Here is a 233,121-nt window from a genome sequence, read left to right as displayed (position 1 = left end):
AGCAAGCATATTTGTCCACTCTCATGTTGATAAGAGTATTAAATTCTTGACAAATCTCCCTTTAAGGTACATTTTGAACAGATAAATGTGATTCAATATTTTAATCGATTGACAGCCCTAATTCATCTAAAACATAGCGTGTGCAATCTATGTATCTTTTGTGCTTTCATTTCTTTAGAAATGACCATTGAAACATTGAAGAAATCTGTCTTAAAAGCACAACATGTTTTTTTCAGAGCTGCACACTCCCTTTCTGTATGAACAAAAAAGGAAGGAACACTGTTGTCGTGACATGTCCAGAATGACTCCCAATAATCTCCCAGCTTATTTTCCTCCCATTTTCTCTGTCAAACCAGATGCAAAACAGGTAGTTGTGTTCTGTGTTTACTCAATGAGGCCAGTGTGTGTCTGCTGGGTTTGATGATTTAAATGTCAAATGTACTCGTCTTGTCTTACTCATCCGTTTAATTTTCTTTCCAGTAGATGAATGATATGCAAACATGTTCTCTGTTGATTCATGACTATATTTTATTTATAATGTTGCTTAATGCAAGTTATATTTATCTTTACGCCACTAAAGAAGAACATGTTAGTATTAAGAGACAAATGTTATGTGACCTATATGTATCCTGCCTACTGATTAAAAGTGATGGCAGCTTCCTGTTTATAATGCTTCCAAATGCATAAGTACAGTTATTTATACTGATAAGGATAATTTGCAAATGTCTGTGTTCTTACATGTTGTTTTTCTTTATTGTGGAAACACTAAACTCCTTATTAGAAGTGTACTGGTGACTGGAGCAACACTGATCCAGCAACAAAAAAAAATATTCTAAATGCCTGGCTTGTTTTGTTTTGTTTGGTGAAGCTGACACACCCTCAGAAGAGTAACCCGAGTGTGTATGTTCATGTGTGTACTTGTCCGACCTGTCCTAAGTGATTTATGAGTCTGACATGCTGAATGTCAGTTTTCCTAGTGGGCAGTGCATAGTTTTACCTCACTGTTACTCACTTAAAGACTACTGTTAATTGCAGCTTCTTTGGTTAAACATGTCTTGTCCTCACAAGAGATCAACAATGCAATAATTAGGCTGACTAAAGACTTTCACTTAACCTAAAATATAGGCCAAAAGAAAGACATATGATTATGCAACACTAAACTGATGCTTACGTGTTGCATGTAAGGTTTGCTCAAAGTTCAACTAGGGTAAATACCGATTTTTACTAAATTAATAGTAAATGTACCAATACAACAATGTAAGAAAAACATTGCGTAACATTAAGTAAAGGTCCTGCAGTCAAAACCCTACTTTGGTAAAAGTACATTACTATCATCAGCAAAATGTACTTAAAGTATCAAGAGTTAAAGTACTGGTCCTGCAGAAATATGGCCCCGGTCACTGATAATGATAATAAGATTATTGTATGTTTTTAATGTAAAATCTTAATCTGTAAAGTAGCTATTAACTATAACTGGCAGATACGTGTAATGGAGCAAAAAATACAATATTTCCCCCTGAAATGTAGTGGGATAGTAGTATTAAGTAGCAAAATGTGCAAGTACCTCTAAGTACAGTGCTTGAATAAAGTTACTGTCCCCCGTAGTGTGCGCAAGTCTGTAGGGTACTGGTGTTGGAGGAGGTATTCAGATCTTTTACTTAAGTAAAAAGTATTGAGTAAATTGAGTAAAAAGTGCAATATTTCCCTCTGAAATGTAGTGCAGTAGTACTATAAAGTAGCATGAGATGGAAATACTCAAGTAGATTAGTATTATAGTACTGCATCACATTATATAAGCCTGTCAAATGTTTTTTTTAATGTAAAAGGTAACTATAAGTATCAAATAGCTAAATGTAGTGGAGTAAAAAGTGCAATATTTCCCTCTGAAATGTAGTGCAGTAGAAGTTTAATGTAGCATGAGATGGAAATACTCAAGTAGATTAGTATTATAGTAATGCATCACATTATATAAGCCTGTCTGTTTTCAAATAGTGGAGTAAAAAAATACAATATTTCCCTCTGAAATGTAGTGCAGTAGTACTGTACTATAAAGTAGCATGAGATGGAAATACTCAAGTGCATTAGTATTATTTTTTTATGTAAAAAGTAACTATAAGTGTCCACAAAATGTAGTGGATTAAAAATGCATAGTAATGCATCACATTATATAAGCCTGTCTGTTTTGAAATAGCTAAATGTAGTGGAGTAAAAAGTGCAATATTTCCCTCTGAAATGTAATGCAGTAGTACTGTACTATAAAGTAGCATGAGATGGAAATACTCAAGTGCATTAGTATTATTGTTGTATGTAAAAAGTAATTATAAGTGTCCACAAAATGTAGTGGAGTAAAAAGTGCAATATTTCCCTCTGAAATGTAGTGAAGTAGTACTATAAAGTAGCATGAGATGGAAATACTCAGGTGCATTAGTATTATTTTTATATGTAAAAAGTAACTATAAGTGTCCACAAAAGGTAGTGTAGTAAAAAATGCATAGTAATGCATCACATTATATAAGCCTGTCTGTTTTGAAATAGCTAAATGTAGTGGAGTAAAAAGTGCAATATTTCCCTCTGAAATGTAATGCAGTAGTACTGTACTATAAAGTAGCATGAGATGGAAATACTCAAGTGCATTAGTATTATTGTTGTATGTAAAAAGTAATTATAAGTGTCCACAAAATGTAGTGGAGTAAAAAGTGCAATATTTCCCTCTGAAATGTAGTGAAGTAGTACTATAAAGTAGCATGAGATGGAAATACTCAGGTGCATTAGTATTATTTTTATATGTAAAAAGTAACTATAAGTGTCCACAAAAGGTAGTGTAGTAAAAAATGCATAGTAATGCATCACATTATATAAGCCTGTCTGTTTTGAAATAGCTAAATGTAGTGGAGTAAAAAGTGCAATATTTCCCTCTGAAATGTAATGCAGTAGTACTGTACTATAAAGTAGCATGAGATGGAAATACTCAAGTAAAGTATATACATTTGTGCTGAAGTGCAATATTTGAGTAAATGTATTTAGTAACTTACCACCAGTGTATTGAACATTATGCATATATATCTTTGCATGATGGGTCAACTTTGTGTGTGTGTTTTTTTACCTTGAACAACAGGCCGTGTTGCAAGTGTCGGTGGTGCGTTCAGGGTACAATGTGTTGTAGCAGGCTGGAGGGAGGGAGTTACTGCTGCTGCTGTTTCTGCTGTTTCTGCTGCTGGGTGGTGAGAGAGAGAAAGAAAGACCAACGCAGCGAAACACACGGCAGGCTGCTAGCTGAGAGAGGGCAGCAGCATGGCGGGGCTTCAGGACTTCCAACAAGGCAGCCACTGTCACAGGAAAACCTGGATCAATATACTACTAGGAATACTACAATTACTTTTACCCTGCGTCCAGCACGGAGGAGCTCAGCTGCAAGGTCTGTATCCTCACCTTTATCTTCCTCTTTCTGGGGGTGTAACGCGAACATTAACGCGACCATTGCAACAAAAACATGTAAAAAAACACAGGAAATGTATGTCAAGCTAAATCACACAAACAGCTTGTTATATTAAAAAGGAGAAGGCATATTTTAAATACATTTCCAAGTAGTGATTTTAAGCATATTTTGATTTTTAACATATTTTGTCAACCTGCTAGTTCATGCTAGCTCCCAGTTCCCTTTTGGCTGTTTGGGTTAAACGACATGACAACTTGTTCAGGCAGGGAAGTAACCTATTATCGGGACTAAAAGGGTTATTTTTGTGTCTTTAATAAAGCTACATATTGCTGTGAACAAACTGTGTAAGGGTAAAACAGCCGTGTGTGCTGTAGTAGCAGCAGAGATGTTTTCCAAGTTGGTTAGCCATCGAGCTAACTCACCCTTCCTGCAGCTAGCAAACTGCCTTTGTCAGCCTGCAGAGGGGAAGTCATTTCCTCTCTTGTCTGCATGATTATCACACACATAGTTTCACTTTATTTATCTGCTATAACCAGCAGTAATAACAGAGACTGACAGTTTGCAGGTTAATTGCTTAAATGGTGCAATTTCCAACCCCCAAAAAACCCCTCACTGATAATTGTCTTTGCTTCCCACACAAAAGCTCTGAGTCAGATGTCCACCAACGTGGTCGAGGTCTGGCAACCAGAGGATGCAGACCCACTAGTGCAACTTCAGGTAATCATCATTTAAATCTTCCTGTGTGTGTGTTTGTAGAGGAGGAAATATATGCAAAACCTCAACAAATGCAGCCAGATGCATGAAGCACGTGTGGTTAAGTGCATCCCCTATTGTGTTAGAGACTCCACTACTTTGCAGCTAGTTGAGTTGTGCATATTAAATTTGATTATGTGAGGAAATGTCAGTTATCATGCACGACTATAAAGTTATACTATTGTGCACATTTTTGTAGTTTTTGAGCTTGTATGCACAGTTTTTTACTGTGAAGTAAAGGCAGAGAGCGCGAGGGCCACCTGCCATGTGGCTCCTCCTTATATTCTTTTGTACATAGTGTCCATTGTGGAGTTCAGTCTATAGTACACACTGAGAGCATGCTTGGAACCAGGCAGGCTTTTTGTACTACTCTGCAGTCTTTTTCCTGCATACTACTTTATAACATTATTTCCTTCTTCTGTTTTTTGTTGGGTTTTTCTGAGTTACAATTTCCTATATGTTTAGATTTTCAAGTAGGCGGGTGTGATGATTATGTAATCATGGAGAAAGACAAACACTGAACAGCAGGAGATCAGTGTTTACTGATAACCTGTCATGAGGTCACCAGCTGACTGTCATGTTACCTGAGGGGGGTGTGGCATTTTCTGCAGTCATTTTGTAAACACATGAATAGTTGATCATTTGGTTGCTTTTCTTTGCTTTTAGGGGAAGTTGCAATAGCACAATGCTCTTCACAGTATTTTAGCATTTTAGGATTTTATTGGTCTGAATGATTGTATAAATGTAGGTGGTTGTCTCCTATGTACACTATGTTTTTTTTATATGTGTGCGTTTGTCTTTTGTCTGTTTTTAATGAGCACTGCACCGAAACAAATTCCAATCAACTGTGGGTTGACATGGCAATAAAGTATTGCATTTAATTTAATTTAATTTAATTGAATTTGGTTGCTTTGAATATAAGTAAAAAATAATGATACATGTTACACCAAAGAGGTTTGATTAGGGATGCACCGATCCAACTTTTTCAGTACCGATTTGATACCAGTGTTTAATTAATAAGCTGTATGTCTCACTGTGTGGAAGTGACTGGGATCATTCTTTAATGTGTAACAACAACATCATCAGACTTGACTTAAATATTGCTTTCCTAACTTTGTAATACAAAATGTAAAAAATAAATACAGATATACATTTACTGAATTGTTATTTATTATTAAAATAATAAATCGTACATCAGTAACTTGGTAAAAGATATTCAAAATTAACAGGAATTACAATTCAAGTGTAACCTTTTTAATGCAGCAACAAATTGGTCAAAACTTAGACAGGAATTAAATTCCAGTGTATAATGTATATAGTATATAAACATAGACATGAATTGAATAGATCGGCCCCATTGTCACCGATACCCAACCCAGCTATTTGAGTCAGTATCGATCCGGTATCGGTGCATCCCTAGTTGCGATCATTTAGTAAAGTTTGTTTGTTTTTCTAAGATGAATGGTAGGCTTTTATGAAATTTGATAAATAAGTAAATAAAAGCAGGTTTTCCTTCCACAAAAAAACGTTTGTGCTTTTGTTGCTACGTTTCGCAAAGTTGACTTATTTTGCAATCTGCACGTAGCGGTAATAAGTACCATCGACATGCCCAGACCAGAGATAACACACAAGGAGTTGATTCAGCATTGAAGATAATTCTCATTTGTTGGATAGATAAAAAGATTAAATGAAGGGGAAAGGGTTGGTGTTAGGTCATGTTTTTCCACTCATTCCTACCTTGCGGACCAATTGGCAGATGGTGGACTTGTTGACATTGTTAGGTGTCATGTTTAGATAGGCAGTTCGGTGAATGGAGTGACTGTCTCAGTTACATGGGCTATGTGAAATAGAGCATGACATGGATGTCTTTCATCTGTATTCCAGTGCTGCTGGTGGTCAGCTGGTTAAGTAGCATACTGTATGTTGCTTTAGGCACATTGAAGTGGCGATACAGTAGATACTGTGTCATGTGCCATGATGCATAGTAAAAAAAATCATAAGTGAGCAGATATCATGCGCATAACTAGAGCTTGTGATTGTTGCCATCTTCATCCCATACTTCTCTCTTGTGTTTTTTTTAAACATTGACTTGTGTTTTGGATTTGACTAAGGATCATGTGGCTGCATGTCTAAATAAGTGGCCTCCCGTTCCACCAGTGATTGTTAGATTAGTTCATGTTTTCATTTCTTTCATCTGCCTATTTGAGCTTTGTGTTTGGTATACAGGCCCTTGTCCCATGTTCTAAACCCCTGCATTCATCTTAAAGTCCCTGCAGCTAGAATCCAATTCACTTACAAATGGTGCTGCTTTTGCATATTCCTTGTGCTTTAATGGCTCACCTGCTGCAGCAGCATGTGTTCTGTCATTGTTGTGCTTAATCAGCTGGAAAATCTGTTTTGTCTCATTCACTAAAGCCATTAACCTGCCAGGCTTCAAAGGTGCTGGGGGCATGGTATGATATGACACCAAATAACACAAGCATACATCAGTTAGGACTTTTCAAGCTTCAACCTGTAAGTTTTGCGAAGTTGACAACGAATGTGTGATTATGGATAGAGCCAGTTTATATTTTTTAATATTGCGGTATAGATGAATCTGGGGAAATACCAGAAGTAACCAATTCGCCATTACTGTGGTGGCATCTTCCTACAATACGTACAGGTTTGAATGCAAGCTGTCCTAATAAGTGTACAATTTTCTACTTTTACCTTTACTTTTTTATGTAGCGTTACTTTTGATAACGATGTCTAAGAGTTTTGGATGAACCTGAGCAGTTCTCAGCTGCCTAACATTAACCTAACTTGGTGAAACAAGTAACGTCAGCTATAGTTGACAGTGCTTAGCTGGTTGCTTGTAGTGACCGCAGCTGTTGAAAACATGAACAGAACATGAACATGTAGGCTTCCTCGTAAAAGTTTTCAATTTGAATTTAATCCATTTAAAATACATACTCATTTGGGTTCATTATCTATGCCGACCATTTAGGAAGTTACTTCGAGCATCCACCGATGCTTTTGGCTGAAAGTCACCAGTTAACATGTTTAGCAAACAGTAGAGTCATTACGACTTGCCACAGCAGTAAATGCGGCGCCGATAGATCGCGGAACAAAGCGGTTGCCGGATTCGTCTATACACGCTGAAGTAACAAAATAACAGATACTGATAATAGATCAAAGCTATAGATAAAAAATGTCTGTTTCTGGCTTATCCAGCAAATTAAATGTCTGATAAATTATGATACCATATTACACGTTGCTGAAAAAAATCCTATTAAAAATCCTGTAAATCTAATATTGCCATAAACCAGTCGTGATCTTTGATTTGCAGCACTTCCTGCAATGGCTTAATATAACCAACGACACTGCAGGGGTAGTTGCTACCTCCGTAGAAAAAATATAATCTTTACTGGTTGACAAATCCGTATCATGATGATGCCACAAGGCCTTGATTGTTCCTATGGAAACTGTATGTTCTGCATTTGAAGAGACCAAAGCTCATCTCTGTAGGCCATGTATGGTGCACAGAACCTACTGTAGTTAACAGTGTTTGTACTGCTGTTTAATTTGCTGCGTTGAAATTTTCAGTTACTTACTTAGCGATCCACATTCAGTAAAAAGTCAAATGTACACCCTGTTTTCTCGTTCATTTTTTATGGTTTTCATGCTGGTGTGTGTATTTTGAAATGTTCTGCGGTGTTTGAAAGGATATCCTGATTTCCCAAGGCAGACTGGCCTTAGTATATTTATGAAACTGCGGAGAAGATTACACCATTATGACACAAATTAGGGTTATTTTGGCAATGCTCAGTCAGTTGTCATTTACCTACCAAGTGCACTGCTGGTCAAATGTCCTCTCAAGAAGCATGAACTTACCTCAGTACATGCAGTATGTTGACATGCATGGTGTAATCTGGTTAGGCAATAGTTTAAAGTGTGGACATGGTCCAGCGTAACTTGATTTTCCCAATAACTTATGTAGGGCTGCCTCCTCTTAGATTGTTTTGGTCTTAGTCGACTAAGATTTCTGTAGTCGATTAGTCGTTTTTTTATGCTTTTTTCAAGCTGAAGGACTTATTTCTAGGAAAGTTATTAGCACATCTCTGGTAAACACAAGATTTCAAGTGGTGCTTTTGTGTGATGCTTTGTGGAGAAATTCAGTTTTGCAGATGATCTATCGATTAAATCAACAATCGATTAGTCGACTGAGAATATCTTTGGTCGAGTACAGCCCTAAATTCAAGTTTACATGATTTGTGATAGTTGTGTGAATGTCTGGAGGGATGCTCTGTACTCTGGAGGAAACACATTATTAGTGCTACAAAGTAAGAGACAAAAAATGGAGGGAAATTGTAGATGTTTTTTTATTTTTCTTGTAGATAAATTAGATTTTCCTCAACCGCAAGCCAAGCGTTGAAATAAGGTGACGTATGGATGTACAGATATTTTATTAATCGTGAGGGAGTTCTCCTTGTCCTCACAGCATCACAACACAAAACTATATCAATAGCTATGAATAAAAAACAAAGTGTATAAAGAGTACTTCTCTAAAATCAAGAAAAAACTGATTTCACCAGTCATATCTAGCGCTGTGTCGAACTCTAGCCTGATTACCAGTTACAACAATTGTGTTGTGTAGTAACTGATCTTCAGAGATGCTGTAGTCATTCAGTAATGCTGCATACACAGTGTGAGAACATGTACAACAAACTGGGTGTTTCATTCTGAGAACTACAGTGTCCTCTGCCAACACTGGCAGAAATTACTGCCTGCTGTCTAACCCTTGGAGTCAGGGTGGAAAAGATGTAACGCCAGTTGTATTTTCCCAAGGCTATTCCAGTTTTTCTGCTTGGATTTCCTGGTTTATTTACAGTGAAATCATATTTTATGCAAAATAAAAACCTTTTGACATTTTCGAGAAATAAAATGCAGATGCACAGAGAAACGTATCGGAGCAGTTGGTGCTGTATCAATGTGCATCAAACCTCTTGCTTATGAAAATCATCACAGTAGCCAGAAGGCAGTTTGGCACACCATAGTCGACTTGCATCCCACAGAGCCTCCTGATGTGGTTCTTTCTAGGCCGCAGTGTGAATGTAGAATAAATGGGTTGCAGTTTGCTGCTCTGTCCATATCGACTTAAGTGTATTTTTATTTCCTTTTCAGGTGGAGATGGAACGAAGAAAAGACGTTCTTCCACTGGAGGACAGGTAAGCTTTTTTTTAGTTCATCTTCTGTGAGAACGGCTTAAAACTGAAACTCTTCTGTGGGTTGTTGTAACGCATTACACATTCACGAGCAGCAAGATGAAAAAGAGAAATGGACATTTAGACCATCTCATCTTGCTGGTTCAAACATTGGTCACAGAAAGTCACACATACATTCTTCTAAAGAATATTTAGAGCTGTATGAAGTTAATGAAAGGTTTCCACCTGTTCATGAGTGGCACTTGGGAATATGTAGAGACTTTCCACCAAGCCACATAATTACCAACAAACCCCAAACCAGCATGCAGACTGCATCATACTGAAGTGTTTTCTCGTGTATAGTGTAGACTAGAATTATACTGTAGGACACAGAATGAAAGCAGGGATGTGCCGTGGCCTTGTGTGCTATAATATAGACACGCAGTTTTGATTTAATGTGAACATATTCAACAAATTCTAGTAAAGCTCTGTTAAATGTTTTATTGGATACGCAGAATCAACCCGTAGCTGTGGGCGTGTTTTTGTATTCACACGCGAATGACGAGGGGGGGTTTCAGTTTAACAGGACTGAAGGTTTCTAAAAAGGCCTTTTAAAGGTGTATGCAGGCTGTGTTGTGTTGGCGAGTGAAGGGTTGTGTGACGGAGAGAGTTTTGGGGGCGTGTGTTAGAGAGGCACAGACCCAAATTCCTGACTAATTTTAGAACTCCTTGAAAGAAAAAGGAGGGTAGCTCTGTCTTTCCCAGCTGTTTTTGTTCATGCAGAAAATTGTTCGGAAAATAGACGTTCGCAGCAAAATATCAACATTTCATGGTGTTATTTAGTAATAGCTTGCTCAGAAACAGAGTGAGCTAAAGGCTTGTTTTTCCATTGTTAAAGTCACACATATTCTAGCATTTGGTACTTGCTTCTGCTCCTTGTTTATCTTTCTAGAGAAGCAATGCCAGTAATGTAAAGAAAGAGCCCAACACGTCCTTTACCTAAACTAGCTACATGTTCCCCTCACTCAGGTGTTCCTGGCCTAGAAGTTTGTACTCCACAACTGAATAAGTCTGAACAAGCCTGAATAACATCACAGATTATATCATTTTGAGCTTTGAGACGACACATTTATAACAGAAAGCCTGCATTTCAAACTTGGACTTGTTTTAAAATGTGTTTATTTACCAGTCAGGGTCGATCGAATGAAAAGATGCTATCAAGTTGCATTATTATGGAAAATGTTGTTCAAGTTTTTGGAGCTTGACCCATACTAGACACTAAAAGTCAGTATATCTAGACTGTTGTTGCTTCTATTTTGACCTTTTGTCAATTGTGTTGTATGAAAGTGCAATACTAAATCGCCGGAGTACTCCTATAAAGTAACACGTCTTGATATAAAGTTCATCTGGATCACATGCAGCCAACTGTTTCTGAACAGTGTGGGAATAATGCTATTTTTAAGTGTAGGGAGGTGAAAGGCAAAGGAGGCTTTGTAGTGTTGGCTGACCTGGAGACCTCCAGAGCCGTGGGCTGCGAGGCCTCTCGTGCCAGGGTTATCAGCCACTTGGCAGGCCTGCCATCACTCTCTCCCATCCTAAAGAGCAAAGCAGGCTGCAGATATAGAGGTTAATGATATCTCTGTCTGGGTTTAGGCTTCTGTCGAAATGTCTCAGCCCTACTTTTCCTCTTAGCTCTTTCTTTACTTTAATCTCCACCGCAGTAGTTTCTTTGCTCTTTCATTCTGTTGATTTAAAGGATATCTCCCTGACACACACTTACTCTTTACTTCTTAATGCTGTAGCACACGTGGTTTTAATTTCACTGTTACTCTTATTGTTTCCTTGTCTTCTACAAACGCTTGTGAACACCAGTTGACCTAAACTCTCCACTGGTCCTAACCTCTCCCCTGGAGCACGGCTGAGGTCACTGCTAACGTTGACTTTATTTGAGTTAGATCCAGGGGATCAAATAGCGCCAAACATAACTTGTTATTTTTGTACTGTGGCTGTGGACAGAACCCTTGGACTACAGCTCAGTGGCATGCTTGTTGAGAGGCTGAGTTTTTCTGAAAGGCCAGCTGCTATTGAATTCAGAGAAAACTGAGTTACTAATAGCCTACATATGACAAGGTAAATGCCTTCCTCCACCTTTTAAAGAAGGAACCTGACACTACTAAACATTAAAGAGAGTGTAGCATGTTTTCCACTTTTGAACTTCCCCTTTTTGGCTTTTGAATATTGAAACTAAGTAGTTTTACAACCGCATTAATCGCTGTCTTTTATTCCAGATCATGATAGTAAGTAATCTGATTTTAATAAGATAAATGGCTTTGTGATGTTGAAACTGCTGACCATAAATTCTAAACCATAATGCAAGAGATCTATATCAACTGTCTGCAAGCACACAGGACTCCTCTGCAGAGGCAGACGACCTCATTTCCCCTTCACATTTGACCCCTCATCTGCACACCCACACAAAAACACAGCTTTTCCGCTCTGACTAACACGGTTTTGAAGTTACACTGTATGACAAGTTATGAATTAACAAACAATTAGAACTGCAGCGAGCATGAGAGAAAGAAGCACTTGTTATGTAATAGAGAAGATAGCGTCCCTGTCATCAAGTCAAACACCACTGTCAGCTTATTTGTTCTTTGGCTAAATCTACAGCGGGGAGGATGAAAGTGAAATATTGTAATTTCCGAGGTGGTAAACCACGAGGCAGTATGACAGTTCAGTCCTATAGAGCAGGTGAATAAATGGCCATAACTCGTTGAAGCCAAGGTGTGTGTGTGAATCATGAAAGTAGTACCTTGGTGACAATAGGTTGCAATATTTGTCTACAAATAATGTCAGTCCTTTGACAGCACTGTGGTTTTAAGTAAATAACTCCAAATGACCTACGCTACTCTTACAACAACTGGCTCTAGATAGGGCCATCGTAGCTCTCCAACACACTTCGCACACGGGAAAGGCTTTAGTTGGTTGCAATCTCCTCACCTCACTGCTAGATACCGCCAGATCCTACACACTGGACCTTTAAACGTTGTTTGTTATGTTCATTTTGCACTCAGGTTCTTAAAATGAGAAAATACTTTCTAATTCAACTATTGAATTCACACGGGGGTATACAAAAATAGGCTTTAACATGTTGGTTATATAGACTATACTATTTATTGTATTACCAGAAAACATTCTTTATCATAATATATATATCATTATCAAGATATGAAATGAGCTATCATGATAGAATATTTTGGCCTATATCGCTCAGCTCTAAGTGCTGTAGGTGTTAATCATAATTATGCTTACTTCGAATTTGACCTTAATTAACTCACATACCCTGGAGAAGGTGCTACTCCAAATTGTATATCGGATCATAATCAAATTATGTTTGTGCCTGCATAGAAATTAGATTTTCCTTTGGAGGTGGGGGTGCATCTTTTTACACTTCCTGCTATTTCTGTGCCTATTATTCTACCAAGTTACATCTCAGTTTTTCATTACCCATTTCATTGCCAATAGACATTTATCATCGTGACATCAGTATCTCTAAAGGAAAACCACTTACAGTCTTGAAGATAGTTGATGTCTTTGTGTGTACATTCTTGTGTGTTGCAAGTTCCTGTTACGCATTTTGGATAATTATTCCAGTTCAGTTTAGCTTGAGGTAAATTGTAGATCCTCCCTTTTTATTCTTTATCTTGATGTTTGTTGGGACAATGAAGCATTGATTGGCCGGAGCAGAAGGAAGATAAAGGGTTGCTTGGGGGTCTTTCGTCTTTGTCGGTGCGCTTTTCATTTCTGTTGTTTCAGCATCGGCCCCTTTTCTTTTTTTGTGCTTCCTTGTCGATCGACTACATCGGCTGAGCTGCTGCTCAGAAAGTGATCCAGTTCTGTAGAGCTTTGACAAAGGTAGTCAGCTAACTACATATGTGGAGCTAGATGTAAAATACAACCAACACAAACTGTTGCCATTTTTAGCTTTTCTCTGCAGAAATAATTCTTCTCTGAAATCTACATCACCACTAGTTAAAATGTCCTTTTAACCAGAGGTAGTTCACAGAATCTTACATTATTAATTGTGCTTGATGCGTCCAATTTCTTTCAACAGTACAGTATGTCAAGTTCGTAATTTTGTCGCCCAGCAGTAGACAGAAAGCAGTAGAAATACCGTCCTGTTAACCACTAACTACATTAACCAAAACAGAAGATACATGTGTGTCTGTTCAACACTCTCAGACCTATAAACTGTGGCTGTCCCTGCTGTCAACAGATTGAACTGAGATCAGTCTGATATCCTGCACATTAACTTCACTCTGATAGAGCATTTGTACCGGGCTGGCCTCAGTATTACTGTCAACTATTATCAAGCTGTAGTCTGTAATAGAATTTATACAAACAGGGATATTATATGTAGGAATGTTTATTTTAGGGAAAAGGTTGGAAAACCTCTACAAATATTTAAATAAGATTGGCAAATTAGATTGCTGCCTTAAAAGGAAAGTTTAACTACCCATTCAGAACATTTGCATTTATTATAACCTTGTGTATTGTACTCTACCTTGTCGTGTGTACATGTTAAAGGTTCTCTATTCATCATTCAGTGCATTAATATAGCGGCAAACAGCTATTTGCTTTGTAAAGATATAGAGGAGTAATGTCTACCTGAGCAGAGAATGAAGTCCCTCTCCCTCTCTGTATGTTGTAATTAGAGCTTTTCTGTGCTTTGTTAATGTAGCCGGGTTGACCGCGCATGCCTTTTAGCTAGCTCACAGCCGCCGCTCTGCACTGCTCTCACACAGCGGTTATAGCTGATAACGCCATCCTGACCCATGCAGAAGCATAGCACCCAAGCTCCGGTTCCCCCCCAGGTTAATACCTCTGTCCGGACTGTTGATGTTGTTTTCACTGTTAGCACCGTTAGCTGCGAGCTGCCAGGTCAGCCGTTGCCATGTTGAGAGCCGTTGAGAGGCAATAGAAATGCTCTCAATTTTGCGATTAGCACCTTTAATCATTGGAAGTCTATACAGCACTGACAGTTCTTCTTGTAATATTACATATGCAAAAATATTAGGAGTGTTTTAAAGCATCTCAGCAGAAGCAATCAGGATTTATAATTTTTGATGGAAAACATGCTTCCAGTCTTCGTTCCTTCTCTAGAATGACGTGTTAAAGCAGTTTGACAGGGAGTCCTGGTGTTCTTACTTGATCCAATAACAGATTAATTGTTTCACATTTAGAGTCTTGCAAATCCCACAGCTGCTTCCTTACAGTTATTAGGAGGTGCTTTATGGGACATGTCCCAGCAGCGGGAGAATGTGTCAGTAATCGTTTATATTCATAGTAGAAACTGTAAAATACTCCATAAGAATAATCACATTCAGTTTTTTTATAAGACAAAGGTACAGCTGATAATAATAATACAAAACTAACATTTAAGTCAGATATGCCAGGGCAGGGTTGGTATCAGGAAGAATGCAGACTTAATCATGGTAATAGTTGTGTTGTGTAAAGAAGCGAGTTGCCTCAGGGCGAGCTTTGTCTTTCTTACAAAATTCTTTATTACTGATGTTCACATGTGTTTTGAAATCATGCAAGCTTGCAAGACTCAGCCTGCACATCGTGCATCTGGTAACACAAAATGCGAACAGACTTTTTTTTGTTGTATTTTTAAACACATTGTTCAGAAAGTGTCATTTGTGCTGGAGTTTGTGTATGTTAATAAACTGAACTTGATTAGGAAATACTATTTAATAGCAATGTACTACTGTGATCCAGCCCTAACGGTTAATGCTGACAGGAGTCCTAATCACTTGAAAGTCTGGATGTGGCCTTACATCCTAACATAGTCTTTGCTGCAGCACTGGGTTCATGATGGTGTAGGTATGGTTCTTGGTTTCTTCTCAGTTGTTCACTTATGTTCACCTATAAACCCAGTTTTGTGGTCTTCTGATTTATCGTCTTCTGATCTTCGTCAAATTTTTCTGAATTGAATTCAGTGAAGCACAGGTGAAAACGTAAAGAAAAGTGATGTCCTTAAAGATGGTTACATGAACACTTGAGCTGTACTCCTTCCACTTGCTTTCTTCTGCTGGTCAACAGCTGTATGAGTCTTCTGTCAACTGGGTCCAGTCTTGCCTTCACTCATGCACACACACACACATGCACAACCTCAAATCAGCTGCTGCTGCTTCCCTGCTTCAAGGCGCCCATTCCCAGAGCTCATTAGCACAGGATGTCACACACACACACACACACACACACACACACACACAGTCACCAATAAAAACACAGTGGAGCTCCAAAAGTAGCTGCTGCAGAAAACACTGGAGAAGAGAGTTTCCTGTTTTAACTCTGACTTGTGGTTGGTTGCTTGTGCTTAGCGTTCCGTACATGCTGTGCAAAGCAACATAGGTTGTATATATGCACCTGCTATGTTGGTCTACTGGTGGAAGCCCTTATATGACATAGATATCTGCCTGTTGTGGGTTAAGTACATTCAGCTTTCTCAAGCTGCACGGCTATCTATTTCTATAGAGTGTTCACAGTGCTGTTTATAGTTCACACTGCCTGAAGTGCAACAAATCATTGTACTTGTGAGCATAAATGTGTTCTGCCTTTTCCACATATTTTTTTACTCTGGAAATGTTTGGTTTTCTGGCAGACCAGCCTGTTGTCTGCCATTTAAATGACTGTGTGTGTGTTAAAAAGTGTCAGATTCTATACAAATCAAATTATTCTGATCCATGACCTCCAGTACTTGCCTCCCCTCTCTGTGTGATAGTTATCTAATGTCTGTGCTGGCATGATCATAGGCAGGAATTGTTAGAAAAGGGAAGTTAGTGGTTTGAGAAGCAGCTTGGGGCAGTAATAGTTTTGACTATTAATTCATCATTCATCCCTGTGAACTATCACATGCTCTGTTGGAAAGGAGACACAATGTTCTTGTTCTTGTTTTTCTTCTCATGTTAGAGGACTTAATATACTGTTGGGCTTTTTCCCTTTCCTTTAGTGTGTTATATAGTTTTTTGTGCATGTAAAAGGTCTACAAAGTAACAAAGCCCCCACAGAAACGCTGCTCATGAACTGCCTGAAATGCTTGAAGTCCTGCCTTTTCTTCTGTAACGTGGTGATGTCACCAAGTCACACATTTGCATAATAGCTGCCTAGCAGCTAATTTAGCAGACCCTCAAACCAAGCAAGTTAGAGCGGAGCAGGAGTAGAGTCTGAAGAGTTTGGTTTGGTTGACCAATCACAGGGGAGGGGGGTGCAGGAGCTCAAACAGAGCGTTTCAGACAGAGGGTGAAAAGAGGTGTTGCAGTTCGGCTGGTATGAGCAAAAATTAAGTGTTATTTGAACATTAAAGCATGTAAACATGTTCTAGTAGAAACTCAAAATAAGAGTGTGCACCTTAATGAGCATAATAGGTCCTCTTTAAGTTTATAATGAAACTGATGAGATTCAAGTACTGTCCTTTGACTTACTCTTTTTTTCCCCCGTACTTTTCTTCTCTCCACCAGCTCCTCTCTATATACACGGGAGAATGGGAGGCCCTTGCATTTTCAGCCCCCAGCGTTGGAGTTTGGGACACAGTAAGTACATTTCTCACTTCCTAGTTTAACATGACATGCCTTAACAAGCAGAGATGTTATTCATTTCAGTTCTGAAAATGATGAAACCCTCTATTACACGCCCCCAATAACAAACTATACTTTATTTCACCATCTCCGTCTTGAGAGATGTGGAAAACTCCACCGAGTTAAAATAAGACTGGCGTCACAGCAAGTGACCTGTCGCTGTGATGAATGCCACAGAAAGGGAAGATTTCATAAAACAAAGGGCCCTTCAACCTTAAAGAACAGACAGGATATCCAAGTATGGCAGTAAGCTCCCTTTCCCAGCATCCAGACACATACTGGAGAGGGTTGACCCCAGTCAGAAGGGTTGAGAACTCACTGTTTGCCTCCATACTCCCAAAACAGAAAGCATATCAGACGTAATGCTGTGGTTGGCCTGCAGTCCCCATTGCTCCCAACGGTCACAAGCCACTTCCATTTTGTAGTATAATGTATCATACATCTGGAATGTAGAAAGCAGGCAAATTACCAAGAAATCCTAATATTACTGGATAAATATTTGGAGACTTAAATATGGCTTCAGGAAATTTGCAGTTAAGCTCAAAACAGGAATATGACAACAACTTCCCAGACGTCAGTTTGTGGTTTCCTTTTTTTCTGTGCGAACTGCAGGAACAGTCATAATTATACTGTTCAGTTACACCAGAAGTACTGAGTAGTAAGTAATTCTGAAACAGTGACTAAAGAACTTATGTGTTCAAAAACTATTGGAAAGCACGGATATAGAAAATAAAAATAAATAAATTAGATATTAAAAGATCTAAAATGATACAGCTGATGTAACCAAACAAGACACAAATAATCCTGTATGAAAGTTAAACTAACCAGATGAGCTGCAAGTGACCAGACTCACCACTGCTACAGTTTGTGCATGCTTTGCTGTCTGGCTTGCTGGTGTTCTTGATTATTTTACAGACAATATCTGCAGCACACTGCGTTGTGATGTGGTTAGGAAGAGATCCTGTCTGCCCATGTCAAGACATGTGTTAGTGCTTATTAGGCAGAAACTCACAATGCAGTGTGACAGTTAATCTAAAACACTGCCAGGCTGATAGCGTGAAAGAAATAGAACATATTTGATTGGACCACTCTATCGCCTGACTTAAATTATGCTGAGCGGGCGTGTATTTCAGTTGCTTGAAAATTGAAAGTAAATTCAAACTCTCACAGACAAACAGGAAGTGAAAGATGAGTCAGTTGAGGCTTGACAGAACACCTCAAATGAAAATGTCAAGAGTGTGGTAGTGTTGTATACGGGTAGAATTTATAGGGTGAAGTTATTTTAAGTTATTTTTTTACTAGTGGCATACTCACCTGAAATTGGCCACCTAAATCACAACAAATTACTTTTATTTTGTGTTCAAAAGTACTCAAATCTAAAGCTTAAAATTGGGTCTTTATATACATTTTGACTCGAGATGCATACATTTTATATCATATTTCTGTACTGTCATGACAGATTATTACACTATACAATGCCCGTATTGTGGAAAACTCTATATACAGTAGGTCTCCAAATGGAACTGACCTTACCCAACATACAATTTAAAAAAGTGAAGTTAAACTATATTTATAATACACTTTTTCATTCCCCAAATGAAACAATGCAGTGAAAATGCTCCCTTTGTATTCCTGGGCTTCCTCTGCAGCGAGAGGCACTTAGGCACATATAGGCCACCACACTAATTACATCAGGGTGTCTCTGCAACCAAACTCCATATGCTGCTCAGTGTTTCACTGTGTCCACCTCTGTTTAAACACAACAAACTGACTGTTCACCCGATCCTGCACATGCATAGCTTCTCTGCATCGACTAAATGCAGAAAGGAAGACTAGATAGAGTTTGTAATATCTGCAACAGAGAATAGTTCTGTGATAGTTTAACATCTTCATGTCATATTGCTGATACAGACACACATGGCCGATATCAGAGGACATACTGTAAGTCTTCTCAGATCAAACAAAGGAGAAATTCATTGGACTGACTTGAAAAAGTTAAACATCTTTTGAAAGTTTTCAGATCAGATCCTACTGCATGCTAACCGAAAATTTGCTGTCACAGCAGTTTAAACAATGCAAAATGTTACAAAACATTGCAGGCGAGTACATACAAGTTGGTCAAAATTTAATAACCAGACTAGTTGTAGACTAAAGGCGCAGGTTGGAATAACCAGTTCCTCTAACAGCACTTCTAGTAGTTTGTTGTTGCGTTCCAAAGATAGTTCCCGCTACTAGTCTGGCAATTGTGTGTTATGACAGCAGTGTCCATCAAACATTTATAGACAACATTTTGACAATTCTTAGTGTGTATGGGGTGCATTCATGTTTTGCAGATTATGTTGTGTTGTATGCATCAGTCAAGTTTAGTAGTCCAACCACTCACTAGAATAAAATAGAGTGTAGTTTCTGTGTTCTGGTTGACTACACAACCCAACAGGTTAATTTACTTTAGCTTAATTCAATGCATATCTTGTTTGCTGATCAGAGATTAAAGCATGAAAATGTCAAATCATTTTAAGTGTGTACATTCCACTTTAAAAGGTTATGTACGTGTGTTGAACACAATATGTTTTACAATATAATGCAAAGCAAAACAAGAACATAAACTGTTGTATCAAAACAGAACATAAAGATGTACCAGCACCTCAGCACAACAGGAAAAACTTTGAGGGCTACAGTATTGAATTTAGGGCTGCAACTAACGATTATTTTCATAGTCGATTAATCTGTTGATTATTTTTCTCAATTAATCGATTGGTTCTATAAAATGTCAGAAAATGGTGAAAAATGTTGATCAGTGTTTCCCAAAGCCCAAGATGACGTCCTCAAATGTCTTGTTTTGTCCTTAACTCAAAGATATTCAGTTTACTGTCATAGAGGAGTAAAAGAAACCAGAACATATTCACATTTATGAAGCTGGAATCAGAAAATTTAGACTTTTTGGCTTTAAAAAAATGACTCAACCCGATTAATCGTTTATCAAAATAGTTGGCGATTAATAGTTGACAACTAATCGATTCATCATTGCAGCTCTAATTGGATTGTATTTTATTGTGTAGAGGTTACTGTTGTTTCTACTCTCTGTATATCCAAAGGAATAAAACTATAATTACATTAAGCCATGCATACACTTTGCATTATGTAATATTAACACCCAGTCAAATGGCGATATGCGGTAATTGCAGGTGTGTTTTTGGATCTCACTTTCCAGAGAGCGCCGCTTGTGATTTTTCCCGGGAATGTTGCCACAGACACCCAGTTTGTAATACTGCAAATAGCTTTCATCAGTGGGCCATAGACTCACTCACCCCTGTGTTACCTCATTGAGCGATAGATGGTGACTTAACAGAATCTTCGAGATTATCACGTTAATAAAACACACTTTATTAATATGGGTTCTCATTTAAATGGCCTTATTATTATACTCTATTCCCTTGTGCGATAACACAGCAGTTAGAACATGAGGTTATAAATAGAGATTTGTATTTTAATTAAATTGGAAACAGGCTATAATTAAATTATGATTTATGTGACGATTATTTATCAATTGTTTCCCGTATTCCTCATCTAGACCGCAATCAGGTCAGATGCGTTTTTCACTCCCACATCTCACACAACAGATACGCTCTCATTTGAATCTATGAAGCTGTCTGCACCAGCTCCATGCACGCTCCTTTATTGCTGTTTATTTATTGATTCTGTATTGTGTAATCCTAATCTTAAAGTGTAAAGAACTTTGAGAAGTGGTATACAAATGAAGTTTTCTTTAAGAATTTTGTCATCTCCTCTCTCAAACTTTATCAGAGTCCCTAGGATTATTATGATGGGGAAACGGGAAACCTGCACACTGCACAGAAAGTTTGCTGCTTGACTCTTTGACAGAACCGATATAGACGGTGTGAACACTGTCGTTATGCAAGTGCAACGCTGGCGTGGCGTTTGTGGTCTCGACAAGGGGGTTAGCTTGGGTGTTGCCAAGCAAAAAATGTTGGGTGGTTTATATGATAGCAGAAGTGGCCAAACACACAGAGCTAACCTTTGTGCTGATGTAACTCAAAGCTCTTTCATAATCTTCCTTATGTCCTTATTTGTATATGTGGTTTTATTTATTACACTGCGGCCTTTCTCAGATTAAAAATGAGGATCTTGTATCTGTTTCTCATCGGTTGACAAAGGCAAATTCCTCTTATAGCTTTTGAATATTGACAGAATGCAAAACACTAGTTATTCAGTGACTCACGACTTGTTACAGTGACCCAATTACTAGGCTAATCTCCAACTTGTAAACACTGACACATGATGGATTAAAGTTTCATCTAACATTCAGTTAAATACAAATATATAAATATGTAAATTTGTTTCCTACATATTAAATGTGACTTAAATAATTAAGCTGTTTGTTTACATTAATTGCTGTGTTACACTGGATTCAGTGTAAGAAGAGGAATATTCTTATTTGGTGTTTTATATGTAACCTTAAAGTCATAATCATTTGGATAGATGCTACTTGCATAATGTGACATCATGTAAAATGAACAGTTTGACCTTAACTGCCCACTTCAGTTTTGATGGGCAGCAGTAAGATTTTTAATCTAATAGAGGTTCCTTAGATGCCTCATGAATTACCTAACCCCTAGATAATTGTGTATTAACAATATGGTGCCCTTTAAAAGTTGCTAAACCCCCCGTTTCTCAGCTTGCCGTGGTGCTCCATGGGTAAAGGTTGCGTTTAGAGCCCGTTATTTATGATGCTGTTCTTTCTGTCTTTACAGGCCGCTGTGGCTGCCAAGAGCTGAAACCATATATATACACAACCCCAGCCAGGAAGTCCCTGTGACACTGCTGTCAATGTTTACATCCAGCAGGCATTTTTACATACCTTTCTTTCACAGAAGAGTAAGTGTACAGACCTTACAGTTATAAAGATAAACATTCCAAATGTGCCCCAGTTTATTTCCTGTTGCAGTGTGTGTTATTGATATCAGCTGACGGGAAGTAAAAATGGACCCTTGCTGTTGCCTAGCAATGCAATTCCATTGAAATGGTCTATGTGTGTGTCTATGGTCGCGTCTGAAATTCCATACTAACATGCTCTTTAGTACGCTAATACAGTATATGAGATTTTTTAGGATGTCCGAAACCTAAGTATGGAACCAATAGTACTTGAATTGCATACTATTTCCGGTGAAATATTACAGAATACAAACACTTGACACTACGACGGCATAAATATCCCACAATGCAATGCGGCAGTGATGACAACTTTCATAACAGATGTTGACAGACAGCTCTATAACATCAATAACACTTTAATTTAACTGTAGTATAAGATTTTACTTTGCTAGGCGTAATATATATTTTACATTAATTCAGACTTCGATTCTCACAAAACGTCGTTTTTGTCACATGAGGTTGGCACGGGTTACCATGGTTACACGCCTCCAACCGGCAAGGAGGCTCTCAGGAAGTGACGACGTAAATTACAGCTCAGTACATCCGAAAAGATACATACTACCGTTTATTCACACAAAACTATGTTTAACAATCATACACATATTGAGTATGTAGTGCATAGTATGCAATTTCGGACAAAGCGTATGTGTATGTGTAAACCTTTTGCTACACTATACTATATTCACAAGTAATAATGTTAAGTATTAATTCTCAATTGTGTGTCTTGTTCTTTGTAGAAATGTCTGAAATAATGTGTTCTATAATCATGTTTCCTCTCTGTCTTAGGTGATCCCACCCAGAGGGAAGGCATCTTTTAAACTAATTTTCCTCCCGTCTGAGGAGGGCAATGTAGAAAACACATTATTTATAAACACATCGGCCCATGGGCTGCTCTCATACCAGGTCAGTTCTATTAATACACCTCCTGCTGTATAGTCTCAGTTGATAATGTGGTGAAATCCCACATCGTAAGGAGAGTGGAGCTCCTTTTCCCTCAACTTTTGTCTCCAGATAGACTGCAAGATGCCCCACATGTTGGATTTGTTACCACAATGTCCTTGCTATGACAGAGTTTACAAAACAAACTTTAATCATATCAAACTTTGTTTGTGATCCAAAATCGCATCCGACCAGACTGCTGGTTTAAGACTGCTGCTCTGAACATAGCTGGCATCCACCATGTTTGTTTTCACTTTTCATCCCGCATGCAAATACTCATAAACAACGGAAGTCAAAAACACTATTGTTTATTCTAATAGAAAATCATGTAAACTAACTTTTTCAAAACCGCCCTAGACCTCACATTGCATGATTAGGACCTGCAAAGTAAATACTGTCACAAGTAGATCACCGTTAAACTAGGAGGCACTATGCGGAAAAGGGTTTCACACAACCGCTGCTTTTGTTCTTCCAGCTTTTATTATGACATTGTAAATGTTTTTACTTCACCTTAGTAGACCCAAGTAGAATAATAAGAATACAGTCTGGAGATGTGCATTCACATACTTCAAACTGCTGTATCCTCTGGGCTTACTTGCACTCCAGTCCCTGAGTCTGCCTTGTTATTCCACCCTAACTGGTTGTGCTACCACTTTAGGTTTGTCTGACCTCCGTGTTCTTTAATTGTACAGGCTTTGGTCACTGCTTATAGATAGTTATGTCTTTCAAATTTCCTAAGTTTGTAATGTGCATGTTCATAAGGAGCAGATGCAATGTTTGGTTTGGGAAAACTGGACTTCTGTGACAAAATTCAGCTGTTAGTCTAAGCACATAAGAATACTATAGAGATTTATTCCAAATACATTAGAAATGGGTATTATGTTGTAGTTGTGAGTTTTGGCCGTCTCACATTCAATCTGCACCATAGTGTTTCTCACATGTAGCTAGCAAACACGCCCAGACAAGCAGACACTTGAACTCCCATGCTCTGCCTCCAACAGTGCCACTCCCTTCACGTGCCTCAAAGACATGTAAATGTTTTAGTCATCTGCTTGTTTTTTTAGGTTGCCAATGAGGCCAACAACACAAATCTTTGATGTGCATTTTACTCAAACATATATCTGTCAACTTAATTGCACAGTCATTATCTTTCCTTCCATTCTCTGTTCTGTACAATCAAAATAATGGTGCCATAAACAGATGTTGTAATATAGCTTGAATTGTGTTTCGTGCTCAGTGATATGCTGGGACACATGCCAATGACTGTAAAATGATAAACAACAGCTAACTGAATAGCAAACAATAGTTTTAGGGGTTTAAAGCTGCAGTGTGTAACTTTGAACAACTATAATAAAACATTTTTTTTTTTATAAAACTGTCACTATATCCTGACAGTAGTGCATGAGACAGATAATCTGTGAAAGCAAAATCATGTTCCTCTGCCTCCTCCTAGTGCTCCTAATGGCATTTGCAAAATTTTACCACGCCCGAAGAAAAACAACCAATCAGAGCCAAACAGTCTCTAAAGCAGCTGTCAATCACGTGTTGTAAAACTCGCGAACTCCGATGAAACGGTCAAACTAGGCAGCGCTGATCAAATATGAATTAATATTGTGTTACTGTAATGCCTATTTCTCTCTTCAAATGTTTTCAGAAACATCTTGTAATACTGTTTAGCTGTAAAATGAGAAAGTTTGCTCCGGCCGGTGGGCGGTGCTTGGTATTGGCTCGACTGTTTTCAACATAGCGGCAGGGTCACAAACATTCAGGACACAGAGGAACATGATTTTTTTCACAGATTATCTGTCTCATGCACTACTGTCAGGATACAGTGACTGTTTTATAAAAAATAACTTTTTATCGTATTTGCTCAAAGTTACCGGCTGCAGCTTTAATGTCTGTCGTGTATTCTTTATTCAGCTTAAATGCAGGCCAGTTAATATCTTGAATAGAGTTAATATGGTTCTTTATCACCACGCTGTGACATGCTAGTGTTACAGTGTGCAAAACTATATCTTCTATATTTCTCCCACTTCACGTAGCCTTTGTAAGTCCTTCAAACTACACCATCTTTTTGTATTTGGTTTCTTATTTTCCTCAGGAAGCAGATGAAAAACAGTTGAATACAAATGTTTTTGTTTAGAAAATGTAACACCCTTTGTACTGCTCCAGAAGTTCAGTTCAGATCCACTAAACCTCTGTTTTTGCTTGTTCACTGCCTGGCTTTAATATAATTTGCATGGTGTCTTTTTTCTAAACATGAGTTGTTCCTTTTGCAGGTTTTTGGTGTGGGAGTTCACCAGGGTTCATTAAAGTCTGTCCAAAGAAAGGATAGTCTGCTAGTGTTCCCTCACATCCAGAGCATTAAGCTGACCCAAACTCAGGTATGTGTTTAAATGTCTGTTTGTTTGTGCTGGCCATTTATAGTAGTGACTAACAGCTCATCATTGGAAACAGCTGATTTCCCCTTTCCTGCCTGCCCTGATAAACAGACGCCTGCATACTAACACACAGAGGCTTTGTGACACACACTGACAAGCTGACGGATTGTCACCAAACAATCACTTTTTTTTTCATGCTTAAAAATGCCAATGTTTGCTTGTAGAGTATAACCGCAAACTATCCATTTAAAATGACACATGCTTTGTACAGTCATTCATTTGTGCACGTCTCAAAGCCATGCAAGAACACCAAAAACCAATGACAAATTAGTGCATGGTTTTAGAAGCATTGAAAGTGTGAGAAGCTGACTGAAAGGAGTCCTCGCCTCCACAACAGGAAGTAGGGTGACAGTTGCAAAATGTCAGCTTGGCCAAGTGAGACTTTAGCTCCCATAATCACTCAGACTGCTGCTTATGCTGAATGCAATGTCCTCTCAGCAAGCTCCCCATGTTCCAACATATAGTTAACAAAACCACCTATAGAGTATACTTATCATCATCAAGTCAGTTTTTTTCTGTCTTTTTTGTAACCATCAATACTAAATGGTAAATTGATAGTTAATTAAACTTAGTTAATAGTTATTTTACTGTAAACAAACAATGTAATAATGTTTACTAATTATTAGTAATACTATAATTTCTGTTATTTTATCATTAGCTTAATAGTGTAATATAGCTGATAAGAGATGATAATTACGTTCTGATTACATTAGTAAACTATTAACGGTTTATTGTCGCACACATTATAACATTTTATACACTATATTAAGTATTTGTTAATGATTACCAAATTATTTGTAAACCTACAAACATGACATAGATAGATGGACCAGAAACCAACTATTAACCATCGACAAAAATATTAACTATCTATCTAAATATTGTTTATAGATGCTAGATGAGGTATTTATTAACCATTTATAATCATCAGTTACAACTTTATAATAGCCATCCAAATAATGTTTATAGACGGTTTACAAAAAAAAAATATTAACCATTAACAAAGTGTTACAAATATCTATCTATGTAATATTTATATATGTTTTACAAACAGTTCCTTCAAGGTCAATCATTAACAAATACTTACATATATATATAAAGTATATAAAATGTTATATTGTGTGTAACAATAAACTGTTATATAATGTGTGACTGGTGAATCCGTAATAACCAAAGTCACACAATAACACTGTGGTTAGTTTGGATTCACCAAAGTCACACATTTGCACAAATAAACAAACCGTTCGAGGCAGCGATAGACCGGGAACTCCCGTGTTCTGCGAGGTAAAATTACAGTTTTTTTTCAATGAAGTCTGGTTGCTTTGGCAGGAGCATAGATAGCGGCTTCAGTTCCCCATCGGAAACATAGACTATATAGCTGTCTCACGGCAAGGTGGTGAAAATATTCTAAATATGGCATACACTTAAACTGATATTGATTATCTTAGGTGAACCTTTTTTAGGTGGATAAAATATGTTTTGCTGCCGGCCCCGTCCACAGCAGTACATTGCTTTGGTTCTGTGTGGTAACTCCTGTCTGCTACTCCAAACGGGGGGCATGCAGAACGTTATCTACTCTAGATAATTCATGGACTATGGATATGTAATTCATATAACCCCACTTCAAAACACCCAAACTATCCCTTTAACAATCACATACCCTTAGTGCTATTCATTTTGCTACTACTAGATGTCGATGGTGTAGAGAGTTTAGTGTTATATCTGACAGCCTGTCATATACAGGTTTAAATGCAGCTGTACCTTGTGTGGATTCAATATACCCCCATTGCAAGGTCCACCATGATCAGCATTGGAATTAATGATTTCCTGGACAATGTTTAAACCACGTTTATAGATTGCAGGAGTTCACAATTACAGAGTGTTCAGTTGTTCAGTTGTCTGTGTTTGCATATCTGCTGTGAGTGTAAACAGACAGTTCCACACAGTTCCTTTTAATGTGTTCAATAAGTGACCAAAGCTTCTCTGTTGAAGTATTGAATTTCTTTAATGTGTAGTGCATGGCTAGCACCACTAGAGTTCAGTCATGTATGGCCTTGCAGTAGCCACTGATCATTGAAGGCCTTGTGTATATAAAAGAAAAAGATGACCCAACTTGCTGATGTTTCTATATATTCTTTAATGCTTATTTTCATCTTTTAACCCCCTGATTACATGGTCTGTGTCTCCTGCAGGAAGATGCCTCCAACATCACTATACTGGGTCTACTCCTGGAGTGCAGCTTACCGAAGAGTTTGTTCAACAATCCTCAGGTACTTATTTAAACATGTTCTAAGATGTATTAAAGTACTCTGGACTTACTGTTTGTGTCTTAGGGTGCTTTCACAAGCCAACATTTAGTCCATTTTACTCAAACTCTGGTGCGGTTCAACCTCTGGTGCGGTTCGTTTGGGTAGTTGTGAACGCAGTTATCGTAATCTGATGCGGACCTAAACAACAAAGAGCGAGCGAGAGGTGGTCTCGGACCATTTCCAAGCGAACCCTAGTGCGGTTTGATTGCAGTAAGAAGATAATCCAACCCAATTGCAGGAATTGAACCAAAACACAGGGGGGTTACGGGCTGCCTGTGCGGGCATTTGTTGAGATTGACACAGGTAAACGACAGATAAATTCATTCCTTTGTACACGCCCCTCAGCAAATTATTATTATTTTGTATTATTTAGCCCGCTTTAATTTGTGCACTGTGAAACAGAACCAGATTAAATAGAAAACAAACCAAACGTATCAATATAAATCTGATTCAAACTAACCAAACAGACTATGGCTTGTGGCACCCTTATGTGTTTTCCACCATAAAGGTCAAATTAAATTACTATTATTATTAGAAATAAATTATTTCTTACAGTTACATCTACTCCTATGAATAAGCAATTATTTATCATTTCAAAAGTTTAGCTGCTGGACACAATATGTCTCCTACTTTACTGTAAAGTCAGTTCTCAGTGTTTGTGCACCTCAAGTTTCCACATCACATTTGTGAAAGTTGCATACTTGACCGCGATTGGATTACAAACTCGTTGTGATGTCACAGAGACAGAGATGAACTATTTTACCCAGGTACTCTACAGGCTTGTAACAACACTAATTTTTTTAATTTCTCTGAATTACCCTTGTTAATAAAAATATTCTTGAGTTTGCGAGCAGTCAGAGCACGAGAAGGAAGGGCGTATGGTAGACTCTGAGGAAAAACACACAGGAGTACAAAGGAGAGCATTTAACCGAGTACTTTTTTGTTGCCGTTTTTAGCTTGTTCCTACTTTGCAGTGAGTAGTGAGTCTTTCTCGCTGCTCTCGTCTCGCCCACTCCTCTGAGCAGAAGGCCAGCTAGCCTAAAACTTAAACAGACAGCCGGGCTTGTCATCGGAGCGCCTTCTGTTTCCTCCAGAACCCCCGAGGAGGGTGAGATCTCTTGCCAGACTTTTAATTGCTTTCTCAAGAGACTCTATAATTAACGCAGGGCTCCCAGTGTTCATGTGGCGCAATACACATGACGCAAGAGGAGTCTGCAGACGGGCTTACTATATTGTCATAATTACACAAACTGAAATCATCCTGGCGTTGTGTTTCGCGAGCGTCCCAGCTGTGACCTTTGGCTCTTATCCAAGATCAACACCTGCTCCTCCGTTCTTCTTCAAGACGTCGCTAACGTAAACGAGAACTGCCATTTGGTCAGCGTCGATACTGCTCGCAGATTAAATGAGCCTCACAGGATGTTAGCAGTAGGCTCGGTTTCAAGGGATTAGGTTTGCTATTGCATCCTTGAGCCCCGGTGGCAGCGAGGCGGGGCATCTGTCTGCAGGTCGTCAAGCGCTGATTCACCCACGAGACAAGTTTGCAGTGAGATTTTCACTTTCCTAGTACTGACGTGCGAGATTCAAGAGGGTGTTAGTCACAGGGTGGGGGGTAGTAGTAAGTCACTGCCTGCTTGTTTCTGTTCGTCAGTGTACGGAAAGTATCTGGTTACCCTGATGTCACAGCGGAGAAAAAATAATGCACTTTTCCATCACCATTTGTTTTCTTTCCTCCATCGCCTCAACAAGTCGTTCATTAGTAAAATTCATACATTCTTTTTCTCTTAAGCATCCAAATTGCCTGATTCTTTTTTTATATTTGTAAGTTTCTGCTCCTATTTACTGAATTTTTTTAATTATTATCATGCTTGTCCTTCTGTTTGGTGCGTGACTGGTATGTCTTTCCTGTCCCGTTCAAGGGGTCCTGCCTCCAGAGCGAGGAGCGCCTCAGTCTGCAGATTAATCTGTCGGCGCGTGGCGACCGGCCCACTGACCTGGACAAGCTCAAGCCTTACGTCATTGAGCACATTTTGGTGCTGCTGATGGCCCCCACTGCTGGACAGGCTGCAGTAGGTGAGTTTGCTGACCTTGTCTGACCCGAAGTCTGGAGGCAAATTAGCTGTGGGAATGTGACAGCGTTGATACTGACTGACACTAGTGTATTGCTGCTTCTTCAACCTCAACTCAAATTACTTCAGGAAATGTCTCATCTTTTAGACCAGTTTCTGTGGTGGACCGCTATTGAAGCAAAAGGTTGAACTCGTGTTTATATTTTTACGCTAGAGGTAGATTTAATGAGGCTCTCTGCAATTTCACGTGGCTGCTTTTCTCTTGAATCTCGTTTACTTAGACTCTGGGGAAAAGATAAGTTATTGTTGATGATTCTGCTGCTGTCAGATGACAGAAATATAAGAAAACATCGGTTCTGCTTTGCTGGGCTCACTGTCCAGAGTAATACAGAGGCTAAAGGTCAAATGTAATCAGCTGCATCGGTGTTCAATTACTGTATATAGTTTTATCGCTCACACAGGCTTTGTCTTTGTTATTAAACCACATCAGCAAACCAAATTTGTGTTTCCAGTCACGGTGTCACAGTTTTTACATACATTATTAGACTATTTCTGTCAGCAGCAGACTGACTTGGTCTATAGTCTCGTTATAACTTTTTTTCTGCCTATGTGAACATGAAGGTCATTTTTCATTTTCACTTTTTATCATAGCTAAGCACAAGAACTCTGTCTCTGCTTTGGTATGCAGGTTTCAGCAAGTTCTCTTAATGAGATATAAGGGAGACCTTTCCATAGCAGAAAATGTGGATTTGTACATAAATCAGGATCACATATAACTATGTAGACCTATACTGTACACATATACACTGGTTTTATTTGTCTGACCTTTTTTTTATTTACAGGGGAACCAAACATAGGAGTTTGTATGTTAAATTCTGGAGACAAGCAGTTCTATGTAAAGGTGAGGTGTTTTTCTTTGTTTGGCTGTATTGTAAGTATTATAGGTAGCAATTTATAGGCTTTTGACAAGATGGTTCATCTCCCCAGGACATGCAGGTGCTATCAAAAGTGGAGGCCAGCCTGGAATTTAATCAGATTCTTCTGAGACCAGAGGCAAAAAACTTCACTGAAGTGGCTACACTTGCTTGCAAAGGTAAACACTCTTCTCTATTCACATAACATCTTATAAGGGCATTTGACCCAAATGTCCTGGGATTTTTTATCAACAGCAGTTCTGTTTCATATCACAGGTTCGTCGCCAGGCCACGGAGGGAAATGCAGGAATCATATCAGTTTAAACATTCTGGGGAACCAGACAACCTACAGCTTCCCTGGACTACATATCACACACAGGTAATGTTGAGACATTTTGCCATGTCACACTCAATTTGTTCTAAGAAACCATTAGAATCAAAGCTTAAAGGGATAGTTTGGGTGTTTTGGAGTGGGGTTGTATGAGGTACTTATCCATAGTCAGTGTATTACTTACAGTAGATGACGAATGGCACGCCCCCAGTTTGGAGAAACAGACAGGAGTAACAACACAGGAGCAAAGCATTGTATTGCTGTGGACGGGGCCGGCAACAAAACGTATTTTAGACATCTAAAAGAAAGGCCCACTGAATCAGTTTAACTGTACGCTACATTTAGAATATTTTCGCCTGTTTACGTTGTCGTCAGACAGATATACAGTCTATGTTTCTAACGGAGAATTGAAGCCGTTGTATCCATCCAGGCTCTCGTCCATTGAAAAAAACCCCAGTAATTTTACCTTGCAGAACACAGAGGTTGCTGGTCTACTGCTGCTTCGATCGGTTAGTTTGTTTGTGTTATTGTGGTGAGTTTGGATTCACCAAAGTCACACAATAACACAAAGCGGTAGACCAACAACTCCTGTGTTCTGCAAGGTAAAATCACTTTTATTTCCTCAATGGAGTCTGGTGGCTTTGAAGAGAGCATAGATGGATACAACGGCTTCGGTTCCCCGTCGGAAAGGGCGGTCTGATGGCATGATAAAGCGCCTTACGTCCCTTACCTTTGTCTGAGGTGTGACAGGTGTCCATATAGTGATGAAGATAAGTCCATTACAGAAATTATTAAAATGCTTAAATGCTCACAAAGTGCCATTAACTTGTGATACTGAATAACTTTTTTACGTTATCAAATTTTCATCTTTCAATACTTGGGGTTAGATTGAGTATACAAGCAAATCATCAGCATTTACATACATCTGTAATACTGGAAATGGATCATAAGTATACAAATACTGAATAACTATTGGTATGGTATTATGAATATTATAGTGTAATTTTGCTTCTTCTTTTTGCAGAAGGACTATGGGGGATTTGTTCAGCCTGTTCCAGGTGAAACAAGGAGAAGCAGACCAGGTGGATCTGTGGCTGACAAACTCCCTCCTCCTGCCCGTCACTGTGATGAATGTCAGCCTCTCACAGAAGCTTAAGGGAGTAATGAAGGTACGCACCACTGCCTCGAATAATGATAGGAAGCAGATCTGATTAGATGATGATAAAATGATTATCATTAAATGTTCTCTTACTTTATGCCAAGTACATTCTGACACATTATACATAACCCTGTTTAAATAAGGATCAGGATTTGACACTAAAATCTCTGCTGCCCCCCGTCTGTCAGGTGATGAACTTCAGCGCTCCACTGACGGTTCCCCAGGGCTGCTGGCGTATCCTGTCCCTCCAGCTGCTCACCAGGGCTCTGCCCGCCAACCAGGTGTTCACCTTGAGTCTGGACACCAGCCTGGGCACAGCTCTGCACATTCCCCTTTACTTCCACTCTTCTCCTATCAAGGTAAAATACCAGCCTTAGTGGCTACAGTAGTCAATAGGGTTGTGGATCAGTATACAGGATCAGATGTGGTAAGAGATGATGTGTCTGTCAGCAGGGGGACGTGGTGTTTGAGGCGGAGCAGGAGTGTGGACGACCTTGCCCTCTCAGATTGTCTGACACAGGTGAGACATGACGCCTCATAAGCTCTTGTGTGAGAAAAAAAAGTCATGATGTGAGTGTTCATTTATTCATTTTTGATTGTCTGTAATTTCCCATCAGGTCTTTCAGAGTGGCAGCGTTCCCTCCTCCCTGACTTTTCCCCCTCGTCTTGGGCCATAGACGGCAAACTGGCTGCTGAGCTCTGCTCTCGATGGCAGAGTCACAAAGACAAACTGTCTTGCAGGTCAGCCTTATGATTTATTATTATAATTTGTCGTCTTTCAATGGAATCGTATCGTGATGAAATCATATATTGAGATATCGTGATAGACAGTTACGTCGTCTAAATTGATAATAACAAGCACATACTAACTAAAATTTCTCAGAAAATCATTTGAAGATTACGGTTTTGTTTTTACATCACACTTCTTTCACAATGTTCATTTTGAACAGATACAAAATGATCATTAATCGAAATGAACTATGGACAATCATACGATTAATCACAATGAAATAATTTAATCATTTGATAACTCTGATTTATTAATTTTTTTTCTTTATGTTTTCACTTGAAACTGATGTTCATTTTCCACTAAGTTTCTGAATTAAATGAGAAAATACTCACTTTAATTCACACAGGAGTATACAAATATAGGTTTTACAGTGTGGTTATTTCATATAGACTATTTATTAATTGAACTACCAGAAAACATGCTATATTGTGATATATATATCGGGATAGAAGATTTTGGCCATATCGCCCTACTTTTGCAACACACAGCTATTTTTCATGCCATTGTGTGTCTTGTAATCCATCATTACACACTATTAATCATGTAAATCCTTTTGTCTTCTCAGGTGGCCCAGACTCCCTGTAGAGACGTCCTTTCCTCTGGACTTTGGTGCTACTCCCGTCAATGAGAGCAACGTGGGCAAAATTTAATGACTCCTCACTAAAAATGCTGTATATATATATTTTGAAAGCTGGATTTACAATTAGTGATATTTGTCTCATGCAAAATTAAAACATTTGTTTTAATTTGTTTCAGGTGAAGACGTTCATGCTGAAGAATCCTTCTGCTTCAGTGGTTTCTGTAGAGATCCGCATCCTCTCCCTGTATCCGGCCCCTCTGGAGGCTCTGGACCTCCTAACCAAATGGTATGCTGTTAACAGTACATGTTGGATATTGCACAGAATTATTCAACTACAGTTGTTTTGTGCCTCGGCTGTTCTACGTCACACATTCCTCGAGATGATTTGTCAACCTGTTTTCTCTGTTTTGATTGGCAGGTTTAATATCAGCCCCCTTTCCGTCAACATCAGCACCACAGAGTTTTCTCTGTTGGCATCTCCTCCCAAGGTAAATCTTGAGAACGCTCCTGTGAAATAAAGTTGTGGCACCGTTTAATCTTTTCGTATTTACTCATTGATTTTTTTTGTCATGTAATACTAGCTTTGTTGGCATGGACAACAATCTCATTTATTGTTGTAGTTCAGTCTTACTTAGGTTGCTTTGTTTGTGTGCAGGCGGGTGAGAGTGTGGAGGACATAACCGGGAAGGGTGTCCTGCGTCTGCTGCTGCAGCCCTATGAGGCCAGAGAAGTTGCTGTGGTCTTCACTCCCTCTGAACACAAACCCACCACCACCATTCTCATCATCAGGTACTGATTCATAGTAGAGTTTGTTCATGTTCAGGTTTCGTAATGGCATAAAGGATTTTTGAACCGTGGAAGAGATGTTTCACAATAGTGGAGCATTTCATAGACCTTCAGGCCTTCCTCCAAAGCCTCTCCCCCAAAATGATTATTATGAATGTAAACGTATCACAATAAACTTAAACAACGAACATGGTTATTGTTAGTACTCAGCTTGTGGAAGACTCGTTACGGGCAGAGTGAGCGCAGGCAGGTATCGAATTGGTATTTACAATCGTGGAATTTCACTGGTATTGGTACTGACTACTAAATGTCTGGTTCTCGTGATATCCCTATAAGTAACACTGCTCATTTTGTTACTGAAACATGTTTTTATCAGGCATGTTCAGTGCAATGTTCTGTGAAACATGGTCTTCATCTTTTTAACCATGTTTCAGGAACAACCTGACGGTGTTTGACATGATGACGGTGCAAGGCCACGGGGCCAAAGAGCTGCTAAGAGTCGGAGGCAAACTGCCCGGCCCAGGAGCCTCTCTGCGCTTCAACGTCCCTCAGTCAACTCTAATGGAGTGTCGTGATGGTGAGATTAATGTTTAAACTTCATGACTGTTGAGCAATAAAGTTTATTGGTACATATTCACTTCTAACAGAAAGATAAGGCAATCGGACAAACAAAAGTCTAACGCTACTGCTTGTCACTCCTAGGCCTGCGCACCAACAAGCCGCTTTTCGCCATCAGAAAGAGTTTCAAGGTGGAGAATGCAGGAGAGCTTCCTCTGACCGTCATGTCAATGAATATTAATGGATACAAGTGTCAGGGATTTGGCTTCGAGGTGTTGCAGTGTCACCCCTTCAGCCTGGACCACAACACCTCCTCTGAGCTCACCATTGCGTAAGTGAAATTTTAGCCAATCATGTAACTTCATCATTGCTGCATATTAGAGTTAAAGTGGATACAGATTTGTATCTGTGACTGTATGTTGCTTTTATATATTATTCAGCCACAGGCAGCGCCCACACTTGTCTAGTAATTTTTCTTTTACGTGTTTGTGCGATAATAATTATACGGTACCTCCCTCTTCCATTGTATCTTATTGTAATGTCTCTTTCTATGTCTCTCACTGTTACTACCTGTCTGTGTCCTCAGCTTCACCCCAGACTTCACCTCATCCTGGGTGATCCGGGACCTCACCCTGGTGACATCACGCGGCACCTCCTTCCCTTTCACACTCAACGTGACGCTGCCTCACCACATGTTGCCTCTCTGCGCTCAGGTGGTTCCTGGCCCCAGCTGGGAGGAAACGTTCTGGATGGTCACCCTCATCTTCACATGGTCAGTACCTTTTTCATGTAATTGTTAGATCATTGATCGTCCCTTCCACAAGACATGTAGAAATAATCTGTGTTTAATAATATTTGGGTCAGTTTGTTTTTCCACAAAAATATCAGTGAGCAACTGAAAAGAGGATTTCAGAGACTTTAAATATGCAAATATGAAGATGCCACGGGTCTTAAGTTACACCTAGAGCTGTAACTTAAGAACCATTATTTTCATTGTCAATTAATCTGTTGATTATTTTCTTGATTAATCGATTACTTGTTTGGTCTATAAAATGTCAGAAAAAATGTTGATCAGTGTTTCGCAAAGCCCAAAATGACGTCCTCAAATGTCTTGTTTTGTCCACAACTCAAAGATAGTCAGTTTACTGTCATAGAAGAATAAAGAAACCAGAAAATATTCACATTTAAGAATCAGACATTTCTTTTTTCTTAAAAAATACATGATTAATTGTTGCAGCTCTAGTTACACCTACCCGTATTTTAGAGCTGCAACAACGATTTCTTTACCCCTCTATGACAGTAAACTGAATATCTTTGAGTTGTGGACAAAACAAGACATTTGAGCACGTCATTTTGGGCTTTGCGAAACACTGATATCAATTTTCCCCATTTCCCCAAACAACTAATTGATTAATTGAGAAAATAATCTACATATTAATCAACAATGAAAATAATTGTTAGTTGCAGCTCTGCTCTATTTGTCAAACTACTCTTCATTTTGAACATGATAGATAGCTAACACAATAAAAAAAACACAACCACACATACCACAAATATCAGTTAAAAAGTAGTGTGTTTAATGGAGAGGCCCAGAGAAGAAAAGATCCCAGTGATGGTCATTTACTGATCAGAGTTGGACATTTTTATTGGAGAAAGATTATTCTAATATTAGTTGAGCTATTCACAGTAATAAGTCGTTATTTGTTCTAGTTTTTGTGTGTTTATAGGAGGTGTAACACATTGTCTGTTGTAACTGTTTGTGTTTCAGCTTCTCCCTCTTTGGTGTGTGTCTGATGGCCTTCCATCAAGCCCAGTATATCCTGACTGAGTTCTCCACTCCCAGCATCAGGAGCAACCACAACTCTGTCCTGTCCCGAGACAACGGCCCCGTCAACAATATCGCACCAAATGGAGTAAAGTATGTCCAATGTTTTTCAGTAGTTTGTGTGCACAGTGTAGAGACCCTATATTCTCATGTTTTTGTGTCAAACTGACTAGTAGGGATGACAATCTCTGAAATTGGTCCAGTATTGAGGGAGAACGCTGCAGACGGCAGCTCTTCACAGGCTGTAATATGGTGCTATTGGAACACGCTGGTACCGTCATTTACGTCCACTAAACGTGCTTGTTTTTGCCACAACAGGCTCTGATTGTTATTATAAGTGTCTGACATTATGGAAAGAGTCTCGCTCAAGGGGAAGTCTTGTTCTGAAATCTGGCAAGGTGACGTGTTGCCGGAAGACACCGGTGGAATAGTGGAATACATCCATGGAGGAAACGCAGTTTGTTGTGTTGGAGTACAGAAAGAGTAGCTTAATGTTATCTAAACGATTTTCAACGTCATGGCTGAATGATTAGATGATTTCCACAATGTGGATGAGGTCTTTGAATTCGATGGCCGCCCGTATTTATGTGAGCCAGAGTATACGGATATTCAGATTTCACAACGAGACTTCTCCTTGAGCGGGACTTTGACACAATAACAAACAGACCGGATCAAGAGAAAGGTCAGGAAAAACGTTTTATTTCTCTGTAGGGTCCTTTCCATAATGTTGTCAGACACTTATAATAACAATCTGAGCCTGTCAGTGGCAAAATCAAGCACTTTTAGTGAACATAATGTTACATTGAAGCTGCTCACTTGCCCTCGCAGGTCATTTCGCAGCTGCTGGTTACAGCCTTCTCCCTCAATACTGGATCAATTTCAAAAAATGTTGTCCCCATTAGTCACTTGGACACAAACATTTGGGAAAATAAGGTCCAGAAGTTACTATTTAACTATTTGCATAAAGACAAATATTACAAGTGGATTAAAATACTTAAAAATGTCATTTTTGTGTCTTGTTTGTGCAGTAAAGCAAAGGGCAGTTGTAAGAGCTATGTGGACACCTGTCACACCTCAGACAAAGGTAAGGGGCGTGGCTCTCCAGCCTTGGCCAACAGCCCCGCCCCGCGTCCTCAGCCATCCTCAAAGAGAGTTCCCTTAACCACCACGGCCCAACCACAAAAGAAACACAAGGTTTCACTCTATTACACCAAATACAAGTCCAGCTCGCCCACAGCAGCGCCTGATGCTGTGACGATGGATGAAGAACATGAAGACCTGACCCAAGATCCTCCCCTGACCCCAGACTCCGATACCTGCAACAACAATGAACCAGCTTTCATCAACGAGCTGGATAAAAAGACCTCCGCACACTTTAAAGACCACAGCACTATAGAAGAGAGAGTGCCAGCAGCAGTTATGTTTCCCATGGAAATGCCTGCTGGTTTCCCAGATAATGTCACAGTGGGTCCAGGACCTAGACCCGGCCTGTTAGTGTGCAGTCCTGTAGAGAAGAGCTGCACTCAGCACTACGCAGAGAAGATCGACTCTGAGAAAAGGGACAGTTCTGAAATGGAGGTAAGTGTAAGGACTGTTACTATGCCTGTATTCAGTTAAGCTAATAATCATAATGGCTTCTCATTAAAAAAACAACCATCATTACTTTATTTTCTTCTGTCTGCAGCTGAGAGAAGATGGCAAAGGCCAGAAAAAGAAAGCACAGAGCACAGAGACTGGCACTGCATCAGGAAATAATAAGGGAAAGAGGAGTCGCAGGAAGACAGAAAATGTCTCCAGGTAGACCTCACTTTACATATATTTTCATCTATGAATTAATTTGCATTTATTCTGATATTCAAGAGTAAAATATTTATGATTCTGGTCTTTGTTTGTAATTTTTAAAAAGTGAGCAAAGAACATCAAACAGCAGTGAAACTAAATATGACAAACAGTATAATTAAGTACCAAACGGTATGATAAGATCTGTTTCTGTCTGTTTACTGCCCTAGTGCTCCTGAGCACAACGTGGTAGTTATACCAGAAAGGGAGAAAGAACCTGATTGGAATACAGGGGACCGTAATGTCAGTGGACCCCGCAACAGGAACCGTTGCTGCAACGGCTCCAAGTCAGAAGTACCAAAGCCTGGACTGAGTGTTGAGAGCCCCCTCAAGCAGAACGGTGGGCATGCTCCTGACCTATCACACACTTCTCCTTAGCTCTACTAATACCTGAACCCTTGATTTTAATCTAACTGGCCTTTTTAATGTCCGGCAGGTGTGTGTCCTGCTCGAACTCGACGTAAGTGTGCCACAGAGCGCCGTGGTGGTGGAGTTTGTGAGTCGGGCTCGGACTCCGGCAGCTCGTCGGGCAGCGTGAGGGCCAGCAGAGGGAGCTGGGGTAGCTGGAGCAGCGCCAGCAGCATGGAGGGAGACAAGGACCCCAATGCCCGAACACACGCCTGCACTACCTCAACTAGAAAAAGTAAGGAACGCCTGTGCACTACCTCAACTAGAAAAAGTAAACACTCTTGCGTTACCTTGTCTAGAAAACGTAAGGGACATTTGTGCACTACCTCATCTAGGAAAACCAGAACTATTCATATACTATAAAGGTCAATAACTTTCCCACAACAAAGTGCATAATCATTAGGGAAAACAGACTGTCGCTGTAATTTCATCACAGATGAGATGGATCAATTAGATTATTTTGACATTTGTACAAACTGATTTTTGTCTTGTTTGGTTTTTACAGGGGACTCCATGCAGTACGGCGTCTACCCAGTAGAGAGAGACTGCTACCAGACCATGAACACAAACTACAAGGCTCTCAGGTACCTCAGCAAACACACACACATACATACACACACACACACACACACACACACACACACACACACACACACACACTCAACCGATGACTCTGATGATAGTATGAGCCTACACATTAACATGCTCTTACTTTAGCATTTGTTAGCGAATGTCAGCGAAAGATAAATACTAGTTTAACTGTGTGTGTGAATGTGGACAAAATGTAGTTTAAAAAAGTCACCAAGCACTGTATTAAATAAAACTTAGGTAAATAAAATATATTTAATGAACTAAAAACTCTTAAAATATGTTAATTCAAAAATATTCAGTCATGTTGCACAGGAATGTTTATTTTATCTACTCTATTAGTGTTTCTATTTCCACAAAATAATGTCACTTTGAAGACTCGATTAGATTTTAACCCCATAAAACCCACCTGCCCGCCAGCGGGTTAGATGATGATCAACAATGTTTTGAATGATGCTAAAAGGTTTTAGAGTCATCAAAATGCCTCGGTGTGTGAGTAAAAGCAATTGGCACATACTGCATTTTGTTGACTATAAAACCTTTTACCATCATTCAAAAACATTGTTGATCGTGAACTAACTCACCAGCAGGCCGGTGGGTTTTTAGGGGTTAAGAGTAAAATCTGATGTTTCTATTTATCCACTTTGCGCCATGACAAGACCACTGAAGAAAAGTTTCAGATTCTAATTAGTATTGTTTGAAGACAACTTATGGAAAATATACAATTGTGTTTTTATCTGTTCCCTGTTTGTCTTTTCTCTGTTTAGCATGAACAGTTTGTACCGCAAAGACATGTGCCAAAGCCCAGATCCCACAGCGTCCAGCTTTGCCCCGAGTTTTGCTGCTGTTGCTGCAGGAGTAGACCGAAACATGGGTAAAGACATTCATAGTAAATACATACTTTGTTTTTTTAAAGGAAAGGCAAAGTCTAAAATAAACACCTGTCTATGTCTTCAACATGTGTGTTTTGTGCATTACATCTGATTTCTAATGTTAAGTTGTCGTGTGCTCCCTCAGACCTGACAAGTCAGTATGTACCTGAAGAGACGTGGTCCGCTCCATCTATCCCCCTCACCACTGAGTTCAGATACAACACCACCGAAGCTCTGCCCTACATACCTCAGCCAGCAACCACCGCGTCGTACAATGGGTAAGTGTTTGAATGCAGATCTGTTAAAACTCTACAAATAACTATTTTATATTAACAATGAATCAAATGATGACCTGTAATGTGAAAGGGGTCATTTTTAAGGACAAATTAATCACCGAACTGCTGACAGACAATGTTAGAAGAGTTGGTGGAGACTGAAACCGAGCTAATTAGAGAGTGAATATTGGACAGAAACATGACTCCAAATGAATGCTAGTGATGATGCATCTGCTGGATGTGAAAGAAGGAAGTAGTTTGCTAACGTTAGCTCGCAACGTTATGTTAGACTCTGTAATTGTCAGCTTTTCGTGGGGCTTTAAAGAAGCCTAAGTCTGAGTGTCCACATGGCGTTTTTTTTTTCTGAGAAAAAAAGAATTGTTGCTCCTTTTTGTGATAAAATTATATATAAGAAAGTAAAATAAGTTTCTAATGTTAATCTCCTAAATCAAAATGACTGCTTCTGTTTTAAAAGTGTGTACTCAGCTAAAAACTGTTATTATTAACTATTATTACTTTTATGCCATGTCAGCCGTCTGTCGAAACAGCCTCTCTAAGTACTAAATATAACTATAAGGAAGTTACTGTATATCTGTCCTGGCATGGTAACTGATACTGGTTTACAGTTTGAATAATCCCCAGTGCTGCAGTAATGTGTCTTTGTGTTGCAGTTTTATCTGTCCCTGTTAAAACCGTTGGATCAAATGTTTCCTTGTTTCCTGCAGGTTTACTTGGAGTAGTGCCAACAGCCAATGCAACAGTCCCTACACCTACTGCGAGGAAAGCACCTACATAGGTACAAACTCATGACATGCAGTTTCCTTACACCAGTTATATATTCCTATCACACTCTACTGTATTTAAATTTGAAGCTATAAAATTAAAACTGTTAAAGCATTGACTCTGCTTCCTCTATCTGCAAGTTCAGCATTTGTTTGTTCTAATCATCTCGTAGGTAATGGGACATTTCCGAGTGGTTTTCCCGGTCACGAGGCCCAGAATGCACACAGCAATCAGACCAGCTGGAGTGAGGAGCAGACTCAGGAATCACCCTCAGCCTGGGACACAGCAGCCTGCGTGGGCAGCAAGGTGAGGAGACACAAATGGTGTAAACGGGACCAAGTGATCTGGCTGCTATTATTCAGTTTACTCAGAAATAATAACCATAAGTGTTTGTGGTATAGAGACTGCACACTCAACCCGCGAAAATATAAGCTTTTCTCTTGTTCACATGTTCAGTTTACTATCATGTGACACAGACAATCTTCAAATCCTCACATTTGAGAAGCTGAAACCAGCACACGTTTGCCATTTTTGCTTAAAAAAATGAGACAGCGTGTTGTGAACAGCTGTTCTACTACCAGCAAGGCCATCAATATCAACATTTTTATTTTTATTGTAAATAAACCACAAGAAAAGAAGTTTATTTCCCCGAGCGATGCACAGTTGCACTTGAATATAGATGTACAGGATGTGGTTAAAGTTGTGCATTGAACGTTTTCTTTTTACTTAAGTACATACTGCAGCTGCCCTCACAAAGTACGCTCTGGTGCATGCAGTATGCACACAATAGGGACACTTTGTCATAACATTGCGCCTTGAACTTTGACCCTCTTGCTCATATCCGCCACACTCCATAGCGCAAAATTTGAAGTAAAAAGAAAAAGTATGTGATATGGAACGCATAATGTATTAATTAACGTTATACACACGAGTCGCAAAGATATGCAATGTTAGTAGCCTACTTATACTTGAATAAACTGTCTTTCATTGAGGCTTCTGTCAATTCGCTGTCAGTGAGCTGTGAGTGAGCTGTCAGCGGCTGTCATCTGTCTATGCTCTCGCTCTCTTGTTTATTTTATAGATGCGTCACTAGTGACGTATCTTCCTCTGCGCGGAGGATTGTGGGTTAGAAAAGCATGCTGACTTGCATACTGCAAAATACATCCTGGTATTTTTGGTATATTGCATTTGACATACTATGTATTGGGACATACTAAATCTTTTTCTGGCATACTAAATAGTATTGTAGTATGGGTATTGGAACACACAGTAAATCTTTATCTACCTTGGGGCAGCAGTAGCTCAGTTCATGTGGAGTGTGGACTGGAAGCTGGAGAGGTGCCTGTTCGCCTCCTGGGCACTGCCGATGTGCCCCTGAGCAAGGCACCGAACCCCCAAACTGCTCCACAAGCTGTATAGTAGCTGCCTACTGCTCCTAATGCTAAGATGGGTTAAATGCAGACTAAGTTTCACTGTGTGCTGTTCTGTTTAGTTGTGTGACAATAACAGTTGATTTACATTTTTACACTTTTAAAAAGGTACACTGGTGCTACTATAATACTTTAAACATTGGGGGGAAACTATGAGGAATTACAGCTGCTTACAGAACTGATTATACTGATTACAATGTAACCGCAGTCCCACGTGCATTGACACAGTAGCACTTTTGTTGATGCATTACAAGAGTTGTACTGAACTGCACACACGTCAGACACTTGAGTGTAACATGAACCAGGCCAATGAGAGAGCAGGTTGCTGCCTGAAACCTGTGATTAGATCCTTATTATCCTGCTACCTCGCCACTGAAAGTCCCCAAGCACCGAGCACCTGTAATGCAGGCGTTAACACCCAGATATAATGTGAAACTGGGTGTTTGTTTCTGTGGTTGTGCCATTTTGAACAGCAGTACGTACTGTACGCACCCTCAAAGAGACGCTAAAGTGGCCGCTCTGTTGTGACTCATATAGAGCATTTAGAGGAAGTACTTTCATCGCTCTGCTCTCCGTGTCAGTGCAGAAATGAGGAACAGGAGCGTCTGGTTTAATAGACTCAGTCTTACTGAAAGTGGGTTATTATAAAACTTCTCTTTCATTTGATGCTTCTCCCTTTTGCACAGCTGTCAATCATGCACAGTTGCGTAAGATGCAGTTTATCAGTATCTGTGTTTATTTTAGCACATATGCAAAAAGAACATAACAGCACAGAGATGTCCTATGAGCTGCAAATACCGTTTTTGGTGGAGTTGCTAGTTTTATAAAAATGTTCTTTCCAATGTGGTTTTAAAAATGTACTATTATGTTTACTGTTGCTTTCATCAGACAACGGGGAACTATACTACCTCGGGACAAATCTATTTTTCTATTTTTAACCAAAATTGCGGAACGCTATCCAAAACTATTTGTGCCCTGACAAAATAGTTAAATGGTTGTGTTAAAAGAGGGACATTTATTTTTGTTTGACTTTTTTTACTCTCAAAAATCCCCCAAAATTCCAGCATCTGTCGGGCTGAATGCTAATAAAACAATGTAATAACATTTAAAAACGCACATCAAACAATGAGGAATCACATATAATTTAGTGAGTACTTTCAGCCAAAGAGAATACAGCTTTAAATTATTAATGTTACAAGATGCCTGTTACATCAACTTACAGTGTCTTGACAACAGACAAGGAAAAATATTTCTGTGCTCTTGTATGTTTGAGTACTGCAGGGCAAGTCCCAAGACTTTAATGTTTTATATTACAAAAAAATGTTTTATTTTTATGGTTTCTTTGCCTTTTGAAACATTGACAGTGTAGAAAAAGACAGTGAAGGCAAAGCTCTCCAGCTCTCAAACCGGAGACGTTGCCGTTAAATGGCATGCGTCTTAACCACCTAGTCACTACATCTTAAAGAGCTGACCTTTTTTCGCTGAGGATGGAGAGAAGCTAGAGGTCATTTTGTTTTAGCTGAGAGACGAGATTAACAAGCAGAGAAACGACAGCCAGGTCATCACTGCAGGGAACAGACAGCCCGATGGTAGCAGAGCACAGTGACAGGTGAGGTTAGAACATGTCATTGATGTATAATACCGGGCCACAACTTTGGACAGCACACAAAGCAGCTCATATCTGAGATGGTTTAACAGCTAACATCTCTCTCTCCGCTCTCCACAGCCATACTTCTCGGGAACCCGCAGCCTCTCCCCCATGTCCAGCCTGTTTGGGTCCATCTGGACGCCCCAGAGCGAGCCCTACCAGAGCCACTTCCAACCTGAGCGATCAGCCCCGATGTCCCCCGTGTCCCCCGTCACCCCGCCTCATTCTCCCTTCACCCGGGAGCCAGAGGGGACGTGCGCACCGATCCAGTACTCCAGCTTCAACCCCTTCGGCCCACACATGAACCTGGACATATGGAACTCTTCCTCCAACCGCAGCTCCAACTCACAGCTCTCCAACGACTCTGGCTACTGCGGAGATGTTTAAAGTTTAAAAAAGAAAACAAAAAGCGGCAGACCTAAACAATAATTGCAAGCATATAAAAAACATTGATATGTAAAAGAAAGGAAATAAAAATGAATGTTCTTTTATCATTAATGGGGAAAATGTGAATATTCCTTCTCTTTTATGTTCCCATTTTCAAATGTTAAATGTTGTGAAAGGTTAAGCATTTGTTGTATATTTTTCTAGATGTTTTGCAGTTTTGATCATAGAAAATAAAAAAAAGGTTTTGTACTTGAACAACACATCATTCTTTAACTACGTAATGTAGTATTTAACTACCTGTCTGCATACATCTCTCTGTCTTTCTTAGCTGCTTATTTCAATCATTTAAGAACATACAAGTCCATTCATGTCACACTTTTTTGTTTCATACTCTGCTTTATATTCAGGCTTAAAGCTTGTGCCCTCTTAGGTGCCTATCAGACAGTCTGATGTCTGATTTATACTCTGTGCGGGTTGATTGCTATAGTACAGCGGCAGATTGCGCGTAGCATGTAATTTCTTTTTGATTTGGACCCGTGGTTTTCAAATCCTTTATCAAGCAGTCGGTTTGAATTATTTAATAGGCATGATTCAATAATTTCATATAAGTTTGGCCCAACACAACTCCATGGCTAGAAAAACAAATATGGAAGAGTTGGATGCAAACCATCTCTGCACCTCTGCAGAAGCTCTGTGCAAGCTTTTCGACAGAAGTATAAATTAGGCATGAGTCCACCACTGTTTGTGTCTGTGTGTAAATATTCACAAAACTAAATTAGGAAAGAAGGAAGTCAAAACAAAAAAAAGCACAGATTCAAAACAGGGTTTCCTCATAATGTAGCTCAGAAAAGTCTCCTTGTTCGGTGAACGTCTTTTAAACTGTCTGCTGTTGACACACAACCAAACTGTGAAACCAAACAAACCAAAAAATAGACTGTGAGAACATCTAATCCCAAAGCTCTGCCAGGAAACTATTTTTTATTTCTGTCACTCTACTTCCTAATGTGGCAGAGATATTGGGAAACATTTTGTAAACTGGAGAAGTGATGCAGGAAAGATAAATCAGTGAATACATCCTCTTTGCCGAAGAAGAGATTTCAGAGACACCGAGACTCATCAAGGTATCGTCACTTTATTTTCATTTGTCTATCATGTTTTATAGAGTGTGTACTGGGCTGTTAGAGTAATTATATACTTTCAGTGTTTGATTATAGATATTTTATTTATTTTATTACAAATCAATTCATTTAATGTGTTTAAATGATGCATTGAAAAACTCAGAATTTTTTAAATCTGACATTGTGTAAATGGAAAACTGATCATTTTGAAATTCACATATTGATACATTGTTTAGATACAGAAACAACAAGTTTGCAATGCACATTTACATAATGTATAATTATTTTATTTTTTAATTGATTTTATACCACGGCCACAGAGAATTCACAATTCTGATTAGATGGCAGGGATGGATTATTTATTAGTAACCGGACACCTGTGATGCAGGTGTTTGCCATTTGAGATTAATATGCCATTATTATAAAATAATTATACAAATATAGTTAAGGACAGCAACAGTGAGGCGTAGCTAAAGAGCTTAGAGCTTGTGTTATATGAGCAACAAAAAGTCAACTCAATAAAAGGCTTTTTGACATGTCACAGTAGGAAAAGTGTAAATAATGAAATTAATGAAGGCTGATTTTCCTTTTAGGGTCCTGATTTTGTTAATTCTGGCTCACAGTCGTACTGTCATGGCTCATTGGGACACTTAAATACAATAGAGCCATCATTAATGTTATTAGTAACTCGTGTGCTTTTCCTACCATGACAAGTCAGAATGTCTACTGTGAAAAAGACCCATATTTCAGTGATACTGAATGTTGAACGCAGCTGTTTTACCCAGAAAAAGTATGGTGTTTCTCCGTTATAATTACCCAAAATGCCTTTGAGAAGGAAGTCATATTTATTCAATATTTTTTATTTTATATTTATCTCAGAAAATGTACAATAGGGATAGTATATATGACCATGTGTACATCAGCTTATTAGCCACAGACAATAATTGTATTTTGTATTCTTAAATTGCTTTGCTTAATGGTTTTCTTTTTTGTTTTATAGTGTTTCAAGATGAGAATCCTGACCTTCCTCACGTTTGTCCTGCTGCTAACGCATCAAAGCGTCTCGCTCTCCAGACCACAGTGTCACAGCTGTGAACAAACATCCTGTGACTGCTCGAGACAAGACCTGAGGACGGTCCCTGCAGCCCCTTCACAGCTCATCACTGAACTCGATCTCTCATTCAACACACTGCGGTCAATACGGAAAAATGACTTTGTCGCGTTTGCCAGTTTAAAGTCTTTAATCATGAGTAACAACATAATCCAAGAGATCCAGGAGCAAGCATTTGTCCCGCTGACTAATTTGGAGAAACTGGACTTGTCCTCAAACAGACTGGATACGTTGTCTGCTGGATGGTTTGGAAACCTTTTTTCACTTCGGCACTTGAATCTTCTGGGGAACAAATATAAAATGTTGGGTCAAGGCAATCTTTTCCAGCCACTGAAGAGATTAAAGACTCTACATTTTGGAGGACCGAACCTTCAATCTGTCAGAAAAAGTGACTTTTCTGGCCTCAGTGGTCTTGAAGAGGTTGTTTTTGATGGAGTTAATCTGCGAGTCTATGCAGAAGGAAGTTTGACACAAATTGGGCCAATTAAATTTGTAACACTTGGTCTGAATGGTCCGTTTTGGAGAAATCCAGCGCTAGTAGAAGCTATTCTGTCTGATGTTGTACACCCAAACACAACCCTGACATTCACTGACACCCGGTTCTCCACAGAGGATCAGATGTTCCCATTCAAAGTGGCCCGCGACGGCGGAACTAAAAGCGTTATCTTTAAAAATGTTAATTTTACCATTTCTGCTTGTATGGCATTTCTGAATTTGCTGTCGGGCTCGAATTTAACTACGACGGCTTTTGAAGATATTAATTTCTACTTAAGTCCTGTGGGTATCGTTACATTTCCCCCACACATGGACCGTTTGGAGGCTGCCATCTTCAAAAACGTTAATTTCCCTCAGTTTTACAGATTCCCAGCCCTCTTTTTCCTGCAACCCATGCTGAGTGTTGTGCGAAGGGTGTCCGTGATAAACTGCAAGTTGTTCCTCATTCCTTGTGGATCCTCTGCTGAATACACAAAGCTGGAGTATTTCGACATCAGTGACAACTTGCTTAGTGATCAGCTCTTAAGCGAAATGATGTGCGATGGCAAAGGTGTCTTTTGGAGTCTGCAAACCATCAATGTCAGCAGGAATCATCTGCATTTCATCAACAGCCAGCTCTTCACTAAACTACAAAAGCTTAAAAACATTGACATGAGTGGAAATGTGTTTCGAAGTATGCCTGAGACTTGTTCCTGGCCACCAAATCTCCAGTTCTTAAACCTCTCATCAACACATTTAACAGAAGTAACCACTTGTTTGCCGGTTAGTTTACACATCCTCGATCTATCGGACAATAGCTTGACCGTGTTCAACATCGAACTACCTTTTCTTACTGACTTATACATCTCTGGCAACAAGATTGGTAGTTTGCCAGACGGTCGTTTATACCCTCGTCTCACATTTCTCTCTATTCAAAACAACGACATACAGGCGTTCAGCGGTAATAATCTAAATGATTATAATAATCTGAAGAGTTTGAAGGCTGCTGCTGACAAGTATGACTGTTCATGTGACTTTGTGGCGTTCATGACGTCTGACCGGATGAATCATCGAGTCACATTTAGAGATGAGTTCAAGTCGTACGTCTGTGACTCCCCTGACACCGTGAGAGGAAAGAGTGCGGCAGACGCAAAGTTGTCAGTGTTTGAATGCCACACAGCTTTAGCTTTATCTTTACTCTGCTCAGGGATCCTGGTGATGTTTCTGCTCGTTGCTGGTTTGTGTCACAAGTTCAGCGTTGTGTGGTATATGAAGATGACCTGGGCCTGGTTGAAAGCCAAAAGGAAGCCAAAGTTAAAAAAGGGACAGCTCGAGTACGACGCCTTTGTGTCCTACAGTGAAATGGACTCTGGTTGGGTGGAAGCACATCTGGTCGCGGAGCTGGAGCAGGCCGAGCCTCCGCTCCGGCTCTGCCTCCACAAGAGAGACTTTGTTCCCGGCGGCTGGATCTTGGACAACATCATGGATGCCATAGAGAAGAGTCACAGAACTCTGTTTGTCCTTTCTCAGCATTTTGTCAGCAGTGAATGGTGCAAGTATGAGCTAGATTACACCCATTTTAGATTGTTTGACCAAAACGACGACACAGTTGTGCTGATTCTGTTGGAGCCCATTGACAAAAAGACCATCCCCAAAAAGTTCTGCAAGCTGCGGAGAGTCATGAACTCCAGGACGTACCTGGAGTGGCCTGATGATGATGACCAGATCCCCGGGTTCTGGCAAAGCTTGAGAACGGCTATTAAAAGACCTGAGACTGATGATCGGAACTCTTTACAGGCTTTCAATGTGGACCCTTAATTTCGTTTTTGGCTTATGTTGATTTGTCGCAAGGAGAAATGCACACGGTATATAAAAGATCCAAACGTTTCCTCGTCACAATTCCACGTCAGCACATATCCGTGCGACCATCCTTGCGCAAAGTATAACCGAAGATTTAGGCTTCAGCTCCATGACCCTGCCTCCTAACAATTACGTTTCTGTTCTACAAATTTGTTTTGCCAATTAGGTTTTATGAGGAAATGTAAATGTTGAATGGATAATGTTCGTTGGCAACGTTTTTTCTAGTGTAGGAAGCGCTACATTAGGTGTTTGGGGTGTATTTTGGGTGTACAAAGTGCAGTACATGTCAGTTGACTATTACAGGGTGTATTTGTTTTGTTTAACATTGTGAGATTCTGTCTATCTGTCTGATTCTCTGGGATGCTTTGCAACTGCACAAGCCTTAATATGCTGTAACTGGGGCCAGGTTATGTATACGTTTAATTCAACATTACGAAGCAAAAACACATTATTCAAAAAGTGAATTCATGTCATTAAGTTCTTGAACAAAGTACGTGTAGTGTGAAAGTATATATTGTAACACAACAAGCTGAGTTGCGTAAAAGCAGTTAACAAAAAAAGAGATAACAAAAAACGTGTTTAATGGAACAAATTATAGTATCACATTTTTCTTGTAAATTGATTTTATTCTGTAAGTATGCATTACCCTTTTCTCATCCTTAATCTCATATGAAACAATACAATATAACATTTGTACAAACTACTACTACGTCTATACGTACAACAGTCTCCTAATCTTTAACACATATATGCACACAGTGTATTCATTATTATTACATCATTTCAAAAAGATGGTTTCTAATATTGATTTAACAATTATGGTTGGAATTAATTTACTATATACTCTATTTCACTTATAAGATGTGTACGTGTGTGTGCATGCGTGTGTGTGTTCATGTGCTTGTGTGCCTAAAAGCGTGTGTAATTCATTGTCAGGCTCTTGAGAGCTGACATATTGCCGCTATTGATCTTTAGTCCTAAAATCAACACAGAAGCCTGGATACTGATGACAGGCAGGCCAGGGGAGTCAGGGTGTCCTGATAACACACACACACACACACACACAAACACACATTAATGCTCCACATGCACATATAAACAGAAGCACATGCACATATTTACAGAGTTACAGATGTCTGTAAAGGTTGGTCAAATCTGGGGAAGTGCAGGACTTCATCAGCCAGACTTAAAATCATCAAATCATTGCTTTCATGATTGAAATGTTATAAACATGCATTTACGTGTTGTTCATACTGTATAAGTTTACTTCATTCTGTGTTATGCACTGTAATTTTACTGTATATTTTCATTTTGGTGTATGGTTTTTAAATATATCACAATTATTTTCAGTGCAGCTTTCTAGAGCTTTAGTGAAGCGTAAGATCATGTAGAGATAGCATTATGTTTAAAATGATTTTACGTACTTAAGTAGTTTCTTTGGTAAAGAAATTTGATACTCCTTTGAAAAAAAATTGCGTCTTGTGAGCCCGTACATTTAGTCTGAACTCATTTATTTGTGTTTGTAAGAAAAATGAAATGATAAAGTAGTTGTAGAAAACAGAAGAGCAGAGTTGGAGGAGCTCACAAATTCTTAGAGACAGCTACTGAAATATTAATAACTGAACAAACTTACAGATGTTTGTTTACACCCATGCTAATATTTATCAATCATTGGAAAGTTTACTTTCTATATTTGTTGAATTTTACATTTTCTTGTAATAGAGTGTTACAGGAATGAGTCCTAAAACACAGAAATGAGTTAGCATTTTAGCACTTCCGGTTCCCTCGTCTGAAAGTCGATGGGTTTTTTGAATGGGTTTTTAGTTAGATATGTGAAATAAGGTCTGTGGTTAACACAAGCTGAAGAGATTTTTATGTTTTGTTCTACAATATAAAATAAGTCAGTAAATATCCCATTCGTTTGAAGCTTTTATGTGTCTTAAAAAAGGCGGTTGCTAACACGCCGACTAGTCCGTCTTTACAGCCTCGTTGTGTATACTCACGCTCATACTCTTGAAAAAATCAGTTGTATTCATTTGTGAAGATTATCTTGCTGAATAAAACATGTAAATATCATAAACGTTTGTTTGCCACAGAGTTTATTTTCTGCAATAATCCAAAACCCAATGGAAAAATCCCATTTGCTTTTTGTCGAGAGAACCCGTGCGATTTTAACTTCCTGGTTGGCCTACAAAAATACGTCATCCCTGCACCACTCTATAAACATATTTCTACTTGTTCAACAAATAAAAAACTCTCTCGGACACATTATAAATAAATTGAAAATGTGAACGCTGTCCCAGCTAGTTAGTACCAAATAAATAGTCCTTGACAGAAAAGTTCCTAAGAAATTACAGTTACTGTTCATGCATATGTTCATTTTTTGGGGAAATTATTAGAAAGCTGTCCTAAATTGTCAAAAGGGCAAAACCAAGTCATGTTTTTGGGAAATCAAATCAAACTGTACGACTCTGAAAAGATAAGGGTGATATTTTTTTATTTTTCTTATTCTCAGCAAAGGAAAAGAACAAAACTAACAATGATTTGATCCTTTTTAATAAGTATTGTTTGTGCAAGCCTAATAAAACTTATTCCTATGCGTCATAGAGCTCCATTGTTGTCGATCCCACATTCACTGTCCTGCTGCTATAAAAACTCACCGGAGCAGCAAATGTGTATTAATCCTTGGCTGAAAGTAGACCCGAACAAATGCATTGTATAACCCTGTTTGAGGAATATTTGCTAAAAACTACAGTGACCAGCTGTGTTAAGAAATGAAATTATATATTTGTCACCTGTTTTCAGTCTGAACTAATTGGCTTTTGGGCTGAGGGCCACAAATAGTATTGAGAGACGGACTAACACATTTTTGGTATTTTATGGAAATTTGTCGACAATAACAAAATAACAATACAGATTACAAAAGCCTTATGCTTTAACCTGACCTTTCTCTATTGCTCATTGTGTTTAAGGAAAATGATACAAGCAGCTCTGCCATGCAAAGTGCTAATCTGCTCATCTGTAGCAGTTTGTTGCTCGAGGGCACTTTGTTCTCCCGATGTTCACCTCCAAAGTTTTTAATCATCAAGTCAGTCAATAGCCACAGGTGTATCTGATCACATTGTTCTTGAAGACGAGGATTGGTAGTTTGTAAAGTTGACGTGGTTGACTCTTGTGAGTTTGATGTCGTGTCCTTTTGCCTCCCACTTAAAGAACATTATAGTGCGTCATGTTTTGTGGAGAGCCGCGTCCGACCGGGTTGCACTGTATCTCAGCCTGCTGATGTCGGTTCAGAGTGTTCCCCTTTAGAAGTCAAAACAGCATATGATTTGATTTCATGCTCTTTTATGCTTTAACTAGCCTGATAACAGGGACGGAAAAAAGCAATGATGTATGTGTGTGTGTGTATAACTACTCTCCATCATCCCCTAGCAGAGGATCCATTAGCCTTGGACCCCCTCCCCGGTTGCCCAGTGATAAAGTAAACAAACTGTGTTTGGCCAATCCGGCATGCAAATATTTGTTCTGGAAGCTGCCTCATCCGACGCGAGACACACACACGTCTGCGGCCGTGTGCTGAGGTATATATACAGTGACGATCCTGATGGTCCAGCATTACATATGCACACACACGTACAGAAGACTGGATCCATCAATGACCCGGGACAGACTTTTCCTCCGACTTCAACACAGATTCATCTGAACCTGGCGACTAAGGTAGTAAAACTTACTTTTCAACCAATTTAAAATGTTTATCCTTTCAACAAACCGTTTTCATATTTGATTCATACTTTTTCTCCTCTGGAACTGTCTCTCCAGTGTTCATAAGCCAACATGGCGGCAGGCGTCATCAGAAACTTCCTCGTCCAGGCCCCGACTCCAGCCTACTTCCCCCTCATTTTCCAGCACTCTCCATGCAAGGAAGACGAAGATATGGAGATGCTGGCAGAAAAGCCAGAGGTGAGGGAAGATGAGGAAGACAGAGAGATGGAGGAGGAGGAGGAGGATGAAGAATCTGAAACTCAGGAGGAAGAGGAGGAATGTTTGGAGGAGGTTTTCTTAAATCCTGCCCACTACGCTTTGGATGTGACCAAGCAGCTTCTGAGGTTTGCAGATCTCATCAGCCGGGATGTCCAGCGGTATTTCGGTCGCTGCTCTGGTGATCAAGAAACTTGTGACATCTACAGCGACTCGATGTCCGTCACAACCAGCGGGCGTCTGCGTTACTATGACGACCTGCTGAAAATCGCAAGAGCGGGAAGTCCAGAGGTGCAAGAAAACGGCTTGGTGACTTGTGCTGATGATGAAGGAGTCGGTGTTGCTAAGGGCAGCAGCGGTTTGGGGCCCCTGGCTGAACTTTTCAACAACAAGGGCCCGAGTCAAGGCCGCAGCCAACCCATGATCAAGCGGCATCTCCCGCTCAGTTTCTGGACTGAGCCGATCCCCTGCTGCTCCCTCGCCGGTTTCAGCAATGCACCTGACGTCACGCACACCGACAGTGATGCACCTTCACAGAGCAGCACACACACAGACGCTAACACACACACAGACGCTAACACACACATGCACTACAACAACGACAGCTCTCAGCTGGACTTCAGTGACTTGCTGGCTTTCTGGGATCCAAACCCGGAGCTCACACACACACCGACGGAAAGCACACACATGCAGCATTAAACACATCAGCCTGCTGGGACTCGCAGCTTTATTCATGTCCTTTTCAACTTTGATAGATACTTTTAAAAAGTTTAATAAAAAGGAAAATCAAATTAATACGTGTTGTGCGGTTTTCCTCTGGTAGCTTGGCACTGCAGTTTATTATTTGATGTTTTTAGAGCTGTCCCGAATACTATTTTTTGGGCTTCGAAGCTTCGGTGAGAAATATTCGAAGGTATTCGAAGCTTCGCTTCACGCTGCGGCGCTGACATGTTCTTCTGTCTGTCTCCATCTCCCCCACTTCAGTGCAGCTGCCGCACTACTGTACACACATGCACCTCTACACACAACAAACAGCGATATCCGTCTGAGAATAACTAATAATTAATGTTGTATATGAATAATGAAAAATGTTGTTGGATTATTCCTTATTTCAAGGGCGGAGAAACTCAGATTACAACTCACACACACACACACACACACACACACACACACACACAGAGCGACTTCCTTCTCTGCTCAGGTAGACATTACTCCTCTATATCTTTATAGCCAACAGTTTTACTCTGAATGTCGTATAGAGAACCTGTAAGTCAGTGGTTCTCAACATTTTTTTGTCAAGGACCCCTAAATTGATACACATTAGGTCACGGACCGCCATTTGATAAGATTTCGCTTCAGGGACCTCCATCTGAAAAGATTTGTGTTGTTAGATATGATTAAGACCCGAATTCTATAGTTTTCAACTACAATTGAGGAGATAACCACGGAGGAAGTGAAACCTATGATGAATAGTCACTCTTATGACATTGGGCTCACTAATAGGGGCGGCTGTGGCACAGATGTAGAGCGGGTCGCCCACCAATTAGATCCTGATGAGCAGCTTGGCACCTTGCATGGCAGCCTCTTCCATCAGTGTATGAATGTGTGTGTGAATGGGTGAATGCTGACATATAGTGTAAGGCGCTTTGAGTGTTTGAAAGACTAGAAAGGTGCTATATAAGTGCAAGTCCATTTACCATTTACTAATTCAATGACTTAAATAGTGCAAATAAATGATTTCCCATTTTTCTGGGAACCCCCTGGAACTCCCTCAAGGACCCCTTAGGGTCTCCTAGTTGAGAATCAGAAAATAGTGAGATAAAAGAGAGTGAAGAAGAGAGAGCTAGACATCCATATATAACTGTGCTCTTGTTTTTAGGTAAATGAGGGTCTGATAAGGCCGAGAAAGAGGAGCACACTGAAGACAATAATCAAGAGAAAGTTGTAGTGGGATGAAAGAATAAAGAATTCTTGAAACCTCAACAGTCAATCAGCCAGTTTGCTCAATTCTGAATCTACAGGGCAGCGTTTGATTGGTTCAGACAGGAAAGAGTCCCCTGCAGGCGTACCGTCTGATTGGATCAGAGGCAAGGCCAGTCAAAGTTTAACACGCACTCTCCACCTTACACACATAAAGGTACAAACTTTCAGTGACATGTATTGTGGGTGTCCATACCTGAGCAGAGAGACAGAAACGCAGACATGAAGACGCACACGTTTTTGTCCATAACTCTGCTGGGCCTGCTGCTGTGGGCCTCCTGCACCCGGGCCGACGACACAGACGCCAAACAGGCAGAAACACAAGAAGACACATCGGAGGAGAACTCAGAAGAGACTCCAAGAGAGGAGGAGGAGGAGGTCGAAGAGGCACCAAAGAAAGAGAAAACAACGGAGATAGAGGAGGAGAAAGATGTGATGGTTCTCCACATCAACAACTTTGCCAGAGCTCTCAGCGAGAACCAGTATGTACTGGTTGAATTCTGTAAGTAGTTATGAATTATATCTAATGTAGATGTTAATGATGAATAAACTCTTTTGTGCCCAATAGGTACAAAGAATTTCATCTATTTTTCTTTTTTAAGATAATATATGTTAGGTTTATGTTGCTTTTTTAGCACATTTAGTTAAATGGATTATTATTGACCAGTTTTGTGTTAAAAGGTGTCAAAGATTCGTAGTTTCCTAAAGAAGACATGCAGACACTAGAGTAAAATGAAGCTGAGGAAGGCTGTGGGATACGGCCGAAAGCTTCAGGAATAACTAACTAAGTGGACCTTGAGTATTTATCACAGTATAAACGTCTTTTTGTCTGTTCAAGCCCTCGTGAGCACTGAGGCGTTATCATGCAAACGTGCAGACACGTGGCCTCTCCTGTCCAGATGCTCTCTTGGTTCAACTCTCCCACGGATGAGCTCAGCAGTGCGAGTGGAGAGGTCACGACAAGTAAAAGAGTAAAAGGGGGAAAAGGCTGAGACAAACTGCCACCGTTCCTATCAGCAGCTTATTTCCATGTGTATCTTCTTTGCATGTGATAGCAACAAAAAAAACTGGACAGGACAGAGAGGCCTGTGGAGCAGCTGCATGTCTGCTGCTTTGGTTATTGATTTTCAGTATTTCTTTCATGCTGTATAAAGAGATCAACTGTCTGTGTGTGTGTGTGTGTGTGTGTGTGTGTGTGTGTAGATGCCCCCTGGTGTGGCCACTGTCAAAAGCTGGAGCCTGCTTACGCCGAAGCTGCTGCCAAGTTGAAGGAGGAGGCATCAACGATGCGTTTGGCCAAAGTGGACGCCACAGAGGAGACAGAGCTGTCCGAAGAGTTTAACGTCATGGGCTTCCCCGCTCTGAAGCTGTTCGTAAACGGAGACCGCAAGAATCCTGTGGACTACAATGGTAAACACACACACACACACACACAATATAACTGTAGACTAGGCTGGTGAAGCTGCTATCCAGCTTCAAGGATTCACGACCACATGAGCATACATCATCACTAACTGAACAGCCATGTGTGAACCTAGTGTGTGTGTGTGTGTGTGTGTGTGTGTGTGTGTGTGTGCGCGCGCGTGTGTGTGTGTGTGTGTGTCGTTTCACTGCTGAACCAGTCTACCGTCTTTTCTATGCCCAGGGTTATTTGATTTAATTAACAGTTTTTTGTGTCTTCAGTGTTTAACTGAGCAAATCAACTGTATTTTATTTCATCAAGCTTAATTTTATGTTTTCTTTAGGGCTGCCAATCGATTCTAATATTTAATCTCGATTCATCGCAAGGTTGTCCATAGTTAATTGTGATTTATTGCAAAATAAATACAAATGATTTTATCTTTATAAAATGTACCTTAAAAGGAGATTGCCCAACAGGCAGCAACAGCTGTCAGTGTGTCAGTGTGCTGACTTGACTATGACTTGTCCCAAACTGCATGTGATTATCATAAAGTGGGCATGTCTGTAAAGGAGAGACTCGTGGGTACCCATAGCACCCATTTACATTCACATATATTTAGGTCAGAGGTCAAGGGACCCCTTTGAAAATGCCATGCTAGCTTTTCCTCGCCAAAATTTAGATTAGGTTTGGAGCAATTTTGCAAGTTGCGTTATTACGTTAAATAAATTAGTGGCGTTAAAACGCCAATTTAATGCATATGGCATACATTTTGGAAAGTGTGTGAGTTTTTTTTGTTCTTTGAATTTTGGAAGCACAACCTCAGTTCCTATAATACGTCTATAATAAACTGTGTAGACACAATACAGACACTCAGACCCTTCAGGACAAAAATGTCCCTATTGAAACCACAATTGTTGATACCATTACAGTATAAAATCATCATTTCTGTTATATCAGGCTTTCTAGAGCCCTGGCTTCAAAATTGTAGTTTTTAAAATTTTCCAAAAGATTGAGACATTTTTTCATGTTTGCCCTACGGGGGGCAAACACATGCTATCATGCTAGAAAATGTTGTTGCTAATCCTTGACAAATTCCAGACTGTGGAAAAGTATCCCCATAGCATTTAGTATTCAGAAAAGAATTAAATGTTTTTGTGTTTTCATCACACAAAACAATAAAACAGTGGCATTTAAAGGGTTAAAATTCTGAAAATGACTGAATATTTGTTATGATCAGGACTGAAGTCGGTTAAAAGATTTAACAGTCAAAGTGGAAAATAATATTAACGTAGTGGTTATGACAGTGAGGCATAAGGGCAAAGAAATAGTCCAACGTGTCGTTTTTACACCTCAGTTTTAGCAAGAAGTAAAGAAACGAGATGTAATGTGTTTTTTAGTGAGTTTTACAGGTATTTTTGAGGTTACCACCTGTTTCCAGTCTTTATACTAAACTAAGCCAACCCTCTCGTGGCTCTAGTTTCTAGTTTGTGGGTCTGAATCAACATATTTTTATAACCTTGTCAGTTTAAGCCACACTGTCACTTTTTATCTCACATCTTGGTGTGTTAAAGCACCTGAAATGACTCTGACTTGACTTCATTGATTTGTGGTTGTGTGTGTTTTCCAGGTAAGAGGTCAGCAGAGGGAGTAGTCGACTGGATAAAGCGTCGTGCCGGCCCCGGTCCTGCAGCGCTCGACTCTGCAGACTCTGCGGCTCAGTTCATCGACTCCCACAACATCACTGTTGTAGGATTCTTTGATGTACGTTCATCTATTTGATCTATCCTTACTAATACATCCTACGATCACACACTTATATTTACATTCATACTTACAATTTGATTCATGTCTATATTAGGATCTGGAAAGCAAGGCCGCCAAGGCGTTCAAGGAGGTTGCTATGGATGTTACGGACACAGAGTTTGCTGTGTCAGCGAGTCCAGAGGTTTTCCAGAAGTATGAAGTAAAAGCCAACTCAGTGGTGCTCTTCAAAAAGGTACAAACATGTTATGATGCCAACTGAAAGGCACAGAGTCAAGTGTTTTATAGAAAGGTAGAACCAAGATACAAACAGCTGGTAACGATGTTAGCTTTGCTGCCATCTAGTGCATACTGTATGTTGCTTTGTGAGGCCCAAATGTCCTGTGACAGGGGACCATTGTCTCATAATCAATCCATGGTTACATTCATTCAACCTTTATACTAACTATTTTAACTCAGAAATACTTATTTACAATATAGCCCAGTAAAGAAATAAACAATCATAGGCCCCAATAAACAATAAAATAGGTAAATTAATAATAAAACAATTATAATTTAAGGCAAATAAAAAAAAAAAAAATTGTTAATTTTCCGTGGAATGACTCATCAATTTATCATCTTATTGTTTCCAGATTAGAATAGATTAGGGTTAGGTCTGCTGAAGTTGTGTAAAACAAACGTGTATGTTTTCTAGTTTGACGACGGCAGAGCAGACTTCTCGTTGTCAGAAGAAGGGAAGCTGGACAAAGAAAAGCTGATCAGCTTCATGAAGGAAAACAGCCTGGAGCTGATCATCCCATTCAGCCAGGAGGTAACACACACACACACATCATTAGAAATGTAGAATTAAATATAAAATGATATTGAAGTTATATTTTACAGTATGTGTGTGTTTACAGAGGGCAGAGAAGATCTTCGGCGCCAGCGTCCAGCTGCACAGCCTGCTGTTCATCAACTCCTCTGTGGAGAGTCAGACGACGCTGGTGGACGAAGCCAGGACCGTCGCCAGAGAGTTCAAGGGCAAGGTCAGTGACAGAAAGACAGAAAACTTTATTTAACCTTGTTGTTTTGGTGTTAATGTCTGCGGTGTGTGTGTGTGTGTGTGTGTTATGTAGGTGCTGTTCGTTGTGATTGACGTAACGGCAGACATTTCTCATGTGTTGAATTACTTCGGCGTGTCTGCGAAGGACGCCCCCACCGTGCGTCTCATCAACATGGAAACAGGAAAGAAGTTCGCCATCGCTGCCGGAGATCTCACCTTAAATTCACTGAGAGAGTTGTGCCAGGAAGTTCTTGGTGGCACTGCCAAGGTAACACACATACACACACACGCACGTTTCATATTCAGTCACACAGCAACATTAAACCCAACAACTAATGCTCTTGATTTGTGGCGCAGCCTTACTATCGGTCTGATGACATCCCAGAGGACTGGAATAAAGGACCAGTCAAAGTCCTGGTGGGGAAGAACTTTGACTCCGTTGCTTTGGACCCGACCAAAAACGTCTTTGTGGAGTTCTGTAAGTTTGTACTGCCGGCCTGAGTCTGCGCTGTAAAAACTCAACTAGGATTTAGTGAAACCAACTCATCTTTTATCATGAGACTCAGTCAAATTGTGAATTTAAAATGTTCAAGCTATTTTTGACCATAAAACCATTAGCTCTTGACTTAAATGAATTAATGTCCTGCAACTTTTTGTGGAAATTAGCAAATTAATAACTGATGTTGATTGATGGTGAATACAGCTCTATATATAATTTTTTTTCCAAGTGAAAAGTTCAACAGCATATTTAGCCAGTTGTGTGAAATATTTAGTTAAAAGACATATGAACCACTATGCGTGCACTCTTTAGGACCTCTCAGTCCCAGGGTGTCAAATACAGAGGCTTTGTCATGGCCGTCGGCGTTCAATACCGCCGCATAAGGCACCCTTAAGCGCCGGTATGAAACACACCGGGGTTCCATTAACTATAATGTAAACCCATCTACAGGAACAGTAAACGCTCCGAGAAAGTGCACCGGGAGTAACTGTGGTGATGTAGTTTAAAGAGCGAAAAGACACACATTGGGCGGGAGGGAGAAGTGGATGGGCCCAACAAACACAAGGCTTTCATCCAGGAGACCCCTGTTCGTGTCCCGTGCGTCACGTTACAATCAGCTGTTCGTTCGTTTCTCGTGTTCACAACGTTCTGTTTTCATTTTCCAAACATGTTGGGGCGTGACAAAGTGGCGGCATGTGACAAGTTGGGATGAGAAAGTGTTGATATGTTACACAGCTAGCATGCTACCACAGTTTGCTAAATATGCCTTCAAACTTTTCACTTAAAAAAAATCATAAATGTGACTCATCTAGACTGGATGGCGAAAAACAGGCAAAATTAACTTCTCTCCCATATCTGTGGTGGCGTTTCGATCCATCCGTAAAGAGATGCGTTGAACCCCAGGGAGCGTAATCCGTATACTATATGGATTTATGGAGACAAAACAAAAGTGTGTGGAAACGAGGCGTTATGCTGCCTTTGCTTCATACAGGAAATACTGAGATCCGACTTATAAACATCGTTAACATCAACGTTCAAGTCAGAAAACTTGGATTTGTTTGAAAGCTGTGACATATCCAACCTGAGGCTATTGTATTTGGTGGTTTTTATGTTGAAATAATCCACTGATATAAAACCTGTGTGTGTGTGTGTGTGTGTGTGTGTAGATGCTCCATGGTGTGGACACTGTAAGGATCTGACTCCCATCTGGGAACAGCTGGGCGAAAAGTATGCAGACAAAGATGACATCATCATAGCCAAGATGGACGCTACGACCAACGAGGTGGAGTCTGTTTCCATTAAGGGATTCCCGACGCTCAAATACTTCCCAGCTGAAGGCAAAGAGGTGCACATTCAAAGCTACACACATGTCCAGCTACACCAGCTCTGCATACCGACTCATACACACACACATTTGTATGAAAGAGCTTTTGATTATTTCACATCCTGTCCTCCATCATGTCTTCTTTTTCTCTCTTTCTCTTCGTCCTAGGTGGTCGACTACACTGGAAACAGGGATCTGGAGACTTTGTCTAAGTTCCTGGATGATGGAGGAGTGTTACCCGAGAATGAAAGTGTTGAGGAGGAAGATGAGGATGACGAGATAGTTGACGACGATAGTGATGAGGTTTGTATTTTTACAGCTACTTTATATATTAATCCCATAAAAAAAAACGTGCTCTTATTTCCAGTCTCACATTTAAATTCTCTGTTTTAGGAGTCCAATGAGTCTGCAGAGGTACCGACCAACAAAACGTCTAAAGATGAGCTGTGATGTCACTTTGCTTTTCGACCAATCAGGATCAACCTAGCGTCTTCCATTTTTTCTTAATAAAATTAATTTGGGTTACAAACATAACATGACTACTTCAAATGGGCTTTAAAGTTTAGATTTGTCTTAATGCTAAACCTGATTTTCTGAAACACTGTGTGTAAATATTCTATTTAATTTCTCTAAATGTCTAAATGAATTCAATTCAAGATACGTTTCTGTAACGAGTCAGTGACATAGTTAAAGTTTGACTTGATGACTTTTTTTAGTGATTAAACAACATAAATGAAACATAAATAAGTTTACAATAAAAGATATGTAACAAATGAATTGGTCGACATGTTTATGAGAAGCAACAGTTAAGAGGGAAGAAGGAAGAGAGTTAAAGGTGAAGAGAAGAAATAGCAGTGGAGCTGAAAGAAACCAACAGAGTGACGATGTACAGGAGGAAGTAGATTGACAGGAACAAAAGTTGTGTTTCTCATTCCTAAGTGACATCGACAAAACAGACAAGACAAGTGTTGTGAATAATGGTGGACTGATCAAAGGAGGTGCATCAGAAACCAGAGACGGACTGAAATAAAATACAGTTGTATGGTAATTTGCAAAAAGTACCACAACTATCTAGTGTGAGTATCAAGATACAGTCTGACAAGACTATACGAGTCTACAGCCATGCTAACAGCTCTGTGAGGCCGTACCAATACACAGTGATGCCTTTAGCTAAACACTAACATCAGCATGCTAATATATTCAAAGACAGTGTGTCGATGTTTAGAAGGTTTGTTTACATCTTAGTTTAACATGCTAACATTTGCTTATTAGGCTTTAACGCTAAGTACAGCAGAGTATTGCAAAAACAGAACTTTTAACCTGATGAAGATCAGGGGATCAAAAGTTTTTATAAATCATGGACAAGATTTCATGATCATCCGTCCAATAGTTGTTGAAGTATTACAATAAAAATGTCAATTTCATGGTAGTAGTAGAGGAAAGGTCAGGGGATCACCAAGGTCATTAGGATACCTCGTCTGGGAACCATGAATACATTTTTTAAAGTGATTCAATGATTATATATGATAAATAAATGTAAACATCTATGATGGATCACAATCTGTGTTATCTTGAATGGTAACAAGTAAATTACCTGTTACCTATACTGTAGGCTTTATGAACTAGGGCTGTCAAAGTTAACAATTTGTTTTACCGCCACTAATTTCTTTAACGCATTATCGCAAACGATCTTTTGCAGGTTCTAGCGGGCTCAGTTTTAAAGCTTTAAAGTTTAAAGCTAGAGTGAAGATACTGGCATCATATTAACCTAGAAAACCTAATGAATCCATTGGTTCTAACCATGTCATGCTAGCTTGTCGCAAAGGAGTTTAAATAACGTTCCAAACTTACGATACATTTTGGTGAGGAAAAACTGACATGGCCATTTATAACCTCTGACCTCAAGATATGTGAATGAAAATGGTTTCTATTGGTACGTCTCTGGTTAACTCCTATTATAAACTGTCTGACTGAGGGTGCTTAGCAGTGGCCATCACCACGGCAACGTTTGATTGCTGCTAGACAGACAGGTGACTCACATTAGCCAATCAGAGCAGGCAGACTAACACACACACAGACACAAATACACTCCTCTTTTGGGCCATACAGAGTCGCCATACTTTAACGTAGAAAAATGAAATGAAAAATGATTGAACACTTTGGGGCTCTAAACTTGTAAGAAATGATAAATAAGGGGTGTTAAAGGAAATAATTTTACTTATTTATTATATCACTATGCTAATAAGAGTGAACTACTCTCACCACCCTGTATAAATGTGAATGAATGAAAAAGTCTTTAGCATAACAAATCATAAAGAATATGATAAGGAACTCTTATACCACCTTTTTTTTAGCCAAGATACTGTGGTGATTACTGTTTATTATTTATGAAACATTTACAAATTCTCACAGGTAATGATTTGTTTGTACTCATAATTCCACACAACTATTATGTTTTTGTTTTTAATATTCACTTGTAGCTTTTCCTACAAACAATATAGTACATATCCACAAACTTGATTATATTTTATTTCTTGGTAAATAAGAGAATGTTCTAAGCAAGTATTGCAGATATCACTATTATCATGTCTCGGTAACTGCTGTACTCAAAATAAATTGATGAATCACAGAATGACTTTGCATACTTGTATGAGGTGAGTTTGTACAAGGGAAACCGGTAGAGAGGGTTTGGTTTTCCATCTGTGGGAAGTAAAATGTTTGTAATTCCAGAGGAGAACAGGTTCAACAGGCTGTGATGTCACGGCTGTCACCAACATGGGATGTGTTTCCACCTGCCAGCCGAGCTTCGTCATTAGGTAAGACCACTGCTCTGATATATCTCACTAACAACACTGTTTAATTAGAGAAGGACTACACGGACCACTCTCTGCAGGCAGCTGGTTTAGGTCTTCGCCTGTTTGGATCAGATACTACGGCTTTGGATGTTTACATAAGAGAGGAAGTCCCATGTGGAGTAGAATGACTTGGCTGCATTCAGCAGGTGTGTTTTAATGGCTGATGTTATGTTGATGGCTACTGTTGTTTTTAGTTGACTTCCTGGCATGAAAAAACATGAGATCAGAAGCAGTGATGTGGAATCACATGATTCAGGATTAACTGTGTTCATACTGTAATGACATGTGTTATTTTGAACTTAAAGGAAGTGTTTCACTGAGCTTTTACGCTGCGTCAAGATGATAGTGAGTATGACATACAGTAATAAGTTGTAATGCAGTGGTGGTATGAAACTAAGTACATTTACTCAAGTAGTATTTTGAGGTACTTTACTTGAGTATTTCCATTTTATACTACTTAATATTCTACTTTACATTTACTCTTGAGTTACTTGTTACTTTGCAGATTCAGATTATTAATACAAAATATAAAAACAAATAAATTATGATGTATTATTAATAGGGTTGTCAATCGATTCAAATATTAAATCGTGATTAATCGCATGAAGGGTTAATCGTGATTGATCACAAGTTAATCACACATTTTTTATCTGTTCAAAATGTACCTTAAAAGGGAGATTTGTCAAGTATTTAATACTCTTATCAACATGGGAGTGGGCAAATATGCTTTCTTTATGCAAATGTATGTATATATTTATTATTGGAAATCAATTAACAACACAAAACAATGACAGATATTGTCCAGAAACCCTCACAGGTACTGCATTTAGCATAACAAATATGCTCAAATCATAACATTGCAAACTCAAGCCCAACAGGCAACAACAGCTGTCAGTGTGTCAGTGTGCTGACTTGACTATGACTTGCCCCAAACTGCATGTGATTATCATAAAGTGGGCATGTCTGTAAAGGGGAGACTCGTGGGTACCCATAGAACCCATTTTCATTCACATATCTTGAGGTCAGAGGTCAAGAGACCCCTTTGAAAATGGCCATGCCCGTTTTTCCTTGCCAAAATGTTGTGTAAATTTGGAGCGTTATTTAGCCTCCTTCATGACAAGCTAGTATGACATGGATGGTATCAATGGATTCCTTAGATTTTCTAGTTTCGTATGATGCCGGTATCTTTCAAATCAGCAAGTTTAGAGCATTATTTAACTTCCTTCACGACAAGCTAGCTCTAGCTTTAAAACTGAGCCCGCTACAACCTAAAACAAATCGGAAGTTGCGTTAATGTGTTAAAGAAATTAGTGGCGTTAAAACTAATTTGCGTTAACGCGTTAGTATCGCGTTAACTTTGACAACCCTAATTATTTAAGATTAAGCTACGCAGCAGTATATAATGTAGTTGAAATTAGCTCCACCTTTACCAGCTGCAACATTTGTGATGTTTACACGTTAATGCATCACTAATTATAATCCAGTGATATTATATATATTATTCTGGAATGGGCCATTCTGCATAGAATTAGTTATTTTACTTTTGGTACTGTAAGTAGATCTTTATGCTAATACTTATGTACTTTTATTTAGGTAGGATTTTGAATGCAGGACTTTTACTTGCAACAGTATTTTTATACTAAAAGATCTGAGTTCACCCACCACTGTAAAAAATGTAGGTACTTCACATCAATTTAATAAGAGTAAAAATATGTTATGTTGTATTAACGTTCTCTGTATCTACTCTTCAGTATTTTTGTTAATGGATATATAGTAAGTGCTCTGGAATTTATAATGTTACTTATTCTATACAGTAATTGGTACCAGACAAGGAGATGAAACTGTCTATATTTTGAGGGATTTTTACATTTTAAGTCAAGTAATAGAGAAAAATTGACAGAATATCTTCTTTGTCTTTGTAACTATGCAATGTGTGTTGTTTTGACACTGTCACTTTAAACCTCTGCTGCTCGGAAACACTGATCTGAAGCGTGCCTCTCTATTGTTTGATCTGTAGTGCTGGAGGGAGGAGGCGATACCAGTTACTCCCAAAACAGAATCTGAGCAGTAGCAACGTGACTTCCAGCATCACGCTGCATATGATCAGTGTCCTCAGGCAAAACTGGGCTGGTAGAAAGTAGAAGTATCTGCCAGTTAGGAACTAAATAGAGAGGACAGTGACAATGCAGAGTATTATACAGTATATTACAGGTACACTGAATAAGGAAACTCTAGATCCAGATCTACATGATATGATAAACAATCATGCGCTAAATATTCCTGATTATTTTCATTCAACTGAGTGCAACAATTATAAGAAAACAGTAAAATATTCACCCTATATTACAATTTTAAAAAAATCCCCACTGGATCACCATCAAAAAACGAATCGTTCGTTGTTTTACAAAATGATCTTATAACAAGGTCTACTTACTAGCCTTTAACCCCCTTTTAAAAGATATATCTGGTAAATAGAGATATGAATGTCTTCCTTGATCTTTCTCCGGCCGTGCACAGACTCCTCAATGACTTTGACTCCCTCCAGATGGATGCTGTGATTGCTTCATTGTTCACAGACAGCTGATATTGTTTGTTTCTGGTCTTCGTTCAGTCTCTTGACAACTGAACTGTCTTGATGCCAATTGATTTTACATCTACTGATGACGGCTGTGAGATGTGGTTAAAAACTTCAGAAAAAAAGCTAAAAATAATGGACATTGTGTTTAGATAACTACTACTTCCAAGGTTAAGAATGAACTTTCACACTTAATTTCTTAATGGACCAACTTTGCAGCCAATTAGTTCTTCCTAACTAAAGGATGAACAAACAGGTCCAAAAGATGACCTCATGTAGAAAAAATAATGCAATACGAAGGAGAAAATGCAGGTTTTACTAAAGTAAATACCAGCAATGACCAGTGTGTCTTTGTGTTCATTACATGTGAATTATCTGCTTTCCTCATTATCACTAGCTTCCTGTTTGACTGGATGATCTCCTGATGGAACCCCCTTCGTATGAGGAGGCCAGTCTCCACCCTCCTGCTGTATTCAACGTCCTCCTTCCCCCCTCCTACCACACCTCCCTCCACTCCCCTCCAACACCTCCTCCCACCTATAGAGAAGCAGGTAAGATAAAATCTCACTGGTCTCTCTTTCCCCATTTATTCTACACCTCATCAGGTGAGAATATATCTGCACCAAGCCGGCTAAATTTGAAAATGCATCTTTTGTTTCTCTTCTCGACCCTCTGTCCAGACTAAACCTGTATTTTTCTCACCCGAAAACTAATTTTTGAAAATAGTGTGCAGGACGGATAAATGTGAAAATTCAAACACAGTATAGGTGATTATTACAGAGAGCAAGAGGGGGCATAAATGAGTTTTAAGGAGCTGAGACTGAGCCAAGTAGCCAGGCTCTCTGACCCACTGCTGACCACATGTTTGCTGTGATGTTGTCACTCGATTAAAATATTAAATCACATGATTGTCTACAGTTAATCACCTGTTCAAAATGTACCATAAAGGGAGATTTGTCAAGTATTTAATACTCTTATCAACATGGGAGTGGGCACATATGTTGCTTTATGCAAATGTATGTATATATTTATTATTGGACATCAATTAACAAAACAATGACAAATATTATCCAGAAACCCTCACAGGTACTGCATTTAGCATGAAAAAATATGCTCAAATCATAACATGGCAAACTCAAGCCCAACAGGCAACAACAGCTGTCAGTGTGTCAGTGTGCTGACTTGACACATATCTTGAGGTCAGAGGTCAAGGGACCCCTTTGAAAATGGCCATGCCAGTTTTTTTCTCGCCAGAGTTTGGAGTGTTATTTAATCTCCTTCTCAACAAGCTAGTATGACAATTGGCTGGGACCAATGGATCCCTTAGGTTTTTTAGTTTCGTATGATGACAGTATCTTCACTCTCACTTTAAAACTGAGCCCGCTACAACCTCAGACACCCCGTCAGATTTTAAAGAGGTTAATTAAAAATCCCAAATTGCATTAATGCGTTAAAGAAATTAGTGGTGTTAAAATTAATTTACGTTAATGCATTATTATCGCGGCAGCCCTAGTTGTTTGAGAACTCAAAAGACGATGACAAAGAAAAAATGTTTGCTTTTGTTTAGGCATTTTAATTTGGATTGAAATATTTACGAAAACAAGAAGCACTATTGTGGAAGCACATCATTTTCACCCGTGAACTATGTTTTCAAAATGACCTACCTAGTGTGGACATAGTGGACCCGATCTGAGACTACATCCACATTAACCCAGCCCTCCCTGGGCTGGCTTTTTCTATTTTTTTCTAGTTACAATCCAGCGAGATGCTTTTCCTGTACTGACTGTGCCAACTGCTGTGACGCCATCTTCACGAAACCCTGGAAGCATAGTCCATCCACTGACACAAAGTATTAAAGCTATATCTTTACTATTGCTCTTAATAGATGTGTTAACATCTATTAACTACTAACATAGCAACTGTGTAGGTGGTATTATTTTGTCCCTGATATCCTCCTCTGTCCTAACTGTGTCTCTTCTGAATGCCAGTTGGTGTAACACAGCCTGCCGGCAGCAGACAAACACAGCCAGCGGTGGTCGTCACGCAGCCGCAGCCTGTTCCCATCTCAGTGACACATCTGGGAGACTCCCCTGGTGTGGTGCGCTGCCCACACTGCCAGCACGTTGTCACCACTAAAGTCACATACGTGCCTGGGAGGGCTGCCTGGTGCACATGTGTGCTTATTTCAATAATGGGGTGAGACAGGCGTATACACATGCACGAGTATTTAACATCAGAGTGCTAAACCAGCTTTAACATCTGTGTATTGTGTCTCTGCGTGTGTGTCTGTTTCAGGATGATCTGTGGTTGCTGTCTAATCCCGTTCATGATACAAGGACTACAAGATGCACATCATTCCTGCCCCAATTGTAGGAACCAGCTGCATAAATACACAAGGTGACACCGTCAGGATTAATGCGGTTCCTCTTGTCCCCATACTAGTCATAACACATTTTTGTCACCACATGGATGAATAACAGTTTGTCAAAAGATAGGAATGTAAACAGCTCATTGCCCAAGCTATACAGGGAAGCCAGAGAGTTATTTAGGTTATAAGTATGTGATTTAATATATATATATATATATACACAGTACATACTGAGATGGACAGAGGAGTGGCTTATGCTGTTTGAGAAGTTTCTACAGACGATTTGATACGATTTGTTTCGCTATAAAAACAGTTTGAATCTGCGGAAATGCAAATTCACTGCCGCTTTTCACTGTGAAGGACAAAACCTACATGCTCTGAGTATGATACCAAAAATATTAAATTTTTTAATTCATAATATGATCTTTCTTTAAGATGTCTTATATATTTTCGGAAAATTTTAAGGCACAACACACAAGCATTCCTAATACATAGGAACATAGGAACAAACTGAAGCCTCTCCCGTGTGCCAAGCGTGTTGGAGAGCTACGGTGGCCGACGCAAAAACGTGAATCGTCTCTAGAGCCATTTGGAGCAGAGCCAGAGTGTGTGTACGAGGGAAGTGAGTGGTGAAGCAAGAGAGAGAGAGAGCAGCGGTGACGGGAGTAAGTAACGTTATTGACTCCGGCCGAAGCAGGAAAAGTTAACAGTTTGGTTTGTCTGTTTTGTGCCACTGTAGACACATGGCAGATCAACGTGGCGGACACTGTGAAGAGGATCCGCTCCCTATTTCTGCCAATAGATCCCCCTAAATGTTACACACTGGTCCTTTAATTGTGAGGGTTTTAATTCAAATCAATGAAGAGGAAGAGAATACTGAATCCGTCCCTGCATGTACATTAGGCACCATTTTACCGCGTGTGTGCAGGATGCTTTACAACATTACAGAGTGCAGACCAGTGTTGTAGTCAAGACCACCTAAACCAAGACTAGAGTGTATCGAGACCAAGCCAAGACCAGTGTGAGTCACACACTGCCACACTTAACCATAAAATGTGTAACATACCAACCATATGCACTTCTCAAATTGAACTGAAAGATCCACATTCCCAAGAAAACAAATGAAGATTCCTCTTCATTCACCTCTTTTGTTGCCACAAAGCCTGCAGTATGTCTGTATGTGTAAGTGGACTGTGAGAAATGTCTTAAAAGGCATTGCAGAGTCTCGAGACCAAGACCGGTCTTGAGTACTACAACACTGGTGAAGACTTAACAGAGGACGTTTATGATGAACAAGATGATGTCCAGTACAGGGACTTAAATCATAGTTTTCTTTGTTTGTTTGTTTTTTTCATGTATTTGACAATTATATTTTCTACAGTATATTTCAATACTAAAAGAACAAAATATTTGTTATTTGTCTTTTTCTAATGTATATAAAGCTTACATTCATGTTTACTTTAATGATGAAGGGGGTAACTTGTCCAGACTTGAATGCCAGACATGATTTTCTGTGCTAAAGCAAACAAAGCCTATTGGAAAACACATTGACTTAGCATGCTCCAATTTATTTTTCTGCATATTTCTTCTGCACATCCGAGATAAACTCACACAGGTGATTGACTTAAACACTGTTAGCTTTGTTAGGGCAGCACAATTCTTATTAGTACATGGAAGCCAGGTGAGCTGATGTAATTCCAGTTTCAACATGAGCCTGTCTGAGCAACCAGAGTGAGTGAACACACCTCTGTGGGAGGGCAGAGCCTTTACGGTACAATCTGTCAAACATTAACACAGGATTGAATCCTGCTACAAACTGATTGACAGAACTTTTAATACAAAGAGGTACACAAGACAACAACTACATGTAAAATAATAATTTTTGGGTTGCTGTTAAAAAAATTTTTTTTTACATGAGTAAAGTTTACTCATAATAACGGTAATGATTTCAAATATGATCAGCTGAGAAACAGAAAAACTCTTGTATAGCCTACTGTGTCTCAAATTTATCTGGTAAAAAAATACAGATGGTTGCTTTTAATTCCTGAGATGCATACTTTGGTATATCACTTCTTAAGTATGCACAACTCCAGTCAGTTAAGTTGATTATACAAGTTAGTTAAAGGGACTCTCTGTAAGAATCAGAAATTGCTTGTTAACAGCGACACATGTGGCCGTTAAGTCAACGAAAGTCAGCGTCCCTTTAAGTTAAAGAGTCTAAGTAGTTGCCCTCTTCTGAACGGATTTGTATCTTAAAGGAATAGTTTACATTTTTAGGAAAATATGTTTATTCACTGTCTGAATGATGCTGTGCAGCGCTGTGAAAGTGAAACTTAAAAGCAACACGTTCTAACACATAAAATATAATGAAACGTTACATTTTGAACTGAAACAAGACAGTATGTTTAGGTTTAGGCAACAAAAACACTTATTTAAGTTTATGGAAAATTATCGTGTATTGGTTTAAAATAACTACGTTTGAAAAGTGAAACTTAACGCTTGTGAACACAAAGTCAACTACACGTTGGTTTCACATGGGATCCCATTAAGGCTGACCCAAATGTTAACCAACCTCCAAATCAGTATTCGAATGCTTGTTTTTTTTGTTTTGTTTTTATAAGTATGTTGAAATCCCCAAATAGCCCATGGAATAAGGAATAAACATTATTCATTATTATTATTATTCATATTCAACATTAATTAAGCTACTATTAGTTATTCTCAGATGTTTGTTACGTGTAGAGGTGCGTGTGTGAAGAGTAGTGTGGCATCGGCACTGAAACAGGGGAGATGGAGACATACTGACAGAAGAACAAGTCAGCTTGCTGTGTTGCAGCGCACCATGAAGCGCTGAATACCTTTGAGTATTTCTCACCGAAGCTTCGAAGTCCAAAAAAACAGGTCAGCACAGCCCTAGATCCCATCCATCACCCAGGCCTCCACCCCATATGGAGTTTTACGCTGTCTAAACTACAGCATCTGAGGTCACTGTTGTGTTCTTTTATCCCTTCTTTCAGTGATGGCCCCTTCTGACCCACATCTATGAGACTTATATACACAGATAACGCCTATTTAATGACCTGATAACAGTCTAACTGGCTGTTCCAGCAGTTTCTTGACACCAATTTTTCATTAAGTGGGAGATATTGCTGTCAGAAATCCCCGATATGTCTCTACTACAAATTACAACTGAACAATTTTTCCATTTTATGTGAATGTGGCATTAATCCCCTGTTTTTACACAACGTTTTTGTACGGGATATAACGTGTTACTTAATAAGCTTCAGCAATGATTGATAATGATTTAGACTTGATATATACTGTGATATACGCTTGGTGTGAATAGCAGTTGTATAAAACAGGGTGAAGGTTGTGTTTGAAGGATGTGTGCTGTGCTGCTATGCACTCCAATGCAATAGCTGATTAATGCACCTGCTTTACCTGTCGTTGTAATAATGTGTGACGAACAGTATCTCTGCCAAGGGATTTTAAATCAAAATGCTATCTTGTTATTTATCATTCTATCATGTTGATAGGGAAATAAAAATGGTCTCGGTTACTTTGACGAAGCTGTGAAGTGGTTTTATTTTTCTAACATCTGTGAATAATGTGAGCATAATGTGTGTTTGGCAAGTGTGTGTGTGTGCTTCCATTTTGACCTTGCTGAGGCTAACAGTGTTATAGGCAAAGGGCATTTAGATATTAGTGATATACTTGATATGAAAAGCAGCCAATAGCAGAGATACAGCAGGGCTCAGATAGGAAAGTTAATCAGCTACAGACTGGTGGGTCCAGTCGGCAGATAACAAAAGCATTCAGAACTACCAGCTCAGCACTGACACACACATATATCAGCCCTTCACTTCACCACTCCCTTCATACGTCTCCGTCAAGATTGCTCCAGTGTCCAGTCTGTCAGTGTGTAGGTGAGCCGTCATGAGGACACTGTTGCTGCTGCTGGGGGTGACGGCCTTCTGTCTCTGTGCGTTTGTCGACGCTGACAAACAACCCGACCGACAGGAAGACAAATCATCCCCCGAGAAGGATGGAGTTTTACAGCTGAAGAAAGGAAATTTCAACAGGGCACTGAGAAACCATAAGCAGCTGCTGGTGTACTTCTGTAAGTTACACACAAAGACACACACACATGTTTATATAGGCTATAAAAATTAACAATGACACCATAAATAAAGAGCAACTAAATGATCAGCGTGTCCTTATTCACACTCACTAAAGATCTTCTATAAGATCTTTTACTTAAGTAGCAATACCACAGTGTAGAAATACTCTATTACAAGTAAAGGTCATGCATTTAATAACAAAGTATTAGCATCAAAATATACTTCAAGTACCAAAAGTAAAGTTTTTCAGAATGACCCATCTCAGAATATTATAGCCTATATTATGTTATTGGATTATAATTATCACAGTAATTTTGTAGCTGGTAACAGTAGAGCTAATTTTAATTTATCTATATATGTTTTATATATAACTTTATTAACTGCTGGATGGTTTTCTTAATCTGAGTCTGGAAAGTAAATTATCAAATTAATATAGTGCAGTAAACAGTTCAATATTTCCATCTGAATTGTAGTGGATTAGAAGTAGTCCAGTAGCAGAAAAATGTACAAGCACCTCAAAATTGTAAGAGAAAGTACAGTACTTGAGTAAATGTACTTATTGTGCTTGTGTCTGTTTCTGTGTGTGTAGCTGCTCCTCTGTCTGGAGAAGGCCATCGTATCTCAGCAGCGTTCGAAGGCGCTGCTGCAGAGCTCCAGGGGTCAGAGGTCAAACTGGCCCTGGTTGATATGGTGAAGGAGAAAGAACTGGCTAAAGAGCTCAATGTGACCGGCCTCGCCACAATCAGGCTGTACCTCTCTGGAGATAAACACAACCCTGTGCCCTGTCCTAGTACGTACAAATAACAAATAGTATATCCTTTATACGTACATCATGCTATGTACTGTATATACCATTGTTGTGAGGGGGAAATGTTGATTTAACAGATGATAAAGAAATTTAAACAATACGTTTTCAGTTATACTGAATTCATGTTGATTTGAGTCTACTTCAAAGTGACATTTGAGACGAGTGCATCATTGGAGCTAAATAAATGCAGTATTGACCATCATGAAATTGCTTTTGGTATTCCTTTTCATTATCCAATTAAATCTGTAGGTCAACAGATATCATATTTTCAGTTGGTTTTATTGTAGCATATATGCAATATTATATTTGAGTATGATTTAAGGTTTTTATTAACCAAAAACATTTATGGATAAACTGTTGAAATGTATGTAATGAAATGCATAAAAAATACATTTGAAGTGGGATATATATCCAGATATGCGAATATATAAATATATGTGCAATGATCATGTAATGAAACTGCTGAATTAGGGTACTGGCACCTTTTTAGGTCCATTTAATGGAGATGTAATTTATCACTTTACTAATAAATACTTTATTATCATAAAGCCCTTTAATAGTAGTCTGGTTATGGACAGCTAAAACTTTATTGAGCTGGCTCTAGCTCTATAGTTAACACACAGACATGAGGGGAATCAATCTTCTCGTCTAACTTTGCAAGAAAGCAAATACACGTATTTCCCAAAATGTCAAAAAACAATTTCTTTAATATCAACCTTAAAAATGATTTGTGATAAAGTTCCTCAGAGCTCAGCGTCCATCTTGACCTGGCTGAAAAGGAGAGCGGGGTCTGCTGCTGACCTTATCGGTGATCTGAGCCAATCAGAGGCCTCAGAGGAGCTGACGGTGGTTGGGTTCTTTAAGGTGAATACCAACTGTTTGATTTTCCCAGCTGGTGTCGTCGTGACTGGAACTGAATAACAATATGTGTGTGTTTTTGTGTGTGTGTGTGTGTGTAGGAGCTGAACCACGAGTATGTCCAGGTGTTTTACGCCACAGCGGTCGACCTTCCTGATATTAACTTTACTGTGACACAGAACAATGAAGTTATCAGCAAATATGGTCTCACACATGATGTTGTACTGCTGTTCAAAAAGGTACTTTAACTACAACGCACGCCTCCAACAGATGGCTGTATAGGTCTGTGTTTTCTCAGTACTGACTCAATTATTTACATTTCTAGGCATTATGGATGCAAGATGGGATTTAAATAATTAAACCTTCACGTCAAGCTGGTAGAATACATTAATTCATTCTATGCATTCTTAGCTGTGTTTGTCTGTGTGTGTCTGTTTGTGTGTCTGCTGCAGTCTAACCTCATCCAGGCTTACAAAATGACGCCCGAGACATCTAAAGAGATGCTGATCATTTTTATCACCGTCTACCAGATGGACGCAGTCACTGAGTACACGGGTCAGGTAGAGTATTAGATGCATGGTACATTTTCACACACACACACACTGTATAACTGCTCTACTCCCAAGTCTGGAAATGTTCTGTGGGTTTTTGTATTTAAACTCACTGAGATGCAGTTACTTACTTTAGAATTTCTATAGTCTTTGTTAGTTTGTGTTTTGGTTTCAGTTCAACCATCTTTTTAAGGTGGAAATCTGAAGGTCAAATGCCTTTTTGCATGGATAAATAGGTTTTGTGGCTTTTGTTCTTGTATTTAACATTTAAACCCTGAATGGGAAACACATATGAGAGATACAAACAGTAAAATAAATTAAAGTAATATTTTGAAAAAGTAATGAAATGGCTCTACATCCTTGCCAATTTAAGGGTTAAATTTTGAAGTACACTCCACCCAAAATCTTTGTTTTCAGAATCAAAGACTCTCTCCCTGTGGGTCTGAAAGGTGGATGTTAAAAGGAAGTGTGCTGCTTAAGTTTGTTGTGATGAATCATTGTAAACCGCTAAATGTGCAAGCTACAGGTGTGGGGTAACTTTTGGGATATTTAAGCCGCTGTGGTCAGAATAGTCCTAACCAGATGGAAACTGTGCTGTAGAACTACTATGATGTAAAAAATGAGCCTTAAAAAACAGAAAGGCTCCTTTCCCTCACTAAGATACTTAGATTGGTGGACTCAGATAGTAAACTAAAACACCACTGCCGAGCAGCTGACTGGAGGAAAACCTCTCTAGGAAACAGAGTGAAGTCGACTAAAGACTAAGCTCGAGGAGCAAACAGAAAACAGTGAGCAAATCATGCAGATAGGTGCACGTGGTAACTTCTGCCGATTCACACACCTCTACACAGCTAAACCAAGCAACAGAATGTAGTTCTCACTACCTCTAACAATGAGACAATGAGCACCTGATCAGTGGAAACCAGAAGTAGTTATAGGCTTCACACACGTGATCCTCATCAGGGATAATTAGACTCCCACAGCTGCCTCTCCTCAGAGAAAATCAACCCAACCAGTTCGGTGAGTGGCAAGTGCTCCTCACAGTATCTTGAATGGCCAACATTAAAAAACAAAATGAGATAAAAAATAAAAGTAGACATATTTTGACATTCTGCATGAAAAACCACTCTGACAACATACAAGTAGCAAAGGTTAGAAAAAGTGAAATTTTCCAGGCAACACGTTGTACAGAAACACAGCTGAGATTTAATTTAACAGTTTGTATTTGCTAAAAGCATATTCACATGCATAACCATACATTGTTAATGTTGATGTATTTATGTTATTCTCTCTCTCTTGCAGACAGCGACTCAGATATTAACATCACCTGTGTTAAACCACGCCCTCCTGTTTGTCAACAAAAGCTCTGCTGGCTTTAAAGAGATCTACACGGCCTTTAACGGCGCTGCAGAAGCATTCAGGTTGAAGGTAGAAACCAAACCAATCATTTCAAACAGCAGCTCATATGAGAAGATGGCGTACTTCACCTCTGCATGTGTGTTCAGATTTTGTTCGTGTGGGTGGACGTGGATGAGCCTCGTAATGGCAGGCTGATGGAGTACTTCCGGGTTCGTGAGTTCGAGGCTCCTCTGATCCGAGTGGTCAACCTGACAGACCATGTGACCTATCACCTACCGTCTGACACTCTGGACGTACCGACCATAAAAACATTCTGCCAGTCCTACCTAGACGGCAAGGCTAAGGTAACATTCACTCTCATTTAGTGTGTGATACATAAGAAGGAACTGGAGAAACAACTCGTCCCTGATTTAAAAAATGTGTTTGTGTTAATGTAACAGCCTAAGATGCAGAGTGAGCCGATACCTGAAGGATGGGACAAACAGCCGGTGAAGGAGCTGGTGGGAATGACTCTGGAGCAGGTCGGCTTCAACCCCAACAAGACTGTTTTTATCCTGTTCTGTAAGTAAATACGCTCTTAATTTAAAATACCCAGTTCATGCTGTTCGTAGCTATATATACATATGTAATCCACGTAACTGTGAACCAGGAAGTATAAAGAGCAACAAACGCTACGTAAGGAGGAGGTCGGAGTTGATGGGTGGGTCAAAAAACTTTCACCCAGGAGACCGGTATTCGTACCCCTTTTGAAACCAGAAGTTAACGTTGATGTATTTGTCATGTAACTTCCGTACATAAGTTACGGCACTTCTGGAGTTATTTTAAGCCAAATCAAAATCTTTTCCTAAACCTAACTAAGTAGTTTTAATTTGAAAAGACTGGAGCGGAAATGGACGCGTGTATCACGTGTTGGACATTCATAGGAAAACGCAAAAGGAAAATCAAGAATAACTTTTCAAAAGAAATCATAGGTACCGTAAAAAGATACTAAGCCTCGTAGGTTAATGCTGGTTTAACATTTGCATGTAATTATTGTTTTAACGTCAATTTAAAGCTGGATCGTGGGACTTTTACATATAAATGAACGTCCGTTACATTCAAACTCTTGACAAACGAGTTCACACAATACTGATTAAACCTATCGCTGTCTGGGAAAGCTCTCTGTATTTTGCAGTGAACCGGAGTTGTGGTGTCTGTGGCGACTTGCCTGCACTGGTGCACCGGAAGTAATGCGTTTCATGTCAACCTACCAGACCTAAAGGTAGTAATGTGTATTTTTCAGATCTCCCCTACAGTCCGGAGTCCCGTGCTCTGTTTCCACTGTGGGAGGAATTGGCCGAGGCCTTGAAGGACCGAGAGAACGTGGTTGTCGCTCGCATCGATGCTTCAGCTAATGACATCAACATGTCAATGCAGGGCAACTACCCATCACTTTGCCTGTTCCCTGCTCTATATGCTGAAAGAGTAAGGAGCATAGCAATGATTATTTTTGTGTGATATGTACTGTAATATATCCCTGTGTGTCTTATGCATAAAAGAAGCTAATTATTGTCAAATGTCTGCTGAAAAATTTGGGATTATATGTGTTATCTGTGAGGGAAAAAGGATATGTATCGAGGTCATGATGTTCAGGATGTCCATGATCCTGTCAGGTGGTGATTTACACTGGTAAGAGGAACGTGAAGGACCTGCTGAAGTTCCTAGATAAAGAGATGGAGAAAGCCAAAAAATACAGAGTTCAGGTAAATTGTTGCCCCACAAACACCAACATCACTGCAGTGGTTTGAGTTTGTATGACTGTGTGTGTGTGTGTGTGTGTTTGTGAGCTGCGTTTCTTTAATCTCTGTTAAAAATAAACCTCTTTCTTTTGTGTCTCCAGGAGGATGAAGACAGGAGGAAGTACATCGAGGCCGCAAAAGCTGAAGAGGCAAAAAGAGCCAACGAAACCAAAGACGAGCTTTAATACAGAAACAAAGAGAGTACAGTGTGTGTGTGTGTGTGTGTGTGTGTAGTATGCATGTGATACCTTTTAGTCAGTACTCTCTAAACACAGATGTGGTTTTATCTACTCAACCAAGCTGTCATTAACTGTCCAATTTAATCCAATAAAGTCTTCAGTTAAAAACTTTGATGGTTACAGGACTTTTTATTTATTTAACCAATGAATAATGAATAATGAATAATGAATAAGAGCCCGACCGATACGTCAGCACGGTTGATATTATCGGTAATACGTCTTCAGATATATTGTACTTGTATGTCGGCCGATAAGTAACAAAAAAATTGCAGTACAGAAATGGCAAAGATACGTTTGAGGTCATTTAGAGACAGCGTCTTAATTACACAGTTGTCCACCAGAGATCGCTGACAAATTCAGAGCACAGTGACACGTGCAAATGCAGGCGAGGGCCCATCGCTTGCCGAGACGATATTCACCTGAAAGTTCACCAAAGTTGAACTTCACATGAATTCGAAGATGCAAATTTGCCTTGCCACCGGTAAAAAATGCTTTTTTGCCCTTTTGCTTGCATCAAATTAAAGTGCGAATATTAATTTTGCGCATGTGTGACCATGCCTTGATTCGTTAAATTTCCTGTTCAATACATATCTTGGTCACATTCAATTTTTTTTTTTTTTTAAATAATATTTATAAACACAATACTTTTTTTTTATAATAATCCCTTATATATAAAACAACAATGAATTCATCCTTTTGACAAATGTTGTCTGTGTAGCCTGCACTTTTTTAATTTAAAATAGGCCTATTTGAATTTGATTACTTTTAGGGCAGCAAAATAATAACAACATTTTCACTATTTCCCCACCAGAGTGAATATTTCCTGGCAGTGTGGCATTTGTTTGCAACAGCATTTAGATGTTTATGTAGAGAAAATTATGGAATTTCTTTCATTCAACAGTTAACTGAATAAATAATCTATACCAAAAATCAAATAATAACAACAATATAGAGTATTTTTGAGGGGATGGGGGCTTTGGCTTATCACCTGGTTACAGCCCTGCTGCTCTGCCATTTGTAAAAACTCTTCAGGCTAAATGAGTAAAAACAAAAACTTGAATCTTTACAGGTATAAATCTAGCAGGTCGGTGTACCATGTGCGCTCACATATGCGTGCTCGCGTGTGGCTATGCTGTTCAGACCGCTCCTCTGCCTGCCTGCCTGCCTTCACTCAAAGAACACGTGCCTTCTCACTCCACCTCACGTTCATGCGCGCTCACTACACACTGCAGAAGACTTCGTAGCTCTGAGAATATCTAGTGAATGTACAGTGGATGTTTGTGCAGAAATAACTGCTGCAGCTCCTCCAGACCAACAGAGGTTTCCTATGTCTTGTGAAGTGACGGAGCTCCGCAGTGAGAAACGTTATCCTCTCTGTCCTCTCAGTCTCCCCTGTTCACTCCGGCTGCGGTCGGAGACGGTGGCGTTACTCGCTGCGGAGCCCCGTCACGCCCCGGAGACTGAAGCAGCGGGGCTGAAGACGGAAAAGCCAACACTATGATCAGCAGTGATTCATGGAGAGACCTTCTCTATAGTGTGATATTGTGGTTTTAGCTGACGTGTGTCGCCTCACTGTTTTTTTTTTTTTTTTTTTAAAGTTATTTTTTTGGGGGCATTTTCCATTTTTATGACAGGACAGTGGATAGTCTTGAAAGGGGGGAGAGAGAGAGTGGATGCGGAAAGGGCCACAGGCCGGATTCGAACCCGGGCCGCCGCGGTCAGGACCAAGCCTTAATACATGGACGCCCGCTCTACCAACTGAGCTAACCCAGGCGCCCTCGCCTCACTGTTTTGAGCGATGTTCGTTCATGTCTATTTAGAGCGAGCAAGCGCGAGCCCGACGCTGACTTTCTTTGACTTAACGGCCACAGGTGTCGCTGTTCACAAGCATTTCTGATTCTTACAAACAGTCCCTTTAACATCTTTAGTTTGAATGACATAAATTTGTAAAGGCGATTGTATCAAGTAAGATATGGTTCCACTGAAAATCGATAAAAGATAGAAATGTTGATCAGCCCTAAATTATAATAGATTTATGTAAGGTTATATACTGTAAGTCCTTTTTGGACAAAAAAAAAGATTCCTCTTCACGAGCCTGAAAAAAAATAATAATGGAAAAAAAATAAAAAAAATAAACAAAAAAACAAGGTTGAACACGAAGCACTGGAATAAATCTATAGCCTATAATTTTTTTTTTAAAACCATAATGATAACTGACGGTTAATTGTGCGGTGCTGTCGGTGACGCGCCGTGACGTCACTCGGCTGCTGGAAGACGCCGCCGCTCCGCTCCGCTCCTCTCTGACCGTCTCCTCTGCTCCTCTCAGCGGGCGTCAGGCTGCACAGAGCCGGAGGAAGGGATGCAGCCAGCGGGCGCGTACGGCGCCGCGAAGGCCGGCAGCTTCGCCTTCGATCCGGTCGCCTTCATCACGCATCCCCGGACCATCCTCAGACTGATGTCGTGGGTGAGTTAAAGCCTCCTCTGCAATGTGAGCGTTGACATCAATGGACAGGCCTACACCTGCACACACACACACACACCCTCTGTCTCTCTGTCTCTCTGTCTCTCTGTCTCTCACATTGTCTGCATCTCTTTGCTATTCTGTCTTTTATCCAGTCAGGATTATTATTATATTTTTTATATATAAAAGGCTCAGTAATTGAGTTAAATCTCTGTTGTGCAGCTCTTTGTAATAAATAGAAATGATTTCAGTGATGCAGCTTCTGTCTGGAGCTTCAGGACCACAGTCTAATTACCATATGTTTATCTGGAGCCTCTTTGTGTCTAGATGTGAACGCTTTGGATGTGAATGCTCCCTATAACCAGAATGTAACACCTCTCTATCTCTCTGTCTCTCTGGTGTTGATACTGTGAGTCATCATACAGCACTTTAATATGCACTGAAGGAACAATTTGGGTTTTTAAAAAGAGCCATATATGCAAGTTAACAGAAGCACATGATATACTCTTTCTGTCTCTGTGTCTCATAATTCAATTCAGTTCAACATGATTTGTCATGTTGTCACCAGTGCTCCTTAAAAACAGTAAACTAAATAAAATACAGCAATAAAAACAAAATCAAGTCAGGAAGTATTTGGATGAGTAAAACAGAACAGATAATACAAATTGGAACAGATTAGTACAATAAATACAATGTAATGTAAATATAATGTGACATGCAGACATTAAAGTGAATCGTGAGAGGCTGCAACAAGCGATTATTTTCATTATCGATTAATCATGATGATGATTCTCTAGATTTTTTTAAGTGTTTGCTCTATAAAATGTGAGAAAATACTGAAAAATGTCAAAAACGTCCTAAATCCAAAGGGGATGATCATCAAATTGCTTGTTTTGTCCAACCAACAGTCCAAAACCAAAAAATTATAATTTTACTATCTTATGATAAAACAAAGAAAAGCAGCAAATACTCACAAATAAGTGGATTTTTTTTGCTTAAAAACTGGCTAAAAAGAATTGATTAATAAAATAGTTGTTATTATTTTTCTGTCGATGGACGAATCAATTACCCGACTAATTGTTTCAGCTCTAATAGAGGTATCTAAAGATTGGTATGTTAAACATTTATTTTGCATGCTGTTGACAGCCCTTCATCGTCACATATTGTGCAGTTACAGTTACAGCTACATGTCCATCTCTGGGTTGACGTCCTATAAAGGCATCCAGTTTATAAGGGAATTAAGTAATCAAATCTCTTAAAGGATCAGTTCACCTAAATTGCATTCTGCCATCAACCAAGTAGCCTACAACTGAGGTAAACTGCTCAAAGTTCACTGTTTGGGGATGATTTGATGTCTGAAAATGTATTTGGTAATATATTCCACTAAACAAAAGTATAAAGTGAAATGGAAAGAAAGGCTAAAACTAACAACTATGTACATTATCGATAAATCTTCTGCTTATTTTCATAATGAATCTACTAATCGTTTTCTCTATAAAAAAGAAAATGTCAGAAAAAAGTGAAAAATTTCCATCACAATTTCTAAAAAGCCCAATGTGATGTCTTTAAATGTCTTGTTTTGTCAGACCAACAATCTAAAACACAAAGATATTCAATTACAATGATATAAACCAGAGAAAAAGCAGAAAATCTTCACGATTGAAAAGCTGAAACCGATGACTGTTTGGCATCTTTGCTTGAAAAAAAAATTACTGAAACAATTAATCTATCATCAGTATAGTCGCAGATAATTTTCTGTATTCAATTAATTGAATAATTTCTTCAGCTCTAATGGAAACAGACCTTAAGTCAGCTCCTAGAGGGGTCCTGTGAATCCAGTTTGATATTATGCTAACACAGTTCTTAAATAAATTAGCATTTTATCAAATTATAACTAGGCTGACTTGAGGGTAGGACATCCTACATTGAGGCACACTTTTGTTTAGCAAAACAAAAGTACTATACGAAACTCAACAGCAGAGTCCTCTCAGAAACAATGTTACGTGGGATAATCCACAGATCCTGTGGAGAGTTTTCCATATTTTTCTACCTCATACAGAGGTAGATCTGTGGATCATAACCAGAAAATTGCTTCTATGAAACGACACTGCTCTACAGTTGTCTGTGTGCCTCTATACCATTAAGAGGGAAATGTTTTGTAATTGGGGTGAACTGACCCTTTAAAACTAAGAGAAGTGTATCTTTGTATCTCATCCACACACACTTGAAGAAGCAGTGTTTATTGGTGTGTCTGTGTGTGGTATGTATGAGGAATGAAAGGCATTCATACACCAGTGTGAGTTCATTCTCTTCTCCCTGTTACAATCATAAACCAGCTCACGCGTCTTCTTCCCCTGCAGGTTTTCTCCGTGGTGGTGTTCAGCTGTATCGTGAACGAGGGCTACATCAACATCGGCAGCGAGCGTTTGCTCTGCGTCTTCAACAACAACGCTGATGCCTGTAACTACGGCGTTACCGTGGGCGTCGCCTGTTTCCTCGGCAGCATCTTTTTCCTGATCCTGGACATTTACTTCCCCTCCATCAGCAGCGTCAAGGACAGAAGACGGGCGGTCCTACTGGACCTCGTCTTCTCTGGTACATAATATACACAAATACAGCGGTGGAAAGTAACAAAGTACATTTACTCACTTACTGTACTTAAGTACAATTTTGAGGTACAAATTATAATAGCATTAATAATAATAATACAAGTTAAAAAAAAGATGATTGACTTTACCTTTTTTTTCTGACCCATCTGTGTCCCGCCTACAGGTCTTGCCAGCTTCCTGTGGTTTGTTGGCTTCTGTTTTCTGGCCAATCAGTGGCAGGCTACCTCACCAGACGAGCTGCCGTTGGCCCAGGGCTCCGACGCTGCCAGAGCAACCATCGCCTTCTGCTTCTTCTCCATCCTGACCTGGGTCTGTATGTTTAAGCCTGTGTCTAAAACCTGGCCTACAGTACATTTACATGTGTGTGTGTTCATCATCATCATCATCATCATCATCATGCTTGTGTGTGTGTGTGTGTGTGTGTGTGTTTCAGGGTTATCAGTGTCTGCTGGCAATGAACACATTTAAGAGCATTTCCTTCATGGAGGACAAGCAGAGGCTTCTTCCAAAGAGCTCTCCCACCCTCTCTCTAGTCTAAAACACACACACACACACACACACACACACACACACACACACACACACACCTGTATATTACTCATTTATTATGGCGGAAAGTTTGTATGTATTATGTGCTATAGGATCAGGTTTCCTTCAGTGATACTAGCTAGTTCAGAGGGCTTTTTAAATATTATATATATTAATAGTTTTCCAATATTGCTATATATCACTATATGGCAAATGTATGCAAGGTATCACATCAACCCGATCTCATGGGAAGGCGTATAAATAGCACGATTATACAAGGACATTCCGCATGTCATAAGAATGCATTTTATCTTTTTTTGGGTGTCATTTTTACGCCACGCAATAAAACCACAGTAATTCTGCAAAACCACGTACTTAGATGTAGGAATAACATCATGGTTGGGTTTAAAGTAAGTAAACTAAGTAAAGTACGTACGGAAACGGCGTAACATAATTACGGAAAACACGGCACTAAAAAACTAACATAACTCCAAAATAACTCAACAACACTTTGGGACACAAATACTGGTCTTGAACATCGATCTCCTGGTTGAAAGTCCTGTGTTTGTTTGACTCATCCCCCCCCACTATAAGCAGTCACTAACTCTTGAGTGTAGCATATTTACACAGATGCGTTTACATTGCAGTCAATACAGACTACATGGTGCACAAATGACACGCCAAAAGCAAAACATTGTTCTTATTGCACACAAAATGACTTACGAATTACCGTTTCATTCATACGCCATTTAGTGTGACTGGGCTGATCACATAGAAGGTAAACTTATGATGATCAGTGTGATGAGCTGTAATCCATCCTTCTTATGTGTAAAACAAAAAACGCAAAAACTCATTACGTTAGTTTTTTGACAACAGTTTGCTTAGAATCATTCATTTGAATGAGTGATTTTTAGAAAAATGGAAGTGAAAAACAATTACTTCTCATGGAATTATTTGTGGTTAATCTGTTTTATAATCAATACAAGGTCATGAATTTGTGGAGCGGTGGTGGTGGCCCAAAGGTTAGAGTTTTCCAAGTTCGATCCACTGACCAGCAGGATAAATGTCGGTGGGGAAAGTGAGAGAGCAGTGCTGGCACGTCTTTCATTACAAGCATTCAGGTGCCCTTGAGCAAGGCCCTTAACCCCGAACTGCTTAAGCTGCACAGTAGCCAACAGGTCAGACTGCGGCTCCACTGGGCTGTTTCCAGGTGTGAATGTGTGTAACTGAATGTTCCTGAAAAAGAGCTGCTCTCAGCGAGACTTCCTGGGTTAACTACAAAGTGTTTTAGAAAAAGAATTGCAATGCAGAGGACATTGCCGGTCAGACAGAGGCGGACAGATTTATTGTCCATTGACAACTCAATGGACCTTGTTAAAACAATTTTACCACCAAACCAAAAGCAGCCATTCATCTCACTGTCAGATGACGCAGAGAGGTTAAGCTGTAATTGTGTCAAGGATGTACAGTATGTTACAAAAGACCCTGTTTTTTTGGTCTGCCAAGGCATTTTTTTTCCAAACGTTCTGTGGCAATTGGTTCCAATATTCTTCTGAAGAGGATTTGTAGCATGTGATAGAGAGCACTTCGAAGTTAGTTTACTAATCATGAGGAGTTCAACTCAGCCTGTGATTATAACTTAAACTTTATTAAAATCGTCATATGCAAACAGGTACATACATGGAATTTGACCTCTGCATTTAATCTTAAGCATTTAGGAGCAGTGGGCTGCTGTAAAGCACCCAGGGAGCAACTTAGGGTTCAATGTCTGGCGACCAGCTCAACCCACTGAGCTACAGCCGCCTCAGTATAAATGTAAACTGTCAAGTCCAACCCGTTCTCGGTGCGTTGGTTTCCGATGCCGAAGAGCACTTACCAAACGGCGGTATTTGACGAGTTGGGAATGAGAATGTGTTGCCAAATCAAATCAATTTTATTTATGTATGCCAATATCACGAATCACAAATTTGCCTCAAGGGGCTTTACAGACCGTACATCATACAACACCTTCTGTTCTGAGACCCTCGGTTCTAATGTCTTCTGACTTTCTAATGAGAAAAGAGTGATGTCATAAGGGTTGTTCCATCTACTAACCATCATACCTAACATCTGCCTTAGAAACTGGGGGCATGGAGTTTTAAAGAAGGGGATTTAACAAGTAGGTACAGTAATGCACAAGATTCTCTCAAGTTGCTTTATGGGAAATGGAGCATTTTTGGAGTTTAACTATTCTTTTTTTAGTCTGTCTCTTGTCAGTCCCCCAACTACATGAAAGTACAGTATTAAATCGCAAAACTTTTCTTTTGACAGGTGACCTAAACCTTTTGTACTCTGCTCCTCTGGTTTCTTCAATCCTCCTTCTCTCTATTTTGAGTAACAGCACTTTTAACCAAACTATGCACATGTCCAGGTTTATGTAATAGCCTTTTTCCACTGCAGGAACTTGCTGAAATGTAATTTAACAATGTAAACATCGTCATGGGTTCTGCTTTTCTTTCCACTGTTCTGTTCACTTTGGGGACGAGTTCCTAGAACTCAATTTTGGCACCGCTCAGGAGATTATATATGCTTTCATGAGTTTCTGTCAGTGCTGTCGATTGTGAATGAGCTAGCAGATGTGTTCCTACATCACAACAAGTCAGCCAAAAAGTGCAGGGAAAAACTTAAAAGGATTATATCAAGATTATAGAAAAACAATGGGTCTGGAGGAGAAAATTGCAAAAGTGTGGAGTGATTCGTCATGCTGGATTCCATTTCAGGCTGACCAGCTTGTGTATATCCATACATACTGTATGCAGCGGACACTAAAGGAGGAATCCAAAACCAAAACCACACCAGGTTCTTTAAGGTTTAAGTTTTGGGAATCCCTAGATTATAGGTTGTTATGTTTTTTAGGCACACTAGAGGGGCGACTTTAGTGGTGGCAAACTAAAACATCTCAACAGCTATTGGATGGATTGCTATGAAATTTAGTACAGGCATTCGTGGTCTCGGATGATGAATCCTAATGACTTTGGTGACTTTTCATGTAGTGCCATCATCAGATCAAAATTTCCCTTTGTCCGATCAACTGCTTTGTGACGAAATACCTGAAAAAGTAATGATATTCCCATCAGCCTCACCTGTATTTTTTATTTAGGGCTAATTAGCAAATGTTAACGTGCTAAACTAAGATGGTGAACTTGGTAAACAGTATACCTGCTAAACATCTGCATGTTTGCATTGTCATTGTGAGCATGTTAGCACACTGATATTAGCACTATAGACTCTTCATCTTGCTGTGAAAAAGTGCTGTAACAGTGGCTCTAATGCAAATCAGTGTGCCACTAACAGCCTTTGCTAATGTGCGTGTGTTTGTGTGTGTGTGTTACTAACAGGCTGTACTGACGCTGAGTGCACTGCGACGCTTCTTAACCGGCAGCAACAAAAACTTGTTCACATGGCAACACCTGGATCCTCCCTCTGGCAGTGCTCGAGCCACACCGTACCCCATCGCCAACGGAGCTACCATAGTAACCACCAACCCCTATCAAGCGCCGCCCTTCACTGAAACCCTGGACCCCCAGAAACTCACACAGCAGAGACCCGTGGCTCCTGCCTTCTAGAGACAGACGGAATGGTGCGTGTTGAAAGACACTGCGTACCGACGCGGGCATGGACAAGTTCCTGCCTCGCTGGTTAGTGGCTTTCCATCGTCTCCTGCGATTGGCGGGATTTTGGGTCATGTGAGGATGTATGATCTATTTTCACCATGGCAACTGCTGGCTCAGCTTAGTTAGTTGTAACTCTCTGTGTCAAGAATACTGTCTTCTTCTGCTCACACACACACACACAGATTTTGATGCACGCAAACACAGCTGTACTCACTCACACCTGGATGTATACATGTAGTCTACACCTGGAAACACACACATTATATATACATACATATATACACCTGGAGGCACACACACTCACACACACACACACACACACCCTGACTGCATGTTCATACGGTGAGGTGCAGAATAACATAGACGTAGATCTGTGATGATGATGCTCCATCTGCCTTATAAAGGGATACAAGGTCTTTAGTGAAGGAAGTATTGAAGACAGTGAAGCTGTGTAGCTCTGTTTATCTGCTTCTGTTTGCCCTCAGTCTGTACAGTCTGACCAATCGCAAGCTGCCCTGCAGACCTGTGGCCTTTCCTTGGCTGAAATTGAGACAGGCAGGCAGCTTGACCAATAGATTGCAAGGAAACGAGTGAGGGGGTGGCAGAAATTGGTACATTTTCTTGGCAAGAAAATAAAGGCAGGACAGCTTAATGCATTCTGAATACTATAGTGTTTCAGTGTGAAATATTCATGTGATTAAATATTTTATTGTGATATGCTGAAGTGGTGAAATTAAATATGAAAAATAAAAATCTATCGACCACCACTATCAGAGCTGTGAGTCTTGCTTTGTTCACCTCCAAATAGCTTCATCCTTGCTTCTTGCAATGTGAGCAACTCTAATAGTAGTGTGTTAGGCAGATTAATCAACATCTGCTGGAGGACCATAATTAGAAAGGATACTCGAGTTATGTTGAATTCATTAGCAACAGTAGGCAGCAGCTGTGCTGCATGTTATCTCTTTTTTTTTTGATGAAGCACCCCATGTTTAGGGACCTCAACAAAGTATGCAGAAGTCCTGAGGTTAAATTTAATACCTTTAAACACGATTCTTAAGACCCTTTCCATTAGGGGTGGAACGGTTCGTGTATTCGACCCGAACCGTTCGGTTCAGGACGTTCGGTTCGGTTCAGTCCGCGACATCCTTTCGGTTCGCCGTTACAAAAAATAGTTATATTATACTATGTCGAAAAATTTAATTTAAAAAAAATCATAATATAGTATGTCAAAAAAAATTACCAAAAAACGGCAAAGTACATAGTAAGTAAAAAGATTTCATGAAAAAAAGTCATAGCATTGTATGTCAAAAAATTTCTTGAAAAAAAGTCATAGTATTGTATGTCGACAAATTTCATGAAAAAGTCACACTATAGTATGTCGAAAAATTTTACAAAGAAAAAGTCATAGTATAGTATGTCGAAAAATTTCATGAAAAAAGTCATTATGTGTATGACTTTTATTTTATACTATTGACTTTTTTTCGACATAATAAACTATGACTTTTTAAATTTTTTAGACTTTTTTGTTCTCTTTCGTTGACATGCTATATATTGACTTGTGAAATAGATCACGGTGGTAGATATCTGGTTGGAATACTGGAGGTTGTGAGTTCGATCCTTATGTTACACACACTGAGTTTTGAGGGTTAACTTCAAATGGAGAAGTCAAATAGAAAAGGAAACATTACACCAGGATACCCGGTCAACTAGCTCAGTCTGGTAGATAACTGGTTGGGAGGTTGTGAGTTCGATCCTTATGTGATATCTGGTTGGAATACTGGAGGTTGTGAGTTCGATCCTTATGTGACACAGACTGTTTTCAGGTCTAACTTCTAATGACAAAGTCAAATATACAAAGAGAACAGTCACAAGTGCGTGTGGCATTGGTGGCTTGGTTGCTAAGTTCCCAGTTCTGGCTGCGGCAGAGCGGATTCGATCCCCACCCTCACATTGAAGTTAGCCCTTTGAAGCCCTCAAAACTCAGTGTGTGACACACTGAGTTTTGAGACAACAAAACAACAACAAAACAGTATGTCAAAAAAAGTCATAGTCATATGATGAAAAAAGTCAGATTATAGTATGTTGAATAAAAATTCATAGTATGTTGAAAAATTTCACCAAAAACGTAATAGTATAAGTTTAAAAAGTCAAAAAATTTCACAAAAAAATTTGTTGAAAAAGTCAAACTATAATATATTGAAAAATTTTATGAAAAAAAGTCACTGTAAAGTATTTGTAAAAATTTCATGAATAAAGTATGTCGAAAAAGTTCACCAAAAAAGTCATAGTAAGTCGAAAAATGTAATGAAAAAAAGTCATAGTATAGTATGTCGAAAAATGTAATGAAAAAAAGTCATAGTGTATTATGTCAAAAACTTTCACCGAAAACGTCACAGTATAGTATATCGAAGAATTTTACAAAAAATAGTCATAGTATATTATGTTGAAAAATTTAATGAAAAAAAGTCATAGTTTAGTATGTCGAAAAATTTCATGAAAAAAAGTCATAGTATGTTGAAAAAATAAAGATAACTTTAGTATAGTATGTCGAAAAAATAAAGAAGTCATGGTATAGTATGTTGAAATAAAGTCTTAATAAAGATAGTATTTCGAAAAAGAAACACTATCTTTTTTTTTGTCGAAAAAAAAAAAAAAAGTCATAGTATAGTACATCGAAAAATGTTAGTAAAGAATGCCATAGAACATAAAAATCATAATATACTTTGCCGTCAAAAAAAAAAAAAGCAACACAAAGCAGTAACGTTACGCTTCACGGATATTTCCACAGACCGACTTCAGGCATGGCTCAAACTCCTTGATCTCTGACCATTGGGCCGAAAACTTGCATTTCACCATTAGCCAAGTCAGCAAACTGACACACTGACAGCTGTTGTTGCCTGTTGGGCTTGAGTTTGCTATGTTATGATATTTTTTCTGCTAAATGCAGTACCTGTGAGGGTTTCTGGACAATATTTGTCATTGTTTTCTGTTGTTAATTGACTTCTAATAATAAATATATACATACATTTGCTTAAAGCAAGCCTATTTAACCACTACCATGTTGATAAGAGTATTACATTCTTGACAGACATCCCTTTAAGGTACATTTTGAACGGATCAAAAATTTGCCATTAATTTGTTGATAAGTAATTTATAATATTGTTTTTATTTATTTAATAAAGAGGAAAAAGACAAAGATTAAGGAGTCAAATTAAAGTCAGACAGGAAGTGATTTTATTCCAGCACTGTCCAATCATGTTACTGCAGGTGAGCTCACTGTATATCATTCCCTGCTTTCATTCTGCAGGAACATTATACAATATTATGAACATTTGCATCATCCAGAGTCATCGTTGTCGTCATCATTATTATAATCAACATCCTATTACGCTGACATCATCATCAATCATCCTCATCATCGCCAGCAGATAAATTGACATTCAAAAATGTAGAAATTCACCTTTGTAGTTCTCGTATCATCGCTGCTGTGTTAATAAAATATAATCTTAACCTTTTATTCTACAAAGTTTTACACACCGTTATATCACCTGAATAAGCCCTTCTGTACATCTGCCTCTGTCTGAACTTCACCCCGCACCCGTACAGTATAATCTCTTCAAACGTCAGGTGAGGCGGCCAGCTCCAGCTTCAGACAGCAGGGGGCAATCTAACTCTGCAGACCTGTGATCACATGCTTCATACTCACCTGCGTCTGAACTACCTCTACCCTGAGAATACTAAGACAGAAAAAAGGAAAGTGGAAGGGGTGAGAAACCAAGCTCACTGAACATTCGAATGGGTGGGATCAGGAAAAAGAGAGGTAGAAACTACTAAAGCCAAGGTCACACTACACGACTCTAACTTAGAGGCTCTAAGCGCAAATTGATTTTTCTGACTGTCAGGGATGACTGGATTCAGGCTGGAGGAGGTTTCTCAAACATAGATGTCCATGTTTGATTTGACCAGGAAAATACTGCAATCTGAGAATGATCAAGCAACTTCCAGTGGCAGTTTAGTGTAGGTTAAGAGGTAGGAAAAATAGGAAGATTAGTCATTATGAAAAAACAAAAACTTACACTCTGTTAGATATAAGATTCTCATTTTGATCCGCTTTTAACAAGCTGCTGTACAATTTGTTTTTTTTTGGAGCAATAAGTCTCTAACAAAATGTGCCTGCACCAATTTACATAAGCGTGCACTTACAAATTAAGCATTTATATAAAATTATTTGACAGCTTTAACTTTTGTGAGAGTTTATCTATTTCTTTTGTAAACATAAACTGTAATTTCTGCACCACAGAGCATGGTATTAGGGAATTTTACTTAAAGTAAACCGTTCTGGCAAATTAGAAAGTTATTATAAGCATGAATGAGATGCTGTGTGTAGAGCTGTAAAAAACAGTTTGATTAATCGGTTGGTCAGTCAACAGAATCGGCAAATATTTGCTATTCCTTGTCTAAAATGATAGTGAATTGAATATCTGTCTGATGTTTTAAAGACCAAAAAAAGTATTGATTTACCAAGAAAATAATCTGCATATTAATCAATAATTAAAATACTCGTTAGTTGCGGTGTTTTCTCTTTGTCAACATGTCTATGTGTACATGAGCAGATCAGTCAGTAACTTACTCTGTGCTGCACCTTTCGGGTGATTTTGTCTTGTACTCTGACCTAGGCTTGAGGTGCAAGGAAAAGGAAGAAAGTGAGGAGAGAAGAAGGAGAGCAAGCAAGGGGAAGGTTGAGTAAATATAGCAGGGGGGTGACTACTATGTGTGAACTAAAGCTAGAACTATGATAGAAGAAATGGAAACTTGTGTGCATCTTGTGTGCAAATAGCACAATGGGTTAAGAGTCTTTGAACACATACGCACTCATACACACACAGTCTGAAAGATTTCTGCTCAAACACCCTGTGAAAATCTTGTGATTGGACGGGACGAGGCGAGGGGCGGGTCCCAAAACGGGAAACGGATATCCTTCCTATTTTGGATTGCGGCTCCCGCCCCTCTCGTGTGCTTCAGCAGCACATCAGGCTCCTCCACTTTAACAGAATAACCAATCCATTGAGTTTGTTTAGTCATCCACGGGACTTCCCTCTGGTTGATTAGGAGAGAGGGAGGTGGCATCAAATGACAGAGTCCGCCTTCTCAGCTCAACACTGCTGTCCGACAGCTGCGTTGCCATAGTAACCGGCTCCTCTCCTGGCGGCGGGCTCATCCTCTGCTTCCTGTTCCTGCCCGACACGGGAGACACTGATTGGCTGAGGCGGGTCCTGTGCTCCACAGGGCTCGGGGTAAGGTGTCTGCTTTTGTGTGATGAGCTCGGAGGGAGTTGTGAGTGTGCGTCAACAGAACTGTTAATACGACTCACTTCCTCGTCTGCGTCGTCTAACTGGGGCCCGGGGTCGGCGCCCGTGCTGGCTGCTATGGAGCTACAGAGTGATGCTGATATGGTGGATTCACCGCTGGGGACCTTCAGACTGGACAGCCTCTTCTTGACATCTGTTTCTGGCTGCGAGCCACAGATGGCCTGCTCAGGTACATGTTCTTGCCCAGTGGTTTCACTGTTGCTCCGGCTGTGGCTCCTGCATGAGATGACCCTCTGGGGGTGTGTATATTTCAGTGTGTGTACACTGGACGATCGCTGGCGTGGTGGTGTGGAAGAAACAGCGGGCACAGTGAGGTGAGGCTCTGCCAGATCGTCAGCTGAACCGCTCTGATCCACAGAGTCACAGCGCACAGCCGCCTGCAGACACAGCACATGCACACAAACACATTTAAATGATACAATCCTCATTATGTATGGGTTGAGCAAGTAAAATCATTTAAAAAATGTTGCGTAGGATGCAGTAAAAATCATTTTTTAAAAATCTAAAATTGTCAGAAAATGGTAGAAAATTAAAAGCTAACAAAAACACGTTGTGTGTGAAGAGAAGAAAAGAGAAGAAGAAGAAGAGGTGATAATAACACACCTGTCTTCGTAACTGTCTGCTTGCACTGTGGAAGGATGCTGGTCTCTTCAGGACTGAAGTATCTGGAACGTATGAGGGACTCAGCTTGTTTCTGTCCAAACTCTCTTCAGGACTGAGCCACTGAGAAGGACGTCTGCTGGCACTGTGGGTGGGACTCAGTCTGAGTGATGGATGTCTGTCTATACTGTTACTGGACATGAGTTTAGGTCTCTCTGTGTTGTGGTCTGGATTCAGTCTGTATCCGTCCATACTGCGAGTAGAGCTGAGTCTGTGTCTGTTTATTCGATGGGCCGGGCTGAACCTGTATCCATCTATACTGTGAGCTGAGCTGAGTCTGTGTCTGTTTATTCTGTGAGCCGGACTGGACCTGTATCCCTCCGTACTGTCAGCTGGACTGAGTCTGTGTGAGGAGTGTCTGTCGACGCTCTGAACGGTGCTGAGGCAGATCTTTGGCCTCGAGCTGCGTCCAGTCCCCAGTGAAGCGTGGCTGAATGCTGGCAGAGCTCCTGGAACCTGCAGCAGTGAGCCGCCTCCACTGGAGCCCAGAGATGTCATGGAGCCTGTAGAAAATAATGTGGCATCATAATTATGGACACATTGAATACAGTATTTCTAAAGAGAGAAGTGTTATTGAAAACGAGAATTATCAAGAGTTCTGTTAGAGATATTATTTAAGTGCCAGTAAAACAACTTCTTACAATTGATGTTGATGTTTTCCAAATATATACTTATATATTATACTTTATATCCAACATACCATACATATACTGTATATATAATCTTTATTTAACTAGGAATTCACATTGAGATTAAAACCTCTTTTACAAATAAGACCTAGTCAAGACAGGGTAAAGTAGCAGCATCCAACACATAACAAGACAACAACATTGAATCACGACAGCAACAATAGGTATGACAAAATACATCATATCATCATACAGTGCACTAACAGGGCAGCATGTTGATCATGTGTTTGTTATCTAATTGAAGCAATTGCAGCTAGCAGTGACCACTTCCTTTACAAGAGGTAAAGTTATCGGACCATTTGATGTCTTATTTTCAAACTAATGGACAGATTCACTCTTACTACCCAGAATTGACCTCTGATTAGCAGAGGTCAATCATCTATAAGATAGATGGGTCCTATCTCAGGGAACTCTTTTTCCCTCTTGGTTAAAGGTGCTCAATTTGATATCCAGAACATTAAGTTAGCAGCAAACTATTTGCTATATAAAGATATAGAGGAGTGATGTCTACCTGAGCAGAGAATGAAGTCGCTCTCCCTCTGTGTTTGTTGTAATCCGAGTTTCTCCTTGCTTTGTTGATATAGCCGGGCCGTTCATGCATGTGAGCGTGCCCCACTGGCTAGCTGACTGCCGCTGATCTGCACTGCTTTCATACGGCGATTACAGCTGATACCAACGGCGTCATCGAGGAAACGTAGCACCCCCCCCCCCCCAGGTTACCACTGTTATCTCTGTCAGCACTTTCGCTGTTGTTTTCACTGTTAGCACCGTTACTAACGAGCCGCCGGCTCGCCGTTGCCATGTTGAGAGCCATTGAGAGGCAATAGAAATGCTCCCAGTCCTGTATTTAGCTCCTTGAAAACTACTTCATCCTACCAGAATAAGTCTGGTGATATTCTTTATTTTTCCTATAGTCAACAAATCACAAAAAAGACCAAAACGAAAACAATTATCTGATCCTATTAACAACTGTCTGCGTATCCAAAGCCTGATATAGATTATTCCTCAGTGCCATAGAGCTCCGTCATTGTCCAGAAACTATTAAAATCAATCAATGAGTCACACGGTTGCACTGAGTGACTGATGTTCCTTCATTACCATGAACATAAACACTGTAGTTTAATTTGACTGCCATTTACAGGGTTGGAAAGTATTATTGGGGGACAAACTTACACATTGTTGTTTTTTTGTCTTTTCATAGGATTTGTTGATAATTATAAAAATATAGAGGTCCTATATCATTATTATTATTCGTCATTTATATTTTTGCACATAAATAAAACTCAAAACTCAGTGTTACACTGTTTAGATTTGATGAATTTTGCAATGACCAAGCGATTCTAAAGTACCCCCTGTGTGTGATGTCGTAAGTGTAAAAACTAAGAGTAGGATGGGACCACCAGCTGTTGAAAAAAAAAGTCCCCCATGTGCTCTGTAGTTAACACTAATCCTACTAATTTGTTACTAATATTAAAAAACAAACATCTCCCTCTTTAAGGTCTATTATAACAGTGCCTCTTGTTGTGCTGCATCACATCTCAACTGCCTTCTCTGCTATTTATGGAAGCAATAACCTTTACAGCAATCAGTTAGTGGTTATAGCACAGTGAGAACTGTTCCTTAATTTAATTGGCTATAAACAACCAAATTACCTGAGTAGCTGTAGCCGGAGTACGCCTCATGGCAAATGGGAGGATAAGAGGAGCATCTGAGTGGCTGAACGAAGCTGTCGCTGGGGAGAGACAGCATGCGTCCTATGCTCAGCAGGTTGCCATGGGAACAATCCTCATCCTCAACCTGCACCTGCCACACAAGATCATCGCCGCACCGTCATTGTTATTGTCACCTCCGCTCCCTTCCCCACCACACATGCAGAGACAGGAAACACACATTCTGTCAGTTACCTGGGCAGGTGTGTCCACATTTGGCACCAGGTCTCCGCCCACAGACGCAGTACTGAGGTTTCTGGCGGCCTCCTCTCTCGCCTTCATCTCTTCCTTCTCCCTCTTCTCCTCCAGCTCATCCAGCTGTGCCTCCTTGTTGCTCTCCTCCAGGTGCTTCATCAGAACGGCCACGACCACGTTGACCAGCACGAACTGAGCCGTTAGGACGAAGGTGACGAAGTAAACGGGGGAGATCAGGGGCAGGTAGGTGAGGCAGTGGCGCTCCTGCGGGCGACACTCTCGCAACGTGTCCTAGACGGCGAGGGTAAGAGAGGAGGATAGAGATAATTAAGCAATGTAGAAAACTGATCATAGATAAAGGGATTTAAGGTGATATTCAGATATATTACTGTACTATGTTGCATTTCCTCTCTTCTCCAACAGGGGGAGATGTGGATCTGAGTGTGAACAGACCTTGAGCCTGTCACAGAAGAATAATACACTCTCCTAAACCGCTAATGTCAGCAGCTCTTAGTCTGTCATAAAAACAGTGATCTTCTCTGCTTAATGCAACGCCTGTCTCATAACCGATACTTTGAGACACACTCCTATGCACAGACACAAACATGGACTTTCCCGTCTCTCCATCTTCTTTAAAACGCCCACACAGCAGAGGAGAGAGAGAGAGAAATAACCTTCATAATCCCATTCCAGTTGTCCCCTGTAGACACCCTGAAGAGCGTGAGGAAAGCCATGCCGAAGTTGTCAAAGGTAGCATGGCGACTAAGACCCTCACATGGGTTCTCGTCTGAACACTCTGAAAGAGGATGAAAAGAAGAAAAGAGTATTAGAGGCAGTAAGTGTGAGAGATGAAGGCGAGGGGAGAGAAGAAAGATAACTGTTTGTAGATTAGAGCACGTATTAGAACGCTGATTCTAAATTGACATAATTAATGCATGTAACAACAGAATTTATGCATGTTACGTAATCTACCGATATCTCACCAGAATCAGCTGAGGCACACACACACTCACTCACTCACACATCTGTGCATCTGCATCGATTTATATGCATGCACACACTCACGTGCTTGCACATACACGCATGCATGCACGTACACGCACACACACACACTAACCCAGTTTTCCAAAGAGCTCAACTCCCAGAGCTGCATAGATGAAGAACAGCAACATGAAGAGCAGACCCAGATTCCCCACCTAGACAGACATATTACAATCACACACAGATATATACAGTGTATGATACACAGAAAAAAAGACATGTACAGTATACATAGAGAGAGACGCAAACATGCAAACAGATAGAAAGAGACAGAGACTGCTAAGCATAGTAAGCTTAATGTTTTCTACATCTTAAAAACATATTACGAGCCATCATGATACCTGGAGTTGAATCATATCTCAGATTGTAGTTTGAGAAACAAAGATGCACTTTCATAGCCTGGGATCCAGTCCTCATGAACCACAAACGCGCCCGTTTATTCTAATTATAAAGCAATTCACAGCGACTTGGCTTGTCTTCCCCCATGGTGGGAGGTATGGAGATGCCTGATTAGATGACGGATAAACCTATTGATGAAGTGCACTCGGACACCACTGCAAAGACCTGGGTTCAATCCCCTGCAAAGATCTGTCACTTCAAAGATAATTGGCATTATTCGTGGGTGGGAAGGCAGTGAAGGATCATGGGTATTTTGCTGCTCTAGAGATTCCTACTGGTTTGTTGGAGCCATAGACTGTATAAAATATGGACGTAGTCTCTGTGACATCACCCATAGGTTTCTGAAGAGCCGTTATGAAGCTCAAAGTGGGCGGCTCCAGCCATCGCCATCTTGGGAGTGACAACACTAATTCCCAAACTAATCCGGTGGAGCTGAGGCGGGCCAGGTGATGCAGCAGAGCAGACAGCTACTGTAGCAGCCAGCGACCTGTTACCCACCTGTCACTCAAAGCAGTCAATAAGCTTAGACTGTATATAACAAGTAAACAAAGTCACAATGACAACACACATTGGTTTGCGGACCACGGTTTTGAAGCCTTGAGTTCGGCATTTTGGCTGTCGCCATCTTATTTGCAACCAGTAGTGACACGAGAGGGTCGAGCTAAGTACAACCGAACACTGAATTTGACATTTTTAGGCGACCAAAAAGTTAGAATTAACTTTCATGAGCTGAAAATACACTGTGAAAGGGATAAAGTTAGAAAATAAGACTAACTAAGACGAAAACACGGACAACTCCCAGACCGGACAACGCAGTGGTAGTGACCTGTCAATCACAAGGTAGCCCCGCCCTAAAGCATACCCTGCTTTATGGTCTATTTGACTCTAAATGGGACCATTATTTACTAAATGAACATCATGCTGTATTGAAGAAGACTTGAAACTAGCGATTGAGACCATAAACTCATGTTTACAATGTTTACTGAGGTAATAAATCAAGTGAGAAGTAGGCTCATTTTCTCATAGACTTCTATACAATCAGACTTCTTTTTGCAACCAGAGGAGTCGCCCCCTGCTGGCTGTTAGAAAGAATGCAAGTTTAAGACACTTCAGCTTTGCCTTCATTTTTCAGACCCGGAGGTTGCCCACTGGCTTAATGCTTAATTAGCAAAAGAGAACAAAAACGTTTTTTGTACCAGTCTGTAAACATGATTATTTCTGCTGTAAAGCTGGGCACTTTAACATCGGGGTCTATGGGGATTGACTCGCTTTTGGAGCCAGCCTCAAGTGGCCATTTGAGGAGCTGCTGCTTCTGGCACTTCCACATTGGCTTCATTTATCAGCACCGGAGGTATCCGCTTCGTTGTAACAGATGCGTAGACGATCTAGGAGTGATAGTGTGAAGCTCCGTGTGCTATTATTTTGAAAATGGATATCATTTAGCTGCATTTCAGAGGCAGGAACACAAACACTTTATAAAGGTCTACTTTCCCTGTTCTCATTTATTGTGCACCACCTTCCCTCCCCCTTCCTCTCTACTCTCTCATTTCTGGTAGCGTCCCCTGAGGGTCCTGAGCCCAGGAGCCAGGTAGATCCTTCCTAAAGCCTTCCCCCACACCCGAGCGCATCATCCTAGTTCACCAATTACTTTTCACACATTTCATATTCAAACAAGTCTCAGAGTCACACTAGCGGCAGTACGCACAGCAGGGGTTTGAGTTAAATGCTAATGTCAGTTTGCTGTGAACATGCTGATATTTAGCAGTGATGTTTACCATGTTCCATGTTTGTCGTGTTAGCATGCTGGCTTTTGAGAATTAGCACTGAACACAAAGTACAGCTAAGGCTAATGTCTTTTGTTTTGTAGGTATTTGGTCATAAACGTTGGCCTTTACTTGAAAAGTTTACCAGCTTTTTTTTGTGTAAACTGTGTCACAGCTCTTTGTCAATCAGATTTATTTGTCTTTTATTGGACAAATTAAAATTTTGACCTGATGATGACTAGATAAAAAGTTAAGAGATCACAGAAGTTAACACCCTGAGGGGAACATGAATATGTGTAGCAAAATCCATGACAATCCATCCAATGGTTGTACACAAATATCTAGAGGAAAAGTAAGGATGTCACTACAGTCATTAGGCTTTATCCTCTGGGGACCACGAAGATCTGTACAAATGTCATAACAATCCATCCAGTGGTTGAGATCTTTCAGTCAGGACCAAAGAGGTGGACCGACCAACTGACATTGCCATCCCTGGAGCCATTAAATGTGTCCAAAGACAGTTACGTGTGCATGTCCGTTGATGGTTTAGTCCTTGCTTGTGAACGTCTCCTTTAGACCAACAATAGCACTGCGTCAAAAAAATGCAGCATTCTCAATGAGACAGGTGCCATGGTAGAGTGCTCGAGCAAAAAAAAACTTGAATCTGGCCTCATAAATCACTTTTGCCGCATCACAGAGCAATGTCATCCGGAAGTGCTCTCCTTTGGCCAATCAGATATGTGCAATTATCCAATCCTGGTAGAATACGTGGCTAATTTTACTCCTCACCTCGCAAGCACCGAGAAAGAGGAGAAAAATACTGCTGCTGTGACGACTTGACAGAGTTTTACAATCCTGCCTCAAAGGGGAATAAATTGCTGTGTGGTGTCTTTGTGATGATAAGCTTTCAGACTGGACGTTATGGTTCATATTTTATCTTCTTACAGACACCCAGTAGCAAAACAATCGCACCAAAGCAGCTGTGAAGTTATGTGCCATAAAGTTATGATTGAAGTGGCGATTTATCAGCCACGTTGATACATTTAAAGATCAGCCATTAGCCTTTAGCTAAACACGAGGATGTCGTCACGCTTGTTTGGTGGTGATTTGGTGTCACTGAACAGTCTGTTAGTAAATCATGTGGGGGGGCAGTCAGTGCCAGCCCTGATGAATCGCTGAATAAAACAAGCTGTCTGCAATTCTTCAGATCTGGAAACCAGGCTCGCAGTTTAAAGAGACACGTTGTATTTCACAGCGTCAGTGCTGCCTCTTACCTGAGGCAGAGCTTGAATCACTGTGTCCAAAAGGGCTCTCATTCCTGTCGCCATCTTCAACAGCTTCAACACTGAAACATTGTAATGTGTCAGCTCTTATCCGCCACGTATCAGCGTGTTTTCTTTGTGTTTGTGTCACTGTGTGTTACGCGTGTGTACCTCTTGTTATCCTGAGTACTCTCATGATGCGTATGATGGTGGGGTTGATGGGGAGGGAAGCATTCAGGTCTATTTCCTCCAGTGTGATTCCCATGATGGACATCAACACAATGGCGAGGTCCAACTGGTTCCATCTTGACACACGCACACAAACAACGTCAGTTTATTTAAGGATGTTATGTTTGTGAGTGTCTTTGTAATGATGTGAGAGCTTGAATACCTCTCTTTGAAAAAGCGCCGCAGGCCAAAAGCGATGAGTTTGAGAATGGACTCGATGACAAAGACCACTGTGAAGACGTAATTGCAGTACTTCAGTATCTCCTCGAAGTACTGCGGGACACAAAGACACACACTTAAAAAAAGCCCACTACAGTAGCTGTACTGTACCACCGCATACCGCTTCATTACTATGGTTCTAGGGCAGGTGGTAGCAGGTGTTGCCATGGTTACCTGAGGCTGGTTGTAGTGCTCCATGCTCATGGTGATGAGGTTTGTGAAGATGATGATGGTGATGAAGAGGTCCAGGTAGTGGCTGGTGCACACAGTGTGGATGGATCGACGCAACGGGGAGTAGTCAGCGTAGTACGGCTTCTCCTGGGCCCCTGCATTTCACACACACACACACACACACACACACACACACACACACACACACACACACACACACACACACACACACACATACACACGGTCATTAAAATGCCTCTGAAAGAAAAATATGATATGGGCTATGAAGTCACTCATGAAGTGGGTGCCAAGTGTCGCACTGTGTGTGACTGTCCATATGTGCGTGTGTGTGTGTGTGTGTGTCGGTGTCGGTGTGTGTGTGTACGGACTAAAAGTGCCACCTCAGGAATTCAATTCTATCCATCATGCACACACACACACTGCATGGCACCTCAAGGTGTCTTTGGGCAGAAACCCTTGCTGTCTGCTGCCAGACAGTTAACTGACTAAGAGGAAAGCACTACTAGAGATTACTCTGCAGAGAGAGAAGGACCGAGTGAGAGAGAAATGAGGTGGAGCAAGAGGGAGAAAGTGTGTGTAGTAGAAGTGTGTATCCGTGCATAATATGGGCAGAAATTATGCTTGTACTCATACAGTATGTATGCGGAGAAAAGAGGTTTATTGTGTATGTGTGTGTGTTATATTACAGATATATGGCCAGAAGTATGTGGACCCGCCTGTCTTGTGCATGTTTCGACTAGGGATGTTTTCCAGGATTGGGTGAGGCCCCTTATGACAAATTGGGGTTCCCCTTTCGAAAAATATTAATGCTAAAGCATACAATGATGGGAACAAGATAAATACCTTTAAAAATATAATATAATAATATCAATATACTCCACTGTGATGAACTGGGCTTTCCACAAGGATATGGAGTAGCCAGTCGATTGTTGATGTGTTTTTTCATCAATTATTTTGCTAATATTCGTCAAACACTGAAGACGTCTCTCTGCTCTGTACTCGGCAGGGCACGACCTGTTAGCTGAGCGCACAGACACACACATTCATATAGAGCATTTGGGGGCGGGACTGATATACGCACGTTTCTCTATCATCCTCACCAGCCCATCGTTAATTTAGAAAAAAATAGAAGTACTGCCTTGTGGTTGTATGCCTCCGCCAACCAGTCAAGTTGCAGTTTACATCAACGTTTTACCAAAATATCATCACTTCATCATTTTATCCTGTTAGACACTTGTGTGAAATTGTCATAATTAGCATAGTGAATTCTTGAGTTAAGTCCAAAAACGTGTTTTGAGAGGCCACGGACCTTGACATTTGACCACTAAATTCTAATCAGTTCATCCTTGAGTCCAAGTGTTTGGATGTTTTTTGCCAGATGTAATGAAAAAAAAGTCGGCACGTTGGCCCACTGGGAAAGCGTCCGGTTTGCCAGATGGCCAGTCCTGTACACAAAGCAAGGTCCATAAAGAAATGGTTTTCCATGTTGGCGTGGACAAACTTTACTGGCCTGCACAGAGCCCAGATCACGACCCCATGAAACACCTTTGGGAGGAAGTGGAACGCCAACTGAGAGCTAGGCCTTATCGCCCAACATCAGTGCCAGACCTCACTAATCCAGGATGTCCACTCGATAAAGCTGCATCGCATTCTGGTTGCACCACGGCTCCGTCACGTTTTAAATGTTCATTGGAAGCATTTTAGAGGTGGAGAGTCTTAAAATGGTCTGTTCTATAGCAGCCTTTTTCAATATTGTTTAGAGCAGTTTGACTTATATTTACAAGCATAATGATTACACATTTGCAACTGATTTATGACCAGTGTGGTAACGAAGAGTTCATGGCTGTACTTTTGTGTTTTAAATACTATCAACAGCTCAAAACCACAACATTACGTCTCCTCCTTCACGGGTATTGAAGTAGAATTGACATAAACAAACAAGAAAACATTGTTTGCTATATGTCTGTTAAGATAAAGTTAATCAGTAATGAAGGCATCATTATTAAATATAGGCATTGATGAATTTCCAACTTCAGAGCCGTGAACTGCTCCAGCAAAAATAGACCTGGCATGAAAAGACAGCAGAGCAGATAAAAGCACCACACATAAGCCGTGAGTGAGATGCCCTAGTCACAAGTCCAGTGGACATTGAAATATTGGTTAGAATGGCAGTGGATCGCCTCCGGTAGCTGCAAAGTACCCAGAATGAATTGGACGCTTGGAGTAATGCTCTTGTGTATGAATGGAAGCAAATACCTAAATCTTGTGGCGGGAAGCCATACTAGAAGAGTGGAGGCTGTTGTTGCAGCATATTAATGCCAATGGTCTTGAAAAGGCATATTCAACAATCACGTATGGGTGTGATGTTCAGCTGTTCACATACTTTTGGCCATATACTGTATGTCTCACATTCCCTCTCCTCCCCTTCCCCTCCCGTTATCCCGTTATCTCACTTCTCCTCCTCTTCTCCAACCGCTTCTGTCGTTTCTCCTCCCTCAGCCGCGCCTCCTCCTCCTCCTGCTGCTGGCGACACTTGTGAAAGTTTTCCACCACCACTCCCACAAACATGTTGAGCACAAAGAAGCTGACGATGAGGAGGAAAGAGATGAAAAACAGCAGCATCCAAGGGTTGTTGTTTCTTACTGGCTGCAGAGAGATACAAAGAGAGAAAATGGAAGATGAGAAGAGGAGGAGGAGGAGGAGGAGGAAGAGGAAGAGGTAACATGGGGACACAAACCACAAAAGAGGACCAAAGAGTGACGAGGAGGGGTGGAGAGGAAGAAGAGGAGAGAGCATATATAAGAAGACAATGTAAATCCTGAGTCAGCACTGAAACTGTCAACTCGCATCTATTTATCCATCTGCCTTTTTTCTTTCCTTACACCTCCCTTCTCCAGAAATATTTCCCCGTTCTGCTTGAAAAAACAAGATCAAATGGTGCCTGAGACTGACACAAAACAGAACCCAAACAGAGTGAAATACAATATACACTGGCTGAACGGTTTGTAAGTCTCCCTGATAGCCTATTCATTTTTTACATTCCACAACCAGTCTCTTCCTCTCTATGTGTATGTGTATGTGTAAGTGTGTGTGTGTGTGTGTGTGTCTTTACCTGTTGGTCCACTGCAACAGCATCCAGGCCATCATACATGATGCTGACCCAGCCGTCTTTACATGACAGCACAAACAGCGACATCAGCGCCTGGAAGAGTGAGACACATATAAATGAGCTTCAGGCTGTCAATCAGCTTGTAAGAGCAAGTGTCAGCCCTGTGTGTGTTTTTGTGTGTGTGAGTGTGTGTTTGAGTGTGTGTGTGTTTTTGTGTGTGTGAGTGTGTGTGCGTGTATGTGTGTGACAAACCTGTCCCAAGTTGTCAAAGTTGTATTTCCGTCGAACCCAGCGGTATCCTGCCTCCAGACACTGGGTTTTATTGGTGATGTTACTCACATCGCGCCCGTCACAGTGGAAGAACTTCCCTTTAAACAGCTGCATTCACAGACAGATGTGTGCAGACAGATAAACACATACAGGAACACTGTAACCTCAAGGTAATGTAAACAAAGCTCCACAGAGCGAGGTATGTTTGTATGTATTATTGTACAGTAAATTAGTCAGCGAGCGCCTACAGGCCTACTGTATGTTGCAGCTAAGATATCCAAGTACCATCTGGTCTGGCCTGCTTCACAGTCATTACACGCTTCAGGACGGAGTGTTCTCATTACAAGATGAGTCAGTGCAAGTGAGGTTTTGAGAAATATATGCCTGGGTGTTAATATTCATCAAGCATATATTTCCTGTGAAAGAATGAATTGACATATTTGCAAAAATGGAAACTAGGAAATACTTTAGAGGTGGAGAGTTAACAGAAGACCTTTACAGTGAACGGCTTTTAGTACCAAAATGCCATTGAATTAATATTTAAAATACATTTTCGGCTTATGACCCCGTAAAGTGAAGCGATGCGGATGTGAGCTACAAGCAGTTCAACCAAAGAGCATTTTCCCCAGACAGTTTATCTCCTTTTAAGGATTTCAAGGCCTGAAGAGATGAAACTGTCCAGTATTTCACAAGAAACAAAAAGCAATTACTAGTCAAAAGTAGGGCTGTCAATTGATTAAAATATTTTATTAATCACATGATTGTCCATAATTAATTAAGATTAATCGCAAATGAATCACTTTTTCTGTTCAAAATGTACCTTAAAGGGAGATTTGTGAAGTATTTAATACTCTTATCAACATGGGAGTGAGAAAATATGTTTGCTTTATGCAAATGTATGTATATATTTATTATTGGAAATCAATTACCAACGCAAAACAATGACAAATATTGTCCAGAAACCCTCACAGGTACTGCATTTAGCATGAAATATGCTCAAATCATAACATGGCAAACTGCATCCCAACAGGAAACAACAGCTGTCAGTGTGTCAGTGTGCTGACTTGACTATGACTCGCAACAAACTGCATGTGATTATCATAAAGTGGGCATGTCTGTAAAGGGGAGACTCGTGGGTACCCAAAGAACCCATTTTCATTCCTATATCTTAAGGTCAGAGGTCAAGGAACCCCTTTGAAAATAGCCATGCAAGTTTTTCCTCGCCAAAATTTAGCGTAAGTTGGAGCGTTATTTTGCCTCCTTCGCGACAAGCTAGTACTTCTTAGGTTTTCTAGTTCCATGTGATGTCACTATCTTCAGCCTAGCTTTAAAACTGAGCCCGCTACAACCTAAAAATCACACGTTGCGTTAATGCCGTAAAGAAATTAGTGGCATTAAAACGAATTTGCGTTAACACGTTATTATCACGTTAACTTTACAGCCCTAATCAAAAGTAGTCATAAAATAAACATATTTTTGTTTTACAGAAATATTCTTTCTCACACCTTTAATTATTTGGGACCTCTTAGATTCCCCCAGATTGGAAACCACTGTTTTATAACATGATAATCTTATTGCTCCTTCCTTTTATATTCTGTACAACTGGGTAAGTTTTTATTTAAAAACTGTAATTTATCAGTTTGTTTTGAATATTAAAAACTGATAAAAGTTGCCTAAAATAAATAATAATATAGAAATCCAGGTGAAAATCCAATTTAGAAAACACTTTCTCAGCACAATCCCTCTGCAGTTGAACCATTGTAATTTTAATTACTTCCAGGGACTCTGGTGCATAATCAGCAGCTCATTTGCATTTCCTCCCAATTTTTCTCCCCACATTTTATTACCTGAAGCATATTCTGAGATGCGCCTCGTTAATTTTAAACCACGGTGATCTGTGTTTTCTTGTAGCAGAAAAGACAACAAGCTTTGGATGTTTGGACACACAAAACCGGGTGAATATAAGTTTAAACTGAAATAATAATTATAATAATAATGAGGCTTATCTTCACCCAACAGCGTGTGAGCAGGGAATATACAGTATAAATGTTTACCTGGACTCCCAGAATTCCAAAAACGATGAAAAAAGCACAGCAGATGAGGACGATATTCCCAATGGGTCTGAGAGATGTGATCAGAGTCTCCACCACCAGTTTTAGACCAGGAGCCCGGCTTATCACCCTGCGACACACACAGTCACACACACACACAGTCACAAACACAAGTACACTACATTGTATTAATGGAGTAAATACAAGAGAAAATACCGTACTGCTACCTGAGTGGTCGCAGTGTGCGGAGAAGACGAAGCACTCGGAGGATGCCTAAGATTCGATTACCACCTGCTGATGCGATGGAAACTAGGATGTCCACCAGCGACACAAACACCAGCAGCCCGTCTAAGATATTCCAGCTGCTCTGCAGGTACACACCTTTTCCAAAGTACATGCCCAGAGCTACCACCTTAACACACACACACACACACACACACACACACACACACACACACAGAATTAGACACAAAATTACTGAAATAATAAAATAACATTATGAGGTGTAAAATGAGTTAAAAAAAAAGCAATTCTTTTTCACTCATGAAGAAAATTGCCCTCTTATAAGTAAGATGAGAAAATTAACTTGGAGTGAAGTGCTCGTTGAGGAAACGTGTCTTGTTATGGTTACCTTGATCATCATTTCACCCACGAAGATCACCGTGAAGATATAATTGGACACACTGAGGAACACCCGCTCCTGTCACACACACACACACACACACACACACAGACACACACAGACACATACACGTGTGAGTGTGCACAGACACACACAAAGAAGCACATTCATCAATTTAAGGGTTTTCGTGTCCCAGTAGCTTTAGTACTCCAACTGCAACGTGTTACATAATGAGCTGGGGGAAAGAAATCTATTATGACTGTAGTAGAAACATAAAAAAAACATACTGAGAGCAGCACATGTTTTTATAATGACTCCCAAACTGCTGTTACATCAACAACAAGGATATGAATTCAGCTGTAACCGACAGCTTGTGTTGAGTGTGCGTGTGTGTGTGTGTGATCTTGACAGCCGGTCCTCACTTCATTACAGGGCTGTTTGAGGTTTAGACTGGATGTTAGAGTTAAGGTTAGAATCAGATTTAGCTTAAAGGGATAGTTTGGGTGTTTTGAAATGGGGTTGTATGAGGTACTTATTCATAGTTAGTGTATTACCTACAGTAGATGGCGGTCGGCACGCCCCCAGTTTGGAGAAACAGACAGGAGTTATCACAAGGGAGTAAAGCAATGTACTGCTGTGGACGAGGGCGTCAGCAAAACATATTTTAGCCACCTGAAGAAATCATTATCAGTTTAAGTTTAAGAATATTTTCACTGCTTTATCTCACTGTCAGACAGACCTTTCTGACAGAGAACTGAAGCCTTTGCTCTCTTCAAAGCCACCAGACTCCATTGACAAAAACAGTAATTTTACCTCGCAGAACACGGGAGTTGCTGATCTACCGCTGCCTCCATCGGTTAGTTTCTTTGTCTGATTGTGTGATTTTGGTGAATCCAAACCAACCCTTTAAAACACCAAAGTCACACAACAACACAAACAAACTAACCGATCGAGGCAGCGGTAGATCAGCAACTAGGGCTGCCCTAGACCAAAGAAATTCTTAGTCGACTCAGACTCACATGATTTTGTCAACTAATCGATTAGTTGATTTAAACGACATCTGTGAAACTGAGTTTTTCCACAAAGAATCACACAAAAGCACCACTTTAAATCTTGTGTTTACCAGCGGTGTGCTCCTAAGTTTCTTGGAAAAGTCATGCATAAGTCAGCATGAAAAAGCATAATAAACAACTTAGTCGACCGAAAAACAACCAATTAGTCGACAAATCGACTAAGAATGGGCAGCCCTACCAGCAACTCCCGTGTTCTGCAAGATAAAATTTGTGTTTTTGTCAAATGAGTCTGGTGGCCTTGAAGAGAGCATAGATAAAGTAATGGTTTCAATCCCTCATCAGAAAAGGCTGTCTGACGGCAAGATAAAGCTGTGAAAACATTCTAAATATAGTGCACACTTAATGATGTTGATTTTTTTAGGTGAGCTTTCTGTTACAGTAAGTGTCTAAAATCTGTTTTGCTGCTGTCCCCGTCCACAGCAGTACATTGCTTTGCTCCCGTGCTGGTACTCCTGTCTGCTTCTCCAAACTGGGGGCGTCATCTACTGTAGGTAATGCACTGACTATGGATAAGTACCAAATACAACCCCACTTAAAAAAAAAACTAACTATTCCTTTAAGGCGAGTCAAGTTTATTTGTATTGCACCTTCCAGACAGTGCTTTATATATAGGAATAGAAAAACACCATTTAAAAAAACACACTGAATATGGAAATAATATTGATTAAATATAATAAAACACAACAGACCAGGATTGTAGTTTCAATGTAAAATTACAACCATTAAGTTTAAGTTAAGGGTTGAGGTTCAGCATGTTGTAGTAGAGATAAACACATGGGAATGTAAGTGTTTGCGTGCGTGTATTTGTGTGTGTGTGTGTGTGTGTGTGTGTGTGTGTGTGTGTGTGTGTGTGTGTGTGCGTGCGTGTGTGTGCGTGTGTGCGTGTGTGTGTGTGTGTGTGTGTGTGTGTCTGCTACCATGCTGTTGGACGGTATGTCAGGTCTCTCCAGTGCAATGGTGATACAATTAAGGAAGATGAAGAGGAGGATGACATGATCAAACATCTTGTGACCTATGACCCTCTGACACCACATCCTGAGGCTGAAGAGGGAAACAGAGAAGGAAATAAATTAGTGTTTATTACTCATCATCACACATCACCTGCATCACTGTCAACATCATGTGTTTGTTTTAACTTGGCCAGCTTTAATTGATAAAAGTGAACATTGTGTTACTAAGCCTCAGCTCTAACCTTCACACTTCAACTGTGAATATTCACACATGCTGTCTAGGCCACCTAGGCCACTCAGCAGTGTGTATGTGTGTATGTGTGTGTGTGTGTGTGTGTGTGCGTGTGTGTGTGTGTGTGTGTGTGCGTGTTTAGTGTGTATTTACCGGTTGTGTGGAGCGAACAGATAGAGAGACCACTCTTCATGCTCCAGGCACCACTGAGGCTCATATGGCTCCAGTATCTTCTTCAGCTTCTTACATAAACTCTGGAAGGAACACACGCACACAAATTTGCATGAGAATGACTTCTTTGACGTTGTTAGTTCATTTTCTGAATTATTATGTGCACTCATTAAATGACCAAACTCGTGCAGTGGTCACGTTATAATTCAGAATGAAACTGAAATTGTTTTACTTGGTGGAAAACACAGAGTTATAGTCGTGACCCCATGTTGTATCAGCACATTGCAATTCCAGCACAGCACAAGTTTTTCAAACAATGTTCTCAATACTTCCTCCACCCTGCTTATAATTTATATTCAGCTAATTAAATATTTTCAAAGTGTGTAACGGTACTCAGGGTGCCTTTGCAAGTTAATTAGCTGCAGTTTTTGAACTTCTGAACACGCCGAAACAAGTTCTTTTATTAACTTGTTGTTTTAACTGGAAATACCAGAACACTTAATCATGTAGCACTCAAACATCTATATTTAAATAAATAACACAAATGCATAGAGCTGCACCTCTTCAATCTCATCCTCATCCTGATCGCTGTGGCAGTGTGTGGTCAGGGCAGCATCGTCGGGGAGGTGAAAGGTGGTGCCATTGCAGTCGGGCTGGTGAAGCATGGGCACCTGCAGGTAGTCGGGCTGGTCCAGCGACTGCTCCATGCTGCTGAAGTCGGAGCTTGTGTGTGTGTCGGACAACAAGGACTCCATTTCCCCCGACTGGCTCCTCCTGTGGAGGCTGGGGGCTCGGCTGATGCTGGTCCAGCTGGAGCGACGGCTCTCTGGCCCGTTGTCCCACGGAGCCTGTGAAGGCAACAACTAGTTGGATTTGTGACTCATTTCTTTAAGTGCAAGTAAAGATTTAATTCTTAACAGATTACAGGTACCCTGTGGAGTTATTGGCCAGCAACGCCAGTGCTCTGGTGCAAAATATATGACATATAGGGCTGTCAGATTAACCAAAATATGATCACGATCTTGATTCAGGCTTCGTGATCTCATTTTTATGTGACAACAATTCTGCCATGTTTGTATTAGTGGAGAGATCCGTTGCATCAAAACAAACGCTTCTAATTTCTGCCTAAGCTAGATCAACAAATGACAGGTGAACGTTACTCCGTTACGTACTGTGCACAGAAAGAGGGGGGCAGGACATGAATAAATCTAATGTGTGAAAGTCAGATGAATAAAATGTGATGAAAGAAAACGCTTTCTAGAGAACAAATATATTCATTCACCTGGAGTTGAAAAAGACGTGCATTGTTTTGTGTGAAACCGGATTCAAAGAGGATGATTGACAGTCAAAAGCACCTACGTTACTTTGCAAGCAAAAGTAAATCAGTACGACCACCTGAAATGTCACAAAAAGGCCAGGAAAACTTCAGTAGAAAATCCCCATCGGCCAACCACTCAAACATCCACAGCTGGAGAGAACACCATTACTGACAGCAGCGTGCCACCAATTAACAGGCAGCGACGGTCGAAAAGAGCAGCAATGCATGTGATTTTTCTCGGCACTACACAGGTTACACTCTCTGTCACGCCTCAGAAACCACATTTCTCTCCTGTGATGATTCTGACACACCACATGATCACAGCTGATAGTAACTTTGCTTGGATCCACTCGGGTATTAGACATATTGACACACAGACCCGAGACATGAGTAAATAGAACAGGCCGGCCGAAAAAATGTTGGGTGCAAGATATTTGTCTTTGCAAATGTTGCAAGGGAAGGAAATGCATTCAAGTAATTATAGTCTGAAGAATGCCCACGATGGGTTTTGCTGAGAAACATTGAAAGTAAACAAACAAAACTCTGCAAGGTACCTCTAATAGAAGGTTATTAAGATGTTATTTTTTTCCCATTTAGATAAAATTCTGTTATTATTGTAGCTTTTTAACTTGTGCAAACAAACCACAACAATATCCCCAGTTTAATCATTTAGAAATTCATTTTTTCTAATCAGCTCGGCCTGGCTTTATCTCCTTTTTAATATATTTCATCATTTTCTGTTTGAGTGCTTCTGTAAATCAACTTTATTACTGATGTTTAATGTGATGATAATGTAAGAAGAAGCAGGTGTCCTGGACTCACCGGGGACCTCGGCTCAAGGCTGTGGATGTCCATGGAAGCACAACTCGCCCGGCGTGACTGGATGGAGTTTATGGTGGGTGTGGCTGCAGTGTGTGTGATGACCGGCAGAGGAGGAGGAGGAGGAGGAGGAGGAAGAAGAGGGTGGTGGGGCATGGAGGCTTTTGGGTTCAGTAGACCATTAGGGCTCAGCATCATGGCCTGGATCTTGAGCTCTGCACACACACAAACAGACAGATACAAACATTTTAGTTAAAGGTTAATTCCTTAATTCTTTTGTTTGCAGTTTTGGCCATCATTTGTATCCGTTATGATTAGAGCTGTAGCTGCCACTGAAGACAGTATTTTTTTGTATTGGGAATTTGAGGACCTCAAGTGCAGTTTACATTTCATAATTTAAAGGTGGTGTGTAGAATTAGCAGGTATCTAGCAGTGAGGTGGCAGATTGCAACCAACTGAAGCTTTTCCCATGTGCCAAGCGTGTAGGAGAACTACGGTGGCCGACGCAAAAAAGTGAAAACGCGAACGGCCCTCTCTAGAGCCCGTGTTTTGTTTGTTCATTCTGGGCTACAACAGAAACATGGCAGCCGGCTCCGTGAAGAGGACCCACTCCCTATGTAGATATGAAGGGCTCATTCTAAGCTAACGAAAACATGATTCTTAGTTTCAGGTGATTATACACTAAAGAAAACATACTTATTAATATTATATTTCATTTCTGCTAATAGATCCCCCAAAATGTTACACACTGTTCCTTTAAGGATACACATAGTGACATTTTAAAATGTAGATACCAGTATTTTTAGACATTGTCGTTAAAAATTTCCATTTTTTTAGGCCAAGACAAATGTAAAAATGATATTCAAATTAATTAATAATTTTACAGAATTGGGTTCCTTCAAAATTATCTGAGGGTGGACGGTTCTCCTTGCTCTTGTGTGATCTAAACTATGTCAAATACCGTAGGTCAAAGTTGAACCAGGAAGCTAGTCTGTATGATGTTTAGACAGTTCGGGTAATAATTTTACCATTCGTCTTTGTTTTCTCTTCAAAACAGCTTTGGTTAACCTGGAGGTTTGTTTAAATCCTGCATGATCATCAGACTGCTTGTGTTTCTTGTCCTATCTGACGTCTTTTTACAGATGTCGCTGAAGTCCCCGATCTCAGCAATTAACTTTGTGATTACAATGTCATTATTAGCAATACCAAAGGTGATAAAAAAACTACAACAATAGCAATAGTTCTAAGTTGATCAAAGAGTTTGTACCTGCAGCATACATGTCTCTCAACTTCTCCTCATCCTCGAAAGAGAGCGATTGCCTCTCGTCATCTGTCTCAGATCTGTTGGCATCACCCTAAAAAACACAGACACGCATCACCGGGATCACCTCTATCATCATAATCTGCATCATCATCACCACCTTCCCTTGTCTGTTGACTGTTGTAAAAGTGAAAAATATGAGCAAGTTGAGAGGGAAAGACTGAGAGACAAAGAGCGGGAGGCAGACGGGCGAAGGGGATCTCCAGTGTTCTCTAGTTGAGTTATGTGCATGGCTTTGGCAGCGATCTCCTGTAGTCACGCCAATAAAGCTTTACTGAATTTAATTAAAATTCACGCCAGAAAGATGGAGGCAGACGGCTTTGGCAAAGGGTATCTGTATGTGTGTGTGTGTATGAGTGTGTGTGTGTGTGTGTGTATGAGTTTGTGATAGAGAGAGAGGGAGAGCGAGAGAGCAAGTACTGTCTGATGCTGGAGATAAAAGATGAAAACTAAACAACAAAAGCTCACCAGCTGTGAATGGCAGGCGATATCAAACACATCCTACCCTGGAGAGTATTGTGTGTGTGTGTGTGTGTCAGTGAGAAAGAAAGAGAGAGAGAAAGAGAGACAAGAGGATATAGAGAGAGAGAGATAGAGATAGAGGAAGGGAGGACAACTGAGTGTTGGATAAAGAGAAAGAGGGGAGAAACCACACAGGCAGGATGGTGGAGATTATTCTCTTGTAGGCAGCTTTGGTATCATCAGCACAACAGAGCTCAATTAGTCTCGTTCTCTCCGCCTCGTTCTCTAAGTAGCTCAAATAAAACTGAATCTTTGCCCTTACTTCAGCTTGAAAGCCCTCAACCAAAATGGCTACGAGCAAGTTGAAGAGGACGTAGTTGCCAAAGGTCATGAGGGCTACAAAATAGAGGGCAGCCAGCGGCGTGGTGGAGGCCATCCCGTTATAGAGCACCGCGTTCCAATCCTCCTGGGTGAGGATCTGCAGATGGGAGGACATGTGGAGAGAGCGGAGGTGGAAGTCAAACATATGTGGGGATGAGAAACATACACCGTCAAACACAAAATGGACCAGAAATGCAGCTTACATTGCTAGAAGCTGTTGTAAGTATAATAATAAGAAAAAGAATATGAGTAGATTCTTCCTTTAATATCTCAATGTCAGTTGAACGGTAATGATGCTCATCAGTGTTAAATGAGCTCCTGTGGAGTGCTTGTTTCATTACTTCTTCCTCCCACTCTGCTTGTGAAGCGTATCTTACCTGCCCACTGGGAGAGTTTTCATATTTTGTTGAAAAATCGAGTGTGAGCACTCTCAAATTGGAGCAAATTAAATAATGGAGAATATCATCAGGGCTACTTCTGGTGACGGTGGCAGCTGCTGTTTTTGAATCGCATCCCAATTCATTTTAAAATCACATTCAACTGTAATTCATCGATGGGGAAATTCCTCTAAATTAAATATTGTCGATGTATTTATTTGTGTGCTCACTGCTCATACACGTGTTTGTATCTGTGTGTGTGTGTGAGAGAGAGTGCATGTCGGCGGTGTGTTTGTCTAACCTGAAACACCGTGACAGTCGCCCAGAGCAGAGAGTCAAAGTTTTTTCTATCAGGTAAAGTGTCTCCACTGTCTTGTCGCAAACCGAATTTACAGCCGAATAAATGCATCCCCAAGATACTGCAACACACAAACAAACACAAATACAAAAAAACAATGAGAAAAATACTTTCATTACATGGTAATTTAATATGGATAGGTAATGCTGCCTGTGTGAATAATTGTGTACGTGCAAAAGCTGATGATGCATGTGGTAATATGTCCTGTAACAGCGTAAGAAAAAGGTCACAAGTAATGATTAGGATTAATTAAAGCTGATAAAAACAAATTGCGAGTCACAGCGTGCGTCATCGCCTTTAGAGAAAGAAACAATGTACCTGAAAATGAATATAAAGAGCATCAGCAGCATGCAGAACGTGGCCACATTGTCCATGGTCTTCACCAGCACCACCAGCTGCCTCCTCAGGGCAGGAAGGAAGCGGACCAGCTTCAAAACTCTCAGCAGTCGGAAAGTACGCAGCACCGACAAGCCTCCGTCTGCCTCACCCACAATCTCCCACACACTAAAACACATAATGATGAAAAGCAGATTATAAACACAAAGGTAAATTCACATTAAAGCAACCAGAGGAATCAATATGTACTTAACCTCAGCTCAACTCTTTTGAAGTCAGCATTAGTATCACCCACAAAAAGCCTCGCTTCCAGGTAGGGGAAAGTGCTAAGTCATTTTTCCTTGTGACAGTGTGGCAACTGAAGAGAGGAAATGGGCCAATGGTGTTTACAACTTACCAGCCAATAAAGGAGGTGAGAGCAGCGAGCACTGGCACAGTAAACAAGCAAAGCCCTTCAAGCAGCGATACATAATTTAGCTTGTAGTACTACATAATGGAGTGAATACAGGCCCCTTGGACTAAGAGTGCAACCACACTGCCAGAGCCAGAGCCACTGTGACAGTTTGGGAGATGTAACTGCAGTGCTGACTCGCAGTGAGGATTTTCCACTGACAACACGTATATCTTCTAACAGAATTCCCATTGTTGGGGTAAACTTACAATCAAAGAACCCCCTTCCCCTCAGAGCCCCACCTGATGATGACAATGATGCTGTCGAAGCCGTTGTAGGGGTTCTTGATGTAGCCAAAGAGCCCGAGAGCCATGAGCTTCAGCAGCATCTCGAGACCGAACAGACTGGTGAACACCATGTTACTGATCTCCAAAATATCTGTCAGCTCCTGCGGCTGAAGAGGCGCCGTGTTTGTGGAGAGAAAACGAGGAGAGATTGATGTACAGATATTGGACAGGCAGAGAGAAAAATGAACAAATAAACAAAGACAGACAGACTGGCAGCGAAGAGAGCAGTAGAGTCAACATGTTAGGAATTTCTGAAATGCTACTCAGGACTACAGTACAGTGTAGGTTTCCGTCTTAGATATGGAGAGAGAAGCTGCTCCAGGATGTGAATGCAGGTGTGTTTTTACCCACCATCCTTTGGAGCAGAGTGAGTGAATACACTTTTAATATTAATATTATTGATATTACTGAAAGCAGTGGTTCTTAAACTGCAGGACGGGCCCTTCTTGGGGCCATAGAGGCATTGCTGGAAAGAAAATTTTGGAGCACAAAGAAAGATTGAATTAATGTGATTGTGTAAGCAAGGTTATCAGGATTGATTCAGACGGCAAAACACCGATAGTATTATAAATAATCTTGTTCTCTGGTCCACTCTCAAATAAGTGAGAGTGTCTTATGTTTTTCTGAGTCCAAGGGCACTTTCACAAGCCAACATTTAGTCCGTACGCAGTAATCGTACTCTGGTGCGAACAAAAACAGCCGAGACCACCTCTCGCAAGCAGTCTCTGAATGTTTCCAAGCGAACCAAAAACACAGGCTGCCTCTGCGTGCATTTGTTGAAATGGACACAGATAAATGACAGGTTAACATGAGTGGGAGAGGACTGACTTTGACTTCTGCATAAGTCCGACGTTTGCTTGACATCTGGGCCAAAGAGAACATACAGAGTATACTAAATAAAGTCCACAACAATAGTGACAATGAGATAAACTGAAGGAGAAGGGATTTATGCGCACAGTGGATCAGTGACGAGTCAAGGTGAAAAGACTCTGAGAGTCCCCACTCTCAAGACAAAAAAGATAAATTTGCTCCTATGTACACGCCCCTCAGAAAATTATTTTTTTATTTGGTCCGCTCTTATTTGTGCACTGTGAAACCAAACCAGATTAAATAAAAAACAAACCAAAAAGTATAAATTTCACTCTGATTCAGACAACCCAAACAGACTATAGCTCGTGGAAACGCCTCTAAGTTTAACTAGTATTTTTCATTAGCACAACAGTAGTTCATGTAAAGTTCTAGGTAAGGACTTTTTAAAAAAATAACATTAAATTTGGCTTATTATTATTATTGGTTTGTAACATTTGTTTGCAGGATTGCGGGGTGTATGAAAGGCTTTTTTGATTTCAAACAGGGGCGTGACAGAAAAAGTTTGATAACCAACCACTGACTTAAAGGTTTATATAATTATCAACAAATCTTAATAACAAGTATTCTATAGTCCGTATATCCAAACTCTGATATATCTTGTTCCTCCATGCCATAGAGCTCTTGTCAAATGGTATTAAAAAGAGTCACCATGTACTGAGCATTAGGTGCCATTTCTTCATTACAGTGAATACAAACATTGTATGTTGTACTGTGTCTCTGAGCATGCTCAGTGACATTTGCCTGACACAGAGCTACTCTCCAGAGATTAAAAAAACAAGTCTCTGAGGTGTTTCCGACTGAACTGAATTGTTCACGTTCACTGAAATGAGGGAATGTAGTCCAGCGAAATTGTATGGCTCTTTGTACTGAATAGTTTTTAGATGACAATCGATTACTATGACACAGAGGGGGAAAGAAAAGCTATAGTGGGCTTTGGCGTCGTTCTAATATATCACTTAATTCATTCATACACTTTCATTGTTGGTTTAGGTTTGAAGGATTTGTTGATAATAAAAAAGGATGAAATAGAGCCGCCCTCATCCTTAAACATTACTTATTCAAGAAGTCAAGGCCATCCAGATCTGTCCTATTGTTCAGGAAATGGACCAAACGCAATGTTCCCCCGTCTCTCGCAGTCTATCCCTGCCTTTCAGCCAATCACAATGTCAGATCTGTCCTCCTCCTCCTCCTCATTCGTTCTCGCCCGCTTCTCTCACTCTGCCCCATCTCTGCACCGCTCACACTCTCTCTCTCTCTCCCTCTCTCTCCTGTCCCAGGGTCACGCTTTAATTAACACTTCAGGTCTTATGAGTTTCTCCACCTCCTGATACATGCACACACCCACACATAGTCACACACACGCACACACTTCGTGATCCCATATGCTTGGTGCTGTAAATGCTGATTGGAGGGTAAGTTTATTGACTCCACCACACACACGATGATTAGCACATCCATTTTCAATCAAACTGTAGTCAAATCCAATCTGCAAGAGGCACGCACATAGCTATGCATGTGCATACACAAACACGCATCCTCTTACATCAACACACACACAAACGTACCTGTTCGTGGGACTCTATGCCCATCGACAGAGTGTTAATAAGGATGGCAATCATGATTCCTCTGCTGAAGTATCTGCTGCCAACAATGAGTTCCAGTTTAGTTTGGAGTCCCGCCCAGCAACGTGCGCACAGTCTTTTCTTTGGCTCAAACACCTGTGCATCACCGCGGCAGGGGCTGCTACAGTGGCACGGGCTGTCACTATGACACGGGCTGTTGCCATGGCATGAGTTGCTATACCCATGATGCTGGTCTTCAGGCTGCTCATTAACATTTTCGCTGTCACTACGTTGGTTGTAGTAGATGCAGTACCGGCATACTGAGGACTCTCCTGGGACTTCACCCGGCAACGATAACCCCGGGTGCCCAGTGCAGCCACCTGCACGGACACAAGAAGGAGGTGATAAAGACGTGGGCCACAAAAATCATACATGCACAAACAGTAAATACGTGATTCTGTATGGTGTACTCCTGCAGACATTCTGTCTTTCGATATATTCTCTGCTCTGTAAAGGAGAGCACCTTCATTTCATTTCTGGGAGACACAAATTCAATAACATGGAAGCAACTGTGCAGTTGGGATGCTTTTGTGCAGAGGGGGAGTTCTTTTATTAGAACAGGGATGTGTGTGTCAGTGTGTGTGTGTGTGTGTGTTGGGGGGAACTGGCGAGGAGTGAAGCGGGAGTAAGATTTCCGCGGAATTCATTAGCGAGCGGCTCGGGAGGAATGCTCCAATGACATAACAACAAACACTAATCTAACACGAGCAGTTCACTTGTCACCACAATTACAACAAATTCATGTTTAACTGGAGACTGATAAAGTGAATCCAATCTAGTGGTTCTATGGGGTGCGTCTATATATCTGCAAGGAAACTTTCAGCAGGCAGTCTTGCAGAAAATGGCTCTGCTCTACGCAAAAAAAACTGTGATTTTCAGCGTTTTGGAGCAGCACATGTAAGCACATACTGAATAATTTCTACTCACTTTTTAGTGTATAGGAAGTGTGTCAGCTACAATTAGAATGTATTACTGAATTATATTAAAATTTAATACATATTATCTCTGTTACTTAACCCGTTTTACACATCAAGGTTACTCATCTTCTTCAAACACTGGAGGAGCTTTGTGAAGTCTGAGAAAATAGTCCCAGACGATGTCATCTTGATCATCAGGGTTCTTTTGGCTTGGAGACAACAATTTTGAAATGGAAAGCATGCGTTACTAACTGGGGTCGTGGAGTTTGCAAGATGTGTTGTGTTTTTGATGAATATGGGGGAGTTAAGGTCAGGATATCTTGGCATCTGCTGCTTTGATTTTTGACCATCCAGTTTTATGTTATTCTGAAATGTGAGACCTCCAATTTTATGGAAGTGCAATTTGATGGAGTACCCCTTTAAACCCTTCACAGCTGGGAAATCAACACCTGCAGATCCGCAAGGACAAGTTCTTCAGTCAAAATAGGTGTGTGGTTTATCAACAGAGTAACTTGACATTGTCTCTGAAAATATCTTCAATATCCTGTTGCAAATCATTTTAATGTATATTCACATCCTAACTCTCACATCTTACCAGGGGCGTAAATATAGACTGTGCTTCCCGCACTGAGTGGTTGCACTGGGGCCCGTAGAGAGAGCAGGCCCTCCAACAATAGCTATGTTTCCATTCACACATTTGATACACATTTAGAAGTATCACATTAGAAAAGCTGTATGTAAACGGAAAAATTCGATAAAACTTCCTCAATTGCAAAAAACTTGTCCAATTAAAACAAATTCCTGAAGACCTCTCTCCATTTTTCTATCGTAGATGGTTTGATAGCCAAGCAGACTTTTGCTTCCAATTTCGCAACCTCAACTTCTTCTGCTCTGTTTGCTAGCGGATTACTGCCATGCGTAGTCTATAGCGCCAACAACTATAGCTGAGTTGATTCACTCCAAACCAGTTGATGGCAACGCGCCCAATTCGCATTTCTTTTTTTGCGACATTTCAAAAGTTTGCTTAAAATTTACTTGACATTTGAATGGAAACACAGCTAATGTATTGGGCCAAGAACAGGCCCTTACTAGTAATTCATAGTGCCACCATAGGAATGCACCTTTGCTCAAAGAAGAACTTATATTAAATTACAAATGGTGCCATTTGCTATATATGCCCTTGAAAAGGCAAGCCCATCTATGTCATGGTTTTCATTTATGGGGGGTAAAATAGTCAATAGCAAGCTAAAACTAAATTACATTCCTGTTCTACATAAACTATAAAAACTGTACATAAAGTTTGAAAAATTAATAATTTCTTATTTTCTTTGGTATTTTTGTCATATAAAGAGGCAATGAAGACGGCTGGATAATACTGTGTGTATGCTGATGTTGTCCAATGTCAAATCTCTATTTGATCATGTGACAAGATAATACGATATAGGCTAAGGTAGGCACGAAATCTGTCAAGACCAACAAGCTGAGCACATCTGCCAGCCGAGTGAGCAAGCTGTCATTCCTTTCACACATAAATGCTGCAGTAAGAAAAGACAGAAGGAAAAAATAGAAAAGCTCCCTAAACTGTGTGTGTGTGCTTTATGACTAATAACTAGTGTGCACTAGGGCCCATCATAACTACCTCATGCCGCTGCATCTTATCTTATCTCCCCTCAGATTTCAAGGAATCAAGCGTAGAGGAGGAGATCTGGACAAGAAGTTATAGGTCAGGGAGAAATGTTTTGGATCAATTGTCAGTTGTTGACACCTCAACCTTTAGGCTTGAATAAGGAGTTTGACTTGAGCGTTTTGCTGTTATTTGACATAATTTTCTTTTTAAACTATGGTGTAGTGTGAGGTAAGACAGCATTTGCCTTAAGTCTTTCACAGCATCCTTATTTATGTAGCATGCAACTGCTGTAAATGTGTGTTTTCATACATCATCAAGTATTCTCCATATTTGTGGTCCACAAATCCCATGTGACTACAATACCCCGAGTGTGATCTTATGTAAGGGATAGACAGATGTGTTGCCCTGGAGCTAATTACCTGAATGTATAAATACACCACAGCGTTCTTGCATTCAGTTTGACTTGTAGGCCTGATCGAGGTCCATGACCGAAAAGCTTGTTAATATATTAAAAACAAATGTGCAGACTCTAGCGTGCAGACGCTCTTCTTCTTCTTTTTCATAAACCTTTGAGCACCAAAAAAAAAATGAAATTCACCTCCACTGTGTCAGAGGTGGCAGACGTCTGTGATCTGCATGTCTAAATGCTGCTGGGGGCGACAGGGAATTTGCTCTGTTGTAATTTGGGTGAACTGAGCCTCAAAGATTATTTTCTTCAAAGAAAGATTAAAAAGAAATAAAGCAAAGTTACCCAAATCGCTGTGACAATCAAACAAAGGAAGATTAAAGCTTTGTTGACAACTCTTTTCATCAAAAGAATCAACAAGCTGCTAACGTTGCTAGAATAAAGGCGGCCTCCACATCTGAGCATCCACCCCTGTAAGGTTGACAAGCTATGACCTTGAGAGCGCTCATTCACACTCACACACCCACACACCCTTTCGTTCTCACCATGCTCCACCACCAGCTGCGGCAGCCTGTTGACGGCCTCCTTGGCAACCAGCAGCTTCTGGTCCCGGGCCTTTGCATCCAGGTGACTGAGGAGGGGCGATATGAAGGGATAATTAAAGCCATTCCCTCCATTTCTGACAGCAGGCTCAGCCGGAGGCTGCTGATGCTGGTGATGATGCTGGTGATGATGATGATAAAGCTGATGAAGGTGTGGCAGGTCATTGGGAACGTGTCCTGAGTGCCGGTGAGCAAGTCCGTTCATTTCCCCAGCTCCACCCCCTCTGGCGGCTCCACCTCCTCTGTCTTTCTTGCACACACAGTGAAAGTGTGGGCGTGTCTGAGCGTAGAAGCGGGACAGTCGCCGCAACGCCTTGCGGCCCAGGTGCGCCACGTAGCGGATCATCTCCTCGTAGCAGCTTCCTGGTTGGCTGTCGCTGGCCAGCGTGGAAGCTGATTGGTGCAGCTGCCGGGCATGCTGCTCCGATTTCATTAAGGCGTGCTCCCTCTGCTTCGTTTCAGAAAACTGGGTTGCTATGACGACCAGGCACAGGTTGATCATGAAGAAAGAGCCCACCTGGTGATGATAGAGCACACATTACACACTGTTGTACCACACAGTACAGTATACAGTACATGTCGTCTAGCTGTGTGTGTGTGTGTGCATGTGTGTGTGTGTGTGTGTGTGTGTGTGTACACTTACAATAATGAGGAAGATGAAGTAGATGAAGTTGTAGAAAGAATGTGCATCCATGACGTAGTACATGATGTCCACCCAACCTTCCAGAGTAATTACCTGTATGAAAGCACACACACAGAGTAATCACAGTCAGTTGAGGTGTGTAGCGTGCATCTTTAATCATTCGTTGATTAAAGATGTATCCCTTTATATAAATCCTTCAAACATTTACCTGAAAAATGGCGATCCATGCATATCCAATGTTATCAAAGTTAATAGCTCCTTTGTGTGGGTTTACTTCCCCGGCCCGACACTCATTGTAATACTGGTACCAGTTTACACATGACACTTGTTCATCTACTGTGACTCCCATCTCTGGACGGGCCTCCTCAGCACCCAGGAAGCAGGAAGTCCCGGCTACACGGCGGCGAGGCACATCAGAGCATCGAAGCATCCCGTTCTCTCTTTCCATCGAGCAGATGAAGGGGTGGTCATCGGTGCCGTCTGGACGATAGTAGCCACTCAGGAAGGAGATGTTATATCTCCTGGAGAAGAAGGGAAAAAACATTTAATTAGGTAAAGAATGTCATTTTTTGTATTCAAAGCTTCCATTGAGTTTTTTCGGATGAAATCATATTTTATGACATTGTCTCCGTAAAAGAAATGGAAGAAAATAATTGTTTTTGTTATTGTGGTTATATGTATGTGTTCTATCTTATGTAATTTATGGTGCTGTTAGATTGCTGCTAGACCGCCCCGTTAATACAGGTGCGTGCCTCTCTTTGCGTGAAGCGAGCCGGAGAGCAAACAGTTTTTTGATCGCAGTGAAAATGTTGTTTTTGAAAAGCTAAACACCAACAAATATGGAATGAAGCAGAATATTTTGTTAGATTAAAACATGTTGTGAATTTTGGACATGATTACATCCATCCCTTTTCAATAAGTTTTGACTTTTGGATTTTACAACGCTCTGGAGTTATTGGAAATGTTTGGATCACACAAGTCGGAAACAATCAATGCAGCCACCACAAGAATCTGATTCTACAAATAGCATAATACTAATAATATAAGTGTAGCCTAATCTTTATCTGCAACTGTGCAGAAATACCTGGTTTAAACAGAATGAATACACATTGAAAACAACAACCTGTGCAGCATTCAAATGTTGATTTAGAATTTGAATGTTATGAATGAAGCTCTGAAGCTTCAGACTATTCAGTACAGCCCTACATTTAATATTATTTTATTTATACACATAAATAAAAATGATTATTATTAAAGCTTGGGTAGGTAACATTAGAGGAACCACCAAGAGTAAGCTAGATTATTAAAAATTATCCAACCAAAAAATCTGGCCCAGAGTTGCCAACTCTATTCCAATGAAGTCCCTAAAGCTAGAGAGAAACTCGCCAAGTCGACAAATCCACTCCGTCGACCTCCCTCCAAATCCACTTCCCCACAATTATCATTATGAACGTAAACAATGAACATGGCTTTTGTAAGTACTCACAGTTGTCAAGCTAGTTTGTGGAAGACTCCAATGATGCACAATGAGTGCAGGAGCAGGCAGGTAGTTTATTACAGTCCTGCCACAGCCACAGATTCTCAATTTTCTATTCTTTCTTTTGTCAGAGCATTTGATTTATTGATTGCTGTCTGGATGTAATGAGAATTTCAACAAATATAACAAAAAAAGCCTTTTACTAATATACAGTACTTAAATCTAACAGAGGAACCAAACACCACTTTGTGTTTCCTTATTGACAACAAATCCTCCGAAAATACCAAAACCAACAATGTGTCTGTTTCTCAGAACTTTTCAACTTCTTCTTCCTCTCTGTGGCACTCAGCCCGGAGCCCATTTGGTCCTTAAGAAGATGTAAATCTTCTAAAAATGGGTCACAGAAATGTAAATATAGTTGTACTTTTTGCATTAAGAGCTGGACACTGTCGTTTTTTGGCAGTCATTACTCAGACAGGAGTAAACATTGCATTTGTTGCGGACTATTTTCGGCCACAGATTAATAGACATTTGGTGAGCTAGTGGGTACTTACAACGACAGGGCTGTGTATGTGAGATTGACTCATTTTGGACAACAATGGAGCTCTATAGCACAGAGAAATGAGCTGTATCAGACTCTGGCTGCATGAATAGTACTTGTTAGTCAAATCATTTCATTGTTGGTTTTGGTCCAATAATGGTCTTGTGCATTAAACTGACAAAACAAAATACAAAAAAATATGTATATTGACAAATTCAGGTAAAGTTTGAACAATCTTTAGGAAGATAAATCATTTTAAAAAAACTTTTGTTTGTACAAAGGTCTGTTTACTGGAATAAAACAGAAACAGTGTGAAATACACAAGGGTGCTTAAGGAGGAAATGAGGAAACTGAGAGAGAAATACAGATGAAGGGAAAAAAGAATTGAGAAGGAGGGTGCAGTGGAGAGATAAGCAATCAATCATCTGTGGTGTAGAGAAGGGTCACAGAGGAGCAGTGCTCCCTCACTTCTTATTAAGAAAGGTCATTTTGTTGTTTATGAAGCAGAAACAAAATCCAAATTGCTAACTGGAAATAAAATCTAGAGACGGATTAGTTTTGGGTAAAAATGTACGGGCTACTTCTACAGCAGGCTAATGTGACCGCGAGATTAAAACAAGAGACAATAACAATGTGATATTGTCTTTCCAGCTGTAGTATGTTAGAAATGCAATCACAGACGCCTGACTCTGTGATAAAATTTGAATAATGCTGTTACAGTCATAATAAACTGAACTATTTTGAGACTACGGTTCTCCAATGTGACAACAGAGACTTACTGGCAAGTAACTGAGTAGTCCCTTCTGCTCACTCACTCTTGAATCATAATCACGTCTTAAAACGTATCATTTTACTCCAACACCTGCTAGTCTGCGTTATGGGGAAAGGAATCCCACTTCAACAGTCGGATCTTCTCTCTTAGACTATAAAGGTAATGGGTCTGGGACATTAGGAGTCTATTTATCATGCAATGATTTTCCAGCAGACAGTTACTGTATCTTATGCTCTGATCTTAACTTGGACAGCGGATCTGAACACTGATGTTACAGATAAAGAATGTGATCATATACACTCAATAGGGACACTTGTACAGTCTGATGTGATCTAATTAGGGCTGTAAATTGATTAAAATATCTAATCGCGATTAATCGCATGATAGCCCATAATTAATCACGATTAATCACAAATTAATCGCACATTTTTTATCTGTTCAAATGGTACCTTAAAGGGAGATTTGTCAAGTGTTTAATACGCTTATCAACATGGGAGTGGGCAAATATGCTGCTTTATGCAAATGTATGTATATATTGATTATTGGAAATCAATTAACGACACAAAACAATGACAAATATTGTCCAGAAACCCTCACAGGTACTGCATTTAGCATAAAAAATATGCTCAAATCATAACATGGCAAACTGCAGCCCAACAGGCAACAACAGCTGTCAGTGTGTCAGTGTGCTGACTTGACTATGACTCTCCCCACACTGCATGTGATTATCATAAAGTGGGCATGTCTGTAAAGGGGAGACTCGTGGGTACCCATAGAACCCATTTTCAATCACATATCTTGAGGTCAGAGGTCAAGGGACCCCTGTAAAAATGGCCACACCAGTTTTTCCTAGCCAAAATTTAGCCTAAGTTTGGAGCATTATTTAGCTTCCTTTGCAACAAGCTAGTATGACATAGTTGGTACCATTGGATTCCTTAGGTTTTTTATATGATGCCAGTATCTTCACTTTAAAACTGAGCCCGATACAACCTAAAAAGTTGCGTTAATGAAATAAAGAAATTAGTGGCGTTAAAACAAATTTGCATCAACACGTTATCATCACATTAACTTTGACAGCCCTAGTATTAATGTAACTACATGTTCATTATTGAGGTTGTAATTATGGTGTTGAACTGGACTGCATTATATTGAGAGTAATACTAATACTTTGACCACTCCATTTACATGAGAAGGGCATAATATTAGAAACAAAGCAAGAATAATGCACTCCAGTGCAACACCACCATCCACTACGACCTACGGGCGGCAGTAGTTCAGTCCGTGGGGACTTGGCTTGGGAACCAGAAGCTGCCCACTGCTCCTAATACTAGGATGGGTTAAATGCAGAGGGTAAATTGCACTGTGTGCTGTGCTGTGTACAATTGTGTGACAATAAAAGTTGATTTGCATAAACAAAAATGATTACCTTTCTGACAGTGTCAACAAAAGCTGAAAAATGATACGCTTCGTAAAAGTAGAATTAATGGCAGAGCTGTATTAGATTATACAAGTGTAATGAAGTGTGCCAGTGAGTGTATGTGAAAACATTAGGAGGGTATGAAGAGACGTCAAAATTAGATTATCCAATTTAAGACTCTCAATCGCTTTTATTGAACCCCCTCCAGAGTATTTAGACACAAGCTCAGGGACTGTTGGAAGCGCTGCAGCTCTGAAGGAACTCTTCTTCACCTACTCTGGGAATGTCTTTTGGCTAAAGGTTCATGAATGTATAATAAACATTACCCGGACCAACTTAGAGCTCTGCCTGAGGCTATATATTCTCAGTGATCCACAAATGACATCTCACAGTGGAGCCACGGACCGTATTCAGACCAGAATAATGGTGGGAAAGCAAATTATAATGAGAAACTGGAGGAACCCAGCCAGGTGAGCCCTCTTTTCAGCAATGTTTCACAGAGTTGGCAAAAGTGGCATCATCTGAACAATTTCTTTCAGCTCTAAGGACAGGACTGAGAAATATGTAAATGGTAAATGGACTTGCATTTATACAGCACCTTTCTAGTCTTCCGACCACAAGCGCTTTACACTACATGTCAACATTCACCCATTCACTCACACACACATTCACACACTGATGGCAGAGGCTGCCATGCAAGGTGCTGACCTGCTCATCAGGATCTAATCTAAATGCTCACTCACACACTGATGGCACAGCCTTTGGGAGCAATTTGGGGTTCAGTATCTTTACCAAGGACACTTCCGAGTCGGGGATCTTCCGATTAGTGGACGACCCGCTCTACCTCCGGAGTTACAGCCGCCCCATGTGGCGAAAGGGGGAGGCTACTTTGAATACTTTGCTAATGTGAACAGATCTTTAAAGCAAGTAAAGCACACATAATGTACACGATACTCACATACACACACACACACACTCTTTATGTATCTATAGAGTATTAATTTACTGCTTGTAAATTAGATTAAATTATGGTGCATATTAATATGTTTTTTTAATTTAATTATGTATTATATATATATATATATATATATATATATACAGTATATATATGAGCACAATGTTTATATCAAAATTCAATAAAATACTAATTACAAAAAACATTAATTAATGTCAGCCCAAAGTTTTATTTTTCCTATTCCACTATGTTTTATGTGGTTTATTTGTTTATTTTACTGTTTTTAATCTTATTTTATTGTGTTTGGGGGTATTTTTTTTGTTTTATTCACTGTACTTATATGTAATGGTGGTGTAGATTCGTTTCAATTGTTTATCCTTTGTAGAGTACATTATAATTAAGCTGCTATTTGAATAAAGGGTATTATTATTATCAATATTAGTAAGTATTCAGTTACAGCAGTAACTGTACATTCATTATGAAACAATTAATTAATTAATTGCACAGACTGTATATAAAGATGGACGACATGACAGCTCCCCTAAAAGTGAAGCCAAAACATCTGGATTGCCCCCTGTTGGCTGGCTGCAGTGTAGGTCTCAAACCCCACCCCCTCCATGTTAGCGGATGGGACATGGACCAAACTAAAAAGTCAAGGTACATTTTTCCCAAAGATGGTTTCTGTCATTTTAGGTAGTTCTTATCACGCTCATGTATGTTCAAGTGTTCATTTTTCTGATAAGTTTGGTTTTAATTAGTTATTAGATGCTATAAAAATGAGACATCCTTATTGACAGCAGTGACTGACAGCTGGTCTGAGTGAAGTAGTCAATGTGATCATAAATGTAGTTATAGAGATATTATCCCTGATATTTTGGCTTCACTGTTGTACAGTGGGAGGAAGTGGAGAAACGTCGTCCATCTATATATACAGTCTATGATTAATTGTATCTGACTACTCCAAAGAGTATAAAGGTTGCACCCCCACCTCTAAATACACCACTGTCAGGGATTATTATCTGAGTGGGATGGTTGAGCAGATGTGAGGTCAGGTGGTGAACATGATGTTATCTGATGTTATGCGATATTATCTGATCATGTTTGTGAACATGTGAGCGGGAGACTGAGGACGATGGTGTAACGGCGTGGGTTAGACAATGATCTGGCATGACATGTAGGATCATGTAGGAGAGAAGTGGAGTGACAGTGAAGCTCTAAGGGTTTCTGTTCAAGCAGCCACTGAGAGTCCCTGAATAGCGACACACAAAATTCACTTAGCCCTCCTAATCCCTTGATTTGTGATCTCTAATGCTGGGGGTTCCAGCAGGAAACACATTTACTTCGTCCCAGATGGAGCTGATTAGAGAACAAACAAGATCAGACTATCGGTGGTATTGATCCCCTCTTAGAAATAATAGCTGAGAGAAAGAAGCTAATCGGTTGTGAGCAAACTTTTGACACAGGTTTCAGAGTAATGAGGCAAGTGCACCCCTTTTTGTGACATCTGCCGGTTACTATGGTAACTCACATCTTGACATCCTCTCCCATGAAACAGCGGTTTCTCAGCAGCCCCGCCCACAGCTGCACGCCAACGATGCCGAATATGAAGAAGACGAAGAAGCACAGTGCCAGCACGTTGCCCAGCATGGGAAGTGTGTCTAGAAGGAGGGTCACCAGGATACGCATACCTGCCAACACACACACATACAGCACAAACACCATAGGCAACTACGCACATACTAGCAAATATCTGCATGTAAACCTAACTTTCTAGCAGAATGACAGTCACAGGAAGTGTTGGCCAGAGAAAACAAATCTCCTAATGGATTGTACTCAAAACTGGAGCAGTGCAATTAATTGAATGGCAAATAATTAGAGTTCAAATACAGATACAGTGATTGGCCTCCACCCCACTCTGCTAAAGAGCACATATACAATTTCTTCCTCTTTACTGCTTCTAGACTTGGCTTCTTCAAACACACTCAGTCTGAGTTGTGCCAAGGTCACAGGGTGAAAAAAAAAATTAAAAAAAGGTAAGTTGGCTGGTTTTTGCACCGAGCCGTTAAGAACAACGCAAGAATCCCAACGATTTCCTTGACTTTGTTCACTGTGTCCTGATTTGTTTAAACATGCATCCATCAAAAGGAATGCTGGAGCTGCTAATAGCAATGAAATGAAGAGGAATGTACAGGTCAGCCAGAGAGTACAAGGACGGTGACACATTTTTCATTGTCTTGGCTATGATTGCGATTGCTGACTTTCAGCTGAGGCTCTTTCCATGGAGGAATTACATCACTATTTATACAATATGTTACATAATAGGGGACAGAAAGTTGATTTGACTTCAGGACACACTTGATATCGTTCCTGCTGATGCTCTGCCAGGCCTGTACTGCAGTCATCTTCATTTCTTGCTTGTTTCGGGGGGCTTTCTGACCTAAATCTGGTCGTCAGCAAGTCAAACACACAATGAGTTGGACTGCAGTCAGGTCTGTGAATTGTCCAGTCAAGAATTACTTGGCCATGAAAATTTCCTTAATTGCCATCCCTCTTCTCTTCTTCTCTTTACAGTCTGAGACCTGCTGCATTGTCCTAAAGTCAGGGGAGTCCTATACTGTTATTCACACATTTTGGATGTGAACACTCTTAAAGGTTTATAGTCAGCACTTTAACCTCACAGTCACTGTTTCATTTTAAAGCCAATGTACTTGAGTACAGAGTCAAAACAATAAAAGACAATGAAAAACGGTCATAATACTGAGTGTATGTTGGAGGAAAAAGGAGAAAAACTCACTGGGAACTCTGTTGATGGCTCGCAGCGGGCGGAGAACCCGGACGGTCCTGATAGCTGATAGGCTGACGTTGTGTCCGTCAAGCGAGTACTCCAGCATTCTGCGGAGAGGGAAAGCCACCGCAGTGTCACTAGCATCCTGATCAGCCTGACCTTGGCAAACCCTGGACATCTACAGGGACTCCAGCAGAACGCAGTGCACTGTCTCTGGGATACATAGCCTTTTAACTACCAATCACCGAGGTCTCTGTCTCTCAGGACCGAATGATGCTATTGTCATTCTGCGGAGCTGTCACGCACACACCCAAACTTCCGCCGGTTCGTCGAAGCACGCGCACACACACGCTTGACATTTAACTGGCATTAAACAAGTGTCTAAGCTTTACACAAAACACACGCATGCACACACAATTTTGGCTCATATTTAATGTCAGATGCGCGTGTGAACATGTGCATGCGGGTGTGTGCGTCTGTCAAATACTCACCCCACTATAACAATGAAGAAGTCCAATCTGTTCCATGTGTCACCTAGGTAACCGGTCTGACCTATGATCCCGAGAGCCACCATCTTCATCACCATTTCCCCAGCAAAAAACACAAAGATCCCATCATCCAGAGCCTGCACACACACACACAGAGAGAGACACACATGCACCCAGAGGATTAGTGTAAACTGATTAAGTGGGGGAAAAAAATTAAAGCAAAAACTTTTCAGACCCTTGATAATACTGTCTCAAAGCTGAACATAATTAGTTTGTAATTTCAGATTGTGTGTGTATGTGTGTGTGCTTTACCTGCAGCAGGAAGGGTGTGTGGTCACAGGGCTGGAACATCCCGAGAGTCACACAGTTCAGCAGGATGGCCAAAATGCTCACGCGCTCAAACCATGTGACACAAGGTTAAGGGTCAACACCAAAGCAGAGATTGATCATTGATCACAATCACAATAATTCAATATTAGCACATCTCATGAAGCTATGCTTGTAAATTTAGCTCATTAGGTTGATTGACAGCTAATCACAACGAGCCAAGTAGATTGCTGCTTGCACTTCCCACTTCATCTCCACCCAGGTGTCCTCCCCTATAATTTTCTAGCTCTAGTACCTGTCAAGGTGTTGGTGAGCAATAAACCCAAATCTAAGCTGTACCATCAGAAACCAATAGGGGATAGTTGCTGAGTCAGTGTTTTTCTAGAGTCTATGAAGTTGACTCTAGTGTTATGATTTTATTAAAGAGGACCTATGATTCATTTGTGCTTTTTCCCTTTCCTTTAGTGTGTTATATAGTTTTTTTGTGCATGTAAAAAGGCCCGCAAAGTTACAAAGCCCAAAGTCCACGCTAAAGGGAGTTACTCTCCCCCACAGAAACTCTGCTTCTGAACTGCCTGAAACGTCCCGCCTTTTCTTCCGTGACATGGGGATGTCACCAAGTGACACATTGGCATAATACCTGCCTAGCAGCTAGTTTGGCACGCCCTCAAACAAAGCGAGTTAGAGTGGAACTGGAGTGGCGCCTGAAGAGCGCAGGGGGTGAGCTCAAACAGAGCGTCTCAGACAGAGGGTGAAAAAAAGGTGCTGCCGGTATGAGAAAAATAAAGCGTTTTTTGAATATTAAAATACAAGTGTGCACCTGAAAATACGCATAATAGGTCCTCTTTAATGTAATTACAGATGGGTGACAACGTTAAGGAAAAAACAACATAAAGTGTTTGGTGTCAGACCACCTCAAGCTGCCAGAACAGCTTCAGTGCTCTCTTTTACAAGTCTCAGGAACTCTACTGGAGTGATAAACATCATTGTTCCGAAAGATATTGGGGAGCACTGTCTAACATGTCACTCTAAAATCTCCGAATGAGATCTGGTGACAGTGAAGACCATCATTTCATTCTCATCAAATGTTTCAGTGACCCCTCATGCCCTGCGCGGAATCATCTGCATTCATTATGTTTCTCCGTTCATTTATTCAGGTTTTTCCTTTGATTTGATACCAAGCTGTATCCAGCCAATGGTATAATGTCTGTAGAAACCCAGAGGAAACTGACATTAAACGTCCTGCCATGTCTATCTTGCGGTGTACAAAACATTATCAAACGGAAATTACAAAATATCTGCGAGCATGCTCCAAACTCGATGTGTGAATTTAGCGCCTCACAGCTTGCAAAATCAAATTTGCAAGCACAGAACTGAATGTACTAACCTAAAAAACAATTTTTATAAGGATGGAAACTTGCTATAATAAGCTTAAATGTATCAACTTTAATTTACAGGCACAACTTCTGACAGGACATTTTGACATGTTTAATATTCGCAACTACAAAAGAAAGACAGCTACCATGAAACAGCCGGTAAGACATTTGAAGTCAGTTTAAGTGTAAACTTGCTTATGGTGGGTGTTTGTGCATCTGTGTTGCTTGCTGGCTGTCAAACTGGAAGAAGGAGCACGGCTCAGAAGTGGAAAGCAGAGAGGTTTAAAAGGGGAAATAGTCTGAAGTAGAAAGTTAAAGGAAAGATCGTGTTGGTTTCATACAAACACTGACACACACATACACACTCACTATTTGGGCACAAATGTGAAAACTGCTGAATGGATAACAGAAGCGTATTCAAGAGCCAAGGACGCATACATAACAAAGCCCGGAGCTTGCAAATGGACACGTACACATAGACACACATGTGCGCTCACACACAGAGTCCCCTTCCCGGACACTTTGCTCTCGAGAGGGCGGAAAAATTAATGAGAGTACAATCCTTTATCACCCTTGAGACAGGGAGAGAGAGAGAGAGAGAGAGAGGGTAATCCAGTGTCCTCCCTTTGCTGTGGTTGCCATGGGAACCCCCATCTCACCGTGGGAACTGACTTCTGAGTTTCACAATCCGCTTGCATCCTGTCTGGACTGGAACACAACACAATTAATGCGCACACATAAACATACATAAACACACATACACAATAGAAAATGATGTCCTTCAGCGCAACTCCATCCTTCATTTCCTCAATGCTGCTGAGGAGGGTCATCTACAGCATCTTACATAACCCTGAGGGTCCATAAGACACACACAGACACACGCACGCATAGTTAAAACAAGGGACAGGGCAGGGTCAAGGTGTGAGTGATGGATGAGATGGGAGTATTTCCACCGTTGGTCCATCATTCAACATCAGTGATGAAACACAGTGGGAACGTCCTTTCCTCTGTCCCTCTGCTTCTTTGCTTTTCCTTTATCTACTCTCACACTCAACCTTTCCCTCTATCTTATTTCATTTTCCTCTACAGCCCTTTCCCCCCTCTCTTTGGCCCAATTATTTTTCTTTTTGCTTTGCTCCTCCTGCTCCCTGTCTATCCCCCTTCCTTTATATAGTGCGGTATAATTTCCCATCTTCATTCCATATCATTTCTTGCATATCTTTTGTGCCTCTCCCTCTCCTCTCCCGTGCACATACGCTCCCCCTTTCTCTACGAACCGCCCTCCCCGTCCGTTTCTCCACATCTCCACATATGACTGCCCTTGGGTAGTAGAGCTTTAGTCTCTCTGTCAGAAACCTGAGTCTCAGCCAACAGATAAACTACAACTACACTTAATAATTAACATTGTCAGAGAGATGGCGAGGCACGGAGACGGACGGGGTGAGAAATAGTGATGTAGATACAGTAAGGCAGAGGTGGAGGAGAGAAAAAGAGGGGGCAAGAAACAAGGGGAATTATGAGATGAAGAAAAATCGCTTCATGCCTAAGTGAAAAAAGCACAGCTGCATAGCGTTATGAGAGAGGTTAAGACCCTGGCGATATAAGCTTTTAAAGGTAAACAACTGAAAATGTTACGTGGCCTCCAGTCTTTGTCCTCGCTCCATAATTGTCTAATTTTCTTGTTCTTCCTCCCTTTCCAAAAACCACCACTTCCTCCTCCTTGTCTCTCGTGCTCTCCCCCACTCCATCTCTCTCTCCTCGAGTGCCAACACAGGTAATAAAGGTCAGGCAGACATTATAAATCAAATCAGATCACATCACCCTGATCTTTCTGGCATCATTCTCCACCCTTGGCTGGGCTACACATGCCAAGGCCAGTGTGCGGGAACATTTCCATATGCAATGTTCATTAACTTAAAAGGATCATCCATAGGGACACACTGGCCATCTGGACGCACACAGAATATATGGCCACACTGTTTTGCCTGAGGAGGTTTTAGATTTTCCAGTGTGGTACCACTGTCTCATAAGGCAACCTTCATAAAAGGTTAGAAGTTGTAACTTTCACAGTTTTATATATCAGACATAACCCATTATTAGGAACAACTTCTGGGCTACCAGATTGTAAAAATCCATTTGGCTGATGTATATCCTCCTCCAGCATGACACTTGTTTTGACTTTTCCAGTGGACCATTTGTCCACTCACCTTCCGAAAAAGCTCTGTAGACAATGAGGACCAAAAGCCATTTATTACCAGCTTATTAACATTTACTAGATGGATAGTTGTAAAATCCATTCACTAATGACTTAGGGCACGTTTCCACCAAGCAGTCCAGTTCAGTTCAGTTCGTTACACATTAGAGGGGTTATTTTGGGTTTCCATTAGCAAACATTGTGGATGGTACCAATAGAACCACTCCATTTTGGTACCACATCAGTCAAGGCTCCAAGCGAGCTGAACCGATACTAGAAGTGGAGTTAAAACACTGCAGACCACTGATTGATCAGAGAGAATCGTCACTAGCGCGACATGGGATATCCTGCACAAACTGGCACAAAACTCGTGATATTTAATCAGCCAAGCTGTCGTCAATAGTGACCGCAATTTTTTATTCACTCAACCCAGATTTTAAAAAATGGCAGCTCGCAAATCTACACCGTACACTATGCTGTACAATTGGAGACGTTTCTCTGTTTGGTTGCCGGTAAAATTATTCAGCGAGGGTCCCGTTGACCGTCTATGGCGATCAGCTGAGAATTACGCCTACACTGAGGCGGTAATATCTGCAATGGAAACACAGCTAGAGAAAAGGACTTGGTACCAAAAGTGAGTCGGGTCGAGCAGAGCCCTACCATGCGGTGGAAACACAGCTTTAGTCAAATTGACTGTATAATTGCGGAGCTGCTGGATTACAAAATTACAAATGGAGAAACCTGTGAGTCCTTATTAATGACTTCTTATAACAGATGTTATATTTTCACTAGCCCAACACTATTACAGCTGCTATGCTATTATTGTGGCTGCTTCTCTCTCTCTCTCTCTATCTATCTATCTATCCCCCCAGCCGGTCTCGGCAGATGGCCGCCCGCCCTGCGCCCGGTTCTGCTCCAGGTTTCTTCCCAGTAATCGGGGAGTTTTTCCTGGCCACAGCGCGCTTGGTGGATCATGTTGGGTCTCTAAACTATGGTGTACGGTCTAAGACCTGCTCTATATATAAAGTGTCTTGAGATAGCTTCTGTTGTGATTTGACGCTATACAAAAATAAATTGAATTGAATTGAATTGAACTAGCCATGCTAGTGGCATGGCTCTATGGGTGGCAATGTCAGTTGATTGGTCCACCACTTTGGTCCTGACTGAAATATTTCAACAACTGCTAGATGGACTGCAATGAAATTTGGTACATATATTCATGGCACCCAGAGGATGTATCCTAACGACTTCGGTGATCGTCTGACTTTTCATCTAGCACAATCATCAGGTTGAAACTTTAATTTGTCAGATACTTGGTAAAATGGTCTATCAAGCTGGGTTTCTATGGGATAATGAACATTTTTAATAAAGGGTAAACCTAAGGATTTCAAATAGATGAGGGTTTCATTTACGAACTTGATGGACTTTACTCTTAATATATCTTATTTCTGCTTTTGCTTTTATATCATTAATAAGTTATAATTTATAACTTTTTTTTATAAAGTTATGTTTATATATATTTGATTCTGATTGTGTTTTGTGTGTCTTATGCAGACACAAAATCAGAATACATACATTGGATTTAAAGAAAGACTTGGGCTACATTTATAATTGCAGACATGATTTTAGTAGTATTGACCAATCAATCACGTTGGGCTTTGGTTGCATCAAGGTAAACAAACCATGTGGAGAGCAAAAGAGATGGAAAGCATTGGCTGAAATGCAATCTCGGAACCCATCAGCTGCCGTCTGATGATGATTTCGCTTTTTATTGGTTTAAAATGAGCTTGTAAAAAGGGTAATTGTGAAACAATGCGGTCATAGACGTCGTCTGTCAACAGCGGAATCCCAGAAATATTGGCCGTTGCCCCCAGAGGCTAAATCGCTGTCAGACCGATAGCCAATGATTTGGTTTAATTGGTAATATTTGGTCAATAAAGTGTCACAAGTTTGTCAATTTCTTATAAGCCATCAAGTCTGGAGTTATTGTATTGTAATGTCATAAATAGGGGTCCTCCTGATGAATTTAAGAGTTATCTTACAAAAAAAACAAAGCCAGTGTAATGCTGGAGGCTCAACACTAGCCACAGGGATTTTTCACTACCTGGCAACCAAAAAGTTGTTTTTACTAATGACACAACTGACCTATAATTAAAGCTGTCAATGTTAACGCGATAATAACGTGTTAAAGCAAAAACGTTTTAACGCCACTAATTTCTTTAATGCATTAACACAATTGATCTAGGTTGTAGCTCAGTTTTAAAGCTAGTGAAGATACTGGCATGTCTATGCCGTATATACTGTGTTGTTGCCTGTTGGGCTTGAGTTTGCCATGTTATGATTTGAGCATATTTTTTATGCTAATGCAGTACCTGTGAGGGTTTCTGGAATTTGTCATTGTTTTTTGTTGTTAATTAATTTCCAATAATAAATATATACATACATTTGCATAAAGCAAACATATTTGCCCACTCCCATGTTGATAAGAGTATTAAATACTTGACAAATTTCCTTTTAAGGTACATTTTGAACAGATAAAAAAATTGAGATTAATTTGCAATTAATTGCAATTAAATATTTTAATCGATCGACAGCCCTATAATGCATTGGTAAATTACTTATTAACCATAAATGAATACAAATTATAAACCAGATACAGGGTCCCTTTCTAGAAAGTGGTATTGATCTAAATAAAATGTGGTTTGGATGGAAATCCTCAAATGTGAACTACTGTGTATGAATGAGCAACCTGCTCACTAGTTTCCTCATGCACTTTGCTTTCACGCTGGTATCCTCACACAGACTTGATTAAACGTAACCTAGTTATGCTCAAAGCCTGCCGTGTCCAGTGTGTGTGCGTGTGTCCCCTGTGTGTGTGTGTGTGTGTGTGTGTGTGTGTGTGTCTCCAGTGTGTGTGTGTGTGTATGTGTGTGAGTGCAAGAGAGAGAGAGAGGAAGAGAGTGTCTGAAAAGAAGGTGGTCCAAGTTAAGTTACTGTCAAGTTGTCAAATCCTCTGGCTCCACCCCCTTAGAGTGTGACAGCTGGTAACCATGGAAACACTTGCAGGAATCATGTTAATTGGCTGAAATGACAGCTCACCCTACTTTGAGTAAGACCTCCTCCTATCCATCGTTTTCTCCCTACCACCCTCCTCCCCCTTACACACACACACACCTCAACCCAATTAAGAGGCAGTTTAGAATGAGGAAAAGAGAGAGATAAATAGAAGGGCAGGGGATTGATATTGAGTAAAGGGGGATGAGAGAAAGAAGAAAAGAGACAGAGCGCAGATGAAGAAAGGCAGGCAGAGAAAGGTACTTATATAGGAGTGACAGATACAGCTTTTCTCATCTTTAAACAAAAGGAAATGCTCTGAATGTTTCATGCACTGCTGAATAAGTTATGTCCAGTGTGCGTGTGTGTGTGTGTGTGTGTGTGTGTGCTTGCTTATGCACTTCCCCACATGTATGTGCATGTTTCTATGCGTGTCATATGTTGCATGGAAAAGCTCAGCACTTCACAAAGTAGGCGCCTGGTTCCGCACTTCACACAACGTCTCCTCCTCCCAAAGAAAACAGGAAATTACAGAAATCAGTGTAGCTTTGAAGGAATACAAGAGTATGTTATATAATAGCAAAAGCCAATCTTGTTTTGGTTCCAAATAAATTTGTTGGATGTGCTGTAGGGTGGAGAGAGATGTACAGTATGTTGTAAACATGGCACAAAGGAGGGATGACTGTGTTTCTAAGAGGGAGGAAATGGAAGGACAGGAGATAGGAAATGAATTTGTAATATGTACTGAGTGCAAAAAAAGAGGCAGAAAGGAAGGAGGGGTCACTTCAGGGAAAAAATGGGACTTGCAGCTCTTGGGGACTGCCCCCCTCCCAGTGCGCTCACATTAATGTCCCTGCCGACAACGTCCACCCACATTACTTCCCCCACAGATCACTCACACACACACACACACACACACACACACACACACACACACACACACACACACACACACACACACACACACACAGACTGTTAGAATAAAGTATAGAAATATATATGAATAAACAGAAAATGGGACACATGCCAGTAGCCGGGCTGTATGGACACGCAAACAAAAAAGGATGACTGACAGACACGCAAACACACACAAAAAACAAACAAATACTGCAATCGGAAGTAACCGGGCCGTCGGGGCAGAGCTACGCTGTTGCCAAGCAACCAGGTGATTCCTCTAAAGAGCCTCTCCATGGGAGATTCCCTCGTTTGTGTGAGGGCATTCACATGCTTCTGTGTGTGTGTGTGTGTGTGTGTGTGTGTGTGTGTGCGTGCTCGCATGTATGTGTGTGTATGATTGTGAGAGTGTGTGTGTGTTTGTAAGTGTGTCCAGCAAGTTAGTGCTGACACAGTGAGCGTACAATAATCTGGGATGCGACCATGGTAACAGCCCAGCCGGCTACAGAGGAGTTTTGTTGATGGCATTTGTAGTTTTTTTTCTCTTTTCCTCTTGGTGTACATTTTATTTATTCAGCAATTATGTATTTATATTTTATAGAGTACACAGAGTGCTGACAGTGGCAAATACCCGCAGACAAGCGCACAACGACACGCGCACGTCCAAGCAGAGGAATACACACACATCGGCACGCACACACAGAGTCATAAGCAGTGGAAAATATTCAATTTGGAAAGCCTTGACAAATCCCTGAGGTGTTGCTGACGTTTATGCCTGCTTCGGAGTATTCATAGCTGCTCACACACACACACACACACACACACACTACAGCGCTGATAACTACACACTCGCACCTTCACGTCATCAGCAGAAATGGAGAGAGAGAGAGAGGTTGAGACAGAGAGTGAGAGACAGGGAGGGGAATGGGAGGTGAGACGATGAAGACAGAAGCAGAGAGAGGTTCGGGAGGTGACGTGAGTTCTCACTATTTGTGACTCCTGCTGTATAAATGGAGGCCGGTAACAATGCTACTGACAGGCGACTGTAACCCTGGAGATTCATTAGGGCTTGTAACTATGGAAACCTCCAATCAGGGAAAAATGTTACCCATCTTTTCCCATAACTAATGGGTCCAAGGAAATACCTGAGGTCTTCCAAACACACACACACACACACACTCACACTCACACACACACATGGACATGTACAATACTGACCTTCCTCCCGTCTCCCTCGTGTGTTTAAACCTAAAGTAAACATCTCAGTGCTTGGTGCCTTGTAGGTACAACGGCTTTGAGAAAGGACAGAGCTGAAACGCAAACAGACAATGTCTCTCTCACATTATAAACACATTCACACAAACACACACATGTTCGCAGTGCTTCAGGTACACTCCAGGCGGTGAAGGATATGGGTGGCAGACAGCTCGAAGGCACCAGGAGCGGGGAGGGCTGGTTTGGGTCAGAGCCAAAAGAACCACTGGTGCTAGATCGGGGTACGGCAGCTCCTCCTTTTCCTCCTCCTCCTCCTCCTCCTCCTCCTCCTCCTCTTCTTCCTCCTCTTCTTCCTCCCCCTTCTCCTCTCCCTCAACTGACACATGCACCTTCTCCCCCTCCTCCTCCTCATCCCCTTCCTCCTGCGTTGGTCCTCTGTGCTGCTCATGCAGGTCTGGGTCCTGGGTGCCCGTCATGGCCGTGCTGTGAACAGCCTGAACCTAAAAGAGGGGCGCCGGCAAACTGTTCAAGACATGACAACATATGGATGCATGTGTGTGTGTGTGTGTGTGTGTGTGTTGCCTTGTGGCAGGCACTGCAGCTCCTCAAAACAAACCGGAACTGCGCTGACTGTGAAGCCTGCCATCCTGTACTAGACCCTTTACCCTCTAGCGAAGCAGCATAGAAAAAAAAAAAGATCCTTCTCTGTTTTTCTCTGAAACAATATCGACCTTCAGGAGAAGAATCACAGCAAGCAGCCCTGTACAGGAAACATAAATCTACAAAAAAAACTAAACGGAACAAACTAATAGACGTGAGCCAAGGTGCAAACACAGATTCAGTGATGACAACCGGAAGCACTTAGACCATTCATTATAATCCTACAGCTGTACAATTCTGTGATGACAACAGGCCATTACTGCTGATGCTTTTAATCCAGACTGGCTTTAAACAATCTGGACATACAGAGAGAAAGTAGCTTAGACGGCCTTTTCATATTTCTATGTAGAGTGTGTGTTTTTTTTTTTTCATTTACAATCAATATCCACTCATGATGATTAGTGTTACGTATGGCTCTCAGAGTTTAGATTTTTCCTTGAGCTATAATTTATCATAACATCTCATGAATTGCAGTGACACTGCCTAGCTACAGCTGCCTTTGGTTCATTTTAATAAGTACTGACTGGAATTTCCTGGAGCATTGGAATATCATGTAGGATATGTCCAATTGAATGATAATCTCAATTTAAATTAAAGAGCTTGATCGCAAGAGCGGATTCGTTTCTTGGCTTTTCATTTCTTGTTTTAAATTGCATCACATTTTCTGCTTTATTGGGCAGTGTGCGGTGGAGTTTGGCAGGGAAATATGGGAGTTAGAGCATGTGACACAGTCCACATAGTCTCACTCTGGTCCACCGCGTGCTCATTCCTTTGCTTTATTGATCCCCTGAGATTCTGGCAAATTTATTCCAAAGCTACCAATTTGTTATTAAGTAGGAGCAAGGGCTGGCTTATTTGGAAAAGCAAGCATAAAGAAGAATAAGAACAATAGAAGTCTGGGCCAACCACGAGTCTGTGCAGGCTTACTCTGCCTACAGTGTGACAGGACAAGCTGGCATGCAAGTTCACATGCAGCGTAGAGAGGAGTGTTTCTGTGTGTGTGCCTTTGATGAAAATAATGAGATTGAATCTGCCAGTATCCTCCTTTCCTGTGTATTTTCATTATGGGCACGTCGCCTAGATTGTGTGAGGAGTCCAGGGCCGCACAGTTTAAGGCTTTTAGTTGTGATTCAATAGTGGCCGATGGATGGACATCAATCAACTATTGGAAGAAAAAGACAGCCGTTCTACTGCACAGTTAAAAAACCTGCTGATGAGTCCTTTCAAAACACTTTAAAACTCATTATGAGCCTCCCTTTTCTAACAGCTAGGCCATGTGGAAATTAAATCATCATCTCAACCAGTCAAGAGAACAAAACATATTCACACCTCTAAAGACCTCTGAAACACATTAAGTTTTATATTCCCACTGAGCAGTGAGCACTCATCACAAATGTTTAAATTGCATAAAAAATTAACCAAGAATTTACAGCGTCATGCTCAATAACACCAGGGCAAAAACAACAAAATATCCATCAATTCAAACATTTTCGTTTCACCCTTATAGAGTGATAATATACATCCGCCTGAAGGCCAACCAGTATCATACATCCGACCGACGACATCCATGAGGCTATACAGCATTCCCCAGCAATACACTCAAACGACAAAACAGTCTAATGAATCCTTATAATAAACTGTATAATTAGATAAAACCAAGCATCTCAAAATCAGTCTCATCCTTTTTTTGTGATATGTAAAATATATATAAGCCTAACATAAAGTAGGATGAGGTCAGTAACTTATATATCCACACTTTGCCTATATGAGAATATGGCATTACACTCAAACGAGAAACAGTCTAATGAATCCTTATAATAAACTGTATGATTAGATAAAACCAAACATCTCAAAATCAGTCTCATCCTTTTTGTGATATGTAAAATATATAAAAGCCTATACATAAAGTAGGATGAGGTCACTAACTTATATAGTACCACACTTTGCCTATTTATGAGATCTTAATTTCTTCCTTATTGTGGAAGACACACACCGCCATTGACAAAGAGCGACATCATAGGATATCTGGGCATTTTCTTATTGTGCCATTGGCATTCACCAAGCAGGACAGGACAGCAGAGCAAAAAAAAAAGAAAAAAAAGTATATTATATTGCACAAATACCAAAAACTTTGTCAGCCGTGCTTACCGTGGAGCAGCGTCCATCCACCAGCTCCATTCACTCCGGGTCCGCCTGAGTCAGAGTCCGCCCTGAGCTCCAGGAGCCCCGGTGCTCCATGTGAGAGCAGCCCGCTGGTCCTCCGGTCCTCCGGTCCTCTGCCTCCTCCTCAACCTCCTGCTGCCGGTATCCAAACTCAGTCCGGACTCGGGAGGATAGGGGGAAAAAAAGGGGGAACAAAATTAGAGGAATGTGGCGCAGAAGTTTTAATAACCGGGAAAAAAGTAAAGTTAAATGTAACTAGGCGGCTCCAACATGCGTCTGCGTCTCCTCAGCCGCTGGACGCGCTCTGCAGTGTTCAGGTACCGGAGTTCAGGCGCACGAGGGAGGAGAGGAGAGGAGAGGAGAGGAGGAGAGAGGAGCATCAAGCCAGACACACAGAGGCACACCGGACATACTCGGGTTTTACCTTCACAATAAGGCAGTCTGGTCCCGGAAGCTACACACAGTCTTGAGAAATATGGATAGTTTGATCAAATATTAGTTACAAAAAATAGTACCTGGTGGGCAGGTAGGTTGTGCTTGATGCTGGTGAGGATTCTCACCAGCAGACTGAGGAACAGTTTTTTCCCCCAGGCTATCAGACTTTTAAATAGATAATTCATACGACACCTTCTCAGACAAAAATATATCTTATTCTGTTTATACTGTATATGTATGTTCTTATATATATGTTTTTAATAGGCCTGTATATATTTTTAATATGCCCGTGTACAAAGTATTTCTTCTTTATAATTGTAATGTAAATGTAATATAACTTATTATTTTAATGGAGCTTCCCAGCAAAAAGTATTTCACACATTTGTACCTGTATAACCGGCATGACAATAAACATCTTGAATCTTGAATCTTGAATGCAAATGTGGAGTTGTTACAACAGGTGAGTTTTTTGGCCAGTTTTTGCATAATTAGATAGAAAGTCTACCAGGAAAGCAGTTCCTAGTTGAATAGCTTTCATTTATACATTAGAACACATAGTAAATTGTGAATTTTAAAAAAAACACTTTTTTTCCCTTGGAAAATATAATTGGCAAACAAAACCTTTAGAAGCAGACCAATTTGTTCCCATGGCAACCAGATAATTAGCTGGCTGCTAAGCTAGGCCCTATGCTAAAAGTGAACAAGTTACAGTTCAGCTTGGCCGACCCGTTTTATATTAATAATTATTGTTTTAGAATATTAACAGAAACACAGAGTAGATGTTTATCATCAATAGCCAACTATTTATCAGGTAATTTATTTAATTTCATGTTAACATTTTGTGATTTGTTTTAATTGTTGTTGGGTCTTGTATTTTATTGTCCTCACTGCTTCCATCCAGTGTGGAACTGACTCATCAAATGGGGAGTGAATAAAAAAAAAAAAAAAATTAAAATAATAACAATATACTCCATTAATAATATACTCCAATAACCGTTTTATTTTGAAAGTTTGGGCTGAAGAGCTTTATTCTTAATGCAGGATAACTTGACACTGAGCATGTGACTGGTCCCCTCTCCTCCTCCTCATGGTGCACCCCATCCCAATATCCCTCTGTCTGTCTATGCCTGCTGGTTATCTCACCAGGCAGCCAGCACACCGGACAGGGAGAGAGAGGATGATGATGCTCCACACTCAGCTCAATTCACTAAACCCACAGATGTGGCAGAGCTCCAACACAATACCTTGAAATCATCTTATGCTACATCAGGTTTCAAAGTAGAAGGAATTACTGACCGATACTGTACTGTATAGTTATTATTTATATAAAGGCAAATAATGGTGGAAGAAGTATCCAGATCCTATACTTAAAGGTGTCATTAATAACATTTTTATGGAGACAAATAATAAAATAAAATCCACAGAGTTATTAGAGAAAAAATATTATAACTGTGAATTAATCATTTAAAAAAATTTGACGGGTCCAAAATTAATGTTTTGTTCATCTCTGTGGAAGATATATCTGACGTTCGGTTCCCACTTCTAGAGGGAATGCAAGGCAACGGAGGAGGGAGACTGTGACAACTAGTGGCTGCATGTTATCAATGTTATCAATTGCACCTTTAAAGGTCCCATATCATGCTCATTTTCAGGTTCATACTTGTATTTTGTGTTTCTACTAGAACATGTTTACATGCTGTAATGTTCAAAAAACACTTTATTTTCCTCATACTGTCAGCCTGAATATGCCTGTATTTACCCTCTGTCTGAAACACTCCGTTTTAGCGCATTTTGACGGAATTGCAACAGAATTGCGTTGCTAGGCAACAGTTTGGTTTCATGTATACTTCCTGTCAGCTGATGACATTCACATACACTGCAACCAGGAATAAACTGGGACACATTTAAAATGTTTACGTTTAAAATTGTGTCACGGGTCTAAATATTGTATATTCGTGACATCACAAATGGGCAGAAATCCTGACAGCTTGTTTCAAATGCAGAGTTTCTGAATACGGGCTGTGTGTATTTCCTTGTGGATTGAGTGTTTCGATACTTTCCCAGTATTTATATAGGACTTAAGCCTGCTTTTTAATAAAAAAAAATCTCACTTTTTATAATATGGGACCTTTAAATAAAAGTAGCAATACCATAAAGTAAAACATATTCCATTACAAAGTTAAAGTCCTGCATTACAATTTCTACGTAGTGCCGTAAAAGTGCAAATATTTTCATCAGCAAAATGTACCAAAAGTATCAAAAGTAAAAGTACTCATTATGCAGAATAGCCCCTTTAATAAGGTTTTATATACATTTTTATTATATTTCTGTTTTAATACTGGGGCATTCACATGGTAGGTGGTTTCACACTGTATAATAATTTATAAACCGATCATATGTTTTGGGTCAAACTGTAACCTGAAAAGTAGCTCGTAACTATGGATGTCAAATAGGCCTAAATTTAGGAGTAAAAAGTAAAATGTCCCTCTGAAATGTAAGTAGTAGGTAGAGTAGAGGTATAACGTGACATGAAATGGAAAGACTCAAGTAAAGTACTTCCAAAATTGTAGTAAATCGTTACTTTCCAGCATTGCCCATAATTAGCTTCACTTAATTTATATCCATATGTTATAAATAACGTGTTTCTTGATGATGCTCATCAAAGAAAAAGCAGGAATATTTTAGGTGAAACTGAGGAGATACCAACAAGGCAGAGAGAAAAAGCAGAATAGGCATCTTTAACATCTTAAAATAGACAGAAACTCAACTAATGCTCATTTTACCGGGGGCGCTATTCAATTCCCTGAGGGCCCCCTGGCAGTCCCTGGATCCCACTTTGGGAACTAATATTAAAGCTACAGTGCAGTAGGCTTGAGCAAACAGCTTACAGGGAGCACTAGTCTTAAATGCTCTCCTGCTAATTTTTTAATATCTACATCTGGCCTCCAAATTATTTTCTGGGGGTGTTTTGTTTGATGTTTACACTCAACAAGAGTCCCACAGTGGCAGCTGCGAGAGGCTATAGTGCTCATTACACGCTCGAAAACAAATTTGGAAGCATTAAAAATAGACAGACAACTTTGCTATTCTTAGGCCCTACTAGCGGGGCAAAAAGAAAATTGCTGTGCTGGAGGGTAAAGCCATGTTGATACCTAAATCAAAAAGGGGTTATCCTCTGTGCAGTGGACATTTTAGGACATCTCAGATGCTGCTTGTCAGGCTGAGCGTGAGATTTGTCATGGTGTGTTCAGACTGAACGTGAAGCAGATTTTAGTGGAGGCTTATGAAGTCAGAAATTCACACTTATCCTAATTACTGTACAGATACAAGAGGTCAGAGAAAGGGGAGAGACTGAAGGAAATTCACAGAAATACCTGAAGTTCTTGTTGAGTTTTGAGATCGTCACCCAAAAAGATCCACTCCGCATACATGGTCGCTGCATATGTTGGTAGTTAGCTACAGCTAACGTCTGTACATCCGGTACTTTGGCTGTTTGGGGCAAATAGACGCATACTGTTAAAACACTTCAGCTGAAAATTTGCTGCATGTCCCTCAATTTGCATTTACAGCCTCAGCTGTACTTAGGCAAAGTTTATAAGTTTAAGGGTCCCATATTATAAAGAAGTGAGATTTTCATGTTTTTTTATTATAAAGCAGGCTTAAGTCCTATATAAGCACTGTGAAAGTATTGAAACGCTCAATAACTAAACTAATAAATAACTAAACTATAAACTAAATGTGTCCCAGTTTATTTCCTGGTTGCAGTGTATGTGAATGTCATCAGCTGACAGGAAGTACACATGGACCCAAGTTGTTGCCTAGTGACACAATTCTGTTGCAATTTCGTTGCAATTCTGTCAAAATGTGCTAAAACGGAGCGTTTCAGACAGAGGGTAAATACAGGCATATTCAGACAGACAGTATGAGGAAAATAAAGGTTTTTTTTTAATATTACAGCATGAAAACATGTTCTAGTAGAAACACAAAATACAAGTATGAACCTGAAAATGAGCACGATATGGGACCTTTAAGTTATTTATCATGCTAACATGCTCGCAGTTAGCAAGTTAGTTAGTTAGTTAAAATGATCTTAGCTTGTAAATTTTAGCATGTAAGCATGTTAACTTGCAAATATCTAGCATGTTAGTGAGACATGCTAAGCTTTAGCTTGTTAGTCTGTTAACTTTAGCATGCTATGTTAGCATTCATCTTAAAGGAACAGAAATGGAATATAATACTAGTAAGTATGTTTTCTTTAGTGTATAATCACCTGATCACCAAGCTAGGCTATGACATGGTGGGTACCAATGGATGATGCCAGTATCTTCACCTTAACCTTAAAACTGAACCCGGCTACAACCTAAAAATCCCGAGTTGCGTTAATGCATTAAAGAAATTAATGGCGTTAAAACAAATTTGCGTTAACACGTTATTATCGCTTTGACAGCCCATAACGTACATACGTAGCTATCTACCATTTCAAGTCCATAATATGCAACTCACCAAAAAGCAACCTTACCACTAACCTTGTTAATATCTGTTACTGATATTCTGTACTTGCACCTTAGTGATATTTTATATTTGTGCTCTTTCCTACTTTATACTGCAACTGTTGCACAACAATTTCCCTCTGGATAAATAAAGTTCTATCTTATCTATTTCATGTTATCTTAAGTGGAAACTGTTATCTGTGGAAGGCTCTAGATATGAAGTCAGAGGATCACCTTAGTCAATCTGATTGACGAATGGCTGCACCAAACTGTGGAGATATATTCGCTCTGGCCCAAAGTGTTGTATTTACAGACTGACGGATTCTCCACTAGTGTGGCTAGAAACTAAGATAAGGTTTTCACTCAGAGAAGGGAAACACCGTGCAATACCCAATCAACGCCCACAGCCGACAAGACTCCTCGCAGCTCTCATAACTGTTACAGCAGCAGCATACATCAAACATTTAGTGTATTTCTACAAAACAGTTAAAGGATCTAGGACAGATTCAACCACACAAACACACACAGATCTCTACGGCTAACATCTTGCTCTCCCCGAGAAGAAAACTGATGAGCATTGTTGGAAGCCTCTGTGTTTGTGTGTGTGTGTGTGTGTTGGTAGTAATCTGTTGTTATTGGGTCTCAATGGCTGTGTGTTTCCACTCCCACTCCCATTCGTTTCCGCTCTCCTTCCAGCTCATCTCATCCTTCTCACACTTACTGTCTCGTGTAACTCATGCAAGACTCTTTCTGCTCCACAGAATCATTTCATGCATTTTTTACTCCAGCTCCGTCACTGTGGTGTGTTCAAGTGATGGTTTACATTAGTCACTGAAACACACACACACATACGGGCAGAAATACATTCCCTCTGTTATCGGTCGAGGATGAGTATCTAGGCCAAACATTATTATCAGTGTGTGGTACGCGCCCCTTGGGTGTGTTTCCATGGTGACCATCACATAACATTATATACGGGGAAGTGTTATATTCCTTGCCATTGTCGCAAATACGCACACACACACTGTGGGAATTCGATTACAGATCAATAATCCTGATCAATCATCGAAATTACCATGACAACCACCTGAGGGCACATCGTCATTCAAAGCACACATACTGTACATGCTCACATGTGCAGAAACACATGAGCAGTGTGACACTGAGCCTGCCTGCTCCTCTACTTGACCTGGTTACAGTAGTAGAAGTACATGAAGTGGTTAATAGAGCACGCAAACACACACACACACGGTATGGTCAGCGGTGTCGATGTCAGCTTCTTAAAGTTTCAGTTTTCAGAGTAGGGGGGACAAAGGTAATTATCTGTCTCTGTAAAACTGTCTTTCCTGCCTCTGAGTCTTAATTACACAGTTGTAAGTATCTGTGGTGTATCTTAACGTTACAGCACACAAATCACATTGTAAATATTTTGTTCATGTAGGTTATCAATAAAATGTATGGGTACCTCGTGGGTGAAGCACAGGAAAAAGGGGGAAGTTACAAATTTGCATTTAGGGGGGACCTAGAAAGAAATGACACTAGAGCTGCAGCTAATGATTATTTTCATTGTTGATTAATCTGTTGATTATTTTCTCGATTAATTGATTAGTTGTTTGGTCTCTAAAATTAGAGTTGTTTCAATACCGATATCAGTATCGGAAATGCTTCTGATACTGCCAAAAATTCGGTATCGGGCATCGGCGAGTATGCGAGTCTATGCAGCAATTCAATACCATAATTTATCAACCCTGAAAAAACTTGCTTTACTGGAAATCAAATCTTCTTCGCCGCTCCAAAACAGTAGCCTTCGCTGTGCTGTAGCCCTGGATGTATCATGGCTGCCACTGGCAACTACTGTTTTAGAGCAGCAAAGAAGAACTGTTTGCAGGTATTTTGTCATGTGACGATAGCAAACAACAACAGCGCAGTACTAATGGAGAGCGTAATGGTAGTCACAGCGAGGAAAATGTCAGCGATATTTCACAGCGGAAAATCCAACAAGTAAAACTGTATGTATTTGTTCATGTTTACACTGGGGGGTTTAACCTGAACCAGGCCATACAACAAAGATAGTAATTATATCACATCCATCCATGGTCAGTACAGCCAGTAAACAGCTGTTAAATAATAATAATAATAATAATAATAATAATAATAATAATAATAATAATAATAATAATAATAATAACTATATATTTATTTTTTTATCACACCGGTATCGGATCGGTACTCAGTATTGGCCGATACCGCAAGTTCAGGTATCAGGAGGGAAAAATGGTATCGGAACATCGCTATATAAAATGTCAGAAAATAATGAAAAATGTCAGTCATTGTTTCCCAAAGCCCAAGATGACGTCCTCAAATGTATTGTTTTGTCCACAACTCAAAGGTATTCAGTTTACTGTCATAGAGGAGTAAAGAAACCAGAAAATATTCACATTTAAGAAGCTGGGATCAGAGGATTCAGATTTTTCTTTTCTTTAAAAAATGACTCAAACTGTAATCGATTATCAAAATAGTTGCCGATTAATTTAATAGTTGACAACTAACAGATTAATCATTGCAGCTCTAAATGACACCGTAAGCACTTTTTAATGTACCTGGCACATATTAAATAATTACAGGGTATATATCAAAGATCAACAGGAAGTGTAGGAAAAACAGGGTGTCAATAATATTCTGAGGAATTAGTTTTGGTATTGGTCTATTTAGATTAAAATTACTAGCACAAAACTGTACACTGTAATACGTTTTTAAATATGACATGTTCAATACTATATCACTCTTGTGTGTCATGTGGTGTTTATGGATGGTGATGTCGGTCTGTCGGTCCACCGCTTTTTGTCAAGACTGAAACATTGGGCGGGTTCTCATTATATTTTATACAGACATTCATTGTGCTCTGACAAAATAACCTTTATGACTTTGGCGAAAGCCTGACGTTTCCTCTTGCGCCACCATGACATTGACATTTGTGGCTTCAGGTGAAATGTCTCAACAACTATTGGACGGATTACCATGACATTTGGTACAGACATTCATGTTCTCCTCAGGATGAATTGTAATAACGTTGGTGATCCCTGAACTTTTCATCTAGCGCCATCATCACATCAAAATTGTAGTGCTTGCCCAAAGTTGTTTTTTTTATATCAAATACCTGCAAATCTAATGACAATCTCATTAGCCTCAGCTGTACTTTGTGTTTAGTGCTAATTAGAAAATGTTGATGTGGTACCTGATGAACATCAGCATGTTGGCATTGTCATTGTGGGCATGTTAGCTCAAAGCATAGCTGCGCCAAAGCACAGACTCACAGAACCACAAGCATCTTGTTAATTACCTCAGTTGCTAGTTTATTAGGTACACCTAGTTAAAACTAATGCAATCTACAACAGTCCTGCAATAAATCCTCCCTTCATGAAGGTTATAATGTTCAGTTTTTGTTGAAACTGTTTTAGAGAGGTGTTGATTCAACTGTATGATCATTTTGGGAGATTCAAATGTGTGCTGATGTTGAGCTGTATTCCATTATACTGAGAGTTTTAAATATTTAGTATACCCTCATTTACATAAATGACGTGTCTGCCATATTACCCTGTAACAATTAACATACTCTGCAATTATTGAATCTGTACTCTGTAATTTAAAAATGCCTAGCGTAATTTCTGTAGTGTCTCTTTAACGCAAAGTTGTTACCTCCTTATTTCCTAACTGCATTTAAAAACACAGTAAGACTTTCATTTCATGAATAAAAAAGTTATGGTGAGGGTCACAAAACAAAGACAAGCATCATTTTCAGCAGCAGCATAATAGGCTGCTCAGATATTTTGCTGTATTTTAGACAAACAACTGAAGGGATTCTACCGTGCATTAACATTACTGACTCATCCTTTTTATCAGTTCTGGGAATCAGAGAAATCTGTCAGACAATACATTTCCACATCCCACTCTCCTCTCTCTCTCTCAGCTTTTTCTGTACCGTGTTTGCAAAGCATAAATGCACAGTGGTCCATACAAATGCATGGGCAACCATGCACACACAGCCAGCATCTTCCTCAGACGCTACATTTATGACAGGATGATAGAGAGAGAGTTAGGTTATGAGCCAGTCAGCCAGCGGAAAAGCATCTTTTCTGACAATCGGCAGAAGTGAAGTTGCTTAGCAACCTTTGGCCTTGATGACAGGAAATGATGTCATGCTTGTAAGGCGAAACAGACACACAACAACTACACAGATGGATAACAGGTTCACACATGCGCGCACACACACACACGTGTGTGGACACACACACATACAGGATGTTGATCCTTGCCGGATGGAAGATGAGAGGAGTAACGCGTTGTGATGATAATCTGGGCAGGGGTTAAAGCAAACAATATATTAATCTTCTCTAATGGTCTCACTGATCTTTGAGTCCATTAAGAATGACCTTACATATAAACACACACACAAACAATGCATGGACTAAGCTGACGATGTGCTTTTATGTGCTGCTGTTTGGGGGAAAATACATCTGCTGCTCTCTCATTTCTCAGAGTTCCCTCAACCCGTCTGTGAACTCATCTCCTGCTGCCTTCAGCCTGTTTCCTGTGATCCACCAGTCACGCCATCTCTCTCACTAGGTACACACTTACAGCATGCACACACAGACACACAAACACAATGAAGCTTATTGCTGTGTGCTCTGGGATAGATAGAGAAAGAGAGAGAGAGGTAGTGACATGTGGGTTTGTATTTTGGAGCTGAGGCATATGAGAGAAGAGTGTTATTGCTAATCTGTTTTCCCTCCCATGATAAAAAGTTGCAGGACTTACAGCTCCACTCAGTGTTCAGTCTGTCTCACTGCACTCGTCTCCTTGTGGGACGTTTTACTTTAATTATTCATGTTTGTAAAGGAATGAGCTGCCAAAGGCCCTGAAACTCAACATTGGGTCTGCTTTCGAGGACATACTTCATCCTCTCTAAAGAGTCCAGTTATTTCCAAATATATCTGACACTCATTGTGCTGCAGTACATCATTGTTCTTTTATTGCCTATATATGTGGTATGTGTTATATATTAGTCACACTTAACAGTACTTTGGGCTTCTTGCAACGTATTTCAACAGTAGCACAAAATGAAAATGAGTCATTATGCCAATGTCGCCACTATACTATTTTATACTTGTACATGTATTTTTAATTTTTTTGTAGCAGCTTCAGCATGGTTTTTGTAAGCTTAAGTGAAATAGTTTTTACTATAATGGTAATTTAAAGTTGACATTAATCCAATGATAGTTTGGTTGAAAAATCATCAACTCTACTAATCTATCTATCTACCTATCTATCTATCTACCTTCTTATCTATCTACATACTGTATCTCTCTATCTACATATCCATCTACTTATCTATCTATCTATCTACCTTCTTATCTATCTATATACTGTATCTCTCTATCTACATATCCATCTACTTATCTATCTATCTACATATCTATCTATCTACCTTCTTATCATACTGTATCTCTCTATCTACGTATCTATCTACTTCTTATCTATCTATCCATCTACTTATCTATTTATCTATCTATCTATTGATCATCTATCTATCTATCTATCCATCTATCTATGTACCTACCAACCTCTCCATCCATCCATCCATCAATCCATCTACCTCTATCTATCATCCATCCATCCATCTATCCATCTACTGTATCTATTTACCTCTCCATCTATCCATCCATCCATCTATCCATCCATCCATCTATCCATCCATCTATCTATCTATCTAGCCATCCATCCATCTATCTATCTATCTAGCCATCCATCTATCTAGCCATCCATCCATCAATCAATCTACCTCTATCATCCATCCATCCATCTACTGTATCTATTTACCTCTCCATCCATCCATCCATCCATCCATCCATCCATCCATCCATCTATCCATCCATCTATCTATCCATCCATCTATCCTAGTAACAATCCTTCTAAATGTTCGACTTCTTAATGAACCCAAATAGAGCGATACACGTGTGTTTACACATTCTTAGATGGTGGGAGCACACAGGAACAAACTGTACACTGGAAAGCAGGAAACTAATGTATCATCTATACGCAATTGACAAACCGAACTAATTAAACTCACGTCTCAACTAGTAACAAGTATTGTCTCTTTAAGAATACAGAAATGGTGCAGAATGTACACAAGGAGCACGAGCACAGAGAGCAGCCAACTGTCTTCAGATAGAAACTTCACACAATCTAAAGGTGCTAGTCACACTGTCAGCTAAAATCAACGAGGTCAACAATATAATCACTAACATACCGGAGCATGTTTTCTTCCCTGGTAACACTATTGTACCCTTAGTTACTGTAAAAACGGATTGTTGTTTATTTTAACGACCTGACTCATTAAATGTGTAATTAAGCTGTTTTGGTAGACTGTGGTAATTATTCATTATTAATCTATACTTCACTATATTCTGTTCGACTGTTGCAAAGCAGGTTTTATTATTATGCCAGCAGGTATTATTTCATTATCACTTACAGCACTATAACCATTATCGTTATGTGCAACATTTAAGTTTATTATCCCTCATCCTACCAACCTATTTAACATACAAGGACTACCGACTGGGGTCTCCAGTAGAATGAACTACTGTAAGAAACAACATCCATTTTGCTGTCAAAATGTTTACTTATTTCTTCTCAAAACATTATTAGTTATGCAATTAATGTCATCTGAAGACAGAAAAGACAGATTATTATTATTATTTTAGTAAAGTGACAGTTAATTTGCATATTGTGTAAAAGGAAAATAGACAGAAGACATGGAGAGATCTGTCCTCCTCCTTCAAAATGACTGACAGAGCCACTACACCCCTGATAGGGTTGGGTACTTTAAATTAGGACGCATGGCAAACATTTTAACTATCTATTCTATTTTATCCATTTTTACTGCATAGGCTGCAATTGCTTTTGACTGGGGTCCCCCAGGACACAAATACATTGGTCTTTTTTATTTTTACTGAATGCATGTTTTCTATATCAGTGTTGCTTGTGATCATCTTTTTACTGAAACTCAATATAACCTTATAATTTGCCTTCTTTTTTTATCACAGGTACTTTCTATCCATGTCCTTATGACAAGTTCTTGTTACTAAGACCTGAAATACTTGAAGTGTAACTTCACCCACTGCACTGAATTTCTCTGAGTGGTAACGTCACATTTCATGACATCGATAAATCCCAACCGGTCGACTCTAGTAGTACATCCTAGTCTCTTAAAGAGGACCTATTATGCTTTTGGGCTTTTTCCTTTCCCTTTAGTGTGTTATATAGTTTTTTTTTTTTATGTAAAAGGTCTGCAAAGTTCCAAAGTCCACGCCGAAGAAACACTCCTCCACAGAAACACTGCTCCCGAACTGCCTCGCTTGAAGTCCTGCCTTTTCTTCCATAATGTGGAGATGTCACATTTGCATAATACCTGCCTGGCGGCTAGTTTGGCACACGCTCAAACAAAGCTAGTTAGAGCAGAGCTGGAGCGGAGCGATTTGTTCAGTTGACCAAGAAAAGTAAAGTGTTTTTTTGAACATTAAAGCATTTAAACACGTTCTAGTAGAAACCCAAAATACAAGTATGCACCTAAAAATAAGCATAATAAGTCCACTTTAAATGCATCCACGTCTCCCTGCATTGCGTCTTTTCATTGCGTCCCTCCTACCGGGGATGCATAGACAGATGCGAGGAAAAGACGCAAGTGAGGGAAATGTGGATGCAATTTAAGAGACTTGGGATGAACCTATATGTTAGCTTTGGCCTTGCAAGGTTCAGGGCTGATTTTAAACAGTAGATGACACGTTGAGCCATTTTCAACCCATGAAATGCAGATTTTTATAGATTTATTAAGAAATGTCACTATTGACTCCAGAGTTGATGCGTTTCATCAGAATAGAGTCATATCATTTAGTTTACAGCTCAATATACACATTCAAGTGTGCAGTACGTCTTTAAATGTTGCACTCAATAACCAAACATTGTCAATTTAGTACAACACTGTGCTATTAACCTTCATTTGTGTGGTCATTACACAACTCGGAGTTCAATCATTGATAAAATACAACGCAGACATTTTCATGAGGTCAAAACATTTTTAATTAAAAAAAAAAAAAAAGAACAACTAATTTGTAAGAACACCAGTCCTCCAATCTGTCACATTTCACTTTCACACCAACACACATATTCAGTCACTCAGACAACGTGATAGACACCTACTGCACCTTTGGAACAAAAACATGCCGACTGATTTGACATTAATAAACACATCCTAGATTTATACAATCCAGTGTAGCATGGATGCATAAAGGTTTGTTTTAACTTAAAAGGACCACACTGGTGATTGTGCCGATTTTAGCACATCACAAATAATGCTAACCATTTCCAAATACTGGATTTAAGAAAATCAACTTGCACCGATTTATCCTTGCAAAACAAATGGCATTACTGAAACCAATTGCTGCCTGAAAATTAGATAATCAACGATGAAAATGGTTAGCAGTAACGGAAAGTATAAATGATTTGTACGTACTGTGCTAAAACATGCAAAACCACTAGAACAGTCCTTAAAAAAAGAGCTTACAACGGCCCCCATAGCAATGAAGGTTATTCAGCATTTGAGCCTTGAACAGCACACAGGGATGTGAGCAAAACAAACTGAAGGAAAATTATTATGTGAAGCAACAGTTTATCACTATTTACAAATGAATCAGAGGCAGAGAAACAGCAATTCCTCCTCTACAAAGAAGCAATCACATCCCTGAGTACAGTGTTTGTTATTCCTATCATCTAGATTCACTGCTGTGTGACCAGCTATTATCATCAAGTCCTTTCTGGCCGGCTCTGTCGATCACAATAGTGCAGCACAGCATCGCTCCCGAGTTTCTCCTGACCCAAAGTCACAAAGAAGAAGGCTCACATTGAACATTAAAGAAGCCTCAGCAGCAGTCATACTGCTGCAATCCAGGCACAGCAAAGTACCGTAAGCAAGTTTGGAGACCTGCAGTGGCATTAAGTGAATAACAGCCCTACAGCATCATGGACAGTCAAAGACTTGTTTCATCCATTCCCTCAGAGTGGCACATGGGAGCAGCATGCCAGTGTTAGCCGATATTTCTAGATACATCATTATCTCCTTATTAACAAAGCCTCGTTAGCATGGAACCCCTTCCTCCTCTTCCTTTGCTTTCTCCGTCTTCTCCTCCTCTTCCTTCACATCTTTGTCTTTGCTCTTTTTGTGTTTCTTTTTCTTGTGTTTGTGCTTGTGCTCCTTTTGTTCTCCCTCTTTGTCCTGGTTGGCGTGCTTCTTGTGCTTCTTGTGTTTTTTATGCTTCTTGTGTTTCTTCTTCTTCTTGTCTCCCGTGGTGGTGGTGGCTGCCGAGCCGCTGTGGTTGCTCTGGGATGGGCTGGAGGGTTGGCTGGCGGACTGACTGGCGCTGCCGCTCCTTCCTCTTTCCGTCTCCGAGCCTTCGCCTTCGCTGTAGTCGGGCACAAAGGCCGCCTCGTCTGTCTCGCGGCCCAGGTCAGAACACAACCGCTGTCTCCTGGGCTCTGGGCCACGACCCTCCTCTCGTCCTCCTCCACCTCGGCCTTCTGCAGCTCTCTCCTCCTTCCCCGTCGCTCCTCGCCCCTCATCTCTTCCTCCACCTCTCCCCTCCTCTCTTGCTGCAGCTCTCCCTTCCTCTCGTCCTCCTCCTCCTCTCCCCTCGTCCCTCACAAGTTTTATTTTGGTTGGTTTATCAGAAATTGTCTGTGCCGTCCTGCCACCTTTACCCTCTTCCCTCGCTGCTCTCCCTTTCTTCTCTTCCCTCACTACTCCTCCTCTCTTCTCCTCCCTTGTAGCCTCCTTGTGGCCTTCAGCCTTGACAGGTTTAGGTGCTTCAGTCTGCCCCTCTCTGCCTCGGGCCCTCTGTGCCACCGGTGAGGGCTCCTTGGGTGCACTAAGTCCGTTTTCCTGGCCTTCTTCATCATCCTCTCTCTCCCACTTGGAGCGAGGAGGAGCCTGAATGAGCGGCGGCTCCTCCCTGGCCGGGCTGTGTGCCGGGCTGACGCTCGGGCTGCGGTCACGGCTGTTCACGGGGCTCGATGGGGGCTGCTCTGCAGGTTTGGTGGATACACTCTTCTGATCTTTGTCGGAGTCTCGCTTTGTTTCTTGAGTTGACCTAGTGCTGAGGGAAAAACGGACATGTTTAAAAGGGTACTGCACCGATTAAGCATTGCACTCCTACTACACAGTCAGACACATGATGGACAGTTTAAAACAAAAATGATCAAAATCGAACCAGAGAGATCACCTTTTTTTATTCCACGCGTTGTTCTTCCTTGTGAAAACCTGCTGCCTACTTTATCGACAATGCAACTTCGCCGCTGACAGTTCGTTGGGTGTTTTATGCTTGTAGCAGCAAATGTAGCCTCGGGGCCTCTAGCCTCCAGCAGAGAAGAGGAGCGGGTTACAGGTCTGGTAAACTCATGTCTTGTTATAAATGAGAAAATATTCTCCATTTTCAGACTTGAGCCCCAACCGACACCGACTCAAGTGACAACACTTGAGGCAATTTATCTGACTTCATGCAGCTCCCTCTGGAGCCACAAAAAGCTTTATACAACTTTTTAACACATATTTGAAGTGTAAAATCGCTTAAAGGTGGTCAAGGATCATCACTTTGTTGTGTACAATTAATCCTCTAAACACAATAACCACGAAGGCTGGGTATACAAATCACTTCAACAAAACATTCTAGTCCAGTTTTTGTTGGCAGAAAATTCACATTTTATTTGACTTTAGTCATTACTTTTAGTCAGACTGTTTTCTCTTAATTTTGTCAGCTATTTTTTTTTTTATTTAGTCTTAGTCCTATGTCAGATGTCCTTTTTTAGTCATCAGATTATATTGACTATTTCAGTCAATCTAGTCTCGCCAAAACCAATCATTTTAGTCAAACTTATTTCACATAATTTATCTGAGCATTATCTGATGAAAATCACTGGTTGAATGATTAAGAATGCAGCTTTGCAGTTACTCAGAGTCCTCCTGACTGTGCTCATTAGTGATCTACAGTTCAGTCACACCCACCCGGCCTGTTATGAGAGCCAATCTGCACCGCTAAATATGCAAAAATATGCCTTAATCAACCCAAACCCAACTCAACCCACAACCCGCCAACTTTATGCATTATAGCAGCACAATTGTCAGGACTGAGGTCTGAGACAAGAAGGACAGAGACGGAGAGTGGCCGAGAGGGGAAGAGAAGGTGGAAGGTGACGAAAATAAAGAGAGATTTTAGTAAAGATTTTTTATTTTTCAACCTACATTTTAGTATCACTTTTGATATCGTCACCGTTAGTGTTTAGTGACGTCGGTGCCGTCTTTATTGTATCAGTCATGGGAAAAAAGGTTGTTGACGAACATATTTTTTCATCGTTTTATCGCGTTCAATTTGACAGCCCTATAAAAAATAGATGAAATATTTAAAAATGAAAACTCAAATTGTCTCTAAGTAACCGAGGCACAACGGACTCACCTAGTGGCGCTAACGGTATGGCTCACCAGAGCCTTTCGGCTGATCCTGGGTTTGGTCTTCACAACAGGCTGCTCACCATCTTTCACTGCTGGAAGAGAAGGAGGGAGGAGGAAAGGAAACACGGGTTTAATCGATGCTCAATTATATGGCACAAGACAAAAATCGAAGTTATCATCTCTTCAAACATGCGTGCACACATACAGAGATTCAAATTACCTTCTCTGTGAGCAGCAGCTGGTTTCTCTCCGGAGGGGACACTCCTCTCCGTTCTGTCCTTGGACACACTCCTGGGAAATAAGATTAAGATATAATTACACATATTCACCACTGTGTTTACAGAACCACTATATATATATATAACCACTATACTATATTTTCTTTCAATCATGGATATGGGTGGTGGTTTGACAAGCGGCAGGGAAACAAATGTAACAAACCTGTCAGATTTAGCTGATCGTTCTGACCCTTCGCCTTTCTCCTTAGAGGATGTGCTCGGCTTCTCCTGAGTGTCTGTCAAGCTCTTTGAGACGGCTGTTTTCTCTGCGATGGTCATTTTATCCAGAGAGACAGACCTTCCTCCTGAACTGGAGCTCTTTCGCTCTGTCCTCACCGACCTCTCTCCTTCGGCGTCTCTCTCCACTGTAACGGCTATCTTCTGTGAGCCCGAGACCCTGTCCTTCTCTCTGTCAGGCGCCGTGCCTCTGTCTCTCTCTCTCTCTCTGTCTCTCTCCCTGTCTCTCTCTCTGTCTCTCTCCCTGTCTCGATCTGATCCTGAAGCTCTGTCTCGCTCTCTGTCCTGTCCTGAGCTTCGGCTCTGCTCTCTGTCCTGTCCTGAGCTTCGGCTCTGCTCTCTGTCTGAGCCCTGCAGTCTCTCTCCAGCACTTCCTGGTCTCTCTCTGGAGACTCCCTTCTCAGTAGATGCTGACCGCTCCTTTCTTCCAGCACCTTCTGCTGTGCTGCTGCTGCTGCTGGGCCGGTCTCCTTCAGAGGCGTTCGCAGCAGCTGATCGGTCGGACGTGGAGGTCGTCGTCTTCTCAGGACCCGACGGTGCTCTGTCTGAGGCTGCTGTCTCAGTGCTGCCTTTTCTCCCCAGGTCTCTGTTCAACTTGATCCTCCTCTGGGTCAGGGGCTTCACCTGTTTAGGGGCGAAAGCACATACATAAATGTTACAAGGGGGTTAAATCAGCACTTTCATGGGGATACATTTTGAAATGATAAGTTAATTAATGGCTATGATTTTTTATTTTATATTTAAGTAAAAATTCTCTGATTCCAGCTTCTTAAATGTGAATATTTTGGGGTTTCTTTACTCCTCTATGACAGTAAACTGAATATATTTGAGTTGTGGACACAGCAAGACATTTGAGGACAACATCTTGTGCTTTGGGAAACACTGATCAACATTTTTCACCATTTTCTGACATTTTATAGACCAAACAACTAATTTTATTAATTAAACAGATTAATCAACAACGAAATGAATTGCTAGTAGAAGCCCTAATTTGAATGTCACCTTGCACTGAAGGAAATTGTGATGTGATTGTGATTTTTTAAACATTTTTCTTTTATTAACTTTTTTTCCATTTTATAAACCATTATTCAATTAATTGGAAAAAATACAATGATTAATGAACCCAATTAATGAATGAATTGGTTTTTTTTTCTTCTATATTCTCTCAATTAATCAACTGGTCTATAAAAAGTCAGAAACGGTGAAATTGACATATTCCAACAGCTTGTTTTGTCCAAGCAACAGTCCAAACATATTCCATTTACAACCAAAGAAAACTAAGACAAACAGCAAATATTCTTATTTGAGAAGCTAAAAAAAGCAACTTCTTGGCATTTAACTTAACTAAGTAATCGCTAGTCCAAATTGTTGAAACTTAGTTTTCTGTCGATCGACTGATTGAAATTGAAATGTTTGTGACTGCAGGAGTCAATACTCTACAAGCTGTTCTAAGAAATCTCATGTACAAATTTATTTGCCAAATTATTAAATCTGACAATGAAGTCCTCAAACATAAGGTTTAGTACTAAACACTACCAATCCCAGCTGTGGAGACATTGGTATAGTTGTCTCTTCATAGGACACTGATTTATATTATTGTTAAACCATGAATATTTATTGTGCTTTTGTATGTAATTGATTAGGCTATATGTAATGTCTTGTCGTTTATCTGGACTCTGTGTCTGTAATAAAGTTTTGATTGATTGATTATTTCAGCTCTAATGAGAATACTCATTAGCTGCAGCCCTTCTGAAGGTGTGAAGTGACTTCGTTAATACATGAAAACAACATAATGAGTCTGATTATGAAAAAAAAGAATTGAAACCAGTTAATTGAGTTGATAAACATATCCATAAATCTTCGTCTTTTAAAACCACATATCTTTGCATACCGGTGTTTGAGGACTACACAAGCAACAGACCCACCTGAAAGTCCATGAGAGGTCTGATGAAGCCTCGATCGGTTTCTCCCCGGCCCATCTCACGGCTCCCCGGTATCGGGAGAAGACCAGGCCTGTCTGAGGGGGGTGGGAGTCTGTGGAGCGGGGGCTGATGAGACATGTGAGAGTGAGACATGACATCACCTCCGCCCCCGAGCCCATCTATTCTCCTCAGCTTTCCAGGGGGAGGTCCGAGCAAAGAGCGGCCCTCCTCTCCCATCCTCCTCCGACTCTCAGGGGAGGGAGGTCGGTGGAGTAATGGGAGTCCGTGTGGATGGGGGAGAGGGAGGAGACCACCGCTCTGTGGGAGATCTCTTCTCCCGCGCATGTCGTGGCTGGGTCGAGGGCCGTCATGAAGAGAGGGATGATGTAGAGGCAGGGTCTGAGAGGACAGTGGAGGGGTCTTAAGCAGGGCAGGCCTCACTGCAGAGCTTTTACCCTTATCCTTTCTAGGGGTCGTTGAGTTGGGGGCGTCTTCTGGTTTGGTTTTAATGGTCTTCAACGGTTTTGTGGCAGAGGAGGAGGAGGATGAAGAGTCTCTCTTTTTGGTCACCACTCCTTCTCCAGTCTTTTTCTTCACTTTGTCACTCTTTGCCTTCACGCCCTCTGTCTTAACTTTAGCTTTTACCTTTTGAGCCTTCTCTTTCTTAGTCTTATCAGACTGAGTCTTCGATGTTGACTTGGTTGAGGGTTTAGCGGGTGCAGCAGTGCTTTTAGAGGCCGGAGCTTTAGAGGTTGCGCCTCCAGCTGAAGCCTTTGAGGACACAGGGGACGTTTTTGTGAGTGAAGGGATTTCGTCCATAGGTTCGTCTCTGACAGGAGTAGCATCCCCTCGGTCTACTGACTGATGTGATGGCTCTGATTCGTCCCCAGTCCTCTTCTTTTTTACTTTCTTTGTCTTCAGGACTTTACTGCTGGACTTGGTCCCTGATGAGGAAGAGGATGGAGGATGGTGAGGGGGAGCCCCTCTCTCTTCTCTCCCTCTTCTTCCTCTCCCCTGGGGGGAGTAATCTCTAGATAATGGGGACATTCTGTCCCTCTCCCTGTCTCTGCTGCCACGACCTCTGTGATGCAGTGGGGGATGTTGGTTGTCATAGTCTTTGTAGTACTTGTTGTACCAGTCTGCGTACTCCTTCTCCCACTGTCTGTACCTTTCTCTTTCCCAGCGTTCGTTGCCTCCAGGACTTGGACCCTTCAGTTCATACGGTGGGAGCTCCCGAGGAGGAGGCTTTCGTGGACCGGGGCTGCGGGTCCGGAAGCCACCAGGGCCAGGGCCAGGGCCAGGGCCAGATCCGGGGCCAGGACCGGGGCCAGGGCCAGGGCCAGGGGAGCGAGACCTAGACCTGTAGGGTCCCGCTCCTTCTGCTCCCTCCCAGCCTCCTGGCCGGTAGGGGGGAGGAGACCGTGGTGAGCCAGAGCGTCGATACCCATAAGACCTTGAACGGGAGCGTGACCTCGACCGTGAGCGTCCATAACTGCGTCCATTGCGTCTAGTATATGGGGAGCGGGGATAAGACCGGCCATGGGAGCGTGAACGAGATCGACTGGGGGAATAAGAGTATGACCTGGATCTGGATCTGGATCTAGAGCGAGAGTAAGGAGAACGGCTGAATGGAGAGCGACTGTATGACCGTGATCTAGAAAAGGAAACGGTTGAGGAGACCAGAAAGAAACAAGGAGAGAAAGAAAGCAGATTAAGCAAAAAAATGGCTTTAAGGATTAAGAATATGTAATTAATGTAAAAACTAAAACCAATTTTGATACCTTGAGTAAGAAGGTCTTCGTCTCTTTGGTGCATTTCTGTACTTCATAAGCTCTTTGTGGAAGTCTTTAGTAAATTCATCCAGTTTGGATGTAACTCTGTGGACAGAAAGACAAAAACACTGAAACTTTCAAAACTACTCCAGTGTGAAACTTCAATCGTACATAAGAAATTAGTAGCTGTTGTAGCGGTTTGAAGGACAAAAATGAAAAAGAGACAACTCACGTGTCCTGTCGGTGGTGCCGCTGTCTGTAGAAATCTTCTTTAGAGAGTGGGGGCTGACCGAGGGGGGGTAGAGGGAGAAGAGGGGGCTGGGAACCAGGGGGAATCCAGGGAGGGTTGAGTCCTGGTGGTCCGGGTGCATAAACAGGCTGGGGTGGGTAACCCATGACAGGAGGGAGAAGGCCAGGACCAGAAGTGTACGGCGGGGGGTAGGGCTGTGGTGGCGGCGGCGGGTACATGGACGGAGCTGGGTACACTGGAGGAATAGGTGCTGGAGGTGGAGCTGTCTGGAGGTGAGGTGGGGGGTGATCTCCTCTACCTCTGTAAAACCTGGCGCAAAGAGAGGAACACAAATCATTGTGTGATTGACATATTACAATACAAACTTCAAATAGATCAGATAGTCCCTCAGACAGGTCGTACCTCTCCCAGGGTCTGCCTCCCCCTCTGTGAGGGTGGTGTTGCCGTGGCGGGGGTCCTAATAGAGCAGAGAGAGAGTTTGTTAGTTGCAGAATGTCGTTCCTTAAAGCTCACTTAATCTCCTTTAATGACCTAAATTAAACCTCTTACCTGGTGGATGAGGCGGCCTTATAGGTGGCGGGTGGTTAATAACAGTTAAATGGTAGTTCTGTTGGAGGAATCACAGAGAGAAAAATGTAGTTACCTCCCAGAGAAGTTACAGTTTCTATGTATGTGGTCAAAAATCTGTACGTTTTCAGTTCAATTTGGCACAAACTAATTATACTTCTTTTCGACAAATGCAACAACCTAGGGCAGGGCTGCCAAAAGCGGTGAGTTAAAGTGAAGATTCTGGCATGATAATCACATGCAGTTTTGTGCAAAAAACATGCAGTTTTTTTAATGAAGTATAAATGTGTTATTTTCGCCTATTTTAAAAATGGTGTTTTTGAATATTTCTGCATACTGGGGTCCCTAAACAGTCTTGAAAATGCATAAATTGGGTAAGACTGGAAATGAGTCCCCTGGATTAATATACAGTACCTACAACAGATATGGTTGCATTAATTGGTCTACATATATAAAAAAAAAACTAAGGTTATTGTATACAAGTTTACAATAAACATATGCATTCTTTATTTTAGGGACGGTCTAGGCTCTCTAAATATTGGTATTGTATTAGAGAAATAAACTTGTCAATCAAAAATATGTAATTTTTTTTCCCCTTCACATTTGTAAGATTATTATTATCAGTTATCGTCATCGGCCCTGAAATTCCTCATCGGTGCATCTCTTACAATAATACTTTTCATAAAGTGACTAAAGAAAAGGAAATAAATAAAAAACAGTTGATAATCTGCAAAGTCATGTTGAATATCTTGTTGGAATAAATGCTGTTAAAGGTCAGCGAGATGGATATAAAGCAGTACACCTTTATTCAGGTGTTCAAGGCAGACTCACATGTGATGCGCTCTCTGAGGGTCCTGATGAGTCTGGTGTCACAGTAGATTCTGGATCGGTCTCACTAAAACACAAACAGACACATTCGATTAGTAAAAATGGCTCTTCACTTCCTCAGTATGTGGTTTCATGTAGGTGTATAGACCGTATCTTAGACTAAACTTACCCCGGTGGGGGTGGTTCATTGTGGCTGCTGGAGTGCATAGGAGACTGGTGGTCCACCACAGGTGCAGGGGCTGGTGAATCAGCTTGTTCTTCAACAGCAGCAGCATGAGGAGGGGTAGGAGCAGAGGGAGCAACAGGAGCAGGAGCAGGAGTAGGTGTTGGTGCAGAAGCAGGGGGCGGGACCTGTACTGGAGGGGCAGTGGAGGGTGCGCTTGGAGGAGGAGGCTGAGTGATATTGGCCATCAGTGGGTCCTGCTGTCTTGAGTGCAGGGGCCTGACCAACTGAGGACGCGGTGGAGGCGGGGCTGCATTTTGGACCGGCTTGCGCACATGTTTGGTGTATCCTGTCTCATTCTTGAAGTTGTTCACAGCCTGCATGAAGAAAAACAGATATCATGCATTTTTCTAGTTTTGCTTTGAGCTCAAGTAAAATTAACCAAAAAAGCGTCACATCAAAATGCATGCAGAGGGTTACCTGTCGAAGAAACTTGTTGGCAATAAGATTATCAGGTGAAACATCCGACTGTTTGCATGTGAAGCAGGTGTGCTCCTCGGAGTCCAACAAGGCCGTCCTGATACCTGAAAGCAAACAGTCCTTAATTAGACAAAAGCTCAATTTCATTTGACAAACAAACAAATAGTGGTGGGGTGACTCATCGACGTCGTCGATTACGGAAATACGTCAATTTCCATAAAGCGCATCACAAGAAGTACAATGGCTGCGCCCAGTCAAAACATGGATTCTCCCAGAGAATAAGCTGCAGGTAAAAAAAAACCTCACCCACAAAGTGTGGGAGTATTTTAGACAAGAGACCCAACAATGCCGTGCTCTGCAAACTCTGCAAATTAGAAATGGCTCATCCCAGCAGCACAACTGTTAAGCACAAACATTAAAGCATCCCGGCGCGCTTCATTGAGACTGCAGCAAGACAGCGGTTAATTTTTTGTCCCCACCTAAGCACGATATTCTAGGATTATCAACCTGCAGAACGTGTTTCTGTAAGTAGCAGTCACTTAATATTGATTTTCTAAATGTTTCTTCATCCCCCGTTATAGTAACATAAATCGGGAAATAAATAATTGTTTGGTGCAGCCTTTTAAACAAACGAAAGACTCATGAAAATAACTTCCCCTCAACCTAAATGGTCTACACATATTTGAGAGCATTATTTTCAATTTGTTTTCAAGAGTGACTTTCGACTTTCCAAGAGATTGAGCGTGAAATCATTCCAATACACAGTGGAACATAAAAATGAGTTTTCAACAACTACTCAAAATGCAGCATGTCCTGGGGCTGCTCTGCTCTAAAGGCCACTGCTGATTAAATGGGTATTTCCACCATTTCGCAGTGGATCTTTCCCTAAACGTCTGTTTGTGCAAAATGAACACTTGAAAACACATATGTGGCAGGACCAAAACACAGAGTGTAATATATTTGAGATAATGTTGTGATTGGTTAAGACTAGTTTGTACTCCCTACTTTTAATTTATTTTATTTTTTTTTTAGTCCTGTACTAATTGAGATTTTTTTTACTACTAATGCACATTACAAATAAGAACTCACACTCATCGCAGTAACTGTTTCCACAGCAGGGTATGACTACGGCGTCCGTCATCAGGTCGTTGCAGATTGGACACAGGAGTTCATCAGGGATTGGGTCTGCATCGTCCTCAGATGATGACTGGTCGTGTGGAACAAACGGAGGGCGTTCCTTCTTCCCCTGTGCATATGCCTCCCTGTATTAACAGAGATTTGTTTTTTTTTAGTATTGAAAGCTGTGTTATTAGCAAAAAGAAAGCAGGAACAGTTTGTTTGTGTACACCGATACAAAATGAGTTATGACAAATATGACACTACTTTATGTGCTATACAAGTATACTAAACAGTGTGTATGTCCTTGGTTGACACGTACGCATCTATAGCAGGTATAGCATATTCTCCAGTGCTGGTTAACATGGCTCCCTTGGTGCCCGGCTCTGCTTTCACCATGAAGCTCTGAGGGATACCCTTGCTAATCCTTACTGGCTTGGGACCCTCCACACTCTTATCCTGGACCTGAAAACATAAAACAAAAAAAAAAACAAAAAAATCAAACAAAAAGCTAACATTATTACTTTCTTTGAAGTTAACCTGCAACATAGTAGAAATGACCACCACTGACTGTGAACATCGAATGATACATGATAATTACCATCAGCAAGGGGCATTGCCGAATGTAGTGACCAGCCTTTCCACAACGAAAGCAGGTGTAGTGAGCAGGTGGCGGTCCAACTGCCTTCTTGGAGTAACTATAGAAACAAGTTCAATGCATTTTAAAAAACTACATACAGCCAAATAAAACACGGAACAAAAATCAGACTTTAATCAAGTATAACAACACAATGTTTATATACTAACTGTATGGGGTCATATTCATGATTGGACTGAGACATCATGGCTTTAATCTTGTCTTCCTCTGATGCATTAGCGTCAACCAGGTTAGCAGTCTAAAACACATAATGGAGACAGGGAGAAAAAAAAAAGATAAAAGGAGGACGTCAACCCCGCAAGATAAAAGGAAACGTCTATTCAACTTAGGAAATATTTTCTGGAAGTACAGCCAGCATGTACAGAAGTAGTACCTTGGCGAGTTGGGCGAGTGACATAGATGGAGAAGAGTCAGTCTGCAGGAGAATCAGAGTAGATATTAAAGGTTTTAACATGATATCTAGTACACATACAGTGGAAGATAAGAGCCCAGATAGTTCCCCACCACATCTGTGTCCAGTCCCTCAAGAGTCTCCATCTAAGTCCAAAATTAAAGTCTTTGTTGAGGACTGAGTGCATGAAATAATGCAGGTATACGAGTGAGCATTTCAATCATGACATGCTTTGTTAGGCTGGTGCTCAACGTTCATCCTTCTACGGACAACATCGAGTCATTATAAAATACGTAATGTTGTGAAAGCCTTATCGAGTTCTGTCTATTCAGAGCGGTTTATATTGAAGAGATCTACATTGTTTGGAGAATAATTTAAGAATTACCCAAACAGAGGAAAGTAATCTACAGATAAGATGATTTCAAAAAAGGAAAGAGTTAACAGTTGTCTGTTAATTAAAGGTGCTAAATTCCAAATTCAGAGCATATCTATGATTGAGGGATTGCCTCCACACGGCTCTCAACATGGCGACGGCTGAGCCAGCAGCTAACGATGCCATGGATGTATAAACAGAAATGGATACAGCGTTGGTGGCGGGTACCCATTCATTCGTATGAGAGTTGCTCAGTGGCGCATGAAGCCAAAATGGCTCGACTGCCGAGTGATAAAGTACCCGGATTTTCCGGCAATCTTCCGCATCCATTGGACCCATAGAGCAGACGCAGTAGCGTTTCCTTTAACTCCGCCTCCCAGCCCTCGCTCCAGCCTCGGTCTGGGTCTCATTCACATGAACGGAGGAAGGAAAATAACTCTGGATTTGGCTATTAGTGCATTTTACAACTTTTAGGGCCTAATGATTTAAATAAGGGATATTCAAGTCTTCAAAAAAAAAGTTTTATCTCCTGAGTTACAGGCGTCTCTTTCCCAATGTAAATCTATGGGAAAAAGTATTTTTGGGCCCAATAGCATCACATGACGGACACGGAAGTTGTAGTACCGCCGTTTGACCACTACGAAAATTGGCGTCACAGCCTGACGCTCTTCCTGGGGGCTTGTACGGGGCTAACAGCAGTGCAAACAATGGCAACAGTGCTGATTGAGCTAACAGTGTTAAAATAGGGGCGAACCGAAGGGTGGGTGTTAAGCAAGATTTATGCTTCATTGTTTCGTGTGGGCCGCAAGTGTCCGTACAGCCAAAGTGATGTCACTCGATCAGACATGGCCTTTCGTGTGGGTTCTGTGCGGCATTTTTTCACCTGTCTGTGCACATCCAACATTTTCTAACTACTCGGATGGGCGTAGAAAATTGAGAACTTTGAGGAGCTTTAAGGAATGTCAGTTTGCCGTGAGGAGAAACCCACGCGGAGTATAAAAGATCCAAACGTCCATCTTTGCGGAAAGTATAACCGAAGCTTCTCGCTTCCGTGACAACAATGTGGGTTTGGACAGCGGCATCAGTGGTAACCGCTGTATGAGTGGCGTGCAGAGCAGCGTCGATAAGCTAACCTGTGGGGCACACACACACTGGGACTCGCATGCACACGCGGCCGACTACGTAAACGAAGCGCAGAGAAGCTCAGATTACAACACGCACAGAGGGAGAGCGACTTCATTCTCTGCTCAGGTAGACATTACTCCTCTATATCTTTACATAGCAAAAAGTTGTTTGCTGCTATATTAATGCTCTGAATGTCGAATTTAATACCTTTAAGTTGCTCTACTTTCTAAAAAATGTATCAGTGCTGAAAATAATGCCTATTCACTGGCCAGGTGACATACAAGTATTACAGCTCATATACAAAAAGCAACTTGTGCATTTAGCTTCAAGTTTCAAAAAGTTACCCTAAATTTAATGAACATTCAACAAGTAAACTTGTACTCCAACTACTCTTCCGTATTTACAAGTCTAGACCTGCTTATATTCTGAGCCTTAGAGTTATAACTATGGTAATGTCCAAGAGCATCCGCTTAAACACTTCAAACCGTCCTCACTATTTGGGCACCATCAGCAAATTCAAATGCACACTACTGGCACATCCGTCTGCAGAGAACCTAAAGCTTCTCCTGCTACGGTAGGGAGAGGGCGATTTCCTCAAAAGGAATACTTGACATTTAATTTTAGCAAGCAGTTTCCCTTCACCAGGCCACAGGGATTTAAGTTTTTTGCACCGACTTGTCAAAAGAGGTTGTCATAGCTGTTAGAAGCTTTCATCAAAATCAGTTCAAGACGGCTTTCTGTAAACTAATGAGCTTGCAGGGAGTGGTGCCAAGCTGTTTCAATAAGAAATGCAAACACTGTAAAGTGTCAAATATTTAGAGCTGATAAGACAAATGCAGTACCCGATGAAGAAAACAGAAACTACCAAGAGTTGTCAAGTGTTCCTTCAAAGTGTTCCCTAAAACAACCCCTACACCACTAGACTGAAGGGTGAAAGCAAATAGAGGAACGTTTCTAATGCAGGTCAGGAGTCACTGAACCACGAGAATTGAGTCTCATGCAAAATATGCAAAATAGAGTCATATTTTACAATGACAAACAAAACGGCTGCTCTGCCTAATTCTTGTGAACATTTTCTTAAAGTAAATAAACAAGTGGGCAGGGTGGGTTGTCCGTCATGATATGCAGGGCTCGAAGGAAAGACTGGGTATTGCAGAATGCTGTGGAGGGAACACACAGGGATCTGGTATAAAGCGGTTCTGACACTGAACCACTGAAGAACTTTATTGACAGGTTCTGCAGCTTACAGCTCACAGGACACACTACACCAGTGTACTTCTCACTGCAGCAGCCATGGAGGGCCACCAGAGATTTGACAAGATATTTACTTTACTGATAATGTGTCATGTACTTTGTGATCATGTCACAACATTATACGTCAGCGGCCAAGGCACAGCATCTCCCGTATCAAAACTAGCTTCTTACTGATCCCCCAAACCACAGTTGTAACAATACAAGTTGAACTAATACCTGCTTCTTTGTAAAACAGTCACTTGGGAATCTAAATTAATTCAAAGCATTTAACTTATCAGGATGAAATCTGTGAGCTTTAAAGGTTTAAGGGTTATGTGCAGTCCATACTCAATGCAGAATAGAACATCTTCATGGAGAAATTGTACAAGACAAAACAATTGACATTGGCAAATGTTACTCAACAACAGAGTTAAGTATATTAAAGTTTAGCAGGGTGAGCTTTCAAAAATAAAAACCACTGGCGAGTCTCTTCCACTCACACAACTTTAGTCTTGTAATTGTAATCAAAGTTAATTACAATCAATCCCAGCCACACTTAACTTCACTGGGTTCTTAAACCACATTAAAATATTTTCACAGAAAATAAAATGACAATGAATTATCAATAAAAAAATACCATATTTTCCTTTTACAAACCCCTTTAAAATACATTTGCCTGGCCTTAAGCAGGCTACAGTACCATTTCATTATGAAATACAGTCATTAACAGTTTAAATTATTTCTCAAACCATTATAAAGAGGCAACAGTTCAACAATTGGTCAGAGCATTAAAAAACAATGGTGGCTAGTCTGTTGTTTCTCATCTTAACCTCATCTCATTCAGCAAATTTAAATCTGCTTATTTCAAAACAGAAACCCAGGGGGTTTATAGAGAGAAACAACAAACTATTTTAGCTGTGGTGACTCCAGGAAACCCTCCCAAATAGACATCAAATAACACATAGAGGTTGAGATCTCAACACAAATGTAGCCAACACACAGTGAACAGAGGATCCACACGACTCAATCATTGCTGACAGAATGTTCTCAAGAAAGGTGACTAAAGCCAGAAAGAGGGGGAGAGGAAGAGAGGTGAGAGGAGGAAGAGGAAGAGAGAGTGTTGATTTTGGGTTTGTTTTACATACGGGTCTAGAAGATCCCACCACAGCTGTGTCAGAACGATCTCTGCAGAAACAAACAGAGCAGAAAGATACAATCAGTTGTTGACATAACTCAAGAGCAAACTTACAACCGACTTCAGGACAAAGTTTTCAACTATAAAGCCCCCCACACATGATCAGAGGTATAATTGCTCTGCGCCAGCTGTGCCTTTGTTTCCCTATGGGGAGAGCGGTGCTGCATGATTTGGCGGAAGCGCTACCCTTGGCATGGTGCACCGTTCAAAATAGCCACCGAGCACTGCGCTCAAAGTTCAAAATATTTCAACATCGACCTCGGTTGCCGCTGACCTTTCAAAGTGCAACCAATGAGATAACAGCTGCAACTGTTGTTGTTGCCTAGAAACAGTGAATGATGTTCCTTGTGCACTTTTTGATAACATTTTGTACCTGCGCTGCGCTTTGCCTCTGCCCCCTACCTTGCGGTGAGCAAATTTATTATCAATTTATTACACCAGATCAGGCAGAGCTGCGAAAACGCCAGTCCGTCCCATTCATTTCAGTTGGGGTAGTGCGTTTTTGGTATTGTGGTGGTGGGGACCGCAGGGGGTGCTGAAAAACCCCAGTGACCTGCAGTGAAAAGTTGAAAGAAAAACGCAACTAGACGTCACGCTGCGGTGGCCAATCATGTAACCGTCAATCCTGAGCTGTACAACTCAGCCATGAGAATAAAAGACGTTAATCGCTGTGCAGTCACTTGGTGTTAAATGGGCCATTTAATGATACTCCCACACTGCCGCATAACCCTGCATTGAATCGCGGTAATGATTTGGTGTGAATGCAGCCTGACTGTTTATAGAAATACCTCTGATCTCTACTTGAAAGAAAACATTGAATGTAGTGCAAATCTATTCAAGACTTATTATCAACTATGACTAATTATTAACGACTGTACTGCTCAATCATGATTCCAGTAATCATTTTATATTTTAAGTATACTTACACAATGAACGTCCTGCCAGCAGGCTTTACTCCACCAAGCGGAGTGCGGCGGACGATCACGGACGAGTGTTTCGGGATGTGGACTTCGTCATCTGTGTACTCTACAAAACATGGAACAACAAATTATAAGAAACATAAAACACTGTTCAGTCGAATACAAAGCACAGTAACCTGGGTCCAGACAACTAAACACATGTATAAAGTAAATCAGATGTGTACAGTGTACATGTGAATTTACTACGGCTTACATTGTCTAACAATCTCAACTAAGGCTGTGACAAATATAAGAGTAACCAACGAATTGATACAAACCCCAGTTTTCTTTTTGTAAAATTGGGTAGTTGATCCCCGTAGTATTAGAATATTAGTATTTAGGGCTGCCAAAAATTATGTTTGAATATTCGTTCTATAGAAACACATATGTTCAAACCATTGTAATATCTACTTTAGCGCATTATGTCCATGACACCAGCAATGCTGCACGACGCAGCGCGTTGCACCATTTTGATCTGAACTTTTGTGCTTGACCTAACGCTACATTTAAGTTTCAATAAAGGAAAGTGACGTGTGACTCTCGTCATGTGGTGCATTTAGTGCAAGTGAGGCAGACAGCTATGGCAGGACTGTTTTTCTTTCCACAATCGAATATGAATTTTCATATTTGAATATCTGGGGGTTTTATTATTCATATATATATATATGAACAATACACTGACAGAAAATGTATCTGCAGCTATTGGAAAAAAACAAACTATTTTAAAAGGAATAATCCCTGATATTCATTGGTTACAGCTTCTCCTGGGTGTTTCTATTTCTGGTCTTCTGTAATGTAATCTGATATATTGAGGGTTTTTGGACTATTGGTCTGCCAAAAAAAGCAATCTGAAGACGCCACCTTGGGGCTTTGGGGATGTCTTTCTGATGTCTTATGGACCACATAATTAATGGGTTTCCATAATAATGGATAATGGGTTTTTAATAATAATGGGTTTTCATAATAATAAATGGAGAACACAATTGGCAGATTCATTAACCAACCCTGAAGTGGTGTATCACACTATATAACCTCAACATATAGCCTTGACACATTTCACCAGTCTTACTGTAAAGAGAGAGGAACATTTCCATCATCTACTGTTGTTTATTCCCTAATACAATGGAAACATGTTCGTGACACATGTTGTAAAACGTGTGTCAGCTGATCACATACCTTCTCGAGTCTGCGCATTGGTGATCTGCAGGTCGCAGTCTGTGGCCTTGAGGCGCTCTCGGCCCATAATCTGCCTTTTAAGCTCGTTGAGGGTGATATGCAGCCCATCGAAAGTGACTGTGTTGTAGTCCAGTTTGGAAGAGAATTTATAGTGAACACACGACATTTTTGAACAGGTACTAAGCACTTAATCAAGCACAAAGGGGGAAAAAACACAGGCTCTGGTATATGATAACAAAATAAAAACAGCGTCAACACTGAACACAACTAAATCTGGTGACTTTTAATAAGGTCTTTATATATATTGTAGACAAAAGGAGGTGGAGTTGGAGGGTGTAAAGGGGGGTTAGGGTTCAGCTCGCAAAGATGACGAAAGAGTCCTTTGTGTTATTGCCAAAGAAAAATAAGCGAGATGATGAGAGGCCAGTGTGCCTCCTCCTGAGAGGCCAGTGTGCCTCCTCCTCAGTTCTTTACAGTCCCAGAAAACACAACAGGAGTGTGCCACCAAATCCAAGACAGTCCATGCAGGCAGCACAAAGTATAAGTAAGATGTGAATGAGGACAAGTCCGTCGTGAATTGTCTTTGTTTGGGTGGAAATGGAAAGCCCGTGGCCGCTGCTGCTGCGCTACAACAAGCCGCGGGGTGGTAGTGCGGCGGCTAACAGCGGGGCTGGGTTTCCACAGCAACAGTCCGTCAATGTTAAGCCTTCTTTGGGTCAAGTTCTTACCCTACCAAGCTCCACAAGAGTCCACAAAACTGGCTTCCGCAACGAGTCCACAAATGTTAAGATACTATTCTGAAATCTAGTAATTAAATGCTGAATTAGCTAGTTAGCTAATGTCAAGGCTAACATGCTACACCTCGAGATTAGCTAACGTTAGCTCAATATGAAAACACCACATGCTAACAGAAGCTAACTATGCTAACAATGTTGCCATCGTTACTTAGATTAATCTAACCAATCCACCGGTTTAGGCGGTCCGGACGCAAAGGTTCCTCTTCAGGACACGGCTATTTTCCAACCACGACAAAGTTGAAAGTTGTGTATCCCATATTTAATCTTCAATTTATATCCGTAAAATCCATCCCGAGGTCCAAACTGCTGCTCTCTCCTCGCTGTTTCATCAAAATGGCGGGTAGCCGGAACCGGATGTAGCGAGGGTTCTTCTTCCAGAGAGGTTTTTTAAATGACAGTATCCATGGCAACAGCAGAAAACGTTAAAAACATTTACATACAAAGGAAGCATTGCGAAAACATAAACAAAGAGATGTGCCAAACATAAAGAGGACAACAAAAATGAAACAAAACCAACATTAAATAATAATAATAAAAAAAAAATAAAAAAAAAAATAATAATAATAAAAAAACACAATAAAAATAAATAAATAAATAAATAAATAAATAAATAAATAAATAAATAAATAAATTAATAAATAAATAAATAAATTAATAAATAATAAAAAAGACCACACGAGAGTATGAAAAGTATGAAAAAGATTGGACAGGAGACACTGCTTCACAAGCCATCTCATCGTAACACCACATATATAATTCTATAGTTATGATTAAAAAAAAAATCAAAGTTTTACTGAAGAGTATTAAGACAAATGTTCAACAGTATAAAAAGACAAATGTTCAATTATACAGTTTGTTTTTTTTGTGGTCAAAGATGCATAAATTTATCAAATCTGTTCCTCAAGCCCTTTTTTAACAAAATAATCTATCAAAGTGCTTTTAGGTTACATAAAGATGCAGAAACCAACAGGAACACTGTGAAAGACCCCGAAAGAACTGGCAAACGGGTGAAAACAAAATGTCCCTGGCTGAAGTAACAAGGTAAAGATTAAGTCAGACAAATGCACACCGACATACTCACTTAAAAACTGTAAAGATATTGCATACATTCATTGTTTTCATTTCTTTTTTTTTGTGAGGAAGAAATTGTTGACAGATATAATTCAATTTCTTTCATAAATACAAAGAAATTAGCCCTTTTTTTTGTAAATTTACACTTTTACACACATTAATATAAATTAATAAGAGAAGGGTCAGAGGCATTAATTTAAATCCAGTGACAGATGAGATTTCAATCTCAAAGTCTCTCTGTGTTTGAAAACTATGAAGTAAATCATCTGATGTGTCAGAGGAGAGATGAGGAGTTTTGTTGTGAAACAACATTTTTTTAACTGAGCCATGTTGGTTTTTTAAAAAAATTGACTTTTTCCAGAATGAAACGGATCACTTTAAAAGACGTTTTATTCAATAACAAATGAATGAATAAATATGCCTATGAAATTAATCCTGGAATAAATAAGTGAGGCAAAAACATATATAGATAAATGTAAATATAAATTAGTCAATATATTTCAATAGATAAATAAATCGTTTTTTTCTTTTTTTAAGGATGTTTTTTACAAATGACTACTTTTATTTATTTATGGGGACTTTTATTTAATAATTCAAAATGTATTTATTTATCTATCTACCTATCTATCTATCCATCTATCTATCTATCTATCTATCTATCTATCCATCTATTTCAGGGGACTTTTATTTAATAATTCCAAATGTATTTATTTATTTCAGCGGACTTTTATTTCTTAATGATGCTAGGAGACTACTTCACCAGGAGAAGAGCACACGGCAGCACCGGAGACTGACACTAGATGGTCTGTAGTCCATTCATTTGAATATAACAGATGGAAATAAAAAGACCTGGGAAATAAATGTGGCATTAGGAAATAAAAGTCCCCTGAAATAAATAAATATAGAATTAGGTAGTAAAAGTAGTCCTTTGAAAAAACGTCCTTTTTTAAATGAAAGCCTATTTAGTTATTTATTTATTTATTCATTAACTATATTGGCTAATTTATAGTTACATTTATTTATATATTTATTGCCTCATTGTTTTTTAATTTCAGCATATATTTCATAGCCATATTTATTTATTTATTTCATAGGCATATTCATATATATATATTTATTTTTTTATTGAATAAAATGGCATTCCATACCATGATAGCAGGTGCTGATTTAGCACATGCCAAGTGTCTACTACTATTACATACATACACACACACTACATAAATATTTATCTATTTATTTCATAAATCAATTGTTCCAGCTACAATGTGTAGTTTTGCCAACTTTCATCCTAAATGTATAATGTCTCGTTGTACTAGCACATACAGTGTATGCTATAGCCTTTGTGTTGGCTTTAGCAGGGCAAGTGTTTCAAAATAGATGTGACCTATCTTGTTTTCCTGGTGATCTTTGGTTGTTCCATGGTGTTGTCAAGGGGATTAGTATCTTCAGGGTTGTTGTCGGACATCACTTCATACAGTGATTCGCCTTTTCTGTCACTTCAATCACTTGAATATCATTCCTGTTAATAGTCTACCCAATTTGATATTTAATTTTGACACTCCGGAACCGTGTCGTTGTTGTTACCACAAGGTAGCGTGGCCGAGCGGTCTAAGGCGCTGGATTAAGGCTCCAGTCTCCTCGGAGGCGTGGGTTCAAATCCCACCGCTGCCAGGGTTTTGTGATAAATATTCTACTACACGTATGTACCTTAAGAACCGTCCTGTAGGGAGATTAGAAAATGAATGTGGACCCATTTAAAAGCTGGGCTTGAAACTGAAATAACACTGCTCAAAAAATTAAGGGAACACTTAAAGGGACTGTTTGTAACTTCTTACACGTATAAATCACCCGGGTCGGTGCTTCACTCAGCTCGCTCCACCTCACGTGCATGCGCGCTCACTACACACTGCAGAAGAGTTAGTTTAGCTCTGAGAATATCTAGTGAATGCACAGTGGACGTTTGTGCAGAAATAACTGCTGCAGCTCCTCCAGACCAACAGAGGTTTCCGGTGTCTTGTGAAGTGACGGGGCTTCGCAACGAGTAACGTTATCGTCTCCGACCGGGTGCCGGTGTCTCCCCTGTTCCCTCCGACCGCGGTCGGGACGCTGAAGCAGGAAAAGCCAACACTGGGATCAGCATTGATTCATGGAGAGACCTCTGTCTGGTCAGCTAACATTACTGCCAAGCAGCTGAAATATAGAGTGATATTGTGGTTTTAGCTGACGAGTGTCGCCTCTCTGTTTTGAGCGATGCTCGTTCATGTCTTGTAGAGCGAGCACAAGCGCGAGTCCGACGCTGAGTTTCGTTGACTTAATGGCCACAGGTGTCGCTGTTAACAAGCATTTCATATTCTTACAAACAGTCCCTTTAAGTGTTCTTAATTTTTTTTGAGCAGTGTATTTCAGTTATATACATGTAATAGAGTATTTATCACAAAATACTGGCAGCGGTGGGATTTGAACCCACGCCTCCGAGGAGACTGGAGCCTTAATCCAGCGCCTTAGACCGCTCGGCCACGCTACCGTGTGTTAATAAAAAAGTATGGCTCCGATCATTGTCGATTGAGTATCAAATTGAATAGAATATATATAGAGGAATGATATTCAAGTGATTGAAGTGACAGAAAAGGCGAATCACTGTATGAAGTGATGTCCGACAACAACCCTGAAGATACAATTCCCCTTGACAACACCATTGAACAACCAAAGATCACCAGGAAAGCAAGATAGTTCACATCTATTTTGAAACACTTGCCCTGCTAAAGCCAACCCAAAGGCTATAACATACACTGTATGTGTTAGTACAACGAGACATAATACATTTAGGATGAAAGTTGACCAAACTACACATTGTAGCTGGATCAATTGATTTATGAAATAAATAGATAAATATTTATGTAGTGTGTGTGTATGTATGTAATAGTAGTAGACACTTGGCATGTGCTAAATCAGCACCTGTCGCCTCACTGTTTTGACGGATGCTCGCTCATATTCAGGTAGCGTGTGCACACGGGCGAGAGCGAGCAACACCACGCAGACTTTCATTGACTTACCGGCCACAGGTGTCGCTGTTACAACCAATTTTTGATTCTTACAAACAGTCCCTTTAAGAAAAAAGTTAAGTCAGAAATTTCATCAGAGCTGCACTAATCAAACATTTTATTTTTTACAATGGATCAAATGAGAAATGTGCAATGTGAGCGGTGTCTGTCTATAGAGACAAACCCACAGAGAACCATCTTCTATCACCTTTAAAGACCTTTGAATAGCCTCTGAAATAATACCAGCGAGCAGAATACAAGGACGTGAAATCATGCATAAAAGAAAAATAAGACTTTCTGCTGAATAAGTGTGGCTTCCTCCTGTGGATAACACGCATGGTGGAATAGTAAATACATGTGAACCTGTTTCGAATGTTTGCTTGAAACTGTGAAGTGGTTTGTACAGTTGTGTGATGGCGTTGGTTTTCATGTGGTCAGTACATAATGGCACTGTGAGCGTTTTCATCAAAATTGCCTTGAATGTTCGCCTGCGTGATGCTGCTGCTGCCATGGCAACGCATCAGTCTGCCTGCTGTGATGCTGTTGTAGATCTTTGAAGCTGTTTATACCGTCCTATCATCATCTCTAACACAGCTTACTCATGCACGTTCACACACAAAGGCCTTCATGTTTTCCAGCACTGATTACTCGCTTGTTTTCGTACTTTGCTTGGACATTTGCTTTTGTGCCCACTTATTCAACGGCAGATATTTAAATATTCTCCCTCACACACACACACACACACACACACACAAAGAGACACCTTAAACCCCACTTATTTCTCTCCAAAGCACATTTTGTGTTAGTTTATAAGCTTTATTTGATGTAAACAGAGACTCAGTGACATAACCGCAAGGGCAGAACCTTTTGTTGCACTTATGCTCACATGCTTATGCAATAGACACTCAAACAGACACAGCGGGAGACAGAAAGAGAGAGATCTAATGCATTTAATGGGGTTTCGATTTTGTTTTTAGCTCCAAAAAAAAGGAGGACAGGAACAGGACATAGGTCATTCCCTGATGTTTGTGTCTTGTATTTCTATGTGATAGTTTCTCGTTTTCATGAACAGCGCCTCTTTTTTGTCTCTCTCTGTCTCATACACAAATTCTTATTATAATACACACTCATTCACACACACACACACACACTGCACATATACTGTAGATATAGCTACTGTAATAGCATAGCAGAATGACATACAAAGAGCACAAAAATATGCATTTTATCAAGCAAAAATGCCCAAAACTCTGATTCCAGCTCTGCGAACATGAGGTTTTACTTCATTTCAGTAACACTTTATACTTACCATCATTTATAAACGGTAAATTGATAGTTAAGTAAACATAGTTAATAGTTACTTTGCTGTATACAAACAACGAAATGATAATTAATCATGTTTACTAATAATTAGTAATGCTATAATTTAGTTATTAAGTTATTCCAACAGTTTCTTGTTGCACACATTTTAACATTTTATATAAATAAGTATTTGTTAATGATTAAGATATTATTTAGGGCTGTCAATCGATTCAAATATTTAATCGCGATTAATCGCATGATTGTCCATAGTTAATCTTAATTAATCACACATTTTTTATCGGTTCAAAATGTATCTTAAAGGGAGATTTTTCAAGTATTTAATACTGTTATCAACATGGGAGTGGGCAAATATGCTTGCTTTATGCAAATGTATGTATATATTTATTACTGGAAATCAATTAACAACACAAAACAATGACAAATATTGTCCAGAAACCCTCACAGGTACTGCATTTAGCGTAAAAAATATGCTCAAATCATAGCATGTCAAACTGCAGCCCAACAGGCAACAACAGCTGTCAGTTGTAATATATCACCTCTTTGCCTCTGTCAGCTTCTCTTTAGCTGGGCATTTGTCTTTCCCACATACTTTATACATTTCTGATGATGAACGACTGACAGATGACAGATGAATAGATCGCTGACAGATAATGACAGTCTATCATAGCTCTGTACGCTACCCTCCAAAAATTGCAGCGTGCCCCAGAAAGCTCCACTTCCCCATTCCCTTTTGTGTTTGAGATTGTTTTCTGTATTTTCTGACAGATTAGTCGATGCAGGCCTATTCCGGTCTCCAGTCCTTTCCTCTTTCTTTACCAAGAAAAGTGAGAGGACTTCCTTTCATTTAATGTTCAGAAGTTCCTCTTGTGTTTAATCTCTGTACATCCTCTCCTCTCAGACCGGCGTGGTCCTTCTGTTGGCAGCACAGTTTCCGGGCAGCAACTCTGTGTTGTTGTGAGCTGCTGACGGGGTTAAATCATCCACGGCCATGTCGATTTTACCGTCTTTGAGAGGCGAGGATAAGGTGTAGAGCATGAACTCTGAGCCTACGGTCACTGGGTTTGACAAAGCCATGGCTTTGGTTTCAACTGAGAGGGACGGCTCTCGGTCTCGCACCATAGATGCTCGAAAGGAGTTCGAGACGAGGTCCCCCGCACTGTGGTTGCTCCTGTAGCTGTACCGGCGGGAGCGGTTCTGGTAGTAGCGGTTGCGGTAGTAAGATGAGCTGCGAGAGATGGGCGGCTTGATGAGGGACGGCCGGCCTTTAGTGCGCAGCTGTCTGTGCTTTTCTATGAACACGTGCACGGCCAGGACGCCCACCATCTCAGCCAGCACGAAGGACAGGGCGCCAAAATAAAAGGACCAGCCGTAGGAGTAGCTCTTCTTGTTGTCGCTCTGGCTGGGGTCACCTGAGTTGGCTGATATGTAGACGATGATGCCAATAATGTTACTGAGACCTGGAAGAGTTTAGAGACATAGAGATGGATCAGCTGGATGATAGATACTGACGGTTGCATGCAAATTAGAGGTGTGTGTGTGTGTTTCTGACCTGCAGAGACAAAGAGTATTCCCGCGCTGAGGATGACGTTGTAGCGTGACTTGTAGAACTCGCTGGCAGCAACACACACACCTCCGAGAAACAACAATCCCACACTGAGGATGGGGAAGAGGCTGGAGGCTCGTACTGCTCCTGAGGACAGAACAGGAGATTGGGAATATATAACATTTGAATACCCGAGACTTCCATTATAGTTGTTACATTTGCATATGTGTTACCCACGTAGTAAATACTCTGCAGCATCCTGCTCATAGTCAGCATCCTCAGCAAAGTGATCGATGTCTTTGCAGACGCCCCGAAACGTCCCTGCAGAAAAGACAAAGAAAGACATTACAGTACATCCATTTGATAACTACTTTGACTCTGTGTCACTCTGCTCTGTATCATTTTATAACGTGACTAGGGCTGTCAATCGATTAAAATATGTAATCACGATTAATCGCAAATTAATCATTAATCATTTTTTTCTGTTCAAAACTTACCTTAAAGGGAGATTTGTCAATATTTAATACTCTTATCAACATGGGAGTGGGTACATTTTGCTTGCTTTATGCAAATGTATGTATATATTTATTATTGGACAACAATTAACAACACAAAACAATGACAAATATTGTCCAGAAACCCTCAAAGGTACTAGATTAAGCATAAAAAATATGGTCAAATCATAACATGGCAAACTGCAGCCCAACAGGCAACAACAGCTGTCAGTGTGTCAGTGTGCTGACTTGACTATGACTTGCCCCAAACTGCATGTGATTATCATAAAGTGGGCATGTCTGTAAAGGGGAGACTCGTGGGTACCCATAGAACCTATTTTCATTCACTTATCTTGAGGTCAGAGGTCAAGGAACCCCTTTGGTGCCATTGGATTCCTTAGGTTTTCTGGTTTCATATGATACCAGTATCTTCACTCTAGCTTTAAAACTGAGCCCGCTACAGCCTCCGAGAGATTGATTGCATTAATGCGTTAAAGAAATTAGTGGCGTTAAAACAAATGTGCAATAACTTTGACATCCTTAAACATGACATAAATGTTTCTTTCAATATTAGTTCACAAGGAAGTCCTATTAAGACTAAATATGTCTTCTTATGCAAAAAGCTGTAAATAAACCAAAATCACCACAATAACAATTCAGCATGTCTAAATTACATATGAAATATGATTACAAAAATGACCTAAAGTGAATGTTTTCCATAGACATTTTTATTGCTATTCTGTTGCTAGGGCAACAGCTTTGATCCAACTTTACTTCCTGTCACCTACTGCATTAACAAACATTGCAACAGGAAATACAAAGGGGCCCATTGAAAATATTTGTGTTGTCAAGTTTGGAAAGGTCTATATGAGAACTCGCACAATATGTTAGTAGAAACTAATGTTCAATAAAACTGGCAGAGGCATTTTAAACTTACCAACCTTCACATTTCAGTTTCAAAGAGCAGACTCAAGGGACCTAAAGTTAGTCCTGATAGTGCACTTATTTATCCGTATAACTAACCATCGTTCAGGGCCAGGTAGTTTGAAGGGTTATTAACAGGATTATCAATAGAGTTCAACAATAAACTACAATTTGACTCAACAGCAGATATTCTACTTGAGTTAATTTTTATGTTGCCAAATACATATTTTGGATCAGTGTCTTTACAATATCTATCTATCTATGTACAATATCTAGCAACAGTAGAGGCGCGGTCACCCCCGAGCTTAAAGGTCCCGTATCATGTTCATTTCCAGGTTCATAATTGTATTTTGAGTTTCTACTAGAACATGTTTAAATGCTTTAATGTTAAAAAACAAAACATTATTTTTCTCATACTGTCTGCCTGAATATACCTGTATTCACCCTCTGTCTGAAACGCTCCGTTTTAGCACCCGTCTCTTAAAGACCCCCTCCTCAAAAAGCCCAGTCTGCTCTAATCGGCTTGTGAGAAAAATATGGTGCATCTTTGAAAAGGTAGGCTATGTTCCAAATCGCATACTTTTTAGTACTTTTAGTACATACTGCAGCTGCCCTTACAAAGTATGTACTGTCGCATGCAGTATGCATACAATTGGGACATACTACTTCAACATTGCGCCTTGAACTTTGACCCTCTTGCTCATAATATATATCCGCTGTGCAGAGGATTGTGGGTCAGAATAGCCAGAAAAACATGCTGGCTTGTATACTGCAAAGTGTGACCAGATGTAGTAGGACATCCTGGTATTTTTGACATAGTGCATTAGACATACTATGTATTGGGACATACTAAATCTTTTTGTGGCATACTAATAATAGTATGGTAGTATGGGTACTGGAACGCACAGATAGCGGTATATTCTAATGAGCCTGTATGTGACATAGGAAGGGGAGCCAAATCTGAATGGCTTGTTGAATGGCAAATGGCAAAAGGCAGAGCTCTTTGTAGTAAAACACAGAAATAAAACATTACTCATTAAGTTTAAATGCTCTTTGTTGACATTGGGGATGGTAGTTTGAATTTTTTTGTCAATCATTTCTTAAGTTTAGATCACGGGACAGCCAGGAGCCCCGAGTCAGCCGACCTGAGGGACCTCGATGTAGAATAAGTATCGTACCGGTAACCAGTGGAGAGAGGCCAGAATAATACCAATGCAATCCAGACTATAGCTGCCGTAACACAAGTTATGTGTTCTTCATGCCACTGTATTTGTGCACATTCAGCATATTATTAAAACATATAGTTCAGTGAATATCTCCCAGCACTATATTGTATGTTGGCAAGAATCCAATCCATAAAAGAGAAATACTAAATAGTCTGACCAATCATCAAGCTTTCAGTCAGACAGACTCTCACTATCACTACCTGTAAACGCTCTGATGTCTTTTGATGTGAACTTTGACCTCCTGAAGAGTCTAAAACCAGCCTCACACATCGCTGTGCCCTGCTCTCAGTAACCTCTGGCCCAGCACTGCCTTTCAACATCAGCAAACACAGGGACGTATTGATAAATGTGTCCCTACGTGCTGCACTGATTGACCAGTATTGATGATGTGACTCGGTCGCCGTGGTTACCAAAATAAAACTCATTCAGTAAGCTACAACTCGGCCGCGGTGAACAGGTCAGAGAGAAAAGCTCCTGAGAGAGCATTTATTGTAATTACTGTCAGGGTACAAAGAGAGATGATGTTGTTTTGCATATTTTTTCCTCACTCTTAGCATGAATAGATATTTTCTGAGCACTTGTATTATGCAGCATGTTTAATGCCATTAGTCTTTATTCAAATTGATACTTTGGAGGACAGTTTTGTTGTAGCTTGACATGAAAATCACCCAGACATGTGCCATTATAAATGTCTGTTTCACGACCATACGTCAGCCTGCTGTCCTTCGTCTGTCCTCGTGCATCTTTATTTTACATTGATGTCTTTTCAAGTCACTATTTATTACTGTTGTCACGCGTATTCCTGAAGAAGAGAGAGACTTCAGCTTCTCGTCTTTCTGTCACACACTCAGGATTGTTGAAGCATTGATGTCCTCTGCACGCTTTGTTACCTTCCCATTAAACCATTTTGGAGCTTAGAGATAGAGAGTGAGGCAGGCAGCAGCAGCAGCAGCAGAGCGAGCTGAACATTTCCATTTCATTCAGAAAATTAGCAAAGCAAAGCAAACAGAGGATATAGGGTGAAAGAGAAAGAGGGCTGCTATTAAAAAGCAATGAATAATTGAAAATGTAATTTCCATCCATAAACTCCTCTTCAGCTCCCCAAGATTTGAACATCAATTTAAATCAAAGCATAAACTCACCTTAGCTAAAGTAGGAGATATATTGCAGGAGAGCACATTTTCTCTGTAGACTTTCAGAGCCGAACGATAACAGTTATTCCTCAGACATAAAGAGATAAAAAATATAACTGAGTGCTCTTGGCTCATAAGGCCAGTTAATAAAAGCTAGTTAACGTCTGTTTTAGCTCAAACTCCCCCTCAGTATCACTGCTTTTATTATGTTTTAGCTCAAACATCACCACTGTTTTAGTGCTATCAGTGGTGGAATGTAACATTTACTGTATACTCAAGTGCTGTACTTTAGTATAGTTTTGATGTACTTGTACTTTACTTGAGTATTTTCATTTCATATACTATACATGCTATTTCATACTTCTACTCCACTACTACTTAATAATAAGCTGAATATGATGCGTTGTTGCAAAAATGTACTCACACATCAAATAATAATAATAATAATAATAATAATAACAATAATAATAATAATAATAATAATAATTATTATTATTATTATTATTGTTGATGATTATCAATATTATTAATATTATTATATCAACATTTTGATGAGCTCAATATGATGCATTGTTATTGATTAAACAACTCAACAGTCAAATTATTTCTAACTGTAAAATGTACTCACATATCAAATATAAATAATTCAATAATACTATAACACTCACAGGGGACATTTTTCTGCACTTTTACTTCTGATACTTTAAATACTTGCGTACTTGCAGCCTACTTACGGTATGGACTTGCTGGACTTTTACTTGTAAATAAGTAGGCTATTTTAACATTGTGGTATTTCTATTTTTACTAAAGGGTCTGAATACTTCCTCCCCTCCCGGGTGTTTTAAATAAATACATTTATTTTTTACCAATATAGGTAGATAGGTAGGTAGATAGATAGATAGATAGATAGATAGATAGATAGATAGATAGATAGATAGATAGATAAATAGATAGATAGAGAGATAGATAGATAGATAGATAGATAGATAGATAGATAGATAAATAGATAGATAGAGAGATAGATAGATAGATAGATAGATAGATAGATAGATAGATAGATAGATAAATAGATAGATAGATAGATAGATAGATAGATAGATAGATAGATAGATAGATAGATAGATAGGTAGATAGATAGATAGATAGATAGATAGGTAGAAAGGTAGATGGATGAATTGATAGATAGAAAGATAGATAGATAGATAGATAGATAGATAGATAGATATATAGATAGATAGATAGATAGATAGATAGATAGATAGATAGATAGACAGATAGGTAGATAGATATTATTATAGATAGATTGATAGATAGGTAGACAGGTAGACAGGTAGATGGATGAATTGATAGATAGATAGATAGATAGATGGATAGATAGATGGATGGATGGATGGATGGATGGATAGATAGATAGATAGATAGATAGATAGATAGATAGATAGATAGATAGATAGATAGATAGATAGATAGACAGATAGATAGACAGATAAATAGACAGATAGAGAGACAGATAGATAGATAGATAGATAGATGGATATGTAGATAGAGAGATACAGTATGTAGATAGATAAAAATAGACATATTGTACCCATAGGGCCTTAATGTGTATTTGTTACTTAGTAGTCCACGATAGCCCATTGATCTTGCACTTTAACATATATTCATCTGATATATTGATTGATGACATGTTGATTATATGACCATAATATTGCTCTATTCTAAAGTTTTGCTGTAATAATCTTTAAATGAGATCATATATGAGATGAGATCAAACATGCACCAACAGTGGCCACTTTCAAATCTAGACTCAAGACCAAACTGTTCTCAGACGCTTTTCTTAATTGATCAAATGCTGCACTTTACTGTCTTTTGATTGTTTTTATTATCTTTTTTAATTTTTTTTCTTTTAACTTATACTTTTATATATTTTTTTTCATTTTTATCTTATGCACTTTGTGCTCTTTTATCTTGCTTTTATATATGTAAAGCACTTTGAATTGCCTTTGTGTATGAAATGGGCTATATAAATAAACTTGCCTTGCCTTGCCTTACATTCATGTGGAAGTAATAGGCATATTGTACCCACAGGGCCTTAATGTGTATTTGTTACTTAATATCAAGAAGTAGTCCAATATAGTTCATTGATCTTGCACTTTAATATATAACCATCTGATATATTGATTGATGACATATTGATTATATTACCATAATATTGCTATACTCTAAAGTGTTGCTGTGATAATCTTTACTTTCCTAAAGTAGAAACCAGACTAAAGGTGAAACTTGTGAACTTGTAAACTTGAGTTAGTGTTAGTGTCCTACCCTTAGTGCAGCAGGTCCTCCACACTTTAATATGTACACTGTAAACAATTGCTGTTCATTTACAGCAGGATTTCAACAGTATTAACCTGTTATTGCTAAAAACAGTGCTTTACTGTTAATACAAAAGAAAACCAGTTAAATAACGCTCATAGGCCGTTTTTTAACTGAACTATAATGCATTCTTAAAAAACAGCACTTTACTGCTGATCAACTGTCTAAAGTATCATCAGTAACAGTTTCATGCAGTATTGTTTTAATTCTGGGACCTGATCTGCACATGTGAGGCTTGTACATTGTACATGATTGTAAAATCAGTGAATTAGCTTTATTGTTCTTCACTCACATGTTGTTATGGTTTGCATTCTGTGCTTGTAGCCAGATATAGACAGACATGTTGGGAAAAGTGTCAACAAGTCTATTAGAGCCTTTTTCCTAACAAGTGCCTTTAATTGTATTTAGTGTGACTGTATGTCTGTAACCTGCTAAGTCTATTCATCTAGGCAAAAAATAATGTTTATTAAAATGTATGTAAAAAATACAACCTAAATAGTGCATTAAAACAAATCAGTAAGATAATGTAAAAGAAAGATGAAAAGCAGGTATATAATGTATCTTTAAACAGTAAATTAACTGTAAATACTGTGAAATTAATACAAAAAAAAATTCAAATTGTATTTTTCATTAACAGTACAAAGCTGTACATTTCAGCAACAGTATAATAATGTTAATTTTACAGTAACATAAAGGCAACCCTGCTGCCAGTTCTTTACTGTTATTTTACTGGGAAACTCTTAACAGTGTACAGTAGTAGAAACCAGACGAAAGGTGGTGAAACTTGTGAACTTGAGTCAGTGTTAGTGTCCTACCCTTGCATTTAAGCTTTTCTTGATCATTTTTGAAGATAATTATTCTGTTTTTTAGATGTTTATGACTCTATTTTAACAATTAATTAAAAATATTTCTTGTAAAAATACAGATTTTTTTTGCAAAACTTCTGAGTTAATGTAAATTTGGGCTTTTACAATGTAAAATTACATGTTTCATTTGTGATTTATATGTAAATGGTCTTAGATTTACGGTGTATGACTATTCTATTAATAAATATATGTTAAAAGTAAAATATTTCCTTGTAAAATTACAGTAATAAAGGCTAATTATATAAAGATAATTACTTTTTTTTTTTTTTTACAGTTTATTTATGTTAATTAACGGACAGTATTTTTACGTTTTTTACAGACATTTTCTGGCGCCCATGCTGCCGGAAAATTTCCGTTATTTTACACTTTTTTTTTTTACAGTGTATATAAATAAACTTGCCTTGCCTTACCTTATAGTCTTACAGTAGTAGAAACCAGACTAAAGGTGGTAAAACTTGTGAACTTGTAAACTTGAGTTAGAGTTAGTGTGTCCTACCCTCGGTGCAGCAGGTCCTCCACACTTTAACATATATTCATCTGATGTATTGATTGATGACATATTGATATATGACCATAATATATTCTAAAGTTTTGCAGTGATAATCTTTACAGTCCTATAGTAGAAACCAGACTAAAGGTGAAACTTGTGAACTTGTAAAGTTGAGTAAAGTTGGTGTTAGTGTGTCCTACCCTCAGTGCAGCAGGTCCTCCACAGCCCGGAGTGGGTCAGCACCTCCTCGTTCTTGCGGACAGTGTCGTTGTCGTTCATGCTCTTGGAGCGACAGACCCCTCGAGAGTACAGCCAGTAGTCCGTCCCCACGGCGATGGTCATCAGGCTGAAGGCGCAGAAAGCTCCCGCTGTGGTCATCAGCATCATCACCCCTCGGTTACACAGCCTCATCTTCCTCCTCCTCCTGCTCCTCCTCCTCCTCCACACCAGTGGACGGAGGTTTTAGAAACTGTTAAAAACTTGTCTTATCTTTGTGTGGATCCTCTCGGCTGAAGGGAACTCAGATTGTGCGCACATCTTCAGGCCCACTGGTGTATAGTTGGATAAACTGTGCAGGTTTTTTCCTCTAAACTATACATGCACAACACTTGGTCCCCTGAGTTGGGAGGTTTCCATGCTTTGTCAGTAGAAGAACTGAAGAATCAGAGAGGAAAAACACAAGGCCGAGGAGTGGAAAAGTGGAAAAAGATCCTCCATAAAACAAAAAGTTGTTGAGAGAAAACAGCAGCAGCAGCAGCAGCTCCTCTGGACTCCATCTAGATTTGTTGTAGCTCAACTCTGTGTGGCTCTGCAGGATAATCCCGCCCTCCAGTGTGAGTGTGTGTGTGTGTGTGTGAGAGTGTGTGTGTTGCTGTCACTGAGCATCATGGTCAAACCTGAATCATTTCAGTTCAGCACCATGGACAGCAGCAGCACACTGCTTCTGATGTAATACATGTGAGTGACCACAAGGGGCGTATATAGAATTACATTTCACAAGTGATGGGTTAAAACTGAGCCATCAAACATTGTCCACGCTGGTTGAGCTATACTTCGGCTGTTTGATGATGACATCATGACTTATAGAGGAGTTCTGCTGTACAGTTTGTCTGGATTAGATGTTCCTAAAGTTTATCAGAAGGGAAAGAAACCTTCACAGTTGAACGATTGAGAATCTCCACAAATGCATACATGACTGATAATTACTTGGTTATTAATTACTGTGGTTAAATTGATTATCATGTCTTCCATAGTGATGTCAGTATGATATATTTAAAGGGGCTATATGTAAGAATCAGAAATGGCTTGTTAACAGCGACACCTGTGGCCGTTAAGTCAACGATAGTCAGCGTCCTCTTGCTTGCTATACGTAGATGCGAGCGAGCATCGGGCAAAACTTGTGAGGAGACCCACACGGGACGTCATCGGACTCCATTTCTAACCGAACGTTAGCTATGGTTGCACACTGTTAGCCCTGAAGCGGGGCTGAGGAGAGTAAAGGCACTCGCGAGCACGCATGACGTCACATTCGTTGGATTTTCCCGGAAAAAACGGCCCGCATTCTTCACATTAAAAGCAGTCTACAGGCTGATAGGAGGGAAACCAGAAAGTTGCGGGAGGTCTCATTTTTTAAATCAGGGTACAACCTGTTCACACATTGGCAATAAAAAAAACGTTTCTATGTGTATGTGTAAAAAAATTACATACAGTCCCTTTAAAAAGCCACATAACTTGCTGCATTATTATGCACTAAAAAAATGACAAGTCAGAGCTGATCTGGAGTCTGCCGTCAAGCTTCCGTCTATGAGAGCCACGAGTCTAGTTAGCGCTGATCGAATATGAATCAATATTCTGTTACTGTAATGCCTATTTCTCGCCTCAAATGTTTTCAGAAACATCTTGTAGTGCACGGTTTAGCTGTAAAATGAGAAAGTTTGTGACAGCAGCCAGGTTGAGATCTCTTCAGTGAATACCAAGCACCGCCCACCAGCCGGAGCACAGCCAATAGGAACGCTCTCTTTCTCTGAAAGACCTGTGATTGATCAAAGTCTTCCGTCACGGGCTAGATCTTTTTAATCTGAAAACAGAGCCATGAGGAGATGCAGAAGTCTAGTTTTCTCTCAGAATACTTGAATTACAATATGCTGAAAGGTTATGATGGAATTCTACTGAAGCTTTAAATGAGAGGTTCTCTAAAGGGACCACTGTTGTCCACAGGGGCCGCCAAAATCAACGCAAAATTAAAGTTCCTCATAGCAACTTTAATGTAAACTGCTGCAACAAATGCCGTAGTGATGTGTAATCTGTCAGTAAAACACAAGAAGAGCCAGAGTTACTAAAATGACATTATGATAATTCACTTTAATGTACATATCATACTTTTAGTGTCTCTCACGCGCAGGTAAAGACGGCGCATGCAACACATATACTGTCCTGTTACAGAATTTCTTCAGGTAGCTTTATAAAAGTTGCCCTCTTCTCCTCATCTTCTTCTTCTTCTGCCTTTTGCATAGTAAAACACTTTATTCTCCCCTCTTTTCCCCTCTCCCTCGTCTTATCTCATCTCCCAGTTCCTTTACTGATGTGAATGTGAAGGACAGGTGGAGGAAGAGGAGGAGAAGGGGAGATATAAAAATGGGAAAACAAAGTAAAAAGAGACAGCTGAGTGCTGGCAGGGATAAAGAGCAGAGAGAGAGAGAGAGAGATGGGGGGGCTGTGAAGAATAGTATAGAAGTGTATTATAACATGAAAAACACTTCTAGCTCTAGATCCCATTCCTATTTACACATACACTGAAACATACAGAATTATTACATCTACTTTATATATTCATTTCACAGAATCTCATATTTTCTTGTCAAGGACAGCAAAACAGTGTTGGCTCCAAACTCTTTAGCATATTTCGACATTATTATTATTAGAGACACGGCATTCGGAGTGGAAACTAAAATTTGAGCGTGGCTATTTCAAAACTGACTCGCATCCATATATTCAACACGCCACCAGAGGGTTTCTTTTCCTCCTCCGTGATGTCAAACGCAAATCTTAAGGGAACTACTGTACCAACAGATATGGCATGCATAGAGGAGCTGCACCACAAAGACTGTATAGGCCTACACAGCACTAACCCACTGCGTACACAGTGCCATAGAGAAGAGAAGAGAAAGAGAGATTAAGCAAGAGGAAAAAGACGGAGACATTTTTTAAATATCGCTGCCAAACACACAATTAGGGGGATTTTTCTTCTTTTTTTTTTGCATCAATTCGGAAGACGAGACGTGCTTAAGACTAAGTTCAACTTAGACATGAGGTTTTAAATCAGGACTTTCAAAAACCCTCCAAACCGCAGCCTGCACAGCCGTGTGTGTGTGTGTATGTGTGTGTGCGTGTGTGCGTGTGTGTGTGTGTGTGTGTGAGTGAATACATGACATATTGATCATGGAAATGTTCATGACGCAACTTTTACAGGCCGAAGAAAATCAAGTAAACAAACACACACTGGAGTTGATCAATAAGAGCACATACACACAGTTACACATTCACTATGACTCTTTGTATTGACCTGCTCGCCACGAGGTCCTGTGAATACTACACATGCCTGGAGCTTTCTGGAAACCGGCCTGTTTGACCATGCGGTTACTGATCAAACTCAGTCCCAAGTGTGACCAACCGGCAGCTAGTGTGTGGTGGTTTGTGATGATTGTCCAGTTTAGATGCTGGTGTGTGTGTTGAGATGCTTCCGTGTCGGTGCGATGAGATGAGTCCTCGGTGGATGTAACTGGGCTGTACGGGTTGGAGTAAAGTCTTGTTCGGGGTTGCGTCTGACCGACAGGAACTGCTCAGACTTGTATGATGAATTCGGGGTTGGTGTAGGAGAAGCCTTGAAACTCGTTCTGGTCCAGATTCATAATGAAGAGCTTGTCCGTGGGCGTCAGCTCCACCGCCATCTTGGTGAACTCCTTGTCGAAGTTGCCGACGTCACGACGAGATTTCTGCAAACAGAGAGAGAAATAAAGGAGAGAGAGAGCGCATTAGAGAAATGAAGTTTGAGTGAATTTGTGCAGCGTTAAAAAAGACAGTTCAGATGGAAGAAGGTTGACAACAAGCAGAAAGAACAACTCTCCCATAGAAGCACAAAGATGGAGGGTATAGAAGGAGGTGAGGGAGGTTAATAGGTTCAGCACATGGAAAGACAATAATCAACAGAGGTGGGACAAAGTCACAAGTCTATGAATTGCAGACGCAAGTCAAGTCAAAGTCCTAAATGTTGTGTTTAGAGTCCTAAACAAGTCATTATGTGCCCTTCACCAGAGAACAGTTACTAAAGTACATAGTGCATTTACAAAAATAAGTTGCATGAATGCCTTTTTAAAATGTGCATTTATTACTTTAAAAAAAAAAAGCTTGAGGTTAGTGCACCAAAGTCCTCCCATGCAACGATGTTCATATTATTTTACATTAATTCAAAAACGTAATGGCAAAAATCGCGTTAACTTATCGCATTAAAGGGACTATTTGTAACTTTCAGAAATGCTTCTTAACAGCGACACCTGTGGCCGTGAAATCAACGAAAGTCAGCGTCGGGCTCGCGCTTGCTCGCTCTAAATATACCTGAACGAGCGTCGCTCAAAACAGTGAGGCGACACACGTCAGCTAAAACCACAATATCACTCTATATTTCAGCTGCTTGGCAGTAATGTTAACTGACCAGACGAAGGTCTCCATGAACATGATTTAGATCTGAACCTAGTGTTGGCTTTTCCTGCCTAAGTGCAGGCTGAGGCAGCGGGGCTCTGCAGCGTGTCTCCCTGCTCTCTCCTCCCGCAGCCGGAGAGAGCAGAGGAGACGCCGGCACCCGGTCGGTAACGAGAAGACAACGTAACTCTCTGAAGAGCTCCGTCACTTCACAAGACACGGGAAACCTCTGTTGGTCTGGAGGAGCTGCAGCATTTATTTCTGCACAAACGTCCCGTGCATTCACTAGATATTCTCAGAGCTAAACTAACTCTTCTGCAGTGTGGAGTGAGCGCGCGTTCACGTCTGGAGGTGGAGGACGCGCGCGCTGTCTGAGTGAAGGAGAGCAGGCAGCGGAGACGAGGCTCCGGCCACACGCGAGTGCGCATATGTGAACGCGCATGTGTGCCGACCCGCTATATTTATACGCTTAAAAAGTTACAAACAGTCCCTTTAACTATATATATATATATATATATATATATATATTTATAAAAAATGTATTTAACGGCACCTTTCATCACACAAAATCAGCAGCAAATCATACAATAAGCAACAAAGCACCAGTAATAAAACATCAATGAAATCAACAATGAGACAACAGAGCAGAGCTCAGCAATGAGTTCAAATCAGTATGAAAAAAGACGCAGTTGTTTCAGTTAAAGTGAGTAATGACCAAATCAATCCAAATGATAGAACGGCCCGTCTACCTGTGTTATTGTCTGCACTCTGCTCCATTGTGCATCACCGGAGTCTTCCAGTAATAATAGCCATGTTCGATGTTTACGTTCATAGTGATAATTTTGGGGGAGTGGCTTTGGAGGGAGGCCTGAAGGGACGGACTTTCTCGCTAGATTTAGAGACTTTTGGAGCTAGTGCTGGTTGCTACTTTCATTGGAAAAGAGTTGGAAACACTGGGCTGGGTTTTTCAGTTGGATAATTTTTTTAAATCTAGCGTGCTCTTGCTTATTTGTCAAAATTACCAACCTTAGCTTCAAGTGAATATGTAAAATGTAAACAAATTTAAAATAATTTAATGTGATGAGTGGGTTGCATCGGAGGAATTTCGTCCCCTGACCACAGTACTTCTAAAATACTAGTTGTTATGGTTACAGCACTTCAAATTTACACACAAATTATTCTTTTAAGATGGACTTTGAAAAATTATGAATGGTTCCTTTAAGTCCAAGGGAAGTCATGTGTATTGTTGAGTCTAAGTACAGTCTAGTCCACACCTCTGATCATCTGTGAATGGTGGCACCACAAGGAGTCTAGACTCAGCAAAACACACCAGTGACTCCATACAGGACTGGGGGAGCAAGTCGACAAGAAACAAACACACCCTGCCGACATTAAACCCAGAAACACAGTCAAAGGATGAAGAAAAAAGACCCACCGAAACATTTCAACAGCACAAATGCAGAAAGATCCAAGACAAAACTTCCAAAGCCAGAGAGAGGAAACGTTCCAGTACAGAATAGACAAGGATCGATAAAAACAGACCAGCTGTAGACCGAATCACAACCGGAAAGGATTTCACACAGGGAAGTGAAGCAGTGAGCCCCAGGCAAGACACATGTATCACACACACACACACAAAGCATTTAGTTTCCTACCTCCTCCTTCTGTCTCATCACAGGGCTTCCAGCTGAAATGAAAACTTTCCCACCTCTACCACTGGTCCTCGAACTCACCACTAATTCTGCTCATTTATGTGTATGGGGCAGGTGTGATGCTGCATATATTATCTCTGACATGTTTGTTTGTTTTGTGGATTACATTTTATTTTAACCCTCCAGTGTAGCTTTTATAAGCACTATATAACAATTAATAAACGGTTGATAACACACTATAATTTATTTAACAACTTTAAATCCTGTGCAGCATCCATAACTGGTGTATATACAGTACATCTAATGAAAGTTTTAAATCATAGTTGTAATAATATAAAATATATATTCATATTAATTATTTACAAATACTTCTTTTCACTCCGTGGCAACCGAGCAAACACTATCCGTTTGATGAAGGCCATGATATGCAGCTGAATACTCCGGCAGAAATTTAGTAAATGGACCATGAATTCTTTTAGTCAAGAATGAAACCTTGAAGCTAAAGTTTTGAACACATTTATAGTTTTAAATCCGCCTGTGAATAGTTTGTACATGTTTATAAACAGTTAATAAACTCATTAAATAAAATATCATTAAATGTGACTTCAGCTATGTTGCTGTTGGTGTATTATATTAATAAAGGTGATTTTTCCAAACCAAATAGCAAAGACTGTACAGAGCGCCAAAGTGAAACCAGAACTTCCAGGTTCTGTTCCAGTAGTAACAAACCCTCATTCAAAATCCCATTAACATTTGTAACTACGCTAATAACTAAACATCGAGTCTTACTCAACAACATGTCATGAGGCTCGTTTCATATGTTTAGATAAGGATTGTAGATTTTTGAAAAGCTATCTAATATTATTTATCTAATATTTAGGGCTGCAACTAACAATTATTTTCATCGTCAATTAATCTGTTGATTATTTTCTTGATTAATCAATTAGTTGTTTGATCTATAAAATGTCAGAAAATTGTGAAAAATGTCGATCAAAGCCTAAGACGACGTCCTCAAATGTTTTGTTTTGTCCACAACTCAAAGATATTCAGTTTACTGTCATAGAGGAGTAAAGAAACCAGAAAATATTCACATTTAAGAAGCTGGAATCAGAGAATTTTTACTTTATTTAAAAAAAAAAATGACTTAAATCGATTATCAAAATATTTGGTGATTAATTAAATGGTTGACAACTAATCGATTAATCATTGCAGCTCTACTAATGTTTTTGTATTTCAGCCTTTCACAAACTCCATTTCCCATAAGCCCTAAACCTTGGCAGGATAAAAACATCATGGCTCGAAAAAAGAGGTGAGTCCATGAGCGAGTCGAGTGACTCTAGTTTGTTCAGACGTGTCCGAACACCGTATAACAGCTTTGGTGACTTTTATCGATACGGAAGAAACCAAGTTAAGATGACATTAAGTACTCGCGCTGCAACATTTTCATAGGAGCTGTAGTTTTATTTCTGTGCTCACAAAGTAATCATTGTCATAATAGTAATCGTACGAAAGTATAAAAGCAGAACACTTGCTGACCTGAGACTATAATGACCAGCCCGTTCTCATTCCCAGGGCGTCAAATACCAACACCTTGTCAGTGTTAGATACCAACACACAACGCACCCTTTAACACCAGTATGAGACACACTGGGCTTTCCATTAACTACAATGTAAACCCATCCACGGCAACAATTAACGTACAGGAACGAAAAGAGACACACAAGGTGGGAAGGATGGGTCCAACAAACACGAGGCTTTCATCCAGGAGAGCGCTGTTCATGTCCAGTGCGTTAAGTTTCACTTTCACATTACAATCAGCTGATCTTTCGTGTTGTGTATTCACAACGTTTAGTCTCATTTTAACTGTAAAAAACGTAGTAGTTTTAAGCCCACCCATGTAGTTTTTTCCTAGACCTAACTAAGTGGTTTTGTTGCCTAAACCTAAAGTGACGCGAAGGGGCATGACAAAGCGGCAGTATGTGATGAGTTGGGATGAGAATGTGTTGTAATGATCCGGGTACCTGATGATACCAAAATATTCTCAGAAGTCAGTTTAATTGAAAATTGTAATTTTTTACGATACGTTTTTTTGTACAAACAAGACATAACGTGTTAGTTCTTTTCCCCCCGTTTCCAGGTTTTATGCTAAGCTAAGTTAGTCATCTCTTGTTTCTAGCCAACCAAATAAAACACATGTTCTTTACCATTTTGGGTGCAGCAGCAGTAACAAGGCAGACACAGCAGAAGTAGTCTGGTAGGCACCAGTGAGTATATTATCAGTTTCCAGTCATACAGGACAATTACACAATCCACAGAAGCATCTCTCTCATCCAGAACAATTTATCCAAATATCTCTCTGATATACAACTCCATATATATATTTATCTTTTTCTCCATCTCGTTATGTCACCATTGATTCAACACCATTACCATCATCACGACAGACGCTCGCTTTTTCCACCTTGCTTCCCTTTTTTGATATGAGCTCAAAGAACAAGATTTGACACGTTGCGACCCTGCATCGTTACACAGTTACAAAAAGATAATACGACCTGCCTCACAATGAAACACACGCTTCATTCATTTCATATATGAAAATGACTGTCTGAGGGTATTGTCTTGTTGGAGAACAGATAAGCTATAATGCATATTCTAATAATTATACATGTACAGCAAAATGGCACTAGATGGCTGCCCTTCGTCACAGTTGTTGAGGACAATATGTTTCCACATCCTCTGGATTCTGAACTCTATTTTGGCACTTTTGGACGTCCTAACAAACTACCAGCTTCACAAGACTCTTCATATGTGAAATTCTCCCAGAAAAAAATTGTTTACAAGCTAAGAGATATGTCATTAAAAACACAGTGTGATGTTTTCAGTAATGAATCAGAAGAAAAGTAATGAGATTTCAGTTAAAAATCACTAACATGACGCAGACTTACACTTTTGCTGACTGCATGTATAAAGACTTCTATCCTCTGAATGGTTAAAAATTTAAATCAGCCAAAATGTTAAGCTCACCACGACACTGACTGAACAGAAAGTGTAGAAGTATTTGGTCCTATAGACAAAATAAAGTCAACATTGGGAAACTGATTAGTACTCAAAACAATCATAGCAAAGCAATTGGTCAGTTTTTTCACTTACACTGTATGAATATTACCAAATATGTGGTCGTAGTACACTCATCAATATTACTGATAGTCGTCAATATGCAATCACAGGGAGGGTGACACGGAGACAGAGCAGGTTCAGGTCGGCCCCGAGGTCGGCCCCCGTCATGAACCTGTCTGGTGTGAGCAGCCGGGGCGGCGTTCAGGAGCAAACTTCTGCACTAAAGATAGAAATACAGCCAGTAGAGCTGATATGAGAGTGTCACATGACTAGTAAACTGAAAACAGTGTCACTGCTGGAAACAAGACTAGTCTCCTACTGGCAACTTGACACATAAATATCTGATTATTTCTCCTGATTGTTAGCCTTTCAGCACCCGTCTTGCATTTCCATCTGAACGTTATTTAGAGAATTTTTGGGGGAAAATATGCTTGTTTAATTTCTTTCCGAGAGTTAGACGAGAGGATAGATATCACTCATGTCTGTGCTTGAGATACAGAGCTGGAGCCCGGAGTAGGTTTGCCACAGTTAGTGGTGTTACGCGGTGTTCAGGTATACACCGATTACAATACTTGCCCATCGCCTCCGGTCATTTTGCTTTTTTTTTTATAGAAATAAAACCCATTTAGTTCATTTTCGCAGGCAGCGCCCACGTTCATCAAATAAAAACCTCTATTTTGTGAAATACTAAGCGTCTTATCAATACAGAGTCGGAAGATGGACGCTACAATTATAAACTGAAAGTGGAAGTGTCTGCTCAGTACAGAGTCTTAGCTCAGAGTAGCAGGAGTCAGATTTCACACACGCGGGACGAGAGAGAGTTGACAGACAAGACGATGGCGGGGGAATTTGGTGTCAAAGTGAAAAGCAAAAGCGCTTATTTGGCAATATTTCAGATGTAAACCAAATTCTATCAGGGAACTATAACGTTAATGAGGCAATCGCCGTGAGGAGGACAGAGCGCTCACAGCCAGTGTGCGCGGCGGCTCCAGGTGGAAACCTGCGGCCCCAAAGCGTAAGCTCGACCGGAGAGGCCAGGCACACAACAATCCGACGTTAAGGATGACAGTAAGCACTCTACACATATTGAGGGTCATCTTTTCTTGTAAAATGTCCGGTGTAATCGGCAACACCGGTGTTGTCACAAGTTGTCACGGCCTTCATCGCCGCTAGTTCTTTGATGTCGGAGGTGCTAGTAGGGATATTCTTTTACTCTGGAGAGAGCCAGGCTAGCTGTTTCCCCTTGCCTCCAGTCTTTATACTAAGCTAGGCTAATCGCCTTCTGGCTCCAGCTCCTTACTTTTATGCACAGACATGAGATTGATCTCAACCTTCTCATATGAGTCTCAGAAAGAAAAAGCATATTTCCCAAAATGTTGAGCTATTCCTTTAACGTCTCACCCTGCCGAATGCATCCTGGATATGACATCATGGTGATTTTTGTTTGTTTGTTTGTTTTCAATGCATGTTTCCGAGGTGAGGGGGATTACTAGTGCAGCCCAGTGATATGTGGCGTGGTCAGTGAGTTGTGTGAGGGTACTCAGGGTTAACAAATGAGAAGCCTTGGAATTCGTCCTGGTCCAGGTTGGCTATAAGCTCCTGATCTGGGGGGGTCAGCTCGGGGGGGTGGCGCGTGAAAAAGCGATCAAAGTTCTCAGCATCACGCCCACACTGCCGTGAGGAGGAGAGGAGAGAGGTGGAGAGAGAGATGGGGGAGGGAGGGGATGGAGTGAGTTTCATGAGAGATGTGAGGAAAAAAAGGACAACAACAAACGACAAAGAGAAAAAAGAGAAATACAACTAAAACATGGCATCAACCAATCAAATCCCTCACAGCCGAAACTGTGGATTTCCATTGGTCCGCATGTGAGCCAGTGACATCTCAGCTTCATCATTGGTGATTACACTCACAAATCTCAGCTCAGCATTTGTCAGAGTAGTGACCAATGGAAAGTGATGGTTGGGTTAAGGGGGGGGGTGAGCGATCTAATCTATAACTTACCTTGACTAAGTATGTTATTTCCTTCCTTACTGTGACTCATCTCTAAGGTAATGACGTTCAGGTAATATTCAACAGCTGAAGAGAGTAAATGTGTGTAATATACTCACAGCTTTAGGTTTGAAAGGCGGCTGGACCTCTTTATTCTCCAGTTTTTCCCAGTCTATATAACGGAAGAAGGCGTGCTCCTTGATGTCTCTCTCCCCCTCTGGACCACAGCCCAGACGCTTACCTGGGTGCTTGGTCATCAGCTAAAATCACACACACACACACACACACACACACACATACAAAGTGAGAAAGGTTTGAATATACAGTATGTGTGTGTGTGTATGTGTGTATACTGTGTCCAATAATACAATACAGGTTGTCACTCTGCACGAAGCCGTATTAAAAGGGATGGGGTAAGGAAGCAGGTAAACTCTGTTTGGACTAGCCAAACGGACTATGGCTTGTGAAAGCTCCCTTACAGACCTACATTTACTTGCATTGCAATTTTCAGTAAATATATATATGAACTATCAATAGCTACAAGCTACATAACCACAAGGATCGATTTTGATCCTTTCTTTAAACTGTCAGGCAAAAGGCGTTGGGCAAAAACAGCTGATGGAGCCTGTGGAGCGGGGCTGTGTGCTTAACCGGGCCATCAAATGTGATTAACGGAAAATGGGTCTCTCTCTCTCTCTCTCTCTCTCTCTCTCTTTCTTTCAAAGACAGTAGCCTTGACGAGCGGTGTGACTACAGGCCTGGCGCTGAAAAGAGAATATTTTAACTTTTATGCACGTAGGGTGGAGCGCACACAGGGCGGAGCGCACGGCAGGCGCGCTGTACCATTGGAAAACAATGGTTTTGCAGGCGACGCATTTCTAGCGCCGCATCTCAGTTTGATCAGGGCCTTAAAGTATATTTGAAGTAAATTTGATGGTCATGGTCATATCGTCCAGCCGTAACATCCATCACCATGGATACTGACAGACGCCTTACAGCTGTTGAGTTACTGTATATCATGTACCATTTTTCAAAGTATATTTGAGGGCATTTTCCCCCATTATCAGATAGCGGAGAAGGACCTGCAACAAAAGACTCTGGGCCAGAATCAAACTGGGGACATTGCGATAATGTGGTCAGCATTTTAAATACGTCAACCACAAGGACAATATATATATACCATGATATTATGAACTGTCTAACTGTAAATGTATAAAATCCCCTAAACAATCAGCATGGGTTATCAAAAAGATGATGCATTCTTTAAATGACGGATCTTTTATTTAACTTTACTCAGTACATTCTGGGATTTTAAACCCACCATCAGAGGGCAGCGTTAAGAAAGCGTACAAACAGGTTTATGTGCTTTACCAAAATGTTAACCAAGTAGCAAGATGGAACTCAAACTATTATGGTGTTTTCGCCATTATCAGGTACTCGCACCTCTTATTAAGGGCAGTGGAGAATGATAAGTCAGCTCTGCTGTAGCTGCACTGTTGGAGTTATTCTTACGCACTTTCACTATAACCTAAGAGCCCTTAACGTGGCGTTCTCTCCGGTGTTCAGAGTGGATATGGAGCAGGTTTAAGGGCCACATTAGGACGGAGTCTCTATGTGTATTTGTGCATGCATCCTCACCCCCTTGCAGATAGCAACAGCTTCTTTGGACATGGATTTAGGGTAAGAGACGTGATGCTCCATGATCGACTGGAACAGCTCATCTTCATCTTCCCCGTCAAAAGGCGGCTGGATGGGCACAAATATACTTCATCATTTGTCTTCTCAAAATTGTTCCCAATAAAAAAAATAATAAAGAATGCTACACAAACCTGTCCAGCAAGCATTTCATAGAGCAGTACTCCGAAGGCCCACCAGTCTACAGACTTCCCATAAGGCTGATAAGCTATTATCTGTAAGACACAACGGTGGAGTCGTGAGTCTTACTCAGGAGTTAGAAAATGTATTTAAAAAAGCACCAATCAACTACCTCACAGCACGTAAACACACCTCTGGAGCGATGTAGTCTGGTGTCCCACAAAAAGTCTTTGTGGTAATCCCATCGTACATGTTCTCTTTGCACATGCCGAAGTCAGCTATCTTTATATGGCCTTCAGCGTCCAGCATCACGTTGTCCAGCTTCAGATCCCTGAAAACAAAACACACAGGTATTTATTCACACCTGTATTCTGAAACGATTGTAAACTGCACATGCAGACTGCAGCGGATTCACAAACTGACTCACCGATACACGATGCCTTTGGAGTGAAGGAAGAAGAGTCCAATGGCGATCTCTGCAGCATAGAACCTAAAATACAGACAAACACCAGTTTCTAGCCATATGTGTGTGTCTGTACTGACGTGGATACACAGTAACCGCTCCTAAATACCATCTTAGAGCTGGGTTATAGGTGCAGACTACTGGTTTTCATATTTGGCACTAGGGCTGGGACGATACACCTCTCTCCTGATGCGATACTATCACGATAGTTGGGTGCCAATTCGATATGTATTGTGATTTAAAGTAGTGCGATTCTACAAGTACTGCAATTCGATATTAAGATTTATTGTGATTTTTGTTAACTTTTTTAACAGCAGACGATGGAAAAAAGTTACATCATACACTTCTAGGGACATTTAATTTGGAAAATATCTATATTGATGCAGTAAAGAAGTTTCAGCATGTATGTAGTCAGAGATGTCTTGAAGTCAGATATATCAGTCATTGTACGGCATTATTTATAAAAAAAATTCCATCAACCCAAAAAATCTAAGAATAAAGACACTTAAATCATAAATTAGTGGTATTTTCTTTTTAATTTATAAAGGGACATTTCATGTTTTATACTTCTGAATGTATTTAACATAAATGTCAGTATATGGGTGCTCTACAGTTGTAGCGTCGGCTGATTTGACCACGGAGATGAGAGTGGCGGCTGGCTTGACCGCACATTACAGCAATACGATAACGTTTCCTGTCCATGACAGAGTTAGCGTGCAGCTTTAGCAGTGATGTCTAGCTCTGCTTTTCCTGCAATGTGTGAAACCCAAAGTGTTTCCATACTTTACGTTGGATTTAAAATGGGAGGGTGCAGGTCGGAGAAGCTGCTACTTTTATCCCTGAAAACTGAGTAGGCCTACTGTGTTTTCTATTGTGAAGACCTGCGTCACTGGTCCATGATTTTGTGAATGTATTCTATGGCACCTTTAATATTTGTGTCCTTGTATCGCTCTTCTCTAGGCGGACATAAATAAAATGTGAGAGCGTACTCACACAGCATGAGGCTCCTTGAACTTGCCGACCTGTTGGATCTGGTACATAAGGTCTCCTCCATTTATATACTCCATGACAAAATACAATCGGTCCTAGGAGACAAAGAAGAAGAGGAGAGAATAAGTGATCAGCGATAAATCGTGTTTCTGCATGTGCTCGTCCTGATTAATGCAAGATGTTGTGTATCCATACTGTACCATGGTTTGGAAACAGGAATGCAGCTGAGTGAGGAAAGGTGGTTTCCCAGCCAGAGCGAGGACTCTCTTCTCCACCATGGTGCACTCCACATCGTCATCCTGGATCACCACGTCTTTCTTCAGGATTTTGACGGCGTACAACTCATCGGTGCCCTTCCTCTCAGCCAGCATCACCTGAAGAGAGTCAACAAAAGGGAAATAAATAATGAGCTTCACAGTGATTTAATTATGTTTACCAGCTGCTGGCTAGCATTTCTCACCATTAAAAAAAACACTACTAATGTGCATCACCTTGCCAAAGCTGCCTTTGCCCAAAACCATGATGAAGTTGAAGTCCGAGAGCTTGACCCGGTCCTGATTGCCATTGCTGTCATACTTGCACACCGAGGAGGAGGAAGAGGAGTCTGTGGGCTTCCCTGGACCCACTCTCGCCCTCTGGAGAGAGAAGGAAGAAGAAGATTATGAGAAGAAATAGCCTAATATAAAAAAACCCTAAAAAACAAGGATGGTACAAATTAAACCCGTTGTCATTTTGTGTCTCTGTTTCTGTGCGTCTCACCTCAAACTTTTGTCGTAGTTCCTCGTTACCTTCTTCTCCCTCTGCCTGAACGGGAACATTAAAGTATTCTCCTTCCTCCTGGGACAGCATCTTAAACCTAAACCCCAGAATAAAAACATTAAATACAGGATTATCACCAGACTATGACAATAAAGCCCTTAAATGTTCACACCCCTGTTCCCTCTGCCTTTGTTATTTATGTCTACTGGGGGTGGGAATCACCAGAGGTATATGACTGTATGAAAATAATATGCAAGATAAGCATATCGTTTGTTTTCATGAACGGCCGAATGGTGCAACGCTTTAAAAGTTGCGGCCGCAAGGAATTGTGGGGCGGCGTTATCTCCTTTCCTTTGGTAAAGGATGGTCCAGTGTATCCTCTGCTAAAGGAGATAATAAAGGAAGCATTGATGCACCTTTCTTTTGCATTTAGAGAATTCAAACAGCTCTTATCATGACTGCTACTGAGGTACTTCCGGGTCATTTCACTCTGTTAGGAACCTTCCTAAGTAAATTACTTTTCAACTGTAGCCCTAGTTTTCATTCACATATGTTGAGGTCAGAGGTCAAGGGACCCCTTTGAAAATGGCTATGCCAGTTTTTCTTCGTTTTGCGTAACTTTGTAGCTTATTTAGCGTTCTTCTTGACAAGCTCCTTCGGTTTTCCAGCTTAATATGATACCACTCTAGCTTGAAGACTGAGCTCGCTACAACCTCTGAAAGACAGAATAGCAGCTGGGCCTGCCGGCGGATTGTTAAGAGGTAGTTTATATAATAAAAGATTGGTATTTGATGTCTGTGTATCGATACAATATTGCCATGCAAAATATCGCGATACTATGCTGTATCGATTTTTTCCCCCACCCCTACTGTCTACACCTGTGTCATTTTCCCAATTATCCACCATATGTTGACGTCTTACCATCCATCTATCCCTAGTTTCAGTAGCTCCGAGATCCCAAAGGACAGGGATCCCATGAAGTCGTTCCTACTGGTCAAATCCCAGTCCCAGATCTCCAACGACAGACGGCGGTCCTTGTCGGTTTCTTTTAGGTTGCTAAGAAATGAGAAACAGAGTCAGATGAAGGGTGTTCTTAAAATAGGTAAAACAATTTGATTTCAAAGTCACATTCATCACATCTCTCTTTATTTAAACTGGTAAACACCTCAGCAGGTGACAGTTTTTCATGCCTGTGCCTCGTCTAGCAGTCACACAGCAACCCAGAATAGCTTGAATAAACAGCAAGCCAGAGCAGGAGAAATAATGGGGACAGGGTCACTTGCATGAGCTCCAGTTAGCTTTGTGCTTTTTGTGACTGAAAATTGGGCCAAAAACCTTGAAACCAAACAAGTGCAATGACAAAAATAAGTTTGTTGAAACCTCATCTGAGATAAAGACTCACAAAGTGAAGGACTCGTTCCAGGTGGGGTTGAGACAGCATTTGATGGTCTTGGTCTTCTGCTTGCTCTCACTCTTGGGATCTGGGATCAGCTTGAGCTTGACGTAGGGGTCTGACAGGCCGTTGGGGTCCATGGGCACCAGGTTCCTCGCCTCTTTGACTGCGAGAGGTTGTGGAGGACATGATTACAAAAGAAGAAGAAAACATGCCAAGATGATGCACACTTTTAGACTGTTTATTCTGGGATTTGTCCTTTCCGGAGGACAGCAGGACGCGAACCTGTAAGTCCTGCCCTAAATAATTCTGGCTACATTTGACAACACTTAACGACAGTTTAGCTTCTGTTCCATAATCAATCCACAGCTGTCTGAGAGAGACAGAGCTCTGCACGTGGATGCATGTTCCAGTGGCGATGTGGGTCAATCGTTGGCTCATTGATCGACTAATGGACTTTCCAGTTTTAGCCCTATAGGCTGATAGAGAGCTTTGAGAGGCGCTCAGTGTGTGTGAGTGTGTGTGTGTGTGTGTGTGTGTGTGTGTGTGTGTGTGTGTGTGTGTGTGTATGAATTGAAGTGAGTGCACTCACTGGTGACGGTGAGAGTGTCGTCAGCGATCTGGGCAGAGATGTGGATGCGTCCTCTCCTCTCAGTGTGATCTGTCCCACACAGGCTCGGGACGTTGGCCACGCACCGCTTGTGGATGTTCATCATACAGTCTGAACACAGACGCACAAAAACACACAAGTTAATTTAGTTCATACAGTTCAAAATACAACGTACCCTCGATCCTTAAACCCTCAACTAGGGCTGTCAAAATATCAGATGTTCACCACATGATTATTGAGGCCAAAGTATCCACGATAACGATATTATCGCGATACCTAACAGTGGTTCCCAACCTATTTTCCTTGAAACCCCCCTACTTGTATCTAAGAAAAGCTGAGGTCCATCCGACGTAATCATTTAAAAAAAAAAAAATTACAAATCCTCAAACGAAATCCTCAATTTGAAGAACATTGAAGTGATTCACTGATTACATTTTTTTTTTTATTAAATCAACTTTCTTGAATGATTAGAACTCTTCAGTTTCGTCAACATAAATAAAGTGATGGCGTCTTGACGAATTTGCCAAGAGAATGTAGATATCTAATATGATCTCTTTTTTTTGTAACGATTTAATTAATTTACTATAATAGCATTAAGTGGGAGAGCAAATAGCTTTTCAGACCGCAGTGAAAATGTTGTTTTTGAAAGGCTAAACGCCAACAACTATGGATTGAAGCAGAATATTTCATTAGATTTTGCTTCCAAGAAGCAAAAAATATATCTTTTTAGATAGTTTTCTATACAGACTTTTGTATAAATTATCCAGTAAGTGTGTTATTATGATTTTAGTAATACATGAGCATATCTAATTTTGACAACCTCAGAGCAGACACCTGGTGCACCCCCTGTGATCTTTGGCGAACCACCTCTATGGAAAAAATTGCTATCAGTCAAATTCATCTTTAACTTTGTTTATTGTGCGTTTCGTCTCTTTTTCACAAATAAATTACACTCAAAATACAGATGTAGGGAGGTGGAGAGAGAGTCTTTAACCATAACTGTACAAAAGTACAATATTATCATATGTGTATTACTAACATGATATCAATATTTCATTTTTTAAATATCTCTGTTCTCGTCAGTGCAGGTATATCGCGACATCCCTACCCTCAACTCCTTATCACAATGCTTTCAGTACTTTATCATCAGATTAAAGGCTCTTCAGCGTTGGTTCAGGGGTAGGGTTGAAACGTAATAACCATCTCAGAAAACATTACGGCTTCACAGTATACGGTATTACACTATTATTATTATTTTCAGAATGAGAACAGAATTTGAAACCTGATAAAACAATAGCATGTAACTATAATATGTTACATAACTGAAGCATGTTAGTTTACATGTTAGCAGCACTATAGCATGTTATATTAACTACTAAATGAAAAATAACGTCAGCTGTGAGCTTTTAAAATAATGTCCTATGAATATTAACAATTAACACATACTGAGGGTCCGCGACAGAGCAGCCAGACTGCTTCTGTCTGTATCTTTAACTCACACACTCAATTATGTCAGTTTTTTCAGTACAGTAGATCAGCAAATGTACATGTACTGTTACAACCCTAGTCGGGGGACTCATAAAAGAGAGATTGAAAAAAAGATTTGGTCAAAAACGAAGCAGCAAAGGACGAAACATCTGGATTTTAAGTCCCAAAAATACCGGATCCGACACTTCCCATAATGCAACTCAATAGCATCTTTTCAGTAGACCCTCCCTGCATGATAAACACAATTTTACTTACATGTTAGATTGTTTGAGATGAATTTGCATTGAGTACAGCTACACAGGCAAACAGAAAAAGCAGATAATAGTGCATCTCTTAATGGTGAGCATTGATAAAAATAAAAAAAGTAGTTCCTCAGTCTGTCCACTAGATGTCAGACTGCTCTGATGTACAAAGCTCCACATTTTCCTCCACTCACTGGGAGGTGGAGAGTGAGGAGGTAATCTTTTCTGTTTTCCATCCCATGATAATGACCTTTCTTTTGATCACTTCTTTTGATTAATTTCATCTAATATCTCCATCAGGCAGTCCGCTAAACACGTCATTCATTTACGTAACTTTTATATATTTCTATCTGGCTCCACTGAACATTAAAACTTTATAGAGGGATGACCCAGAAACAAACAAGTGTTTGATGTGGCAGAACAACACATCTCATCTCAACACGGTAGCAAATTTAAAATAAATAGATCCCTTGCTTGTGTATTAAGAGCCTTGTGACACTGTTTTAGGTCCCTCCAGGATGAACCCAGCAGACAGGAAGATTTGATCTGAGTCAGATTAGTGACTTGAGTTTTGAGGGACAGGTGAGACGGATTACGTTTTCTTTTGATGTATCACTAATATGTTTGTAGTGATCGTCCACTTAAGTCTGCGTGAGGACTGTGGCTTCCTACAACTCAGAAACTTCAAATATGAAATATCCATGCTTCACAGAGGGAGTGGGTCGTTACTGCTTTGCAACTCATGTCTCTGTTTTTGTTTTCAAAGTTGAAGTTTAGCCAAATCATGAGATCATAACCAGACATTTCTTATCCCTAATCAGTGATGTTTATATCAAAAATGTCTTAAGAACCTGAAGAATATTGAGAAAGTTAATTCAACCACAGCAAGATGATTTCAGAAACATGTCTGGGTGCTTTTGCGTTATTTTGTGACTATGCTAAAAAAAAACTAATTTGTTAATATAAACAAAATTTGCAAGATACACAGAGCTCCTAGTCAAATCTCATTTGTTTCCGTGGTTTAATATATAACCAAATAACCCCTTTGTGAATAGTATTTTCAGCACATTTTAACGCCAACCTATTTTCTTTTTTCTTTTTGCGGCCGTCTGGTGACTAAATCTAAATGTATGATGATGCTTCAAAGGCCAAGTCCATCAAACACTGTGTGCTGCACACAGCGGGTACAATGAGGAACAGTCTACCCATTAAATAATGTTAGTTATGGCTCGAGATAGCATTGCAGAGATGTACTCCACTTCCTGTTTGTATCTTTGTAAGGCAAATGGTCAGCAATAAATATGACACAACAGCAGGAACGTACAAACTGTTCACTCATTGTTATGAGGAGCTGATAATATCTCTCTAACCGTCGTCCATTAAGCTGATAATATCTGCGCTGTCTGTCCTTATGACTCAACAGCAGCTCAATTATTGTAAATGAAATTTAAATTCAGAGAATGTGTTTTTCATTGAAAGGTTTTGGCTGAACTACAGTCCACATATCACAAGCAGCATGTGGATTATGAATGCTATAAAGTAAAACAGTATTAATTGGAATGATAGAAATTCAATGTTAAGCAGCCATTTCTTTGATTTCTGACCGACGGCACTGACAGTTGGCCGAGTGAAATACTGCAGAATTAAGACGGACAACCGTTCACGCTCACATTCACACCTTCGGGCAATTTAGTGTCCGTTTTTGGACTGTGGGAGGAAGCCGGAGAACCCGGAGAAAACCGTCTCTAACACGGGGGAGAACATGCAAACTCAACACGGAAGAGCCCAATCCCAACCCAGAACCCTCTCACTGTCAGACAGTGCTAACCACTGTACCACCGTGCCGCAAGTGTGAATATAACAGATGGAAATAAAAAGAGGTGGGAAATAAATGTGGCATTCGGAAATAAACGTCACCCTAAATAAATAAAAGAAGTCCTTTGAAAACGTCCGTTTTAAAAATAAAAACCTATATATTGCTCAGATGGATCAATACACCCCACATACACCACTGTGGGGGGGCATAAACTCATATTTGAGCTAATACCAACGGAATATCTAATCTATAATATCTTTAAATATGCTGATAAAAGACTTTCAAATATTGTACTAAAGGCTCTGATAGATTGCAGTATTGAAAACTGGCAAAGTGAAAATTTTGGGTCATGAGGTGAGATATTTATTGATTTTTATTTATTGCGTTTTGTTTTCTGATTTTTCTTAAAAAGGTTTTGTTTCATCACCGTCGTTTGTAATCAGCCGTAATGCTGAGCCCCTCCTTATCCTTATACTCACACATAAATAGATGCTATGACATTTTCCACTACATATTCACGTGATTGTGTACAGTACAATCATCTCTTTGAGTATATCATGTGCTATGTATATCATGTGTCAGGGATCTAATTCTGATGTTGGTGTATTGTTGATTTTGTCTGTGTTTGTGTTAAAAAGCATAATAAAATTATTGTTTTTTTTAACTATTTATTTATTTAACTACCTGGACTCATTTATATGTTTATATATGTATTGCTTCATTTATTTATTTATTTAAAAATGACTTAACTGGCATTTCAAACTCATCACACAGTTTGAGCATGTGGCACAAATGAGGATTAAATAGATATTATTTCATAGGCATATTTATTAATGTATGTATTTATTTATTTAAAATGAACTTAAATGTCATTCCATAGATCACACACACACACACAGACACGCACATGGACAGATAAATTTGTGTACGTACGGTCACATTTCATGCCCTGGTGTATCAGCCCGTAGAGGAGGGAGCCACAGTGGTCACAGAAGGTCGGGCTGGAGTAAGTGTGGACCTTAAACTTGTGTTTACTACGAGGATCCTGCAGAGGCACAAACACAGAGAGGAGACAGAAGGGTTTTGAATTCAATATGTAAAGTAATCCAGGTCATTTCAGTGGAGTTCCTGCATCTGCGGTGTGCTTAGACTCCATTAAAGTTCAGTTGCTCTCAGTTGACCCGTTAGGGTCGGTTCATCTAAATTACTTCCCTCTAGTGGTATCTAACTATGTAGATAATTTAGGGTTTTATTTGCACAGGTTCTAAGAAACACTATATGGCCAAAGGTATGTGGACACTAGAACATATCAGCCATATGTGGGCGTTGAACATCTTACTCCTAATACATGTGGATTATTATGATACTATAACTATAATAAAAGCCAAAGAACATCCACTCTTCTGGGAAGACTTTTCTCGACATTTCAGAGCCTGGCTGCAGGGATTTACTCCCATTCAGATAGGAGTGGTAAACATTTCTTTATGCACCTGGATTTGTGCACAGAGGCATTGTCTCATTAGCCCAACCCGTTCTCATTCCCAGGATGTCAGGCGTTCGATACCGCCACACAACGCATCCTTTCGCAGCGGGATGAGACACACCGGGCTTTGTATTATCTACAATGTAAACCCATCCATGGCAACAGTAAATGCTCATAGAAAGTGTGCCGGGAGCGTGGGGACGTAGTCTAAAGAGTAGTAGTTAGAGTGGTGTGAAAATAGTCGGCAAACACCGTTTCATGTACGTATCATAACAACGGCTTGTATATCCGCCGTCCTCGGTCTTTCAGTTTCCCTTTTTGAATGACGAATACAGACTACCGCAACCTGCTGGTGTGGTGAGTTATTTCATCTCACGCAGGCGCAGAACGTATGTGGTAGTTGGCCGTTGGCTGTTGTCTTTGCGGTGTGTTCAAGTGCAACTTTTAGGCCATGACAAAGGCAACGTTTGGCGACCCAACAGTTAGCCTTCATCGCCGCTATATGATGTGTGTGTCTGTGCCTTTACCAAAAGTGCACTTATCCTCTATTTTCACCATTAAGTTAGTGCATCTGTGGTGAACCGATGCTTGAAATGTTGTTTTTCTATTATAACAGAGAGCTAAAATAAAATTATTGAGAGAGAGAATGAAGTACTTATTGAGGGAGTTTGGAGGATGCTTAAAAATAGTAGACAACGACACAGCTTTGGTGATATAATAAAAACAAAGAAAGACAGAGGAGTTAGAGATTAATAAACATCAGTTATACGACTTCAAAATCCAACGCTGACTCACAAAATGTGTGTGTAAGTGAATGAGAGATGTTGGCTCATTAACCTGAGGCAGCCAGGCAGCACATTTCTCTCTTTACTGACATGTCTCAATGTGATTTAGGGCTGACAGCTCAGCAGGTAACATCTGTGTGTGTGTGTGTGTGTGTGTGTGTGTGTGTGTGTGTGTGTGTGTTCATCTAACAGAAAACACAGGAACTACATAGACACACACACACAAACCCAAAGCCAGTGCTGACCTTGCTAATGTTGTTAATAAACATCACTCAACAGCACTAAATCACTAACTGTGTGTTTAATAAATATCTAACTTGAGCACCAGCGGTCTGCCTCACAGTGGACTGTTTTCTTTACTTACATCGGAGGCAGGTCCCTTGTCGGCCCCCGGACAGGAAAAGGTGACAAATTCATGACAGCGCTTGTGGACCACAAAACAGCACACTAGTGGAGGGGAGAGAGAAAAAAAGAGCAAATGTCAAACTCTGGCTTCCTTGCAATGCCAAATAAGGCGACACAATAGCAACAAAGAGATGAATCAATATGTCAATTATGTGGCATTAGTCAGTGCACAATAGGCTACTCATATATTTCAGCAGTTCCCATTTGTTCCTCCCTTGCTGTTCGACATCTATATTTAGTTTTATTGCTTCAGTTTAGATGATTTTAAATATAACCACAGCATGGTGGGACATCTCGTAATCACGCCCCATAACATTGAAGCTGCTACAGGAAGCGTCAGATGGAGGCAGCAGGCTCGACGCACCTGGTGACTGTATGTTCCTGCTCGCTGCTTGATGTTGTGCTAAAATCATTCAGTGTAGTGACGGACTGAAATAAACACCCTGCGTGCTCTCAGCCTAATATAGAGCATGGCTGCTGATCCTGATCCCCTTTGTGAGGAAATCATTTTTTATCAGGACACTTAACAGACAAAAAGATCTTTGGATGGGTGCTCTCTCTCGCTGGCAGTTTAGACACAAACATACACGCATAAAGGAGAGTTTGTTCAGGAGGTATAGTTTATCCCAGGAACACGTAGGACAAAGTTTAGTTAGTTCATGACCGTCGATCATGAACTAACTATCCATCTTTTTATTAGAAGTCAACCAAAATAAAACAAGAAGAATATTTTGAAGTTAAAAAGTGTAAGTTTAACGTAATGAACAAAATGCAAATTGGGTTAACAGAAATCTCATTTATGTTGGGTTTTTTAAAGAAGAAAATTAAAAACAGGTGGTATGTTTTTGTCTCCCCCTTTCAGATTATTATTTCATAATCCTTTGAAAACTCAGAATGGAGAAAGAAAATCATATTTGGATGAAGTAAAATTATTTTTTAGTTTGGGTGTGTGTTGGAAAAATACAAACATGTGCACATTCCTAAGGTCATGACAGGTGACACTCATTGCCCTTAAGGCCTATTGCCTCCACAGGGTGTTTTGAAGTGGGGTTGTATGAGGTACTTATTCATAGTCAGTGTATTAATTACAGTAGATGACAGTCGCCACGCCCCCAGGGAACTGAAGCCGTTATCTATGCTCTAAAATTACAGTTTTTTTCAATTGAGTGTGGTGGCTTAGGCGAGAGCATAAAGCTGACGGCAAGGTAAAGCAGTGAAATATTCTAAATATTGCGTACACTGAAATAGATTATTTTAAGTGGGCCTTTCTTTTAGGTGTCTAAACTACCTTTTGCGACCCGTCCACAGCAGTACATGCTTTGGTTCTGTGGTGTAACTCCTGTCTGTTTCTCCAAACTGGGGGCGTGCCGACCGTCATCTTCTGTAGGTAACACACTGACTATGGATAAGTACTTCATACAACCCCTTAAAAACACAATGGACTGAAGTACTGTGTGAGTTACGTACATGTTTATACAAGGGCTTACGTCTAGGGCTGCAACATTAAAGCTGATGAATCATTGGTCAGTTTAATCATTTCTGAAGTATCAGACTTCTCGCTTGCATCATCATTCGCATTGAATTGTTTGATAAGAGCTTTGACACGCTAACAGAGTTCAAATCTTGTCTCAATAAATGTATGAAAAAAGTCTGAGGTTTGGTTTCACTTTGAGCATTTTAAAGACAAACCTGATACGCTGAAATGCAACTTTGTTATCAAGTAAACAGTCAAACATTTCAGATGTTACATGTGGTGTTCAGATGTTTTACACTGAAAACAAGATCCACATGTTGAGGTCAGTCAGTTCACATGTGAAAAAAAAATCCCCAGCTGCTTTTTTTATAAAAAGGGACAGAAATTTCATATGTGAATTTCTGTCAATCAGCATTTTACATGCGATACATACAGTATATATGAACATTTGAATTTTGAATTCTGAGAAATTGCAGACAAAGAGATCTAAAATGCTATTAGGTACCAAAATGGTAACAGGAGTTGAGTAGGAGAGACGGACAAGCTGGTCTGATCCATCGCTGTGAATTTCACAACGGCTGCAACAAATGTCCATCACAAGCTGACACACTCAAACAACTCGCTTTGTCCAACCGACAAAAACCCAAAGAGATTCAGTTTGACGAAGAAATCCAGGAAAATATTCACATTTGAGAAGCTAAAATCAGTGATTCTGTTGGTCATATTTTGCTTAATAAGGACTAAAATAATTAATGAATTATCAAAATTGTTGTCATTTTCTGTGGATCAGTTAATCGATTAATCAATAAATAATTTACAGTTGGACGCAGGGTAAAAGGTTGGAGGCTGTTTCTCATAATTACAAGGACAATTTAAAGATGAAAAGGCATCAATAATAACATTATTTAAAAAAGTGGGAACTTTTGAATTGTGTACAGATAATTTAACTAATAATAAATAAATAAGACTATATTAGTTTACATGTGCAGAAACAGTTTCAAACTATATGTAAGTTGCTGTGAGATATGTCTGCTGAAGCTATTAGCTTATTAGTCATAAAATTTTCCAGTAACTATATTGATAATCCTGTAAATCATTAATCAAAAACACCCAACATTTCTATGTTCCAGCTTCAAGGATGTAATGCTTTTCTCTGTTTTATATGTTTTTATATTAAATATTTTGGGGTTTTGGACCATTGGTTGGACAAAACAAGCAATTTGAAGACATCGACTGGGGCTTTAGGAAATCAGAGTGAAATTGATACTTTTGGTTCGTTTTCTTTTTAGTCTGGTTCGGTTTTACTGTGAATTTATCTTTTTCTTCTTGAGAGCTGCCACTTCTATGCAGGCAATCACTCATGTTAACCTGTCGTTTACCTGTGTCCATCTCAACAAATGTCCGCACAGGCAGCCTGCGTTTTGGTTCGCTCGGAAACAGTCCGACACCACCTCTCGCAAACAGTCTTGAATCGGTTGTTTTAGTCCGCACCAGAGTACGATAACTGCGTTCACAACTGCTCAAACGAACTGCACCAGAGTTTGATTAAAACAGTCTAAATGTCGGCTTGTGAAAGCGCCCTAAGAGACTGAATGATTAATCAAGAGTATAATCTGCAAATTAGTTGCAGTCCTAATAGAAAGTGAACAGCACTAATGAGTATTAAACCTTCAGAGGCGGAGAAGGTAGGTTTGATATGTTTGAGCAGAGCTGCTACTGATCCATCAGATCAGTCAGTAAACCTTTAAACTACACAATCTGGTTCAGATGGAAATAAAAGTACAATCCATCCATTTAAATTTTGATCAGCCTCTTCCTACAGACCAAGACGTGAACATGACCAACACCAGAAGTCCATTTAGATAAATAGGGCAGATGTGTCTTCTGTACTGTAGCCTCACATCACTGGTGTATTTTTACATCCGAATCTTTTAACCACTTCCACTTTACAAAGACTTGCAGTCTCGACCTAAAATAGGATTAAGACATCAATACGGTTCAGCGTTATTATGATAATATTAACACACACGTTGCAACAACAACCACAGCAAGAACAAAACACACACACACACACACACACACACACACACACACACAGAGGGTGACATTACGCTCTGGTTTAATCTTAATTATTCACATTGTCGTTACATTTTCATGAGGCACCGTGGCACCTGGCACCACTTTCCACAGCTTTCTAGCAGTTAAGCAACAGAGTGCTTATGTTTGTTCATCATGCATGTGGGTTTATTTGAGCAGGAGAGAGGGTGGGTCACATCAGTGGACAAATGAGCCTACTGTACACTTTGGTTAGCCCAGTTTTGCCTAAAAGGCCTAAAAATACCCACAGATGAACACAAATACAACAGTGATGGTGTAACACTAAACTCTGTCCATCTGTAGCGCCGCTGCACAATGCAAATGAACAAACACACTGTGAGGAGAGAGACTGAAAAAAAAGGGAAACGCAAAAGAGAACGAGACGACAGGAAAAGAAAGAGTGAAGAAGAAATAAAGTCAAACAGAGAGACACGTGTGTGTGTGTGTGTGTGTGTGTGTGTGTGTGTGTGTGTGTGGGCAGGAAGGGATGGGGGCACAGCTGGGTTTGAGGCGATGTGAGGGGGTGGAGGATTCATTTGTGTGTTTGCAGTGTGTCAGAAAGACAGAAACAGAAGTGGAGCAACAGAAAACACAGTGAAGGATTGCAGTCACACTTTATGGCTTTTTGTTCATAAATCTGCTCTGTCACTTACACACACACACACACACCTGTGCACGTGCACACACACACACACTAGTGAAAGACAGGCCTAGTGACCTGCCGAGGAGGTCTTTGCTCTGTTGCCTAGCAACCAGGCTGAACCCTACAGTCGAGTCTACACACACACACACAGCCCCGTTTTATCCGACTGATGGTGATAACAGCAAATCAGAGCCGATCTAAAAAAGACTCCTGCGATGGGCTGCCAGGATGACAGCGGGCCGACAGTTTCACATTAACAGGAGCATCAGGAAGTTCCTCCATCTTGGATGATTACCAGTCCACAAACCACAGACGGAGACACTCGAAATCACCAGTCAGGCCTCAGCATGCCTGAACAAACTGAACCACAGAGATAAGACCTAGCTACCGAACAGCTCTTTAAGGGCGCTTTCTCAATCCAACATTTAGTCCGTTTTAAACAAACTCGGGTGCAGTTTGTTTGTGCAGTTGTGAACGCAGCAATCGTAGTCTGGTGCGCACCAAAACAACCGGTCCGAGACCGCTTGCGAGAGGTGTTCTCGGTCCGTTTCCAAGCGAACCAAACGCAGGCTGCCTGTGCGGACATTTGTTGAGATGGACACAGGTAAACGACAGGTTAACATGAGGACTGATCTGAGGCCTGTACTACAAAGCAGGATTTGGCGTTAGCGAGGTAACTTCAGGGTTAACCCTGGGTTTTCCGTCCTACAAAGGTGGATCACTTCTTACGGGGTAGATCGCCATGGTAACTTATGCTGAACAGCTAACCTGCTCCGGAGCAGGTTATGTTCCAGATAAGAGATCAACTTGTATGAAAGCACCGCCTGCTGACCAATCAGAGCTCAGTGCGCAGATTGTATGTTAACATTAGACACATATGAAGAAGTTACCGTCATAATCCAGACTAAAAATAATACAGCTTCAACTGACAAATAGAGGAAGGACAGCTGGCTGTGTGTTGTGGGTGCTTACCGCTTTGAATTATATTTTCATACTTGTTTTTTAACTTCCTCTTGAGTCCGTTTCACACCGCCAGAGAGGGGGGACGCAGTTGAAAGAAGGTTCAAATAGTCATTAAAAATGTTACTGGGCATGATTAGGTGTAATCCAGTCATCCGTTTTACATTTAAAAGCTATTTATATCTAGACTAGCATATCTGACTTTTGAGTGTTCCGTTAAATTAATAAGTCTGTTAATTTACGCATTCGCACACCGGGAGTTTTTTCATTTGCCAGTTGTTCATCCTGCTTTTAGTCTGGATTATGTGTTTAATCTCTTCGTATTTGTCTAATGTAGTTTGCTCTTCCGTTGTAAAATGTGCCGCTCTGCCTGTCTGTCTACAAATCTGTGGACTTGTCCATGTTAGTGATTGGTCAGATGCTGCAAACACCGCCCCGTTCATGTGACCGCGCTCACAGCCAGATGGAGAAACCCTGGGTTGATTTACCAAGTTGATAACCACCTTCGTAGGACGGCTTAGCGGGATCTGGTTTGTTAGGGTTAGTGAAGCCAGATAACAAGAAGACACCCTGGGTATGCTGAACACGCTTCGCGATACCGGCCTCTGGACTTCTGCTGAGGTCTGATGTTTGTTTGACGTCTGGGCCAAAAAGAACATACAGAATATGCTAAATAGAGTCCAAAAAAAATACTGAATATATAAAGTAATTCGAGATAAATTGGAGGTAGATCAGTTCCGAGTCAAAGTGAAAAGAACTTCAAAAGTAATATATCCGTGATTCCCTGCATAGAAATGGCAGCTCTCAAGATAGTAAAGATAAATTCACTTTTTCATACTCGCCCCTCAGCAAATTAATGTTTTTATTTGGTCGGCTTTAATTTGTGTACTGTGAAACTGAACCAGACTAAATATAAAACAAAACCCAAAGTATTAATGTCACTCTGATTCGGACTAGACAGACGGACTATGGCTTGTGAAAGCTCCCTAAAAGACTAACGCTAACGGCACGTTCACATATTTAGGCTGCGATTAATGAGTCAGACAAAATGTTCACGTCAGCCTCTTATGGACGCGATGCAGACGTCCACACAGAGCCTTCATGTACACCCTGTGATGACGATATTTAAGTCATGCGGATCACGCACTTGCGAACGCGAAAAGTATAACTTCAGCTTTAGTCGCAATTCTGAGCTGGAGATATCGGGCAGCAATTTCTAAAGAGATTTCTTACAGTGAATATATCTCCCAGTTGGTGAAAAGAACAATAGAAATGTCAACTAACTTTTGGCAAAGTCTTCGTCAGTTACATCTAAAGAAATATCCAATATTAACACTACAACAATGGATACAGCTAATTTAAAAGGAGTTTGTATCTGGTTCTGCTTCTAAACACTGAACACTGAAGAAGAAGCCATTTTAAAAGCTGCTAAATGCAAGCTTGAAAGCATTTCTGTTGACTACACACGGCTCTCCACATGGCGGCGGCTGAGCAGGTGGCTCACAGCTAACGGTGCTAACAGTGCAAACAAGGCAACAGTGCTGACAGAGCTAACAGTGTTAACGTCAGTGGGAACCGGAGGATGGGTGCTACCCTTCTACGACGCCGCCGTCGGTCGGGACAGCGTTATCAGCTGTAACCGCCGTATGAGAGCAGTGCAGAGCAGCGGCCATGAGCTAGCCTGTGTGGCACGCTCCCATTCACGAACATGCACTAAAAACACACACGGCCGGCCTGCTGATGTCAACAAAGCACAGAGAAGCTCTGATTACAACACACACAGAGGGAGAGTGACTTCATTCTCTGCTCAGGTAGACACTGGCCACTTGGGGGCATTGTAATAACTTGATTTTCATCTAAATCTAATTAAAATCGAATAAGACTTTTTGGATCCATCGATTGGATGCCTTAAAGTATCCTGGTCTTAATGAGGATATAGACTTTGCTTTGCATAGACATGCTTTCTGTGAAAAATAAATATTTATGTATATTTTTTAATGATTTAGCCACTACAATAAAGGCTTTTTAATATATTTCTTTCTTCGCTATCACTTGTTTTAGTATTTCAGAGTGCCTGGATTGCCTTCCTTTCTATCCCTGTTTTTTTCCCCATTTTCCAAGAGCACCGACACGTTTTGTCTTACGGTTGAATACACAGAGTAACCAGTCATCTCCCTTTCCACAAAATCTAATTAATTTAATTAATTTTATACATCGCCCAGCCGTACTTTGACACCTAACAGAAAACACCCGGGCCCTTTTCTATTTCTTCATATGTGGCTGCTGAACTACTCCAGGCTAACATGATTCTGTCAAAGAGACTTTTCAAATTAAATATTTGTTATTACTAAAAGGAGGACAGAAATGGAGATCCATCAGAAATGTTCCTTTAACATGCGAGCGTCTGAGTGGGTGGACTGGTTTGACTGACAACGAAGCATTCAGGGGAATCTGACAACTCAAAGACTGAGATACAGTGTAAACAAATCTCGGATAGTAACTGGCTTGCAAGCTTGTTGTTTTTTCTCCCTTGTACATATTCTTTAGTCTTTGACAGTCAGGAACGAGCATAACCTTACGACTGAGTAAATACTATTATCTTAACAGAGCTATGCTGCGTATAGTGAAGAGGAAGCGCTGGTTATCTCTATGCTATATAACATGCACAGTGTTTGTCACATGACTTGGATCAGTTGAGTTCATATTGACAGCTATCAGCAAGTAAATCACTGAGTCTAATTAATCAGTGTAAGGCAAATATCTGCTTGTATTGGTAGAGCTGAAACTTCTGCAGTTAATTCATTAATAAGGTAATTGACAGGAATGACAATTTTGATAACTGATCACTCGTTTAGGTTCAAGTTTTCTGTGTTTTACTGTATCTTTGTAAATTAGTACTGTGGGTTTTTGGACTGTAAGTAACAAATTAAGCATATTGAGAAGAAATTAGATAATTCATATGAAAAATGATCATTAGTTGCGGCCCTACCGATAAGTAAACCAATAATCTGTCTAATCGTAATACAGATTGTTTTAGAAAAATCACATGAACCCCAAAAACTGGTTGATGCCGAAAATCAATCTGTTGTCTTTTGTTCATTTCATCTTCATCTCACAACAATCAGTGCAGTTTTCCAGACATATTAACATCCAGTCAGCCGTCCTGATATCTGACGCACTGACGCTGGAAAGATCTGTCGGCTTTAAAATTCATTGTGAAGCAGTTTACTGTAGAGCAGTCACTGCGCTGCGGACAGGCGTACTCTAAAATCTGTGTTTGTTTTCTCGGCCACAGTGTCACAAACGTATCTTGTAATCGATATACTTAGACTGGCTGGCCTGTCATCCAATCAATAGCAAAGATACTTCTTCAACAACTGAACAGTCAATAATCAGGATTAAAAGTCAACCACAGCCTTGATCCAATCAATAACAATGACACTTCAACAAGGGGAAACAAGCAGCATTTTTTAAGATTATTCTTCCAGTGTTTGAGTCTTTTCATTTGTAATGTGGGCATTTAAACTCTTACACATACTCAAGATTTGCACATTTGATCATTCTTAGTTCTGTTGAAAAGCAGATTATATCTGTTGCCGCAAAGACCGGAGACCAGCGGGGCGAGAAGTGGACAGATCAGTGGAAATAACCAGCTTCCTCAACAAGACTACAAGAAATGTTTCGCTCCAGTCAACTTTTGGTGTAAGAGCAGATGTGACGCAGCTGCAACCCAATAAGAACATACTGGATGATAAAACACTGACTGATTAAAACACTGAATCCTTCTGTGTTTTCAAATGTCCTCTATATTACTGATTAGATTAACATGCATGGATTTAGAGCACTTTGGACTGAAATATCTCAATTAGGGATGCATTGATACCAATAATCGGATCGGATATCGGGCCGATACTGACTCAAATAGCTGGATCGGCGAACGATGACAATGGGGTCGACATATTATATTAAATTTTATGTTTATATACTATATACATTATATGCTGGAATTTTAATTCCTGTTTAAGTTTTGATCAATTTGTTGCTGCATTAAAAAGGTTTACACTTGAATTGTAATTCCTGATCCTTTTGAAGTTTTTTGGTGTACGATTTATTATTTTAATTATAAATAATTCACAAAATTTACATCTATGTATTTGTTACATTTTGTTTTACAAAGTTATGAAAGCCATGTTTAAGTCAAGCCTGATGTTAAAAGAATGATCCCAGTCACTTTAACACAGTGAGGCATACAGCTCGTTAATTAAACACTGGTATCGGATCGGTACTCAGTATCGACTGATACCCAAAGCCCAGTTATCGATATCGGTATCAGGATCGTTGCATCCCTAATCTCAACAACTACTGGATGAATTACCATGATATTTGTTCCAGATATTCATGGCCCTCAGGGGATGAACTAATACCGACTTTGGTGATCCTCTGACTTTCCTTCTAGCACCATCATCAGGTCCAAATTTTAATTTGTCCAGTACTTTGGTTTTTGATCAAATACCAGCTAAACTAATGACATTCCCATCAGCCTCAGCTGTACTTTGTGTCTATTTCTAATAAGCAAATGTAACCATTCGAACATGCTAAACTAAGATGGATAACGGGTAAACATTATACCTGCTTAACACCAGCATGTTAGCATTTAGGTCAAAGCAGTGCTGTGCTGCTAGGTTTTCGCCTGTCAGCGCACATCAAAATTGTTCTAACTATGCGGATGAAGATGGGTGGAGAACATGGAGAACTTTGAGGAGCTTTGAAAAGCTTTGTTGGTTTGATGCCAGGAGAAACCCGCAGGGAGTGTAAAAGATCTAAATGTTTCCTTGTCACAAGTCCACGTCAGCTCATGTTCGTGCGGCCGTCCTTTCGGAGACAAGGAACGATGAAGCTTTAGTCTTGCTACCAGTGGACGGGCGTGTGCACGAGACGAGCACGACTTCGACAGTTTCACGGGATTGTGCCCACTTGTTGCTCCACTTGTCCGATCATCTGCGCCTAGATTTGTCGCGGTAGTCGGTGTTACCGGTATTACACGATGGTCGGGCCCACACCGATTACATTACGTCCCCACCGTTGTTTTGCTTTTTTTTTACAGAAATAAAACCCATTTAGTTCATTTTATTACGCGGCTGTGATGAATACTGGATTCTGATTGGTCAATCACGCCGTTCTGCGGTCTGTAATTTCTTGATAGCAAACCGTTGCCATGTGCGCAGCTCTGATATCAGACTCTGGCGGACCGTTTTTGTGTCAAAATATTGATTTCTTAAGTAAGTAGCCATATAATAACTGTCATGGTTTACTGGGACACTTAAACATAACAGAACCATTAGATAATTAATGTTATCAGGTTTTCCAACTATAACAAGTTAAAACGTCTGCAGTGAAAAAGGCCTTTGTAGGAACATAATAATACCAACCGCTACCAATAACTGGTTTCTTGATTAAATGCTTCTTTTCAGCATCTTTTTCCAATTTAAAGACAAACATTTTATAACAATTTGCTGATTTTAAAAGAAGTTTGTTTTTAATTTGTGTGAAAAAAAAGTAGTTTTTGCTTTTCAAAATCAGAAAATGTCTTGTGAAACTTTCCCTCAACCCATCTGATATGACGACCGAGAAGAAAGTTGACCTTCTAACCTCTCAAATATAAACTCTGATCAGACATCTGGATCTCTCTTAAGCAGGAAATGAGCTGAAAGAAACTTCCTCTTTTTGCTGTCAGTGCACACATACAGATACATTATAATAAAAGGATAAGTTGAAAGCAGGAAAGAAAGAAGAGAAAGCTTCACCTGTAGAACAGGTATTCAAAACACACCCACAATGCAACAGAAGACACCATTGTCACGACACAAACACATGTGCAATACAGAGTCTCAAACACACAATCTGACGCACACGTCAGAACAAGTCTAAACCACGTCTGACATTCCTCATGACCAAGAAGTGAACTGTTTTCATACTGAACTCTATCTACACTCTTCCTGTTCCTCTCGCTCTCTTTAAGACACCACCGTTCACACAGCTCTCCCACTTTTCTCTCGTGTTAGGTCAAATAAAGGAAAAGAAAATCCACTGACTGCATATTTAGGCATATACATTTCAAATGAACAGGACTCACAAACTGTTTCTCTCTATTTTCTGGTGGCTCAAAGGCTGGTCAAAAGACAGGTTGGAAAGCGAATCCCTTTTTGTGTTTCAACAGCATTTAAATCACTATATTTCACTGTCAAGTAGGTCTTATTTACGAGTTGAAATATAGTCATGAAATGCTGTTTAAGCAACGCCTAAAACAAATCTTCCCGGTTTTATCCTGTTATGACCTGCAAGTCCCCAAATCAAAGCCATCTGCCACAACATGTTCAAACGAATCTTACCTTTGAGGTTAGAAACAGAAGTTGTGATATGAGCATGTCATGGTTTTATGTTTAAGCAGTTGTGATACACTCAAAAGCTCCAATATGGCTAATAATTGACCTTGAGGTGATTGTTTTGCCAACTGCAGTTTCAAGAATGAATATCCAATCTCAACTTTTAAGCAAACATGAGTCCTTAAAGCTGCAATGTGTAAACTCTGGCCACAAAATAAATAAAAAAAATAACACTGCCGTCTTATCTTATCTGTCTTCATGAGAGCATGCCGCAGCTCTGGGAGACGGACCTTCAGTTAGCGGCTGTAGAAACTCAAATTCAGCCAGCGCAAACCCCAGTGCCAGGGGTCTGATACCAGGGGACTGATCCCGGGGGTCTGATATCAGGTGACTAATCCCGGAGGACTGATCCTGGGGGATTGTCCCCGGGGGACTGATCCCGGGGGACTGCTCCTGGGGGACTGCCCCGACTCCCCACTGGATGAGCAAACTTTCTGTTGCAGCCGTTACACAGGTCAGTGCCAGCCGCTGTGACTCCCAGCGCTGAATTTAATCATATCAATCAATAAATCAAATTTTATTTCTAGACCACATTTCATACGACAGACGTAGAATCAATGTGCTTCAATTCAAGCTAACCGAAGGTCCGTCTTCCGGATAATTTCATCTCTCCACCTGACTCTCAAATGCGTCATTGTCAGTGAAAAGGAAAAGAAAACCCAATAAAATAAGACTCACAAGCTGTTTTTCATTGTTTTCTACCGGTCATACCAGGAGAATCTGATTTGGTGGCAGGTCAAAGTCTGCCATTTAAATGATGCTTCAACAGCATTTAAGGGTTAATATTTCAATGTGAAGTAGGGCTGTAACTAATGTTCATCTGTCAATTAGTTGTTTAATCTATAAAATGGCCATAAATGCCCATCCGCTTCCCAGAGCCTGGGGTGGCATCTTCAAATGTCCAAACAGTAAAAAACAAAACAAAGATATTCAGTTTACAATCATATAAAACTCAAAAGATCAATCGATTATCAATATAGTTGACGACTCATTTTCTGCCTATTGACTAATTGATTAATCGACAGGCAGGTCACAGCTACACATTAAAATATAGTTGTTTGAATGCTGTTGAAACAGCAAAGAGTTGGTCAGTTAACTTTATTTCTGTCCTACCAACATTTGGGATTATAAAACGGTGCTGTATGTCAGACACAAAGACAGACAGCAATCCTTATAACACTATACTGTATATACACATGATCATAACTTCAGGTAGCATATATTTATGTAATAAATATAATAGCAGAAGAAAGAAAAACAGCTGCTTTTATTCTGGTAAAAGGTGTTTTCATTATTTCCCATGATGTTTCCAACTTCAATGTTTCGTATGTGAATGATCTGTTCAATATACTAATACTACTAAAAGGGGATAAGAGCAAACAGAATGGGCCTCATTCATCGAGATGGCACATTGTGTGTTTTCTTCTTTCAGATCAACATACAGTTACAGCATTAAGTGGTACAATATAGTATCAGATCTCAATTATTTGTACCCTTAATGTATAAAAACTCTGCTTAGCAACCAAAATACGACCAGTTTTAACATAGGTCTTTTGTAAATCACCCAATCAACACTTCCTGAGATTTTAACTCTCATGTTAGGTCACAATAATCTAATGACATGCGTGTGTAGGCAGATATGTTTTAAAATGAATGGGACTCACAAGCTGCTCTTAACTACCACGTATCCTTCAACCTGCGCGTCATCAAATCAGTTCTTAACGGGTATTTGAGGTGAAGATTTGTTTCATCCATATTTAAATTGAAATTACATAATTCCTATTTATAGCTTCAATGTGAACACTGAACACAACAAGAAACCTTTTGACCCCTTCACAAAATCCTCAAAATCTACACCATTTCTTGTTATTAATCCTTAACTATTCTCTCAAGTTAGATTTAATTAAGGCCCCTTTTCCCACCAAAAAACTCACTTCTGATTAAGCCATAGTTTAAGTTAATTACTTGTTATACTGTAGGTTCAATGTGACCATTGATCACAACATCACAAACAACCTTTTGACCCGTTTCACATAACAATCCTCTCCATCTTGCCATTCACCAACCTCCAACTATTCTCTCAGGATCTGGTCAAATTAAAGGGAAAAACTCAAATAACTGTTGAGGTAGATCCGGTTCAAATGAACATTACTGACTGTTTTCTTACTGCTATAACCCAGTCAGCGTCGATTTGGGGATCTACTGGTCAAAAGACATCTGAGTGAAAATAAGGGCCTATCAACACTTTGAGATATAGTCATCAAAACACAACGTTATAAAGTCATTTAGATGTCTAAACAAGCACACTTCTCAACCAAATTTAGCTGAAGTTATTAGACTGAGTTAACCAGATATTAGAGCTGCAACTATATTTGTTATTGATTAATCTGCTGATTATTTCCTCAATTAAAGTCGAAGTGTGTAGGATTTGGTGGCATTTGGCGGTGAGGTTGCAGATCGCAACCAACTGAAACTTCCCCCGTGTGCCAAGAATATAGGAGAACTTGTTTACTTTATCAAATGTCTTTCTTTTCTCAGACCAACAACAGCAACAAAATCCTCAAATATTCAATTTATTGTAAGAATATAAGAAAAGGAGCACGTTTTCACATTTTAGAATCAGATTTTTGGACTATTTGTTTGAAAAATCACATCAACGATTAAACAATTATCTACATAATTGCTAAATAGTTTTATTTCGATTGACTAATCGATTAATCGACTTAAGGTATCTGCATTCACGTGGGTGCCTCAGTCCGGACGGACCAACATTCAATAGAAAAGTAAACTGGACGCTTGTTTGTATTCCTCGTCCTTGGTCCTTTCTTGTTAAGAGCTCGCACACACTCTTTTAATTTTTTTACTTTTCATGTTGTTCTGGCAAATACAACAAACAACGGAGTTCATTTTATTGTCGTCCGGAGGTTTTCTAGTTTGTATGTGTGGAACGTGTCTGTATACGCTAGGCTTGTCGCGGTAGTCGTGTTACCGGTGTTACACGGTGGTCGGGCACACGCCGATTACATCACGTGCCCACCACCCCACCGTCGTTTTGCTTTTGTTAAGGAAATAAAACCCATTTAGTTCATTTTGGCATATCAGCGCTGTGTTATCAATAGATAGTCTGACGGCGGACGCTACAATCTGACAGTGAATGCATCTGCTCCGTAAGAGTAGCAGGAGTCATATTTCACAAACACGGGGGCGAGAGAGTTGACAGACCCAGAGATGGCGGAGGATTTGGTGTTGAAGTGAAAAGCAAACACGCCTATTTGGAGCTGTTGCCCCCGCGACCCGACCCGAGATAAGCGGTTGAAGATGGATGGATGGATGGATGGCCTATTTGGCAATATTTCAGATGTAAACCCAATGCTATCAGGGAACCACAACGTTAATGAGGCAATCGGCGCGAGGAGGACGGAGCGGTCACAGCCGGTGTCCGCGGCGCAGCTGCGCCAGGTAAACACCTGCAGCCTCGTAGCAAAAGCTCTACTAGAGAGGCCAGACACACCACCACCCGACGGTAAAGATCAAAGTAAGCGCTCTACATATATTGAGTGTCATCTTTTTTTGTAAAATGTCCGGTGTAATCGGTAACACCGGTGTTGTCATAAGTTTATTAACCATCCTTGAGTAAGATCAAGTTTTAACTGGTGCAGCTCTACCAAACTTATTCTAATTTATTTACCAATTTAGCTCCATGACAGCTGAGCAAACGGCATCCATGAGATGTGGTTGAAAGCTCTGAGAAAAAGCCAGTAAGTGCACCCTAGACGCCTCAACCCTTTGACCTGCCACTCACCAAATCAATGCTCACTGGGGAGCTTTATTGATTAATGGATTAACTCCTTTCTATATCTTCAGTGTGAACAATGTTCACTGACTCTCAACATCACAAACAACCCTTAGACCACTTTGTTGTATAAGAGGCCGTCTACGAATTTAAGAGTGATCACTTAACGGTCGGAAACTCACCACGAAACCCGACCTGACGGCAGCTCTACCTGTGCAAGGCTCCGATTGGTCTGTGCTCTCTTAAAGTGTGCTATCAGCTCAGGTTAAATCGCCACACGCTATAGCTCACTAGTCCAGGAGGCCGCGTGCAATCACTCAAGCACATCAAGTGTTAATTTTCTGTACCGCCAATGCATTTCCTGTAAAACCACTGGAGCTGCCGAGAAGCCTGTAGCCTCAGGACTTTTTGTTTTACTTCTAATGAAATGACACATCAATGAATTCTTAAGAAAGAGTGGAAACAACTGGTCTAAAAAAAAAAAAAAAAACACAAGGATGCATGGTCACATGACTGGAGCCAGATGGGTCAGTGACGAGGAGGAAGTGATACCAGCGAGCACAACATTTGCTGCATTACTGTAGCGTTGCATGTGATTGAGGGGTGTCACTATGCTGCTGAGAGGGGCCTGTTTATGAAACCATTTTGTGTGCAGAGGTAGACACCCACCCGTCAACCACAACCAGCCACCCACCCACCCACACACACACACACACACAAATCCACCACTTTACAACCCCAATCAGGCTCGATGTTAAAAATAAAAAAAAGCTTGAGAAAATCTAACTTCCTGGTGTGTCTTCCTCCCATTTCTCCTCGGCCAAAACCAGACGTGTCAGCTTTCACCACTCCGCCGACTCTCTTCTACTCTTACATCTCACACTCGTCTCTTCAAGCCTGAGTGTTCTCACTCTCATTTATCACTGCTGGCAAGCACCTGCATTGAGTTTGACACCTGCCTGCCAACACACCAACACACACCGTCAACGAAAAGAGCCAACAGGTCACTCTAAACAGTGTGCAAGACCTGCGGCCCCCCTTGAACACAACAAACACACAAACACTCCTTCAGACAGTGAACATCCGTCTCCACACACCCACAGCCATATGCAGCAGAGGGGATTTGTGAATGAGCTGCTGCATGCTGCTGCTGCTGCTCTTACCTTGGCACTGGAATCCCTGTTTCCCAAAGCCCCTGTGGAAAAAGAAGAAGACAGGGATGTCAAGTCAAGTCAAATTTATTTCTATAGCACATTTAAAACAACATGAGCTGATCAAAGTGCTTTACAGACATAGGCAGAATAAAAAAACAGGTCAACAGAGCAAACACAAAACCACACACACATCCACAAGACAGAGACCAAGATCAAATCCATGAGTAAAAAGACTGTTAGAGAAAAACATCTGATACAAGACAGGGTGAAGTTTAATTAAAAGTTATTCTACAAATTTTCTCACTTAAATTGATAATAGGATTTAATCAGCTAAATGCTTGTGGTTTGTACGAACAACTAAAATAAAGCCATTGAAAAAAAATAGTCATTTGTTAAGAAATAGAGTCATTTAAGCTAAAGTTTTTGAACACCTTGCTAATCCCACAGCAGAGATCTCTCTCCCTGCATATAGGCCATTTTCTGACCAAAGTGCTTTACAGACATAGTGCAGAATAAAAACAGGTCAACAGTGCAGACAACAAAATCTCACACATCCACAGACAGAGACCAAGGTAAAGACTGTTATAATGAGCATTTATATAAAAGGCCAATTAGTAATCACAATTCAAGTTCATTCAAAAGCCAAAGGAAAGAGGGGGGTCTTGAGCTGTGCTTTGAAAGACTCTGTATAGAGGGAGCAGATCTGATGGGTGAGATTTTTGGGGGGATTCACAAGAGGATGCACAATGACGCATGCACGCACACACACACACATCAACACACACACATCAACACACAGCTGCAGCAACAGTGGGGCCCTGTGTCCGTGCATCTCCAGCTGCATTCCTCCACCAGACCTCCAGTTTCAGAGATAGATGGGTGTTGCAGTAAAACGCCGTGCATGCAGCCGCAGCAGCAGTGACTGCTCTGCGGCTGCACACAACAACACATCCACCTCTCCGACACTGTCGCATTGTGGAGGAACAGGAGGGAGGAGGAGGAGATGATGGCGCATCGCGGTGTTTTTGACAATGACAATGAATGAAACACTGCGGTGTGTCAGTGTGTGGAAGAAGAAGGAGAAGGAGGAGGAGGCCGAGCAGCAGCAGCAGCAGCAAGTGAATCACCTGTGTCCTCATTCACACACTCACCAGATGAAGTCCGTGCAGTGGCTGCAGAAGGTGGGCTGCTTGAAGAAGCGCGCGATGAACTTGTGGTTCTTCACCTCGTGCACGTTCTTCTGGCGGAGGGCTCCCTGGCGGGCGAAGCCGCGCGCGCTCTCCGGTGCCTCTCCGTCGCTGCCGGGGTCAGCCATCTTAACGAGGAAGAAGAGGCGGCGGCGGCGGCGGCGGACCGAGAGAGAGGGACGACGAGGGGTGAGGAGACAGAGCGACAGAGACGGTGCAGGTGGTGCCTCCTCCTCCTCCTCTTCCTCCTCTTCCTCCTCTCCGCCCCGCTGACCGCCTCGGTGTAGCTCGTGCTGCCGGTGTTGTTATTTATCGGTGTGCGTCCAGCTGCTCTTCTCTCGGTGCTGCTGCTGCTTCTTCCGGCGGGTCCGCGTGCCGCGCCGCGCGCCTTCTCTTCCCTGTTCTCACAGTGTGTTTAGCCTACAACTCTCTCTCTCTCTCTCTCTCTCTCTCTCTCTCTCTCTCTCTCTCGCGCGCTCTCTCCTTGTTGTCAAAAACTACCAGATGTGAGAGTGTGCGCGCAGTTGTTTACACACACAACTATGAAGCAGTCCTTGTCAACAGCATCACAAGTTAAAGCACATACTATATACTATGATGACACATGATGATGCAGGAGACACACACACCCACAAGGCTGGATCACTGTAATAACCCTAGGGCCCTATAGACTCAGGGGCCCCCAATAGGTTTCGGCAGCCTAATTTGATTAAGAATCAGGTCTTTAATTATTCCCTTTTTTTGGCCCTGTCTTGTAAGTAAGTAAGTAAAGCTTTATTTGTATAGCACCTTTTTAAACTCACCGTTACAAAGTGCTTCACACACAAATTAAACATCAAATAATGATAAAAACAAGGGAAAATTACAATATGAAACACAGAAACAATGAGAAACAGATCAAACAAAAACAGACAAACACACATGTAGATGAGGCCTATAGAAAGGCTTGCCTATAGAGATGGGTTTTTAGAAGCCGCTTAAAACAGTCCAGAGATTCAGCAGCTCTAATAATAATTTGATTAAGAATCAGGTCCTTAAAGGTCCCATATTATAAAAAAGTGAGATATTCACTTTTTTTTATTATAAAGCAGGTTTAAGTCCGATATAAATACTGAAAAAGTATCGAAACACACAATCCACAGGGAAATACACACAGCCCATATTCAGAAACTCTGCGTTTATAACAAGCTGTCAGGATTTCTGCCTATTTTTGATGTCACGAATATACATTATTTAATATTTAGACCCATGACACAATTTTAAATGTAAACATTCTGAATGTGTCCCAGTTTATTCCTGGTTGCAGTGTATGTGAATGTCATCAGCTGACAGGAAGTACACATGGACCCCAGCTGTTGCCTAGCAACGCAATTCTGTTGCAATTACGTCAAAATGCGCTAAAACGGAGCGTTTAAGACAGAGGGTAAATACAGGCATAGTCAGGCTGACAGTATGAGGAAAATAACGTTTTTTTTAAACATTACAGCATGTAAACATGTTCTAGTAGAAACACAAAATACAAGTATAAACCTGAAAATGAGCACAATATGGGACCTTTAATTATTCCCTTTTTGGTGGCCCTCTCTTGTCGAGGGACCCTAAGTCAAAATCTGGTTGTAGTTATGCATGTTACTAATAAAGTTGTGTTCATGTGCCT

The 233,121-nt window shown here is 40.4% G+C and overlaps 11 protein-coding genes, 1 long non-coding RNA gene and 2 other non-coding genes across 23 annotated transcripts; 8 read left to right on the top strand and 6 right to left on the bottom strand.

Moving 5' to 3' along the window:
• Positions 1 to 1,317: 1,317 nt before the first annotated feature.
• Positions 1,318 to 19,780, bottom strand: LOC119485270. Its single transcript, XR_005206232.1, has 4 exons — positions 19,620 to 19,780; positions 16,362 to 16,368; positions 13,607 to 13,609; positions 1,318 to 1,328 (listed from the first exon to the last, which is right to left on the bottom strand). It is a non-coding gene; the product is annotated as an uncharacterized LOC119485270 (long non-coding RNA).
• tmem131l (transmembrane 131 like) lies at positions 3,182 to 45,151 on the top strand. 2 transcript variants are annotated; one of them, XM_037764730.1, is made up of 34 exons: positions 3,182 to 3,415; positions 4,080 to 4,153; positions 9,353 to 9,396; positions 16,896 to 16,967; positions 21,785 to 21,908; positions 22,752 to 22,868; positions 25,184 to 25,288; positions 27,538 to 27,615; positions 29,574 to 29,727; positions 30,566 to 30,624; positions 30,711 to 30,816; positions 30,914 to 31,016; positions 31,993 to 32,137; positions 32,316 to 32,486; positions 32,581 to 32,647; positions 32,745 to 32,868; positions 33,483 to 33,552; positions 33,674 to 33,783; positions 33,916 to 33,985; positions 34,153 to 34,286; positions 34,718 to 34,860; positions 34,986 to 35,172; positions 35,428 to 35,613; positions 36,610 to 36,759; positions 37,695 to 38,244; positions 38,351 to 38,463; positions 38,676 to 38,845; positions 38,942 to 39,148; positions 39,419 to 39,497; positions 40,269 to 40,375; positions 40,519 to 40,651; positions 41,374 to 41,444; positions 41,604 to 41,737; positions 44,588 to 45,151. In XM_037764730.1, exons 1-34 carry the CDS (start codon positions 3,292 to 3,294, stop codon positions 44,894 to 44,896), a joined length of 4,590 nt encoding a protein of 1,529 aa, XP_037620658.1. In that variant the 5' UTR covers positions 3,182 to 3,291; the 3' UTR covers positions 44,897 to 45,151. The 2 variants fall into 2 exon arrangements, with proteins under 2 accessions (XP_037620658.1, XP_037620656.1); XM_037764728.1 differs by having other exon boundaries at positions 3,292 to 3,415; positions 32,578 to 32,647.
• Positions 45,152 to 45,702: 551 nt separating this feature from the next.
• LOC119483903 (toll-like receptor 2) lies at positions 45,703 to 51,277 on the top strand. Its single transcript, XM_037762387.1, has 2 exons — positions 45,703 to 46,017; positions 47,015 to 51,277. The coding sequence occupies exon 2, from the start codon at positions 47,024 to 47,026 to the stop codon at positions 49,415 to 49,417; it is 2,394 nt and encodes a 797-aa protein (XP_037618315.1). The 5' UTR covers positions 45,703 to 46,017; positions 47,015 to 47,023; the 3' UTR covers positions 49,418 to 51,277.
• A 1,624-nt stretch (positions 51,278 to 52,901) lies between these two features.
• On the top strand, positions 52,902 to 54,216 carry LOC119485660 (protein PERCC1). The gene is made up of 2 exons (XM_037765398.1): positions 52,902 to 53,176; positions 53,279 to 54,216. Exon 2 carries the CDS (start codon positions 53,294 to 53,296, stop codon positions 54,134 to 54,136), a length of 843 nt encoding a protein of 280 aa, XP_037621326.1. The 5' UTR covers positions 52,902 to 53,176; positions 53,279 to 53,293; the 3' UTR covers positions 54,137 to 54,216.
• A 1,377-nt stretch (positions 54,217 to 55,593) lies between these two features.
• pdia2 (protein disulfide isomerase family A, member 2) lies at positions 55,594 to 62,212 on the top strand. Its single transcript, XM_037764605.1, has 11 exons — positions 55,594 to 55,919; positions 56,621 to 56,827; positions 58,447 to 58,580; positions 58,678 to 58,815; positions 59,275 to 59,391; positions 59,480 to 59,605; positions 59,696 to 59,890; positions 59,980 to 60,100; positions 61,288 to 61,466; positions 61,614 to 61,748; positions 61,839 to 62,212. The coding sequence occupies exons 1-11, from the start codon at positions 55,640 to 55,642 to the stop codon at positions 61,893 to 61,895; spliced, it is 1,689 nt and encodes a 562-aa protein (XP_037620533.1). The 5' UTR covers positions 55,594 to 55,639; the 3' UTR covers positions 61,896 to 62,212.
• Positions 62,213 to 64,202: 1,990 nt separating this feature from the next.
• On the top strand, positions 64,203 to 72,808 carry si:dkeyp-75b4.8 (lipopolysaccharide-induced tumor necrosis factor-alpha factor homolog). Of its 3 annotated transcripts, none has more exons than XM_037764611.1 (6): positions 64,203 to 64,261; positions 67,273 to 67,426; positions 68,626 to 68,724; positions 68,864 to 69,071; positions 69,171 to 69,272; positions 69,983 to 72,808. In XM_037764611.1, the coding sequence occupies exons 2-6, from the start codon at positions 67,300 to 67,302 to the stop codon at positions 70,053 to 70,055; spliced, it is 609 nt and encodes a 202-aa protein (XP_037620539.1). In that variant the 5' UTR covers positions 64,203 to 64,261; positions 67,273 to 67,299; the 3' UTR covers positions 70,056 to 72,808. The 3 variants fall into 3 exon arrangements, with proteins under 3 accessions (XP_037620539.1, XP_037620538.1, XP_037620540.1); XM_037764610.1 differs by lacking the exon at positions 64,203 to 64,261 and adding an exon at positions 64,268 to 64,446; XM_037764612.1 differs by lacking the exon at positions 64,203 to 64,261 and adding an exon at positions 64,268 to 64,446 and having other exon boundaries at positions 69,171 to 72,808.
• Positions 72,809 to 73,064: 256 nt separating this feature from the next.
• On the top strand, positions 73,065 to 105,288 carry zgc:136472 (uncharacterized protein LOC678514 homolog). Of its 2 annotated transcripts, XM_037764607.1 has the most exons (12): positions 73,065 to 73,363; positions 73,954 to 74,154; positions 74,912 to 75,036; positions 75,132 to 75,269; positions 75,483 to 75,590; positions 76,884 to 77,009; positions 77,087 to 77,284; positions 77,381 to 77,501; positions 78,223 to 78,404; positions 78,593 to 78,682; positions 78,820 to 78,951; positions 105,242 to 105,288. In XM_037764607.1, the coding sequence occupies exons 1-11, from the start codon at positions 73,180 to 73,182 to the stop codon at positions 78,901 to 78,903; spliced, it is 1,557 nt and encodes a 518-aa protein (XP_037620535.1). In that variant the 5' UTR covers positions 73,065 to 73,179; the 3' UTR covers positions 78,904 to 78,951; positions 105,242 to 105,288. The 2 variants fall into 2 exon arrangements, with proteins under 2 accessions (XP_037620535.1, XP_037620534.1); XM_037764606.1 differs by lacking the exon at positions 105,242 to 105,288 and having other exon boundaries at positions 78,820 to 79,069.
• Positions 81,200 to 88,976, top strand: LOC119485212 (synaptogyrin-3-like). Its single transcript, XM_037764609.1, has 4 exons — positions 81,200 to 81,421; positions 83,779 to 84,013; positions 84,191 to 84,336; positions 87,933 to 88,976. Exons 1-4 carry the CDS (start codon positions 81,317 to 81,319, stop codon positions 88,158 to 88,160), a joined length of 714 nt encoding a protein of 237 aa, XP_037620537.1. The 5' UTR covers positions 81,200 to 81,316; the 3' UTR covers positions 88,161 to 88,976.
• LOC119485208 (voltage-dependent T-type calcium channel subunit alpha-1I-like) lies at positions 91,420 to 143,937 on the bottom strand. Of its 3 annotated transcripts, none has more exons than XM_037764603.1 (35): positions 143,513 to 143,937; positions 140,903 to 141,204; positions 131,957 to 132,050; positions 131,648 to 131,781; positions 131,166 to 131,263; positions 129,900 to 130,059; positions 123,418 to 123,730; positions 123,210 to 123,302; positions 122,510 to 123,083; positions 118,958 to 119,334; positions 116,478 to 116,629; positions 115,767 to 115,952; positions 115,392 to 115,509; positions 114,655 to 114,810; positions 113,817 to 113,904; positions 112,553 to 112,764; positions 110,973 to 111,275; positions 110,395 to 110,495; positions 109,977 to 110,100; positions 107,996 to 108,064; positions 107,592 to 107,776; positions 107,368 to 107,494; positions 105,296 to 105,421; positions 105,047 to 105,136; positions 104,388 to 104,580; positions 101,917 to 102,068; positions 101,687 to 101,796; positions 101,467 to 101,600; positions 101,308 to 101,378; positions 97,948 to 98,026; positions 97,505 to 97,626; positions 96,831 to 97,121; positions 96,579 to 96,723; positions 94,181 to 94,740; positions 91,420 to 93,954 (listed from the first exon to the last, which is right to left on the bottom strand). In XM_037764603.1, exons 1-35 carry the CDS (start codon positions 143,540 to 143,542, stop codon positions 93,283 to 93,285), a joined length of 6,741 nt encoding a protein of 2,246 aa, XP_037620531.1. In that variant the 5' UTR covers positions 143,543 to 143,937; the 3' UTR covers positions 91,420 to 93,282. The 3 variants fall into 3 exon arrangements, with proteins under 3 accessions (XP_037620531.1, XP_037620530.1, XP_037620532.1); XM_037764602.1 differs by having other exon boundaries at positions 96,579 to 96,729; positions 143,513 to 143,934; XM_037764604.1 differs by having other exon boundaries at positions 96,579 to 96,729; positions 110,973 to 111,260; positions 143,513 to 143,933.
• Positions 143,938 to 156,570: 12,633 nt separating this feature from the next.
• On the bottom strand, positions 156,571 to 175,885 carry LOC119485317 (E3 ubiquitin-protein ligase RBBP6-like). 3 transcript variants are annotated; one of them, XM_037764821.1, is made up of 20 exons: positions 174,730 to 175,885; positions 173,521 to 173,620; positions 172,545 to 172,584; positions 168,651 to 168,692; positions 168,427 to 168,515; positions 168,221 to 168,317; positions 167,942 to 168,084; positions 167,593 to 167,765; positions 166,504 to 166,607; positions 166,030 to 166,400; positions 165,864 to 165,927; positions 165,015 to 165,072; positions 164,868 to 164,922; positions 164,448 to 164,774; positions 164,225 to 164,320; positions 162,447 to 164,097; positions 160,448 to 161,145; positions 160,227 to 160,297; positions 160,011 to 160,098; positions 156,571 to 158,657 (listed from the first exon to the last, which is right to left on the bottom strand). In XM_037764821.1, the coding sequence occupies exons 1-20, from the start codon at positions 174,893 to 174,895 to the stop codon at positions 157,643 to 157,645; spliced, it is 5,448 nt and encodes a 1,815-aa protein (XP_037620749.1). In that variant the 5' UTR covers positions 174,896 to 175,885; the 3' UTR covers positions 156,571 to 157,642. The 3 variants fall into 3 exon arrangements, with proteins under 3 accessions (XP_037620749.1, XP_037620750.1, XP_037620751.1); XM_037764822.1 differs by having other exon boundaries at positions 160,011 to 160,095; XM_037764823.1 differs by lacking the exons at positions 156,571 to 158,657; positions 160,011 to 160,098; positions 160,227 to 160,297; ... (12 more) ...; positions 168,427 to 168,515; positions 168,651 to 168,692 and having other exon boundaries at positions 171,349 to 172,584; positions 174,730 to 175,883.
• Positions 175,886 to 178,186: 2,301 nt separating this feature from the next.
• trnal-aag lies at positions 178,187 to 178,268 on the top strand. Its single transcript has one exon. It is a non-coding gene; the product is annotated as a tRNA-Leu (tRNA).
• Positions 178,269 to 179,039: 771 nt separating this feature from the next.
• On the bottom strand, positions 179,040 to 179,121 carry trnal-aag. The gene has a single exon. It is a non-coding gene; the product is annotated as a tRNA-Leu (tRNA).
• Positions 179,122 to 181,466: 2,345 nt separating this feature from the next.
• Positions 181,467 to 190,771, bottom strand: LOC119485319 (voltage-dependent calcium channel gamma-3 subunit). Its single transcript, XM_037764826.1, has 4 exons — positions 190,211 to 190,771; positions 182,742 to 182,825; positions 182,511 to 182,651; positions 181,467 to 182,418 (listed from the first exon to the last, which is right to left on the bottom strand). Exons 1-4 carry the CDS (start codon positions 190,419 to 190,421, stop codon positions 181,856 to 181,858), a joined length of 999 nt encoding a protein of 332 aa, XP_037620754.1. The 5' UTR covers positions 190,422 to 190,771; the 3' UTR covers positions 181,467 to 181,855.
• Positions 190,772 to 192,351: 1,580 nt separating this feature from the next.
• Positions 192,352 to 231,934, bottom strand: LOC119485318 (protein kinase C beta type). Of its 2 annotated transcripts, none has more exons than XM_037764825.1 (17): positions 231,429 to 231,934; positions 230,287 to 230,318; positions 213,673 to 213,755; positions 211,974 to 212,085; positions 207,477 to 207,605; positions 206,894 to 207,050; positions 206,413 to 206,547; positions 205,492 to 205,588; positions 205,224 to 205,367; positions 204,933 to 205,106; positions 204,736 to 204,827; positions 203,707 to 203,769; positions 203,472 to 203,610; positions 203,294 to 203,374; positions 203,103 to 203,210; positions 201,584 to 201,724; positions 192,352 to 194,002 (listed from the first exon to the last, which is right to left on the bottom strand). In XM_037764825.1, exons 1-17 carry the CDS (start codon positions 231,590 to 231,592, stop codon positions 193,850 to 193,852), a joined length of 2,004 nt encoding a protein of 667 aa, XP_037620753.1. In that variant the 5' UTR covers positions 231,593 to 231,934; the 3' UTR covers positions 192,352 to 193,849. The 2 variants fall into 2 exon arrangements, with proteins under 2 accessions (XP_037620753.1, XP_037620752.1); XM_037764824.1 differs by lacking the exon at positions 192,352 to 194,002 and adding an exon at positions 198,601 to 201,145 and having other exon boundaries at positions 231,429 to 231,592.
• Positions 231,935 to 233,121: the final 1,187 nt, after the last annotated feature.

This window comes from Sebastes umbrosus, chromosome 3 (genome assembly GCF_015220745.1).
Source record: "Sebastes umbrosus isolate fSebUmb1 chromosome 3, fSebUmb1.pri, whole genome shotgun sequence".
Lineage (NCBI taxonomy): Eukaryota > Metazoa > Chordata > Actinopteri > Perciformes > Sebastidae > Sebastes > Sebastes umbrosus.
Note: the sequence above shows the minus strand (reverse complement) of the source record. Positions and strands in the feature narration are given on the sequence as shown.

Coding starts and splice junctions, on each gene's coding strand:
- tmem131l (XM_037764728.1), top strand. CDS start 3,292: ATGGCGGGGCTTCAGGACTTCCAACAAGGCAGCCACTGTCACAGGAAA. Junction 31,017..31,992: donor GGACTACATATCACACACAG/GTAATGTTGAGA, acceptor TTCTTTTTGCAG/AAGGACTATGGGGGATTTGT. Junction 33,784..33,915: donor CTGGACCTCCTAACCAAATG/GTATGCTGTTAA, acceptor TTTGATTGGCAG/GTTTAATATCAGCCCCCTTT.
- LOC119483903 (XM_037762387.1), top strand. CDS start 47,024: ATGAGAATCCTGACCTTCCTCACGTTTGTCCTGCTGCTAACGCATCAA.
- LOC119485660 (XM_037765398.1), top strand. CDS start 53,294: ATGGCGGCAGGCGTCATCAGAAACTTCCTCGTCCAGGCCCCGACTCCA.
- pdia2 (XM_037764605.1), top strand. CDS start 55,640: ATGAAGACGCACACGTTTTTGTCCATAACTCTGCTGGGCCTGCTGCTG. Junction 55,920..56,620: donor GTATGTACTGGTTGAATTCT/GTAAGTAGTTAT, acceptor GTGTGTGTGTAG/ATGCCCCCTGGTGTGGCCAC. Junction 56,828..58,446: donor GAATCCTGTGGACTACAATG/GTAAACACACAC, acceptor TGTGTTTTCCAG/GTAAGAGGTCAGCAGAGGGA.
- si:dkeyp-75b4.8 (XM_037764611.1), top strand. CDS start 67,300: ATGGAACCCCCTTCGTATGAGGAGGCCAGTCTCCACCCTCCTGCTGTA. Junction 68,725..68,863: donor AGTCCATCCACTGACACAAA/GTATTAAAGCTA, acceptor TCTGAATGCCAG/TTGGTGTAACACAGCCTGCC. Junction 69,273..69,982: donor CAGCTGCATAAATACACAAG/GTGACACCGTCA, acceptor GTGCCACTGTAG/ACACATGGCAGATCAACGTG.
- zgc:136472 (XM_037764607.1), top strand. CDS start 73,180: ATGAGGACACTGTTGCTGCTGCTGGGGGTGACGGCCTTCTGTCTCTGT. Junction 74,155..74,911: donor CAACCCTGTGCCCTGTCCTA/GTACGTACAAAT, acceptor TTTGTGATAAAG/TTCCTCAGAGCTCAGCGTCC. Junction 75,270..75,482: donor TTGTACTGCTGTTCAAAAAG/GTACTTTAACTA, acceptor TGTCTGCTGCAG/TCTAACCTCATCCAGGCTTA.
- LOC119485212 (XM_037764609.1), top strand. CDS start 81,317: ATGCAGCCAGCGGGCGCGTACGGCGCCGCGAAGGCCGGCAGCTTCGCC. Junction 84,014..84,190: donor ACTGGACCTCGTCTTCTCTG/GTACATAATATA, acceptor TCCCGCCTACAG/GTCTTGCCAGCTTCCTGTGG. Junction 84,337..87,932: donor TCTTCTCCATCCTGACCTGG/GTCTGTATGTTT, acceptor TGTTACTAACAG/GCTGTACTGACGCTGAGTGC.
- LOC119485208 (XM_037764602.1), bottom strand. CDS start 143,542: ATGGAGCTGGTGGATGGACGCTGCTCCACG. Junction 132,051..140,902: donor CTTCGAGCTGTCTGCCACCC/ATATCCTTCACC, acceptor ACCTTGTGTCAC/ATGGTTTGAGCGCGTGAGCA. Junction 114,811..115,391: donor CGACTGTCACGGTGTTTCAG/GTTAGACAAACA, acceptor TCCCATCTGCAG/ATCCTCACCCAGGAGGATTG.
- LOC119485317 (XM_037764821.1), bottom strand. CDS start 174,895: ATGTCGTGTGTTCACTATAAATTCTCTTCCAAACTGGACTACAACACA. Junction 167,766..167,941: donor GCTATACCTGCTATAGATGC/GTACGTGTCAAC, acceptor CTGTTAATACAG/GGAGGCATATGCACAGGGGA. Junction 165,073..165,863: donor CCTCAGAGAGCGCATCACAT/GTGAGTCTGCCT, acceptor TTCCTCCAACAG/AACTACCATTTAACTGTTAT.
- LOC119485319 (XM_037764826.1), bottom strand. CDS start 190,421: ATGAGGCTGTGTAACCGAGGGGTGATGATGCTGATGACCACAGCGGGA. Junction 182,826..190,210: donor GAGGACCTGCTGCACTGAGG/GTAGGACACACT, acceptor TCTTTTCTGCAG/GGACGTTTCGGGGCGTCTGC. Junction 182,652..182,741: donor TGCTGCAGAGTATTTACTAC/GTGGGTAACACA, acceptor TTCTGTCCTCAG/GAGCAGTACGAGCCTCCAGC.
- LOC119485318 (XM_037764825.1), bottom strand. CDS start 231,592: ATGGCTGACCCCGGCAGCGACGGAGAGGCACCGGAGAGCGCGCGCGGC. Junction 213,756..230,286: donor ACAGGGATTCCAGTGCCAAG/GTAAGAGCAGCA, acceptor CCCCTCCACTAG/TGTGCTGTTTTGTGGTCCAC. Junction 207,606..211,973: donor CCAGGGCATGAAATGTGACC/GTACGTACACAA, acceptor GTCTGTGTTCAG/ACTGTATGATGAACATCCAC.